General features: G+C 32.8%; 2 protein-coding genes and 1 long non-coding RNA gene across 5 annotated transcripts in view; 2 read left to right on the top strand and 1 right to left on the bottom strand.

Annotated features, from left to right (window-relative positions):
- Nucleotides 1–28,869, top strand: part of LOC114343886 (coiled-coil and C2 domain-containing protein 2A) — a 217,388-nt gene extending 188,519 nt beyond the window's left edge. The window contains exons 12-14 of the mRNA XM_050647533.1: nt 16,118–16,276; nt 18,486–18,677; nt 26,247–28,869. Of these exons, the coding sequence (XP_050503490.1) occupies nt 16,118–16,276; nt 18,486–18,677; nt 26,247–26,435 (540 nt within the window). The 3' untranslated portion in view covers nt 26,436–28,869. The remainder of the gene's footprint in view (nt 1–16,117; nt 16,277–18,485; nt 18,678–26,246) is intronic.
- On the bottom strand, nt 3,838–6,223 carry LOC126881304 (uncharacterized). Its single transcript, XR_007696788.1, has 3 exons — nt 5,966–6,223; nt 5,718–5,907; nt 3,838–3,924 (listed from the first exon to the last, which is right to left on the bottom strand). It is a non-coding gene; the product is annotated as an uncharacterized LOC126881304 (long non-coding RNA).
- A 43,791-nt stretch (nt 28,870–72,660) lies between the features above and the next one.
- On the top strand, nt 72,661–229,040 carry LOC126881305 (nose resistant to fluoxetine protein 6-like). Of its 3 annotated transcripts, none has more exons than XM_050645508.1 (14): nt 72,661–73,063; nt 93,660–93,841; nt 105,728–105,942; nt 115,580–115,656; nt 160,700–160,893; nt 171,546–171,712; nt 181,598–181,766; nt 186,016–186,212; nt 197,666–197,795; nt 201,235–201,421; nt 208,749–208,891; nt 210,452–210,572; nt 217,996–218,170; nt 220,188–229,040. In XM_050645508.1, the coding sequence occupies exons 1-14, from the start codon at nt 72,865–72,867 to the stop codon at nt 220,189–220,191; spliced, it is 2,160 nt and encodes a 719-aa protein (XP_050501465.1). In that variant the 5' UTR covers nt 72,661–72,864; the 3' UTR covers nt 220,192–229,040. The 3 variants fall into 3 exon arrangements, with proteins under 3 accessions (XP_050501465.1, XP_050501464.1, XP_050501466.1); XM_050645507.1 differs by having other exon boundaries at nt 72,662–73,063; nt 217,996–218,175; XM_050645509.1 differs by having other exon boundaries at nt 72,662–73,063; nt 217,996–218,175; nt 220,192–229,040.
- Nucleotides 229,041–288,358: the final 59,318 nt, after the last annotated feature.

Consider the following 288,358-nt stretch of genomic DNA (forward strand, 5'->3'; position numbering starts at 1 on the left):
GCGATTAAAATAATAACAAAGTTCTTTTACCGGATTTCCGGTACTTTTCGTGACCTAGTTTTCCATTTAGGTTCAAATGGTCACTTGGGTGTTACGTAACGTTTAGGTAGGGGGAGGGGGGTACATAAAAACGTTACGGTGCGTTACATGGGGAGAGGGGGGTCAAAAATCTTCAAAAATTGCGTTACGTAATACTTGAACGCTCCCCTAGTGATATCAATGGAGTAGATAATAATACGATAGCTACCATTGCTGATGATACTGCCATCTTGGCCGTAGGTGAAAACCATGAAGAAGCAGCAAGAAAACTGCAAATCTCTGTTAACAGACTTAACAACTGGACTAAATGCTGGTGAATTAAATTAATTGAAATGAAGTCAGTGCATATTAATTTTACAAACAAGAAAAAACAATACATTCCTGTTAACGTAAATAATACACAGATACCCTATGCCGATACCGCCAAATATTTGGGTACATATTACATTAGACGCTAGGCTACGCTTGAGGGCCCAAAGAGAACAACTTAACATGAAGCATAAAAAAATATATTGGCTATTGGGAAGACAATCCACTCTCTCAATCTACAACAAAATACTTTTGTATAAACAGATTATAAAACCTATTTGGCCATATGGCATCCAGCTATGGGGCTGCGCTAGTAAACTAGAAGTCAAACAATAAGGAATGCACGTAATTTTCCCCTTGTCGCCACATTCTAAATTTGAAAAAATATATAGGGAATAATCAGATTTTTTTGGCATGCCTGACATGCCATTCCTATTAAAGAGAGCATTCTATTGGCTAGAGGTAGTGACGATTATTATATGACGTTATAATATTTGGTCAGATGGTAAATAGTAACTGACACATAGCTGTCATAATATTGGAGGTTAAATATAATGTTAAATTATTGTTTTTTTTTCTTTTTTTTTTTTCTGATTCTGGCTTTGGTTTAGAACTAGAACCTTTAGCCACGTAATTGTATAACTTATCACTACGTCAGGGGAGTAATGTGTAGTGTGTGTGTTGAGTAAGTGTCTTGTTACTTTGCAAAGTCGACGTCATTGTCTTTGCAAAGAGACGCTAATTGTTTCCGAACGTCTGCGGTCCCTCTGGTGAGTACCGATCCCACAAGGACAGAAACTATTTTTCATTTATTAATTTATAATTATTGTTTTCAAATTATGTTTTATTTATTTAGTCTATATTTTAACAACAGTTTATTTTTTCACCATATTCACTTTCCCTGCCCTATCCTTGATTGGTCTTGTATGGTAGGTTTAATTAGGCGTTAATTTTAAGAAATGTTAAGAAATGTTGCTGGCTAAATGGGCACAGCTCATAAAGGCCATAAAAGAAGAAAAAAAAATAAACAAACAAACATCTTACATAACCTTATATCGGACAATGTCAGTTTGACACTTATAGGCCGTTTCAAGACTTTGACGTTTATGACACTAATATGAAACCTGGGAGGCAAACATTGAAATTATTTATATTTGTACTGCATTGAGTTTTTTGAGTTTTTTACGTTTAATAGTTTTTTTATAAAATAGTTATTGTTGTTATAAAATAGTGGTTTATATAACAGTTTTTATACAATAGTTTAATAGTTGTAAAATAGTTTTTTTTTAGTTGTATTTTCCGAACGTTTTGCTGTTGACACTGTGTAGCTTTTAGCTGTTGAAGTTCTTTAACGACTTTATTTAGTTTTAAGCAGTGAATAAATAAACCTGAGTGAATATTTTCAAAAGCTGTTGGTATGTAGATCTATTTTCCCTCAAGGGGTATGAGTTAACCTACAGCAGAAAAGGTTTTCCAAGGGCAACTAACATGGACATAGTTACTTATTTAGGGCTTATTAATAGTTTCTGCACAGGTCAACAAATGAAGGCATTTAAGAGTTTAAATTCTTACAAATATTTTGAGGCAGGATTTGTATATAATTGTGGAGCTATTAGAATAAATAATTTCACCATAGAGGTTGGTAATGTAAGTTTATATTTTATTAGCTCTAATAAGGCATGGTTCAGCTCAGATATCTTCAAAAATTGCCTTTTTAAAGAATTTGTACCTGCAGTGAAAACATTTCAAGAGAAGACACTGGGAATACTGCCGGAAGAGGTGAAATGTTTTTTGATTTTAGACAATTCTCCTCCCTGTGAAAATATTCTATGATCAAAACATGGCAACTTTAGTTGTATGTTTTTGCCAAAAAATACATTGCTCATTCAACCTATGGATCCGGAAATTATTTTAGCAACTAATCGAATATATCGCAGAAAGTTTTTAGATGAAGTAATTACAGTAGAACCCCATAAATTCGAACCCCGCTAATCTGAACTTTCGGCAAATCCGAACCAACGGAAAGTAAAAAAATTTAAAAATTCGAGACAAAAACTTAAAAACATATTTATTATACAGAGTAAAGCTAGAAAATTAGACAATGTAGGATTAATAGGACTTTTGACATTTAAAATTTCTTAAAAATAAATATTGTACTTTAATATATAGGTTTATAAAGGTTAAACACAAACTTACTTTGGTTCTCTCATAGTCAACTTGAGTCCAAAAATATTGTCCACACTCTTGCGAGAACGTTTGGCTACTCAAAATCGCAATGAAAGCTTTGAACTACTAGTTAAGGCTAACTTTCGGATAATCCGAACTTTTCGGAATCCGAACAGGCTGTCTCCCCAATTAGTTCGGATTTGCGGGGTTCTACTGTATATGATGAAGATAACGCAGAAGATACAAGAGGGCAGCATACCTTGCAAAACTTAACTCTTACAATTTAAAATCAACAATTTGACAAATTTGCTACAGCATGGAAAGGGCAAACATTAAAAAAGTGGTTGGAAGAATTTGTTTGATGGCCATACATTATATTTAGGAGGGAAGTTCCTGATTTCTGTAGTGTAATACATAATAATGCCGAAGAGGAAGTAACCCTCACCGCTGGACTCCACTTGCGATTTGTAGTCCCGAAGATTGAACACATTGTTTCAAATACAAGTCAATCCATGATTATTTAGTCGCAAATAGATTGACTTGTATAGGGCTTTTCATTCACAGTAATTTGTTTCGAGCTTCTATCATATTTCGTATAATCCGTGTATATTAATGTTATACATGGATTATATGACATTTGACAGAGGCTCGAAACAAATGACAATCGATGAAAAGCCCTATTTGAAATAATGTGTTCAATCTTCATGACTACAAATCGCAAGTGGAGTCCGGTGCTAACACCAAAACATTCCATGTATGTTCCTAGAAGGTACACACGGGACATTGAAAAAATTCCTGGAATCTCCCCAAAAGCACAATAACGTTCCCTGAACATCCCAGGAAAATTATGTGTCAGCATTTTAAACATTCCCTGAATCCACGAATTTTCTTGGTCATTCAAAGTATATTTTTTAGACATTCCTTGGATATACCAGAAATATATCCCTTGCTGATGTGACAGTACCTCCTATCTGTTTTTTCATGAGTTTTGTAGGAGAGGCGAAAAACTTTTTTAAGGTCACATCCTGTTTTCATATGTAAGTTTTGACTTGTTTTGTAGTAAATAGATAGTGTAATTTACTACAAAACAAGTCAAAAAATATCATATGAAACAGGTGGTGACCCTAAAACAAGTTTTTAGTCTCTCTTACAAAACACATAAAAAACAGAGAGGATGTATTGTCACATCACCGACGATATGTGGCCATACCAAATAATATATCCTTGATAAATATAAACATTTTTATTGCACAAAATCTTTTCATACATTTTTAATGTAGTTTACTGATATTCCTACATATTTTTAAAAAAATGTGCCACATTTGCTTTGTAATCATTTCTTTTGCCTTTCGTAGCCACATATTCCATTCCCTTCCTAGTTTTTTTGTACACCACTTCTCTCAGCTGATTCTAAAAAAAATTAAAATGGTAATTTTTCTATCCTTTACAATTAACAATCAGAAGAAATATTATTTACAGATAATGATATGCATAATAATAATAGGTTGGTTCTAGCAACAGTTTCAAACAGTGTGAAATCATCAGCTAATAGTGGACCAGCGCGAATAGAGGGGATAGCACTGGTGACTGTATTATGTCCTCTCACTGACCAACTGTTTGCTGACGGTTTTTGACTAGTTTGACTGTTTGCTAGAACAAACCTAATAATAATGAATATTTTGTATTTTGACAATGACATCTGATGTGGAAGTCAAATCATTAATAAACTTATTTTTTCAAGTTAACTTTCACATGCGTGTCTTAAAATTGTACTTTTAATACTTATATCATAAATAACTATTAAAACTATCTTAAGAGGAAACAGTATCGATCAACAGGTAGCGAAAACGCGTTCCAAGATTGCAGCTGTAATTTTGAATATTTTTCGAGATATTTGGCACACAGATTCGTAATATAATAAAGAATGGCGGTACAGAGCCCAATTTGAAAATTATATTAATATGTGGAAATTACTCTGTAATTAAATACAATATAAAAAAAAACGAGCTTGTACCGCCATTAAGAAGAACAAAAAAATACACTTTCTTCAAATAAACTTTTTTATCCGATGCCTAGATTTTCTGTTATTTTGAAACTACTAAAATTTTGTATTTCATTAATAGTTCCAAAATGACACAAAATCTAGGCATCGGATAAAAAAGTTTATTTGAAGAAAGTATATTTTTTTGTTCTTCTTAATGGCGGTACAGGCTCGTTTTTTAAATATTGTATAATTACAGAGTAGTTTCCACATATTAATATATTTTTCAAATTGGGCTCTGTACCGCCATTCTTTATTATATTACGAATATGTGTGCCAAATATCTCGAAAAAATATTTAAAATTACAGCGGCAATCTTGGAACGCGTTTTGGCTACCTGTTGATCGCTACTGTATCACCTTAAAACATAGTCATTTGCTAAACCAGTATATTTTACTCTACTACTACTCTACTAGCTACCTCATTTTCCACTGTTTCTAAAGACTTGTTTACATGGGTAGAGTTTTGAGGGGAGTAGAGTAGCAATAGTACTCTACCAAAAATGGCTTGATACCATTCACATGAGGAGAGTACAAGTATAGTACTGATGCTAATATAGTGAAACCGATTTTTGTATTTTTAAACACTCTTGATTATAAGTGCACCTTAAATTTTTAATTTTTTGCTTGAGCTCGTTTACTCCAAAGCCCCCCTTGCCATTCTTTCAACGATTTCATCCTCCGCAGCTTGCTGCATACTTTTATTTCTGTAGTATACACTACCTAAATTCCATAAACACTGGTATTCGCCGTATTATAGCTCTACAAGTTTTAAAGTTTCATCTTCGGTGAACTTCATTTTCACTATTTACACAAAACATAATTCCAGCCAGAATGACAGTGCCCCCATGTACTCTCCTACCTACTCTACTCTGCCCTAATTGAGCGTATTCCATGGGTAGAGTGCGCAGCCGAGTAGACATTTTGGCAGTGGTGGTGGTCATAGAGTCGTTACTTTGCCATATGTTGCTAGTCACTCTACTTTAACTCCTACTATACACTCTACTAGCTATTCTACTGTGCTGAGCATTTTTACAGGTAGAGTTACTCTACTCTATCAAGTACTTGCATCATTACTCTACCGGTGTAAACAAGTCTTAAATCTACTGAAGTAACAGTAACCTACAACCATTAATGAAAAATGTCTAAAATCATTTACCCACCTAGTATTTGTAGAATTTAAGACAGTCCAGTGCCTTATAAATAATTTCAATATGAATATTTTTTCTTTTAATTCTCCTTTGATACACTCCATTTTAGATTTTGGGGAACTTATTTCATTGTGTTTATAGCCCATATTTATTGAAGGAACCCAATCTGGATTGTTATTATCGATTAAGTCGGCTGGTTTTCCTATAAGATTAAAATGTTAACATCTTCAAAAATCGTTACTGTTGTAATTGTAACTTACCAGATATAAAATGATTACAGCAGACAGGACAGGAGAATTTTCATTTCGCTAGTAAAACATTTACATTGTATTGCATTTAACCATTGTTGTCTCTCAGATGATACCTTATTTAGTTCAGTTTAAAAGTGAACTTTATCTTGACTTTATCACGATTACTTTGCATTTTACACTTCAAAACACAACACCAATGAAGCATATTATCTTTCTAAATTAATACTTCCAGAGAAAATGTAAAATTAATCTTTGTACAACACAAAATTACAAAGAAATACAACTAAAATTATCTAAAACACATTAAGAACAGATAGAATAACATTTATCTTTTACTCCTAGTAGCCATATTGATTTAATTTTGACAGCATGTTGGAACGGCCTATAGTAAAGAAGTTATCTTTGTTTCACACTCTTAAAGCTATAGCAGCTTTGGTAAATAAATATGTGTTTTTAATTTGGCAGCAGCGCTGTCCTGCCAAACTTGACGGTAGCGAAAAAACTAATATGTATATGCTTCTTTTAATGAGCATTTTTCAGTGCATCACAAATAGAAAAAAAGGTAAGTCAGTGATAATATACATTTTAGTGACATGACATTTTAGTTAAATCTGACAGATGTCACATTTTATTTGCAATTTGGCATAAAAACAAATCAATTGTGTTTATTGCATTTATAAAATGGTATTTTCTTTGATTTTTATAGTCTTATAAATTGTACAGATTATATTCGTAGATATCTTATATAATTCGTAAATAATTTTTTTTTCGAGTATAGCGCCATCTATTGAGAACTAGAATAAATGTTATAAATGTCACTGATGAAATGTAATCACCGACGTGCGTTTTTTTCTCTCACATACAATTTAATGCGTTAGAATGAAGTCGAAAAACTGTGACGCACTGAAAGATGCTCATGAGAAAAATCATATATGAGGAAATATTTGTTGAATTTGTTTGCCGTTAAGTTTGTACCGGTGGGTTATGATGTCATTAAATCTATGACGTGCATTCCTAATTGTTTGACTTACATACTAAATTCACAATTAAGATGCAGTAGAAGTAAACAAACTAAGACACGTTAACTGCTACAAGGACCACTCCTGAATTATGATTTACAATGTATAAACTTTGTAAATCACCATTTTAGTCCTGTCGCCAGGGGGGTACAACGGCCTTCTTAATTCAGATGGACTTACCCAAGTTTTTTTATGTATTTTGGACCGTAGAACACGAATTTTTTGGGTAACAGTTGATCCGGATGTCGAAAAGATTGTTATAAACAAAGAAGTTGAGGAATTACATAACAGCGATTTCTCGCAAAACAAAACAATTTTTTGTATTTTTTGGGTCATTCTAACCAAAAAATGTTCCTACAAGTTTTTTCGTAGGATGCATAGTTTTCGAGATAAACGCGGTTGAACTTTCAAAAAATCGAAAAATTGCAATTTTCGAAGTCGAATAACCTTTGAATAAAAAATAAAATAGCAATTCTGCTTACCTCCTTTAAAAGTTTAAGTCAAATTTTATCTGTTTTGAATATTTGCATTGCTTAAAATTTATTTTTTGATTGTTAAAAAAAGCTATACACACATAGTGTTTCCCGTGCCTAATACATGCGTTTTAATGCATGCTACGTAGAAATAGCCCTGCTTGCACTTTTACCTCCTCTACCTACTCATTCGATTTTAAATGAGAAATCATTGAAAACATCACTCAAGCACTAGGTGTTTATAGCTTTGTTTTAACAATAAAATAATAAATTTTTAGCAATACAAATAATTAAAACCGATATAATTTGACTTGAACTTTCAAATGCGGTAAGCAGAATTGCTATTTTATTTTTTAATCAAAAGTTATTCGGGTTCAAAAATTGCAATTTTTCGATTTTCTGAAAGTTCAACCGCGTTTATCTCGAAAACTATGCATCCTACGAAAAAATTTGTAGGAACATTTTTTGGTTAGAATGGCCCAAAAAATACAAAAAATGTTTTCTTTTGCAAGAAATCGCTGTTATGTGATTCCTCAACTTCTTGGTTTATAACAATCTTATCGACATCCGGTTCAACTGTTACCCAAAAAATTCGTGTTCTACAGGTCAAAATACATAAAAAAACTTGGGTAAGTCCATCTGAATACAGGAGGCCGTTGTACCCCCCCTGGCGACAGGACTATTTGGGATTTACAATGTAGATACATTGTAAATCATGATTCAGGAGTGCTCCTTGTAACAGTTTGTTTACTTCTACTGCATCTTGATTGTGAATTTAGTATAGTTTAATAGTAATTTAGACATCATTAAGGGATTCCAAAACAAAGTATTAAGGAGCATTGTCAAAGCTCCTTGGTACTATAGGAATAGTGACCTCCATAGGGACCTAGACTGTTAGTGGATACTGTTAAAAAGACCATTAAAAATTTGCCAAGAGTCACGAACAACGACTTCTTCAACACGTCAATGTTGAGGCCATTCAGCTCCTCGACAACACGGACCTAGCTAAAAGACTCAAGAAGAAGAAACCCTTCGAGTTAGTTAAGTGAAAAGTAGTGCACGGTGCAAGTGATGGTACAGGTTAATATGTGTGCAATAAATTAACAAAACCTAAGGGGTACTAGTGAGTTTGTCCTTAGTCTTAAGTTTTTAGTAGGTAGTAATTTAGGTTAGAAGTAAGTTGCTCATTGATCATATTATTTGATTAGAATGTAATGTTCTTAAGCATCTTATTGGTGTCTACTAAATAAAAAAATACTGTATTAAATATGCGACTATATTTATTAAATTTTCTGTTAATTGTTTTTATTTTTTACTTACTAACTGATTATTTACTTCGGTTTTAAATAATAGTAATTAATAATCACTGACTAATTACTTTGAATGATAAATAATGCTATTGCGGCATACAACTAGAATAATATCTATTCGATCAATAGACCAGGGCATTTATGAAAATGTAAATCAATTTTTTAAATACATCACCCATACCTATTGATTTGGTTATGCTGACGACTGGACCCTTGCAACAAGCCACCAATCTTACAAAAATCACTCTCATGAATGACCTATGCATCCTCAGCGAATACCTAAAGAAATGGTGACTACAACCCAGTACTACAAAAACTGAAGTATCAGCTTTTCATCTCAACAACAGGCTGGGAAACAGAGAATTGCGAGTTATTTTAGTGACAAACTGTTGAAACACAATAAATACCCGAAATACCTTGAGGTTACCTACTCTAGACAGAACGCTCACATTCAGGGAACACCTGACGAAGACAGCAGTAAAACTGAAAACACGCAACAACATAATACAGAAACTCTGCGGCACTACATGGGGGTCCACAGCATCAATTCAAAATATTAATTTATACATATATGTAATACACAATATTATGTTACAATTAGTTTTCACTATACAATATACAGTTTATATAATGTACTTACCGTTGTACGTCATTATCTATGTCAGAGATCTAAGTTGACATTGTTGCCAAAGTATAAAAAAAATCCTAAATCCAATTTAAAACAAATAGATCACATTATTATTGTAAACTTGGATTATATAACAAAACAAATTAATATTCATTGTAAATAAATAAAAACATTAGAAATAGAAACTAGTTATAGTCTTACCTTAAATAAATATAAAAACAATAAATATAATAAAACAAATATTTAGAGTAAAAAATAAAAACAAATCTAAAGTGTCAATATCGCAACTGTCAAATAAATGTTACCAATTTATGCCAAAATGTGACCTTCCTTCGATTATAGTTACAGTGTGTTCCGAACAAATTAATGTGCTTCATAAAAAAGCTTTATAATACATTTCTACAAATTAAACGAAACGTATTATTATGTATTTCTTTAAGTTAACATTAACAGAAATCTTCAAATATTATTTCTAAGCGTATATAATAAAATATGTCTATGGGCCATTCCACGAGCATACGCCTGTTTTGGATTACTTCGACAACGAATATTTTAATGTGCAAAATAAGAAGAATGAAAGTAAATTGCAAATTACATTGTTGTTTATTGGAATAATTATTAGCGCCATTTACTTTCGTACTTCTTATGTTGCACAGTAAAATATTCGTTGTCGAAGTAATCCAAAACAGGCGTATGTTCGTGGAATGGCCCATAGTGGCTGTTATTACAGTGTACTTGGCAAAAGGATTCTAAAAAAGAACACACCTACCGCCTAAATATTTCGTGTTGGTATCATCTGACGTCATGGGCTATGACGCGGATGACGTGCAACGGTAAGTAAATTAGATAAATTGTATATACGTTATAAATCTATCAGTATAATTAACAAAAACAAATTAGCTGTTGCTGTTCGTAGAACTTTTTGATCGATCGCTTAAATTACATAGTTATTATACATAGTTATTATACTTAAGCACAAGTAACAGTATTTAGGCTGATATTGGCACTTAACCCGTTTGAGTTTCTATACCCTAACTGATTGTTAGGTTTAGAGTGCAATATCCTTCCCCGTAAACCAGTCAATATTAAAAAATAATTTACATAGTACAAACAACTAATTGAAAATTTATAAAGTATTACTTAAGTTAGGTGAATCGCAACTGTTCCACCCTATGCAGTCAATGATAGCAGTGGGAACTCCAATTTTATAAATCTATAAGCGCAATGAAAAATTATTTAAGTAAGTGATGTTCCTATTATTGTATGTCTAATTGTGGGTTAATCAGTATTTACCTGTACTCTAGCTATACCTCCTGCAACTCCTGCTGCTCTAATACATGTTTTGCTTTAATTTTGTTTTAAAGGGCATTTGTGGTAATTGGTGGCTCCTGAGGGTGGATGTGATTGTTGTAAGACGTATCTTAGCTGAAGCTAACAGATAAGGTCACTTAAGCGGTGGAATCGCATAACGTGGGACAGCTGCTATTCAATCCATTGTTAAAGACATAATTAAAAGACAAACAATGTACATGGGACAAAATTAAATATTTGGTAAACAAGAACCGCCGTCAAACGACTGAACATGAAAATAAGAAAAAAAAATTTAATCCAAATTTAACAGTCCATGTGCTATTCCTCTGTCTATAAGAGTTCTTGCGACCGTACCTCGACTCCCGCTCATGGTCGGGATTACTCCTCCAGAACTTTCGTCCAAAGGCTGAATGTATCGAAGCCCCCACTTCAGGCATAACTGCACGCAGCTGTTCTTAATGCACGGCGGTATCTTTAAAATTTCCGAAACGATGTCGTTGCACCTCAGCTAGACACCCCTATCTTTAAACACTCTAGGCAGTACCTGGATGGTGGTGCCCGGCCAACGCGCAACGGCGGCCTCTCGGAACCTCTGGTTGTAATAGACGACCCTCTTATTTTGAAACAGTTTAGGTAAAGTGATATTTGATCATTCCCAGCTTACCTATACATCAACCATCGTGATTACGTCCCCCCGACGGACGATAATGTCCGATTTAGAGAGTTATCCTCTCCCAGTGGACCACGGGACATTGTTGCAAGACATGTGATAAGGACTCTACACTGTTGCACCCTGCTATGCAGAATAGTTGTTCAGCCGGATTCGACATTAATCCCGCAGTCGGTAGATTGTTGGTGCGCAAATGAACGGCCTTCGCCAAATCTCTTCCGGTCCAGCCGTACGGGTTACGACTTATCCAATTTCTGCTGGCGGGATTCTCAGATGAATATTTCAGGCCAGCCAGCGTTGGTGCTCTGATTAATTTTTCTGTCCATAGCTGGTCAACTGGAATGTTGCCAGCTATGGATCTCAGTCGTTCCATTAGCGACCGCGAGAGGTCAGAGCGGAGAACTTGTTGGCATGTTTCGTCACTGTCGGAGGCAAGTTTCATCAATCTCCGGAGGCAGACGGATGGGATGAAATGTCTGAGCTCCAGAATGCCCAGACCGCTGTCCCTCACCTTAGCATAAAGCGCCAAGTTGGGAATGTGAATGTTTAGGTGCAACAACCGCTTGACAAATAATTTTATCAAGCTGTCGGCAGACCTCAACACATCACTTGTCACTCTCGGATTCTGGAGCCTGTACATTAGTTTCGGGATAATAAAGTCTTTAACCTTCGGATGACCAAGCGGGGGAAATTTGTGACCCCAGCGTATGTTTTTCTTTAATAAATTCAAAAGTATTTTCAATTTTTAACTCATTATTTTTTTATTTGACTTTAATATCATTCTAGATATCCTCATATTTTGAAATAAAAAAAATTCCCTATATTTTACTAATAAAGAATATATTCTGAAGTTGATGTTTAGTAAAATAGCGTCTTTTATGTGTAATTCCAAGTAGTTTTACGCTAATGACGTCGACTTTGCAAAGTAACAAGACACTTACTCAACATACACACTACACATGACACTAATATTGATGTTGTGACTGGCTGAATGACATAAAGTCCATGCCATAAAAAAAATTAAAAAAAACCGCTCTTCCTATTCGATTCACCCATAAGGTCAGATAACCCAGGTCGAAGGTCAGCGACCATAAAAACCTCCTTAATATTATAATTATTATTATTTTGATGTCTTAATAAAATTAGAGATGACTCCAAAATTTGTATGCACTTTTGGAGACATTTTATGCACTGTAAATGCAGTTATGCATTACCGCCCATTTTTCTATTGTATACTTTTTCCCTGACGTCATTTCCAGTGGCGTAGCTAGGGTGGGACGGAGGGGGCAGTCCGCCCCGGTTGAGACCCTATCACAAAAGAATGAATCGTTAATTTGTAACTTTACTCACTTTACACTCAAAATAAAATTCGATATTAATTTGTGAACACACGAAACCGAGAAAAGTCAAGGTCAAAGAGGCATTTCTTAGATTTTTCCCGTTAAAAAGGAAAAAGCAGCTGATCAAAGTAACGCAGCTGGTATGAGCGGGGGACGTGGATGAATAAAAGCTATTATTAAAGCAAAAAAAGGCCATTTTCGTTGGATGTCTTGACCATTTAATTAATTAATGTGGCCAGCACTCTTTTGCACAAAATACATCTTGTGTAACATTATTTGGAACTGTAGAGGCAATTCTTTTCTGCTACCACTAGCTGCTGGGAAGTGCTTATTAAACACAGCAAAGCATATTTAAACGACTTTCCACAATGCGTTGAAGTGCTCACTATGCTGCAGTTAAAGTGTGGGCAGAACATTTTGATAGTTTTATTGCTGCAATTGTAGAATTGTATCATCAATAAGAAAATTTAGACACCAGATGTGCTGCACATAACCATATGCCCGATGTGTGTGGTTCTACATTTATTTGTTATTATTTCTTTTGGAATGATGTACAAAGAGATATAAATTTTTGGCAGATTAAATTGCAAAGTAAAGGCATAACTGTTGATCAATCAGCGATCGAAATAGGTGTACTTTATATTGAAGAAAAACGTGGTCATAGTATAGCTGAAGCAATAGATATCGCCACGAAAATATGAGGACGACGGCCTTCCTATCGAAAATATGAGGACTCGCATTTCGAGCCGAACTTTAAAAGGATATATAATGGAATATTTTGACCTATTCAATTTTGAACTTAAAACCAGTTCAAAGTTCATTCATGATGTGGCTTCATTGTTCGAGGTTGTGCAGACACACACTTTGCTTTTCACGAACAGTGAACAGTTGAAATTAGCTGTTTCAACATTTTGTAACTTTTACCATGAAGAGGTATCAGAAGCAGACCTCCTGCTAGAAATACCAACGCTCAGAAGACATTTACAAGCGGCCAATATTACAGCCTCTAAATATAAATGGTTAGCTGTAGATTTTTAAAAAATTCATTGTGGAATGGGATTTCATGGAATCCCTCCCAAACTTAATGGTCGCATTAAAATTGTATATGAGCACTTGTATATCGGTTGCTTCATGTGAGAGCAGGTTTAGTAATCTAAAATTAATCAATAATTACTTGCGGATAGTAATGGCGACAAAAAGGCTAAATAACGTCAGCTTGTTAACTATGATTCTTAATATTTTCATTATTCAAAATATACGTTTATCGGAATTTCGTTGATTTTACCAATCTTTATTTTTTGGATTTGGGGTGACACCATCGATTACCGCCCCGGGTGTCACCCATGTTAGCTACGCCACTGGTCATTCCCAAACACAATGTAAAAAGTTGTAAGTCGATAGGTGCTGTATTAATTTAAAAATAGATTTATTCCGGTGTTTTTTGTTCTAAATGCCCTGGTCTACAGGATCGCTATATTTGTACGCTTTGAATGTCAAGCGAATACAATACTAGTTTACCTAAAGTAAACTAATTTTTGTTATGTTATTATTGCGGCTATTTTCATTATACTCCTACGTGGTTTTGGAAAATTACTCTGTACGCTATGTATAATCAAGTGTATTGATCATGTGTACCAAAATTAATCCGTGGTTGCAGTGGATAGTATAACAAATAATAAAAATAAGTGCGGGTCCGACCGTTACTTGATGGAAGTTTATTTTATCTAGCAATACCATAGTGAAAAATTTTTGTTATCAATCATTTCATTGTGTGTGCACTTTGAAGTCTGTAACTGAATTGGTTGATGAGTGGGGATCAGTTTTGTCTCAAGTGCGCCATTCAGAATTATATCTGTATTTTTTATTTAATAACTTTCATAGTTTCTAATAAAGATGGGCAGGTTATGTGGTAAGGTCAGAGGAAAACAGAGTGTTAAAGACAGGATTTTTTGAGAGACCAGACACGGAAGGATATCAATAGGCTGTCCCAGAAAAAGATGAAATGATCATATTGAAGCCGATTTATCTAGAGTTGGTGTACAACAATATTGGAAATGGAAGCGCAAGTAGAAGAGAGATGACTATAGTGGATGCAGCAAAGACTCACCTGAGTTGTAAAGCCAGTCAAGAAGAAGAAAAAGAAGAAGAAGAAGAATAAGAAGAAGAAAAAGAGGAAGAAAAAGAGAAAGATTTTATGTGCAAATATTTATTGGATACTCCCAAATTACACAAAAATGACAACCATCAACTAGACATGTACAACTTAGTGCAGAGTTCAAGAATTCTGGAATTTCGATTGTTAATAAATAAAAAAAATAAATAAGCCAATTAATTGCAATACAGCCGATGCATAAGATGTCTTCCAAAAATTGTTACGGAAAAATTCTTAACATATAAAAAAACTCTTCTTCTTCTTCACGTGCCATAAGTATCAGAATAATCCGACGTTGGCAATCACCATTGCGAAGGCTTCTCGATCTTCTGCAATATGGAATAGTTGTCCTGCATTTGATATCTGACTCCATTCACGAATGTTTTTTAACCAAGAAACTTGTTTTCTTCCTACACCTCTACGGCCCTCTATTTTGCCTTTAAGGATCAGTTGTAACACCCTATATCGATTTCCCCTCACTATATGTCCCAGATAAGACATTTTTCGATGTTTAAAAGTCCTTAGCAGTTCTCTATCTTTGTTGACCTTCCTTAGTATTTCTTCATTAGTTTTTCTTGCTGTCCAGGGTATCTTCAGCATCCGCCTATGAATCCACATTTCCAGTGCTTCAATTCTGTTCATGATCGATACTTTTAGCGTCCACACTTCTGCACTATACAAAAGTACGCACCAAACATAGCACTTGACCTTTCTTTGTCTTAGTTCTAAACTGAGATGACTATTGCAAAGAAATGATTTCATTTTCGTAAAAGTAGTTTTAGTCATTGCTACTACTACAAACACTAAAAATTTGGTTTTGTTTGAGTTTATTTTAATGCCCATTTCCTCTACTACCTCGTGAATATGATCAAGCAGAATTTGAGACCTTCAATATTATCTGACAGAATTACTGTATCGTCTGCATATCTTATCACATTAAGTAGTTCTCCGTTGATTTTTATTCCATATGGCTGTCTCTCAAGTGCCTTTTTAAATAACTGGTCCGAGTAAACTTTAAACAATGTTGGTGACAAAATCCAACCTTGTCTGACTCCTCGTTGTATGGAGATTTCATCGGTGTAGTTATCTCCAATTTTGACCGTAGCATTTTGATTCCAAAAAAAACTCTTAATTAGTTGAAATATTGCTTGTTGGTTGCATAAAATAAAGTTAAATATCTTTATGACTCCTTAGCATCTTTCATGTTTATTTGTAATTAAGAAAAATGAGAAAAAATATTAAATTTCTAATATTTTAGTGCTGGGCAAATACTCAGAAAACTGACAATGTGGCTCTAACAAGATTTGAATTTCAAAGAGGTTCTGATTGGATGCCATTATTTGACAATACAGTCAGTGCTCCAAATAATTTCATAACAAATACTATTACGTATAAAATAAAAGAAGATACAGAAGAGGTAAGTAGTAATATTAGTTATGATTAACCATTTAGATGGGAAATAAGCCACAATTAAATTGAAAATAATTTTATTAAGGTTTCGACGCCCAAATTGGGTGCCGTTGTCAAAATACAAAATACCACTAAAAAAATGTTGTTGCTAAGTAAAAAACTTCTTCTAATAATTTATTTAATCTTATTTATATTGGCAATTCAGATGTATATTATACATTTTAAAGTAGAAGACTTTAAAATGATATCGCCAATATTTATGAGTTGCGTTCCTGGGACGACTTTACTAAAAGATACATTATTTACATAATTTACATACAAAGATACATACTTTACATTCGATTGCATAAAATCAATCTCAAATCAAGAATATCCGTCACAAAAAAATCATAGCATGTGATCTGTCTTTAAAAAGACAACCAAATGCAACGGTGACAGTAAAATTCTCGCGTTAGAGATTCCATAGTAAATCACGAGGGAAAACCAGGAAAAAATTTCGTTATACCATCCCGACATCGTTAGTATTTGGTTTTAAATTTAATTTACTTTCAAAAAACTGATACCAAATTCTGAATTTAATAAGTTTAAATTATAAATAATATTAATAATACATAGATATACAATAAGTAATACTAAAATATAAAATATGTACTAACTCGATATGTTATTGACTTACTAATCGTGGTATTTTCTTTCTATTGACTTTCTCTTTCAGTTTGGGTAACCACATCCTACTGCATTCTACCATATATTTTATTTTATAAAATTTAATCACCACATTCAACTGCATTTTACCCATACTGAAAGAGGAAGTCAATAGAAAGAAAATACCATGATTAGTAAGTCAATAACAAATCGAGTTAGTACATATTTTATATTTTAGTATTACTTATTGTATATCGATGTATTATTAATATTATTTATAATTTAAACATATTAAATTTAGAATTTGGTATTAGTTTTTTGGAAGTAAATTAAATGTAAGACCAAATACTAACGATGTCGGGATAGTATCACGAAGTTTTTTCGTGGTTATCCCTAGTGATTTACTATGGAATCTCTAACACGAGAATTTTACTGTCACCGTTGCATTTGGTTGTCTTTTTAAAGACAGATCACATGCTATGATTTTTTTGTGACGGATATTCTTGAGTTGGGATTGATTTCATGTAATCGAATGAACTATCTTTTAGTAAAGTCGTCGCAGGAACGCAATTCATAAATATTGGCGATATCATTTTAAAGTCTTTTACTTGAAAATGTATAATATACGTCTGAATTACCAACATAAATGAGATAGATTAAATAAATTATTAGCAGAATTTTTTTATTTAGCAACATCACTTTTGTTTAATTTATTAGTATTTTGTATTTTGACAACGGCACCCGATTTGGGCGTCGAAACGTTAATAAAATTATTTTTTAAATTTATTTATTTCCCATCTAAATAGTTAATCATAAAAATGTCACAAGGAAATAGCTTCAGAACAACATTAATATTAGTTACTATAGCATGTTTATAGAACTGACAGTTCGGTGGATCTTCCTCACTATAAGTCGAACCCTCTTATTGGAATAGCTTTTGTGGCAACCAAAAGTATTCCTATAACCGGGATATTCGATCATTGGTGGCAAGTAAAAATGTTTCGTGAACTTAAATTTCTATTCATTAAAACACCCTCAGCGCCAGTGTATCTTTTTAAATACACACTGTCCTCAACGCTGTATACCGAAAAAGATACACATGGCTCGTTGTGTTCGATCGGTTGTATCTCCTAAAAGGACACACTTTCTTAAGTTTTTATATGTAGAGAATAATGTTATGACCTGAGCCAATTTCGTGGTATACCTAACTGGGTTTGGCCTTAGACACGTAAACATGAAAAGATAGGTTGTATGCAACTAGAAATTCATATAAACATACAAAAATGGAAAAATTGAAGCAACTATTTTATTTATTTGCAGTTTATTTTCGTATTTTTCTATTTTTCGCTCTAAAATAGCATAAAAAATCTCTATTCGTCCAAAAAAACATTTTGGCCCAGAATGAAAATTTTGTGAACCCCCGTGGCGCTGAAGGTGATACCGGGATATTCCTATAACCGGTATTCTAATAAGCGGGTTCAACTGTACTACCTTACTTTTTGGTAGTAGCAGATGTTCATAATCATTGTATACTTAGGTATTGTACAATAATATAAGTGTTTTTGCTCTAGATTGAAATGCAGTTAGAAAAACAGCTGAAAAGGAAATTTTCCAGGTTAAGACAACTGGATAGGACTATATGGAATAGTGGACTATCGAGTGTCTTAGCAAACTTTTTAAGAACTTTTGAACTGAACTGCATGTATAATAAAAATCACAGAGAAACCATACGCGAGCTGTACGAGGAAATATCACAATATAAGGTAAGTGCAAAAAATGAAAAACAAATCTTTCTTTTCATCTAGGGTTCAGTAATCAGTCTGTGACATAATTTCGGTTTTACAAAATTGGTTGTATGGCTTGGCGTCTTCTACAATATTTTTCCATTCGTTCCTGTTTTTGCTTATGGTTATCCATTCTTTAATACTAAGTCCGCAATTATCTGGTTCGTCCATCTCGTTCTCAGTCTTCCTCGTGGGCTGCCTGATACTGGTTTCCATTTAGTGATTTTCTTGATAACTAATTCTGGATTAATCACTTCTCTATGTCCCATCCATCTAAGTATCGGTGCCGTGATAAAACTAACGATGTCTTCTTCTTTCAAATCTTTCCTTACTTCGTAGTTTATCAGCTTTCTAAATTAATTATTACGTAATTTTAGTGATCCTTCTATTATTCGAATGATTTTTCTCTCTAGGATCTTCAATATTTATTCATCTTTTTGTGTTCAGCTCATTACTTCAACACTATAATATGTGATTACTGATCCAATTGCTGCTCTGTCAATTTTCAATTTAGTATTCTGAGTAAGCTTTTTATCTATGCGGAAGTTGTTGTATGTCCATTACGTTCTAGTTCCTGCCAGGATTATGTCATTGATTACTATGCTTTAATTATTAAATCCATTAACTGAGACCCCAAGATATTTGAAGTGTTCTACCTTTTCACATTTATATTCGCCAATATCCAACCTGGTCATATTAAGTGTATTTTTGAGTATATTAGGTATAGTCGGCGCGGGAATCGGTTGGAGAATTTACACCGAATACAGTAAAACCTGTGTTACCGGCCACCTGTCAAAATCGGCCACCTGTACTAACGGCCAATTTCAAAATTCACCAAACACATTATGTAGATTCCCTTATTTATTATCTGGTATTTACGGCCACCTTTATAATACGGACGCGGCCAAATAATCACATATTTTTAAAACACATTTTATAGAAATTTACCTGTTAATGTCGGCCAAATATTTTTGTCAACTTGTTGATAGAAATTCCCAGTACTATATTTACTACCTTTTGTACCTACCTAAAAAGGTATTAAATAATTAGGGTCGGTGTGGTGACCGAAAAATATGGTGTAAAAACTCAAATTATCAAAGGACATTACAAAAAAATAACAGGGAATTGAAAAATTCTTCAGCAAAGCTTAACATCCCCTTTTTTTCGTAGTATTAGTAGAGTCCGTTCATATATAGAATTATATTTGCTTTTAATAATAAAATAAACAAAGTTCCAATTATCTTTTATATATTTGTGGACTACACAAACTGGCAATACCGGCCATCGTTCTATATCGGCCAATAGTTCGTTCATTTTTAGTGGCCGTTACTGACAGGTTTTATTGCATTACAAAATTTAGTTTGGCAACATTGTGTGAATGTTGATATTAACATATATCCTTTCTAAGATAAACAGAACTGTAATTAAGTCCAGACAAATTGATATATTTTTTCCAACAAAAATGAGATGTTTTATTTTAACCAAATAATGTTTCAAATATCTTCTTCTTCTTCTTTTTATATAGACATTACTGTGTCTGTTTTTCAATGTGCCTCCAGTAAGTTGTCATTCCATCTTTTTCGTGGTCTTCCCACTGATCGTCTTCCTATTGGGGAAGCGTCTCTCGCCGTCCTTACTACTCTATTTGTTGCCATTCAGCTTATGTGGTCGTTCCATTCTATTCTTCTGCTTTTCACCCAGTTATTAATGTTGTCCACCTTGCATCTCCTTCGTATATCTGCACTTCTAGCTCTATCCCAGAGCGTCTTACAATCGATTATTCGCAATGTTTTCGTCTCTGCGGTTTCTAGCATTCTTTTTGTCCTTTCTGTATCAGGTCGTTTTTCTGCCGCGTATTTCATTATTGGTCTGATGACTGTTTTGTAAATTCTGCCTTTCACTTCTTTTCCGATGTTTTTATTTCTCCATATTGTTTCATTCAGGCAACCTGCGGCTCTGTTTGATTTATTCACCTGATCTTCCACTTCTGTTTCGATCTTTCTGTAGCTGCTTAGTGTGATGCCTAGATATTTAAACTCCATGACTTGTTCTATTATTTGACCCTGCAGCTCTAATTTACACCTTATTAGATCTGCTGTTATAACCACGCATTTAGTCTTTTTTTGGGGAAATTAACATGTTAGATTTTCTAGCGGTTATATTAAATTCGTGCAGTATACGTTGTAAATCATCTTCACTTTGAGAGATTAGTATTGCGTCGTCTGCATAGCAGATTATTTTAAGTTGTTTTTCTCCCACTTGGTATCCTTTTTTTGTTCTTCCTTTTTTTATTATTTCGTCCATGATCAGGTTGAACAACAGAGGACTCAGGGAATCTCCCTGTCTTATCCCATTGCCAGCTTCAATTGGGTCAGTTAGTTCTTCATCTACTTTTACTTTTATTGTGTTGTTATGGTAGATATTTTCGATTGTTTTAATTACTCCTAGAGGTACCTCTCTTGCGTACAATAAATGGATAACGTCCTTTAATTTGACCCTGTCAAATGCCTTCTTACGGTCCACGAAGCATAAGTATGCCGGTTTGTTGTATTCTAACGATTTTTCTTGAATCTGCCTCATTATAAATATAGCGTCGTTGCATGATCTTCCCGACCTTAAACCTTGTTGTTCTTCTGCTAATGTTATAATTTCATTTAATTTGTTTGTTATCACTTGAGTTGTTAATTTTAATGTTGTGTTTAATAAGTTAATCCCTCTATAATTCTCCGGGTCTCATTTGTCTCCTTTTTTGAAGAGAGGTATTAGGATACTTGATCTCCATTCTTGTGGTATTCTGTTTTGTTCTATTATTTTTTGTATTAGTTTTAATAGTTGTTTAGTTAGATCTTGTCCTCCGTACTTTAGGAGTTCATTCGATATTCGGTCCTCTCCTGGTGATTTTCTATTTTTTAATTTCCTTAATGCTTCCGTTACCTCTGCTTTTTCAATATTTATTTCTTCGTTTATTGTCACTTCAGTTGTTGGTGGTTCGTTATCGTTATCTTTAGCAAACAGAGATCGAAAATAGTCTGCCCAAGTTTCCTTCTGAATGTGTTTCGTTTTTATTAGTTCGTTCATCTCTTTTCTTTGTCCTCTGATCATTCTCCATATTTCCTTTTGTGTTCCGTAGAAGTCGTGTTCCATCTGTTTTGAGAAACTTTCCCAGTGTTCTCTTTTTATTCGTCTGACTAAAGTGTTTGTTTCGTTTCTAATTCTTTTATAGTGGTTGTATGCCTGTTGTGTCTGTTGTGTTCTGTATTGTAAAAAGGCTTTCTTCTTTTCTTCACATTTTATCTTCACTTCCTCTCGAAACCATGGGGTTTTCTTTTTTGATATATTGGTATTGTTACTTTCCTCTCTCCAAGTGATTCTGTTGCTGCGTTAATTATGTTACTTTTGAGCTTTTCCCAGCTTTCCTCGATGTTATCGTTTTCTAGTATTTCATTATCAGCAATCTTCTCTGATATTCTTTTTCTATATAAGTACTCCTTGGATTCCGTACTTAGTCCTTCGACTTTGATTTTTGTTTGTGTTGGTGCCACTCTCTTAGGTGTGAAGCATTTCATGGTGATTCTAATTTTACATTAATACTAGGCTGTGGTCACTACCTACATCTGCTGCGTTGAGGCATCTTACGTCAATTATTTTTGATGGATATATATCTCTGTTAGTTACAACATAATCTATCATAGATCTTTGTCCACGGGTATAATTGAATGTATATTTGTGTTGGTCTTTGTGGTCAAAAAAGGTGTTGCTTTTTCGAAGTTCGTTATTCGTGCAGAAGTTTATCATTAATTCTCCATTTTTGTTTTTGACATTTCATTATGTTTTTGTTTAATTCCAGGTATTACTTGGTTGCTTTAAAATCCCCCAGTATTATCAACTTTCCTCTAACTTGATCTACTACTTGTTGCAATTGATCATAGAATATTTCCTTTGTTGTTTGGGGCTTACTATTTTCTGGGCAGTATACTCCGATAATGTTCAGGTCTTCCTTCTTCATTCTAATTTTTGCTGCGACAATCATTTCTGATACATATTGACACACTTTTATGTTATTTTGGTATCTTTGGTGTATTAGTAAGGCTACACCCTCTTTGGCCATATTTTCTTTTGCTACTCCACTGTAGATTAGTATATATTCTCCTGATTTTGACTGGCCTTTTCCTTTCTTTTTGGTCTCCTGTAGAGCGCATATATCTATTTTTTTCTCTTTTAGCTCTTGGGTTATTTCTTGATCTCTAGTGTTAAGCGATTTTATGTTCCAAGTGGTTATTCTCATCTGGGTTTTGGAGGTTTTTCTCGTGTCCTTATTTCTTGCCGTGGTCGTCTTCATATTATCAGTCCGGTTCCGAAGCTTCACATTGTTTCTTTGAGCAGTATTCGTTTTACGATTGGTAGGTTGCTAACCTTGCCAATCACCCTCCACATTTTATCCGGGCTTGGGACCGGCTGTGGTAACCGCAGAGCTACTCGATCCACCCCGCAGTTACCCCAGGCAGTGTGTTTCAAATATGATGTGCAAAATAATTTTGAATTCTTTTTTGCTAATGAACTTGCTTTTTTTGTCAATAAAGTAGAAAAAATGTTAAATTTCTGTATAATAATTATTGTCCAGTTATCGTCTAATTATTTTAAATGTACTAATATCGGTCGACTAATTCAGAATGATTAATGGGTTGTTAAAACATATTATCTTTAGCGGCTTCTGGAATGTTGAAACGAAATAAGGCGATGGACTACCCCAGCTAATTGTAATAATATCCGAAAATATTACCTCAATCATCCAAGATAGCCATGGCTACATCCTTAGCTTAGCTCAGTCTCTCAAGGTGTGTGTTCGTCTTGTCCTAATCTTAGAAATGAACCATGAAGATTCAGAATAAAAGCAAACAAAACAGTATTTTTAACTAATCATGTTTTTTGTGAGATAAAGGTATAATAAAAATATGACTTAGTAACTTAGTAAATGCATTAATAAATATATTCAAATTCTTGCCAAAATTAACGATTCTGGATTATACTTATGCATGGCTTGTGGTGTTGGTTCGATGGTAACTTATTGATGCCGAATGGTACTGCTGTAGACTTCTTGTAGACCTGGGCAGATGTTCGGCCCTAGGCCCCTGCAGCTGAAGATGTTGGGTGCTGTAGTCTGGATGTCATGGTCTCATTCTTCGCCATAAAGTTGCATCACCGGTGATAGGCTTGAAGCTGTTGAAGCTTAAAGGACTGTGATCTTTATTTCCAAAAACTATAAGATAAACACACATATCAATCATCAAGAAGAAAGACCAAAATTTGCCACGTCTGCCATGCTTTTAAGAAATAATCAAAAAGAGTAGCAGATGACAAGAATAAATTAAATAAAATTAAGATTGAATATTACTGATTAAAATTTGATTACTAAAAGCATATTAATAGATGAAATGGAATATAGACACCAAACACATAGTTGAACATTTGAAGGTTAGGTATAAGAAAAAATGATTATAAAAAATTAAAAGTAGACTATAAAAAGCTTAGAACAAAACTCACCCCAAGAGAATAATAAATCTTGAAAATAGATAGCTATTAACAGCTCTGTAATTGCCTTTTATAAGATTATCACCACCATTTTGAGAATTCTGAAGAAAATGAAAAATAATCGAACCCCAGGTGAAGATGGAATAGTATCAGAAGCACTAAAAATTGGAGGAAATATACTACTTGAAAAAATTAAACAACTTTTCAATATCTGCCTTCACAACGCCAATATTCCAACAGACTGGAACAACGCTACTATGATTCTATTACACAAAGCAGGAGACAAAGCCAATTTAGAGAATTACAGACCGATTAGCCTCCTCAGCCATTTATATAAGTTATTTACGCGAATAATAGTTAAGAGAATGGAAAGAAAGTTAGAGCCTTATCAACCAAGAGAACAGGCAGGATTCCGAAAAAATTACGGAACAAATGACCATCTACAAAGTATAAAAACCCTGATAGAGAAAGTAGTGGAATACAATAAACCCCTAGTTCTAGTTTTTATCGATTTTCATAAAGCCTTTGACACAGTTGAACTTAGCAAAATATTACAGGCGCTTAAAAAATGCAGGCTAGATTATAGGTATACAAAATTATTACACAAAATATACTTACAGGCAACAACCACTGTCAAATTACATACTAACAGTAATCGCATAAAAATAGAACGGGGGGTTAGACAAGGAGACCCAATGTCACCTAAACTTTTTAATACGGTCTTAGAACATGCTTTCAAGAGTTTGGATTAGATGACAAAGGGAATAAAAATAGATGGAGAATACCTAAACAACTTACGTTTCGCCGATGATATAGTCACAGTAGCTGAGGATCTAGGTATGGCAAGAGAGATGGTACAAGAACTCGTTGTAGTTACAGAAAATGTAGGTTTAAATATAAACACCTCAAAAACAAAAATAATGACAAATTTGGTACCCAACCAGAACATCAGTATTGGTGGGAAGGAAATAGAACTCGTAGATAGATATAAATACCTGGGACATGAAATTGCGATTGGCAGGGATAACCAGACTCATGAGCTGAAGAGAAGAATCGGTCTTGGGTGGGCAGCATTTGGAAAACTGAGAGAAACTTTTAAAAGTGAGTTACCCACATATCTAAAGAGAAAGGTATTCGATCAGTGCGTCCTCCCAGTCTTGACGTACGGATCAGAAACACTTACCTTAACTAAAGCCTCGGCTACCAAACTAAGAGTCACGCAGAGAAGAATGGAGCGGTCAATGTTAGGAATAACTCTGCGAGACAAAATCAGAAACGAAGAAATCAGGAGAAGAACAAAGGTGACTGACGTCATCGAGAGGATAGCCAGGTTGAAGTGGAGATGGGCAGGACACGTAGCCAGAATTACAGATGGGCGATGGACGAAGAGGTTATTGGAATGGAGGCCAAGAGAAGACAAGAGAAGCGTCGGTCGACCGCCTACAAGATGGACTGACGACTTAAGAAAGGTAAATAAAAACTGGATGAGGGCGGCGCAGGATAGATGGGGTTGGAAACGAGGGGAGGAGGCCTATGTTCAGCAGTGGACTTTTGAGGCTGGATGATTTGAGAATTGAAATGACAGCGTGAACTGTAGAAAGGTAGGCATGTTCCGTATTAAGACAGATATTTAGGGAGTAAAGATATGCGGGGTACGTTCAGTATGTTCAGTTGATGATTTAAATAAAAAGATGTAGATAATAAAAGAAAATAATAAAAGAGGGGACCAACGAGTTTTTAACGAAGAATCCTGGTAAAACATGTAGAAGAAAATTATTGTTCATGAAATATTAAAGAAAATAAAGTAGATTATATATTTAAAAATAAAATATCAAAGATTTGACGTTTGTAACGTTACAATGTCTTAAACATATCGAAGTTCATTGATGAAATGCGGATTCCCACCGATTTGCGTTTCGACTATATTTTGTTTTATTTTGATATATTGCCAAACCCCTCTTGGATGCTTCCTTGCACAATTTCGAAAATTATAATATATTATACACTGTGTTATTTTAGGTCTCTGGTTTAGCCTGGAATATTCCATTTAAAGGTTTAGCAGAATTGGTCAGAACAGTTAAAAGAATAGGATTTCATGTTCAACCTGAAGATGATACAGAATTTGCGTTTTCACTTTATGTTCATTGTTATCCCGGTAGATTGCTATCGGTTTGGATATTTATAGTGAATATTAAAAATATTGACTAAACAAGATATTTAAGTTAAACGAAAATTATAATATAATTGTGATAGCATAATATTATATATTTTACCATATAATATAAAAATACAGGATATTAATTATATATCGTCCACTTACAATAACAAAGTTCTAACTGCACTTTTTCCCAAATTGTAAATTTTGGTATAATAAGGTTTTAAGTATTCTTTTATAAATGAGCGAAATAAATTGAAAACAAACATACAAGACATACTAAACATATGGAATAAGCACTATAAAGAAAAATTCGAGGCAAGTAACCAACAAGATGAGGAGAGAGGACAGCAGGCAAGAGAAGTGGATAGAGACAATCGAGTAGACGAAATTCATATCAAAGATATTGAAGAAGGATTGGCAAGAATAAAGATTGGAAAAGCGGGAGGTGCCGATGACATAGATCCGGAGATGATGAAGTACGTGGGAGAACGAGGCAAGCTTTGGCTGCTGAAAATAATTAGGGAAGCATGGAGAACAGAAAAGATACCGGAAGACTGGGAAGAAAATTTATTGATACCAATACACAAGAAAGGAGATGAAGCGGAATGTGATAACTATAGGGCTATATGCTTATCATCAGTGGCATATAAAGTCTACACCGGGATAATAGAAAGGAAGCTCAGGAAAGAACTGGAAGGAAAACTAGAAGAAGAACAAGCGGCATTTAGGAAGGAAAGAGGAACAACAGATAATATATACATACTGAGAAATATAATTGAAAGGAAAAACGAAATAGGAGAAGACTTATATATTACGTTTATAGATATTAAAGCTGCTTTTGATTCTATAAATAGAGAAGTAATATGGTCAGTAATGGAAGATCTGCAAATCCCGCAAAAGATAGTAAGCGTGGTAAAAAGTAACTTACTTTTGAAACGTACTTGCTAAAGTACAAACAAATGGAAACAGATCGCCAAAAATAAACCTAAGGAGAGGAATAAAACAGGGGGACAGTATCAGCCCAGTTTTGTTTATATTAGTAATGGATAGAGTAATGAAGAGCGCTAAAAGAAGGTCAAGGCAATTACAGTCAATAATAGGGTACAGGAATTTAGTACCAGTGAGAATGGAGGGATTACTATATGCAGATGACTTAGTAATAATAGCAGACAATAAAGAGAAAATGCAAAATCTAATCAATATATGGGTGGAGGAAATAGAAAATTTGAAAATGGAGGTAAATGTAAAGAAAACGAAGACCATGATAGTAACCCAAAAGAAAAGGGAAGAAATAAACCAAACGATATTTAGGTGCAAAAACGAAATAATAAAAACAGTCTCGACGTTTGAATACCTTGGAGTAACAATATCAGGGGATGGAAAGATAGATCAAGATATCTCATACAGAGCGAAAAAAGCAAACAAGATCTACTATGCACTAAATAAAACAATATTTGGAAAGGAAGAAATAGATAAAGAAATAAAACTGAAGGTATACAACGCAATCTCTGTGCCAACTTTAATATATGCAAGTGAGACATGGGTAAACAATGCAAAAATAGACAGTACAATAAACGCAGCGGAGATGAAGCAGCTAAGAAAAATAGCAGGAAAAACGAAATTGGACAGAATATGAAATGAAGATATTAGACAAAGACTGAGACAGGAATCGATAATAACCAAGATACAAAAAAGAAAATTAAAATGGTATGGACACATTAACAGAATGGACCAGGGAAGACTACCAAAGCAGGTGATGGAATCGAAAAGATATGGTAAAAGAAGGAAGGGAGGCCAAGGAAGAGATGGATCGATCAGATTATATAAATTGGACAGGAAAAAGGAAAAACACATCAACACATGAAAGAGTTAGCAAAGGACCGCAAGAAATGGAAGAGATGGATAGAAGATGAATAAAACCTCCGACGCCCCTAAGGAACATAAGGAGTTTCGAGAAAGAAGAAGAAGAAGAAGAAGAAGAAGAAGAAGAAGTATTCTTTTCTATCGAATTTAATAAAAATTAGCGCCATCTAATCACGGGAAGGTGTTTTAGAAGGATCGCAGAGTTCTATTTGCAGCGATTGTTCGTCAATTTAATTTAACATGATTCTATCTACATACAGTTAGCACTTTGTAATTCCCAAACAGTAGTTACACCGTTGTTATAGTATTCATGAAATGATTTTTTCCAAAAAATATTTGGAAGCAACATTAACAATTCCAAAAATGTACCTACGATTTATATCTTAATTACTGTGCTGAAAATAACCTAGAAACAGTTAAACTCTCAATGTAGATGTGTACCTATATATTTTGTAAGTAATAATTTTAACTATAGTTTTCACAAACCAAAAAAGACATGTGTGAAACCTGCTCCGCCTTTTACTTAAAGGAAAAAGAAAATAGACTAAATAGTACTAAAGCCGAATCTATGGAAAAACATACTAAAGAAAAGGAAGCTATGCGAAAAGAAAAACAAAATGATAAGAAAAGTGACATTCCAGTTTTATGTTTTGACTTAGAAAATGTAATAACCTGCCCAAGATCTCTTATTGGTAATTAATTTTATTTACCAAAAGTTACTTTGTACAATTTAACAGGGCATTTATCTAGAACAAATATGGCATATTGTGCAATATGGATAGAAACTCTCCAGGGACGAAGTGGAAACTGCTTAGCCAGTGCGTGAAGAAAAATTATAGAAAAGGTTTTAGAAGAAAATTATCTTAGACAACTTATCACTTGGAGTTACAGCTGGGTCCCCCAAAATCGAAACTCCCACATTTCTTTTTGTGTTTTAGATGTACTTAAAAATCTTCCAGACCTAGAGGTTTTAACAACGAAGTATTCCATTCCTGGACACGGTGCTGTACAGGAGGTAGACAATATTCATAGCAAAATTGAAAGGCACATGTCTAAAACATAATTTTTCCCACCTCTTGGCTTTATAAGGGAACTGAAACAAATGAACAAAAAAACCCCTTTCAAATAATTGAAATCAAAGAGTCAGATTTTAGGGATTATGAACAGTATTCAAAACAACTAAAATTTGAAAACATTCCATTTACCAAAGTATGTTCTCTAAAATTTTCAAAACATGACTTAACCGAGGTATGTTTTAAAAAAGTCACACTGCAGATGAATTTACTCGAGTGTTAATAAGGCCGGCTAATCCAGTACCTACTCCCACGCCGCAACAAAAAAACTGCAGAGGTGAAAGTTCCACCTAAGTTTCTACCTAAAATTCTTTCCGCAAAAAAAGAAATTTCAAAGGAAAGAATCAGTGTCATAAAGAAAATGATGCCGTCCATGCCACAAAATGACCAAGACTATTACAAAGCTATGTTAAATTTAGAATAATATTGCATTTATTTAGGTACTTATAGTTAGTTCAGTTAAGGTTTTATATTAGAAAAATTTGTTTTGATTTTAAAAAACTAATAAAATGACCAATACCATTACAAAGCTCTGTTAAATTTAGAATAATATTTCATTTATTTACTTATTGTTAGTTCAGTTAAGGTTTTGTTTTGATTTTAAAAAGACCAATAAAATCTTTTAAAAATGTTCACTTAGAACTTCGTTTTAATTTTATGGGATATGACGTGAAAATCATCTTAATCTAACAAAGTTTTAACTGGCAGTTAAAACCATGTTCGATTAAATATTTATGAAAATGTAATAAGGTTCTATGTTCATTTATGACTTGCTAGTTCTAGATTTAGTTAAAGTTCTATCTCTAATATTTGTGAATTAAATTTACTAGAAGAATACTTTAAAAGAATATAAATTATTCCGCATCCATATTAATAATTTTCAGTTCATAATTGGTATTCAAACTTTAGCCTTTGTTTTTCAAAATAGTTGAATGTCCAGATACAACTTTATTATTCTAAGGGGACGATATTTATACACTCATTGACAAACATCCAGTATTTTGGAATTTTGTAATTATTTTTTTTTGAGAATAAATTCTTGCCAATCACGTCGTTTATTGTGAAGAGGAGTTTATTTTAAAAAACTTAGAAGTAAAAAACTTTACTGCTAATACAGTCATTTATCTACAATTTTTAAGCTTTCCGACTTTTCATCCGTTATGCGACGACTGCTCCTCTCATTAGAACATCAAGGAGTATTGACCTTAACAATTTGGGTTATAGCTGGACGTCCACAGCTAACATACATACTAGATATCAACCCGTTTTGACCCAAACTTTGTCAGCCTTACACTAACATAAATTAATAAATAGAATTCTTTTAATAAACATAAATAAAATTCCTTTAATAAATAGAAATAAAAATCTTTAAAACCATCACATATTAAAATTGTATATATGACATTCACTTTAGTCTACTTCACAAACAAAAAATAAGACGCACATATTTGTTGGTTGTCTTTCACCAACTATCTCATCACCCTCAAGAATTTCCAATTTCCATAAAACTTGTTAACCTTTACAACATTCTCCATCTATTCCACCATATCTCGTTAGCATAACTTAAGCAAGATATCATGTTAATGAATACTCAAGAAGTAGCTTCTTGTAACCGAACGTAAGTACGACACGTTATAATTGCATGATTACAGGCGGCATACATCTGCATGTGTTTGTGAGCTTGGGTACGTTTGTTACCGCCCTCTAGTGTACATGGATATGTATTTGTCTGCTGTCTTAACTACTTTTATGTATGTTGTTCAATATCGGCTTGATCTTATGGATCTTTAGCATTTTTTACAACGAGACATTGCTCTAACTCTGGTTTTTATTTGTAGCATTTAGTGACTTGTAACCGTTGACCTTAAGATGCTCTGCATACTTTAGAGAGCGAAACCGGTCGTCGGAAGTTACAATAAATGATTGAGAGTACGTCTGTTTTTTACTTCATTAAAAAAGTTCGGTTTGTATAATGGTAAGTATATAATTTATATTAAAAAACTTTTAAAAAGTCATCCAAATGGATTATACAAAAACATCAGAACGTTTTCTATCTAGTCAGATCATATTCAGTGTAGTAATTGAAAAACTAGCCCACTAGTTAATATACAGGGTGTTTGGTAAAGAATGGGCCATAGCTTAACCTTACGTTCCAGAGCCCAAAATAGATCGATTTAATCCAACCTATCTTAGTACGAAAGTTGATAATAACCGAAATACAGGGTGTCAAAGTTAAACTTTTATTATATTTATTCTTGAATATTTCCTGACAGGGACGGGATAACAAGACGACATTTGGTAAGCTAGGGTTTTTTGAGATGGGAAATCTAAATTCGCCACCAAAAATAATGTATTACCCAGAGGGCGCCACATACATCTTTCAGCGCTCATTTAATACGTTCCATTTTTATATCCCCCACTCTACACACTTTTTGCATCAAATTTTTTAATCTCTTAGTACTTTTACTTAAAGATATACTACATACATATCGCTAAACTTAACTGTTTTCGAGATAAACGCATTCTAAAACTGCGATACAACATAATTTTTTGCATTATACAGGGTATTTCATTGGGAAAGTAACATACGTTAACTGTAGAAAGAGGACACTTAGGCGGTCTCAAAAATACCATACTTAATGGGTCTTACTTCATTATAACAAAGATACTGGGTGTTTTATCTATTTTGCCATTTTTTTATTTGGTTCATAACTTTTTAATCACTTTGTATATTTATTTTATATTTGGTACGCCAACATTATTTAAGCTGTATAATCAATTAATTTATTTAAAATTGTAAAAAATCCAGGTCCGGATTAAAAAATATTGGAAAAATATTCCGACCCAAAAACAACACCCTGTACATTGAATTTTTTTTAAATAGATTTTGCATTTGAAAAGAGAATGAAAAACTAAATTTAGTGGTATACTTTGAATTTTCGGCAAAATGATTTTTCTGGTCAAATTTTGAATTTGAATTCTGAAATTATGTGAATTGTAAAAGCTCGAAGTAGAAAAAAAATTGAAATACGACTTACAACTTTCTACCCATACTTTATTTTTATTTTATATTTATCACTGAATATTTTTTGTGTTCAATCATTTAATTTAGTTAGAATTATAAAAAAATCCAGGGCCGGATTAAAAAATATTGGAAAAATGTTCCGATCCAAAAAAACACCCTGTGCATAAACATTTTCTAAAATGGATTCTGCATTTAAAAAGAGGATGAAAAACTAAATTTAGTGGTATACTTTGAATTTTCGGTAAAATGATTTTTCGGTCAATATTTTGAATTTGATTTCTGAAATTATGTGAATTGCGTGAGCTCGAAGTAAAAAAATTAAACTGTAACTTAATTTTAATTAATACCAATATTTAATGTTAATTGTTAAAATGTTAACCTTTTTGTATTTTTTTATATTATGGCGACAAATAATTAATAACAAATATTCACCTTTAATAAATAAATAAATAATACCGAGTCCACAAAAAATACATAACTTTAATCAACGAAATATCCTCAACATTAACAAAACAGAAAAAGATTGCTGAAAAATAACTTTTGGATATCTAAAATCCAAAGTTTATAACGATAAAATAAATAGTAGGGAAGAACTTTTTGAACGGATTCGAGACGCCTTCCAATACATGAAGAATAACCCTGACAATATTAGGAACTCAGTCAGACAAATAACAAAAAGAGCAAGACTTTGTCTTCGACAAGGTGGTGGCCATTTTGAACAATAACTATAGTTTTAATAAGTCATTTTTTTTGTAAAAATTTTTGTTTTTTTTTTAATTTGTAAGATAGTTCGTTGATTAAAGTTATGTATTTTTTGTGGACTATTTTATTATTTATTCATAAATTAAAGGTGAATATTTGTTATGAATTATTTGTCGCCATAATAAAAAAAACACTAAAATGGTAACATTTAACCAATTTAGATTAAATAATGGTAATAATTAAAATTAAGTCACAGTTGAATTTTTTTACTTCGAGCTCTCGCAATTCACATAATTTCAGAATTCAAATTCAAAATTTTACCAGAGCAATCATTTTGCCGAACATTCAAAGTATACCACTAAATTTAGTTTTTCGTCCTTTTTTTAAGTGCAAAATCCATTTACAAAAATTTATGTACAGGGTGTTTTTTTGGGTCGGACCATTTTTCCAATATTTTTTAATCCGGCCCTGGATTCTTTATAATTGTCAATAAATTAATTGATTGGGCACCTTAAATAATATTCTGTATTAAATATAAAATAAATATACAGTGTGGTTAACAAGTTTTAAGTCTTATTTCAATTTTTTTTCTACTTCAAGCTCTCGCAATTCGCGTAATTTCAGAATTCAAATTCAAAATTTTACCAGAAAAATCATTTTCCCGAAAACTCAAAGTATACCATTAAATTTAGTTTTTCATCCCCTTTTCAAATACAAAATCCATTTAAAAAAATTAATGTACAGGGTGTTGTTTTTGGGTCGGAACATTTTTCCAATATTTTTTAATCCGGACCTAGATTTTTTACAATTTTAAATAAATTAATTGATTGTACACCTTAAATAATAGTTCCGTGCCAAATATAAAATAAATATACAGTGTGGTTAAAAAGTTATGAACCAAATAAGAAAATGGCAAAATAGATAAAACACCCAGTATCTTTGTTATTAATGAAGTAAGACCCATTAAGTATAGTATTTTTGAGACCCCGCCTAAGTGTCATCTTTCTACAGTTAACGTATGTTACTTTCCCAATGAAACACCCTGTATCATTGTAGTTAGACCCGAAAAATAAATTTGAAACCATAATAATTGTGCCAGTTGTCATATTTATGTCATTGCATCGCAAATTCCATTTCAAGAAATTTGCGATACATACTTTTAAGTTTTTATGGTTGTAAGTTATTTTTTGCGTGTAATTAGGTACAATCATATTATGCAAAAAATTGTGTTGCCTCGCAGATTTAAAATGCGTTTATCTAGAAAACGGTTGAATTTAGCGAGATGAAAGTAGTAGATCTATTTTAAGTAAAAATATTAATAGAATAAAAGTTTTGATTCAAGAAGTATGTAGAGTGGGTAATAAAAAAATTGAACCTATTAAATGAGCGCTGAAAGGAATATGTGGCGCTCTCTGGGTAATACATCGTTTTTGGTGGCGAATTTAGATTTTATGTCCCAAAAACCCCTGCTTGCCAAATTTAGTGTTATTCTCCATGCCTGTTAGGAAATATTCAAGAATAAATAAAATAAAAGTTTAACTTTGACACCCTGTATTTCGGTTATTATCAACTTTCGTACTAAGGTAAGTTAGCTTATATCGACCTATTTTAACCTCAGGAATCTAAGGTTAAACTATGGCCCATTCTTTACCAAACACCCTGTAAAGGCTTCAAAATTACATAATTATTTATTAAATTGTACTATTGAATGCAACACAATGTCGATGTTAATAGATTTTAATATTATTACTCAAAAGCAGCATGACTTCCCTGCTCGAAAAAACTGAAGGGGTACTTGTCAAGACGAGTGACACAGACCGAATCATTCGGCCTGTGTCACATGATTCGGTCTGTGTCACTCAACTTGACAACTACCCCTTCAGTTTTTTCGAACATGGAAGCCATGCGGCTTTTAATTTTTAATTATAAAATCTATTAACATCGACATTGGGTCGCATTACAATATCACAATTTAATAAAAAATTATGTAATTTGGAAGACTATATATAACTGGTGGGCTAGTTTCAATTTCTACACAGAATGTCACAGAAGATGATCTGACTAGAACGAAAACGTTATGATGTTATAATCATTTGGATGACTTTTTAAAAGTTTTTTAATAAAACTTATATACCATTATACAAACCGAAGTTTCTTACTTCTATGAAAGTTTTTATGGTATACCTACAGCCATTCACTGGGACTTTCCCTGTAATTTGTGCGGAAAACTTACATGTTCGGGAAAATAATACTTAATGTTAGGTAAATATTGTAATTTTATCCTAAATTTAAATTACTTAAACAAGTCTTTTTAACTGAAACAAGTGCGTCATCAGTAACGAGTATTCCCGCTGTAGCTTTTATTACTGCTTGCAGCCTTCTTGGCATGCTTGCACGTAAATTTTGGACATATTTGGACATATATTGGAAAACGAAGTGTGCAAATTCAATCCTGCAAAATGGAGGATATTCGTGGAGCCATCTTTAATAAAAGCCGATAATATTAATGTATATGTGTTATATTTAGTAGATTTTAAGTTAAAGTTAAGTAATAAAAAAGTGCATATTTTGAAAAAATTAAATTTTCAGATAGCCAAATAGTTATATATTCCATCGAATTCCAAGACAATCTTCCTTACAATCTTCTTTTAGCTTATATTTATCTCTTTAAGATTCAAAAATAATTAGCTGCCAATATCTGCCCCTTTGGTTTTGCAAGGATTTTTTGTACAGGCGTTCTGCGCTATGAGTTTCAATATGAATCGTTAACAACGCAGAATAAACAAATTATGCTGCAACATTCAAGTAGTAGTCTAAGAACTAGTGAACCCTCCGACTAACGGTCGTCCTGTAAGGCTAGAAATTTGTCTCGTGATAATTCATAGCACACCAAGGCTAAAAACCATGACCTGGCAGGCCTCAGCGGTGCACGTGTATCTACCAGGTGAATCGAAAAGTGCAAATTTAGGGGGTAAAATAAACTTTCTCCTGTAAGGTTTAAATTTTAGTCTGTGTTTGAGTAAGTCATTTAGAAGAAATGTGTACAATGACAGGCGATTCTGAAGAGCATAAGACCTTGCCAGGCGAGGGGAAAGATAAGGGGTTTTTCCTAAAATTATTCTTTTTGCGTCGAACAATTATTTTTTTAGGTTTTTTGAATCATTCCAAACAGAAAAGGTTCTTAGTGATTTTTCTCTTAAGTTAATAGTTTTTGTTATATAAGCGATTGAATATTTTGAAAATTGCGAAATCGGCCATTTTTAACCCTAAATCGGACATTTATCTAAAAATTTCAATATTGACAAAGTACGTAGATATTCCTTAAACATTGATTGATGAAATCCTGAAGAGTTTTTTGCAATAAAATATCGAAAACCCCTTTGTTTTTTTAAATGCTAACCAAGCGGGCGCTAAACTGTAGTCTAAGTGAGGACGTTTGAGCTTGCATAAATTCATTATCTCGAGAATGGGCAAATTTCAAGAGAAATCCTCAGACAAATCGATTTTTGTTTTTGAATTATGTTTATATTAATGAATAGAGAATTAAATAACCTTTCAAATGAGCTATCACACAACCCCTACTCTCATTTAAAAAAATCATCGATTACGTCATCACGCTCAGATGGATGACGTCACTAGTATTATATATATGCCAAAAAGTCCTAATTTAAAAATAAAAATCGACCTGTCTGAGGATTGCTCTTGAAATTTGCCCATTCTCGAGATAATGAATGTATGTCAACTCGAACGTCTTCACTTATACTACAGTGTCGCGTCCGCTTGATTAGCAATTAAAAAACAAAGGGGTTTCCGATATTGTATTGCAAAAAACTCTTTGGGATTTCATTAATCAATGTTTAAAGAATATTTACCTACCTTGGCAACTCTGAAATTTTTAGATAAATATCCGATTTAGGGTTAAAAATGGTCGATTTCGCAATTTTCAAAATTTTCAATCGCTTATATAACAAAAACTAATAACTTAAGAGAAAAATCACTAAAGACCTTTTCGGTTTGGAATGATTCAAAAAACTTAAAAAAAATTTTTTCGATGCAAAAAAAATAAATTTAGGAAAACCCCTAATCTTTCCCCTCGCCTGGCAGGGTCTTAGGCCGATGCCACATTATGCGTTTTGACCGGATGCGTTTCCGCCCCATCCGGTGAAAACGCATAGTGTGACAGATCGGTCCGGTTGCGTTGGAAACGGATGCGTTTTCACCGCATCCGGTCAAAACGCATAATGTGGCATCGGCCTTATGCTCTTCAGAATCGCCTGTCATTGTACACATTTCTTTTAAATGACTTACTCAAACACATACTTAAATTTAAACCTTACAGGAGACAGTTTATTTTACCCACTAAATTTGCACTTTTCGATTCACCTGGTAGATATACACGTGCACCGCTGAGGCCTGCCAGGTCATGGTTTTTAGCCTTGGTGTGCTATGAATTATCACTAGAAAAATTTCTAGCCTTACAGGACGACCGTTAGTCGAAGGGTTCACTAGCTCTTAGACTATAGTTGTTATGACTGTAGATCTTTAGTTATTTCAGTATGGTATTATAAAATCGTAGATAAAAGGGTCCGGTACAGTATTGTTGAAAAATAAAGTAAAAATTAGTTTTGACTTCATAATATGATTAATAATCGAATTTAACGTTGGAATAAAAAATTAGCGGACTGCATCCGCCATTTTGTTTTTTGAAATTTCGATCTCGGATTCGTAATCAGCAACCTCAAAAACCTCCGGATATCAAATTTCGACGGTATTACATACATTTAAAATACATAAACCCGCCATATTACATCCGACATTTTGTTTTTAGCAATTCAGACTACGGATTCGTAATTAGCGACCTCAAAAACCCCTGGATGCCTAATTTCATGCAAATGAAAAAACGCTTTCATATTTTGGCCATCTTTTTGGGTTTTTGGACCACTGTGCGTCGTGCGATATATTTTTGTGTATATCTAATAGTCCAGGGTAATAAGGTTTTTTCCATAAAATACCAAGTTTCTTGTAAAAGGTATATATTAAAATACCCTAAATAAGGGTCACAATACAAAACGTTTTCGGATTAAGGAATCCATCATCAGTGTTTAAAAGCCCTAAAATTAAGTATAACCTAATTAAATGAGATAAAAGTTAAAATTGAGAGAGGTTTTCAAGAACAAGAGGTCATACTTACAAAATTTGCATGCCTGAGCCACCAAAATGTATCGGGTAAAAAACCCTTTAAATGTAAATAATAAGGATGTTTTACATATTTATATAAAATTTATAATTATTTATAATATTAATTAATTTTATAATTAATTTATAATATTAATTTTATATAAATATGTAAAACATCCTTATTATTTACATTTAAAGGGTTTTTTACCCGATACATTTTGGTGGCTCAGGCATGCAAATTTTGTAAGTATGACCTCTTGTTCTTGAAAACCTCTGTCAATTTTAACTTTTATCTCATTTAATTAGGTTATACTTAATTTTAGGGCTTTTAAACACTGATGATGGATTCCTTAATCCGAAAACGTTTTGTATTGTGACCCTTATTTAGGGTATTTTAATATATACCTTTTACAAGAAACTTGGTATTTTTGTGATTTATGGTATACAGCCAGCTACAGGAAGTTTATTTTCCTCCTGGCTTTTTCCATGACACTTTAACTGCCAGGGTACTGAAGCGTACATAAATCCTTCCTCGTACAATATTATAATCTCTGCTGCATGAGCTTAATCGCAGAGTCGAACTGGCGGCATACTTGTTTTAAACTTAGTTAAATCAAAACAATATTTAATTAAATTTAGTAAATTAAATTAAAAATAGCCGAATTAATATGATTTTTCCTTTACGCGAAGAAGGTTTTCTATGATATTATGCACGAATGACACTAACCTCTGAATAAACGTCAAAACATTACAAACCAATTGACTACATGAGCATACTAGATGAGTAAAGCGCGGAATATAGGCAACAAGTTTTTGAAAAAATATGCGCATGTATGCATCTCTTTTCATAAAATATGCACAAATATTGACTTTTATTACAAAATATGCAATCCAACATGTAATAAAATTTAATCAGGTAATAATAGAAAATAGGGTGCAAAAAGTACTACTTTCAAAAAATGGTTTTTATTTGAAAAAATATACAAGTACATAATAAGTAAGATGAACATAGGTAGCCAGATACAATTATTTACTATTTTAAAATAGTACAAAATTAGTTTATAATTTATAACTTAATCATATAGATAAAATATATATGTTACAGTTCAAGTTGATTATCCAGTTGGAGTTGACTCCAACTAGTTGGAGTCAACTCTAACGGCTGGTTTCAGTAAAAGTTGATTATAAATATAAAATGAAGGTTTATATTCAACATTTACTAGTAAAAGTAGACTCCACCTAGGAAAAGTATACTCTTCCCAATGCCATTTAGTAAAAGTTGATTCTGATTCACACAAACAGCCGATTCTAGAAATTAAATGTTACTGAATATGTTCAAATTAGTCTAGGCTGTATCGTCGCCCCCGTTAGGTAAATTACTCCGATTCGAATTTTTTGCACAAACTTACTCAAAAAGAGGTCCTTATAACAAATCTACTGGGTGCCAGGCAGTACCTTGATCGATAAATTGTTTAAACAATTTTTTTTAGACAAATTCACAAAAATAATTTTTTCACTTCACAAAATATTTTTCCTAACAAGTGCAGAAAGTCATACTTTTCCGCACGCGACTGCAGTTTGCCAAACGACGCGGAGTTCGGTAAGCAGTCGAGTGCGGAAAAGAGACTTTCTGCAAGCGTTAGGAACAATATTTTTTCTACGAGTCTTTAAAAAATGACCAAATCTTAATCAATTAATTTAATTAATATGAAAATATATACACAAATTAATTCTTTGACAAGGTTGTCAAAACCAAACTTTTAGCATAATTGGTTAGCATGACGACGATTCAAAACCACTGTTATTGTCTACTGATTTGACTTTCGAATATTATGTCAAAATTATTTTATTTCATCGAATTCTAGTAGGAAATAGTGAAAGAGACTTAGAACAAAAACTGGAACAGTGGAGACAAGCTCTGGAGAAAAAAGGTTTAAAACTTAGTAGGACAAAAACAGAGTATTTGGAATGTTCATTTAAAGATGGAGCTACTACAAATAAAATGGTATCTTTGGATGGTGAAATGATTGTAAAAAGCAATAGTTTTAAGTACCTAGGATCGGTATTACAGAGTAATGGAGAAATAGATGGAGATGCATGCAGTAGAATTAGGGCTGGATGGATGAAGTGGAAAGAAGCGAGTGGTGTGTTGTGTGACAGAAAAATTCCAATGAAGCTGAAGGGAAAATTCTATAAAACAGCCATAAGACCAGGTATGATGTACGGAACTGAATGTTGGGCAGTGAAAAAGAAAGAGGAACAGCGAATGCATGTGGCGGAAATGAGAATGCTTAGATGGATGAGTGGAGTGACAAAGAAGGATAAAATTAGAAATGAGTATATTAGGGGAAGTCTAGGTGTGGCACCAATTGATGCCAAAATGAGAGAGCATAGGTTAAGATGGTTTGGTCATGTTCAACGTCGAGACGTTAACCACCCAATACGAAGAATAGCTGAAGTGCAGATTCCTGGAAGGAGTAGGAGAGGAAGACCAAAGAAGAGCTGGGGGGAGACGATAAGGCAGGACATGTTGGTAAAGGGGATTAACATTGATATGGCCCAAGATAGAATTGTGTGGAGAAATGCAATTAGGGAAGCCGACCCCGCATAGGGATAAGGCAAAGGGAATGATGATGATGATGATCGAATTCTCAGTAGTAATTGCACAAGAGCTCTGAAATTATTGAATTTTTCCCGAGTGACACTTTGACAGTTTTTCGACACGAGCCGAAGGCGAGTGAAATTATGTCAAAGTGTCACGAGAGCAAAAATTCTATATTAATTTCAGAGGTCGAGTGCAATTTGTTGCGATTATTTCATGAATAAAACTGTTCAAAACCAAAATTTTATTGTAATTTATTTATGTAAGTACCATTAAACACACAGTTTTTATAAATATTTGACGATTGAAAGTCATCACTTTTATAATTTTTAAAACATTAATTGTCATTAATGTCACTGAATGTATTTTTTCGTAGCAACGAAGGGCATCTGACGTAATATACTTAACGACGGGGGATTATCAAAAATTATCGATTTAATTCAGATTTATGTAGCTTTCTATTGGTCAGAATCCATATGAATGAAATAATCGCGTTAATTTCATTAAAACATGAACACAATAAGATATATTTGAAATAAATTAGTACCTAAATAATATCTAAATATTAGTTTATTGTATGTAATATAATTACTTTAAGGCCATATTAACATATCTAAATTAACACGCGTGCGGAAAAGTAAAACGCGTGCGGAAAAGTAAAACGCGTGCGGAAAAGTAACACGCGTGCGGAAAAGTAAAACTTTCTAAACTAAAACGAGTTCGCGAAAGTAGACATTTTTGCACGCTCTTAGAAAAAAGGTATTTTGTTATTTTTTTCTAAAATTGATTGTTGTCGAGTTATACGCGATTTAAAATTTGAAAAATGCGAAAATAGCCATTTTCAAGGCTTAATAACTCGGATAAAATCCATTATTATGAAAGTCAGAAAGTGACCAAGTTTATAGCCCCCTCTACAAGATCCAGCAGAAATTTTTGTCACTGTTTTATTACTAAGCTTTATCTTTAATTATTAACAATGAGCGCTAAGTGCGTATTAGGCGGCCGTCAATGGTGAGTGCTAAAGAGATGCACCATTCCAGCCGTCCAACGGTGAATCTCACTCGCACTCACATTGACGGCCGCCTCAATACACGGTTAGCGCTCATTGTTGACAATTAAAAATAATATCTTATTAATGAAATAATGACAAAAATTTCTTCAGGATCTTATAGAGGTAGCTTTAATCTTTGATTTTTTTTAGTTTCTGAGTTTCATAATATATAATATCGTATGGCATTTTTGCCTTTCGGACAGTTCCGGCGCCAATTGCACCTTTAACCCTGCTTCAAGTAACTAGTGTCGATGTACACTAGCCCAGGGGGACCTACGGCTTAACGTGCTCTCCGAGGCACGGTGAGACGACTCGTGTCATTATTGGAAATGAAAATGGTTTGTCTTTGGCAGGGCTCGATCCCACGTGCACTGGCGTATGAGGCCAGCGATTATGCCGTTACTCCACGGCCGCTCGCTCGACTTTCACAATAATTATCTTTAACCGAGTTATTAAACATTGAAGATGGTTATTTTGGCGATTTTTAAATTTTAAGTCGCTAATAACTCGACAACAGTCAATTTTAGAGAAAAAAAGGCCCAAAGGATCTAAAAAAAAATTGTACGAAGTGAAAAAATTATTTTTGCGAATTTGTTTAAAATCATTGTTTATCGCCAAACGTCACTAAAATCATTCATTATTGTACTCATTTGCCCTCATTTTCAGCATTAAAGTATCACTTTGTTGTATTGAAAGAAGAATGTTACTTTACCTGCCGCGATTATTAATCAAATTAACCGAGAATGAATGTAAGTGGTCAATGGCAGCAATCGATTATTTATTTGAGTGAAATTAAAATTTATTTACTTTAATTATTAAAAATATTGTACAAAATTTATCTTATTATTAATAAAATTTATGTCAAAAAGTAAAATTCTGTAGTGTTTCGCAATTATATTTATACAAAATAAATCAAAACTTTACAGATTTAGTAATTAGGTAAGTATACAATATTGATAACTATCGATTAAACATCAAAACCGGCCATCGTGCAAAAGTCATCTGTCATTACTGTCATACGATTTTTTTATTTCGTCTAAAATAAAAAAAAATCCTCAAAGTTGTAAGTAAGTGTTATGATTGACGATACAATTTTGTACGCACCACCTCAATACTCTTTATCGAACGCGTCTGTTGCTCGCTTCGCTTCCTCTGCTCGTAATATCAGACTCGTTCGATAAAGAGCCACTTTACTGACTTGGTACATAAATAACTATTAAACAATTTTTCGACCACGGTACTACCTAGTACCATCTGTCCGACAGCGAGTATAAATCCTCTTTAATTATAACAGGTAGAATGACAAATGAGGTGTCAAAGGAAAGATTGATATCCAAGGATGGTACTAAAGGTGACAAATTTAACCTAGGCTGTCTATCCGTCCGTCCGCGAATATAACTCCTCCGTCATTATAACAGGTAGAATGACAAATCTTCTTCTTCTTTTTTTTTTGTATAGACATCACTTTGTCTGTTTTTTCAATGTGCCTCTAGTAAGTTGTCGTTCCATCGTTTTCGTGGTCTTCCCACTGAACGTCCTCCTATTGGGGAACCGTCTCTCGCTGTCCTGACTACATTCTATTCTATTCTTCTGTTTCTTACCCAGTTATTAATGTTATCCACCTTGCATCTCCGTCGTATATCTGTACTTCTAGCTCTGTCCCATAGAGTCTTACTATCGATTTTTCGAAGGGTTTTCATCTCGGCTGTTTCGAGCAATCTTTTTGTCCTCTCTGTGTCGGGTTGTGTTTCTGCCGCGTATGTCATTATTGGTCTGATGACTGATTTGTAAATTCTGCCTTTCATTTCTTTTCCGATATGACAAATGATGTGTCAAATGAAAGCTTATAATCCAAGGATGGTAATATTTATTTTCTTCTTTCATCCATTAAATCCAATATTTCCTCTGTCATCCATCTTTTGTTCCGTGGTCGCTGTTTTGTGAGCATTTCGGGTGCCGTTGGAAGGGCGTGTCTGATTTCCTCCCGAAGGCGAAAGTTAAGGATGTTTAATTATATGACAGTGTGCTAAAAAACAGTGCGCAAAAGTAAAACCCATTTAAAATACATTGTTACTTCAGACACACTTTAAACCCTTCATGTACTGCTATATATATTTACAATTTTCACACAATAAAACCTTTACATCAGCGGTTCTCAATCTTTAAGGATCATGTACCATCTAAAGTTTATTTTATTATATTTATATATTTTTAGATTGTATAATCAAGATTTACTATGTACTATTATTTTAAGTTTTTGTGTGTTTTGTTTACCACCGCAAATAATTATATGTACCACCGCAAATAATTATATGTACCACCATTGGTACATGTACCACAGATTGAGAACCGCTGCTTTACAAAATATGAGATAGAGTAGATAAAAATTATTTTTGTGAATTTGGTTAACAAAAATTGGTTAAACAATTTTTCGACCGCGCTACCGCGTGACACCCTGTGTATTTGTTATAAGGATTGTTATACGGATGTACATATTTCTTTGAGTAAGTTTGTGCAAAAAATCGAATCAGAATAATTTACCTTACGGGGGCGACGTTACAGACTATACTAATAAGTAGTTGAAACGGTCAAAACAAAGAAACGCACACTCATCCAAAATGCACTTGAGATTCTCGTATAATCAACATTTACTGAATCGATCCAGGTAGAGTCAACTCCAACTAGTAAAAGTTGATTTAAATTTTTAAAATCAACTTTTACTGCTCGTTTCAGTTGGAGTTGACTCCAACTAGTTGGAGTCAACTCTAACTGAGAATCAACTTGAACTGTGACATATACAAGGCACAAAAAGTATTAGAATATTATACAATTTCTCGTTTGGAAATACCATAAAAGGCATTAACAACAAGATACTTTTCGAAGTTTTCCAGTAAAATTGATTGTCCTCAATCAGTAAAAATGTGTTTATACATAGAAAAGGTTCTTTCAGCGTCTACTGACGTAATTGGACAATATTGAAGTTTTGGCAGTATGCTAATAAAAAATCAAATGGATTTTTTGCTTCAAATACTTTTAAGTACAGTAAGGTCTCTTTTTATGCGGATTTTTTTAATGCGATTTTGAAGTTATGCGGTTTGTATTTCATCCAAAAATTTCCATTATTAATAACTAGTATAATTAATATTAACTATTCCCATTCAGATGTCATTAATCTGAGGGTTTGCAAATCGGGTATTCCCCTTGTTACATGATGTAGCATGTAGCTATTACATCAATCTGAGTTTCGCATTGAAAGGTATAACCTGTATAACTTCTTTTGAAATTAAATTTAAATGTTTTTAAAATTTAAAAGTATTTAAGATTTTAAATGTTGCTGATTTCAAGTTGCAGTATAATAAACAGCACATTTTGATTTGTGGATTGAATTAAAACATTAAATCATTAAATTTTAATGAAGTGTCGTAAAGTTTTCTGTTTCATTAGAAGTATTTTTTTCAATTTCAATATCGTTAGTCTGCGTTTTTAATTCCTTCTATAAGATTTTATTTGGCCTAATGGAGAAAAAAAACATCAAACACATACAACTTTTGGTCGACAAACGTCCACCATTTTATGTGATTTTAGAAAACTACGGGACGTATCCCTACTTTTCAATGCAAGTAGTAAAGTCTTTTTTTATGCGATTTTTTTATATGCGCTTTTCTGTAGAACGTATCCACCGCATAAAATGAGACCTTACTCTATTAATTCGAAGTGAGGTATACATAAATAATTGAATGTATGTATATTTTTTTTTCGGCGAGTAGTGAAATATAGATACTTATTCACCTGGAAACCAATGCATTTTATAACATATGCTTACTAAATATTTTTCAAACTACTTAGAAATACCTATCAAATAAACTCCAGAAGAAGCTCCTAGCGTCAAAATTTATGCTACAAAATTTTTTCAAAATTTATGCTCTAAACATTTTTTCAAAAAAATATTATTTTTTGAATAACTCCGTTAGTTTTTATGATATCAGGTTAATACAAAAACCATTTAAAAGGTAATTGCAAGGCATTTAAAACTTTATTAAACTTAATTTTTTAGATTCCTTCTTTTTTAAATTTAATTGGTTAGATTTAAAAAAATCATATTACATGATTTTCGCAGTAAAATTAAACGTTTCTACTTTGGTTATTTTTTAACATACACAAATAATAAAAAAAGTAAAATATTTGTTAAAAAAAACTAATATTTGGTTTTCCATAATTTTTTACGTATATCGAGTATTTTTTGAGCTATTAACAAAAGAAAAGGAAATTTACGAAAATTTGGAAAAATCTTATTTTTTTAAATCAAATTTTTTTTCACAAATATGCATTCTACACCGGTTATAATTTTTTAAGTCATTACTTATACTAATATAAACAAAGTCTTAAAGAGATGTTTACTATAAATTTTTATGTTTGTGAAAATGGGGTAGGTATATTTTATTTTTTACTTTTTTCTGAAAAAAATCAATGCGGTTACCTTTTTTTATCATAACTTGCTTAATTTTGATGCTATTAACTTCTACTGGAGTTTATTAAATAGCTATTTCTGAGTACTTTAACAAGTATTTAGTAAGTATATTTTATAAAATGCATCGTTTTCCCGTTATTTACGCTTAGATACTTAGATCTGAGTACCTACTCACAAAAAATATACATTCAATTACCTGAACTCACTTTGAATTATTATTAAAACAACTTTCGAAGAAGGACTTTTTTTCGCTTTTTAATAGCTTCAATTTTGGTAATACCTAATAACTTGTTTTTAAATTTATAGTTTTTGAATTATCTGTAAAAAAGTGTCTGTCTATCGATTTATGGAGTTATTTTTAATAAAATAATTTGCGCCAAGCAAGCTAAGCCCAGTAAAAGCGTAAGTTGCAACCATGTCACTTTTGTTTCTTGAGGTACCTATTGCAACCTTCAGTCAGTGACTGCACTAATAATTGCGATGGTCAGAGAAAAACTACTATAATAATAGTAGAAACTAAAAATGCGCAGTATATGTTTTAGATTCCTATAAATTTATTTATAAGAAAATGCACGTGAATAATAATATCTCAATAATATAATAGGTACAACATATTTTTATACATTATGCACCTGTGCACAGTGTGCACGTTATATAACAAATCATTGGTCGAGGTCGTATCAATTACTAAAGGTGAATGTCTGGTATAAAACCTCAGGATGCAAAAATGACATCGTTAAGGTTGACTGACTCTATACATAGACATTTTTTATTTGTCAAGATGTTTTCTGTAGGTCAATAGTACATTATTTGCAATATAAACAATAACTTATGGTCGACTTAGTTGATTTTGCTACTTTTAATCTCCTAAATTTAAACTTTATTCAAATTTGCAAATTTTTGGAAAAAAACTGCAGACTAATCATTTTATTTTGGGATGTTTTATTGCAATTTATAGAGAAAAGTTAAAAAAAGACGTTAGAATTTATACAGGGTGATCAATTTATGTGAAAAAGTCCAATATATCTGTTACTATTCAATATATGAAAAAAGTTGTTAATAAAAGTTATAGACACCTTCAATGTACATATTTTAAAATTAGTGAGAAATATACAGGGTCCTCCATAACACGGTGCCAAACCAAAGTTATGTTTTTTTAAATAGAACACCCTATAGTTTATTCAAAATTTGGTTTCTCTATATTTTTTTGATTAAAAAGATATAACACTTGCCTAAGGTTATACCGAGCGTTTGAAAGTTATGAGCACTTTTATTAAAAAATCATACTGATTTGATCGCCCTGTATGTTTCTAACGGTGTAATAAAACCTAATGTTTTTACTGCTTTTGACTGTCAATATTAAAGTAGTTTTGCAAAAGTTTTTTTATAACTACACAAATTGTATACAGGGTAAGTCAAAATGTAAATTAAAGATTTTATTCATTTTTTTAAAAGGAACACCCTGTATTTTATATTACCATCGAAAAGTTCTATCGGTATACTTGCATATTTTTTAAATATTCCCTATACCCAAAGTTATTAGGTTTCGAGATATTTTAGTTTAATTTTTGATAACAATATATATTACTTAGTCATTAATAACAATACTTTAATTTATCAAGAAAACTAAATTAAATAGAAATATGTTCAACGTACTTCTTATATTTCTTATAAAAGCTGTTCAAAGTTACCTCCCATAACGTCTACACAGCCTGTAGACGAGTTTCTAAAGACCTACTCGCGTTTGTAAGCATTTTTGTTATGTGACACTTTGAAAGGCGTTTTTAATCCTTATTTTTATATCGTCAACTGTTGTTGGAGGTATCCTATACACTACGTCTTTAATACCCTGCAGCCCCTGCTCACTACAACGCACTTGTCAACGGTGAACTCGATGAATTATTTCCTGAAAGATGGATAGGAAGAGATGGGCCAGTTCATTGGCCATTAAGATCACCAGAATTGAACAAAGTTGACTTCTTTTTCTGGTGTTATATTAAAGACGTAGTGTATAGGACATCTCCAACAACAGCTGACGATATGAAAATAAGGATTAAAGAGGCCTTTCAAAGTGTGACATAACAAATGCTTACAAACGTCAGTAGGTCTTTCGAAACTCGTCTTCAGGCTGTGTAGACGTTATGGGAGGTCACTTTGAACAACTTTTATAAGAAGTAGAAGAAGTACGATGAATATTTTTTATTTAATTTAGTTTTCTTGATAAATTAAAGTATTGTTATTAATGACTAAGTAATACATGTTGTTATCAACAATAAAACTAAAATATCTCGAAAACTAATAACTTTAGGTATAGGGAATATTTAAAAGATATGTAAGTATATTGATAGAGCTTTTTGGTGATAATATAAAATACAGGGTGTTCCATTTAAAAAAATGAAGAAAATCTTTAATTTACATTTTGACTTACCCTGTATAAAATTTGTGTAAATTTAAAAAAATGTACATTGTTGCAAAACTACTTTAATATTGACAGTCAAAAGTAGTCACAACACTAGTTTATATTACACCGTTAGAAACATACAGGGCGATCAAATCAGTATGATTTTTTAATAAAAGTGCTCATAACTTTCAAACGCTCGGTATAACCCAAGTGGCATATCTTTTTAATCAGAAAAATGTAGAGAAAACAGATTTTGAATAAAATATAGGGTGTTCTATTTAAAAAAACATAACTTTGGTTTGGCACCGTGTTATGGATGACCCTGTATATTTCTGACTAATTTTAAAATGTGTACATTAAAGGTGTCTATAACTTTTATTAACAACTTTTTTTCATATATTGTATAATAACAGATATATTGGACTTTGTCACAGAAGTTGATCACCCAGTATAATGTTATCGGATAACATCGAATGCTATAAATTTTGACGAGAATAAATCTATAGTGTACATAAAAAAGGACCAGGTAATTGATAAAGTATACAAAAATAGCATTTTTTTTTGTTTTTAGTAGTTGCCTAGGCAACATCCCTTACTTCCTGTTATTTATTGATACTGTTTTGTTAAAACCCATTTTGAAAAAATGCAAATCCATGTATGTCTGTCCCAGAGATTTTGTAAACACAACTCCTTAGTTATTTATTAGACCAGCTGAAATAACAAATGAGGTATCGAATGAAAGCTTATAAAAGGACAGTATTTAAAAAATTTGTCTGAGGACTTTCGGTTTTAGAGTTGTAACCGGAACTACTGATTTAAATTCGTCGAAGTAGCACAAGGGATATATTATTCGAAATTCCTTAGCAAGGCGAAACCAAATATATACTTCCGGTTCATGCCTGTCTGTGCGTCCGTCTGTTCATCCAAGAATATAACTTTCCCTACGTTATTAGAACTGATAGAATGACAAATGAGGCGTCGAGTGACAACTTATAACCTGTAGATGGTGTTAAAGGTATTCTGGTTCCAGAATCAATCAGAAGTACCATTTTAAAGTAGTCGAGATAGTACAAGCGATATATTACTCAACCCGTATTAGCAAGACGAAAATAAAAGTATACATTTCTGGTTTTTATATCACTTTCCATTAAAAAGCTGTAATCGGAGGGCCACATTATAGTCGCAGAAATAGTACAGGTGATAGGTATATTAATAATATACTGATTTTAGAAAATACTGACAACGATTTTAACAACGATTTGCCATTAAAAACACCCATTATAGCAGGGCAATAAAAAGAAAAAAGGCTTCAATTTTAGTTCCGCCGAAATCCACGAGAGGTCGTCATTGTGACTTAACATCTCCAATTGTGATGAGCGCGCTAATAACCGGCAAAATAGCTCAAAAGATGGAAAACATAATACATTGCGCAACAAAAAGAGATGAAACTAGTGGAGGTGGAAACGCATAAATTAACATTACATCACATATTTTCCCACCTTTAGACGTGTCAGAGGAGTATGACAACTATCATTGTGACAGTAGAACTTTGTAAAAAAAACTCCTGTCACAGACGTCTAAAGGTGAGAAACTATGTAGGTAATGTAAAGTTAATTTTTCTACAACCGTGTTAAAAATGCAATTTTTGGCACTCCATACGAGCGTTAAAAACGCTACTTTAAGGCACTAGTGCTTTAAAAAATTTTTAAGGCACGGCAGTTCGTATTGACCGTATATGCAATTTTGATGTAATGTAAAAAAAAAATATAAAATTGGAATGTCAGTCAAGTTCAAGTAAAAGGTTTTGTAGATATTGTCCTGTAATTACGTTTGTAGAAAAAATATTGTATGCTATGCGTGTTAAAAAGTACAATTTTAAGGCACTCATGTGAATTGCAGAACTCGCTTTCGCTCATTCTGCAAACTTTCACATGCGTGCCTTAAACGTGTACTTTTAACACATATCATAAATAACTATTATACGTTTATAACGATACTTTCCACCTACACTAGTTTCATCTCCTTTTGTTTCGCAATGTATTATGTTTTCCATCTTCTAAGCTATTTTGTCGGTTATTAGCGCGCATCACTGTATATAGTTAAATATAAATGTGCATTATAACTTTTTAAAAATACGTCCACGCACAGGTCATAGCACAAGGTATACTAAGTCCATTGAGAGAGTGAGCAAATTCAAATACCTAGGAACGTGGCTTTTTAAAGACTGGGCATCGGACAGGGAAGTAAAATGTCGCATTGAGCAAGCTCGACAAGCTTTCGTAAAATTCAGGAAGGTACTGAGCTGCTCAGAGTTCGACCTTACACTGAGACTAAGGTTTACTAAATGCTACGTGTGGTCGGTGCTGCTATATGGCATAGAGGGCTGGACACTCAAAACGAGGGATATAAACAGATTAGAAGCCTTCGAAATGTGGCTTTATCGCCGTATCCTAAAGATACCATGGACGGCGAAAGTCACAAATGTGGATGTCCTTAAAAGAATCAACCAAGAACGTCAGCTTTTCGAAAACATCAAGAAAAGAAAAACGGCGTATTTGGGTCACATCATGCGAAACGAAAAATACCAGTTCCTTCAACTTATAATCCAGGGTAAAATTGAAGGCAAGAGAGGAATAGGACGCAAGAAAATGTCCTGGCTCCGAAACATAAGGCAATGGACAGGGATTACCGACATACAATCACTGATCCACATTGCAAGAAACAGAGAGTTAATGGAAAATGTGATCGCCAACATCCATTAGTGGATTTGCATTTGAAGAAGAAGACAGGTCATAGCCATTTCCTATTTATTACAATGACAGTAGGTACAAAATTCTTATAATTTTTCGGAAAGGAAAATAATTTGAATTGACTATTTCTTGTTGTGTCTTTTACAATACATAATTAAGACAGCATTGCTAGTTAATGGTAAGCAACCAATTATTATTCAGCCGTGTACTATTGGTAAACAAAATTAATTTTTTTAAATTATAATTTAATCTCGAGTAGTTGATAATTATGTTGTTTTACTAATTAAAATAAAAAAGGTCGTAGAAAAAGTATAGCATTCTAATTCATGTAATGGCTATTACTTACTCTGATGAATTACGACACTCGCCTAAGGCTCGTCTCGCAAACTTTATCATCGTGAGTAATAGCCATCATTACATGCTCGTTGAATAATATATGTACTTTAATATTTATAACTAAAAAATAGGTAGTATTTATTACTCGATACACATGAAATTAACAAGTCAAAATTAACTACAAAATTAATTACCAAACTCTAATTTAAGATAGGTTCATTATTATTTACTAAAAAACGAAAAATAAGAATATTATAGAACGTGTCATATTTATTAAAAAAAAACACATACATCTTTGTCAGATAAAATATAAAATTTGAGAGGGGCAAAATATCAGTGAAATATTCATGATACAAGAAAATAAATTGCGTAGACAATGTTTGCTTGCGTAATCCAACATTAAAAAAATATCATAATTAGTTCATTTTCTCCGAGATATTACAAATTTTTCAGAACTCCATCGATTTGAAGCTACCACTTCCATTTTCTTGCGCGCCTCGTCGTCATTAAGAAAGATATCTTTCCCACTATCATGACGACGCAGATACTCTGCAGAAGATCAACTTTTTTTATTTATATTTGATGAAAAAATGGTGTTTTTTTTTAACCCTTAAGTACTAACACTCCGTCTCTCAGACGGCATCGCTTGTCAAAAGTGGGATATTTCCCTTCCTAGAAAATTTTGAAGGTCACCCGTTTATGACTTTTCAAGTTGGGTATTTCTTTAGTAGTATTGAATTCGGAAATTTGCGGCAGGTTGTTATTCGAAAGATATTTAGGCTCAAAATCTGATTTCCGTCTAATAGAGTTAGTGTTTGTGCCCAGTTTGTCATTAGACATAATGTGCCCCAGTTCGTCAAAAAACATCAAATAAGGAAATAAAGACCCTGAGGAAACTCTTTTAAAATGGTTTGATGATGTAGAAGACGACATAAGCGAAGTGGAATCAATTTGTGAAGAAAATGTGGCCACTGACTACCATTGTTACACTGTACTAACTATAGTACCTGTCAGTTTTTTGTTTTAACTTTTTTTAAAATCCTTTTTATTTTCATTTTTCTTACTCTTTGTTTAACTCGATTATAAATTTTTATTAAGATTTTTTAATTTGTTTAATTTTCATCACACCTTTTTTTAGAAGTAAAAAGGTACACAAGAAATCCTTCCAATCTTGTTATACTGTTTTTTATTTTAATAAAAACAGAAAAGCTAGATTAATTACTGTGTTTTTTAGATAATCAATACTTTCATTGAGTCATCGAGATATTTTTTGCATTAAAATATTTAACAAAAACAAAAATTTACCACTAAAATGTTAAACCCGTCTGTAAGGCGGTTAGTTAGTGTTTACGTCATTGATTTAAGACGTTAGCACTTAAGGGTTAACATGAGAAACATTTTTAAAATATAGGATATTGAGTATCGAATGCCTCCGATTTCATTTCTTGATAATAAGAGAGTAACCAAACACTTAATCTGCAAATCCGATATCGGATCGTAAAACGTTATATCCACCCTATTCTACTTTATGGTGCCTAAGCTTGGAGTCTTAATGTTGGCTTAATGAGAAAGCTAAAATGTTTTGAGATGTGGCTTTTTTGGAGACTTTTGAAAATACCATGGACCAATCATATTACGAACGAAATAGTGTTGCACAGAATAGGAAGAGAGAGAGAACTTTTGGCCACCATTAAAAGTCGAATGACAGCATATCGACGCTGTCAAGCCAAAACGGCATAAACGATATTAACTTGATTTTTCAGGAAACACCAAAAACTGATTATCTTTATTTTCACCAATTCTATTTATCTGCACAGTGGCTCAAAAAATTTGGTGATTTTATTTTCAAATTTTAATATCATGTAAACATTAATGTGGCTTAAGATACTGTCTGAAATAAATTAAAAGCTAGAAAATGGAGCTTATGCCAAATAAAAATATAACACTTGTGAATGTGCCAAACTTACGTCTGGCGTTTATGTCGATCGCATAGCTGTAACGTTAGCCAATATCGAGTTTAAAAGGGATATATGATATATGCCATAAATAAAAACGCTGGACGGAAGGGCCGCCCGAGAACTTTATCGTACCGATCTATTATCGTTATCGTACTAGATACTGGCATTCTATAAAAATAACAAAGTTACTCGTTATTTTGATATTTTAGAAACACCTTGCATACTTGAAAATATTTTATGGTTCTACGCATCATTAATTCCCGCATTTGAGAAAATGTTCGGGGACACACTATAGATTATTGCATAAATCAATAGAATATTAGTCATACTTTCATTTCAAATTAGTCCATTTTTCTGAGAAATTAATAGTTTACAATATTTGCATTTTACTGCATGGATTGTAATGAAATTTTGGGAGTAGCCCAAAGCCCAATCTCCTAATTCAAAGTCTATCTTATATACTATGGCGCTTTTATCATGGGGGGCGGTTCTCACCACTTCACGGGGATATAACATTTTTATTTTCGAATTGCATGGAGCAAAAGGAAGAATTTTAAGAAAATTTAAAAATGCGCTCTATAATTTGATCTTATTTTTTTCACCCGTCCAACTTTTTGAAAGTAGAAATAACACTATATTAAGAGGTATTGCAAAAGAAAAACAATGCACTTAAATTCTGGTGAATGAGGGGTTAAATGTATGTACTTCTCATTTTTCCTTAAAGTACATATATTTTTTGCACCATATCTCGCTTAGTTTGAATGTAACCGACATTTAACGGTGCTCGTTTTAATGGCCTTTTCAAACACTACAAAAGCATGAGCACTTTGAGCATCCATAAAAAAAAAACAAACTCTTTTTACCTACCATATCTCTTTTTGTATTATAAATAGAAAATTTACGAAGGAACGAATCTCTTTGTTATTTATAATTTAAAAAAAATTTTATATAGTGTTTTTAGTTTGATGCATAGTTTTTAAGGTATTCACAAAAAACAGTCCGAAAACGTGTCATTTTTAAATGAAAATGGCCAATTTTCAACTACGCATAACTCAAAAAGTATTGAGTTCTCAAAAAAAAGTATAGATCAGTTTTTGCTTAAAAATAGGTTCTTTAGCCACTTCCATGCTTATTTTGACCAATAAATTTTCCACCCCCTTGAAGGGGTGGGAATTGCCCCAAGATAAAAGCGCCATAGTATATAAGGTAGATTTTGTTTCTTGAGCTATTCCCTACTTACTGTGAAAATATCAAGTACATCGATGTAGTAGGATGGAATTCGGAGCCAAATACCCTCATTGACTGCCCTATAATAATGCTCTGCTATGATCGCGTGAGAGGGGACACACACAAGATTCTAGCAAAATTTCAATTTTCTGTAACTTTTCGAGTTTTTGAGTTACAGCAACGAGTTTTATGTCATTGGAAAGATAATTTTACATTCTTTCAAAATATGTAAAAATATACAGGGCGTATGTAAAAAATTAAGATTTTTTTTTTCATTTCCGGTTAAACCGGAAGCCATATTGTGGGTAAAATTTATTGTGCTAATAGATAACAAAGTACTATATAAGTCTGCCAAATCTCAAATTTAAGTTTCTATTACAGAGGTAGTTACGGGAACTCGAATATTTTTTTATAAAAAATTCATAACTCCCATCCTATGAGGAGTTAAGAAATCTGACCAATGTTATTCAATTTAACGATAGGATATCAAAAATATATCAAAAAATAAACAAATTCCTTGCAGTCATTTTTGAGAAAATTTAGTTCAAATTTATGTCAAATTTTGACCCCTTAAATATAGGCAAGCCATAACTTTTTCTGAAAAACGATAATATTCTTGTTATAGCCCCATCTTTAGGCTATATAAATGTTTTTTCAAATTAAATTTATCTTAAACAAGTTTTTAGATTGGTAGGGAAATGTATCGGGTGGGCGGTCGGCCATGCTGGCCGCCATTTTGGATTTGGAAATGTCAAATTCCGTATTTCTATTTACCTATCGATGAGCTAACTTTAAGTTAAACTTCATTCGTTTCGGTCAAAATTTGCAAAAATGGGCCCCAAATAACCCCCCTATTTCGGCCCCCCTTTGAGAGGCTTTTTTCAAAAGCTTAGTTTCTCGACAAAATTCTCTTAAACTTACTCATACCGAATTTCATCGAAATCGGTCCAGTAGTTTTTGCTGGGCGGTGGCGACATACGTACGTACATACATACGTACATACTTCCGACATGTTTTTTTTTATTTGCTTTTTAGACTCAGGGGGACTCAAAACGTCGAAAAAAAGTGAAATCTGAAAAAAAAATTTTTGCACGATCCTATAACTCTATCTATTATACTCATACTGCGTATGTAGTACGATAAAGTAAAATATATATTTTTTGTACTCTCTAAGAGTTATATATTAATGTGTAAAAGTTTTTATGTTCATATTTAATAAAGGTTGTGAGAGAAAGATTATTGAAAAATATTATTATTTTTGGTCTCCTAAAGTGTACCAGTTACCTTCAACGAAACAAATATACTTAACAGGTTATTTGTATTTTATTTAAATATTAAACTAACTTTCTTATATACCACTTTCAAAAAAATTTTATTAAAACAATAACAAAAAATAAAAAATAAAAAAACGAGAATATAAATTGTCCTGGATTTGAACCCGCGACCTCTCGATCTCTGGTCCAATGCTCTACCAACTAAGCTATCAAGCCCCTTGTAAGTGACGTCTCGAATATAATTACACATCACGGTGACAAATACATCAAATGAAGTATAAAAATGTTATACATAATAGATATTTTATTATCTTACTATCGAGGAAGACAAATCCAAAGTTACAAAAATTATAATAAATAATACATTTACTAAGAATACCTACTAACATATTCTTTTAATGACTTATTTGCGCTGATACATATCTACATTACTTAAAAGATTAGCAACGAACCATCAACGAACTACATAATACTGTTTGTGTGCCCATGCGCTCTTATAAAATTTCACTCTCGATCGTAAAGAAATATTACTTCAAAAAATAGCGGAATCCGGTAATCTGTTCACGAAAAAATCAACTACATATGAAAATGAGCATAATTGTTTATTTTCCTAACTTTTGACGAGCTGTTTATTTACTCTTCACAAAGAAATATGTGTATAATTTAATAATTAGCAATTATATACATACCTACATAAAATAATTATTTATAAAACGCTATTCATAAACCTATTAATTCTTTAACATCATTAACTATTTTTAATGGGAAATTATAGACAAGGCGAAAACGGCGGGTTCGCCGGAGAAAATATTCCTATGACTTTTTTTGCATAATCACGTTCGTAAGACATCCCAGAATAAGGTTCAAGAAGTCGCCCACGGGAAAAGTGATCCAAATTTTTTTTAACAATTTTTTTTCATCAAATTTTAAAAATCAATATTTTTGGCCCGTACAAATTTTGTTTAGATTTATTGGATCATTCTGGTTAAAAAAGATCTCTTATAATTTTTCTCTAAAGTTGATCGTTTTCGAGGTATAAACAATTTAAAATTGAAAAAAATGAAAAATGGCGATTTTCAAAGCTTAATAACTCTGTTAAACGTTATTGCTATGAAAATCAGAAAGTGACTAAATCAAAGTTTAAAGCACCCCCTACAAGATCCTGGAGAAATTTTTGTCATTATTTTATTACTAAGCTGTATAAGGTTCAAGAAGTCGCCCACGGGAAAAGTGGTCCAAATTTTTTTTAACAATTTTTTTAAACAAATTGAAAAAATCAATATTTTTGGCCCTGACAAATTTTGTTTAGATTTTTTGGACCATTCTGGACAAAAAAGATTTCCCATAATTTTTCTCTAAAGTTGATCGTTTTCGAGGTATAAACAATTTAAAATTGAAAAAAAAAACGAAAAATGACGATTTTCAAGGCTTAATAACTCTATTAAAAGTTATTACTATGAAAATCAGAAAGTGACTAAATCAAAGTTTACAGCACCCCCTACAAGATCCTGGAGAAATTTTTGTCATTATTATATTACTAAGTTGTATAAGGTTCAAGAAGTCGCCCACGAGAAAAGTGGTCCAAATTTTTTTTTAATAATTTTTTTTAATCAAATTGCAAAAATCAGGATTTTTGGCCCGGACAAATTTAGTTTAGATTTTTTGGACCATTCTGGACAAATAAGATCTGTTATAATTTTTCTCTAAAGTTGATCGTTTTCGAGGTATAAGGGTCATTCCATTTCAAATCACTCAATTTTGGAGCAAAAAAAATTTCGGACCTCCGATTTGTCTGAAAATTGGTATGTAGCTTCTGCGGGACGTAAAAATAAGATATTTAAGGTCAAAAAATCTTCTTCTTCTTTTTTTCTCAAAATGTTATTTTATGCGATTTTACAGTGATTTGGTGTTTATTTATACAAATTTGCATTTTCTATCGTAAAGTATCAATGGAAAACATAATATTTTAATAGAAGGGACTCAAAAATGTCATTATATGGCATTATAGCAAGTTACTTTAATTCAAAACAAGCTTTTGATTAAATTTTATAGTGTAGAAAACGTTAAAATACCGTTTTTTACATTTTTCTCCATTCCCAAAATACATCACAATCGATTTGGCTGAAAATTTGTCCACAGATAGACAAAACATAGGACTTTAAGTGGTGAGAAGGATTTGAATTATATTACAATACCAAAAATGTTACATACAATATTATAGTCAAAAATATAGGCGTCTACTGTAAGTACAATTAACTCGAAAATATCGACCTCACGACAAAAATTGTTAAAAGAAGTTGTAATAATTGTAAATACAATTTATTTGGAACAATTTCAGTTCCTACCATTTTTGTCGAAAAGTTAAAAAATGGCGGAGATATTGAGCAAAACAGGTTCTCCTTTAAAATCAAGATGGCGGCTAACGTAACGGAGGAATTCATTCATGATTTTTTTAGGCTACTATTGACTCCCCTAAAGATCAGAAAAATAAAATTTTGGGCAGCTCGACATTCAAGGTTATATGCTATCCCGACTGATGTATTTTGGGAATGGAGGAAAATGTAAAAAACGGTATTTTAACGTTTTTTACACTATAAAATTTGGTCAAAAACTTGTTTTGAATCAAAATAACTTGTTATAATGCCATATAATGACATTTTTGAGTACTTTCTATTAAAATATTATGTTTTTCATTGATACTTTACGACAGAAAATGCAAATTTGTTTAAATAAACACCAAATCACTGTAAAATCGCCTAAAATAACAATTTTGAGAAAAAAAAAGAAGAAGATTTTTTGACCTTAAATATCGTATTTTTACGTCCCTCAGAAGCTATATACCAATTTTCAGACAAATCGGAGATCCAAAATTTTTTGCCTGAGTGATTTGACATGGAATGTACCATAAACAATTTAAACTTGAAAAAAACTAAAAATGGCGATTTTCAAGGCTTAATAACTCTGTTAAAAGTTATTATTTACTATGAAAATCAGAAAGTGACTAAATCAAAGTTTAAAGCACCCCCTACAAGATGCTGGAGAAATTTTTGTCATTATTTAATTAGTAAGCTGTTATTTTTAATCATTAACAATAAGCCGTAAGATCGCATTGACGCAACTGTAAATGTGAGTGTGAGTAAGATACACTACCGGAATGGCATCTCTCTTGCACTCACTATAGACGGGCACCTGATACGTGCAGGCGCTCATTATTATTACTTAAAAATAACAGCTTAGTAATAAAATAATGACAAAAATTTCTCCAGGATCTTGTAGGGGGTGCTTTAAACTTTGATTTAGTCACTTTCTGATTTTCATACTAATAACTTTTAATAGAGTTATTAAGCCTTGAAAATCGCCATTTTTCGTTTTTTTCAATTTTAAATTGTTTATATCTCGAAAACGATCAACTTTAGAGAAAAATTATAAGAGATCTTTTTTATCCAGAATGGTCCAAAAAATCTAAACAAAATTTGTCCGGGCCAAAAATATTGATTTTTGCAATTTGATTAAAATTTTTTTTTTTTTTAATTTGGACCACTTTTCCCTTGGGCTACTTCTTGAACCTTATTCTGGGATGTCTCACGAACGTGATTATGCAAAAAATGTCATGGTAATATTTTCTCCGACGAACCCGCCGTTTTCGGCTTGTCTAATAAGCCACAAATTTACTAAAAAAATGTTTTTATTAACGTTTCGACGGTTAAATCGGATCCTATTTGGACGTTAATAAAATCATTTTTTTAGTAAAATTGTGGCTTATTTCCCATTAAAAATAGTTAGTTACAAAAATGCCACAAGAAAATAGCTTCAAAACAACATTGTTTAACATATTTTAAAAATTTAAGTATTTCTTACCTTATATACCTAGAATAATATCACCTAAAAGTAACACTAGAACAAAATCAAATCAAAACTAAAAATATGAAATTAATTAAAATTAACACACAAATTATATTATTAATCTATCAAAAATATAGAATTACAATTAATAATTAGGGTACGCTTAAAACTGATTTAGCAACAACTTGTCAAAGCGAAAAGAGGCGTAATTCTGACGTCACTCCATAGCTCACTTACACGGCGGCGAACGGCACACTCTTAATTTGAGGCTTAGAAATCGAAAAAGCGACCATGGGAGGTGAATGGCAAATTTTTATAATTCTTTATATTTTCGAGGTAGCTGAATCCGAATATGAAGTTTATTTTTATCTAGAATTGGTGGAACATGTTCAAAAATCAAATTTCATGTAAAAATTCAAAAAATCAATTTTGATGATTTTTCAACTTTACCTCACTGTATCTTTGGTCGCTGTAAATATTTCCTTTTGAAAATTTTACTGTGTCATTTTTTAAGTATTTAGATACCAACGAGCTTTGTCTAAAGTGTTTAAACGAATTCAAAAGGGAGTTATTAATTTTTAAACATTTTGTCGTCAGATTTCGTTAGTTTCATGTTTAATTAAAAAAGTTGAGCGACGAAGTTTTTAGCTTATAATTTTAACCAATACAGTATTAAAATATAAGTGATGAAGAAGTTTTCTGAAAAATTTCCAGTCAAAATATGTAATAGGAAAAAAGTTATATGACTTTAAAAATCGCACACCTAGTGTTAGGCAAGCGGCAGCAACCCCTAAAATGATGTTATACCGACCACGAAAATCAACTTTAAGGTGAATGACAAATTTTGATGATTCTTTATGTTTTCGAGGTCGCTGAATCTAAATATGATGTTTATTTCTATTTAAAATTGGTGGAACATGCTCAAAAATAAAATTTTATGCAAAAATGCAAAGAATCAATTAAGATGGTTTTTCAATTTTAACTAGATTTATCTTTGATTGCTTTCGAAAATGTTACTGTATTATCTTTGAAGTAATTAGACAACAATGAGATTTGTACAATATGTTTAAACTATCCCTTTTAAGCGCCATATTGGCTAACCTTACAACGATGCGATCGACACAAACGCCAGAGGTACGTTTGGCATATTCACCAATGTTATATCTTGATTGGACATAAGCGTTATTTTCTAGTTTTCAATTTATTTCAGACAGTATTTTCAGCCACATTAATGTTCATAAAATATTAAAATTTGAAAAAAAAATCACCAATTTTTTTGAGTCACTGTGCAGATAAGCAGAATTGGTAAAAATAAAAATAATCAGTTTTTTGGCTTTCTTGAAAAATCAATTTATTGTCGTTTATGCCGTTTTGGCTTGACAGCGTCGATCTAACGGTGCTCGTTTTAAAGGCCTTTTCAAACACTACAAAAGGCGTTGATAGCATTACACACCTAAAACCTACCGTTCCTCTGTTATTTCAACTTGAATACACCAATTTGAGCATGCACCAAAAAAGCAAACTCTTTTTCACCTACCATATATCTTTTTGTATTATTAACAGAACATTTACGAAGGAACGAATCTCTTTATTATTTATAATCTAAAAAAATGTTTTATACAGTGTTTTTAGTTCGATGTATAGTTTTTAAGGTATTCACAAAAAACCGTCCGAAAAGGTGTAATTTTTCAATGAAAATGGCCAATTTTCAACTACGCATAACTCAAAAAGTATCGAGTTCTCAAAAAAAAAATATAGACCAGTTTTTGCTTAGAAATAGGTTTTCTAGCCACTTTCGTTATTTTGACCAACAAATTTTTCACCCACTTGAAGGGGTGGGAACCGCCCCAAGATAAAAAGCGCCATAGTATATAGGGTAGATTTTGTTTCTTGAGCAATTCCCTACCTTCTGTGAAAATATCAAGTACATCGATGTAGTAGGATGGAATTCGGAGCCAAGTACCCTCATTCACTGCCCTATAATAATGCTCTGCTATCATCGCGTGAGAGAGAACACACACAAGATTATAGCAAAATTTCTATTTACTATAACTTTTCGAGTTTTTGAGCTACAGCAACGAGTTTTATGTCATTGGAAAGGTAATTTTGGATTCTTTCAAAATATGTAAAAATATACAGGGCGTATCTAAAAAAATTAAGATTTTTTTTTCATTTCCGTTTCAACCGGAAGCCATATTTTGGGTAAAATTTATTGTTATAATAGATAATAAAGTATCATGTATATCTGCAAAATTTCAGATTTTAGTTTCTATTACAAAGGAAGTTACGGGCAGCCGAATATTTTTTTATAAAAAATTCATAACTCCCCTCTTATGGGGAATTAAGAAATCTGGCTGATGTCATTCCATTTACCTAGAGGATGTCAAAACTACATCAAAAAATAAACAAATTCCTTGGAGCCATTTTTGAGAAAATCTAGTTCAAAATTATGTCAAATTTTGACCCCTTAAATATAGGCAACCCATAACTTTTTCTGAAAAATAATAATCTTCCTCTTAGAGCCCCATCTTTAGGCTATATAACGACTTTTTCAAATTAAACTTATCTTAAACAAGTTTTTAGATAGGTAGAGAAATGTGTCGGGTGGGCAGTCGGCCATTTTGGCCGCCATTTTGAATTTGGAAATGTCAAATTTCGTATTTAGATTAACCTATCAATGAGCTAACTTTGAGTTAAATTTCATTCGTTTCGGTCAAAATTTGCAAAAATGGACCCTAAATAACCCCCCTATTTCGGCCCCCCTTTGAGAGATTTTTTTTAAAAGCTTAGTTTCTCGACAAAATTCTCTTAAACTTACTCATACCGAATTTCATTGAAATCGGTCCGGTAGTTTTTGCTGGGCGGTGGCGACATACGTACGTACATACGTACGTACGTACATACGTACGTACATACTTCCGACATGTTTTTTTTATTTGCTTTTTAGACTCAGGGGGACTCAAAACGTAAAAAAAAAGTGAAATCTGAAAAAAAATTTTTTGCACGATCCTATAACTTTATCTATTATACTATACTACGTATATAGTACGATAAAGTAAAAAAAGACAAGAATTAAAAATTGTCGTTAACGCCAACAAGGGAAATTAAAAAACTATGAAGATTTTTGGCAGCCTTTATTTTGAATTAATCAAAGATACAGAATGTTGGATACATTCCTGAATATTATAAACGATCAAGAAGAGACAATAAAATATACAATGAAAAAGGAATACAATAACACTTTGCCTTTCCTCAATGTTTTAGTCTCAAAGAAGGATACTGGATATGAAACTCAAGTGTATAGAAAACCAACACACACCAACAGATATCTCAATTACAAATCAAATCACAACATCAACGTTAAAAAGGGAACCATTAAATCCTTATATAGTGTGTCCCAAAAGTAGTGGAACGGTCGAATATTTCACGACATAAACGTCATATCAAAAAACTGAAAAATACGTGTTCAATCATTTTCAAAAATCTATCCAATGACACCAAACACCAACCCCCACTACACCCCCTGGAGGTGGGGTGAGGGGTTAACTTTAAAATCTCAAATGGAAACCCCTAGTTTTTCTTGCAGATTTGGATTCGTTATGTAAAAGTAAGCAACTTTTATTCAAGACATTTTTTCGAACTGTGAATAGATGGCGCTATAATTGGAAAAAACGATTTATCTTGATACCATAGGTAAATTATAGAAACTGTCTAATATCTCGAGAAATACACTTCCAAATGAGAAACTAAAAAAGAGGTTTTTAATATTTTTCGAAAACCTATCGACAAACACCAACATGACCCTCCAACCCGCCCCCTGGAGGTGGGGTGGGGGGTAAATTTAAAATCTAAAATGGCAACCCCCACTTTTTATTGCAGATTCGATTTCGTCATGAAAAATTAAGCAACATTTATTCGAAACATTTTTTAAAATTGCTGATAGATGGCGCTAATAAATCGTATTTTTCCAATTAAAGCGCCATCTATCAACAATTCTAAAAAATGTTTCGAATAAATGTTGCTTAATTTTTCATGACAAATCCGAATCTGTAATAAAAAGTGGGGGTTGCTATTTAAGATTTTAAAGTTACCCCCACCCCACCTCCAGGGGGTGGGTTGGAGGATCATGTTTGGTGTTTATCGATAGGTTTTCAAAAAATATTAAAAACCTCTTTTTTAGTTTCTCATTTGGAAGTGTATTCCTCGAGATATTAGACCGTTTCTATAATTTACCTATGGTATCAGGATAAATCGTTTTTCCCAATTATACCGCCATCTATCCACAGTTCGAAAAAATGTCTTGAATAAAAGTTGCTTACTTTTACGTAACGAATCCCAATCTACAAGAAAAACTAGGGGTTTCCGTTTAAGATGTTAAAGTTACCCCCCACCCCACCTCCAGGGGGTGTAGTGGGGGTTGGTGTTTGATGTCATTGGATAGATTTTTGAAAATGATTGAACACGTATTTTTTAGTTTTTCGATCCGATGTTTAGTTCGCGAAATATTCGACCGTTCCACTACTTTTGGGACACTCTGTATGATAGAGCCAAAATTACTTGTTCTAACGAAAATTCATTTTTAAAAGAAAAACAATTGTTAACATCTGTTTTATTAAAAAGTAATTATACTTTATCGTGTATAAATAAGGAATTGTCAAGATTGGATTAAATGGAACAGAACAACTTAGAACGGGATCCTACAACATTCACAAGAAATAATACGAGGAAAATATCAATACCACATATAAAAGGACTATCCAAGAAACTTAAAACCATAGGATATAAATTCAACATTTCAACAACATTCAAAACAACAAACACGTTGCGATCTATTCAGTCTAAAACTAAACCTAACAATGAACAAGAGAGAACAAATAATTGCATTTATAAAATACCTTGTGAATGCGAACAACTTTGTTTAGGTGAAACATCAAGACCATTAAAGGTTAGAATAAGTGAACATCAGTCTTATATTAAAAATAGAGAATTTGATAGTTCTCAAATATGTCAACACGCATGGGATAATGATCATAGAGTTCAGTAAAGAGGTTCAAGTATAGTTCTGAAAGAATCATATTTATAATAAAAAGAGAAAAATCAAAGAAGCGGCTCTAATTATGCTAAATGAAACCAATTGTGTCGCAAATTCCTCGGTAAAATGCAGTAGGATATGGTTACCCATACTGAAAGAGGAAATTAATGGAAAGAAAATACCACGATTAGTGAGTCAATAACATATCGAGTTAGTACATGTTTTATATTATATTATTACTTATTGTATATCTATGTATTATTATTATTTATAATTTAAACATATTAAAGTCAGAATTCGGTATTAGTTTTTGAAAATAAATTAAATGTAAGACCAAATACTTAAGATCTCGGGATAGTATCACGAGGTTTTTTCTGGTTTTCCCTCGTGATTTACCTGCTATGGAATCTCTAACGCGAGAATTTTACTGTCATCGTTGCATTTGGTTGTCTTTTTAAAGACAGATCACAGGCTATAATTTTTTTGTGACGGATATTCTTGAGTTGGGATTGATTAATTGGGATGTATTAATTTTCTTTGGTAACGACATTATTTTCTTAATACTTCTGCTATTCATCTGCAACAAAAAAATGGCGTAAACGCCAAAAACCGATCGCCGTTTTTATCTATCTAAAAACAATTTGAACTGTGCTGTAATACATTAACAGAATCGTTCATCACACTAGTGCAAAGTTACAATAGAAAATTTTAAAACAAACTTTTTATGTGCGCAATTTTTAAATATGAAACCTGCATAAAAATACCATGGAGGGATGACACTTGTGTCAACCACGATGTAAATATTTCGCACCTTCAGTAAAATAGAGGCATAATTCAAAAAAGTAGATTTTTGGGAGATCGCGTTTAAAGATTCTGGTTTCCAAAATTACAGCTATGTTTTCAAATAACATGCTAATTATTTAAGTTATAAATGGAAAATTTGGCAGATTTGTTATCTGATAATTGCACTATAAATTGCCCTTAATTACATGTAATTGAAAAAAATATTTTCAAGTTAGTCCCATATAGTACAAAAAAAAGAATGTGTGTGTACTTTGTACGCACATAAGAAGTTACACTTCTATTAGAATATAATTTCAACGAAATAAATATACCTACTTAACAGTTACAATACAAAAAATTAACAATAATTACCAAAAATGAACCAAAACTTAACAATGACAAATATTAAAAAAAAAAAGAAAAAATATGAATCGTCCGGGATTTGAACCCGCAATCTCGCGATTTTTTTATCTCTGGTCCAATGCTCTACCAACAAGGCCATCAAGCCGCATGCTACTTACCTTTCAAATATACATAATTATACATCACGGTGACAAGTGAAATATAAAAATAGATGTTTTATTATTTTACGCCCAAGGAAGACAAATCTAAAGACACAAAATTATAATAAAAAACCTTTTAAACCACCTTTTCCAAATTGCGCAAGTTGTGTTATTAATATTAATGTTAATAAATGAAACATAAATATTTTGACGTTTCACAATTTGACAATTCACTTTTAACTGCAGTGCCTTAAAAATTTCAAAGCACTAGTGCCTTAAACTAGCATTTTTAACGCTCCTACATGGAGTCCTAAAAATTGCATTTTTAACACGTTTGTAGAAAAATATATTTAAAAACACTAATATATTCTTTCCACACCTTTTCTGGATTGATACATACATAAATTAAAACATTTTGAAGTATAACTTCAAAAATATAATATGAAAACTATTTAAGAAGGCAGTATAACTATTAACTAACCTTTGTTGTTTCTCTTCCCACAAATTTTAAAACGCAACAACCATACATAACCAAACCGTGAACCGTCCAAACCACAGCTGCGCTACAGCTGCCATATTGGATAATTTTTGACATATCATTTGAACATCCAATCAGAACAAAGTTATAATGCGCATGCGCCGGGATCGTAGGTTTTAACATATAAAAATTTACCCTCATATCGCGCGTAAAGAAGTATAACTTCAAAAACATAACAGAAATAAGGAACTGTTGAAGTTTGATCCCTTATATTATTAATACCCTGTCACTGTTTATGCAAAATAACGATCTATTATGAATTAGACCCATTTATTTTTTATATTTTGCATAATATAACGGCTCAATTAAAAACTATTCTATATAATACAAAATGTTAAAACACAAACTAACCAGGATTTTCGTCATAGAAAGACATGTTACTGATTACTCCCTTGTGGCAGTAAAAACCAGAGGTGGCCGGGGAGAGTAAGAGAGAGGCATACATACTCTGTCAACTCTAACCGGTAGAAAATTTCATTTTGTGCCCATATCAATCAAAATCACAGTTAACACAAATTTTGAGTTGAGTCCTTATATTACCGAGGGTGCGATTTGGTTTTGGCACAAACGCCTCGTAAGTTTTTAAATAAATTCGGTATGCTTACGCTTTAAAAATCGATACAAATTGAAAATATTGCGGAGGTAAGTAAAATCGTGATAGTAGTGTATAAAAATTGTAATAATACATATTTTACTAGTAATACTGGACCGAACTATACACACTGTTACTCTTACCGGCACTTGGCGGTTATGTCAATCGGTGTCTACACATGTGACTAAATTGGGGTTTATAAAAACTTTAAGCCAATATTACAATTATTAATGTACTTTGTGTGTGGTTATGCCGCGTTGACTGTCTGATGCGGATATTAAAATCCTATTTTTTGGTGCAGCTAACTAAAAGGCGACATTTTGGCGTTTATGCCGCTTTGCCTTGGCAGCGTCGATCTTTGGGGCACATACTTAGAAATTATAAGTAGGAGTTACTGCAGCTGAATATGAAGTATAAAATCAATGGAAAAATGGGCCCTGGTAGATGACAAAAATATCCTGGCTAAAAAACATTCGTGACTGGACTGGGTGAAACACACAGACGCTTTTAAAAAGGCAGAAGAGAGAGACTAGTTTGCAATGGTTATAACTTTGGTTATAGACTACCTTCATTAGTGGAGTCGGCAGTAGAAGGAGAATAATAGTAGATAAAGTGGCAACGATTAAAAAAAGAGGCTATCGCGGCTTCTGTTGGTAATAGAATCTTTATTTTTTTTAGTTTTATATCTTGAAGCTAACAATCATAGTCTGTGAGTTGTGAATGGTTACAAAATTTAGGAGGCGCTCCAGCTCTAAACTTACAAAAAAAATTAGCCATATTTGTAATGTAATAAATAAGGAGCAAACACATTTTACAGAATTTTTAATTATAATGATAACCATGTCTTTAAAAATAAAATGTGCCTTCAATTAGGTCTCTGCAATATTTTTGTCAAAAAGTTAGTTATATAAATAAAATATTAAATTCTAACTTAAAGAGTGCATATTTTATATTTTACCCTTTTAACCCTACGTTAGGCGCGCAGTTATTGCTGACGAGCTTAGTCGCACGGTCTACGATTGTATACCAATAGTTTTTTAATATAATAAAGGCAGTTTTTATTTCTATTCGATTCAGAGTTGGACGACCATCTCCATATACTGCCGTGCTAGGCCCAAAGGCGGTAACTAACATTTGAAAAAATGGTGGCAAAATCGATTTCAAAATTGAATTCTACAATTTTGGCCCGTTAGGGATTTATGGACTAGCTAATAGATTGATTTAATGCATGGATATATGCCCCAGTTTATTAAGGGAACCATTAGTTATATTTTAAAACAAAGTTTTATATAAAAAGAGGTAGATACCGCTAAAACGTTTTATCAAAACTTACTATAATACTAAGCCTATTAGCGGTACGTGGTTTACAGTTGTGATTGAATATGAAATAAAAAGCTTTTCTGTGTATTAAAGTTTATTAAATTGAAAGAATTGAAGTACTACTAAATGTTATTATTTTGTTGAGCCACGATATGACAACAACAAATTTACAATATTTAGTTGTCGTTATATCTGTTTTCTTTCAAGAGTCAATAAAAACATATTGGTTCATTAATAATTTTGTTCCATTTGTGATTCAATATAGACAATTAAATAGACAACCGAACAACATACCTTGTATCTGGTACATACCAAAAAACCTATTTAGTATTACAATGGTATTACCTCATAATTAACATTTTTTATAAAATCTTTTATAGTGCGTCTAGTAATTTGGGCGAAACTGTACTTATACTACGAAAAAACAGAATCCCTTCAGATTGTTATAGATGTTTAAACAGCTGCTGATGTTAAGAATTTTAAAGAATTCTTCAACTGTGAACGTGATTGTAAACCATAATTTTCACTTTCTATTCTCAACTATTATATTCTTAGCGACAAAGGTCCGCTATTTTACGACTTTTATAATAGCCGACACCTACCCTAATATTATTATGCATTGTTATATTATTGGGTATTTCACAATATCATATTGGGTATTCAAATACCATTACTTAATATAATTAGGGCAAATTTTAACATTTTATTAGTTGTATTGTACAAACTAGTTATATGTTATGATTAAAATATGATCACATTGTCTTTTACCCATTTATCATAGCATTGTATAACTAGCCTACTAGATATTGTCTAGTTAAGCAATGATAGCTTGTATTTAAACAAAAAAAAATGCAATCAATCGGACTGCTAATCCCATGTACGACCAACAAAGGGTTAATTACAGAAAACTTTAAGTATGAAACAAACTTTGCGCCTGTACAGGCTGAACATAATTTTTTTTCACCTCTTGTAATTACTTTACAATAAATTCTCCTCTTTCTATAATATTGTCTTCAGTGGTTTCACCTCGTGTTTCACAACTCTTACTCAACTCTACTTGATTTTCTAAAGAAACAAAATATTTTAAGTCTTTTTTTCTAAAAATGCTTGTGGACAGCGTGTGGATATATTATTAAGTTTTTAAAACCTAATTAAAAAAAAGGAATATTTTTAAATATGAAAATCTCTTACTGCCTAATTCAAGATATAAATCATCCACTTGGCGCAGAGTCATCTTGTTTAGGACAACATAATTGGTTAATTCTGGAAACACTATAAACAAAAATGAAAATACATTTCAATAGATATAATAATCTCGAAAAATTCTCATCATCCTCGCTAATTATTTCTTTTACTAACACAACTGTTTTAACTAACACAATAATTTAACCTTGTAAAGTTAGGCCGAATTTACTTCGTAATACTAAGGCGATTTGGCGGTTTCTAAATGTAGGCGTAGCATTCTTTAAAGTAGATTAGCGGTAAGTGCAATATGCTAAGGTATATGGACGGCAACTGTAGCAGATACCGTCAAAACGCCATAGTATTTAACATTTACCGCCAAATGGCTTAGTATTTTAACTGAAAATTGTAGATACCGCTAACAAAATTGCAATTTTATTTAAAATATAATGCTTCTACAACTCCAAAGACTTTGTAAATATATACTAAATACCCTATTCTACCTAAAAATACAAAAATCTCATTTTCGATAAAAAATCAGTTACCGCCTTTGGGCTTAGCACGGCAGTATAGCTATTTCAGCATCCCATGCATCTTCAGTAAAGCTATGCAGTCATAAATCTGAAGCGAACATTAACAACCCTGCCTATTTAAGGGAAACCATCGCGATACAATGATTCCACCTTTTAAGACGCAATCTATCTCTCGCAAAACGAGGAAAACAAAGAAAAGCCCTAGATACAAAGTTTACTACTTTTTAAACAATTAGAATAATCGAAATAAAAATATAATAAACAATATTTTAAATCCAAGACTTTTCGTTAATAAACTGCTTTCTGGCTGCATCCTGTATCTCTGGCTTTTACAATATAGTCTGGCACAAGAGACGACAAAAATAGGAGAAAGCAAATAGGACACTAGGAACAAATAATTTTTTGTCGTATAATACCGAATTTTGACAAAAATAACAAATTAATGATTGATAACATGTTTATTTATGTCCGTACTTTGATATTAGATATGTTTTGTTCCTTGGATTTTCTCATGTTGACAGGAGTAAAATTAAAAACGAGGTCATGATTTTTTGGGTTTTTATTCGCAAGTAAATGAAAATGGTCACAAAAAAGCCCAATTAGGTAAAAAACGCAAATAGTTTTTATCTTTGAACTTCTAGAATGACCAATAGGGATGAATAATGGAGAATAGAACTAAAAATTAAAAAAAAAAGAACAAAACTATTAAATGGTATGCAAATTTGACACATCTTTAGCATGCCGCTCTTGTTGACATATTGCAAATTCGTGCACAAATACAACATCGTCCCACGTAATTTGTTGGAATATTAGGGGTAGGGGGTTCGACTTCTTGAACTCCGAGCAGTACGCGAGCTCGTCGTCTAAGTTCTCTTAGCAGGGAAGGTATAGTTGATCCGTATTTAGTGTGCGGTTTGATTAGTTCCCATGCTAAGTTTTCAATGAGGTCGCTTCTTGAAACTTTTTCATTTATGTTATTAACTTTATATACACAGCAGGCTACATATTAGCTTTATATATACAACTAAAAACTGGAACGCGCTTAGTCGCGCGGTCTACGGTTGTAGACCACTGCTCTTTGAATAATGGTAAAAAAATAATGCAAACAGATCGGCGGTGTTTAGCAAACTGAAGAGTAAGTTGGAAGTATTGGTGACAGCTACTAAGCGGGATAGGGACGTATGTTCAGTTTTCTGCACTTAGCGACCACTTAAAGGAGAGTGGTCTATAATTGTAGACAGCGCGACTAACGGAGGGTTAAATTTTCATAAATAAATAAGAACAAAAAAATTTGCTGTTGTACGGACTAGGAAATTGTCCCTAATATTGCCCTTTATAACAATCGCTAGGTAACAGCAACCTATGGTTACGAAACCTGTGCAATAGCAAGAAAAGATGACGCCCAACTCAGAACATTCGAGAGAAAGATACTGGGAAAAGTATGTGCCCGGTGTAAGAGGAAGATGGCACATGGAGAATCAGAAGAAAAGACGATGTTATTGAATTAAATGAAGGGTACGATATTGTAAGATTTGTGAAAAGTCAAAGACTTTCGTGGCTCAGACATGTCCAGAGAAAAGAAGATGCAGCAAAGAAGATTCTAACAATCAAAGTCGATATGAAGACAAAGAAAAGCAAGCTTCAGAAGGAGATGATTGTACGATGTGGAAAACGACCTGAAAATCATGAATATTCGACAATGGAGGTGAAGGGCATAAGAGAGATCTAAGGAAGGAAATAGCCAGGCAGGAAAATACCCATCCAGCGTTATGACGTCCCAAAAAAAAAGAAGTGGAACAAACGCTAGGTTTTAAAAATTTACGAATTATTTAATATATTTAATACAAAGTAACTAAATGCATTAAAGATTTTTAGGTATCAAATATTAAGTCAATAACCTAATGCAACAAACACTTGAAATAACTTTAATCAACATTATCTATTTTTTTAAAACTACATCTGATTTGCACTTCTAATGCATCGAAATGTCAATAACCGAACTCAACGAACCCCATCAAGGTTTTCATAGAAAAAACCTTCAACTTGAGTAAACAATCTACCTTAAAGGTCACCACGCCGTAAGTATTTGCATGACGTACCAAAAAGTTGATACATTATCTCACAAGTGCAGTGAACAACTTTGGTATATAAAGTATCACTCCCGCTTATATAAAATCACAAACCTACTTAAGAACCTTGAATGAAGAATCACTGATCCACTCACCATATTTCCAAAACTACAACCATGAAAATCGGTAGTATAGTTATCGTGGTTTGTGCTGTGTTAACAGGGTCACTTGCTGTTCAAAAACATAATGCAGTTAAAATTGTAGATGCGTTGGTAGACACCGATGAAATAAGTCCAAAATGCCTAGAGAGCTTGAAGCTTTTTGCTTACCGACTGAATACGATAGGAAGTGAAGAGGATCTATGGGCGCTCAAAAGTAAGTATAACAAAACAAGCCAAAATTATATAACACACAATATAACAATAGTTGATTCCATTTCCGTTTCTATTTTATTGTTTGAAAATTGTTCATTCTTACTTTAATGAAACATTGATAGTTTTTAAATCTATTATTTTTTGATTACAGATTCCATTTAATTTATTTCCATATTTTTTTAATTCCTGGCAATTACTTTTAAAAATATTAATTTTAATGTCACTTAAACAATAGTTTAAATATAAAGACAATCGTGTTTAAATTAGTTAATATTATATGCAATTTATTACTAAGGGAATAATAATGATATTATATGCCATTGTTTTAATCCAAATTAAAATTACAATAATTTTTAGTGTTTTTAAATAAAAGTTTTTATTACCGTTTAATAATTATTATATACTACTGTAAATACAGGAAACAGTTTTTATTATCTTAAATATTGTACGATATACCTATGCATACTTATTGCATTGAACTATCTTTTGTACTAAAGTCCTCAAAAAAATTTGGACCATATTCGTAAGCCTTTTTCTTTCATTATTGTGTATTGATTTTCCAATAAGCAGGTTACTTATGGGTTAATCCTTTGTGGTCATATCTATTTATCGTAGTTTTATCTATATTACTGTTTATTCTGCCTACAAGAATCATGCATTACAAGTAGTTCACCTATTTTTTCTTGAGCTCAGATAGGTACCCGAGAAATCGTTATATTAATCGATATAATTTTAAAATGAAGGTATTTTGGCTTCATCTTTATGTCTTATTGGATATATGTAATATTATATAACAATGCTTTTGTTAGATTTAGTTCTTTGTTATCTTTTTTACAAATCATACTTTTTGTTAAAAATTAACGTGCCAATATTTTTAATCATTTTCAGTTATTTAAAGAACTCATATCAATGAGTTAATACTCAAAATACAGAGATTTGATAGTACCTTAAAAATTTATCAAAGCTCACCTAACTACTTAATCGATTTTAATTTTTGAAAATAGTTTTATAAGCGTTTTAGTTCGTGTACAGTTAAAATATCAGCGACATATATAACAAAACATTCAACATGCAAAAAGTTTTGAACATTTTCAATTATTTGGGACAGAGCTGATTTAGAAATCATCATAAAAAAATTATCGCATTTGTATTTCCGTCATAGCTTTGTAAAAAATAATGTTTATAACTATTTATTAAAATTTTTTTCCAGTTTCCCATAAGTAAATTTCCAAAAAGTTGTCAATTCAAATTTACGCCAGGGAAAATGGTTTTTGACTAATTGCACCAGTAGATTTTGATATGATAGGAAATTTTTTTCAAATAATTTTTCTTTTCAAATAACATAAAGGCTTTTAAAGACGTTTCAAACCGTTAGGATCGTGATTTATAATGTAACTGTACAATTTTATTATTAAGGAACGGAGTTATCATATAATTAAAAAATTATTTATAATAAAATTTCTAAACAATAAACTACAATAAATGTTCAAACAATTCGTCACTTTGTACTAAGCAACATTCCATTTGATTTGAAAATTCTCGTCTTACATTAGCTAGAACGCGTGGTATTATTCTTGCATACCGTTCATAAATTAGACTTTTTTATGGTTCTATATCTGTAAATTTTTGGACGGAATAAATTTTGTATTTTAGATGCTCCTAGATAAAATAATAGATTGGATCTCGATTTACCGATCTCGGATGCCAGATGCCTCGGATGTTTTATAAATTCATCTCAGGAAATTATGCGCAGCTCACTCATCAATTTGAAATTAAATTTCTTCTTCAGCTTGAGTTCATCTGCAAGTCTCGATACAATCTCTTCTTCCAGGCGTTCAAAACGGTCCAATAATATTGTAACTGAATATTTCTAAGTAAAAACTATGGGTATTGTTTTTACTATTATCATCAGACTCTCTTGTCTATAAAATCCTGTAATTTAGAATATTTGGTTCACCATTTAACACCTTCGCTACGTTACGAGACAAATGGAGCTCGTACTAGATTAACGGTTGGCTGCGTTGACTTTCTCGTAACGCACGGTGGCAAATGGCATTATGGCATACACGGGACATATATGCCTCGTAACGCACTCAACGTAAGTTTATAAATATCTCTAAACGCAGCCAAGGTGTTGTATCCCAGTTATATTAAGGGGGTAGGCGCAAAATCTTGATCCAATGATATTTAAATGCATTCAGTTTTTTCGAATACTGAGAAAACTAATAAATATTTTTAAAAAATTTAAACGCAGAATGAAAGATTACATTATTACCGCGGACCGAAACTCCCTTAGAATAAACAACAAAAAATCTCTTTCGACTAAAATATTTGCAATTAAAAATCACACTAAATTTTGCCCCTGTAGCTTATTAAAATAAACATTATAAAAATATTCAGGGGCTTTCGGCCCTCGGTAATAATGTAATCTTTCATTTTGCGTTTAAATTTTCAAATTTTCAAAAATACTTATTAGTTTTTTCAGGATTCAAAAAAATGAATGCATTTAAATAGCATTGGACCAAGATTTTGCGCCTACCCCTTATGTAGCAGGTATTAATTCTAAGGCAACATTTATATTTTTCATCTTTTCGAGAAAAGTATTTTTTTCCATATTTTATTAATTTCTTTGGAATACAAGTACCGAATATATAAGATTTTTTCCTAATTAAGGAGTTTGTAAAATTTTGTTTAAAATTAAGGTCATCTTAAAAATAATTTGTAATTTGTCGATTAGTAAATTTTACGTAATTAATAACTCTTTAAGTAGTTTTAAATAACATGTCTAATATACACAGTAAGTCATGAAGAAACACATAATCCTTTCTCGTACGAAAGACCCTATGAAAAATAACAAATGACTAATTAGTAATCAGTGTCCGTTTCTATTGTTTAATAATATGCAAGGCGAGTTTTAAATTTTGGTTACATTACTATCACCACCTAATCAACTGATTTGTTCAATCTAGAAAAATCAGGAACAGTTTTAAAAAATTATTTCGTTTTATTTATAAAAAAATAATTTTAAAAACATCGAATAAAATTTGTGAAAAAATTAGACGAATAAGCAATTAATATTATGATATGTTTATTTTTACTTTTATAGGTATAGTTAAAGTTTAATTAAAAAAATAAATTTGACTATGAATTATATAGGTCCTAAAACTGTTCATTGTGGAATGTCAAAGTTAAAATATTATGTTTATATACTATGAATCGTAATACTACTACTAAGTATTAGGATAAAGAAGAAACATACATCAAAAACAGAGACTTCAACAAATCATAGATTAGATACGCAAACATGTAAAATTGAAACATACCTCAATGCTCATAAAACAAACAGACATGAAAACGGGAGACACAAAGAAGCAACCCTCATGTTGCGTAACGAAACACATGTAGCAAACCCGTCAAGAGAATTTGCTCTGGTTGCCAATACTAAAAGAAGAAGTCAGCGCCAAAAACATACTGACTAGTGATGTTGAAAAAGTAACTATTCGTTACAAAGTGCTCGTTACTTACGAATACCGAAAGTGACGATTACTATACAGAAAGGCAAATCGTTACTTTGATTACTTTGATTACTCTGATTACTTTGTTACTTCGTACCAATCGTATCAGAGCGAGTACCTATTTGAGTATTGTATCTACAATCGGTTGATATCGGAATCGGACCGGTATTCCACGAGTGTTCGGTATCAGTACAGTTAACTAAAATTTTATCTATTATGAAGAGCGAAAGCTATGAAGAGTTTTACAGGATTACAGGGCGCTGAGAAGTAGCTGAAGCTGAAACAGAGGGAGGTAAATCATTTAACAAAGCATGCACCCAGAAACATATGTCTATACGATAAAATACGATTTGTCGAGGTAAATAATTCACAGATGTTTGTTCCTTTGAAAATAAAAATGCAACACATTAGATTTTAATAATAAATACGTACACACTATTCTTATCAGCCCTAACAAAAAACCTAGCTTAGATTGACCGGAAAAAATGTAGAAATGATAATATTTCTAGACTGTGATCATTAACGTTAATTTTACGTGTAGGTATGGCATTGCTTTCATTAGATCAGGGCATTTAACACTAAAAACACAGGAATAAATATATTTTTAAATATAGTAGGTACCTAGAGACTTGCAACTTTTTGCATTGTATTTAGTATTAGGATGACGTCTGGAAAAAAGTCTACAATTGAAAAATGGGTGGAAATGCATTATTGCATTTTAAAGTGTATAAGACGCATTGAAAAATGCATTAACATGTTAAAATCAGTATACTAAGGGCCAGCTTTTCTTATTTCGTGGTATTTGGGATCACTGAACACGAATATGCAATCAGAACCGAACTCCGAAGCACCTGGGTGCCCAGGGTTACTGCTAAGGTACGTCATCTAGAGTTTCGAGGGTTTGTTTTGGCACTTAATTGATGCAAACAGATTACTCGAGATTACTTATATTGTGGAGCAGCAATGACAGAACAATTAACAACATTAATTAACAAAAACATAAAACACAATAAAATACTGGAAGAATGTAGAACAAGCAAACTAACTCTACTATTCAAAAAGGAGATAAAAGCAGCCAGAAAACTACAGAGGTATCAACTTGTTAAATACTACCTTAAAACTTACAACTAAATTTTTACAAGTCCTAATGAATCAGAGGATAAGTTTAGCAGATGAACAACACGGTTTTCGTACTGGAAGATCGTGTAACGATGCAATATTCGTCATAAAGCAAAATTACTTAGAAATCACTAGAGTATAATATACCAGTATTTCTATGTCTGATTGACTTGAAGAAAGCATTTGACCGAGTAGATTTAAGACTTACAGATATAATCCATCTTCGGTATGCATCTAAAAACTACTGAAAAAACCTACCATAAAAACAAAATGGAAATAAGAATAGATGGACAACTTACATAATCTATAGATATAGGCAGCGGAATAAGACAGGGAGACTCATTGAGTCGTATGCTCTTCAATTTAATCATGGATGAATGTTTATGTACTTTTGGATGCATTTTATACTGCAATTATGCATTTCCACCCATTTTTTGTATTGAAAACTTTTTCCTGTTTCACTATTTCCCTAAAAAACATTTATTTTTTCCTAAATTCCTTGGTCTGTGTGTATTTTATTGTTATGATCCAAAAACCTAAAATAACATCTGCCCTGGCCAAAAAATTAATAGAATTTATAAAAAAAACATTTTCAATAATTATTAATTAGTCTGGACAAAATTATGTCGGGTACCCCTTGTTTTTAATAATTTTTAACATAATAGATTATATTATCATTTAATTTATATCCATTAAATATATCGATGAAGGTCGTTGTTATATATACGAAATCTCTGTTATTATATTTAACAGGAGATATAATTATTATATCTCCATCTATGATTACCGGTACTCAAATACAAAAGTAACAAAAGTAATCAAAGTAATCAAAGTAACGAATACTGTAAGTGATTACTTTATACAAAAGTACCGATTTGTAACGATTACTCGAAAGTAACTACATATAATCAACATCACTAATACTGACATTAACGGATTAATAGAAAATCGGAAACAAATCACCCACATCTATACATAAAACATACAGCACACAAAAATTAAGCATATAATTTATAAATACATAATACATTATTATGTAATAGATAAACACATAATAAAAAACGTACGAAACAATCATAATTTGATATAATTCCAGTATAAAAAGTATCACCATCAGAATTAACAAGTAAAAATATGGTTGTATGCCTAAAAGTTCGATGCCAGGTAAGTCAATCGTCAATTTGGAAAACAATAAATGGCAACCAAATTGGTTACAATAACAACTCACTATATTTAAAATAACGTTTTTTGGAAACTATTTCCGGAGTGGAAATCAAAACGTCAAATAGCAATTTTATAAAATGTAATTTTCTTTACAATCAACTAAGATTTGATCCCATAAAAATATCATATTTAACACATAAATTCAAAATTTTGGCAAAGTGAAACATATATTTAAAAAACTGTAACTTTTCTTATAGTCCAGAAAGCCACTGCGCATCCGCTAGGAAAAATATTCTGATTCGGATTTTTTGCACAATCTTACTCAAAAAGGACCCCTTTAAACAAATTTTGTTTTTTTTTTGTTTTTTTCCTAAAATAATTTTTTTTTGCATGGAACAAAGTTTTTTAGGATTTTTAGATCATTCCAAACAGAAAAGGTCTTTAGTGACATTTCTCTAAAGTTGAGAGTTTTTGACATATAAGCGATTAAAAATTGAAAAATTGCGAAATCGGCCATTTTTAACCCTCAAAAACTATGTGAAAAACTGAAAATTTGAATATTGCCAAGGTATATTTTTTAAACATCGATTGATGAAATCCCGAAGAGTTTTTTGCAATACAATATTCAAAACTCCTTTGTTTTTTAATTGCTAAAAAAGCGTGCGCGACACTATTTTATACCGATATGGTGCAAATGAAAGGAATAAATTCGTTATTTCGTAAACCGGCGATTTTAAGAAAAAATCCCGAAACAAGTCGATTTTTATTTTTAAGTTATGATATTGTGGCATATATGGTATACTAGTGACGTCATCCATCTGGACGTGATGACGCAATGGATGAGTTTTTTAAATAAGACTAGGGGTCTATTCAGTAATATAAACATTTACATAATTATTTATACAGGGTGTCTAAAAAAATTTTTATTAAATTAAATTATTTGACAAAAAAAGAAGTAAAAGGACACCCTGTATAAATAATTATGTAAATGTTTATATTACTGAATAGAGAATTAAAGAACCTTTCAAATGAGCTAGCAGACGACTACTAATCTTGTTTTAAAAAATCATCGATTACGTCATCACTCCCAGATGGATGACGTCACTAGTATCACGTCACTATATATGCCACAATATCATAACTTAAAAATAAAAATCGACCTGTTTAAAAAAAACGAATTTATTCCTTTCATTTGCACCATACAGTCGGTATAAAATAGTGTCGCGCACGCTTAAAAAACAAAGGAGTTTTGAATATTGTATTGCAAAAAACTCTTCGGGTTTTCATCAATCGATGTTTAAAGAATATCTACCTACCTTGGCAACATTCAAACTTGCAGTGTTTTACATAGTTTTTGAGGGTTAAAAATTGCCGATTTCGCAATTTTTCAATTTTTAATCGCTTATATGTCAAAAACTATCAACTTTAGAGAAATGTCACTAACGAGCTTTTCTATTTGGAATGATCCATAAATCCTAAAAAAACTTTGTTCCATGCAAAAAAAAATAATTTTAGTAAAATAACAAAAAAAAAACGTTTAAAAAATTTTTGACCGACTTTTGGTCCTAGCAACATGCAAATTTGTTAAAAGGGGTTATTTTTGAGTAAGATTGTGCAAAAAATCCGAATCAGAATATTTTTCCTAGCAGATGCACAGTGGCTCTCTGGACTATTACAAAAATTAAATTTATAAATAATAATTGAAGACACAAGTGCATGAAGGGTCTATGTGATAAATTTTTTAAAACATGTTTTTTATGTTAAAAGTAAGTTATTCGAACCTAAATATCTTTCAACCAAGCCAAACACGTTTTAAAATTAATATTTTCTAAGTTACTAGACGTAAAGTAAATTTAAAATGTATTTGCATAAAGGATCTATGTAAATAAAAATAAATATAAATAAAAAATATATAATACATATTTTTTTTAATTTTTTTTTAATCGTTTTAATAAATATATTAATTTTGGGACTACCTATCCTATAAATTTAGTCTATTTAGATCTGATAGCAAAATAGTTCTAATATAAAAACTTTAAATTCATTTTCCTCAATAACTTGCAAATGTCAAATAGATCCTTTATGCATTTGTGTCTTGAATTATACTAATACCAAAGCTCTTGCTCTGCATTTTAAAAAAGAACATTTTTAGGCTATATCCAGAATTTTAAAAGGACTAAATTTTATTTTTATCAATTTTACAACATCAAAATGTGAAAAACTTAAATTATTGATGTCTGTCTGTCCGCCCGTAATCATAACTCCTCCGTTATTAGAACATATTGAATAACAAATTAGGTGTCGAATGAGAGCATGTAACTCAAAGATGGTATAAAAGGAAAAAAGATGTCCTTGGTCTTCCTGTTCCGGTTTATTACCAGAAGTACTTTTTACAGTCGCTTAAATAGTACAAGCGATATATTATTTGTCGCGCCTTATTAAGAGAGGAACAAATATTATATGGGTTCTACATATTTTTATATCACTTTCGGTTAAATAGTTGTACTGCAGTCATTTGCGGTAAAAAGTTATGATCGGATGTTTGGCAAAATGACTCAAAATTAGTGAAATGGTATATCAATCGACGCAAAGTTACACGAGGAGTTCAAATATCAACTTCCGGTTCTACTTCTGATCACGCTGGACAAAAACCTAGGATTTACTCCAGTCCAATTGCTTGTTTGGATAATACTAAAACACCGCCATGTGTAATATTTGATTCATCGGTAGTGTCGTTTTACTGACTTCTAAAAACCCATGCGTTTCACGAATCTCGTTCGCAGAATGTACCGTTGAAAGGTGCTGTCTATGTATACAGATTTCTTACAAAATATTTTGCCGAATCTAATAGCCTCCCGAGGTATGTACTTTGTGCATGATGGGGTATAGTTTTCCATTACATATTTGTACAAAAAGGCATGTTTCATTTGCAAACAAGTTAAATAAAAACAGTAAGTGAAAGATATGTTGGCATGTAATATCATTGATATCTACTGTCAATGTACCCAAGTAGCTATTTTACGACCTGCAACCAATTTTGTCCTAATGGGACGTTAAATTTAAGGACAAAATTGGTTTACAATAAGCCTTAACCAAGGACAATGTCTGTTTTTCCTATGGACCAACGTTGCTGCTAATAAGTAATATAATCTGATGACCAACCGACATCGGGAATAACGACGTCAATTATTAGGATAAGGTTTGACGTTAAGCTGACGTCGGTCTTAACCCATCTGTAGTATAAATGCAATTAAGTGGCATTCATCAACGACTACTCAACGTCGGGAATTACAACGTATTTTTTAGGATAGATGCCAACGTTCAGAGGACGTTGGTGTTTTATCGAGTATGGTAGACGTATTTTTTGGGAAGACGACAACGACAATCCAACGTTAAGAATACCAACATTAATTATTAGGTTAAGGTTTAACGTTAAGCTGACGTCGCTTACTTTAGGACGTATTAGGTACCTATACCAATAGGTAAATTCGAGGTGTGCAAGGTAAAAATAGGTTATACTAAAGGTCGGCAGGGAGTGTTCTTGTCCAAATCAGTTAAAATGTAGTGCAATTTAGGTCGCGAGTCAAATCCGCCATTAATGAAAGATCGCCATGGTTCAGCCATTTTTTGAAACATAATGTTTGGCAATTTTTGCTAGATTTTAATGAATATTTGATTTTAATTAACGAATTTTTTTTATATATAAATCAAGGAAAATTTTGTGTGGGTCTAGACATAATAATATGTTTTTTTAATTACGATGGTTATTTCTTTTTTGACCGTTTTGTTCGATTGAACCTGTAAATTTTCCACCGCATTATGCAATGAGGCAGATGATTAATAAAATAATTATACAAGTCACTTAGGTTATATTCTTAATAGAGTAGGAACCTACTTAAATAAATATCAACAGGCCGTCATGCATCTTAGTTTCTGATGATTTAATATCCTCCAAGATTATTAACCCATTTGGTAAAAATGAAGTGTGTCGGCCGTACTTCTGTGGTAAAGAATTTTATACTATTACTTTACAAGACCAAAGTCCTAAAAACTAACGTAATTTGACGATAAAATATCTCGAGCTGAGAAGTCGAGAGGGGGACGTCGAGGCAACCCGTATTTCTATTCCCCACTTAGGTACAAATAGCGGTTTTCTGACCGTCGTCGCAACGTCGCGTATTAACGTTGGGGCATTTGATCCAACGTTAAGACGTCGTAATATTACGTCCAATAGGGAACTTGCATAAATTTTTAAATTCAGAAAAAATGTTATAAATCACAACAGAACATAATTTAAAACATGTATCAAAGATAAAAAAGTTTTGTTTGTCTTTCGTTTGGCCCCTAAAGACGATTAAAAATTCAAATTAAAACAGGTGGTCCAAAACGCATCGTGACGTCACTTGGTTTTACATTTACATTTTTCCAATAAAGTAAACAGAATTTTAAATTAGACGTTATAAACGTCAGTAGAAAATACATTTATGTGACGTTACAAGTGTTTTTGATCGTTTGACCTATTCATAGAAAATTTGTACTTTTACAAAATGGTTTTATTTTCAATAGTAAACCTTCGTTCCTTTCCTTCAAAAACAGTATAAAACTACAATTTTAACAAACTGGTATATATTATTACAATGACATACGATACATGTCATTAGAATATAAATATTTTTGACTTATTCCACGACGATGAGCTTGCCAAATACCCAAGTGGGTGGAGGCCAATAAACTAAAGAATGAGAAGAAGAATATACCTAAATATAAGGTTGTGTCTAGGTATACGCTAACGTGTACGCAAATAAAAAGTTAGAGTGTCAGTGATTTCCTATTTTTTATTTGTTTAGTGTTTGTTTTTAAATTAAGTACGGAGTGCGGACAATTATTTAGTTCTTTTAATGAGTTTAAGAACATTTTAAAACAGTACGCAAAAGATAAGAGACTATAAATTAATATATATTTTTTTTAGTTATAAATGAAATAGTATTACCGTAAAAGATTAAAATAAAAGGAAGACCTAAAGCTTTCACAATAATAATTAACTTGTTTTGAAGCTATTATCCTTGTGGCATTTTTGTAATCAATTATTCTAAATGGGAACTAAGCCACAATTTAACTAAAAAATTGATTTTATTAACGTTTCGACTTCTAAACCGGATGTCGTTATCAAAATACAAAATATTATTAAATTAAACAAAAATGTTGTTGCTTAGTAAAAAATTTTTCTAATAATTTATTTAATCTGACTAATTTTTGTATTTTGACAATGACATCCGATTTGGACGTCTAAACGTTAATAAAATAATTTTTTAGTTAAATTGTGGCTTATTTTGCATTTAGAATAGTTGATTATAATAATTCACTTACGTATAAAAATTATTTTAACAATATTTTGTACCTACATGTCATGTCAACTAAATACATATAATTATTTTGCTAACCTAAATATATACTTTTATATATACACATTGATTTATTATAATTAAGTTTGAAACATCTGAATAGTTCTGCTTCCCTTCCCTTAACAAATATGTTTCCATCAAACAAACACTAAACATATCAAAATAGCATGTACCAAAATATAGTCACTGCGCATGCTTAATAATGACGTCACTGCCTTGATGAAGTTTAATTTGAGTGTATGCTAACTTTTTTATTTGCGTACACGTTAGGGTGTACCTAGACACAGCGAAATATAACCATAATAATAACTAATGTAAAACTATGTGACGTCACGGGTCGTTTGAACTATTTTATACCGCAGAAGACTTTAAATATGTATTTCTAAGTTATTACGAGTTTTTGAAGCGTGAAATTTTGGAAATCTCATTTTTAAACAAAACTGAACATTATTATCTAATAAGAAAAAAATGTGCAAGTTCCCTATTGCTTCTTGGGTAATAGTTGTAGTACATTCTTTGACGGTTTTTGGCGCTAAATTTTAAAGAACCGCTTGGATTGTCTTGAAATTTGGCATACATATACATAATATGTTAAAGAAAAAAAGTGATATTGTGCCGATGTGTGCTTTTGCTCTGGGGGTGGGTACCACCCCTTCTCGGGGGTGGAAATATTTAACCTCAAAATAACCTTGGAAATTGATAGATACTTCAATTCTGAGTAAAAAATCTTATACACGACTTTTTCACGATAAATTGATATTTAGCAAGTTATTCGTGATCGCAATTGATGATTTCCTACATTATGAAAAATGCATGTTTTTGAGTCGATTTTCAAAAATAACTCTAAAATTATGCATTTTTATGGCGGGGTGTTCTTTAAATTATTATAGCAATAACACAACCTAAGTTACAGCCTACTTAAAATCGGGGTTTTCTCGAATTAACCTTTAATCAAACACTTTAATCAAACCTAAATAACGCAAGAAATAGAGATTTTAGAAAAAAAATATGGAGACATCTTTTAAAGATTTTGAGACATCTTTAAAAGGTGCTGCGATATAAGTGATTTGGATAAAAAATGGCCGAGTTATTACAACAAAAAAACGATTATGTCGTTGAAAAAACAAAAGAATAATTACTTAAATTGGTGAATTTTTCACAAAAATAAAAATTAACATTATTCCATAACAATTAGGTTTGTTTATAAACTGACTACCTGTTCTGAGATTTTAAACAGTTTAACGTACTTAGGTTTAAAAAAAATTTCAATTTAGTATTAAATTATTTTTTTATGTTTTAGAAATGTTTTATATTTTTTCAAAATTACTTAAAAACTAAAAGAAATTTGAAAAATATATATCAATACTAAAATGTAGTATTTTTCATACTGAAACTTTTTCAGTTTTCTCAATGTCTGTGATAAAAACTGAGTGAAATATTTATATTTCAAATTTGCACGTGTGTGAGAAGCAGTTTTCTAAGCCATTTGAATTACATGCTTTAAAAGTTAAAGACCTCCAGAAAGTCCAACTTTTAAAAACTTTTAACACTTACAATTACCCACAAAATAAGCTTTGGAACAATGAAACATCTTGAAAATTACAGAAGTTATCGTTAAAAAACCATATTGAAACATTGTCGAATATATTTTAAGCGTTGATATAAGTATTTTATTTTGTTTTATCATGAAAAAGGCGCATCGTTTGAAAAAAGGGAAGATATATTTTCTGTCACAAATTAAATAATTAACTCAGAAATGCTTTTAATTTGAAATACCTCAGTGGCGAACTATTTTTTTTAAATTTAGAGTAGTACCCGTATGCGCGCCAATGGTAAATATAAAATTCTTAATAGTAAGTCTGTCAACAAATGCGTAATAACTACCTCTTAAAACCCACCAAATTTCATTTGCATATCTCAACCGGTTTTAGAGCAATCAATAAATATTCACGTTGTAAGAGAAATCTGAACACCCCATACCTTGAAACTTCATTAGCTACGACTCTGCGGTTCTACTAGGTCTCCAAACTTCATACATACACATATTTCTTCAGTTTTTCATAATCTATATTTCTGCTCAAAATATTTTTTCGATAAAATACTTTTTGAGTTATTTGCGACAAACCGTCTAACAACGTGGTTCTATTGTTGAAAAATGAACATATTCACTCGCAAATAACTCGAAAAGTATTGACTTCGTAAAAAACTCTACAGAACAAAAGTTGCTTAAAATTAGTCAGTTTATCTTTAATTAGAAAGTTTATTATTTTGGACCTATATTTTTCACCCCCGAGAAGGGGTGAAACTCACCCCCAAGGCAAAAGCACACATCGGTACTATATCACATTTTTTCTTTGACTTATTAGCTATGTGAATGCCAAATTTCATGTCAACCCAAGCGGTTGTTTAAAATTCACAGGTTTTACAATATTTTATTGTAAGTGAATGATCTCATAAATGTCATTGTAGGGGTAGTTTATAAGGGTTGAAAATATTAAATACTTAATAAACTAAATTGCAAACATAAAATAATGTTTAAATCACTACAAAATACATCATTACTTACCTAATTTAAAGTTACAAAATATTTTTATACAAATTCTTATTGAGAGGGTAGCTTTTAAGGGTTTAAAAATAGTTATAAACTATAAAATGCATTTCAGTATGAGAAACAATCAAATTCCTATATTTAACATACTATTTAACATACCTACACATAATTTAGATTTAAATAACGCTTATATCGGCTGTTTTTAATTTTTGGTAAAAAAGGGTAGTTTTCACCCCTTAAAAATAAAAAGCAGACATTGTAATCTTATTACTTTTGAAGAGGAGGACAAGATGAGCTTATTTGAAAAATTTCTCCTAAATCGGATTGGTTCTTTAGAATTTAAAAGTCTTGCAATATTTTACGGTTAAAGAATGTACTATTGGGAAATGGCTATTATCGCTGATTTTATAAAGTTATATTTGACATTTAGGTATATTTAACTATGTTACAATACAGTGATGAGTGCGTTTATAACCGGCAAAATATTGGAAAAGACGGAAAACATAATACTTGGTGCAATAAAAACAGGAAGATAATAGTAGAGGTGGGAAATTATCAACAGAAACCTTTAAATTTACATTATATTGATAGTTTCCCATCTTGAGACGAATTAAAGTCAAACTGTTACAGGAAAATTTTATAAAATTCTCTTGCCACAGTGGCAGTTGTCAAAATCGTCTAAACTTGAGAAACTATCAATGTAATCTAAATTTATAGGTTTCTATTGATTATTTCATTCATAGGAGATTCTGATCAATAGAAAGCTACAGAAATGCAAATTAAGGTGATAATTTTTGATAATATCCCGTCGTCAAGTATATTACGTCAGATGTCCCTCGTTGCTACGAACAAATACATTCAGTGACATAAATGACAATTAATGTTTTAAAAGTTATAAAAGTGATGACTTTCAACCGTAAAATATTTTATATCAACTGTGTGTTTAACAGTACTAATTTGTACTTACATAAATAAATTACAATAAAATTTTGGTTTTGAACAGTTTTATTCATGAAATAATCGCAACAAATTGCACTCGATCTCTAAAATTATTATAGAATCTTTGCCCTCGTGACATTTTGACATAATTTCACGCGCCTTCGGCTCGTGAAATTAAAACTGTCAAAGTGTCACTCGGGAAAAATTCAATAATTTTAGAACTCTTGTGCAATTACTACCGATAATTTCAATAGTTTTATATTTTTTTATTTCAAAACGTATTATGTTTTCCATCTTTTGCCTTATTTTGCCGGTTATTAGCGCACTCATCAATGTATAGCTTTATAAACTAAATCCAATATAATAGTCCTGTCGCCAGGGGGGGTACAACGGCCTCGTTAATTCAGATGGACTTACTCAAGTTTTTTTTTATGTATTTTGACCCGTAGAACACGAATTTTTTGGGTAACAGTTGATCCGAATGTCGATAAGATTGTTATAGACCAAGAACTTGAGGAATCAAATAACAGCGATTTTTGGCAAAACAAAACAATATTTTGTATTTTTTGGGCCATTTTAAGTAAAAAATATTTCTACAAGTTTTTTCGTAGGATGCACAGTTTTCGAGATAAACGCGGTTGAACTTTAAAAAAATCGAAAAATTGCAATTTTTGAACCCGAATAACTTTTGATTAAAAAATAAAATAGCAAGTCTGCTTACCGCATTTGAAAGTTTAAGTCAAATTATATCGGTTTTGATTATTTGCATTGGTAAAAATTTATTTTTTTATTGTTTAACAAAGCTATAAACACGTAGGGTTTCCCGTGCTTTTACATGCGTTTTAACGCATGTAACGTAGAAATAGTCTTGATTGCACTAGTACCTATTCTACCTACTCGTTCGATTTTAAATGAGAAATCATAGAAACATCACTCACGCACTAGTTGTTTGTAGCTTTGTTTAACAATAACACAATAAATTTTTAGCAATGCAAATAATCAAAACCGACATAATTTGACTTGAACTTTCAAAGGCGCTAAGCAGAATTGCTATTTTATTTTTTAATCAAAAGTTATTCGGGTTTAAAAATTGCAGTTTTTCGATTTTTTCAAAGTTCAACCGCGTTTATCTCGAAAACTGTGCATCCTACTAAAAAACTTGTAGAAATATTTTTTGCTTAAAATGACCCAAAAAATACAAATTATTGTTTTGTTTTGCCAAAAATCGCTGTTATTTGATTCCTCAAGTTCTTGGTCTATAACAATCTTATCGACATCCGGATCAACTGTTACCCAAAAAATTCGTGTTCTACGGGTCAAAATACATAAAAAAAACTTGGGTAAGTCCATCTGAATTAACGAGGCCGTTGTACCCCCCCTGGCGACAGGACTATAAGTTATAAATTCCAATAAATACAACAAATGCGCTAATGTCACTGTCACTGAAAATGATAATCGTTAAAATTCATAATAAACAAGGTATCAACGACATGCTGCATTGTTTATCTTTGTTTAATTTATTGTGGTTTCTATGGACAAACGATTTAGTTTTGCTATACTAGTTTCTGTGAGTAAAAGGGATATCTAGGATAAAAAGTAATTCGTCAATAATTTCATACATGTGAAAAGATAGAATGGAAGAACTATCACATTTTTCAGTTGCTATTTGTCAACTTTTCTTGCATCTTATCGAAATAAGTGGATAAGTGCCCATGATATCTCATGGATGACTCCCTACATCACCTGATTTTAACCTGTTCATATTTTATATGGGGTCGATTGAAATAATTGTTTATCGAGAAAAAAATGTTTCGTGGATTTTGACATCTTTCCGGGTAGGCGAGCGGCAGCAACCCCTAAAATTACATTATACTTACCACGAAAATCAACTTTAAAGTGAATGACCAATTTTGGTGATGTTTTCGTGGTCGCTGAATCTGAATATGAAGTTTATTTGTATCTAGAATTGGCTAAACATGTTCAAAAATCATATTTTATACAATAATGCGAAAAATCAATTTTGATGATTATTCAAATTTACGTCGCTGTATCTTTGGTCGCTGTAAATATTTCCTTTTGGAAATTTTACTGTGTTATCATTGAAGTATTTAGATAACAACGAGATTTGTCGAAAATGTTTAAACAATTTAGAAGAAGAGGTGTTAATTTTTAAATATTTTGTCGTCAGCTTTCGTTAGTTTCATTTTTACATAAAAAAGTTGAGTGACAAACTTTCAAGTTTATAATTTTAACGAAAACATCAGCAAAACATAATTCATGAGGAAGTTTTCTGGAAAATTTTAAGTCAAAATATGCAATAGAAAAAAAGTTATGTGACTTTATTAACCAGCGGCACACCCTAAAAAAGCTCATTTTTCTAGATACTGTGTGGTGTGATGACCACGGTGTGATGAATGGCTAATTTTGGTCATACTGTATATTTTTGATGGTGCTGAATACGAAAATTAGGTTTACAGTGGAACCTCGATAACTCGGATTAATCGGGACCGCGGCCGATCCGGGTTATCGAAAATCCGGGTTAGCCGGGAAATATGGTAAAAATTAATAAAATACGGTATACTTACAGATAAACTCCGTTAGAATTGAAATAACATGAAATATATATAAATATGTACAGTACCTACAAATCTAAATTACTAAAAACACGCAAACACAAACGGAAGCGAAGAATATACAAGACTGCACTATACACAATACAGTCACAATCGATGTTATGTTATTTAAGAACAGTGAAAACTAAAGACCATTGTTTGAAAAAAGAATTTTTGAAATAGTCTTTTAGTCTTTTTAAACAATGCTGTTTGAAATATATAAAGGAATACTACAGACAGGTGTCTGTTGTTTCTGCCGGCGCGGCGTGCGCCATGAGTCATTTTTACTATCGTATAGTTCAAATTACACAAATACACGTTATCTCTCAAATATTATATTACATACATTTTTATTGTTGAAATGTTTATCTGATAATTGACTACGTATTTTGATGGAAAATAAGCCACAATTAAATTGAAAAATAATTTTATTAACATTTCGACGCCCAATCGTTGTCAAAATACAAAATACTGAAAATCAAAATGTTTATCTGATGAAAATCGGTCCGATTTAGCCGGACTTCCGGGTTATCGGGGGTCGACTTATCGGGGTTCCACTGTATTTTGAATTTTACGTGGGGGAACATTGGCAAAATCGAAATTTTGCCTTAAAAAATAAAAAAAAATGAAGTCACATTTTTCTGCCTTTAACTCGCTACAACTCTGTTCCATTTTAATATTTTTTCTGAAATTTTTACAGTACATATTTCTTACCTCTCTGAAGACAATGGTATCTATTTCAATCTTTCTGTGTTACTGTAATAAAAGTTATAAATTGTTTAAAGTAAAAGGTGCATATTCCTGAATTGCAAAGTTAAGTGACAAAATTTGAAATTTAGCTTTTTAATTAAGTTTTTATTACAAATAATAAATATTGTACAAAGAATGAAATATAAAAAAAAAACTTTAGCACGTTTTAATTTTAGAAAAAAACGTGATTTCCTTTTTTTATTTTTAAGGTAAAATTGCGATTTTGACAATGTTCCCCCGTCGGAAATTCAAAATAAACCTCATTTTCGTTTTCAGCACCATCAAAAACAGAAAGTCAGACCAAAATTAGCTATTCACCACACCGTGGTCAGTGTCTCGAAAAATAAGCGGTTTTTTGGGGAGTGCCACTCGTCTGTAATAGACTAAGAGCCGCTATAGGTGAAATTTCTTAATCATTTTAGGCACGACGGGACCCTATAACTTAAATAGTAGAACCTAAAAGAAAACGTTTGAACACTGTGCCGTCACTTTTCAGTGGCACATGCGTCTACAGTGGCGCATCAAACTTTCCACTTATGGACGGGACACATAAATTAAAAAATACCCTCCCTAATTATCAGAATTTAATTTTTTTCATTTTTTTAAGTTTTATGTGATTAAGACATAAGATTCATCGTAATTTTAACCCACCACCCCCTTCTCCCTGCCCCCACCATCAAAAACTTTATTTTTGGATTTTATTTTTTTTGGTGGGATGCAATCAATTTTAAAATTTCAAAAAATTTACACGCATAGTTAAGGGTTTTATAAAACACGTTTATTTTTTTATAGACCTGTAGGTTGAGTGTACATAACCTCAAAAAAATTTTAATTTTTTTTTTTTTGAAAAAAAGTATATAACTTTTTTTTGGGGATAGCTGCAGATCTAATTTTTTCTTAGTCTTGTGTATTTTATCAAACTCTATATTTTTAATTTTTTTCAGATTTTTCTGTAACGTTGGTCACCTTCAAAAATCTAAAAAACTGTTTTTTAAGGGGGTTTTGGGAGGTTTGAACGTGTTTTTCTGATTTTTATATATTCTAAAGAACTCAGTTACTTCAAGTTACATATAACCTATAAAAACAAAATTGATTTGATATATTATGAAGTCTATAAAATAGGGAAAATCCGCCAAAACCCCTCAAAAAACAGTTTTTCGGATTTTTGAAGGTGGGGAGACTTACGGAAAAATCTGAAAAAAATTTAAAATATAGTGTTTGATAAAACACACAAGATTAAGAAAAAATTAGACCGGCAGCTATTCCTCAAAAAAAGTTATACGCTTTTTTGAAAAAAAAAATCCCTTTTAATTTTTTGAGGTTATGTACACTCTACCTATGGGTCTATAAAAAATAGGCATGTTTTATAAGAGCCTCAACTATGCGTGTGAATTTTTTGAAATTTTAAAATTGATTGCATCCTACCAAAAAAAAATAAAAACGAAAAATGAAGTTTTTGATAGTGGCGGCAGGGGGAAGGAGGTGGTGGGTTAAAATCACGATGAATCCTATGTGTTAATCACATAGAACTTAAAAAAATAAAAAAAATTTAATTCTGTTAGTAAGTTCTGTTAACTTTTAATTTATTTATCCCGTCCATAAGTGGAAAGTTTGATGCGCCACTGTCGACGCATGTGCCACTGGAAAGTGACGGCACAGTGTTCAAACGTTTTCTTTTAGGTTCTACTATTTAAGTTATAGGGTCCCATCGTGCCTAAAATGATTAATAAATTTCACCTATAGCGGCTCTTAGTCTATAAAGTGACATAACTTTTTTCATATTGCATATTTGGACTTGAAATTTTCCATAAAATATCTTCATAAATTATATTACATGTATTGCTGTGTTGGACAAAATTATAAACTAAAAAGTTTGTCACTCAACTTTATTAAGTAAACATGAATCTAATGAAATCTGGCGACAAAATGTTAAATTTACAACTCCTCTTATAATTTGTTCCAACACTTTGGACAAAGTTCGTTGTTATCTAACTACTTTAAAGATAACACAGTAAAATTTTTAAAAGGAAATATTTACCGCAACCAAAGATACAGCGAGGTAAATATGAAAAATCATCAAAGTTAATTTTTCGCATTTTTGCATAAAATTTGATTTTTTAATATTTTCCACCAATTCTGGATAAAAATAAACGTCATATTCGGATTCAGCGACCTCGAAAATATAAAGAATGACTAAAATTTGCCATTCACCTTTCATGATCGCTTTTTCGATTTCTAAACCTCAAACTAGGGGTGTGCAGCTCGCCTAGTAAATTAGTTGGACACTTTTTTCATCTCGGGTATGTATTCGTTTTTGCTCTTTAGTTGGATTTTAATGTCTTTATTTTACTCTCTCTGCCGTGTATGTATTTTTTTTGTATATTATACGATTATTAAATTTTTGTAATTATTTAAAAAAAGTTGTTTTGACTTTTAAATATTACATAAAATTAATTTAGAATACAAAACTAAGCCAAATGTCTTTTTACCGAAACTATTAAAAATATTTTAAGCAATATACTAAACTAAAAACTCTCTTTTGCAGTGTTGGACGCTACATCCAAAATGCCCGTAGGTTTATTGTCATATAATTTTGGAGAGATGGGAAATTTCAAGCAGTGTATCGAGACCGTGTCTCAAAGAGACCACATCAAGGGTAAATACTGTTTGGGAAATATTGTTATAAACACCACTGCAATTGATTATTCCGCAATAACCAGAAATTACGTAAGTTATTATAGATGTATTTAGTAATTTGACAAAACTAATTTAAACTTTTCGTCAATAATCTAATTTTTTTAAACCGTCTAATTTTTATGATGTAGAATATTTATCTATATGTACATAAACATAGCTTCGAAAGTTATGCATCACCTACAATTATGCTCATTTTCATAGTTGATTTTTTCATGAACAGATTAACGGATGCCGCTTATTGTTTTTTATTACTTTGAACTTTTCTTTGGTATTTACATAGTTGAGCAAAGGTGTACTCAAACTTCTTATTTGAACTTATGTTTTTCTTTTGTGTTGGAACAAAAGAAATGTTTTTCTTTTGTTAAATTTGAGACGCCCTGTAGGGAGGACAAGGTACAAGTGTGGCTATGCATCGAAATCGTATTGTAGTCTTATTTTTTTTATTATATAGTTCAAACATGTATTTTAAATAAAACAAAAGTTTGAGTCACCCTGTATGGAGGAAACGGTACAACGGTGGGTAGTAATGCATCGAAATTATGTCATTATCATCATCATTGGCGCTACAACTCTTCGTGGGTCTTTGCCGCGTTTACTATTGCCTTCCATGTTTGTCGATCCTGTGCCACTAATTCCCATTGTCGCACTGCCATTTTCTCTAGACCTTCTTTGACTACATCTTTCCACCTTTTTCTAGGCCGCCCTACAGACCTTCTTCCATCTGGCCTTTCCCAGAACACATTGTTTATAAGGCGATTGTCGTTACTGCGTATCACATACCCTGCCCATACCTTGCACCTCGTGAAAGCAGTTTTGACTTCATTAGATGTTTCATTGCAAAGAAAGATCTGTTTCCAGCAATTATTCGCTTTTCAACTTCTCGCTCTAATTTGTTGTTATTTGTGATTGTTGCTCCTAGATATTTAAATTCTTTAACCACTTCGATGTTATGATCGTTTATAGTAATATTTTGCCTTATTCGCCGTCGTTCTTGTTTTAAGACGACCATATATTTTGTTTTGTCTTCATTTATTTTTAGACCGATGTTCAAAGCTCGAGAAAATATCCTTAATTTCTAATGTTGATTGTGGTACTGCGTCTACGTCACCGGGAAAGGCGAGTATGATTTTTGCTCCCCGAGCAATTATGTCTGGTTTGACTTTTGGATAAATTTTTCGCATTACATATTCTAAGGCCAGCTTAAACAACCATAGGGACAACGGATCTCCCTGTCTCAGTCCAGAATTTACGCAGAAAGCATTTGATATTTTTCCTCCTCTTCTGCAAACTGTAACTTCTGCAAAGAAGCTACTTACATACATTTGTGTTACCGCAGCTAGTTTCTTGGGTACGCCGAGCTCGATCATTGCCTTCCATAATGTTGCACGATTAATTGAATCATAAGCGTGTTTGAAGTATATAAAGATCTGATGAACGTCCTGATTATATTCCCAATACTTTTCAAGCATTTGTCTTATTGTAAATATTTGATCAATAGTCGATTTGCCAGGCTTGATACCACACTGGTAGTCACCAGAATCGAAATTATGTGGTTGTCTCATATTTTGTGAATACTTAATTTTTCAGTTTCTCTGATATCTTTCATAACAAAGAAACTAGACGGTTTTACTCCATAATATAAAATATGTCAAACAAAATAACCTTGCCTCTTTATGATCTTTTTACAATTTTTATTTTTTACAGTTTTTTAACCACTGTCTTTTTACGATTTTTTACCATTTTTCATCTAATTAGCCTTCTTATAATTCTACACATTTCATAGATTTCAGGGTGTTTGGCACCTACAATTTTTACTAAATTTGTGACCTCCCTTAGTCCTTTGACCGGGAACAAGACATTTTAATTTAATTTAATTAAATTCTTTCCTATTTGTCATTTTCCATACTTTGACCTCTGCCCATATCGCAAAACATCGGCGAGCAAAGACCATCACATTAGTACAAGAGTCTACAATAAAGTGATTTCAAACTTAGCTACATTTAAAATACATCCACTCGAGCATTGTCTTTCTCCTGTCTCACACTACATCCTTTGTTTCACAGCACGCATCTACCTTCAGGATCCATTTAAATTTCAAAAATTTACTGTGTTTTGACCTACGTAACATGTCTGTTTGCCCTATACCTTTCCCAGCTAATCTATTAGCATAAGTTGGACGTATTAACATGTTAACAACTAAGTGGCAACGCATCCCTTGTAACGGCATGTAAGTAGATCAGAGCAATATTACTATCTATTATTAATATTTTTTCAATTTTGGAAGCATATCTAATTTTGATTAATATTTTCATTAGTTTTTATTTAAAAAATTTTTTCAACAAATATTCATAAACTGCAAGCATCTATTTGCTTATGCATGCTTATGAGTATCTGTTATTCATAAGTGTGCATTTGTATGTATCGAATTTCTGAGATGTCAACAGTTGCAAACCTTTACTTCAAAAAATGTTTTCGGGTTTAGCTTTCTATTAACATTTGTGCAACCAGACAACGTTCTAACTCTGGTTTTCTTTAATTGTAGCATTTAACTACTTGTAACGCCGACCTGAAGATGATCTGAATAATGTAGAGATCGAAACCGGTCGTCAAAGTATAATTAAATGATTGTGAGTAAGTCTTTGTTTCATTACTACATATAAAATATGTGTTTAACTGACGACATCCGATACGTGAGGAGGTTTTGTCTTATCGTACACCAAGATGAAATTATATCCTATATATTATACTGCGAAAGGAACAATGTGTTCAAAGAAAGAAAATATGTACAATGTACCTCTCGCTATTTAAAGAGCCATTACGTAGACCCCAAATCCTTACTTACTCTTAAGGAAATGCCACCCCAAAACATCACAGAGCCTCCATTAAACGATCTCGTCTGTCTTATGCTGCGCTGTGTATATCGCTTATTTAGTCGACAAATAACTCTTAACGTGTCGACCAGAATTGTTAACGATATGTGCCATTTTGTTTTTAAAGGTTTGTTAACGGTCATTGTTAATTTAGTTTTGCTTCAGTTAAAACACGCAATGTTGAAGAATAAAACCATCTATTTTCTTTGTTTCTAAAGATATCAGGGATATTCACAGAACATAATGTTCACAAAACATAAGACTACAATTATGATATTGATGTAATATACTCACACTTATACCTTGTCCATCCTACAGGGTGTCTCAAACTATCAGCAAAACATATCTTTTCTTCCACCTGGTATTATGTTCAAAAAAGAAGTTTAGAAGAACCTTTGGCTAGCTGTCTAGATACCAAAGAAAAATCTAAAATAATAAAAAAAATAGCCGAATCCGTTAATATATTCCCGACAAAATCAATTAGGAGATTCAGTATGATTTTAAGTGATGCATAACTTTTGAAACTGTGTATCTACCTATTTGTCTGTTATTAAGATTATTATTATTCTTTTTTGAACAAACGTTTAGTTAAGGGTCAACTCTATATGGTCTATCATCTATTAGTTTTCTTTTTTTAAACAGATTTGTTTTGACCCGTTTTGAAAAAATGTGAAATCTTTGAATTCTATTATTAACGTTTGTCTCTCCCAGAGACTTTGTAAACACAGTCACATATAGGATGAAAGCCTATAACCTAAGAATGCTACTAAAAGTGAAAAGTGTAAAGACAGAAAAATAGGGATAGCCGTAAAATATTTGCGAATTATCTACCCATGCCCTTAAAACAAATGTAAAATGTAATTTTTTTACAATCAAATTGTTTTAATTCCATAAAAATAGAATATAATTTAAAATAAACGACGTATTTGAACTTTTGTAATTCGGATAGGAACCTGTTTGCACAATATATTATAATTATAATTGCAGAAACTATCTTGTTTTCTTAGGTTGCTATTTTTAATCTTTAATATTTTTTGCAGTTTTTGAATCCGTATTTATTTTACTTCTGTTTATTTTGTTTAATTTTTCTGCAATGATAATCTTTCATAACGCAATCAAATTTATTTTGATGACTATTTTATAATTTTCGTTAGATTTTGAAAACGAGCGTTACTATAATTTTAACGCTATTGCGAATAATTATATTTCGGTGGATGGAGTCAAATTATACGGTATGATGCAAAATGTTGGAATACATTTATTATTTTGGAAACAGTCCATCAATGGACACTGATGGCCATCAATTGCTATACTATGTGCTAGACATTACACGGGATCAGTGCAATGAGGTAATCAGCGATTTTTTTAAATACAAACCAGGCTCACGGAACACCTTATCCTAATCGCTTTAGCAGCGATGTATTATTTATTCATTATTTTAGAAACATAGTATGAAACAAACATCAACAATAGAGACTTCGAGAAAACTCAGATATGCAAACATGCCTGAGACAAGAAGCACAGAGTACAATGGAAAGACACATTCATAATTATTAGACTTAGGCAAATATGCAAATTGCATATTTTGCATATTATGCATAAAATATGCAAAAATGTCAAATTTTGCATATTTATATAAAAGTATGCATAAAGTGCATATAACTTGAAATTTAGTCAGGTGTATAGATATATTCATGAAATAAAATCAACGAAGAGCTTGGAAATCCGAATATATTTTGTTTCAATATTTCTAGACATTTATTGTAATTTTGTCCTTGAATAATGGTTCCAAAATCTACTAGTTTATACCTCTAGGTAAAATTTTTTATTGGGTTGGCATTCATCATGGCTATTCTAATCTTAGATGCTGCTGCTCTGAATAGTTCGGTTGATGTGCATCCGTACCATTCCCTCAAGCTACGCAACCACGAGGTTCGTCTCCTTCGTACACTTCTCTTGCCCTGGATTTTCCCCTGTATAATCAACTGAAGTATGTTGTATCTCTCATTACGCATAACATGCCCCAGGTACTGCAGCTTTCGTGTCTTTATGGTTTCCAATACCTCCAGTCTTTTGTTGACTCTTCTCATGACCTCGCTGTTTGTTATATGCTCGATATCTTCAGGATTCTTCTATACACCCACAGTTCAAATGCTTCTAACTTTTTAGTAGTCGATGCGTTAAGTGTCCATGCTTCTATCCCGTAAAGCAGAGTCGAGAAAATATAACACCTTGCCAGCCTAACTCTCAAGTTTAATTTCAGTTCTCTTGCACAAAGTACCTTTCTCATTTTATTGAAGTTTGTTCTTGCTTTCTCTATTCGAACTTTGATTTCTTTGGAGTAATCTTTTGTGTGATTAATTACTGTGCCAAGATGGTTGTAGTTTTCTACTTGTTCTAAAGTTTTACCTTTAATTGTCAGGCTTTCATCATTATTTTGAGTTTTTGATATCCTCATAAATTTAGTTTTCTTGATGTTTGTTGATAATCCATATTCTTCTCCATACTCAACTATCTTGTTCATTAGCTTTTGGAGGTCTTTAAGGTTGTCTGCTATTATGATAGTATCGTCCGCATATCTAATGTTGTTAATTGGTGTTCCATTTACCTTTATTCCTGCTGTTTCTCCCTCAAGAGCTCTTTTCGTAATTTCTTCAGAGTATGCATTGAATAGTAGTGGTGATAATACACACCCCTGTCGCACTCCTCTTTTAATTTCGAACTCTTCTGATGTGTGCTCGTTAATGCGTATGTGTGCTTGCTGTTTATAATATAGATTTGTTATAATTCAAAGGTCATTGTATTGTAATTGTTTTGCTTTGAGGACGTCCATTAGCTGTTTGTGGTGGACTTTATCGAAAGCCTTGTTGTAATCTATGAAACAGACGTACATATCCTGGTTCACGTCCAAGCATCTCTGGATTAGTACGTTGAATGTAAAGAGAGCTTAACGGGTACCTACGCCTCTACGGAGTCCAGATTGGGTTTCTTCAATATCCATATCAAGTGTTTGGTAAATGCGATTATGAATGATCTTTAAAAACATTTTAAGTGTGTGAGACATCAGGCTTATGGTGCGGTGGTCGGTGCATTCTCTAGCATTTTTCTTTTTTGGGAAACAAATAAATGTTGAGGTCAACCATTCATTGGGTATGTCACCCGACTGATAAATTTCATTAAAGAGTTTTAAGAGGACATCTATGTACTCCTTTTCTATTATTTTAACGATATCAATAGGCAGTTGATCTGGCACCGGGCTTTTTCCGTTACTGGTGTTTTTTAGTGCATACAATATTTCTTTCTTTGTAATTTCTACACTTGTTTCTCTATTTTCGAAAGGTATGTCTTGTAGTTTTCCTCTTTCGTCGTCGAAAAGCTCTTCCATATATTCTTTAAATCGTTTTAGCTTTTCGTCAGTCGTTATAATAGTGTTTCCATTTTTGTCTAAAAGAGTTGTGTTGTGGTTTCTTTTTTGCAGCCCTGCCATTTCTTTAACCTTTTTATGCAGGTTGAATAGATCGTATTTGTTCTGAAGATCTCTTTACATTTTTCCTCATAGTAAGTTTTTTTGTCTCTCTTATCTTTTTCTGATTTCATTGTTAATTATATTGTAATTCTGATTGTCTTTGTTCTTGGCTTGTCTTCGTTGGTCCATCATGCCGAGTATCTCGTCGGTCATCCAGTTGTCTCTCTTGGTCAGTTTTAGAAATCAATTATTATGTTGTAAAATTGATACCGGTAACACCTGCCCTTGTAATATTATTGTGAATTGCAATTTGAAACTGCCGAAAATAAAAGCTGTGTTTTCTCGTACAATAGCCTTTAGTTGCGTGCTTCTAATTTAGGCTCTTGGTATTTTTTCTTAGATAAAGAGAAAGAATCTCCTGCAAATATTTGAGGGATCTTCCTGCTTTCATAGTTATATTATCTTGATATTTTCCAGATTCCTGATTTTATTTGTTATGCAAATAGTTACCAGGTCCTTTTTAAAGTATTTAGTTCAAGTACTAGGTGGGACATTTTTAGGAATCATTTAATTTGATAGCAAAGATTACCGTATAGGTAATTGAAAAATGACCCAGTTAGATCGGCTGATGTGGAAAGAAGTTTTTTTATGTACAAATATATTGTATAGTCGGTTCGCTAATCTCAGACACACCTGGCTAGTGATTTTAGTCAATTTTTTTTGTTTTTAGGCAATTTTTCCAAAATTGGCAAAATTACTAACTATTTAGTAATTATTAACTATTTTGTAATTATTTTTTTGCAAATTCTACCAAATTGCCAAACTTACTTACTAAAATCACTAGCCAGTTGTGTCTGAGTTTAGCGAACCGATTATACCTACTCAGAAACCATAAGTTTTTGTTAGAAAAATTTAAACAGCCGTTAATTATTTAGTGTAAGCACAGTCAAAGTAATATCATTTATTTTCTAAAATACTTAAATAGTTAGGTAAATACCTAAGCTTAGTTTGTAAAATAAATAAATGTTAATTACTGTAAATTATGATATAATTAAGATATTTTAAATATTTTTGTAAATAAAACGGACACTACTTTCTGAGTTATTTATATATACAGTAAAACCTGTCAGTAACGGCCACTAAAAATGAAAGAACTATTGGCCGATATAGAAAGGTGGCCGTTATTGCCAGTTTTTGTAGTCTACCTATAATTGGCTTGGGAAATTTTTAAACTGGCCATTAGGACAGGTGGCCGATGTTGGCAGTTGGCCGTTAACACAGGTTTTACTGTAATTGGTTTGGGAAATTTTTAAACTGGCCGTTAGTACAGGTGGCCGGTGACACAGGTTTTACTGTAAATACTTCTATTTTTTTTATTTTTATATGTATATTTTGCTAGATAAACATGCATATTTTTGTGTAAAATGCTGCAGATTTATGAGCATATTTCATATGTTTTTATTTGCATATTTGCGTAAGTCTATTAATAATCATGAATGAAACAGGCATGAAAGATAATTCAAAAAAGTAGTCCCCATCCTATTTAACGAAAAAACTGTGTAGCAAACCCATCAACAGAATACAGCAGGCTTTGGTTGCTAATAATAAAAGAAGAAATCAATAACAAGAACATACAAAGAATAGCAGAATAAAGGAGGTAGAAGAATAAGTCATCGAAAATCTCATACACAATACAAAATATGCAACACACAACAAAAGCATGGACAAAATAACAAATGAACTTTTTCAACAATAAAATCTGCCACACAGATTACACAAAGATATTAACACAAAATGACACACAAAAACAGTCATGTTTGATACCTATCACAGGGCAATAACACCATTTTCAATATTTTTCAACAACACCTTGGTACAGTCCATAAGATCGAGACCAAATTTTTAATTGTTTGAAAAGAAATAGATAGTACTGTGGAATACCGTTGAATATTGTGAAAGAAATAAATAATTACCTACATATGACACAAGAAAATAGTTCAGAATCTTGCTTAAGGTACTAGTACACTTAAGACCAAAAATATTCATTTTTTTCAAGAATTTTTTTCTTAGAACCTTTATTAGAAATTAATATAAAACTTTTTTACATTCCTAATTCTTAGAGAGTACAAAAAATATACCTGTTTTCGTTTATGCACGTAAACTAATATTGTAGAGGGCGCAAAAGCCGAGGCCTCGAAAAATGGCAGGATTGGGATATCTGAAACAAAAAAATCGTATTGCATTTGAAGAAGGAAGATTTCTTACGTGACAATTTACCACAATTTGACCAAAAAATAAAAAATAAATATTTTTTAACCATCAAAAACTGAAGAAAACCGGGCGATATTTTCACAAAAATTTTTCAAATTTCTGTAAAATCTTTTTTTTCGGAATTTTTCACGTACGGTGGTAAATTGTCACGTAAGAAACCTTCCTTTTTCAAATGCCGTACGATTTTTTTTTTGTTTCACAGATTCCAATCCTGAGATTAACTCTTCGCCATCGGAACTACCTTGTTTCGAGGCCTCGACTTTGGCGCCCTCTACAATATTAGTGTACGTGTATAAATGAAAAAAGAGTTAGATATTAATATGTAAAAAGTTTTATGTCCATTTCTAATAAATGTTCTGAAATAAAAAACTCTTAAAAAATGCTAATTTTTGGTCTTCTAAAGTGTACTAGTACCTTTTTTGTCAGATTCACAAAACAATATATATGTGAATGTTATTGAATTTTGACTTATTTAATATACAATAAGCGCCACACTTGTAGACACACGTGTACCTAATTTATAGGCGTGCCTAATCCCCACAAGTCTAATCCGGCCCTTTTTCACTTGTGACTTCTTTTTCTGTCATGTCATGCGACCGTCATGAAACTATTCAAAATAATTGTTTTTAGGTACAAAACATACATTATTAATTATTAATATTGTTGTTACACTGCTTCAAAAAAACTTTATTCAAACACCAAAAATATTATAATACTTTATAACTCTTACAACTTTAATACAATGACAACTATAAATTTCAAATACAGCTGTTCTATAATCTGTCAACTTTCTATGTTTATATTGGTTTCTATACATTTTTTGACGTTCTAGATGTCACTAGACATAAAAGTAAACAGTGCAACAAGTGAAGGGTCCAGGACTGTATACCTCAATGGACCCGTGTGCCTAGTAGCGTGGCGGTTACTGTATGTACAGTATTCAAAAAATTTGAACAGAATAAACGAAATTCCCAAAATACATCAACAATATCATACTTTTTACTTGTTAACTGCAATAATAACACAGCCCAACCAAAAAACAATTTTTGTCTTGCTGCCGAAAAAAAAATCAATTTATTTTAGTTAATTCATCTGTGCTGATTCCAAAAATACAAACCTTTTCTTTGTATCAGCCCTAGTTTTCGAGATATAGCATACTTATCAAATACTTAAATATTCTTACATTTCTGTATATTCCACCACTATAATTGCAATATGTCTATAAACAAACTTAACAAATTCTAAGACAAATGGGCAAATGAACAAAAGGGCCTATTTTGGTGTTCATTTAGGAGATCAAGATAGATCCTGAGCTCCACATGTGGTGTGCAAAATTTGTATTGAAAACTTGCGACAGTGGACGAAAGGACAACGAAAATTTTTTAATTTTGGTTTTCCAATGGTATGGAGGGAACCAAAAAATCATTTTGACGATTGCTATTTCTGTCTTGTGAATATAAAGGGCAATAATCGTAACAATCGACATACGTGAACATATCCTAACCTGGATTCGGCAATAAGACCAATTCTACATCAGCTTGAGCAGATACCCATTCCAATATTTAGCAGTCTACCTATGTTACCAGAGGATAATGCCGAAACGTTATTTGACGAACTGCAGACTAATAGATTTGAGGAAGATGACAGTGATTTTAAAGGGGATTCAACACGTCCTGAGCGCTTTACTCAAGAAGAGCTAAGCGATCTTATCAGAAGTTTGAACCTTCCAAAGGATTCTTCCGATTTGCTTACCTCCAGACTGAAAGAAAATAATGTTTTTCACCCAGACAACAAAATTACATACTACCGTAATAGAGATAAAAGATCTTTTGCCTTTTTTCTCAGCAAGATGACATGGTTTTTTAAAGGACTGTTAGAAAAAATGGGTGTATCGGAGTATACACCAGATCACTGGCGTCTTTTTATCGACAGTTCCAAACGAAGTGTGTCCTTCTACATAATAGCAACAAATATAGAAGTATATGAATTGGGCATTAGAGTGGAATAAATGCTCAACAGATTTAACAAACACGGTTGTCATATGAATATTAAAATTCATTACCTCCACAGCCATTTAGACCGTTTCCCAGAAAATCTTCAACAAGATATCAAAACGATGGAAGAGGGGTATCAGGGAGATGGGGCTATCACATGATGGCGGATTACTGCTGGAGTCTTCAAAGGGACCGTCCTTTTAAAGCCTTTGCAAGAAAATCATATAAAAGGAAGTTTTTAGGTGACGCCGAATAACACATTTTTGTTGCGACGCTGCCGGTTAGGTTAGATGAAAGTTAAGTTTTTTTGGCGGATATGTGTGACGATTTTTGTAAGTACATTACTGTACAATAAATATCTTACTTTTTATTCGTATTTGGTTTATTTCATGGGTAGCAGCACTACATATATATGTAGGTAGTGTGGCGTTAAATTACCCTATATGTTAGAAATGTGATCTGTTGTCGTATTTTCTGAGAACGATCTGATGGAACAAATCTGGTGGCATTTTTGGATTCAGCAGACCCAAATTACCTAGAAACAGTAAAAAAATTTCCGGCAGCAATCTGTGTGTTTACCAGTGTAATTATTATGGAAGGTAAAGTTTTCAATCCTAATAGCGACATTAATAAATTTGAAAAATATTAAGAATATTACTAAAAGATTTCTAAATTGAAAACTTATTGGTCCATTTCCCTGGTGACACCTCCAAGGCTTCTACAATATGCAAACCAAATGGATGCTGCAGTGAAGACAAAAGGAAGGAATTCTACACTATGCAATCACAGCCCCTGTCTGCAGCTTGGTACATTACATTAGTATTACTCCTATAGAGTAACTAGGTCCATTTTCCGTTGGAACTTTACCAAGCTGCAGAAGGGGTTTGTGAATTGCATAGTGTAGAATTCCTTCCCTTTTGTCTTCACTGCAGCATCCATTTGGCTTGCATATTGTAGAAGCCTTGGAAGTGTCACCAGGGAAATGGACCAGTAAGTTTTCAATTTAAAAATCTTTTAGTAATATTTTTAATATTTTTCAATGTTATTAATGTCGCTATTAGAATTGAAAACTTTATTTTTCAATTGCCAGATGACGCTGGTCACCTAATCCATTCACATCAGTTGCGGTGTGGGGGATAAACTTTCTTTGTTGGTCACTTAGAGTATGTAGCAGTAGGCCTACGTCTCTCCGATGAGACTCCAATAATAGTCGAAAATCGTCGATTCAGAGTGCTGGAGTGCGCTCCGTATTCTAAGTGAAAAATAGTATACAAAATGGTGTACATTTTTATTTTTAATAATTATTATATTTCAGGCATACATAAAGCGCTTAATTTCTAAAATATCAGACGGAGTTCACATGGTAGGTTATCCAACATGGGCACTATGTCTGCCCAGCAACTGTACGGATGAGGATGCAAAATATGTAATGAGTAGATCTCAAACTCTTGGAACTGGAATAGATTCCATAACATGTCAGACCATTGAAGATGTTAATCCGCCTTTGGACTACGCTGCAATTATTGGACTGTAAGTATATAAAAAGATATTTAAAACACTACTTTGGTCATAGTATTCTAACTACATAAAAAGCAAAAAGCGCATAACCATCTTAAAAGAAGCGGGATTAGATAATAGGGACTTGAGAGTCATGTATAATTTATATTACAACCACATTCCTAATATTAAGATGGATGACCAGTTGACAGAGGGAGCCTGTATATTTTAATATAAAAGAGTGGAACAAATATGTGTATTCTGTCTCCGGTGTTATTTAATATGTACTCTTAGTCTAAGAGCTAGAGCCGAAAAATTATCGTCATAAGTAATATGGAGTTTGGCATGTGAAATGTGTCTATTGTATATTGATAATTATGACCCCTTTCAGGCTGACACCTCAGTGGATACAGGAAGTAGCAATAAGGGATGAAAGGGGAAAGTTAGTGTAGTCTTTAAAGGTTTTCACCTCCTATCTGTTAAACCTCCATCGATTTGCATGAAAGTTGGTGATTAGTGAGAGCATACCCCAAGAAATAAAAATGATTTGGTGTCAACTTGCACTTTTACCCTGGGGGTGAAGACCACCCCTTCTCGTAGGTGAAAACTATTTTATTAAAAATAACCCCACAAATCGATAGAGGGACAAATTATAAGTAAAATTTGTTATATCATGTTATTAAAATAAATCAATACTTTTAAAATTATTAAAAATCAAAAATTTGTCTGTTCAAGAGCACATGCGTGAAGTCACGGATGATAAAAAACATAGGTATTAATTAATTGTATGTTACTAAAATATTATTTTTATATTATTTCGATATTATAAATTTAGCAAAAGTGTATTCGAATATGTCAAATGTACCCATTATTGGATACCCCCAGTTTTTGGACATATTCAGTATATATTGATAGAAAAAATTCAATTAAATATCGAAATAATATGAAAATAATATTTTGCTAACATACAATTAATTAATATATTCTTTTTATCATCCGTAACTTCACGCATATGCTCTTACATAGACAAATCTTTGATCTTTAATAATTCAAAAAGTATTGATTTATTTTAATAACATGATATTAACAAATTTTACTTAAAATTTGTCCCTCTATCGATTTGTGGGGTTATTTTTAATAAAATTGTTTTCACCCGCAGAAAGGGGTGGTATTCACCACCAGGGTAAAAGTGCAAGTAGGCACCACATCAGTTTTATTTCTTGAGGTATGTTCTAACTAGTCACCAATTTTCATACAAATCGATGGAGTTTAACAAAATAGGAGGTGAAAACCTTAAATGACTACCCTAACTTTCCCCTTTCATCCCTTATTGCTACTTCCTGTATCCACTGAGGTGTCAGCCTGAAAGGGGTCATAATTGTCAATATACAATGGACACATTTCACAGGAAAAACTCCATATTACTTATGACGATGATTTTTCGGCTCTAGCTCTCCGTCTATCTTAACATATGATCGACCAAGGACTAGGAGCACCAGAAGAAGGCATACTAGTCAACAGAGTGCGTCTAAACAACATTATACAGAGTGTCCAGAAACTCTACCGACAAACGAAGACAGGAGATTCCTCATATAATTTTAAGATAATTTAACCAAATTCACCTAGTCCGAAAATGCTTCCCAAGAGAGCTAGAGCTCTTTGAAGATGGCGTCTTGTAATTAGTTTTTCTTAAATACCCCCAGAACGCTTCTGGTTAGAAAAACGAAAATAGGTACACATATTTATCTTTCAGAGATAAATCGATTCCATCCTTTGTGAATTTCTAGTACCAGTCATAGGCGTCCGTTTTGGGTGGGGCAATGGTTATTTTATCGCATAACTTTTTTTGTCTTTAACTTAGAGCATTTTTGATACTGGATTATTAAGTTGTGAGGTATTCTAGTACTAAAAGGTACCCTTGCTTTAAGTCGGTAGGACACACCGTTTTCTAGAAAAATCGATTTGAAAATATTCCGTTTCCTGAATTTTAAAAAATATTGAAAATTTTTTTCGAAAAAAACTGGTGTATTTTACCAACTTAAAAGCAAGAGTAACTCTTAGTACTAGAATACATCATAATTTAATAATCTAGTGCCAAAATTCCTTAAAAATTAAAGACAAAAGTTATGCGGTAAAATAACCGCTGACCTACCCCAAACAGACTCATATGACTGGTACTAGAAATTCGCAGTTAATGAAATCGATCCATCTCTGCAATATAATTAAACGTACCAGTTTTCGTTTTTCTAAATAGTTTTTTTTATTTATTTTTTTTGATATTCAATAAACTTTAAATTTTCATATCGATTTTTCTAGAAAACGGTGTATCCTATCGACTTAAAGTAAGAGTACCTTTTAGTACTATAATACCCAACGTTTTAATAATTCAGACCCAAAAATGCTTAAAAATTAAAAACAAAAAAGTTATACGATAATATAACTGTTGCCCTACCCAAAACGGACGCCAATGACTGGTACTAGAAATTTGCAATGGATGGAATCGATTTACCTTTGGAAGATAAATACGTGTAATAATTTTCGTTTATCTAAATAGAAGAGTTCTGGACATATTTAAGAAAAACTAATTACCAGACGCCATCTTAAAATAGCTCTAGCTCTTTAGGAAGCATTTTCGGACTAGATGAATTGGGTTAAATTGTCTTAAAATTATCTGAGGATACTCCTGTCTTCGTTTGTCGGTAAAGTTTCTGGACCCCCTGTATATACCAGCGACGAAGTAGTTTTTGCAGATAGCTTAAATGGTTTGCAAATAATAATGTCGTGCTTATCAGATAATATAAGTAGAGGTGTACATGGACTTAATTTCAATACGAAAAAAAAATACACGGCTTTTGGTTAACCACAACCAATTATTAACAAGGTGAACAGCTACACATACTTTGGTACCAATATAAGCAGCCAATGGGGCCACTCTACTGAAATCAAACGTCTAGGAAAAGCAAGACCAGCGTTCTTAACAACGAAGTGTTATTTCAGAAGTCACGATTCACCAGTTGGTACTAAAATCTCTACCATCAGATGCTATGTGTTTTCTACGTTATTGTAATGGTGTACACTGTACAGGCCTGGATACTTTCTAAAGCTTCTTTAAGAAAACTCGAGGCCTTCGAGATGTGGTGTTATAGAGACATTTTAAGAATTTCGCTGATGGATTCTGTGAGTACTGTTAAGATCCTTCGTGGAATGGGCAAGTAATGCAAGATTTATAATCCAAGACCGCAGACTAGAATATCTGGACCATGTTATGAGGAATGAATATGGCTTGTTGTAACTCATCCCAACAAGACGATAAGGATAATTAAAGACATTAATACGAAGAACAAAACCAGAATAAAAGTTGAGAATGAACTAACATCGGAAGTAGAAATCAACTCGGAAATCAAACAAAGAGATAGCTTGAGGCCATTGCTTTTTAATTTAGTAATGGACAAGATCATAGAAAACATAAAAAGTATAGGAAAAGGATATAAGATAACAGAAAAACCAATAAAAAACCTACAGCGAATTACACAAACTTTCAATACAGTGGCGAAGAACTACAGCATAAATATATACACAGGTAAGACCAAATTCCTGGTAGTCAAGGGAACCCATAAAATGCAAAATAGTAATTAAAGGAACTAATAAACGAACTAATTGAACAAGTCTCGAGATACGAATATTTGGGAGTCGAAATATGCTGTTATGGCGATGTTAAAAAGAGCATTCGAAAGCAAGCAAATAAAGCCAATTACGTGTCAGGATGTCTGAGGGATGTGATCTGGAGAAATAAAGATATGAGGCTGGAAGACAAAGTACGCATATACAAATCATGTGTAAGACCGATCATGACGTACGCGATAGAAACAAGATGTGACACAACAGAAAGCAAGATAATACTGAGAACATCAGAAGTGATAACGTTAAGGTTAATAACTGGGAAAACACTGAGAGACAGAATACTGAACAACAGAATAAGAGATCAATGTAACATACAAGACATAGTATGGTAGGGAAGACCGAGAAAACGACAGTAGAATCAGCATGTGACGAGGGTGAACAGCGAGAAAATAGCCCTTTATAGCCAGCGATTTAAAGCCAACAGGCAAAAGACCAATAGGAAGTCCCTTTAAAAGGTGGAGAGATAGCTGTCAGTCAACATTACAGCTACGAATACAAGCTTAAAATTGGTTAAGAACAGGTCAAGAGGCCTAATATAAGAATAAGAAAAACTAAATTTTTTCTAATAATATTTTTTTCTACTTTCGATCTCTATTTGCTAAAGGCGACGATAATGAATCACCAAAACTTGAAGTTACGACACAAGAAGAAATAAACATCGAAAAGGGAGAAGTACAGCAAGCACTAACATCGAAGAGGGAGAGGTAAAGGAAGCATCAAGGACATTAAAAAATAGAAAATAACCAGAAGAGGTTAGAATATCGAACGAATTCCTAAAGTATGGAGGGCAAGATTTGACCAAATAACAATTAAAACTAATTCAAAAACTAATAGGGCAAAACAGAATACCATAAGGATGGCGATTAAGCATCCTAATATCTCTCTCCAAAAAGGAAGATAAATCGGACCCGGAGAATTACAAAAGAATTAACTTATTAAATACAACATTAGAATTAACACCCAAAGTAATAACAAACAAATAGAATGAAATTATAATATTAGCAGAAGAACAATAAGGTTTTAGGTCTGGAAGATCATGCACCGACGCTATATTTTTAATGAGGCAAGTTCAAGTGAAATTATTAGAATACAACAAACCGGCATAATATCTATGTTTTGTGGTCATGTATTTGGCAGGTTCAGATTAAAGGACCTTATCCATTTATTCTATTCAAAAGGTATACCTCTAGGAATAATAATTAAACCGATCGAAAACATTTACAGAACAACACAGTAAAAGTAAAAGTAAAAGTAAAAGTAGAAGATAAATTAAGTTGCCCAATTAACTCAGGGGGATTCCCTGAATCCCGTATTTTTTAATGTAATCCTGGATGAAATAACACAAAAGTGAGAACTGAAAGATGATACTAAATGAGAGAAAAACAACTTAAAATGCGATGTAATATCAATCTCTTAAAGTCATGCTGATTTATAATGTATACTGCACCAATTTAATATAACCGCCAGAAAATTTAACATGTTAATGTAACCAAGAAAAAAACAAAATGCATGGTTATATCAGTATTATCCAATAATATGTAAATTAAAACTGGAGAGTCAGGTCATAGAACAAAGTGATAAAATTTAAATACCTAGGCATCACACTATCTACAGTTGAGTCCCTGAATCTTTCCCCTGCGTCATCATTTAAAGCATACGAAATAAGTCGTTGATAAGTCGGAAATTGAAATTTACTAAACGCAACATCAAGTCACTTACTGTCATTTGCTATTGCGTATAGTAAATTTCAATTTCCGACTTATTTCGTATGCTTTAAATGATGACGCACGGGTAAAGATTCAGGGACTCAACTGTAGCTACGGAAACTTAGAGAGAGAAGTGAAAGATCAAGTGAATAGTGCAAACGGAGCCGCAGGTTGAGAGCTGAAAGGCAGAATTTACAAAACAGGTATCAGACCTATGATGACATACGCGGCAAAAACACGACCTGACACAGAGAGGACAAAACGATTGCTAGAATCAGCAGAGCTAAGAAGCCTCCGAAAAATCGATTGTAAAACACTAAGGTCAGAGCTATCAGTACATACAGGGTGAGTCATGAGGAACTGTACATACTCCTACCTCGTATAGAGGCCCCTATGGGGAATAACAAATGACCATTAAAAAGTGTCTGCTCCCATTGTTTAATAATATACAGGGCGAGTTTCGCATTTTGACAGAAATTTGTATTCGTCATAATTTTTGAACGGTCAGATCGATGTGTCTCTTATTTTGGTCAATCGTTACACTATTGTCACCTAATCAACTGATTTATTCAAACTAGAAAAAAATCAGGTCCAGCTTTAAAAAAATTGGTTCGTTTGGGTCTTAGAACAAATTTCACCCTGTATAAGCTTTTTGAAAACTCTAATATGAATTTTACAAATTAGACAAATAGGCAATTAAAATAACATATTTATTTTTTTCCGCACACGATTGCTTAATTTTTTATAAAAAAATCAATTTTGATTATGAATTAAAAGTTTGGTGAAGTGAACCATATATTTAACAAAATTAACTTTTATTACGAAAATTAATTTTTTTGTTTGAACAAATATTTAATTTATGTTACCACCAATCAACTGATTTATTCAAACAAGAAAAAAATGAGGCCAGGATTTAAAAAATAAGTTCGTTTGGGCCTTAGAAAAAATTTCACCCTGTATACGCTTCTTGAAAACTCTATACGATTTTTACAAATTAGACAAATAGGGAATTAAAATGGCATATTTATTTTTTCCCCACACGATTACTTAATTTTTTATAAAAAAAAATCAAATTTGACTATGAATAATTAAAAGTTGGTAAAGTGAACCATAGATTAAAAAAAATAACTTTTATTACAAACATGAATTTTTTTTGAACAAATATTTAATTTATGTTATCACCCAATCAACTGATTTATTCAAACTAGAAAAAAATCAGGCCCGGATTTAAAAAATTAGTAAAATTAGTGTCTTAGAAAAAATTTCACCTTGTATACGTTTTTTGAAAACTCTAATATGAATTTTACAAATTAGACAAATAGGCAATTAAAATGGCATATTTATTTTTCCCCACACGGTTACTTATTTTTTTATTAAAAAATCAAATTTGACTATGCATAAAAAGTTTGGCAAAGTTTTTGCATAGATTTAAAAAAATTAACTTTTTTTACAAAAATTACTTTACAAAAACAACGTTTTTCTTAAAACTAAAAGTTTTACCATTTTTTTTTTATAACACGTCTAGATCTAAAACTTCCCATAACACTTCTTTTGGACTCTATAGTTTAACAAAGACGTGATCAAATTGATAAATTTTAAATTTTTCCACCTAATTTTTGCGATTTACAAGTTTGCAACTTTTACAAGAAGAAGACTGAAAGTCTACAACAATTTTCAGAGTCTTCACAATGGTAAGAGGTATGTGCTGTAAAAATTTCAGAAAAAAATTATTAAAATGGAACAGAGTTGTAGCGAGTTAAACCGTGAGTTCATTTTTTTTTTCATTTTTAGGTTAAAATTCCGATTTTGACAAATTTGATTTTTTAATAAAAAAGTAAGTAATCGTGTGGAAAAAAATAAATATGCCATTTTAATTGCCTATTTGTCTTATTTGTAAAATTCATATTAGAGTTTTCAAAAAGCGTATACAGGATGAAATCTTTTCTAAGACCAAAACGAACTAATTTTTTAAATCCGGACCTGATTTTTCTCTAGTTTGAATAAATCAGTTGATTGGATGGTAACATAAATTACTTATTTGTGCAAAAAAAATTAATTTTTGTAATAAAAGTTATTTTTTTTAAATCTATGGTTCACTTTACCAAACTTTTAATTCATAGTGAAATTTGATTTTTTTTATAAAAAATTAAGTAATCGTGTGCGGAAAAAAATAAATATGCCATTTTAATTGCCTATTTGTCTAATTTGTAAAATTCATATTAGAGTTTTCAAAAAGCGTATACAGGGTGAAATTTTTTCTAAGACCCAAACGAACTAATTTTTTTAAAGCCGGACCTGATTTTTTTCTAGTTTGAATTAATTAGTTGATTAGGTGGTAATAGTGTAACGATTGGCCAAAATAAGAGACACATCGATTTGACCGTTCAAAAATTATGACGAATACAAATTTCTGTCAAAATGCGAAACTCGCCCTGTATATTATTAAACAATGGGAGCAGACACTTTTTAATGGTCATTTGTTATTCCCCATAGGAGCCTCTATACGAGGTAGGAGTTCCTCATGACTCACCCTGTATTATATACGATGGAGATTCAAGGAGGACATTAATAACTGAGTAAGAAACAGAAGAGTAGAATGAAATGATCGGATAATCGAAATGACAACAAATAGAGTGGAATGGACGGCGAGAGACGGTTACCTAGAGGAAGACGATCAGTGGGAAGACTTTAGAATTTTTTAAAAATATAATGCATGCTCATTTCAAAGAAAAATAACGTCTCAGGTAAGTTCCTAATATTAATAATATTATGAACAGATGGGAAGACGATCAGCGGGAAGACTGTAGAATTTGATAAAAACATAATGCATGCTCATTTCAAAGAAAAATAACATCTCAGGTAGTTATCTAATATTAATAATATTATGAACACTTGTAAGATGTTTTAACCAAAATGCGAAAATGGAGAATGGTGTGTTATGGTCACCTAGACTTCGGAATGGACGTTTCATCGCCGCCGGTTCATCGCTGCCTTTTCGATGCCGCCGATTCATCGCCAGTTCATTTCATCGCGGTCCGTTGTCCGTTTCATCGCAGTCCGTTTCATCGCCAGTTAGTCAGTTGATTTTGTATTATGGGAGATGACACGACACGACGTTAAATTCAGTTCAAAACTTATAACAATTAAAAAGATTAAAAACATTGTATTAATTTACTGTTTTATTTCTACTTCTCCTAAATTTGTTACTAAATTGTACTAAATATTTTGTAGTGTTAAATGGCCTTTGTAGAAATATACAGTAATGAGCGCACTAGTAACCGGCAAAATAACGCAAAAGATGGAAAACATATTACGTTGTGGGGTAAAAAGGGATGAAACTAGAAGAGGTGTTTAATTTAGCAATAGTATCTTTAAACTGACATTATATTGATTGTTTTCCGCCTTTAGACGTATCGGACGAGTTTGAGAAATGCCACTGTCATAGTGACAGTTTTAGTTGACACACTCCTCTGATACGTCTAAAGTTGGGAAACAATCAATATAATGTCAACTGATATGTTACTATCGCTAAATTTAACACCTCTACTAAATTTATTTCTTTCTATCTCACAGTTTAATATGTTTTCCATCTTTTGCTTTATTTTGCCGGTTTTTAGCACGATCATCACTGTATATGTTCAAATTTATGTAGTGTTAGGTTAAATTAGGTTAGGTTAGATCATTTCTTAGAATTCCTAATTAATATAAAAATAAATAATAAATGTAACTCTCGAAAATGGGTCGGAAATAAACTAGTTAGCGATTAACTGACTGGCGATGAATCTGCCGGCGATAAATTGGCGGCATCGAAAGGGCGGCGATGAACAGGCGATGATGAAACGTCCTAGATCCCCTAGACTTACCCATCCTTCACGTCTTACCCATTGCATTCTTCACTTTTCAACCTTAAGATCATCATGTTCACCAAAATGGTTATAAAACCGGTATTAAAAGATTTACAACAAACGAAAATTCCAAATGGTATCCTTTAAGATTGTCAGGGGTCTCAGATATAAGGTGAAATCTACTATGAACTTAATCTCTCACACAGCTCTTCACACCGATAGCAATTGGTTTCAAATAAGGAGAGGAGAAAATTTAGTTAAAATGAAATCCTATTGATACAGGAGGAAAACTCAGTCATCAGAAAGATGGAAATTTCTTCGTGATCCTCAGTAGGCCGAAACAGCGACAAAAAATTATCTAATGTAGCATAAATCATTTCAACATAAAAAAATCTACTGGATATCTCGACATAAATAAAATTGCTTATTTTATTTCAGATCCATTTTGGGCATTCTGTTCCTAGTCGTTATTATGTCCACAATTTACGACTTATATTGTCAAAATAAATATAAAGGTAAGCACGTAAAAACTAATACCATAGAGTTTATCTGTTTTGCCCAGATAAAGTGCTGTAGAGAAAATACGAAAATTTTTCTTGATATTTTCTGCATATTTCTTTAGGTATATTTTCGTTAGCTATTGACAAGATCTTGTCTGATCTATATAAAGTAGTTGGCGAAAACTTAGCAGGACAAATGCATGGTATCATAAATAAGATTTTCAATGACGAAAAGATCTTTATCGACTTGAAGACCGGAATTATATACCCAGCCTCTAAAAAAGAGAGTAAAATTAAATATGAAAATTATGGCTCTTGTGCACAGCTTATAAAGTTTTACCTTACACTCTGAATAAGCGACTCAAAAAATAACTGAAATTACTGTGAGGTAATAATAAATAATATCAGACCGGTTTTCGATTTAGCAGCCCTTCCTCCCTTATCTTTTCACTTCCATAAGGATGTAGTGGCGTTATGTGGTTGATTTGACTATTTCTGCCCAATTATATTACTATTGTACATGTTATTTTGCTTCCGAGGATGTGTAACCCATCATGTCTTTTATTTGGTCCGACCATAGTGCTGGAGATATTCCTCTGGCTCTTCTTCTAGTTGTATATCCAAAATATCTCAAAGTATACCTACTTTTGTTTTATCGTTGTGGTGAGTCTAGATTTTATGTTAAGTTATGGTACTGAATTATTTCTGCGATGTGAGGTCCGTGGTATGCGTTACATTCTACGGTAGAGCATTTCAAATGCCCTTATACGGTTCTAATCGGCTTTTTTGATGGTCTATGTTTTTAATCAAAATGTAAAATGTTAATGGTCGAACAAGCAGTAGTTTTGCTTTTTTTGCAATATATGTGTTCGTCGCACCCTCCACTGTTAGCGGTTACGGAGCCTTAATTAAGTTGTCTGACCACTTCGTAACCTGCCATATGTCTTATCTCTATTTCATATAATTTATATGTTATAAGATTTGATAACAGGAGAATTACTTCAGAAGCTACCGAGAAAAGCAGTGGTGTTATTAACAGTATTATACAACAGCATATTACGTCTTCGCTACTTTCCAATACAATGAAAATTAGCTTAAGTTACTATGATTCCGAAACCTGGTAAACCCGCAATACAAGGAAATTCATATCGCCCTATAAGCCTACTCCCAATAATGTCGAAAGTATTAGAACGGCTGCTATTACATAAAATCGAGCAAGTTGTCTCCATAAACGAAATTATACCACAACACCAATTCGGATTTATACGTGAACACTCAACCATCCAACAATGCCACAGAATAGTAAATATAATTTAAACAACTCTTGAAGAGAAAAAGTTTTGCGCTGGAGTGTTTCTCGATATACAACAGGCATTTGACAGGGTATGGCATCAAGGTCTCCTCTATAAACTGAAATTACACCTAACAAACCAACTATACTTTATTCTAAAATCGTATCTTACTGACCGATACTTCCAAGTCAAAATTGAAGATAACTTCTCAAATTACCACATCATCCAATCTGACGTACCACAGGGTAGCGTTCTCTGCCCATTTCTGTAACTGATATTTACAGCCGATGTTTCAACCAGAAATGATACCTTCTTAGCTAATTTTTTGATGATACGGGAATCTTAGCAGTGGATGTCGACCCTAATATAGCATCACAAAAAGTACAATAGTTATTTTCCTAACAAGTGCAGAATTCTTTTCAGCACGCGACTGCAGTTTGCCGAACGACTCGAAGCGGGAGTTCGGCAAGCAGTCGAATGCGGAAAAGAGACTTTGTGCAAGAGTTAGGAACAATATTTTTTCTAAGAGTTTTTAAAAAATTACCAAATCTTAATCAATTAATTTCATTAATATGAAAATACATACACAAATTAATTCTTTGACATGGTTGTCAAAACCAAACTTTCAATATAATTAGTTAGCATGACGACGATCTTGGTTTCCATGACGATGATTCAAAACGACTGTTATTGTCTACCGATTTGACTTTCGAATATTATGTTAAAATAATTTTATTTCATCGAATTGTCGCGTTAATTTCATTTAACAGGAACACAATAAGATATATTTGAAATAAATTAGTAAATAATATTAATAATCTAAATGAAATATTTAATAAAATAATAAATCTAATAAAATAATATTACTAATCTAAATATTAGTTTATTGCATGTATTATAATTACACGCGTTACACATTATAATTACATATAAGTAACACGCGTGCGGAAAAGTAACACGCGTGCGGAAAAGTGAAACTTTTTAAACTAAAATGCGTGCGCGAAAGTAGACATTTTTGCACGCTCGTAAAAAAAATCATTTACACCAATTACAATACTGGCTCAAGCGATGGAAAATAAATGTTAATGCCAGCAAATCAGTACAAATTACTTTTACAACCAGGAAATCTGTATGTCCTCAAGTTTCTATAAATAATACTCCGATTCCCATCAAACCAGTTGTCAAATACTTGGGATTGCATCTGAATGAAAAACTCATATAGAAAACGCACATTAAAACTAAACGTAAACAATTAGATCTTAAACTAAAAAATATGAACTGGTTATTTAACAAGAGGTCTCAGTTATCTCTTGAAAATAAGCTGCTTCTGTACAAATCTATACTTTTATACAAGTTTGGTCATACGGAATAGAACTATGGGGCTGCAGTAAACCTTCAAATATGAAGATACTCCAAACATTACAGTCCAAAATACTCCGTATGATAAGTAAAGCTCCATGGTGCGTATCCAACCAGACACTTCACAATGATCTGGACATCCCACTAATCAAGGACTTAATAAATAATTATTCAATAATATATAAAAATCGCACCACTGACCACACCAACGAATTGATAAATAATTTATTCACCCAACCACTTGCTGAAAGAAGACTGAAGAGAATATGGCCAGACGATCTTCCAAAATAATGCTTAGAGAACCGTCACTGGATGGTACCTAACTCATGTTAATTGACTTACATACCATTTACTAATTACTTTGTATACAGTGTGTCAATTTTAAAACTTACAATGGCTATATCTCACGAACAAAAGCTGAAAACGAAAAATGCTTGAAACCGTTTCTAGGATAGTAAGGGGGAACTAAAATGGCATGAAAGAGAACTCACCCCCATCAACCCCCTAGGCCCCACCCACCACAACCCAAAAAGTTTAAATTGCAAACCCCTACTTGTGATACATAATTGAAGAGGCTATAAAAAATGCTATCCAATGGTATAAACAATAATTATACAGGGTGAAGCAATAATTGTGAAACTTTGGCTTAAATGAAAAATTTAATGAGGTTTTGTTGAATTGCAAATTTGATAAAAATGTCAATTAAATAAATTTGCAAAGTGGGTTCCGTTGTTTTGTAAACAATAATACAGTCTATTTTCAAATTCTGCACGAAATTTGGCAAATGTTTTTCTAGTAATAGGGCGACATGCTTGAGTAATTATTTCTCGCAATTTCCCAAGTGATGCAAGTTAAGTTTTATAAACAACTGATTTAAGGTAAAAATAGCAAATTAAGTTTTAATTCAACAAAAAAAAGTTCGAGCGGACATTTACCATTTAAAATAATAGTCCGGGAGATAGCATTACAAATACAAAAGTCATAGTAAGCCAGCTGATATTAACACCCTGTGTAATTAATTTTTATACCATTGGATGGTACTTTTTATAGTAGAATAGTATATAATTTTTTTCTATGGGGTTACGTTAAATCAGTTGTTTATAAAACTCAACTTGCTTCACTTGGGGAATTGCGAGAAAGAATTACTCAAGCATGTCGCCCTATTACTAGAACATTTGCCAAATTTCGTGCAGAATTTGATAATAGGCTGTATTATTGTTTACCAAACAACGGAATTCACATTAAATATTTACTTAATTGACATTTTTATCAAATTTGCAATTCAACAAAACCTCATTAAATTTTTCATTTAAGCCAAAGTTTCACAATTATTGCTTCACCCTGTATAATTATTGTTTATACCATTGGATAGCATTTTTTATAGCCTCTTCAATTATATATCACAAGTAGGGGTTTGCAATTTAAACTTTTTGGGTTGTGGTGGGTGGGGCCTAGGGGGTTGATGGGGGCGAGTTCTCTTTCATGCCATTTTAGTTCCCCCTTACTATCCTAGAAACGGTTTCAAGCATTTTTTGATATCAGCTTTTGTTCGTGAGATACAGCCATTGTAAGTTTTTAAATTGACACACTGTATAGAGTAGATTGTAAAAATGCAGTGTATGAAATAAAACAAATATGTTTATGTTTCTATCGATGATCAATTCTTTGGTTTTTTGTATATGTATTTATTTTTAAATCATATTTCGTACTCACCATGCCAAGCTTATTCATAATTCATTCCAGTTCTTTTGTTGAAGACGCCAATATAACCGAGTTATCACTATATCGATGACACGAACAAGAATTAACAATTAAATAGTTTATAAACAAAATAATAAGAAAAGCACCTGGTCCTGATAAGACAAATAATGAACTGCTAAAACATGGAGGAAGACCACTACTCAAATGGCTCCTAAAATTATTTGTCGATATAATAAATATCGGAGTAGTACCAGCGGAATGGAAGGAAAGTCTCCTGCTACCGATACTCAAAAAGGGAGACTCGAAAAATCCTGAAAATTATAGAGGCATTAGTCTGATGAACAGCACATTAAAATTGTTGACGGCAGTCATAAAAGATAAAATCGAGGAAAAAGCGAATATGGCAGATGAACAGCAAGGCTTCCGGAAGAACCGCAGCACAATAGATGCAATTTTTATTATCAGGCAAATAGTAGAAAAGTCTATTGAATATGGAAAACCAGCATACATGTGCTTTGTAGATTTAAAAAGTGCTTTTGACAGGGTGAGGCGAAATGATATCTTAAATTTATTACAAGCTGAACAAATAGACCACCAGATAATAAGGCTAATTAAGGAAATTAACAAGAACAACAAGACCAGAGTTATAATGTCAACAGGAGAAACAGAACGCATAGAACTAAAGGGAGGAATCCGCCAAGGAGACTCGCTCAGCCCATTGTTATTCAATATGATGATGAATCAAATAATTCACGGAGTCAGAAAACGACATGGATACCACATGGGAGCGCATAAAATCACGATACTATGCTATGCCGATGATGCAGTACTAATTGCTGATAACGAGGATGACCTACAAAGGCAGCTCCACACTTTCAATCTCACAGCAAATAAATTTAATATGAGAATATCGGTAGAAAAACTAAATGTATAGTGATAAGTAAAGAGCCGCGTAGATGCAAGTTAGAAATAGACGGCAAAATTGTAGAACAAGTAATGAAATTCAATTACCTAGGAGTAGAGATCACTAGTGACAGGCATATAAGAACAGAGACCATAACACAAGCGACAAAAGCGGCAAGAGTAAGTGATTGCCTCCGAGAAACCATATGGAGAAACAAATATCTGACCATGGAAAGCAAAATAAAAGTATACAAGACAACAGTAAGACCTATCCTAACATATGCAGCGGAGACAAGGACCGATACAAGAAAGACGAAACAACAAATTAACAATATCGAAATGAAAGTATTAAGATCAATAGCGGGCATATCATTAAGAGACAGACAAAGCAACAGAAGTATACGAGAACGTTGCAAAATTCAAAATATTAACAGGTGGATAAAAACAAGAAAGAAAAACTGGAACGAACATGTAAATCCAATGGAACCAGATAGACTAGCGAACATCTGTAAAAACAACAAGCCGTATAGCAGAAGACCCGTTGGAAGGCCGCCGAAAAGGTGGAAAGACAATGTACAGTCAACAACAACTGAAACAGAATAAGAGGCAGACAAACAGGAGTAATCCTAGTCGCGCGAAGAAGAAGAAGAAGAAGAAGATAAACAAAATATACTCATACTATATTTTAGACAGGCATACGACTCAATTAATAGACATGAGTTGTAACATACCCCAAAAATAAAAAGACTAGTAAAATGAATAATGGACTCAACTTTCCAATAGTCAAATCATTAAAGCAAGGAGACGAGGGCTGGTAATGATACTGTTCAATCTGTGTCACGAATATATGTGATAAGATGATTGAGTACAGAATGATAAAGAGAGAGGAAAAATAACTTCAGAGATTTCGATGTGCTGGTATATAGTATTAGACGAGGCAACGAAGCATTAAACCTAGGAATTTTGTGCAGTAAGATGAATCGTCATGGAACTTTTTGCATTCGACTCGTGAGAGTGTCAGGCAATTTTGTGAACTAAATTGATCTCCAGCAAAAATTTTTGCGCATGACAAAAAGCATCTTAAAATGCATCTCGAAGAGATGGAAAATAAAAAATTTAGGACTCAGGAAATATTGACTAAAATGAGTTAAATTTTTATACTTGGGGGTTTTGGAGGTCACTGAACACGAATTTCATGACGACGATGGTCTTCGAGGTATCTGGTGACCAGGGTGAAACTCGTCGCCTGGGACGACCGAATAATTCGCGGGACGATCGAATAATTCGCGAAATGAAGATTGGATCGAAAAATCTATGGAATGACACTCTACACGACCACCCCACTCCTGAAGGTGGGGTGAGGGTATCTTTAAAATCTTAAATAGAAACCACATTTGTTATTGCAGATTTGGATTTCTTACGTAAAAGTTATCTTATTCGAGACATTTTTTATAATTGTGGATAGATGGCGCTATAATCGGAAAAAACGATTTTTTCGTATACCATAGGTAAATTATAGAAACGGTCTAATATCTCGAGAAATACACTTCCAAATAAAAAACCAAAAAATATGTCTTTTATATTTTTTAAAAACCTATCGAATAACATAAAACACGAACCTCCACTCCACCCCCTGGAGGTGGGGTAGGGTGTAACTTTAAAATCTTAAATAGGAACCCTCATTTTTTATTGGAGATTTGGATTCCTTACGTAAAAATAAGTAAACTTTATTCGAAATATTTATTCGAATTATGGATAGATGGCGCTCTAATCGAAAAAACACTATTTATTAGCGCCATCTATTAACAATTCTAAAAAATATTTCGAAATACTACTTATTTTTTCATGAGGAATCCAAATCTGCAATAAAACATGAGTATTCCCATTTAAGATTTTAAAGTTAACCCCCACCCCACCTCCAGGGGGTGAAGTGGAGAGTCGTGTTTGATGTTAATCGATAGGTTCTTGAAAATATTAAATACGTATTTTTTGGTCTTTTATTTGGGAGTGTATTTCTCGAGATATTAGACCGTCTCTATAATTTACCTATGGTATCACGATACATCGTTTTTTCTGATTAAAGCGCCATCTATCCACAATTCGAAAAAATTTCTCGAATAAAAGTTGCTTATTTTTACGTAAGCAATCCAAATCTGACAAATGGGCGTTTCCGTTTAAGATTTTAAAGTTACCCCCACCCCACCTCAAGAGGATGGAGTGGGGAGTCGTCTTTAGTGTCATTCGATATATTTTTAAAAAATATTAAAAGCGTATTTTTCAGTTTTTCGATCCAATTTTCATTTCGCGGATTATTCGATAGTCCCGCGAATTATTCGATCGTCCCAGGCGACGAGCTCCACCCTGGGCACCAGGTATCTCGGAGACCATCGCCGTCATGAAATTTGTATTCACTGACCTCCAAAACCACCAAATATAAAATTTGAACTCATTTCCGTCAATATTTCCTGAGTTCTAAATTTTTCATTTTCCATCTCTTCGAGATGCACTTTGAAAATGCATTTTCTCACGCACAAAATTTTTTGCCGGAGATCAATTTAGTTCACAAAAATGCCTGACACTCTCTCGAATTGAATGCAAAAAGTTGCATGACGATTCATCTTATTCCACAAAATTTCTAGGTTTTGGGCTTTTTAGTGCTTCGTCGCTTCGTCTCAGTGCCGGATTTAGGGTATTTGCGGCCTTAGGCCAAATTACCCCGAGCGGCCCCCGATAACTTCACGATTATGTAATTAAAGCATAAAGACTTAATAATAATAATAATAATTAAAAAGTTTATTTTAATTTTACTTTTTAAAATTGGTAATACAAAGTATAACAGAAATGAATAGAAATGCCTCTAATGATCTATTTGAATGCGGACATAAATAAGTTGAAATGTATTTACTAATTAAATAATCTTTGTTTGCAAATTTCGCTAAAATTCCAAAAGAGAAAGAATTCTATATTTAGAAGCCTTTGAGATGTTGGTTTTTCGAAGGATGCTGAAGATCTCTTGGACAGATCACGTGACCAACAACGAGGTGCTGAGAAGAATGGAGACTGAGAGAGAATTCCTAAATATTGTAAAAAACAGAGCAACGAGATATCTAGGAAATAAGTTACATAGGAGAAAGATACAACTTTTTACGACTCATAATGGATGGGATGTGGTAGCGGGTAGATACTTCTCTGCGATCCCGGTAGGGAATAGATCTACTTCAGGAATAGCACACCTGCCCTACGCGAGCTCATGGATTTCCCCAACATCCCTTTACCGGGGAAACCATGTCCAAACCCAAAGCATTCCCATCTCCACCATTTCCTCCTTCCACATCCTAACCAACTCGCCAACACGCACTAGCCAAGCGTGGCGTTTTAATGGCTAAAACCCCAAAGGCAAATTTCCATGAAAGACGAAACTACTGAACGGCCCTCAGTCTCCGGCGGCTCCAACACCCAAGGTAGCGGGTGGAAAACGGTTGGAGCAGAGGGTGCTAAGAATCCCCGGAAAAGATCAGGCTACCACAAAGAACGACAAATGCATATCACCTCATATAATGCTAGAACTCTTATATCGGACCAGAAGATGATGGAACTGGAGGAAGAACTGAAAACAATAAAATGGGACATCATCGGCCTCGGTGAAATCAGACGAAGAGGAGAAGCGCAAATTACCCTTAAATCGGGGCACTTATTTCATTTTAGAGGAGAAGAAGACACTTCAAATGGTGGAGTAGGATTCATTATACATAGAAAGCACGCCCAAAATATAACTAAAATTAACAGCATAAGTCCCAGGATTGTGTACCTCATCTTCAAATTAAATGCAAGATATAACCTTAAAATAATCCAGACATATGCTCCAACGACTAGCCACTCGGATGAAGAAGCTGAAATATTTTATGACGACCTACAAACAGCATTACATACTACACCAGCATACTACACAATAGTTATGGGCGACTTTAACGCGAAAATGGGCTTTAAACAAGATGATGTAGAAGTAGCAATGGGCAAGTATGGCTACGGCGAAAGAAATGAACGAGGGCCAAGACTGCTTAACTTCTTACACCAGGAAAATTTATCCGTGATGAACTCTTTTTTCGATAAAAAGCCTCAGCGTAAATGGACATGGATAAGCCCAGATGGCAGTGTCAAAAATGAGATAGATTTTATCGTAACGAACAGAAAAGAAATAATTAAAGATATTGAAGTACTTAACAAATTTTCGATAGGAAGCGACCACAGATTAATCTGAGCAAGGATACAATTAAATGTCAACTTGGAAAGAACAAAGATGATCTTCAAAACACGAAAGAAGAAATGGATTCCCCCAGAAAACAACGACCTCTATGAAGATATACTAACCAGACGTATACAAGACTTAGAAAACGAAATAGAAGACATCGAACTAGCAAATAATCTCATAACGGAGGCACTTAAAGAAACCGAAAGGGAGTGCTGCCCGACGGTCGTGACCCATAAAGAAAACTTAAGCCAAAATACCAAAGAGTTAATAAGTAAAAGAAGACAACTGACGGAAAAATACGACTCCAACTACACAACACTGAAGAAATTAAATAAAGATATCCACCGGTCAATCCGAAAAGATATAAGAGAAAACAATACAAGAGAAATACCTCAAATAATTCAAGAAAACAAAAGTTTAAAAGTTTTGCGGCGAAATACGAATAACATTGGCAACAAAAATATGTACAGAATAAGAAATAAAGACAACAGCATTGCTACGGATGTAGAATGTAGAATGTAGAATGTAGAAAATGGGGCGGCCAATAGAGCCTGATACACTGCGACCTTAGTAGATCTATTGTGTTTCCCCTTTCTTTTAAAGCACTTCATCTAGCTTAGTCCTCTTAATGAGACTTAACAGCCTTGATAGTGGCCTTTTCATGTAGCCTGGTGCTTCCGGTTTTTCCTCACCGAGTTCTAGAAACCGCACTCGTGCGAGACCTTCGCAATGACACAGAACGTGTAGAGCGGTTTCCTCTTCTTCCAGACAGAACCGACAGGTGTCCTCTTCTGTCAGGCCTATGAGACTCAAGTGTCTATTGAGTCTACAGTGTCCAGTCAGCAGACCCACTATCATTCTGACAGTGCTTCGACTGCGCGAAAGTAAGTCTGTTGTAAATTTAGCCGAATGTCCTTTGATGAACTGTTTGGCCTGCCTCTGTCCTGGGGAGTTGTTCCACCATTCAAGAGACCTCTGTTGCGCCCATTTTTGTATAGCTGCTCTTTTTATCGTATTTGCGATTCCAAAGACGGGTTCCGGACCAACCAGTGGCGTAGATGCGCCTTCTCGGGCCAATTCATCGGCCTTCTCGTTGCCACGATAACCCTTATGTCCCGGCACCCAGGCAAGTGTCAATCTGTTTCGACTTCCCACCTGAGAGAGGACACTCAAACAGTTCCATACCAGCCATGAATCGACCTGTACCGAACTGAGAGCCTTCAGAGCCGCTTGACTATCCGAATAGATAACGATGGAGTCGTTATCTAGATTCCGACTGATTAGTTCCATAGCGCACCTTTGTATAGCAGCTACTTCGGCTTGAAATACGGTCGCATATGTCCCTAGACATACCCGGACTTCCGTCCTTGGTTTTAAGCCATATATTCCAGCCCCTGTACCTATATCGGTTTTGGAGCCGTCCGTATACCATATTGAGTTTGCCGTTATCGGCGGACCAGCTTCCCAGTCCTCTCTTTTTGGTATTGTGACTTGAAAATTTTTGTTAAAGCTATACCTCGTAACCATTCGGTCTACAGGCATTCCTAGAACGGGGTCTGCCTTTATGTCCTGGTATAGCCTTAAGTTATCAGTTCCCTGCATCATACTTATTGGAGCTTGGCCCTGGATCAACCGATGTACTGTTGATCTGGCTTCACTCTGTATGTATATATGTAGAGGTGGTAGGTTTAGTATAACTTCTAGCGCGTCCGTTGGGACTGTTCTCATGGCTCCCGTAACACTCAAGCATGCAAGTCTTTGTGTGCTACTGAGCAATCGAATCGCCCCGGACTGTTGCGTTTTGTTCCACCACGCCACTGAACCGTAAGTTAGCATGGGCCTTATAACCCTTGTGTATAGCCAGAGGTTCATTTTAGGATTTAACCCCCAATTCTTGCCACACATTCGTCTACATCTGTTCAGGGCCATAATGGCCTTCTGTGTGACTTTTTGAATGTGTGCATTCCATGTCAGCCTCTGGTCGAATATTACACCTAAGTACTTGGCCTGACTTGTGAATGGGATTTCTACTCCCTTGAGCGCTAGTGGCTGTAAGCCTTGCAGTGCTCTTTTCCTGGTGAAGGGAACAACGGATGTTTTTTGAGGGTTAACCTTTGCTACGGATAGAACCGAAATCCTTAAGGTTGTCGAATCGTTTTATCGCGAAATGTATGAGAGCACCAACGCAAGGCAAGATCAGCTCCTGTCCAAAATCACAAACCAGGGATCAGAATTAATGCCAGAAGTAACACCATACGAAGTTAAAAAGACACTTTCAGAAATGAAAAATAATAAATCCCCTGGCGATGACGGAGTAGTGATCGAGGCAATCAAACAAGGTGGAAATAAAATTATCCAGGTTTTGGCCAAACTTTTCACCGAATGCATTTACCAAGGAAAAACGCCTTCTCAATGGAACAATGCAGTCATTATTTTATTGCACAAGAAAGGTGACATAACAGATCTAAAAAACTACCGTCCTATCAGTCTGCTATCACACATATATAAACTTTTCACAAAAATTATCAAAAAGAGACTGGAGGCTAAGTTAGACTTCTATCAGCCTAGAGAACAAGCTGGCTTCAGATCCGGATACAGCACTAACGACCACTTACTGGTAATAAAAAACTTGATCGAGAAGTCTGCCGAATACAACAAACCATTGGCACTGATATTCGTGGACTACGAGAAAGCGTTCGATACCATAAACCAGCAGAAAATGTTAAAAGCATTGACAGAATACCGAATAGATTATCGCTATACTAACATGATAAAATATATCTACCACAACGCAACGGCTAGCGTAAGACTATCTGATCAACAAACAAATAAATTCTGTATACAGCGAGGAGTACGGCAAGGAGACACCATCTCACCAATGCTGTTCACAACCCTTTTGGAACACTGTTTTAAGAAGGCAGATCTGAACGAATATGGTATCAACATAAATGGAGAGAAGCTCAGTCATTTGAGATTCGCAGATGACATCGCCCTTATAGCCGATCGTATGGATGATGCAATAATAATGTTGAACAAGTTGTATCACGCTTCCTTAGAGGTCGGACTAAAGATTAACATCAACAAGACGCAAATAATGACTAATCTGGTGCTAAATCGTAATATTGTTCTTGATGGAATGAATATTGAGCAGACTGCATCTTATAAGTACTTGGGACATGAAATTCGATTGGGAAGAGATAACCAGACGTGCGAGCTCCCACGTCGCACAGGATTAGCCTGGGCAGCGTTTGGTAAACTGAGCTATGCATTTAAATCGAACTTACCCATATGCCTGAAAAGGAAAATCTTTGACCAGCGTGTATTGCCTGTACTCACTTATGGAGCGGAAACATTAACACTCACAAAAAAGATAGTGAACAAGATTCGCATAACTCAAAGGGCTATGGAGCGCCAGATGTTGGGTGTCTCCCTGAGGGACCGAATCCCAAAGGAAGAAATACGTCGTAGAACAAAAACAGCGGACGCCGTCAAAAGAATCGCGTCGCTTAAGTGGAATTGGGCAGGACACGTCGCCAGATTGTCAGACAACCGATGGACAAAACGTATTGTCGAGTGGAGGCCACGAGAAGAAGTACTACGGAGCAGAGGACGACCACCAACCAGATGGGCTGACGATCTGAAACGTATTGTCGGCAACTGGATGCAAGCCGCACAAAACAGAGAAAGATGGAAAGAGCTGAGGGAGACCTATATCCAGCAATGGACGCGTACGGGTTGATGATGATGAATGGATGGGAAGTGGAAGAAAGAAGAGGTTCAGAAAGAAGAAAAAGCTCCTGGCTGAAGAACGTGAGAGACTGGACAAGCATGGACACATTGGACACACATTCGATACTAAGAACCGCTCAAGATAGAGAACAATTTGCTGTAGTTATAGCCAACCTTCAGTAATGGAGAAGGCACCTTAAGAAGAAGATAGAAAATATATAATTCAAAGTGTTAGCAAACAGCAGTTATTTGTAAAATTATTAATATTGCTAAAATGATTATATTATATATAATTAGTATTGTAGTTAATTGTTAAAATTAAATACCATTTGTTTCATTCGGAGGGAAAAGTACACATGACAATAAAAAACTTAAAAAAAAGATGAGTTGAAAAGACATTATAAGTAAAAGAACAAGCAAAATAATAGGAACTGTACTAGTAATAGGCTACGGTACTGAAAAATAAAAATATTAATGCCTGGTTGTGCCAACAAATCTTAAGCTCCAGCTTAACCCAGCTCAGCTTATAGATAGGGCCGATTAAAATATCACATACGTTGCACTATAATTTTCAATTCTGATCAATGCAATCCACATGTGGCAGGCTAGAAATTGATCTAAGACTCAATGGTGCAACGCATATGTTTCGTTAATGCACGCCTTAAGCTTAAGATCTGTTGGTGCAACCAGGCATAAGAATACCACAAATAAACCTCTAGATCGTTCAATTCATTATTCTCGTATAATAAATATCATATTTAAACTCTAAAAACTCACTTTTCTAGCTTTTTTGGCTGCAAAATCTTTAATCAAATTTTTAAAGTCTAAGGCTTGCAAAAGCTCAGCATTTGAAACAAAACTGGCCGAACTAGACAATATAGAATATTCGTCAGAAGTCGAGTTACTCAAGTAGTTTTTGATTCTTTTCAACAAAGATGCATTAGATGTCATCATGCATATAGTAGAATGCGCAAAGCCGTGTCCATATTCTGAAAATAATGTTGTTAACTGTTTTTCATGAATGATTTTCAGATACTCCAAAAGTGTATTTCTCGGAGGCTTGGTAATCTTCTTGTCATGAGATTCTCTTTCTTCATCAAATATACCTTTAACAAAGCCTTTGAACTGTACACACTCTTCTCCAAAGTCGCCATCTATGTCGATTCGATCATTTTTAGTCAAAGTAGAAACGTTTACCCCGATTTCTTCATTGGAAATTGATGGTAAGTGGTTTTAAATCCATATTCTTCATTAAGACTGAAATAAACTTCAGACCTTTCATTCAATTCTGAGTAAAGCGTGTCAATTATAATTAGTAAAATTTTTTTACCAAAAAAGTTTTTTTTACAAAACGCTGCGGCCCCCTTTTGCTTGCGGCCCAAGGCCTCGGCTTAGCCGGCCTAGTGGTAAATCCGGCACTGCTTCGTCTATATGAATGGATGAAGACATATTGCCCAGAAGAACCTTAAATATAATATAGTAAAATACAGGGCGCAATACCAAAAGGAAGGCCACTCAAAAGTTGGGATGATCAAGTGGCAGCGGACGCGCAAAATATACTAGACGTGACAATTTGGAGAGAGCAGGGCACAACTGGCAATGTTGGAGGCATAGTTTGAAGAAGGTAAAGGCCTAATTTGAACTGTAACGCCATTGGAGAGAAAGAGTTAACTTCATTACATTTTAAATCACTTTTGGATTTTTGCCTCACTGTAGCAGCTCCAAGTAAGGTTTTTACCATTTTTAAATAAGCTCAGTATGGGAAAACTTCTATAAAAAAAGATGGTATATTTAAGAAAACTAGTGATAACGTCATCACCCAAAGGTATGATTTGTATTTGCTCCTGTGTATTCAATTATATTAGAAAATTGACAATAGAAAATTAAGTCAAAATCGACCTGTTTCGGGAATTGTTAATATTATTTTTATTTAAAATATGATTAAACACACTTTATATTATCTATGATTAAGAACATAACGCATGGTGCAATGCAGACCTTACATGACATTTGACGTTTCACTGTTTAACTACGAACAGATAGACATACTTATGTAAAATATTTTTGTTTCAAAAATCAAGTCGGGTGATTTTTATTTCTTAGAAAAATTCTATAATAACGACTATTCTTCTAAAGTATTTGAAATCGTCATTCGGTCTCTCCCTTGTTGGCTTTTTGCTTTTATACCCCACTGTATGAATCGCGAGACAAGGCAAGACATTGTTTTGGACCTTAGTATTTTTAATAACGTATTAAACTAATCCTAATAATAACATAAACAATTTCAAGATCATCACATAAATCACAATATGATATAACCGTTTAAATTAATTCCAATTGCAATTAATATTAATTTTATCAATATTTTGTAATAAAATTTCAATGAATGTATTTATCAAATTTTAATGTTGAATATGAAGTGACAAAACGGAAACAGGAGTGGAATGAACACATTAGTAGAATGGTAGAGGATAGGATAGTACGAATAGCACGAGATAAGTCACCAAATGGACGAAGAAGTATTGGCAGACCAAGAAAAAGGTGGTGCGATAACCTAAACAATTTAGTAGGATAATATTGAAGAAGAAACAGGCTTTAAAGCCTACATACAAGAAGGAAGAAGAAGAAGAAGAATATGAAGTTTATTTTAATGCTTTTAAATATTTCATTAATCAATTTAAACCTGTCAAAAACAATTTGGCATAATATATTATGTACGCAGCGCAACGAAATTTCCACCAATTTCTATTTAAAAAATTCTCCAAATATAATATTGGCCTATTTACAAAATAAACTTTCATAACACGTAGGTAAAGGTTTGCCAAAAAAGTATGAAAACTATTCTGGTCTTTTGAACACGAATAACTAAAAGAAATATAATTTTGGTATTGCATCATGATATTTGTTGCAAAATAAAATGTAAATATGTATTATAATATATTCTTCATTTGTTAAGAATTAGAATTAAGAAGAATTAACTTTTTTTGACATGATTTTAAAGCTAATTTCTGGTCCACAAATTGCATTGTAAGAACAATAATTTATGGGTATACAATTTACCTAAACATCAACAATACAATATTTTAAATATAATTTTGATTTGTTCTCAACAAATTTATCTCAATATTTTTTTATCCACCTGTAGCTTCATTTAATATTTTTGTTATCTTTTTGTTTTTGGTCCTAAATTCAACTTCTTTTAAACGCTAAAACCACTTTTACATTCCCTTAATCGATATTAACCTTTTTAAATTACAAAATTGCATAAATCCAACCAAAGGTACAAAAAATATTTGAAAATAAATTATAAGAAATCGCATCTGCATCAATTTATTAGCATTTTTGTCGAAAAGTTTAAAATGGCAGATATATTGAGCAAAATCGGTTTCCTTTTAAATTCAAGATGGCGGATAACGCGGCGGCGGAATTCAGTCTTTCTTAAATTTACGCTACTACTGACCCCCCCCCTCACAAGGTTAGAATAATAAAATTTAGGATAGCTCATCATGCATGGTTAGGCCTTTTTTCCTCTAACCCGACTGGACTATCTCGAGAATTTTAATTTATAATATTGTATTTTACTGCATACCTACGTACTTGCTAAATTGTCTTCTTCTTCTTATATTTGTTGTGGATCTGTTATTTCCGACGTTGAAGTATTTCTTGAGAGGTAGACTGCCAGCTATCTCTCCATATTTTTGGTGGTCTCCTCGGTGCACCCTTGCCTGCTGGTTTCCCTTGTAGCGCAATTCTTGGTGGTATGTGCTCCTCCATTCTTTTTACATGACTGAACCATTCTCTTCGTCTTTGCCTGTCCCATCTGACTACATCTTGCACGCCATATTGTTCCCTGATGTGATGTTTCGTATTCTATATCTTCTTGTCTTCCCTGCTCTGCCTGCATGATATTGATTGTATTGGTGATTGTATTGATCATATTGGTTGTATTGAGCAACTCAGTGTTAAATTATAATGTACTTTAATTCTATGTTACCTCAGGTACTCGATTTCTAATAAAATTATGACTAGTACATTCCTATTTTAGATACCTATCTAAAATTCTAATTGTAGGCACCTTTCTGATTTATTTATCTCAAATTGTATTTTTAATTTTTGATCCAGTTTTCGGGTGGTTAACAATAAATTTTACAATCTAAATAAAAAACCTTAACCCACTTTTAAATACGCAACATCTACCAAAATTTAGACTAAATCTTTACATCATAGAAAAATATGTCTCAAACTATATCGGTATAGGTAGATACAAGTATTTTCAAAAATATATTCTTGACATAGTTTGATAAGCTCTCAATTCCAATAATTATTTTTATCTAAATTGTGTCTTGACCCTGCCCAATATTACCTAGTTATCAATTTTAGATGATTACTAATTTAGAAAAACAGATAGTCAGATTTTGAAAGATGCAATCTATAAGGATCGTTGAACTCAAATATTTTGCGATATAATCGTTGACGTAAACGCATGATAGCCGATCTAACACTTAAAAGAATATCAGTTTATCGGATTGATCAAATCTTTGTTACGTTTTAAGATCCTCAATATATTACTTTTCACACTGATTCCACCATCACAGTTTACAATGTAGTTTAAACTATAGTCCGTCTTACCTTTTCTTTATAGTACCTAGAGGCTCTTGTGGTTAAGAATAATGTCAAATTTCAACAGGAACTCGTTTGAAGCAAATGTACGTATTTGTAGTGTGAAAAATAAATAATTTCAATATTTTAGTTGTAGGGAATTACATTATCTATATTTTGTGGCTATTAGGGGTTCTAACACACAATGAAATAAAAATAACTATGAAAATCATTAAAATGTTTAATAAATAATTCGGTACCTACTCCTCTATCTTTTCTCCTTCGTAAAGTTGTAGTGGTACATGTAATTTGATACAATATTTTTGTCCAATTGTACCTCTCCTCTGCGTTTTGTTTTGCTCCGGCGAATAAGTAGCCAGACACGTGTTTTATTTGCTCTGACTATCGTGAAGCATTCTGCCTGCTACGTTGCCTTTAACAACTATGATTCGTGCACTGCCTTCTCGTCTTCATATTTACTACAATTCGGCTAATACCTTATGCTGGCTTCGCACGATACGCAATATCGCCGACCAGCTAGCATCGACGCACCATGGAAAGTGTCTCGTCCGTGATAGCACAGACACATCTGTGCTGGTGCGTGATATCCGTCGAGAGTCGGTAACATCAAAGGTGCGGTATGGGTCCATGCGACGGGGTCCGATCGCGTCCGTGTTTTAACAGACGGCAAGAAGTTCTTCATTCGCTGACACGAGTAGTTGTCTGTGGTGTTTCTAAAGTTTGTTGCAGTTGTTTTTAGGAGTTCTCTGCTAAAAATATGGAATGGACGAACGAACTTATTTTTGATTTTTTAAATGTGTATCAAAATGAACCAACCTTATGGAATTCTATAGCGCCAAAGCATAAGATCAGGAACCATATAATATAATATGATGCATGAAACCGTATACAGAATCAATTAACCCTCATAAGGCAGTGCGGGGCACCTCTTTTTTCTCACCTATCTTTTTTAATAATTTTTTTTTATTTTTGTCAATTTTTTTATTCGCATGAAATTCAATTCTAAACACATTCCACCCATTACAGCATTTAAAACTCTTTGCGTTTACGTTTTTTGTTTTTGGAAAAATGACTGTAAGGTGCAAATGATGAAAATTTCATCCTGAATTAGACGTTTCTGCTATTCCACCTGGAACTAACAGAGCTATGGAACAATGTCGGTATTATTTATGTCAGAGAAAAAAGACCGAAAGTCGGCATAACTGTATTGTGTGTAAAAACTTTGTGTTTTAAGAAGAAATGAGTACCTACCTTGTTTGTAAAATTATGTTTCATAATATGAAAAACAAGTCCTAATTATCTATCAAATCAATTTCCCCAACGTTCACATATAAAAAAAATGGATATACGAATGGGGTGCAAATGCACCCCACACCGTTGTTTACGTAAGAATCTAAGCACCGCCTTACGAGGGTTAAAGGATAGTACTGTTTACATTAACATTAAAGGGTTTATAAAATATGCGAGTTAAATGGTTAAATCAACCACTATACAGATGGACCTACAGCGACTGTCATGGAACATGGGAAAAGCTCTCTCTGCGGTGCGTTGCTGTCCGTGATCGTCGGCTGTGCGTGATGATCCGTAGAATCGCAGACCGGGGGAAGGAGGTATTAGTTATTACAACCTGAAAATATTTCTTGAGAATAATTCAGCACATCATTCAGCATAAAATGAGGCAAAGCACCGTCTTGCTGACACATCTAAATAATCATCTGCATTCAAATTGTCATCAACAATATAATATGTCATTGTCTCTATGATACATAGATACTATCAGATTTCTAACAATCCTACCAAAAACAGTACTACTGCAGTCACTGAAGGTGGATATGAGCTATTATCTTAGATTTCGTTGAACCTCCATAGATTTGCATAAAAATTGGTGACTGGTTAGAGGATATCTCAAGGAACAAAGGTGACATGGTGCCAACTTGCGCTTTTACCCTGGCGGTGGATGCCACCCCTTCTCGGGGGTGAAAATTATTTTATTGAAAATAACCCCATAATTCGATAGAGGGACAAATTCTAAGCAAAATTTGTTATATAAAGTAATTAAAATAAATCAAAACTTTTTGAGTAATTTAAGATCAAAAATTTTAATTTTTCTTGAGGAAAATGCATGTTTTAACCGATTTTTCATCAATAACTCAAAAACTATAAGTTTTTGCAAAAAAGTTATTAGTACCAAAATTGAAGCTAATAAGAATGAAAATAACCCTTTACTAGAAAAACCTTTTAATGTTAACTAAAACTAAGTTATAGGTAATTGAATATATATTTTTTTCGGCGAGTAAAAAATCTAAGTATTCGAGCTGAAATAACTGGAAAATGATGCATTTTATAACATAAACTTATTATATGTCAAAGTACTGAAAAATATCTATCAAATGAGCCCCCGAACATGTTGATAGCACTAAAATGTATGCACCAAAATTTTTTCAAAATTTATTTTTTTTTGAATTTTTACAAAAAATATTATTGTTTTTTTTTAATTCCGTTTGTTTTTAAGATATCTGGTTTATCTAAAAACCGTTTGAAAGTTAATTCCAAAGGCTATTTAACCACGTTGAACTTAATCTTTTAGACCCCTTGGTTTTTTAAAAATAAAAGGTTAAATGGCCAAGGTTGCATGGTTTTCACAGCAAAATTTAAGATTTAAACGTTTCTATCTCGGTTATTTTTTACCCTATAGAAATAGTACAACAAATAAAATATTTGACACAGAAAAATTAAAATTTAAGTATATATAATTTTTTACGTACATTGCGTATTTTTTGGAGTTATTATCAAAAGAATATGAAAATTACAATAATTTTAAAAATTATAATTTTTTTAAATTACATCTTTTTTTCAAAAATATGTATTCTAAACCGGTCAAAGTTATTAAAATCATTACTTATGCTAATATAAAGAAGTTCTTGTGAGGATTACTATAAATTTTAATTTTTGTGGAAATGGCGTATGTTTTATTTTTCACTTTTTCCTAAACAATTCGAGAGGGTTCTTTTATTTTCATCATAACGTGCTTAATTTTGACACAATTAACTTGTTTTGAAGCTCATTTAATAGGTATTCCAAAGTACGTTCACAAATTATTAGCAGGCGTTTATTTTATACATTGCATTCCCGTTATTTAAGCTTGAATACTTAGATTTGAGTACTCGTCGAAAAAAATACACATTCAATTGCCAATAACTCACTTTGAACCAACATTAGTTTAGTTCTTTAAGTGAGGAATGCATTCAGTTTTTTATTATCATTAATTTCAGTAATAATAACTATTTTGTAAAAGCTTATAGTTTTTGAGTTGTACGTGAAAAACCGATTTAAAACATGCATTTTTTACGGAAAAATAAAATTTTTGGTCTTTAATAACTCAAAAAGTGTTGATTTATATTAATAACTTGATATAACAAATTTTGCTTATAATTTGTCCCTCTATCGATTTATGGTACTATTTTTTATAAAATAATATTCACCCACGAGAAGGGGTGGCATCCACCCCCAGGGTAAAAGCGCAAGTTGGCATCATGTCACCTTTGTTCCTTCAGGTATGCTCTAATTATTCACCAATTTTCATGAAAGTTAATGGAGGTTCAACGAAATCGGAGGTGAAAACCTTCAGTGACTCCACTATACCTTTTGTGGCACTTATGTATGAACTTATTAAAATGAATGTAGTTTTTTCGGACTCCAAAAGACTGTATTTTGTATTTCGTTAAATAAGGGTTCAGTTTAAAAAAAATGTAGCTTTATAATAAAAGAGGATTCAGTTTTTCAGTTGGGCAGTTTTTTCAGAAAGAAAAGTTGGGCAAGTTGGGCTCCCAACTTGCCCAACTTTTCTTTCTTCCAGAGCAAATTCGCAATCATTTCACAAAACTCCAGTCTTCTGACAGTATCATCTTATCACACTAATATTACATGATATCCATTTTGAAGGGATATCAATTTTCATTTTTAAATATTGAGTGAACTGCAAATTTTGACAATTCAAAATTGTTACCAAAAAGCGAAGATTTTCGTTTATGGTCCTAAGCCGTTCCTGGGCAAGCATCTGACGTTCCTATTTGTAGCAAATTTCCTGATTATTCTAATTACGGTTGTTTTATTAATAGCCTGCTTTTGATATTTATTGTTATTAAATAATTCGTACACTTGTTACTGGCTTTACAATTTGTCTCGATGACCAATCATAATCAAAATTTATGATCTTCGTCTCTTATTTGACACCCTCTATTTTACGAGTTTTGCAAAATTTCACATTATTTTTAAAATGAAAAAAATAATTGGTACTACACAGACAAATAAACGATAATCACAAAAATTACTAAAAGGCACAAAAAATTTGAATTAATTGAACAACAATTTTTACATATTATATTTTTCCTGTAATATTTCACAAAGTAATTAAAACGATAGCTAAACGTTGAATTATATCTCTAACAGGACTATTAATTTCTTCAATTGTATATAGGGCATCCTATTTAAGATCAGGGCAACGACTTCATAACTTCGGTAAATATAACAAAAAAAATTAGATCTGCCACAAAAATAATATTATGTGAATCGTCCCGTTCTTGTGTCTTGTGTTCTTGTTATTAATTTGTTGTTTTTGGCACACTGTAAAATTTACTGGTACATCGGTTTCTTCGAGAAAGTTGGTTGGTTATAAAAATATTATTGATCAACAAACAAACTGGCCTTCACATCCGAAGTCCTTTTCTGAATTAAAAATTTGCATAAAAATTATCTTTATACCAGTTTATTACTTAAATTATTTGTATTGTAGCCTAGATTTAGGGATGCGTACTTTCTTGTTATGATTATATTGCGAAGTTGTTGGGTAACTACCAGAAATTTGCTTCACCTCTAGGTCATGTCCACGGCAGAACTGCTGAGAGAATAGGTCATTGCAATGTTGTTTATATAAATGCGAATAAAAGGCCCGAATTGTAAAACAACCATCATTATTATTATTGTTGTTTGGTAGAAATAATTTTTAATAAACAAACAACATTGTCACTTTTGCACTTATAGGTATTACAGCTCTCCATAGTTTCAGTCGAACTGAAACGTTCGGCTGCAACGTTTCAGTTGATAAATAGCCAGCCCCTTTTGAAGCACCAATATCACGTGCTACGGTAATTACAGAGTCTCCTTTCTCCACTAATGTTAAAGCACGAACCTTCTCCTCTTTTGTGAGTTTCTTTCGACCCATATTTGTCAGTTCAATTTATAATTTGACGATCTCAAACTTTACGCGGTAAATGAGAAGAAGTTTAACACTGACTATCCGCACAAAGCCAACTGTTTACAGTGCAAACGCGCATCATCATCATCATTGTTTGATTTGCTTGTATAGATATAATGCTATGTAGAAATGCGTTCAATGATTGTCCCCGTTTAGGATTTAGTCCTCTTCAGGGTTTGAGGTGAATGTAAAATGTGGCAGCAAAAGCAAACAGTCCGAAAAACACACTGGGGCAAGTGCCGTATCCTGGTGTTTTTTGGGTTCCTGGGTTATGTCGGACGGTGGTGTCCAGAAGGCTAAAAAGTCAACAGAGAAGAAAGTTTGATGGATTGTTGTTGGTTCCATAGACATTTACGTGTACTGTCCGTGCTTTGCTCTCGACCAGTCTCCCTAGAAACCATTGTACAACGACAGGCGAACCTGCGTCCCTCGTGGGCGGTCAGGAGGTGGCTTATGAGCGCAGCGTGGACAGTGAGCGTTCGAGTGGAGAAAATAGTTGCGGCTATTTTCTTGGGACGAACAGGTATAATTGTGCAATGAAGTTGGGAAACCGCAAAAAACCAACTTCTCCCTGTTCGGGGTAGGGAAGAGGATATGTTAAAGGTGGGTACGGTAGGCTAACGGGGTAGCCTCGAGGAATGTTTTCGTACTCTACCGGGAGTTCGTCAATGCATGTTTGCATTAGAGCAGACGGTAAATGAATCTTTTTGTGTTTGGGCTTTCGGTAGAGTACGTGGCCGGAAGATGAACAGGAACATTTGAGAGTTTCTTGTGTGTCGGAGGGGGGATCGTTGATTAGATGATTGTGAAGTTCCTGTTCAGAGAGTTTATTCTCTCGGTGATTTTGGGGAGCACTGGAGCTCGTAGTTGCATATACGCAAGATTCTACGTTCCGCTCGCAACAACCTCTCTTGTTTTGCTCTTGTGCAAAGAGAGTAGAGGCATGACTTGTACTCCATTACGGGTCGAATAAAGGTCTTGTAAGTGTGAATGAGAGTCTTCTTGTGTGTCTTGCCAATTCGTCCAGAGAGGGGGTAGAGAAGTCTGGCCCTGTTCCTTACCCTATCTAAAGTTGCCTTTAGATCTGCGTCCCAGTTAAGAGTCCTGGTGAACAGTACTCCCAAATAGGTTGCAGTCGGGCTAACAACAAGCCTTTCACCCAACAGTCTCAATGGATATTGGTCGTCTTCATTAATTATGATTCTATGTGACACAGAAGGGGCGCGAAACACAATTGTTGTTGTTTTGTTCGCGTTCAGCGTGACTCTCCACTTACAACACCATTCTCCGACCCCGTCCAACAGAGCCTGGGCTCTTCTATGGATGAGTCTTGGGTTGTGTCGAGAGGTTGTTGTGAGCAGAGCCGTGTCGTCTGCATACAGAAACAGCCGAGTACCTGGGATACTTTGGTTGGTGATATCGCTGTTGTAGATGATGTACAACAGCGGTGCTAGGACTGAACCCTGGGGAACTCCAGCTTGTGAAGTGAAAGGGGTGGACTTTTGTTCGCTTATTTTCACTCTGACAGTTCGGTTGTGGAGGTATGAGTGTACAATTTTGGTAAAGCAAACGCGCAGAATACCATAACCATAAATACGCCAAGCGGTCCGTAAACTACAGTTAATTGCCGTCGCAAGTACGCTATCCCCCCTCTCCTGCCCGTCCCACCAAGCGCAGACAGGACGCATGCAAATTGTCTTCAAATTTGGTGATTTATTTGGCAATGTAAAGATTTTTTTGCCGGCACTGTACATTATCGCTGTATAATAATTTGATAATATAATAGCCAGACTCACTTTCATTTCCGCAAGGGCATGCCACAACTTGTTCCTAGGTACGGAGTCATATGCCTTTTCCAAGTCTATGAAGGCAATATGGGTTTCTTCATTTACACTCGTCCTTTTCTCTATAGGTTTTTGGATAACGAAAAGATTGTCCACACATGAGCGTCCCGCCGTAAAACCACTTTGATCTTCACTTATTTTCCCTCTTGTCTCTACGTCTAATCTGTTCTTTATTATTCTGCTACATAGTCTACTATTAATAGTACTATTAACACTAATAAGGCCTCTGTCGTTAGACCGATTACTATGTTTCTCCTTTTTATAGATGCTCGAAATGTAGGAGATTTTCATCCATCTATTCAATAACTTAGTTTAGCGTTCTATAAGAATTTTCCCTCCATATTTAATCATCTCTGTCATGATTCCTACTGGGTCTGGAGCTCTGCCGTTTTTCATCGACTTAAGTGCTTTAACTAGTTCTGCCTGCGTTATTGTAATGCTATCTTCTTCTCGACGTACAACCTGTCTCTCCTACTCTATAAATAATCTTCCTTAAGTAAGGCCTGATAGTATTCTTTCCAGTCTTGAGTTCGGATCGTGTACGAGCGTCTATCTGTTTTATTAGTTTTCATCGTTCGTACTAGTCTCCAGGCTTCTATTGATTGGGTGCCACCTAATTTGCTTTCTACTTCAGCACCCTTCCTAGATCACATTTTATTCTTGCATTTCTTTATTTTATTTTGAACTTGCCTATGGACGGTTTTATATTTTATTCGGTTTTCTTGTGTACTATTTGATAGCCAAGTATTATAAAGCCTGTTTTTTCCTTGATTTTATCTTCTATTTCAGGAGACATAATATACAGGGTGTCCCGAAAAGATTGGTCATAAATTATACCACACATTCTAGGGTCAAAAATAGTTCGATTGAACCTAACTTACCTTAGTACAAATGTGCTCATAAGAAAAGTTATAGCCCTTTGAAGTTACAAAATGAAAATCGATTTTTTTCAATATATCGAAAACTATTAAAGATATTTTATTGAAAATAGAAATGTATCATTCTTATGGCAGGATGATCTTAAAACAAAATTATAGTGAGATTTGTTCACCCCATAAAAATTTTATGGGGGTTTTGATCCCTTAAACCCCCCCAAACTTTTGTGTACGTTCCAATTAATTCATTATTGTGGTAACATTAGTTAAACATAACGTTTCTAAAACTTTTTTGCCTCTTATTATTTTTTCGATAAGTGAGTTTTTATCGAGATGCGGCTTCTTTTTTAATATATTTACATAAAATTATTATGGGAGTTTTGTTCCTTTAAACCCCCCAAATGTTTGTGTACGTTCCAATTAAACTATTATTGTGGTACCATTAGTTAAACACAGTGTTTTTAAAACTTTTTTGCCTCTTAGTCTTTTTTTGATAAGTCACCTTTTATCGAGATGTGGCTTCTTTTTCAAAATATACCTAAAAATGTAAATTATAAATACATTTTCAGATTATCAACAGGTCTCTATAATCGTACTTAATCATATACAAATATGTGGTGGATTCGAAAAGTATTCAAAATATCTCGATAAACACTGGCTTATCGAAAAAATCCTAAGAGGCAAAAAAGTTTTAAAAACAGTGTGTTTAACTAATGGTGCCCCAATAATAATTAAATTGGAACGTACACAAAAGTTTGGGGGGGATTAAGGGAACAATACCCCATAAAATTTTTATGGGGTACACAAATTTCATTTTACTTTTTATTTAAGATGCTGTTGCCATAAGAATGCCACATGTCCATTTTCAATGAAAAATCTCTAAGAGTTTTCGATATATGAAAAAAAATTGATTTTCATTTTGTAACTTCAAAGGGCTGTAACTTTTTTTGTGTGCACTATTGTATATAGGTAAGTGAGGTTCAATCAACCTATTTTTGACCCCAGAATCTGTGGTATAATTTATGACCATTCTTTTCGGGACAACCTGTATATCGTTATGTTTTCTATGTCTTTACAATAATTTATTATGAAGCGTTGCATACCCCGAACTACAATAATAATAGTAGGTTAATATAATAACAATATAAATAATCCAGATTTCACCATCCAAAAATAAAATAAAGAATAGGTCGACATTTTGCTGATTTATTTATGTATGTGATAAAAATAACTTTATCACATTTTCAAGGATTCCAATAATTTGTTCTATTACCAAACAATACCAATATTTTATGTATAAAAGCAATAACATACCGGACAGATTCATTCATTCAGGGATTAAATTTCGTAATATTTTTCTTCCTACTTTGTAATGTTGAATAAAAGTATCATTAATGAAATTCTGAATTTTAATTGACATGAATTAAGGATAATTAATTAATTATAAAATATACCTATAAGTATTTTAGTTATTTATATGTGTATCGAAGACTAAAGGTTTTATGAGATTGAGTGTATAATACTACTATTACTATAATATTATATCAATAGATTTTTTTAATCGTTAATCTTCTCATTTTTGGATGCCCTACACAGAGTTTTCCTTTGTACTCTGACTTCGTATATCTTTTCTATTACTCTGTCGTCGTTTATTCGATATATATGTGATTTACTTATCCTAACTGTAATTCATCTAAATTGTATCTATTGATATTAACTTTAGCTCTTGTATTAATTCTACTAGTCTTACATAGTCTATTTTTATCATGTCTGTGGATATCACTTGTCCTTAGAGTAGAGAATTTTTATTCTTGACGAGCACTTGCCATTAGGTCCCATTTAAGTGGCTCAGTAATGTCATCTGTCAGTATTACCCTATTACGTAACCGGTTATCACTAGTTAACAAGCCAACGTCCGTTTATTTCCTTTCTCCTTTCACTATTATAAGTATATACGTTGAAAATATACGAGGGGGTAGGGAAATTTTGCCTAGCACTCTATAACAATAAGAGTGGTTATATAAGAAATCAAAATATTACGAAATGGATTTGTTTTAAATTCATCGAAAATTAGATTATTTAGTGTTGCAAGTAGACCTTGCAACTTACATAAGTGTAAAGGTTATTTCTTATTTTTTTATTTTTATAGGTCAATGCATTAAGCTTAAGATAAAATTTAAGAAGGCGCAATTGATCTCGCTATATATTAAGAAAAAAATTGAAAGTGTACACAAAGTGCAAATTATTTAAGTTGTTATCTCAATATAACATAAAAATATTTGTACAAAAACAAATGATAAGATTATAAAATTAATAGCTCAAGCATTGCACATAATTTGAAAATTAAAAGTGTTAGGCGGTTTTTATCATGGACGGATCTAATTAAAATAATAAGAGAAAGTGCTTCTATATTATTATACAATTAGTCCAATCAACAGCCATTTTCTCGTAGAATAATTTTGAGAATCAAGGTCGATTTCCTTGAAAATTGGGATTTAGGTACTATTTATAACCTTTGTCAAAATCTACTCTACGCCGAAGCGGATTTTGCTCTGGGGTGAAAACCCTATCTAGGGGATGAAATTTTTTTAATCAAAATAACTATGGAAGTCGATGGATTGACCAATTCTGAGTGAATTTTGTTTTTTAAAATTTTGCAAAGTTGATACTTTCCCAGTTATTAGCGATCGAAACTATACATTTTTCATAGGAAAGCTCACGTTTTATAACCGTTTTTCATGAATAACTTAAAAAAATTTAATTTTATAGAAAAAATCATTAAGAACAAAATTGTAGCTCATAAAAAGACAAATAGATTTGCGTCAGAAAGACCTATGTAAATCCAATAACGACTAAGGTATTGCTCTTTGTATGGTTATTTTCGAAGAACCTCGAAATGGGAAACTTTCAATCTCAAATAACTCGAATGTGGTGCATTTTTCTGGAAAACCCGAAGAGTAATATTTCACAGTTCATTAAAAAACCTTTCAAATGAGCTGTGACAAAAGTTTTTTGCATTAGAAAACAAAGTCGCTACCTGCTTTTTTTAATGTAACAGTTAAACCCTCGTCATTACAATCCTAATAGAACTGAATAGCTTCCCACTTAAGATTAACTTTATTTAGGTATACTTAATACGATCCATGTGATTTGACTGGTTCGGAATATTTAGTTTAGAAAAAATTATTGATTAAATTGAATGTGACATTCTTATAATTTAAAAATAAAGTGCATTTTTCTTAACTAAACCTAAAAGTATTCATGATACAAAAACAAAAAAATCAAAATTTTTAGTAAAAAAATCGTACAATTAATATTTGAAACATTTTTTCTTATTATGAATAATTTTAGGATTAAAATATTTTAGGTTTATTTAAGCAAAATGCACTTTTTTTAATTATAAAAGTGTTATTTTCGATCTAATCGATATAATCAAATGTCATTGTGTATAAAGTTAATTTCAAGTGGGAAGCTATTAATTTCTATTAGGATTGTAATGACGAGGGTTTAATTGTTACATCAAAAAAAAACAAGAAGCGACTTTATTTTCGTCAGTCAGTCAGTTCTTAGGCGGAAACTTTTGACAGAGCTTATTTGAAAGGTTTTTAATGAACTTTAAAATATGCCTCTTAAGTTTTCCCAAAAAATTGCACCACATTCGAGTTATTTGAAATTGAAGGTTCTCCATTTCGAGATTCCTCGAAAATAACCATCTTTTAAAGAACAATAACTCAGTCGTTATTGGGTTTACATAGGTCTTTCTGACGCGAATATCTTTGTTTTTTTATGGGCTACAATTTTGTTCTTGATGATTTTTTCTATAAAATTAAATTTTTTTAAGTTATTGATGAAAAACTGTTATAAAACGTAAGTTTTTTTCAATGAAAAATGCATGGTTTCAATCGTTAATAACTTGAAAATATCAACTTTGCAAAAAATCAACAAAAAATTTTATAGAACAAAATTTACTCAGAGTTGGTCAGTCTATCGACTTGCATAGTTATTTTGATTGAAAATATTTCTATCCCTTAGATGCGGTTGTTTTCACCCCCAGGGCAAAAGCCCGGTTAGACGTTGAAGAAATGGGTCAACCCCATTCATTAAAATCCATGCAGTAGGATAGAATTCGGAGGTAATATCCTGTTCTTGCTCTCATTGACTGGCGTATATTTTTTGGTTTTTACTACTAACCAATTTTTATTGCGATATTGCGATTTTAAAAAATAGATAAAATTTTATTAATAAATTTATTTTTCAAATATATTTAAACTATTTATTCAAATATCATTTGATTAATTTTCTACTTCCTGAAAACAAAATTATCATAATACTTGTGTGAGAATTTGAATATTCCGAAGTCTAAAATGTACTTGAATATTTTATTGATCCATATAATCGTTTGGAATGCTAATACGAACTATTATATAATATTTTGGTCTAAATTAAATAAAACATTTAAAACTCCAGAATATTTATGCATATGTTGTAAATATTATTAAATTCACTTATATTTGTTGCTGGTTTCTCTTGTATTTGTCTTTGCTTTTTACATTTCTGTATTGCCACAAATATTTTGCGCTTTTTTCATCATTTTTTGCGCCATTTTGTGCAAAATCAGAGCACTATTTTATCCTGAAGTTGAAAAATTTACCCTAAAGGCGGATGAATTAAATGGGCTTAAGGATATAGAAAGCAAGAACAGACCACTACATTAAAGATCCATCCGATCCGGATATCTATAGTATATCTATCATGGTTACAGCGTTAAAAGAGAAGACTAATGATATTGTCCATCGAAGTGCAAGATCCGACAAGGGAGGAATATCACTTCAAGTGTATAGGGCTTTTCATTCACAGTCATTTGTTGCGAGCTTCTGTCATGTGTCACATAATATTAATATATCTACGTCATACGTTATTGGCATATACCAATGATACAAACCAAAGACGTATGACGTAGATATATTAATATTATGTGACACATGACAGAAGCTCGAAACAAATGACAATCGATGAAAAGCCCTATTGGGACCGTGCAAGTTCGGAAAAGCGACACCTGGTTTCACAGCTCAGCGACAGTTTTCGCACTTTTAATTATATTGACCAATTACATTAGTCCTGGTTGCTAGATACTTGTCAAGGCCATAGTTCAAAAATTAATTATAAGAAGAAAAAGTAATATTAAGTTATGTTACTAAAAGGTAAACAATTGTATGTAGTAAATAAAATTAATTATTAAAATGCAGTACTCCAAGCAAATACAATTAACTGAATTTACTTTTATACAATATTTGCATATCATATCAATATTGTGGAGCAACATATAATTTTTCTTCTTCAATGACAGTAGGTATGAAATATACGTCAATTTGACAATTTCAATTGACAATATGATTTATTTAAGAAAGTTGCAAGATTTCTTCGCAATTCACGCACGATCGTTTCTCGTATCCCCTCCAAGTACTTGCACACGGCGAAAGGGCACTCAGATCATTATTAAGTGAAATCTCTAAGTGAAAATACGGAATATGCCCAGAAAATCTAAAAAAAATATTAAAATGTGCTCCTCGAGCAACAGAAGTTACAGATGATGGTTGAGGAACTACTCGTAGATAGAAAAGCGACAGAGGAAGGTATAGAGATGAACTATAGTAAAACCAAAATCATGACAAAGCAAGAAGACAAATTAGAAATAGTAGTCTAATAGAATAAATTGGAGCAGGTAGCAGAATACATATACCTACGACAGATAATAAAGCTGAACAGGGAGAATCAAGCCGAAGAAATAAAAAGAAGAACTAGATTAGCACGGACATCATTTGCTAAACTGTCATATATTCTAAAAAATTAGTACCCTCAATATATGCGAACGAAAGTATTCAACCAGTGCATATCACCAGCTATCACATATGTATGCCCGCCGAAAGGGGGGTTCAGCCGGTATATTTTACTGGGACCCGGCGATATAAGTGGCCCGGCGTCGACCAGACCAAACATAATTTTCTCCGTTTTCTTTTGCTCTTCAATTTATGTGCATAATGCGTTTAATTATTACTCTGCTACATCTAATATGACCTTTACCTCTATTTTGAAATATATTTTTCCACCTACCTCTACCGAAAGTATACTTTTCCTGACCTGATTGTAGGGAGCAAAGTTGTACTTTTCCTACCTAGGGAGGAAAATATTTTTCCTCCCTAGGGAGGAAAAGTAAAAGTGACGTCATAGTATTTCATTCATGAAATATAACTTATTGACGTCCTGTACAATATCTATTTTCTATTACGTAAGTATCTATACATTTTAACGTTTATTTAAAAACACCCTGTATTTTTCAGAATAGTAAAAAACAGAAAATTGTTATTATGATTTAACAATGTTTACATTAATAATTTGACTTATATTTGACAGTTGACAGTTACATTGTACCTACTTGTTAGTTTTAGTTTTAATAAATTTTGTTGGTTAGTTACATAAATAAATTAAGTAAAACTGAAAAATGACTTGTTATTAATTTGAGGAAGGTGGAAAAACCATATGTATAACATGGGAGTAAAGTGCCTTTTCCTCCCTTGAATGATTACTGCCTTCCGCTACGCGTCGGGCAGTAAACTTCATTCTCGGGAGGAAAAGTAGCACTTTCCTCCCTTGTTATACAAATAGCTATTATTGTTTTATTCTAAAAACGGCGCAAGAAGCACGCGAGATTTTTTGATGATTTGCCTGGGCCTAATAGTGACGCGACTGATAAGTTTGACCTCGATGAAATAATTTGCTGTGAAATATGTAATATCGTCATATTATATTGTATAATAAGCAATTTAACCAGAAGATTTAATGGGGCAAATAAAACTCATTCGCTATTTAACATTTTATTGACAATCCGAGATGAAGATGACGAAAATATGAAGATGAAGATGAAGATGAAGATGACGAAAAAAAATTGATACATTGCGCGAGTTTCCTAAAGAAGACATCAGTGAAGAATTGATAGATCAAATTGTTTCCTTTAAGACAGATATACAAGGATAATATTGGTGAATTTTAACTCATAAAATATATCCGGTAAATTTATTTGATAACATTAAACATCTCAAATTGGAATCATTATTTCCTAACATCGTTATTGCATAAAGAATATTTTTCCACCTACCTCTACCGAAAGTATACTTTTCCAGACCTGATTGTAGGGAGCAAAGTTGTACTTTTCCTCCCTAGGGAGGAAAAGTAAAAGTGACAACAATATCTATTTTCTGTTACGTAAGTATCTATACATTTTAACGTTTATTTATAAAACACCCTGTATTTTGCAGAATGGTAAAAAACAGTAAATTGTTATTTTGATTTAACAATGTTTACATTAATAATTTGACTTATATTTGACAGTTGACAGATATATTGTACCTACTTGTTAGTTTTAGTTTTAATACATTTTGTTGGTTAGTTACATAAATAAAATAAGAAAAAATGAAAAATGACTTGTTATTAATTTGAGGAAGGTGGAAAACCCATATGTATAACATGGGAGTAAAGTGCCTTTTCCTCCCTTGAATGTTTAGCGGAGGGCAGTAAACTTCATTCTCGGGAGGAAAAGTAGCGCTTTCCTCCCTTGTTATACAAATAGGTATTACGCATTACCGGTGACAGTGGTTGAAAAGAACAGATCCTTTAGTTTTCTTTCTCGCATAAAACATGCTATGAGATCTACAATGAAACAGGATCCCTTAATTGGCCTAGCAACTTTGTGTATTGAGGATAATTTGGTAAAATCATTCGATTTTTCCAAAATTATAGACATCTTTGCCAATAAAAAAACTCGGAAAGCACCTGTATTATAAAAATTTTCACTATTATAAAAATCAGAATTTAATAAAATGTAGATTTGAAATGTTTCTTATTGTTTATTATTGATAATTTTAATTCTGTAAAGAATAAAAACAATTTTTTTGGCTCTTCACTTTTTGCCGGTGCCGCTCTTCACTCCTTACCGGGGCCCGTTCATCCCTCTCGGTGGCCCAGCACATATGGCTCACAAACATGGACTTTCATAAAGGAGAACATCGACAGAATATCCAGAACACAAAGAGTAATGGAAAGAGAGATGCTGGGTATTGGTCTTAAAGACAGGAAAATAAATTCATGGATCAGAGGAAAAGCAAAAGTGAAGGTTGTTTCTAGACAGGTTGCAAAACTTAAAAGTGGAACTTCGCTGGCCACACTCTGGAAGAAGAAAGACGGAATAAGCGTATTCTACATTGGCGATCATGGGAACAAGAAATAAAAAGAGGAAGACCACAGATTGGATGGACTGACAACCTTAAGAGAACACAGGACAGGAACAGGAAAGGACTGGATGCAAATCGCCCAGAATAAAGACCAATGGAGATTACCAGGGGAGGCCTATGCCCAGGAATAGGCGTTTAAGGCTGATTAGATAGATATTTAGATGCTCCTGGAATGTCAAGACCATATAAAACGTACGACGCAGGCAAAATCCATGTTGCTATCCATGAAATGGAGACTCTGAAAATCGATATAATGGGTATCAGTGAAATGCTGTTTTAAATGATCTAAGGGTTGATATGTAAATATGCTATAAACTAGATTATGTATGTAGGCTGATACAATATTTAATTTGGTTTCGAACGCGTCGGTGAACAGTTGGGGTATTTGAAATTGTTTCCGTGTATGAGTTAAATATTGCATTTTTATGTGTGGTTTTTTTTTTGGTACACATAACCAAACTTATATGGAATCATCAGATATTTCCTATTATTTCAAGCGATTTAAAAAAACCAACATATCAAGTCAAACAATATTTGTTTTAAAGCAATTTGGTCCCCAATACATACAAATTAAAGCAAACAATAAGTCTGGAAATAACAAATTGAAACTACTTGTTTTAAAGTCAATAGCATGAAAAGTTTCAATGCAAAACGAATAATGTTTAAATTGTTTTTATTTATTTATGTTTTTTAGAAGTCAGTATAAACCACCCTTAAACCTCATGCAAGCTTCAATTTGCGTGAAAATGCTCCTAATCAGATTGGCAATATTTTGTTGTGGTAGGTATTTCCATTGTTCAAGAGCAGCTTGTACTGGCCATCCAGTATTTTGTGGATAATCCCAGCGAGCTGTAATTTTTCTTTTAAGCATATCCCACAATTGCTATGTAGGGTTAACGTTGGGTGAGCAAGCAGGCCACTTCAGAACAGTGATATGTTCTGCTTCAAGAACATCTGTAATCACTCTGCGGATGTATTAAGATGCATTATCATGCATACAAATTAAATTTTCTGCCATTTTTACTATCTCGAACCTAAGTATAGGTTCTAGAACCAAATTAACAAAACCTGCGAGTTGATAAAGGTGGTTGGATAAAAATGAAATGAGTTTTTGTATCGATAATTATGCCTCCCCAGAACATGATACTTCCTACATCATATTTGTGAACAGATCTGGTAGTTTTCGTTTTTTTCTGATCTTCCTCACCCTCGCGAATTCATCGGTCATCTGATTTTACAAAAATTCTGGGTTCGTCTGAAAATAGCAATTTTTTTCAATTTCCAATGTTTCAGTTTTGTTGTTAAAGAGACCAATTTAGACGACCATAATTTTGCTTCCTTGATAACTGGGTAACCCGTGACTGTCACCTGCTGTATAGTCCTATAAAGACTAACTATTTTTTATCGTTTTTATTGAAACAATTAAAACTGCAGCTTCCAAAAGCTGCTTTTGGAGTTGTAGATAAGAAATTGTTGGGTTTCTTCTAGCTGCTTGGGCAACGAAACGATCGTGGCGAGCCGTTGTTGCTTTTTGGCGATTTTGTCTATGTCTATTTGCAAGCTTTCCTAATTCCTGATACCTAACATAAGTTTTTGACACAACACCCTCTGTTACGCTTACCGTTGAAGCTATGTTCCTCTGAGACATTCCTTGCTGCACAAGGCCAATAAAATTTCTCCTTTGTATGTCCGCTAACAAAACATACATAGGGGATATTTTCGTTTTTGAACGTAAAACTATTAGTTTAGTTAACTTCGATTAATTTACCACTTGAGTAAATAATCCCTAACGTACAGAGCTGTATTATCAGATTGTTTCATGGCTTTTTTTATTTTCAATAAAAACCTTTATTCCTCGCAACAATAGTTTTTCAAAAGAAATAAATATTGAAAGTCAAAGTTTTTCTACTTCTTAAAATATTTAAAAATACTTTTAAAGATATTTAGTTAAAAAACTTATTGGGCCATTTTCCTGGTGACGCCTCAATGGCTTCTAAAAATTGCAAGCCAGATGGATGCTGCAGTGAAGAGAAAAGAGAATTCTAAAAGTTACTGTTCACAACCCCGTCTACAGCTTGGTAAGTTCCAACGGAAAATGGACACTTACTCAATACTAATAGAAAAATTAAAAAATGTATACCATTTTTATTCAGTTGCAATGCGAAGGTAAAACTGTCTTATTTTTCACTTAATACAGAGAGCGCAAACCTAAGAGCTCTGTACTAAGTTAAAAAATTAGACAGTTTTGCCTTCGCATTGCAACTGAATAAAAATGGTATACATATATTTTTACTTTTCTATTAGTATTACTTCTATAGAGTAACTAGATGTTCCGTTGGAATTTACCAAGCCGTACACGGGGTTGTGAATTGCAACTTTTAGAATTCCCTCTTGTCTTCACTGCAGCATCCATCTGGCTTGTAATTTTTAGAAGCAATGGAGGTGTCACCAGGAAAATGGTCCAATAAGTTTTTCAATAAAATATCTTTATATTTTCAATAAAATATCAATATTTTTATTAGGTTGAAAAACTTTGACTGTCATTTAGCAGATGTCGCTAGGCACCTACTTCATAACATCAGTTGCAGTACGCCTCTCTGATGATGCTTCCAACAAGAGGTGAAAATCGTCGATTTAGAGTGCTGGTTTGCGCTCTCTGTACTAAGTGAAAAATATGACAGTTTTGCTTTCGCATTGCAACTGAATAAAAATGGTATACTTATAAATATATATATATATATATATATATATATATATATATATATATATTTGTACAATATATATATATATATATATATATATATATATATATATATATATATATATATATATATATATATTAATAAATATTGGCCTGAAATACATGGTGATTCCATATAAGTTTGGTTGTGTATATATATTTAGTGAGTGATATATTGATCTAAGTTGCCCTTGGAGAACATTTTTGCTCTCTAGTTATCGTGGATTGAAATTGTTCGATACTAAAACTGTTGCGTCTTATTATTTCATATATTTTTTGCCATTTTTGCCAGTTTTTGCCATTACGTTTCTTTTTAAAATATTGAATTTTTTAATCGATAGCTCCTATCTTATGTCTCAAATAAACCTTTATGTAAAACCACGTAGTATACGCCCTCGTCAACAGACTTTTTGGTAAATGATGATAGAATGATAACTCGACTATGTCATATACACAATGATTTCTTTTTTTCTGTAACTATATTTGACACAAATATACCAAAATTTAAGCGTGAAATCAAAGGGATATACACTAATGATTAAATGTTGTCGCATTAGTACCTCACTCTTAATATTATCACATGCTTATGTTGAATATTTTATTTTAAGTTTGTGTTAACATCTATATATACTTTCAAAAACAAAACATCAAAAACCAACCAAATATGTGGGTAAATACTTGCTGTCTTGGTGAGCTCCCTATGCACGAATAGGTATACGCAGGTTATTTCTGTTCTTGATATAAATGCACTTTTTTTTTCTTTTTTTTTATTATTAAACGTTTTTTTTTTGTTTTGTTTTTATATGTATACGTTTACACCTTATAATATATATGATATTTAAGTTCTTTACGTTTTTTCTTTTTTTTTTTGTTATTTGATTTCAATATAATCGTTGTAATAATGTATAGAAACATGTAATTAGGCTTTGCCTGTTTGTTTCTTAAATAAATAAATAAATAAATAATAGGAACAAACGTGTTTCGAAGATTTGTCTGAACACATACTAGGAGAAATGTTTTTAGTTGCTGTCAAATACAAGAAAAAATTTAAAATTTAAATCTTCGGTCAATTTAAATCCCAAACGTACTTGACTAGTTCATTGCTCTACAGAAGACTTTAAATTAATACGCATAATAGATATAAAATATCATTTTCGCATATTAAAACTAGGTAAGTGTGTGATTTGCAATTCCTAGACAGTGAAATACCAGAAGTTGTTTACGATAGTGAAAAATTGATGAATAGCCAACCGGATTCTGTAGTATTTTAATGGAAATATTTTTAATGGTGTATTAGTAGATCGAGCCAATAACCTATAAATGGCATTCTATAGTCATTTTTAGGAATTTTCAAGGGCGCCTAATGTTAAGATAAATAGTTTTTGCGTTTGCATACATTATGGTCTTTAAATTATTTCGCAAGTTTTTGTAATATTATGCACTTACCAAAAAATATAAAAAAAAACGATGAACAACAATTTGTCCAATAGGTTAGTTTATGTCCGTGAATATACATCTCCCGTCGGTCTTGACGGTCCAGTTAGCTGGGGCTCAGTCGATCGACAAGTTTAGTGGATTTGCGATTTGCGGTCGCTGGTTCGAGCTCAGCTAGGTCATGAAATTTATAAAAGGCCAACGCCGTAGTATAAAACTCAATAGAGTCTACGGCTTGGTCTGGAATAAACTGGCGTCTGATCGACCTATGGAGGAGCGGTACGGGAAGGGATAAGGGCTTCCGGCTTGGTGATACTCCTCCATAGATCCCTACCGAAGGGCGTTGACGCCTAAGAACGGTGTATACATATACATCTCCCTCCTATTATAGCGCTACAGCTCCAGTCGGGCCCTGGCTTCCCCCAGCATCCTCCTTAAAGAATTTTTGTCCCTGGGTTCTCTCCTCCAGTTATCAACTCTCAATATCTCTTTAGTATCGTTTCTCACTTCGTCTATCCACCTCTTTCTTGATCTTATTACTGGCCGATATCCCACTACAGTTCTACTAGGTGCTTTGTGAAAAAAAAAAAAACGATTTTTTCGTGATTCCATAGTAGTCCAGGAACCGAAGCTTGTCACCTCGCAATTTTTACAGAATGGATCGATTTGTTTGAAAATTTGAGAATAAGCAGTGGATAGTCCAAGAATCAAAATCTATATGATGCCGAAAAGCGCTTTTACCATGGGGGTGGTTGCCACCCCATCTCGGGGGTGGAAACTTTTTGTTATATTTTGGCCTCAAAAGTTGATAAAAATATTCATTTTAAGCAAAAAATGTTCTATATATTTTTTTGATAAAATTAATAGTTTTCGATTTATTTGCTATCCAAAGTGTTAGTTTTATATCGACAAAATCAATGTTTTTCGAAATTATACTCATTTACGATTCACTAAATTTTTGCCGTAGAAAAAAATTTTTCAAACCAAGTTCTTGGAAATTAAATAACCTACAATTTCATATTTTAACATTTTTTCGTATCTCTGATGCTAATCTTTCTATTCTGAAGAAAATGGCATTTTTACCAAACTACAAAAATTCCTTATTCGCTTTTAACTCCAGTTTTCTAAAAACTAATCATTCTAAGCCAGTCAAGCTTCTGAAATCTATTAATACTACAAAAATAAAGAAGAATGAATAAGGCCAATGACTAAAAACACTGCTAACTTAGATTATCATTCTTCCAAATGGAGTTCTCCTTTTTTTTCAAAAAAATAAATTGATTTTTTAACCGTAACTTTTTCATTTTTTATCCTAGAGAGTTTGGTAGAACAGAATTTTGTAGGTTTTTACAAGATCTATAAGACTGTTAATATTAAATCCTTTTAAAGTCGTCAGTCGCAAAAAGAGGTGACTATAAATGTGTTGGTAAAGGTGGTTTTGGCATGTTATTACAAATTTTAATTATCAATAGCTCACTCCATTTCTGCCGTAGAAAACATTTTTGCAAACCAAGTTCTTGGGAATTAAATAAGCTACAATTTTATATTAAAATATTTTTTCGTACCTTTGATGCTAATCTTTCTATTCTGAAGAAATGGGCATTTTTTGCCAAACTACAAAAATTCGTTACCTATTCGCTTTTAACTTCATTTTTTTTAAACTAAACATTCTAAGCCAGTCAATCTTCTAGAACCTATTAATAATACATAAATAAAGAAGACCAAATAAGGTCAATGACTAATTTTAATTAAGGTGGCGAGTAGGGGGATGTTTACGATCATTTTTTCTCTGAAAAAAATAGCGACTGACATTCTTTTTATTATAAGTCACTTAATTTTTGAGCTAGAGATTATTTTTTATTTCAGGAGATAGATATTTTTAAATACTTTAAATTAGTTTGAACAAGTTATCCTCAAAAAATGCATAGTTTTCCCGTCTTTTGCCTTTGAAACTACAATATTTAGCATTTGACGAAGAAGGGCTAACATATAATAAAGTATAGCTCGATTACTATCGGTCTTAAAGAAAATAAAAAAACGGTTTAGTTTATTTTTTGAAAAGTTAAATTTTTGTTAAGCAAAGTTGTTTTGATAAAACGAAAACTTTTAGCGTTATTAGCAGAAAACTGATTAAAATCATTGATTTTTTCGATATAAAACTAACAATTTTGATAGCGAATAAATCGAAAACTATTAATTTTATCAAAAAAATGTATGAAACGTTTTTTGCTTAGAATGAATGTTTTTACCAACTTTTACAGTCAAAATAAAATAAAAAAATTCCACCCCGAGATGGGGTGGCAACCACCCCCATGGTAAAAGCGCCTTTGAGCCTTATATAGATTTTGATCCTTGGACTATCCACTACTTATTCTCAAATTTTCAAGCAAATCGATCCATTCTGTAAAAATTGCTAGGTTTTGTCCTATTTTAAGCTTCATTACTTGGACTAGAGGTAAATTATAGAAACGGTATATTTTCTCGAGAAATACATTTCCAATTAAAAAACCAAAAAATACATCTTTTATATTTTTTAAGAACCTATCGAATAACCTAAAACACGACTTTCCGCTCCATCCCTTAGAGGTGGGATGGGGTATAATTTTAAAATCTTAAATAGAAGGCCCCATTTTTTATTGCAGATTTGGATTCCTTACTTAAAAATAAGTAACTTTTATTCGAGACATTTTTTCGAATTACGGATAGAGGGCGCTATAATCGGAAAAACACTATTTATTAGACTCCTATTTACTAGTAACGAGTAAAGTACTATTTAGACTCATGAAAAAGTACTTTATGACCTGCAGATGTTTCGGGGAAAAGTCAAATTGGGTCAAATTGCAGAGAATTTTAAAATTTTTAGGAAACTGTAATAAAAAGGTATTCGTTTGCCTGAAAAATATTCTATTAAGCGTTATTATTTTATTAAAACCTATTCCAAAAAAAGGACAAATTTATATATGACAGCAGTGTAAGATACCTGGGAGATTGGTCAATTCCATCCTTTGGCTCCCGCAACTTAGTCTATTTTATTTATCTCCTATATTCTTCTATTTTTACTATATTATTATATTTATTTCATCTATTTCTGAGCAGCTATTCTTCTTATTATTTCAATTTCTACTCATCATCACTATCTACTTTGAGCTACCGTCTTCGACAAGCATGCAAATTGGCCGTATCCATCCTTGAGTGCCAAGGTGTCGTTATCTTGCATCTCTTGCTAGCCAACTCCATTCAGTATGTCTCTGTCTCTCCATACTATTATCAATCCATCTATTTCTGCATCTTATCATTTTCCCCCTACATAATACTACTGCAAAATAGTATTTTCTTACTTCGGCTTCTCAACGTAGAAGCCACCTATATTTTTGACACATTTTTGTTACTTTTTCTTACATTAGCTTACACTGAGTTTCCTTATTTTCTACTTCTCTTGGAGTATATTTATTTATATCTAATAAAAATGTATACCATTTTCATTCAGTTGCAATGCGAAGGCAAAACAATCTTACTTTTCAATTAGAATACGGAGTGCAGTCCAGTCCCTTGAATCGCGATTTTCGGCTCTTATTGGAGCCTCATCGGAAACAACGTAGGCACTGTTCTCCATATTTTAACTGACTCGCATCGAGAGCTTTTCCCACCCATTGCAACCGAAGTGATGATAGTAGGTGGCTAGCGCCATCTGGCATTGAAAGACGAAGTAGTTTTCAATCCTAATAGTAAATTATTAATATTGAAAATATTAAAAATATTACTAAAAGATTTTTAAATTGAAAACTTATTGGTACACTTTCCTGGTGACACCTCCAAGACTTCTACAATTTGCAAGTCAAATGGATGCTGCAGTGAAGACGAGAGGGAAGGAATTCTACACTATGCAATTCACATCCCCCGTCTGCAGCTGGTAAAGTTCCAACGAAAAAATTCACCTAGTTACTCTACGGAGTAATATAGGAGGTAATTATAAGGGGTCAAAATCCCGTTTTTTATTATTTTTTTGTGTGACGCTCATGATCGAGATAGTGCACCAAAATTTGGGAATAAGTAGGTCATGACGTAACTAAGTAAAATCTCCAGGAGTGGAACGCTGCGTGTCCGACAAAGGAGTGGGGCAGGGGTGAATATAAAAAAATGTAAGGGGTTTTTGCGACGTTCGTGACTAAGATAGTGCACCAAAATTTGGGAATAAGTAGACCATGTCATAAATAAATAATATCCCCAGAGGCGGATACCAAAGTGGCGGACGAGGGTAGTTAAAAGGGGTAAAATTCGCGGTTTTTATTATTTTTTTTTGTGGCGCTCATGATAAAAATAGTGCACCAAAATTTGGGAGTAAGTAGCTCATGACGTAACTAAGTAAAATCTCCAGGGGCGGAACGCTACTTGGAGTACAAAGGGGTGGTAGGCAGGGGTGAGTATAAAATATATGGGTTTTTTTGCCGTTCGTGATCGAGATAGTGCACCAAAATTTGGGAATAAGTAGATCATGACATTACTAAGTAAAACCTCCAGGGGCGGAACGCTGCGTGGGGGACAGTTGTGCCAGGTCACAAAAAAAATAATACACACTGCGACTTTGACCCCTTAAAACTATCCTCATCCTAAACTCTGGTTTCCGGCTCTGGGAATTTTACTTAGCTAAGTCATGGTCTACTTATTCCCAAATTTTGGTGCACTATCTCAATCTAGCACGTCGCAAAAAACCCCTTATATTTTTTATATTCACACCGACCCCCACCCCTCTATCAGCCACGCAACGTTCCACTCCTGAAGATTATACTTAGTTACCGCATGACCTATTTATTCCCAAATTTTGGTGCACTATGTCGATCATGAGCGTCACAAAAAAAATAATAAAAACGGCGAATTTGACCCCTTATAACTACCCTCGTCCTCCACATCGGGTTTCCGGCTCTGAGGATTTTACTTAGTTATGTCATGGTCTACTTATTCCCAAATTTTGGTGCACTCTCTCAATCACGAACGTTGCAAAAAAACCCCTTATATTTTTTGTATTCACCCCTGCCTCACCCCTTTGTCGGCCACGCAGCGTGCCACCCCTGGAGATTTTAGTTAGTTACGTCATGACCTACTTATTCCCAAATTTTGGTGCACTATCTCGATCATGAGCGTCACAAAAGATAATAATAAAAACGGCGATTTTGATCCATTATAACTACCCTCGTCCCCCACTTTGGATTCCGGCTCTGGGGATTTTACTTAGTAATGTCATGGTCTACTTATTCCCAAATTTTAGTCCACTATCTAAATCACGAACGTCGCAAAAAAACCCTTTATATTTTTTATATTCACCCCTACCCCCACCCCTTTGTCGGCCACGCAGCGTTCCGCCCCTAGAGATTTTACTTAGTTACGTCATGACCTACTTATTCCCAAATTTTGGTGCACTATCTCGATCATGAGCGTCACAAAAAAATAATAAAAACCGCGACTTTGACCCCTTATAACTACCCTTGGCCCCCACTCTGGTTTCCGGCCGTTGGTGAAAGTCATGTACACAACTAATTCAACATATCCCCGTATAGTTTTTCCATATTACTTATCACGCTCAAATTCCGCTTCTATCTCTCCGACTATAAGTATATCAATATTATTTAATCAACAACTCAAAATATTCCCGATGCCGTGTCAAGTATTTAAAATTGTCACTGATTGTCACTGACTGACTGACAGTTTGCTGACAATATTCTATTCGGCTGAGTGCGATGACAAAGATAGTTTTTAAAATATTACCACGGACATTGTGTTCATTTTTTTCGAATCCTGAAAAAACCAATACATATTTTTGAAAAATTTAAACGCAGAATGAAAGACTATATTATTACCGAGGGCCAAAACTCCCTTAGAATAAATAAAAAGTTTATTTTGAATGAGATATTTTAAATTAAATATCACACTAAATTTTCTCTTAGCTTTTCGCCGCTGTAACTTATTAAAATAAACATTATAGAAGTTCTTAGGGACTTTCGGCCCTCGCCAATAACGTAGTCTTTCATTCTGCGTTTAAATTTTTCAAAAATACTTATTAGTTTTCTAAGGATTCGAAAAAAATGAATCCCCATTTTAATAGCATTGCAGCCGAAAATACGTACCCATCAGTAGCGACCAACAGGTAGCAAAAACGCGTTCCAAGATTGCGGCTATAATTTTTAATATTTTTTCGAGATATTTGGCATACGTATTCGTAATATAATAAAGAATGGCAGTACAGACCCCAATTTGAAAAATATATTAATATGTGGAAATTACTCTGTAATTAAATACAATATTAAAAAAACGAGCCTGTACCGCCATTAAGAACAAAAAAATACACATTCTTCAAATAAACTTTTTCATCCGATGCCTAGATTTTGTGTCATTTTGGAACTACTAAAATTTTTTATTTCATTAGTAGTTCCAGAATGACACAAAATCTAGGCATCGGATAAAAAAGTTTATTTGAAGAACGTGTATTTTTTTGTTCTTCTTACTGGCGCTACAGGCTCGTTTTTTTAATACTGTATTTAATTACAGAGTACTTTCCACATATTAATATATTTTTCAAATTGTGCTCTGTACCGCCATTCTTTATTATATTACGAATACGTGTGTCAAATATCTCTAAAAAATATTCATTCATTCTCAAAAAAAATTACAGCCGCAATCTTGGAACGCGTTTTTGCTACCTGTTGATCGCTACTCTTTCCTCTTAAGCATAATATTAATTAATACGAATATTGTTTAAAATATATTATTTATTTTTTTAGAATATCAACAATCGGCTTATACAGCATTTTCCGTATACACAAATGGAAAAAAACTTTTTCAAGTTTCAAAACGTGTATCGCCTTTGAGTTGCCTAGATGGGATCAGAGTGATTAGTATGATCTGGATCGTAATGCTCCATACTTATTCTGTTTATACAACGGGACCAGTATTTAATTCCAAAGATGTCGTTAACGTAAGTTTCGTAATTTAATAAAATATTAGATTTAATAATATACCTATATATGTATTTATTGGAAACAAGTAGGGGAGACCGGGGCTAGTTGTCATAGAGATAAGTTGTCACAATGCCGATTTTTACACGCTGTGCCATCTACACTCGAAGGGTCTTATTGATCACCAATTCCACACAGAATATTTCAGAGATCGGTCAGTAATATCATAATTTAAAAATCGAATAACTTTTGTGTAACAGAGAAGTCCAAATTGTGTTAATCGCCATGTGTCTTTCAATCGTGACTTTCAACCGTTACATCGTCAACTTTTCTCATAAATTACATTATAAATCTGTTTCTTATATTACTTTATTTCTCCTAATTATTCGCATCTACCAATATTGTTCTATTTCTTTCTTTTCTCTTCTTATTCACACACATCCACATGTTCACTCAATTTTCGATAATCTTCTAATCCTTTCTTCAAAAAATTTTTCTTCTCCCAAACAAAGCAATTTCAACTATATCCGCAACATCCATTTGTCACAACTTGTACACAACTATATCTATTCAATATATATCCCATTCTCTCCACATCATCTTTTCAAACCGTTTTTCGTTTAGTGTCCAATCATAACTATTTCATTCTAAACTAAATCAACCAATAATACTGTACAATATATCTTTCAAGTTTCACACATCTAGTAGTTATTCCATTCAGCCAACCTTTCATTCATCATTTGGTTTGTTTGGTTGCCTGGTCTCTGGAGTCCCCAGTCTCTCAATAATGTTCATTAGTCTCAATAGTGATGTCAAATTTACTTTATATACCACAAACTCATCTATCTCAAATAAACACAATTTTTAATTTTCTCATATACTCAATAATCTTACTCAACACTTATCTTCATCTGACCCCACTTTAGTTGTAGCTTAGACACTTTTATCCAAGTTATTAATTTTTCTTTGCCCTAGATGTTATTTAACATAAAAGGACATAATAAAGAAATTTGGACTAAGCTTGTAATACAACCTTTTCAGTCTTGTAAATTTGTGTTGATGAACCCATCTATATTTTATTAATTTATAAATAATATTTTGCATTTACAACTTTTTCAGCATTTGATATCACGACCCCTATTTTGTCTCTAGTTTTTCAGCCAGTCTCTCAGCCATCATTTGTGTTGGTTCACAAATATAAATTATCTAATTTCAAAACATAAACCATACATTACATTATCTGTATGTTGTTTTGCCTACCTTTCTTCATCAATTTACGTACACTTCATTGATGATTGTGGGTACTCAAATTCCCCCCTTCTATTTTACATCTAGATAATCTATTCTCACTAACTCTTTATTTTTATAATTCCAACACACTGATGTTAGCTGTTATCATTGCTTGTACTATAAACAACTATAAATTTAGTAGCTGTGTAACCAATTTTTCATGATACTTCAAGTTCCATTGACAATTGTTGTCTTGACATCAGACAGATTCGCTTTTGATATCTCACATCTTAGTTGCCTGTCAGCTCTTGTAACATAATGACCTAATTTGTTACCTTTGACCCACTTACAACGTGTGGGAGTCATATGTTATCCTAGGGCCATATCCTTAGGGATTATATCCATCCTTTGGAATTTGCTATGTTAGCATTTTGATGTGACTTTTAGTCCATTTTTGAAAGGCTTTGACCTTCGTATTTTTTGGTTGGCTCACCATGTTCTTGTAAGTATAACCAAACTTTGATTCTACCGTGGTCATCACTTTAAGTTCAACATTTTGATAATTAATATGGTTATACTTATTAGGCAAAACTGATGATGCTCTTTTTAGAGCGAAAACGTTCTGTTCGATGTTTGTAGCCCTATAGGGCTTTTTTTAAAATAATATACCTTTTACCAAGACCAAAATTTTTTATTAAATTTTACTTGTAATTAATGGTATACAGCCAGCTACAGGAAATTCTTCCTAGTGGATTTTTGTGTTTTACATTTTCTTCTAATTCTGGAAATAAAGCAGTTTACAGGGGAGTCAAAATATAGTGAATAACCCTGTACATTCGCTGGGGACGACCGACCGGCTCTGTCCCGTCATACAGCTAACCAGCTATATATATATATATATATATATATATATATATATATATATATATATATATATATATATATATATATATATATATATATATATATATATATATATATATATAGTGGCTAAACACCCCTTTAGGGGTTACGCCGCTTACGCTCTCTAGATCTATGGTTTGAGGTAGATTAGTCCTCATGTTCGTTATTTAATTTTCTCGGTTATTTTTCTCCACTCTTTCCTGTCTCTGGTTTTTTCTTTCCAATGTCGTATGCCCGCCTTGTTGAGATCACTTACTACTTCTTGTAACCATGTAGATCTTGGTCTTCCACGTCTTCTCTTGCCAGCTGGTGTCCATTCCAATATTGAGAATATCGTCGTAGTTGATCCGGATCTCCATATGTGTCCTAGCCATTTTGCTCTTTGCTGTTTTATTTTACACACTATATCTTCCTTAATTTCATCCAGTAGCTCAAGGTTCGTTCTTTGTCTAAATTCATTGTCACTTATTTTTATTGGTCCTAGTATTGCTCTTAGTATTTTTCTTTCTTGTATTCTAAGGTTTTCCTCTTGTTTTTTTGTCATGCTAAGAGTTTCTGCTGCATACATCATCGTCGGTCGAATTATTGTTTTGTATACTTTCATTTTTGATTTCTTACTCAATAACTTATTTTTAAGTAATTTTTTATTTGCATGGAAGCTCTTATTTGCTGTAATAATCCTTTCTTTGATTTCGGTTTCTCTTTCTCCATTGTTTGTTATTAATATTCCTAAGTATTTAAATTTTTCGACTTCTTCAAAAGTGTATTCTCCCACTCTAACCTTTCTCTTTTCAAAGTTTTTGTCAAATCTCATTATTTTGGTTTTTTATTGGTTTATTTTTATTCCCATTACTTTTCCTTCTGTTACCAATTCGTTTAACATTCGTTCCACTGTTTTTCTATTTTTTGTTATTAGAACAATATCATCAGCGTATGCTATTATTTGTCCTTCTCTCGTTCGGAGGGTGCCTTTGTTGATCTTCCTGACGATGTATTCTAGGGCAAGATTAAACAGAGTTGCTGATAACGAATCTCCTTGTCTCACGCCTTTATTGATGACAAATTCTTCTGTGTCGCCTACTTGAGTTTTTATTCTAACTACAGTTCTACTCATTGTCATTTATATTAATCTTCTTAATTTATTTTGTATTCCCATTTCTTTCAGAGCTACCATTAATTTTGATCTTTTTATTGTATCAAATGCTTGCTGAAAATCTATAAAAAGCAGTTCAATTTCTATTTTATATCCATGTGCTTTTTCCATAATTTGTTTAATCGTATGTATGGCATCTGTTGTAGACTTTCCCTTAACAAATCCGCATTGATAGTGTCCTATGATATTCGTGGTAGCTTCGGTCAGTCTTCGTTGTATTAAGGCGGACATGATTTTATATGATGTGTTTAATAGCGTCAGTCCTCTGTAGTTATTGCACATCTGTTGATCTCCTTTTTTATGAATCGTGATAATTTGTCCTTTGTACCATTCTTCCGGCATTTTTTCTTCGTTCCATATGTCTTTTATTAAATTGTATAATTTATCTTTTAATTCTTCACCACCGTATTTTATAAGCTCCATATTCATACAGGCTTCTGATCCTGAGGCTTTACCATTACGGCTGCGATTAATAATTACCTCAACTTAAAGTAGTTAGTCCAAATTTCTTTATACTCTTCATCGTTTTCTGATACTTTTCCATTTTTATCTTTTATGCCTTTTATCTTTCCTTTAAAAGTTTTGTTCTTCTCACTAATTTTCTTATAGAATTCTTTTGTGTTTCTGTTCTTACTTTCTGTTTCTATTTCTCTTATCTTATCATCCAACCAGTCACGTCTAATTTTCCTTATTTTTTTCTTGCATTCATGTCTTATTCTATTGTATTCTTCCCTATAATCCTGTCTATTTGTTCTTATCCACATTTGTCTCATTTCTACCTTCTTTTTTAGCATCTTATGGCATTCTTCGTTATACCATTCTTGTCTTTTTTTGTTTCTTTTTATCCCGATGTGTACATTCGCTGTTTCATTTATACATTTTTTATATTTCTCCAATCTGTTTTTATATCCTTTGTAGGTTTAGATTGTTCCTTCAGTTTTTTGTTCATGTCGTCAGCATACTTAATCCTTATGTCTGGAGCATTCAGTTTTTCTACGTGCCATTTATTTTTTGTTGTCGTGTTTTTTAGAGTTCTTTTGACTTTTTGTCTTACCTTTGCAGTCACCATAAAATGGTCTGTGTCTGCATGTGCACCTCTGTAGGTTCTCACGTCTGTTACCGATGTTTGCTTCCTTCTTGTAATCAGTATATGGTCTATTTGTGACAATGTTTTTTGGTCTGGAGAAATCCACGTTACTTTATGGTTATTTAGGATGTTCGAATTTTGTACTAACGATAATCATATTGGTACTAGCTGCTAGGTTACATAATCGTTGACCATTGTCATTAGTTTTTTCGTGTATTGTGTGCTTACCTGCTACTTGGTTAATGTAGTCTTCCTTACCTATTTGGGCATTAAAATCTCCCATTACCAGTATTGTGTCTTCTCTAGGTAAATTCTCTATTTCTCGTTCGAGTTCCTCATACAATTTGTCTTTTTCCTCCGCAGCAGTATTTTCAGTTGGGGCATATACGTTTATGATTGATATATTAAATGGTTTGGCGTTAATTGTCAAGTAAGCCATGCGTTCATTTATTGGTTTAAATTGCATAATGTTATTTTTTATTTTTCTCATAATTATGAAAGCAACTCCATATTGACCTTGTTTTTCATGTCCCGAGTAATGTAGTGTGTAGTTTTTTTTTATTTATTTCTCCTTGACCGGCCCATCTAATTTCTTGAATCACTGCAATATCAATTTCGTATCTTTCTAGTTCTGAGACGATCTCCTGCATTTTTCCTGGTTCAAGCATTGTTCTGATGTTCCACGTACTTATTTTTATTTGATCACATTTTTTCGTTTTTTTGTTATATTTTTTTCTGTTCGTGTGTTTTATTTTATCTAATCTGTTCAGATCTGTTTTTGTGTTGTATCCGATATATGTTGTTTTATCAGTTTTTTGGCGTGTCTTTGTTTGCCTTTTCCAGTTCATTCTTCTCTTTGTTCCATTTCCATATAGTCCCGTCAATACTTAGTTTTTGATAACCTACTCTAGTGTTCTTACCGTTTTCTTTTTGAAATTTTGCAATTTTCCGTATTTCTTGTTGTATTTTCATCTCTTCTTGCGTTAGATCGTTATTGATGTATATTTCCGGCTTTGATTTCTTTAGTTTGTTTTTATTCTTCATAATTTTTATTTTTTCATTTTTGTTTTTTAGTTTTACAAGACATGTTTTGTCCCCTATTTTATGCCATAACCTCGTTGACTACATTTGGGTTATTTGCATCCATCCGTAGACCCTGGACAATAACATTGTTAGCTTTTCTCTCCTTCTCAAACTGTTCTACCTTCATTTTCACTATCTGTAGTTCCTGTTTCATTTCATCATTTTCTTTTTTTAGTTGTTGGTTACTTTGTTTGAATTCATTTATTTCTTTTTTTAATTCTCTTAGGTCATTTATATATTCTCGTTGTTCTTCTTTTATTCCTTTTACCTCCGTTGTTAATTATTGTGGTTCATCTGTTAAATATTGCATCATTTTTAAAAGCTGATCTATTTTGTTGTCATCGCTGTTCACCATTTTTATTTCGTTTTATGTATTTTTACTCTCTATTATAGCAAGCGGTAAGCTCTAGTTCCCCAGTCGACCCGGCGGAGGCTCTAGAACTTCTCAAGCAATAATTGAGTATGATTTTAAATATATTAAAATTCTTTTTTCTTCGAAATTTTGTTTATTTAGTTTATTATTAATTGATTGATTTCCTTTCTTTGCTTTTTAAAACTTTTTGGAAAACCGGCGACGTCGCTTTTAATTTGATCAAGACTTGTTCTCTTATCTGTTGTCAAAAGAACTGGAATTTATAAAATGTCGTTTGTTTTGATTAAAGTAAAATGTTCTATAACTTACTTATAGGACGATTTTTGTCACTATTTTTTGCACTGTAGATAGCCGATAGAATGCCGATTTTCACACGCTGTGCCATCTACACTCGAAAGGTCTTATTCATCACCAATTCCACACAAAATATTTCAGAGATCGGTCAGTAATATCATAATTTAAAAATCGAATAACTTTTGTATTTTACATTTTCTTCTAATTCTGGAAATAAAGCAGTTTACAGGGGAGTCAAAATATAGTGAATAACCCTCTACATTCGCTGGGGACGACCGACCGGCTCTGTCCCGTCATACAGCTAACCAGCTATAATAACTTTTATTTATCCGTAGAACCCCTGTTCTAGATTTCGCTTGACCGACCGCAGTATGTTCCTCTTCACAATCACAGTAATCAACTCTGAGAAAACTAGCTTTAGTAAATTCAGAAAGATTTTTCAGCGCTGCCTCTTGGACTATTAGGCGAGCCCTGGGTTACACCTGCCGACATAACGCACCTTGAAAACAAAAGTGACATTATCCCAAAATCTAGATATTTCAGTATGACCGTTTAAAGTTTTTCGAACAGTTCTGTAATGGATGTTGAACTAAAATAACCGAATTAAATACTATAATTAATGTTATTTAACAGTTTGATTAAAGTAAAGTTAGTTTCTTTCTACCGAAGAAGGCAAGTTAATAATGCAACTACTAATTTAGAAAAAAATCTTTAAAAAAAATTCCTTATAGTTTCACTTTTGTTTTACGTAAAAGTTCTGATTATTATAATAAAAAGTCAAGTTAATATTTACCTTAATGATAAAAAAGAGAAAAATAAAACGAAATTGTGTCATATTAAAAAGAAAAATCGTTTATTTGGTAAAAGTAAACAAACTATTAATAGTACTTAATGAAATTTAACATTTTAAATTTACGTGAAAACCGATACTAAAGAAAAAATGTCACTTTTTTACTTACAAGCCGGAAACCGATAGAGTGCCACTTTTTAAATTACCACTTTGACAAAACACCTCAAAGTCAAAAGTGACACTAGCGACTTATAGGAGAAACTATGCGAGCTATTAGAACAGGAGTCTGTGCAATAGGAGCGTTTAGTCAAAAGTAATGCAGATGTCGCTATAACTAAAAATTTATGTTTTCAGTATAGTGCCACTTTTGTTTTCAAGGTGCGAAGAGATGTCCCCTGGTGATTTGTCTCAGTGGCGTACTGAGCAAGGTTCCGCGGCTTCCGTGGAAACAGGGCCCGGGCCCCACAGGGGCCCGCTTTAATGCGCTTTTTGCTTCTTTTGTTTCTAATTTGATGGGGACATTTTGAACTACACAAGTACACACATAAGAAATGTAACTGCTTAACAGATTTTAATTTTTGTGTAGGTATTTGTGTAGGTAAAAACGAAGAATAATTATTATTCTTCAAAAATTTTGAAAACAAAATTTAGTGAAATACAGGGAATGCTGTTGTGAGGTTCCCTACACATTTTACCTGCTTTCCAAATATGTTTCAACTTATAAAGACTAACCGCCAGGGCCTGCCTACACGTGATAACTCAAACACTTGTATATTAGCACGATTCATGAATAAGATGTCGGTATACTACGAAGTTGTAAATATGCATTGCAAGTTTTATTGCAATTATCCCAATACAATAGGGTCGATACTGGTGTTTATAGAACCGTCATTATTCAGTCTGTACTTTTATATAGGTAGGTGATTCTTAAAAATTGAAATTAAATTCTAATTATAGACAATAGTGGTAAGGATAACTAGACACTATATATTATAGACACTAATTTCTTTTTAAGAAAATCTTGTCGTTTTATAAAAGATATCAGCCCTACCGTTATCCAAGGTTTTTTTGATGTTTTTTCTTATTTAAGCGTTTTATCTCCCTAGAGGTTTGTATGAAATTATTTAACTTATTTATAAATGTATCATATTATGCAATAATTTGAGAATCTATTTTGTGCATATAAATTTTATTCCAATGTTCATTTTTTAAAAGCTATGTTAGTTTTCCGGTATTAATGTTTTTAATGATGACTGTAATTTTGGATGTAGAAAGTTTTTGAGTTTCATTATTTATAAAAACGGCTGGCGTAAAGTGATCATGTGAGTTTGAAGAACGATACGATTAATATTAAGTTACTCTTTTAATAGTATATTGTTGTTTTTTAAGTTTCTAACATCAAAAGTAAATAAATTTCGATCAAAATAATGTTAGTATCTTTTTTTTTGGTTGGTAAAAAAAGTCGTAAAAATCACCTTCTAATTAGCATCCGAAATGATATTAATCGTTACCGCTTCACAAATTACTCTACTTATTGTTTATAAGATATGTAAGATTCGTTAATTCAAAGTGCTTATTTTTGAAAAGGCTGTACTCAAATGGGCTTAAACGAGTCACTAATCACAAGTGTATGCAAAATTTGAACAGACATATCTTATAACCAATTTTTGTCGTCAGGAAAACAAAAAGTCCAAAATATTCACAATAGCAAAACCTATATTTTTTTATACTAGGTACACTGCGGTGCAAAAAAAATTGATCCACTAAAAATTTGGTCATTTTTTATTTTTCGAATTTCCTAAAGCTGCTGTCCGATTTAAGCGATTTTTTACCACGTTATAGCCTTATTTATTGACAATATCGCTGTAATAATATTGTTGCTAGACAGTCAAACTGTCATTGTATACCGGGTGTACGAATCAAACCGCTTTTTTCTCAAAGTTAGCATCAGCCTGTGGATTATTCTATCATTTATAAAATACTGAAATTAAAACCCAACTATAGCCTAGGTATAGGTATTCTTAACATTTTGTCTTTCGATTCATTCGCTTATGTTGGATAATAAAAAAGTTATTTACTTTAACAACTGGCAATGTTCGTCATCAGCACAGGGTGTTTTCTAAATAAGATCGACAAACTTTAAGGGGTAATTTTACATGAGAAAATAATGACAATTTGCTTTATAATCATATGTCCGCAAACGCTTCGTTTCCTAGATACGGGATGCTCAATTTTTTTTACAAACTGACGATTTATTTATTGCATTAAAACCAGAAATAATTTAGTTAAGATATGCAAATGAAATTTGGTGGGTATTAAGACGTAGTTATTGCACATTTTTAATTTAATTTTAAATTAAAAATTGTATATTCACCATTGGCGTGCGTACGGGTAATATTATCGGTCATAATACCCGTTTGCGCGCCAATGGTGAATATTAAATTCTTAATTGTATGTCATAAAATGTGCAATAACTACGTATTAAAACCCACCAAATTTGATTTGAATATCTCAACTGGTTTTAAAGCAATAAATAAATCGTCAGTTTGTAAAAAAAATTGAACATCCCGTATCTAGGAAACGAAGCGTTTGCGGACATATGATTATAAAGCAAATTGTCATTATTTTCTCATGTAAAATTACCCCTTAAAATTTGTAGCACTTATTTAGAAACACCCTGTACTGATGACGAACATGGCCAGTTGTTAAAGTACCTACCTAACTTTTTTATTATCCAACATAAGCGAATGAATCGAAAGAAAAAATGTTAAGAAAACCTGAGGCTATAGTTGGGTTTTCATTTCAGTATTTTATAAATGCTAGAATAATCCACAGGGTAATGCGAACTTTGAGAAAAAAAACACAGTTTGATTCGTACACACGGTATACAATGACAGTTTGACTGTCTAGCAACAATATTATTACAGCGATATTGTTAATGAATAAAACTGTAACGTGGTAAAAAATCACTTAAATCGGACAATAGGTTTAGGAAATTTGAAACATCAAAAATTACCAAATTTTTAGTGGATCGATTTTTTTGCACCGCAGTGTAGTTGAGATTTTTGAAGTTGAAGTATTTTGAAAAAACAATTTTTTTTCAAAAGTATTAATTTGTTTATTAATTTAAAGCCAAATTGTTTTCAAAATTGAGCACTTTGAAGCGGTAAAATTTGCAGATCATACAAGCCAGGGGTCACCTGACATGTTAGCTATGTGTATGCCAAATTCATCTCAATCCGAGCAGTTCTTTAAAATTTACAGCAAAAACCGTGAGTAAATGGACTATAAATTAGTTTGAGTTGTTATGAAATATTTTATGATATATGATGATTTATATTGAATGTTTTGGGCGGGGGCCCGCATCCCAGCTGGAACCAGGGCCCGCTGATCTATCAGTACGCCACTGATTTGTCTGTCTTCCTGGAAATTGCAAAATGGATAATGAACTCCACTCCAATGAAGTCCGACAGCTCCCTAGGAGAATGCACAATGGGCCAATTGTGGCTTAAGTGCTGCGGACTTGACCCGCCATCCCTACTCTATAGATACAGAGAAGTGCAAGCTGTGTTTTTCAGTTTTTCGATCTAATGTAAATTTCGCAAAATATTCGAGTTTCCCGGTTCTTTTAAGACACCCTATATATTTATAATTGGAGAATAAGTTTTATACAAAAAGTACATTTTAAATAACTTTTGTGCATATGACATTAATGTTATTATTAATTCGTTAATTTAAAAGTATTTTTATCTTTTTCAGCTTTCCAATTCGCTCATCAGCATGGTTTTCCTAAATGGAAGTTTAGCTTGTGATACGTTCCTAATTGTAGCAGGCACCTTAGTTACTTACGTATTTTTCAAGAAAGAAAAGTCGAGTGAAATAAACGTCTCCAGTGTAGCGAAGCATTATTTCCACAGATACATGAGGTAAACTTTTTACGCAGAAAACATAAACTCCTTGTACTATGACCTTTTCCGCTGCTTCTTTCCCCGGATAGAGAATATTTGAATATTATTCCTTATTGTAGTCCTCCATAAATTACTGGGTATATATACTTTGTTGGCCTTATTAGCATTTATATACTTTTTGGGTACAAATATTATTCTTTATTAGTTTCTCGTTTATATAAACCAGGTACATATCTTGCAAACTTTATTTAATCCATATTATAAATTTAACAAGGAAAAAGGTTCTCCATCGAAAATACTCAATCACATAAATGTATCTATCAGGTACTTACAAAAAGAAAAGAAGGAGATTATAACAACACTTAAAGACAAACATGTAGTTAAAATAAAAAAACGTGGACAGAAAAATACAGAAACAAAAAAATATATCAGGGACGAAGATAGGCAGGAGGAGAGAGACAAAGAAATTTTAGAAAGAAAAAAAACGACAAACTCCATAATTTATCTTATAACATAAGCCTGTAAAGTCTTCTTCTTCATATTCCCCTTCATAAGCAATTCTGCTTGTTCATTGGTGGATTGATCCATCTTTTGCGCGGTCGGCCGACACTTCTGCCGATTGGTGATCTCTTCCTATTTTGACCACACGTGTCTCCTCCATTCTGCTTATTAGGCTATTCAATTCTTTTTCATATTTAGTTTATACATTGTCCATTACATTGTCTCTAATGTCTTCACTCCTATTTCAATATCTCAGCGTATTTCTCGTAATTTTTCTTAGTACTCTCATCCCTGCCGTTTCCAGTTATCTTTGTGTTGTGTAGTTTTGCCCAAAATCGGTCTTGGTCTTGTTCTTGCGTTTTCGCAAGACCAAGACCAAGACCGTCTAATTTTAGCAAGACCAAGACCAACACTTACCATGCAAGACTTGAGCAAGAACAAGACTAAGCCTGCGAGACTCTTGCGTCTTGCAGTTAGAACTGAGGGTCGTTTTAGGGAGTATGTTAGTTCGACTATATTCTTAGATACTCTATGAGAAACAAAAAAATTTGTAACAAAAATTTTGAAAATTGGACTTATACGCATTACGAACAACACCATAAACATACATAACGAATCAAATTATCCGTTTAAAGAACACTTCACACATTATTTGACACGTAATCAGAGGTCATTATTACAATGTAAAAATAAAATATTTTGTACATGCCTTCCCAGCAGACGACTTCTCTGAAATTAATTATCCGGGTTATGAGAATAGTCGCCTTCTAATCATAACATAACATTCTTGCTTTGCGACGCCGATAGTAATATCGAACATCGTATCCAAACTTTTTAAAATTAGTTGATAAGTTTTTAAAATTAGCTGATAATTAAGCTGATTAAAATTAACTGATAATTAGCGGGTTCCACACTCTCGGCGAAGTTACTTCGCCAAAGTTGACCGAAGTTCGAAGTACCCTCTCTACACACTCGTTCTACTTTGCGAGGAAGTACGATACCGATAAAAAGCGGTGCGATACCGACAAAGATCCCTTTGACTCGGACGCGCCAGACCGACAGAGAATGGAAGTAGAACTAAGTGAGGCAAAGTTACACAAGGTGGCCGTTTACACTCTCGTACTTGTTGAACCTCGATCGACTTCGGCGAGAGTGAAGTGAGGGCATGGACTATTATGTATTGTTTTTGCTGAATGTGTTATGAGGTCACTCGGTTAAACAAAATTTGTTGAAACAGCGCGTATAATAATATTTGAAAGTATGGTACCGACACAGCATAGGAAACGCAGTCTTTATTGTGCTGTGATACCGAGACAAAAGAACATAATATAATGCCGGATACCCTAACAAAATACCGAAATATTATTTAATAACGATATACACTTCTCCAACAAATTTACGCACCACCTTAAAAACGGTCCATTGTTAATGTTTCGAATTTCCTACACCTGTTGTCCGATTTAAGTGATTTTTTTTAATATGTTGTCTTATTTTTATAAATATCGCTGTAATAATATTGTTGCTAGACAAATCAATTACTGTCATTGTACACCGGGTGTAGGTACCAATCAAACTGTTTTTTCTCAGAGGAATACTCAAAACAACATGATCACTCTGTGGAATATTCTAGCATTTATAAAATACTAAAATTGAAACGATAGCCTCATAGTTTCTTAATATTATGATTTTTTATTCATTCGCTTATATTGGATAATAAAATACATAAGTTTTTATAAACTTTGGTTAGTTAGAACGTAGGCACGGGTCACTTAGATCGTGGGTTCAAACCCCACCCGGTGTCAATTGTCAAGATTAGTAATTCTCAATATTTTTGAGTCATGTACCACAAAATACTTTTTATTATTTTTGTTACCACCTAACTGAAATAGCTAGGTAATCTAATTAACTATAATAATTGTGGCTGATTTTGGCTGTTTTTGCGTTTTGTGTACCACCGCAAATAATGATATGTAGTACCAGCGGTACATGCACCACAGATTGAGAACCGCTGTTGTAGATATTAATTAATTTGGCTGGTATTTACTATGGTTATGATATTCCAGCTTAAAATGTACCTCTCTGTTACGTTGTTCAAAGATATGCAATAGGCTAATAGGCAACTGCGAGACTTGCAAGACTCTTGCTGCAAGACCAAGACCAAGACCAAGACCGGGAGCGTAATATCAAGATCAAGACCAAGACTATGTGTACTGGCGCAAGACCAAGACCAAGACTGTCTAAGTCTCGTCTTGGTCTTGCATTTAGGCAACACTAAGTGTTGTGTTGTATCAGGTCTTATTTCTGATGCATAATATGTCATTATTGGTGCTACACTGGCTTTATAATACATCTCAGTGTTAATACTGTCTGTCGGTTTCACCATATAGTATAGTGTTCTAATAACATTCTGCCAGTCTATTTTTACTTTTTGTATTTGATTTTTGACTTCTTTGTCCAGGTTTCCATATAGTAACTTGACAATGTAATTTCAAAGTATTTTATTTCCATTACTTGTCCAATACTGATACCATCAATATGTAATCAAGTATATTCAAATGGGAAAGAAGCCACAATTTTACCTAAAAATGATTTTATTAACGTTTCGACGCTTAAGTCGGGTGTCGTTGTCAAAATACAAAATAATAATATAAATAATCAAATAAAAATGCCACAAGAAAATAGCTTCAGAACATCAATATGTATTTTACATCTGATTGGTTCTTTACCAATTATTATTGTTTTAGTTTTCTGAGATGAAATTGTCATATTGAATTCTTTTGCTCTTATGTTAAACCTGTGGACTAATCTTTTTAGACATGTAGACTATCTTCATCTTGGGCTATCAATATTTCGTCGTCTGCGTAACAGAGTATTTTTACTCCTTTGTTTCCCATTATGTATCGTCTTCCTTTGTTGATGCTTTCGATTATTTCATCCACGATTAAATTGAAGAGCATATGACTCAATGGGTCTCCCTGTCTTATTCCGATGCCTATGTATATTCGTTGTGTAAGTTGTCCATCTTTTCTGATTTCCATTTTGTTCTTTTGGTAGATGCTTTCAATAGTTTTCATAATATCTAGGGAGCTTTCTATATTATACAGAAGATCGATTACATCTTTGAGTCTTACTCTGGGAATTGCTTTCTTTAAGTCAATCAGACATACAAATGCCGGTCTATTATACTCTAGTGATTTCTGAATAATTTGCTTTATGACGAATATATTTATTCCATCTATACACGATCTTACAGTACGACTGTTGTTCATCTAATAAAATTATCTGATTCATTAGTTTTCGTAGAATTTTAGTTGTAAGTGTATGAGTAGTATTTAACAAGGTGATACCTTCGTAGTTTTCTTGGTGCTTTTTGTCTCCTTTTTTGAATACATAGTAGAATTAGTTCTTCCGGTTATTTATTATGTTTTAAGATTTTGTTAATTTTGTTAACTGTTCTGTTATTTCTGCTCCACAATACATATTTCAGTAATTCGTTAGGTATTCCGTCGTTACTTGCAGCTTTTCTGTTTTTCAGTTTTTCAAGTGTTTGTAGAACTTTCTCTGTACTTAAATATTAACATCTTTATTTTTGATAATTTCTGGTGATTCTAGTTCTACCGTCCTTTATTTTTTCTGTATAGAGCTTTTTTAGATAGTCAATCCATGTATCTTTTTCTATGTGTTTTCGTTCTATTAGTTCTTTTACTTCCGTTCTTTGACCTTTTATAAAGCGCCATAATATAATATATTCTTTTGAAGACCATACGTCTGTGAGATAAACGGTGAAATCTTCGGAAATATTAAAATATAGAAAGAGTATCTTTATAAGCTCTAAAATCTAAAACCTCATGAAATTGTTATGTTATAGTATATCATCCCTTTTGTATGATGATATAGATGTTTACAATAGAATACCAAAGAATGATGTCAAAATAATTATAGGGGTCCTTAATGCTAAAGTGGCCAATGAGAACAGGTACAGAAAGACCACAAGTGGAAGGAGTAAGCACCAGGAAAATAACGACAACTGCAAGATGCTGATAGGCTTTTCACAGGAGAATAATATGAGAATAATGAATACATACTTTGATCATACGGCAATACATAAAGAGACATGGATTTCACCAGATAGCGAAACAAAGAATCAAATTGACCATATTTTGATTCAGGCTAAACATGCAAAACAAATATCAGATGTAAGAAGCTACCAAGGAGCTGATATGGATTCCAATCATAATAGACACCTATATTGTTGATAACGAAAATAAGTGAAAGAAGCAAAGCAGAAGTTGCCGAAACCAAGAGGTCAATTGGAAAGTCGAAAAAAAAAACGATGTTGCCAAATTGAACAACGAGGACATTGCAAAGAGCTTTGAGGCAGAAATTACGGACAAGCTTAGAGGTAGGCAGTACCCTGACAATGTAGAAACGGAGTGGACAGAAATCAAGGAATCTTTGAAGAAATCAGCAAGTAAGCACCTGGGACAAGTAAGTTCGATGATGACTGTAGAAAAAGTTTAGAGAAAAGGAATCAGGCATGGCAAAAAATGCTAGGTGAGCTAAGTGAAGAAAATAGAAAAAAATATGAAGAAGGGAGAAGAAACACAAAAAGAATGTGTAGATATAAAAAGTGGGAACACATGAGTAAAAAGCTTGAAGATATTGAGCAACACTATATCAACAAGAACATTGGAAATTTCTACCAACAAGCAAGAAGAAGTAAAAAACAGTATTCACGAGGACAAAAATTTTACTGTAGCAAAGAGGAACAACTAATAGGCGACAAGGAAGGAAAACTGGATAGATGGAGAGAGCATTTTGAGGAACTGCTAAATGAGAGGCAGTAAGGTATCGACGAGGTTCAGATGGAAGTGATACAAGAAAACGACAACCAAGAGGAGGTAGTGAAACCGCCAACAGTCGAGGAAATAATGGAAGTTTTAAGAAGCATAAAGAACAACAAGAGTGCGGGTATAAACGGCATCCCTGGAGAGATGATTAAACATGGGGGTAACATATTAGAAAAGAGAGTATGTAGCCTACTAAAGATGAAATAGGATCAGGAAGAAATGCCGAAACAATGGAGTCAGGCTGTAGTATGCCCGATATTAAAAAAAAAGGAGATAAATCTCAGTGTGAACGTTACAGAGGTATCGCTCTGCTTGATGTAATTTATAAAGTCCATGCAAAGGTGATAAGAGAAAAATTAGACAGATATGTTAGTGTGCAGGTAGGGGAATATCAAGGTGGTTTTAAGAAAGGAAGATCTACCGTCCATTATATTTTCGTACTAAATGTGTTACAGAGCGGTACCTACGAACAACAGCTAAACATAAAGCTCCTGTTTATACACTTTAAGCAGGCATATGATACAGTCGTAAGGAAACGTATTTATCATGCACTTCGGTTAATTAGGATACCGGTGAAGTTGGTCAAACTAGTGAAAATGACACTGGAGAAAACAGAAAATCGAGTAACACTGGAGGGTAGCCTCTCAGAAAAGTTCAAAGTACGAAGGGGTTTGAAGCAGGGAGACCTCTGTCAATTGTCATTTTCAATTGTGTATTAGAGGCAATATTCATGGAAAGTGGGATCAGAACGCAAAGTGCGATCCACGATAGAAGGGTACTTGCATATGCAGACGACATAGTACTGATAACAAGAACTTAAAGAGAACTGCTAAGAGTATTTTACCTTTTGAAAGAAAAGCTAAGCAGTACGGTCTAGCAATTAAAGATCACAAAACAGAATTTATAAAATGGGAGATATATTAAATAAAGAACATAACAAAGCTGTGAGAAAGGATAGGAGAAAAGATTGGAGAAAGCAATGTGAGGAGATCGCCACGGCTCCCGCTGCTGCTAAACTCCAACGGATACTCTCCGAACAGCCGGCTAACCCACTGGGGACCCTCAAGGCCCCCGGGGGTGGCTTTAAAGCAGATGGCAAGGAGACACTGGAGCTTATGCTCCAGACACATCTCCCTGACTCGGTGGTAACCAATGAGCCGGATGCTCGGCTGGGTCAGGAGGGACTGGAAAACAGAACCTCTAGAGCTAGCTGGGAAACGGCAAAAAAGGCTGTCACATATGCTAGGGTGGAATGGGTCATACACTCATTTTTACCCTATAAATCCCCCGGACTAGACGGGATATATCCTGTATTACTGCAACAGGGGTGGGACATTATTGGACCGCTCATGTGCAGGATTTTCCGGGCGAGCGTGGCATTTGTGTATGTCCCGCGTGACTGGAAACTGGCCAGGGTGGTCTTTATACCTAAGCCGGGCAAGAATCCTCTAGACCCCAAGGCATATAGACCTATTACTCTCTCGTCCTTTATTTTAAAAGCACTAGAGAAATTGATGGGGATGCATGTGCGGCAAACATTTCTCAAGGAAATGCCACTGCACTGCAATCAACATGCTTACCAGGTGGGCAGATCGTGCGACTCAGCCTTGCACCATTTGGTGTCTAGGATAGAGGAGACGATTGAACACAAGGAAGTGGCGCTTGGTATCTTCCTCGATATCGAGGGAGCGTTTAACAACACCACGTATGATGCCATGCTTAAGGCGGCGGAGAGGCACGGCATAGATGAAACCTGTCGCAGGTGGATTAGCTCCACACTGCATGGCCGACAGGTACAGGCTTCACTATTTGGGGAAACCATGAGGGTCACTGCTACAAGGGGAACAGCGCAGGAGAGTAATATCCCCGCTGCTATGGAACCTAGTGGTAGACGAACTTCTGGTAGAACTGAATAACTTGGGATTCTACACCCAGGGTTATGCAGATGATATCTGTATTTTAATCCGGGGGAAGATTCCACACGTAGTTTCGGAGCTAACGCTCCGGGCTATAAAAGTGGTAGAAATCTGGTGCGACAGGGTCCGCTTAAGTGTTAACCCCTCAAAAACAGTTATTATACCGTTCACACACAGGAGGAAATTGGAGGGCCTCACGCCCCCCAAACTCATGGGTGTGCAACTCAATCTGGCTACAGAGGTGCGCTACCTGGGCCTTATGCTTAATACCAAGCTAACCTGGAATGCGCAACTAGCAGCGACCGCTGCCAAGGGCAAGAAAACCCTCATGATTGCTCGTAGGGCAATTGGCAAAACTTATGGCTTAAGCCCGGGAATCACTAAGTGGATTTATACTGCTATAGTGAGGCCCTCCCTCACATATGCTAGTGCTGTGTGGTGGACAAAAATGAACCAAAGTTGTGCAGCCAAAGAACTTGGGAAAGTTCAGAGGCTAGCACTACTTTGTGTTACCGGGGTAATGAAAAGTACCCCGACGGCAGCCATGGAGGTACTCATGGGACTCCCTCCCTGCACCTTCTGGTGATGGCCGAGGTGAGGCTAGGGGCCTACAGGCTGCAGTTAAATGGTGTCTGGAGGCAAAGGTCATACGGGCACACCACGATTGTGGGGCACATTCGTGACCCCATCCTGGATATGGTGAGTGACTGGAGTCCGGCCACTCATAAATTTGATCCTCCCTTCAAGCTGGGGTTAAAACCCCCGGTAGAGGGGGATAAAAGACCGCAGAGTGAGCTAACATGGTTCAAGGACGGTTCAGTGATGGGCGGACGCTCTGGAGCTGGAGTGTATGGTGTGGAACCCGAGGTGTGCATATCTATGCCTCTTGGGCAGTACACCACTATATTCCAGGCGGAGGTGGCTGCTATCACGACTTGCGCCGTAGAGAATATTCGAATAGGCCTTGAGAATAGGACCATACGTATTCTCTCGGACACTCAGGCAGCACTTAAGGCCATTGCCAGCTGGAGAATTAACTCTAAGCTTGTGCTGGAATGCCGACAACACCTGGAAACCCTGGCCTACCGAAACCGAGTGGAACTCGGGTGGGTGCCGGGACATACGGGGGTTGAAGGAAACGAAAGAGCCGACTCACTTGCGAGAGAGGGATCGGCTGTCCCCCTTACTGGGCCTGAGCCTGGCCTAGGGGTGACCAAATCGGCTGTCAAAGGAGCCGTTGCTAAATGGATCCTTGGGCAGCACACCCGACACTGGAACAATATTTCGGGACAGCGGCACAGCAAGTTAATGATGGGGCGGCCAAACCCCTCGCTAACCGATGAGGCCCTACGACTCGGAAGAAAAAAGCTTAGGGCGGTAACTGGCTTACTAAACGGACACTGCACCCTAAGAAAACACCTACACAACACGGGGATCTTTCACGGAGACCCTGTTTGCAGGAAATGTGGGGAGGCAGATGAAACTGCCTCACATGTCATATTTGACTGTCCAGCCCAAACCCGATGGCGACTGCAATACGGGGTCGAAAACTCGAACCTAAGTGTCAGAAGTCAGGTAAAGAACCTAATAAAGGGTCTTGTCCTGCTAGCTGGGAGAATGGACCTCTTATAGGTAACAGACGACTTAACTTCAAGTTAAGTAATCCCGAACCCATTGGGGACAAAAACCCAATGATGGTTTAACCCGAGACCGAACGGTGTGCAATAAGCCTACTCAGGCTGCAGCACGGGCCCCATGGCCACCCGGTTCGATCTAATAACCAAGAAAAAAAATGAAGAACAGGTTTTGAAAATTAGAATAGATAACGATGGAAAAGAATAGTGTTTCGAGAAAGTGAAAGAATGTGAATACTTGGGGGTGACTGTAACAGAGAAATGAGATGAAGTTCCAGAGATTTAAAAAATAATTGCGACGGGAAGACGAGCAGTTGGAGCATTGAGCAAACTTTTAAAAAGTAGTCTTATCTCAAGAGAAGCAAAATTGCGGTTATATAGTACGGTGATACAACCTACAGTACTGTTATAGTAGTGAGTGTTGAGTTCTGAATAAGAGGGAAGAAAATGCATTGGAAAGATGAAAACGAAGTGTGCTGAGGAAGATTTTCGATGGTGTGAAAGTGGGAGAAAACGAATGGAGAAGACGGCGGAAGTTCAAGAACTGTTTAGGAAGCCAGTAATCAGCCATATAGTTAAAACTAGGAGACTGCGCTGGTTGGGACATGTGAAAAGGATGTCAGTGTACCGATGGGCGAAGAGTATATTGTTAAGAGGTGAGGGAAGAAGAAAGAGGGGTCGACCGCGGGAAAAGTGGCTGGAAACAGCCAAAGAAGATTTACAAAGAGCAGGCGTTGTAAACTGGAAGACAGCTGCCCTGGACAGCTAAAAGGAGAAAGACAGTTGAAAAATTTCAAGCCATGAGCCCCTCAGGCCTGCAGTGCTGTTATATGTATATCGTCCCTTTTACGTTTATCTTTCTGAGCCAGATATAATTTTTGTTTTTTTTTGGGTTTATTTTTGTTTTTTATAACCACTAAGTATATTTAGATTTTTAACCAAAACCAAAAGTTAGACAATAACTTTTGGAAAAGGATAATGTATAGACTTTTATTTTTTTAGGTTAACTCCTGCATTGGCAGGCGTAGTTCTAGTGTCAGCCACTCTTTTAAAATATATGGGATCAGGACCTAGGTGGCCCCTTTTTGTTCAATTCTTTCAAGGATTTTGTACGCAAAATTGGTGGACATCCCTTCTGTATATTCAAAATGAGGTCAATGTTGATCAAATGGTAAGTACTAATAGATATAATTTTTAAATTTTAATTCCATTACAGGTACCTACCTGTGAGATTGATTCAGAATCTAAATATAGCTGAGCGAATATAGTGACTCAAATAAATATACAGTAAAATTTCTGTCAACGAGCACCTCTCCACAACGGAAACCTCTGCTGAACTAGTCCAGTCGGGTTAGACGAATAACAGGCCTAACCTTGCATTAGGAGCTGCCCCAAATTTTATTTTTCTAATCTTTAGGGAGGGTCAATAGTAGTGTAAATTTAAAATCTCGACTGAATTCCGCCGTTGCGTTAGCCGCCATCTTGATTTTAAACGAGAACCGTTTTTGCTCAATATCTCCGCCATTTTCAACTTTTCGACAAAAGGTATAACAACCAAACTTGTTTAAAATGTGATTTTCTATCATTTCTATTGTTACAATTTTTTCGTGCCGTCGATAGTTTCCGAGCTATGGCGGAAAATAGTGACAGTTAGAGTTGGTTAGAGCAAAATTATTGAATTATCTCGTTTATTGTTAGTTTCACGACAACAATGTTTCTATACAAAAATAGAGAGAATTAAATTCTACACAATTTTAATTTCTTTCATTTTTTTGCTAAAGTTAGTATTTAAGGTAGTACGTATGTGGAAATGCCGCGAGCGTAAGACCTGATTGATTTTGTAGCAATTGTTTTTGTTAAATATCTACGCCATTTTCAACTAAAATTGTTCCAAATATGATTTCTTTTTAACAATTTTTTTCACGCGGTTGATATTTTCCGAGTTAAGTGGGAAAATAATAAAAAGTGGTGGGGGGAGCATAATTACTATATTGGATCTTGTTTCCGAGCTGTCCCAAATTTTATAATTCTATCCTTTAGGGGAGATCAATAGTAGTGTAAATTTAAAATCTGGACTGAATTGCGCGGTTGCATTAGCCGCCATATTGATTTTAAAGGAGAACCGTTGTTGCTTAATATCTCCGCCATTTTCAACTTTTCGACTAAAACGGTAGGAACTAAAATTGTTGAACATGCAATTTTCTACAATTCATTTTCCACCATTTCTTTATGTTATCAATATTCCCCGAGTTAAGGGGGAAAATAATGGAAGCGGAGGGGAAGCATAATTATTGAATTGTCTCATTTATTATTAACTTTATGACATAATTGTACATAAACAAAAATAAAGAGAATTATATTTTATACAATTTTTGCAACTTCCAATGAAACACCAACCAAACTAAGTACATAAAAGACATAAATAATAACTTATATGCATTAAGTTAACTTAATTTTATTAACTAGCTGGTTTTATTGGTTGAATTTGTCTGTCAATAATTAAGTTTCATGTCAGCTAACATATTTTAATATTTCAACAATTTTTTTTTATTTTGGGCCCTGTTGGGGGGAATTTTCACATTCCCCCTCCCTCTTAGACCCGCCACTGGTTCTCCCGAAAAATTATAATAAATCGTAATTGCAACAATTTCAGTCCTTACACTTTTTGTCTAAAAGTTGAAAACGGCGGAGATATTGAACAAAAACAATTGCTATAAAATCAATCGGGTCTTACGCTCGCGCCTTTATCGCATACGTACTACCTTAAATATTGGTCTTATCAAAAAAATGAAACAGATCAAAATTGTACAAAATTTAATTCTCTTCATTTTTGTATAGATTAAAATTTGTTGAAAAACTAATAATAAACGAGATAATTCAATAAATCAATAATTATGCTCTAACTGTCACTATTTTCCCCATAACTCGGAAAATATGGACCGCACGAAAAAAATTGTAATAAACGAAATTATAGAATATCGTATTTTCAACAATTTCAGTCAGTATATTTTTTGTCTAAATGCGGAGATATTGAGCAAAAACGGTTCTTGTTTAAAATCAAGATGGCGGCTAACGCAACGGTCAAATTCAGTCGAGATTTTAAATTTATACTACTATTGACACCCTCTCAAGATTAGAAAAATAAAATTTGGGGCAGCTCGTAATGCAAGGTCAAATGCTATCCCGACTCTGCTAAACGGACAGTTTTTAGGTCATAGAACATTTTTTCATAAGTGGGTAAATAGAAAGACACCTCCGAACAACGGACCATTTTCACAACCACCCCGGAGAAAATTTGCCTTCAGTTTTTCTATAAGAAGGTATTGTAATTTTACCTGCAAACAACGGACAGTCTGGTAAATGCAATTAAAAGATTAAAATTGGGGGTCCGGAAATCCAAATATGTAAATACATAACTTATTGTAGCCATAAAACTAATTATACAAGCAGCTACTTATGGTCATAAAACTAGGGACTTTCGAGTTTGATTTGGAAAAACTCATTTTAGAATTTATTTATCCTTCCTACACATTTTATGTAACTTAGTTGCGATATTCTGATCTAAGAGCAACAATGTCTTCCACTAAAAGAAAGTTTTTAAGTTTTGAAGAAAAAATAGCGGTGGTAGAAACATCTCAAAAAAATAATTATAGTCTTCGAGTTTTGGCCGAAAAGTTTCAAATAGAAAAACTCTAGTGACATTTTAAAAAAAAAGGCAGATTTAAAAAAGCGGTATAGTGAAAGTGCAAATGGTATACAAAAAAAAGAGGATTAAAACTGAAGGTGTTGCCATCGATACTGTAGTGTACGACTGGTTTTGTAAAGTTTTGTAAGAACATTCCATTATCTGGACCGATAATACGAGTAAAAGACAGAGCTTTAGAGGCGGCGACAGAACTCAATATGGATTTTAAAGCTTCCAATGGTTGGCTTTGCTAAGGCTTAGAACTGAACAAAATTAGGTAACATTATTCTAAACTAAGGGTAAAGAAATTGGAAAATATAGACTAATTTACGTTGCCACTGGTTTAAAAATCAATTTTTTTAATATTGAAATGTTCCTTGCAGACAAAATGTTTGCATTTTGAAAAATCCCCGAAAACGGCCACGTTTTCTTTGATTATCAGTTGGTGCTGCATCTTCAGAATCTTTTGAAAATTTTGTTAGTGCTATATCTATGGCTGTTCATATGGCTGAATGTGTTCATGTAAACCTTGACGCGTTCGGGATTGTATACCTAAAGGGTGTAACTAGCTCAAGGTCTAAATCTTGAAGAAAGAGCCTCCTTCGAAAAATATTCCTCTTGCGTAGGCTTCATATTAACTTTGTACAGGGAAAAAATGCATTTATATTAAAATTACTCGGAATGCCACATAATAGACGGTATATTTACTTAATATAAAATTTGAACATGGAAGGCCAAGGAATATTTTTTATTCCTGAAATATACTGTATTTTTTTATGATATACAAAATACGAGGGTATCTAGAATGATATTAAAGACAGATAATAATGTTTTATACGAGCATTTAATGATGGTCATTATGAGGCGAGTGTATCGGATATGAAACGAGACGCGTAGCGGCGAGTTTCGTATAGAATACGAGCTTCATAATGATAACTAAATGCAAGTTGTATACATGATTTTTTCTATGATCATTCACAACAAAAAAAATATTCAAATTTATTAATTTTATAACGCAAACAAATTAAGTAGTTATGTGGTTAAATTAATCAATTTGTTGATACATTTATATTTTCAATATTACAGTTAATATTAAAATGAATTTGGGGATAAATTTTTAATATCCCTATCGTCTTCAGACATTTTCTTAAAAAGATTTAATTTTTAAATTAGTCCGTTTGTTTACATATCGAGAACTGTCAAAGCGTATGTATCTGACTCGACATTGGTCACTGCGCATGTGCCACCTTCATCGCGAATGTCATCTCGCGATTGTATTGGTTAAAAATCTGTATCCTAATGAAAATTTTATGGTGTATTCCACCAATATACGTCTGTTTTGGATTATCGCGACAACGAATATTTTAGTGAACAACATACGAAGTACGAAAGTATTTTGCTCTAATAATTACTCCAATAAACAACAATATAATTTGCACAATACAAAAATATATCAATATAATTTCGTTCTTTATATTTTGCACAGTAAAATATTCGTTGTCGCGGTAATCCAAAACAGACGTAGTAAATATATTCGTGGAATGGGGTATATAATAAATAAGCTCATTATGATATAGGTAGTGAAATCATAATTGATATATTAAAATATGAGAGTAGAAAATAAATAATGTGTTAAAAATTGAAAATATTTCTGAATTTTTAAAGAAACACATACATTGGGGTAAAAATTAACCCCCAATGATCATCCAAATGCTAATATTATTTTTTATTTTAGTGCGTTGGACATACATGGTACCTAGACGTAGACATGCAATTATATATTTTGTCACCTTTTATATACTGGATGCTCCGACAGTATACAAAAACTGGTTTAGCGTTATTAATCGTTGGTACTCTAGCTTCCATATCTATTGGTTTCTTTAGAGCCTTCGAGGATGAATTATCTGGACTGCAAACAAACTATTACGCAAAGTACGTATCTTGTCGCAACTGTTTAAAAAGTAAAAACAACTGAAGCGTTTATTTGAAAAAAAAAAACACGACATGTTCATTTTTCGCAAATTTGACTTTATGTATTCTTCTCATGGAATAGTAGTTTCTTTATCCATCTGACACATTAAGTTTTGTAAAAATCTCAGATGTTCGGAGTAAACTACAAAAACATTTGGATAGTACAGTTGAACCCCGATAAGTCGGCCTCCAATAAACCGAAAATCCGGGTAACCGGACTGATTTTCATCAGACAAAACCAACATTTTATCAGTTTCACTGAGTTTTTTTTCCCAGAAATGAACAATACTGTATACAACTGTACGTAATTTAGATGTACTGTGCATATGTATTTCATGTTTTTACAATTATAATGGAGTTTTTCTGTAAGTATACTGTATTTTATTAATTTTTACCATATTCTTCGGCTAACCCGGATTTTAGATAACCCAGATCGGCCGCAGTCCCGATTAATCCGACTTATCGAGGTTCCACTGTATTAGAAAAACAACAGATGTGTGGGAAGTTTTTCTTGACTAGCCAAAATTTTAGTTTTTGGACAAATGTTGTTTTTCTAATAAATGCTTCAATTGCACTTGTCATTTTGTTTTGTATCCCATTACCTTTAAAAAAATTATTATGTATTTATATGTGTATTATAGAATTTAGTGAGCTTGAAAAACTGTTAGTAAATAGATTTGATCATACTGAAGCCTCTAATTTAAAAAATAGACTTTTCCCAGATATGAGGTGCACACCATTAGACGCATCTAGAGTCTTCCTATAAACACTCAGTTATTGGCGCCATTCGTAGGTTGAAATTTTGAGTAATTGTCTAAAAAACAAAATTTACAAAGTTCAGTTTTTCATTTTCTCGGCTATACTGAGACGTGTATATATCTGATTCTGACCACTTACATTTGAAAGCTTAACTCAAAGCTATTAATTTGGTGTATTTGCGGTTGTCCTGTCTCTCCTTGAACCTAAGATACATACGCTCGAAAATATACCGTGCTGTAACTACCCAGTTCTATAGCTGGCTTAGGGGTGGCCAAAAGTCACAAACTACACCGGTTTTGAATCAACCCTGGCCCCCTCTTGAAACATAGAAAAAAATTCAGATCGGTGTAACTTTTCCACATACAAACATACATACAAATATTTTCCCCTTTTTAAATAAAAATTGAGTCAAATTTCTGTACTTGGTAACTTTTGAATGATATAACCGATTTTCAAAGTAGACATGCATTGGAAAGATAATGATCAATGCTATTAGAAGCCGCAGAGTTCGGACTAAAATTTTCGAAATTGTTGGAAGTTTTGGGGACAAGAACGAAAACCCGGGGTGCCGTAAAACCTTGCACCAAAATGGATGGTCGATGTATTAATTGGCTGGTCTTTTCTTAAACTTTAAGAGGGGATTTGGTCTATTTTTCAATTCAGTCAGGTTTACTTAATCGAAAACTTCGCCTATATATTGTTGTAATCTTATTTATTTATATGTGATGATATTCTTATATGTAATTTAATTAAATTAATGCATTAATGATAATCTAATTAATCAACCAGATCACATACCAATATGTTTTCAATCTCAGGGCGAATTATAAAATTACTTACTTACTTTCGTGACTTCTAAGTACTTCTCAGTGGTTCCTAATCGGGATAGGGAAAAAATAAAATAATACACACATATGGATTACAATTATAAATCAAAATTTTGTTTATTTTATATAAATGGCAATTACTGCTTAATATTTGTTAGATCTTATATTTATTTAATACAAAAATTTAAAAATGGGAATCTTATTTCCTTTTGGTTTCCAATTTAAAACTTTTATTAATAATGAAACTATTAGGATTTATTAGCAACAAATTGATTTAAGTTTGATGAAAATCTTCTGATATTAGCGATTATGTTCTTCAATTTTTAATGTGGTATTTAATACAAAAACCCATACATTCATGTCTTGACAAATGAGACTGACCTTTATCTGGTGAACTGCGAATGTCCTCACACAAAACCCGTTTCCTCCTACCCTTGGATGCGATGAAAAACTCGTCCTGGCCTCCAGTAATGTTCTCCTTTGAAAACTACCTCGTATCGCTCGCGTTCCTGCTTTTCTCGTGATGCAGTGTTCTACCTTTTTCGAACCACTTCAATCAGCCACCGGGACACTCTTTGCTCAAGGAGATTCTTTTCTCTCGACTCGGCCTACCTCTCGTTCCGATGGGTACTCAACACTCACGGAACTATACCGGCGTTTTCACTCTTCGTACACTACCGTCCACCACTGGACTTCACCTCTCTACCGCCCAAAACATTCTGATCTCTCATCCTCATTCAAACCCCTACTTTCTCAATATCCCTTTCAGATTCAAAAATCAACATTCCACCACAAATTTTAATTCGCCGTATTCCTCAATACCAACTTTTAATCTTTCTAAATATGTTTAACGGATTTCAAGAAAAAATAATCATTTCCCAATTTAAACTTACTTTCTACTTTTTACAAAACTTAATGACCTATTATCTATTTCACTGAGTCTTATTTAGCGTAGGCTAATGATCGAATCTTCCGCGAAACACTATAATGGTCCGCGTCACTCAACTTGTTTATCTTAGGCGCATTGTTACCGAGTTTCGTACACTTCTTCGAATCACTTTCTTAAAAACTAAATATAATAATTTGTTGTATACAGGTTGTTCTAAATTTACATGCCCGTGGCTGAGAAAATTGAAGATCTTTTATATTAATTTGAATTTTGCTTATAATTATAAAATTTTAATTCTCATATCAAATAGAAATATAACAATATACATACTTATGTATAGTGTCGCATGTAGGTGTACGCCACTGGCGAGACTTACCGTTCTCTGGGAAAATTAAGTAGGTACCTACCTATAACTAACATTATAAAAACTGTTCTTTTTAGACAGTATCCATTCATTCTTTTATAACACTGAAAAATCTGTAAGCATTCTGAGAACACGTTATAAGTTTGTTTTTTTTCAATGGTGGTATAAAAGAGCAAACATTTCATACTGTACTGACCTAAACATGTTGGTGCATATTCATGCGAATGAAATGCCCTAACATTGAACCGATCCTTTACACTTTAAAATCAATATAGATGCAGCACATTTTGTCCTTCGAGTTAGAAAACACATATTTCACGTAGATGTAGTATGGGTTGCACAAATCTGTGTTTTAATGGAAACAGTATTCAACTCATTATTCAAAAAAACTTTATTTTATGTTTAATAAAAATATAATAAAAGTGTGCTATTGAGTAAACAGCAGAAAATACAATATGTTCATTTATTAAAGCAATTCGACCGTTAAGTACCAATACCTTCTATCTAACGACAAGTAAATTTTACAGGAGAAGCAAAAAACTTATTTAATTTTGCTCTGCCAATCAGAATAATTTAATATATGGACTTTCTACTTTTTTATGTATAAGATTATCGTACCTCACATATTTGATTTTGAAAGAGCTTTTGAAAAAGACAGTTTGTCAGTTAGGAGGTATTGTTTTTCTCTGTTACTTGAAATATATGTGTTTAATGGAAGATAGGAGGTCTTAAATGTAATTAAAAAATGAATTAAACTCAAAAAACTTTATTATTATTATTAATGATATCAACACATTAAGACTTCTGAGATAGTGAGTCATAGAATGTATGACAGTCTTGCGGTAACACAGTTTTCAATTGTTGTAAATGAGAGTACTTCGTAGAACTAATAGGTAGCACTTTGTCATGCAAGGGAGTATAAATCGGTTCAGGAATAATTTTAGGTCTTATGGGCAACTCACTCCACTCATCATCAAAGTTTAGTTTATATTGTATTTTTCCATCTATGGTATACAGTAAAGCCCTCAGATCTGTTACAACAGGATCTCCTACTTTACGACCTGGCCTAATGGAAGTGTATCGCCATGTGTCCTCATTTGCGTTTTTTAAAAAATTGATAGTCAACCAATTTCACTTCATACGGAAATGGCTTACTTCTTGCTTCCTTAGTAGCAGAAGCATAATCGCTCGGAAGATGAATCTCACGATGCTTCAATTTAGTCTCGATAGCGCTGTGGACCGAGTCACACTCCATTTGAGTGTGACCCGGTTCTAAAAACTTTTGGGTTATAACTATCTGATATTTTACAGAAAAGGCAGATAATGCGTTAGACAAAATGTTATTCCGATTTTGGTATGTGCAGCCATCTGAAAATATTACTATAGGTAACCTGTTGGCGAGACAGTGTTGTGACAAGTAATCTAAAAGGAAGTTAACAAATGTGCTTGCTGTCAAGTCACTGGCAGTTTCGTCAAACCAATAGCATGTTGCATGATGAGTGACCAAATTGTAGACCGTATAGTTGTGACAACTTAACTTCGTTTTGAAGTAGAGGGCACTTGCAGTCAGATAAGGACACACTTTGACAGCTTCAAGATCCATTGTAAGAAGATTAAATTCACCAGCTTGTGCTTTTTCCTTGTCATGTTCTTTCTCGGCTCTTGCTCTTGATTTACGTTGAATATGATCTTTATATTTTTCGTCTGAAATATTTCCTTCTTTATAACTGACACAGATGTCACACATATCCTTTTTTAAGGTATAAATAGAAAGATTTGAATCTTTAAATATCTTGTCAAAAGTATGTCTGCTTGCACTCTCTTCGTTATTATTTGAGCACCATATTTTATAGGAATTATAGAGTTCTGTTTTATTTCGGTAATATGGCTCGATGAATAATTTTCTCGAATTTTTTCTATTATAATGAGAGGGAAGTGTTGGGATATTTTTAAAAAATTCACGTAGCATCTGGATTCTTGTCGCCGTTCCTCTTGGCACAACTCGTTTTCGATTGCTATTGGTGACTTCATTACATGGAAGTGTTTTATGAACTGACTTCTTGACCCAAGATTGTACAGTAAAAGAACCTAGGGAAAATGTATTTAAAAAGGATGTCTTGCAAACTCGCAAATTACCCTCAGCTGTAGGCAAAAAATACTGGAAAGTACCTTCCCGTCTTGTCTCACACCCTACAGTTTTTCTAGCAGTAGTTTGTCGGGAGACTAATCCATTTATATAAATCTTCCTTTGTTCCCAATTTAAGTTTGTCCAAAAATTATTAAATATATCTTGTCGCATCTCCACGGTCAGTTTTTCACAATTCCTGACTTTACTTGTTGTACATTTTTTAGACTTGCATGCTTCACCCAGTTTGCGAGCGCTTCGGGGAGTATTGTGTAACATTTTTCCCTCTTTCGGATTTGTATAACCTAAGTAATCTTTGCCAAGCATTCTTAACTCTTTGTTACGATTTTTTTTCCAAGTCTTACTATCTGGTTTAATTTTTCTTTTTCGTTCTTCATTGATTTCTCCGAAATAAACCTGTCTTGGCACCAGCTCAGAATCCGGCACACTATTTTCTTCAGACACCCTATCTTCGCTCTCAGTCTCCGATGAATCAGACTCTGGGTTATAGGAACTTTCACTGGGTGAAAAATCGTGAGCTGAAGATGTACTTGGAGTCGATGCTCTCTCTGTAATTACATTTTCAGTATGAAGTTCCTCGTTTAACTGTTGGAAGTGGGAGTCTTCTAAATTGTTGGAGGAAAACACATTTTGATAGGAACGATTACTTTCTTGATTGTCAGACAAGGCAAGACTACCAACTTGTTGGCTTGTACTAATAGGAGGAGTAATATTTTCATTTGTCTCCGGAATGTAGGAACTTCCATCTGGTAACAGTACACTGTGGATCAATGTCGTAGTTTCATGAATTAAGTTTACACAGTGTTCGTCTTGGCTCAGATTTTTAGATTGTGATCTTGTGGGCTCTAAACCTTCAGAAATAATAACGCTAGTAGTAGACTCACTTGTGCAGCCATAAGGAATGTTTTCATCAAGTTTCAAAGCCAATCCTAATATTTCAGCTGCCCGTGTTTTCCTACGTCGATCTTGATTGATATTCATCTGTAAAAAAATTTGCATTTAGGTACTACTTTGAGATTTTACTTGAAAATTCAATGCTTTAAACATTGCTTGTTACGTAAATATAACTATTAGGGGATCGAAAATAATCTTTATTATAATTTATCATATAAAAGCAAAATGTTTTGTTTCCAATGTTAGTTAAAACGTACTTTAATATTAATAGCTGCATTTTTCTGTTCTTAAACAGCTTTTCATTATGACAAAATATCCGATATGCCCGTTTTTTGCGCCGCCTATGTACTACGAACACCTTAAGTAATTTTAATTATTTTTGTGGAAAGATCTGCTATCTACATTTCAATTTACTAAAACTCCCTTTGGTGGTTGTGTGTACATTTTTAACTATAACTGTATTATAAGCCTTGAATATGTAACTATCATCTTAACTTAAAATTAATTTATAAGAACTTTAACACACAAAAACATGAGTTAAATTGAGGTTAGGTATTTATTTTTTGTACAAAGTCTTACTTAGGCTGTTAATTTTAGTTGTAAAACACTCCTTACCTTTTGATAACACCAGACACACACGTAAATACAATATTGTACGGCAGAAGAACTAAATAAGATACAAAAAACGAATAATACCGGGAAACTGTTGATAGGCGGTACAACTAACAAACAACAACCACAAATGAGTAGATAGAAGGTATTTCTGCTATTCAGTTAGAAGGTATTTCCGGCATAAAAAACGCTGATTAAGGTAGGATATATTTCCATGATGTTATTTTAAATACTTTGAGAATAGATAGAGTTAGGATATTTTGTTAGAAGATGCGTAACAAGCTTTGCAGTTAGATGGCGCGATAAACTTATTTTTGAAAAAAATGTAGATAGGAGGTATTGGTACTTAACGGTCGAATTGATTTATATTAACCTCCCAGATTATTAAAAAAGTCAGAGCAGGTAGATAGGTATCTATTCCCAGCATTGTTAATTATGCTGTCACGATTTTGAGTTTAGGTACCTACCTAGTACTAAATAACTAGATGGTCAACCCCATGTTGCCTAATTTTTATTTAATGAGTGAAAAATAATTTCGACCACGTCCAAGTAATCTGTTAACCGAGATACACTAGTACCAAGCGGCGCCTAGCGGTTCTCTAGGAAAACACTCCAATAATGCGTCGCAGATTACTTATATGAAACGTGGTAATTCTGTACTCTAAAACCGAGTCAGGTATGACAAAAAGAAAATAATCGTTTCGTTTTGATTCAATTCGAGTCTCTTGCCATCCTCGAGCCATCCTCTGACATCTCTTGTTTCGGAATCTATTCCTTGTCAAAGAGGCTTTACAAAAAAACTGAATTGAACCATAACGAAACGAAGAGGAAGTGCAAATATTAAAATATTTGCACCTGAGTATGGTTAGACTGTCCCCAAGTAGCAATTTTTCGACGCATTGTTTGTCAGTACAAACAAATGCACTGTATATAACGTTGCCCGAGAGCATTTTCAGTTGTTTCGGCCAACGACCCCTAACCCGACTGACATGACGATGTTACAACGTTAAGTAATATCTTTAGTTATATGGGCAACTAAGTTATTACTATCGTGACAACTACATATCACAGTCAAGTTTTTTCAACAATCGCAACTACTTAAAAACGTTATAATGCTAAACTAATTTACGCCCATGGGTTTTCTGGCCGACTAGGTAGTTGTCTCTCACGACCACAGGGCCTTTACGTATAGTTCTATAGATATGTGACACGTTTACGGCAACTTCAGGAGCAAAAAAAGAATTTACTTTATAACCTTACTTTTTTCTTATTATTTTATATTTTATTTTGCTGGAAATTTTCGATTTATTTAACAACCTGTTTATTTGTTTTTTATTAGCTGGTTTCTCCATTGTCCATTGTTTTATCAGTAGATTTGATAAGCTCTAATCTTTGTATCAGCTTTGCTAGACAGGGTTGCCAGGCCAGTTCTTACTCTTTCAGTACTATATCCGTTGCAAGATAATTTGGCTGAAACTCCGACAAAATATGTACTTTTTGTACATATTTTGTCTGAATCCCATCCGAATTATCTTGCAGCGGATAGTAGTTTTGCTTTCAAAAAATCAATTAGAAATTAGTAGATTCTTTTTAGGCCCTGTAAATACAGTAAAATCTGTGTTAACGGTTACCTGTCAAAATCGCCCGGTTTCATAATCAACTTAAAGTAAACATTAAGTAAAGTTCACTTTAAAGTTGACATTTACCCATATATGAATTGTGATAAAGGTAGGTACCAACTTACTTAAAATTTAAAATCCTTAACTGATTATGAAACCGAGCGTTACAATCATTTTGAAAATTCTCCAAACCAATTATATGAAGTTTTCCTTATTTAGATCTGGTATTTACCAGTTTCATTTCTAGACAAGGCGAAAACGGCGGGTTCGAAGGGAAAAATATTCCCATGAAATTTTTTTGCATAATCACATTCGTGAGACATCCCAGAATAAGGTTCAAGAAGTCGCCCAAGTGAAAAGTGGGCCAATTTTTTTTAACAATTTTTTTTAATCAAATTGCAAGAATCAATATTTTTGGCCCGAGCAATTTTTTCTTTAATTTTTTGGACCATTCTGGACAAAAAAGGTCTCTAATAATTTTTCTCTAAAGTTGATCGTTTTCGACTTATAAGCAATTTAAAATTGAAAAAAACGAAAAATGGCGATTTTCAAGGCTTAATAACTCGGTTAAAAGTTATTATTATGAAAGTCAATATATGACTAAATCAAAGTTTGAAGCCCCCCCTACAAGATCCTGAAGAAATTTTCGTCATTATTTTATTACTAAGCTGTTATTTTTAAGTAATAATAATAAGCGCCATTCAACCACTCATTGTTATTAATTAAAAATAACAGCTTAGTAGTAAATTAATGAAACATATTCCTTCGGGATCATGTAACGGTGACTTTAAACTTTGATTTAGTCACTTTCTGACTTTCAAAATAATAATTTTTGACCGACTTAATAGGCCTTAAAAATGGCCATTTTCGCGTTTTTCAAATTTTAACTTGCTTCTAACTCGAAAAAGATCAACTTTAGAGAAAAATTATAAGAGACCTTTTTTGTCCAGAATGGTCCAAACAATCTAAAAAAAATTAGTCCGGGCCAAAATATTTATTTTTGCAATTTGATTAAAAAAAAATTGTTAAAAAAAAATTGGCCCACTTTTCTCGTGGGCGACTTCTTGAACCTTATTCTGGGATGTCTCACGAATGTGATTATGCAAAAATATCTCATGGGAATATTTTCCCAACGAACCCGCCGTTTCCACCTTGTCTATTCTCTGTCCATCTATTATCATCATCTACGTCCTGAATCTTATTTTCGGTAATGACAATTGGAAATTGTAACAAAATGTCTGAAAATTAATTTAGAAATGGGGTGAATATATTAAAAAGCAAATTTTATTTTAGTGATAACAAAATATTGAAATATACCAAACATCTAATAAAAAACATTGCCTACTAGAATTTTTTAAATAATATCAAAAATATACCAAAACAGTAGATATCTACTAAATGTGGCAACGCTGTTAAGGAGAATGATGCACTTCATTGCACTGGTCACATGACCTCTGTCACCCAATAAGAGAGTGCGTTCTAAAGTGGTTGGGATAGTCGGTCCAGGCCGTGTTTGGTCGGCGATTGGACTTCTCGGTTGTGTCATCCGTCTATGGTTGGTAATAAGGTATATTTTAAGTAATATTGGTAATGTTGTTTAATGCACCATTTTGGTTTTTTTGGGATGTAAAGAAAATAAAAACACAAAATATAAAAAATGCAGGCATTTTCTAATACCTTTAAAAGCACCATCAATACATTAAATTTATACAAAACATCTTTAACATAAATTCTGGCTTTTATATTAAAATTATATTTTTTAAATTTACATATTTTTTGTTAAAAAGGTGATAAAAAAATGAGCGCGTGTGTTTTTTAAAGGTGGAATATCCATATTTGACGGTAATCTGAGATGCGTTTATAAATTTCACATCAGGTAATTTTGTTTAAGTCCTTATTTATGTAATTATATAAATTTAAATACCTGATATGATGTCAAAATAGTTTACTTTTTATATAGGTAAAAAAACATAACCAGTCCGACTCTTTGAGCAACCATTGCACGCAGGCACTTTTTATAGTCGCTTCAGTTGTCTTATGCAACGCTTAAGGTTGCCTAGGCAACGTCAAGACAACTCAAAAATCGTCCACCAAATTAGTGCAGAATTGGGTCATCTTCTAGGCAATAACAACGTTGTAACCAAAACGTTGCCACGCGGTAGACAACGTTGTCGCGTCGACAAATTGCTACTTGGGTCCTCTAACGGAGAATGATGAAATAAGTGAAAATTTAAGAAAAATGAGAGTAATTTTTATTTGATCCGGATTTGTTAATAGTCGGAGCGATAGAAGCGGATTTTGCTCGTGATAAGTAATGTGGACAAACTATACGGGGATGTGTTGAATTAGTTGTGTACATAACTTTACCCAACGAGCGGAAACCAGAGTGGGGGACGAGGGCAGTTATAAGGGGTGAAAGTCGCGATTTTTATTTTTTTTTGTGACGCTCATGATCGAGATAGTGCACCAAAATTTGGGAATAAATAGCCATGCAGCCTAAAGCTGCGTGGCGGTCAAAGGGGTGGCGAGCAGGGGTGAATATAAAAATTATAAGGGGTTTTTGTGACGTTCGTGATCGAGATGTGCACCAAAATTTGGGAATAAGTTTAATCTGCTCCTTATAGGTACACTAAAATAAGATTTTGTTGAATGGTCGAATATATGAATTTTACAAATAAAAGGTTATACTATATATAATAAGCTATGTATAACTATATCGAGCACAGTTCTTTACTAAATCTTGCACAAGTACTTTCGCTCTCAGAGGATCATAAGAGCCAAACCACACGAACCACGCTGCAGCGCTACTCTGTGGATCCATAGAGTGGCTGACGATGATTTACCGTGGGCTCTTATGTAGAGTGGCCGGCGCACCCCACACGAGCGTTTGTAGCCGGCCACAGTCGCTCGCATAAGAACCCACGGTAAACTACTTTTGTGGATCCACAGCGTAGCGCTGCAGCGTGGTCCGTGTGGTTTGAGGGTAAGGGACATTTCGTCAAAAAAGGAAGATGTCCCAGAATTCATGCATAAAATTAACAAAACATACTTAAAACTATTAACACACTGGACAAAGGACAAACAGATTAAAATATTTGAGTCTAAATTTTTCGGAGATAGTAGGTACAATTATTGTAATGGTCTAAAAGTCTAAAAAAATCTTTAACTTTTTAAAAAGTTAAAGCTTAAAAGTTTTCTTAAGAACAATTTTTTTACCAGTGAGATTTATAAAGTTTCCTTAATACTTATTTTAACTAAATTATCAAAAATTGTTTTTTTTTTAATGTAAATAATACTATTCCAGAACACCATTCAATGTCTACTTGAATGAATATTATCTAAAGACTGAAACAAGAGCTGCACCGTGGTTAATTGGTACCATTCTGGGGTACATGTTAACTAGGAAAACTTTTAGAGACAGTCGTATATCAAAGGTAAACTTGTTTTTGATTAAATTTTATGTACGTTTATACATAGTTATGTAATAATATACAATTACTATTATTTGCAATTCTTATTATTATTATTCAATATTTATAGTCAATATTAGAGCGGGCCCTGCAATAATACTAATTGAATCAAATTTTTATTTAATTTTATTGCTTTCGTTGTAATGATAGGTAGGGGAGCAAAGTATGCTAAATTTGCACTCACTCGAGCGTTATGGGGGCCTATTGGGTTGTGATTATTGGATCCTAAAACCAAAAAAAAAAGTTAAATAAAATATTCCATTTTAGTGGGAACTTTCCACTTTTTAATTAAATTTTCCATTTCCAACAATCGTTTTTTCCGATTATAGCGCCATCTATCCATAATTCTAAAAAATATCTCGAATAAAGGTTGCTTATTTTTACGTAAAGAATCCAAATCTGCAATAAAAATTTGGGAGTCCCATCGGGTGGGGATAAAACGTTTAAAATAAAATTTGAGTATAGTTTGAAAGGAATTATTAACAACTAACGTTAAAAAGGTTGGTAGAAATATGTTGGTTTTGTATACTTCATCAGTAGGTATTTAATTAAATATTTTACTTAAATATGGGTTACATTAAGAAAAATAATTTAAAACATTATGTTACTTTATATTTACTTGGTTTACATGCAAGACTACTGGGTTTACATGCAAGTTTACATTATTTTTTTTTATAAACGTGTTAAAAATGCAATTTTAAGCATTCCAAAGGAGCCTTAAAAATGTCACTTTAAAGCAATGAGTGCTTTAAAAAATTTAAGGCACTGCAGTTAAAAGTGAAATGTCAAATTTTGAAAGGAAACGTCAACATATTTATATTTAATTTATTAACATTAGTATTAATAGTACAATTTGCGCAATTTGAAAAGGTTTTTTAATTTTTTTTAAATTTAATTTAAACTGTATTATTGCATTATTAACACGTTTGTAGAAAATATATTATATGAATATGTGTTAAAAGTACAGTAATTCGCTTCGCTCATTCTGCAAACCTTCACATGCGTGCCTTAAAATTTTACTTTTAACAATTATATCATTAATAACTACTATTAAAAATGTAATTTTTTATTCCTTTGAAAGTTGGTTGATTCTAAAATTTTAAAAAAATTTGAGGACGTGATTGTAGATGAAATTGATTGGATTTCAGTAAAATTACTACTAGGGGAGTGCAATTAGAACGAAAAGATACAATGTTTCGGAAAAAATCAAACAAGGTTAGATTTTTCTAAAACTTTTTTTGTTAGTTTATAAATATGTTAAAGTAAATAGTTCTACTCACAAATTTCGGCGCTAATTGTTTATTAATTGTTTAAACAATAACAATTTTTTTGTATAAATAATGTTAAGAATATGGGTGAATTCAACATTTTATTTTGATAAAAAATATTTTTTTGGTTTTGATTATGCTGAACCCGAATCTGACATTACAATTTGCAAATTCAAAATGGCGGATTCAAAATGGCGGATTTTTTCCTAAAAATCCTTAAAAAGTAGTTGTAAAATCCGAATTAATTTTTTTTTATAAAACGTGTTTGTTTACATATATGTGGATATTTTTGAGAGGTTGCTGAACCTGAATCAAATTTTGATAATTTAAATTATAAAATGGCAGATCCAAAATGGCGGATAACTTAAAAAATAGTTGTAAAATCATAATTTCTTTACAAAATGTATTTATTTCTACATATATTTATTTTTGAGAGCTTTGATAAACCTAACTTAAATGTTAACATTATAAACTATAAAATGGCGGATCCAAAATACGGATTTTCTAAAAAGAACATAAAAAAGAACATTTTTCTAAAACATTTATTGTCTTTATTTTTAACAGGTTGTTGAATCTGAATTAAAGATTAAAAATTTAAATTTCAAAATGGCGGATTCAAAATGGCGGATATTTAAATGAAAAACAAATAGAATCCAATCAAACAAATATGGAATTTCATTCTTAAAAAAAAAGATAAACAAATAATTTTCACAATAATATTAAAAATTAAAATGTATTAAAAAGAATATTTAAAAAAAAACAAATTTTCGATTAGAAGGATATAATTATATATTGGAACATAGTTTTTAATTCCAAACAACTTTTCTTCATAAAAATTTTCGATATTGTGAAATATAAAGGTACTTTACTCTTGAGTGAAATTCATATTTTTTGACATACCTCGTACAAAATTAATAAAATTTGATATCTGATGGTTGCATCTTATGTTATATACGATGCAGAGTATTTTATAAAGAATAACTTTTCTTCGTAAAACTGATATTAAAAAAGTTATCAATAGGTTCCAAGTTAAGCAGACATACTGTATAAGAGCTAAAAAAATTTTTTTGTTGAACATTTATTATTGTTGAAGCTTATTATTAAATGTATTTTAGGTAAGTTTTACAGAAAAAAGTTTTGATCACTCTGTATATACATTTTTTCAGCTGGTAATTTTCGGTTTTTGTATTACATTTTTGTTATCTTTCTTAGTTTTCTCAAATATAAATTGTTTATTTCATTTTTAAACTAAAATAATTCAGTGTTTTTTAAAGATTGCATCCCAAGCTTTAAAAAAATAGCAAAAAAATTGTATTAGATTTATTCAAACCTGAGTAATACCGTCTTAAATTGGTGGGAATTCAGTAAAACTACGAAGTTCTCAAAAATTACATTTTTCGAGACAACTTATTATTTGAATTAAATTTTTGAGATTTTTTTTTAATAAAACATCGTTTAGTAAAATGATTGAGAGTTAGGTTGTGTAAATTTGAGATTTTTATAAGTAAAATTGTATTAGTTACACATTTTTAAATCATTTTTAAACAAAATTCATGTAAGGCTCACTTTCCGCCCACACCGTACTTATGTCCATACATGTTATTTCTTTTTATTACAACCATAAGATAGCTTATTTCATCTTCTTTCATGTTCGATTTGTAAAATTTCTTTTGATCCATTAGTTAAAGAATTACATTAAAATAACTCAACCGTGCACTTCTTCCAACGCTAGTTTACAGTGCGCCAATGTGTGTGAGAAGGGTGACTTTGGCGTTATAAATAAAAAATTACAGAAGCTAGAGATCTAATTTTAGAAAAATATTTATATAAGGTTTTTTTGTAAAATTCTCTGAGTTTTTCATAGGTCAAGTCAGTTTTTTTCTAAAAATTATATTTTCGGAGTTATTTAAAAAAACATCTAACTTCGCTGTTCATTTGTTTAATAAAAAATGAAGCACCCACTTCTCGAGTAGAACTTTTTGATATGTTGCTTATTAAACATTTCTTAATGAAATTACAAAAAGTTTTATCTTGTTTGATTTTTTCCGAAGTGAAAATCTAAATGCACTCCCCTATACTTATATCTAAGTATTAAGAGTGCTTAACTTTTGCGACTAGAATTTTTACTTTTTTAGCACATCGTAGTACCTATGTGGTGTTTAAGCTTGACTGTGATGCTTCTTTGCGTACTTGGAGGCCATAGTACCTTAAGAGGTCCGGAATATCATAGATTAGAAAATGCTTTTTATATTGCATTAGTTCGACCGTCTTTTGCGTTGGCAGTAGGATGGATAATATGGGCATGCGCTACTAACCACGGAGGTTTGTAAAATAATATATTTTCTATATTTATATTTACCTAGTCCTGAAACTACTTGTGAGTCGTATTTTAAGTTAACTGACTTGTTACTGTTGTATTACTTGGTTGCATAGTAACTTTCAGCCACTTTCACTCAAATTTGAAAAATACACTCCTGGTCAAAAAAATCCGGACACCTTAAAAATAGGTCTCTTTTGATATCTCGAATTTCCTAAACCTAATGTCCGATTTAAGTGATTTTTTATTATATTATTATAGCGTTATTCTTGAAAAAAATCGCTATAATAATATTGTTGCCAGACGTACATAGATTTATGTATTGCTCTAGAACCGGTTAAATGCAAATGAAATTTGCATCTTGCAAGCTATTGCGCATTTTTGGCTACAATTCAGAATTTTATATTCACTATTGGCGCTTATACGAGTAATATGACCAGTACGGGTAATGATCTGAATTTTTTATAGAAAAAATTATTACGCCACTGAGATATTTCACCTTAAAAACCATTTTTAAATTCCTCGTTCAATTTACATCGTTTCAAGGAAACAAGGAACGGAAGATCAAATAGAAGTAATGATAGATCAACAAAAAATAATACAGACAAATTCATACAAATACTTAGGAACAGTAATCAACAACAAAGGAGAGATCGAGAATGATCTTAACAACAGAATGGAAAACACAGGAGAACTATTCCAAGCACTAAATAGAGGATTCCTTAATAATAAAAAAATATCATTAAAGACCAAGTTGACAATAATATACAAAACAATATATAGACTTACGGTGATACAAATATGGAGCAGAAAATTGGATATTAAACAAAAGGTAACAGATCAGAATTCAGGCAGCACAGAGAAAATACCTCAGAAGAACGATCAGAGTAAAAATAACTCAAGGAGAAAAAATTGGCATGGTTCGGACATCTAACCCTGATAGACAATATAATAGACAAATGAAAAGAGTATGGGAAGTAAAATCAATAGGGAAGAACAGAAGAGGACGACCCATTAAAGAATGGAATAGTGATATCTCGCAGATACTACAGAGTAAGGATAAGACTTGGCAGGAAGCAACACGGATGGAATCCAATGGGAAGGAATGGAGAAAGTTCATTAAATGGCCCAACACCGAAAGGTACAAATGGGTCTACTGAATGGGTCTACTGATTAAGTAAGTTTTGAATTCCTCGTTCAATTTACAACAAAAAAGTTTTTCTGGCTTTTTTTCCTATAAGACGCCGTTTTTATGCGAAAAATAAAACATCTTAACGCTTACAAAGTATTTGAATTAAGTTTCTATGGAAACTACCTCAAATACTTTGTAAGCGTTAAGATGTTTTATTTTTTGCATAAAAACGGAGCATCATATGAAAAAAGGCAAAAAAAGATTTTTGGTTGCAAATTGAATGGGGAATTCAAAAATGATTTTTAATTTGAAATACACCAGTGGCGTACTAATTTTTTCTTTACAAAACTTCAGACCATTACCCGTACGGGACATATTACCCGTATGCGCGCCAATGGGGAATATAAAATTCTTAATTGTATGTCAAAATTGCGCAATAATGACTTCTTAACCCCTTTCTTGACAATTTAACAAATTTGTAACATTTTGATTTTAGGCCCTAGGTGAGTTCTAGGTAACGAAGTATATTTTGTTAGTCATATTTTATACTAATAATATAAAACTATCCCTAAATGGCAATAGTTGGTTTATATTTTTATTATTAACGATTTCTGATACTTTCTAATTGATGCCATCTGTCATCTGTTGGATCTATTTGATAAATTTTTGAGAAAATCCTTAACTGGTTTTAGAAACTTTTAATTTTTTATAAGAAATAGTGTGTTTTTTTATTTTGGTGAGTGTTTTATATTGTGCAATAATTATCCTATAAATAGAGAGTGTACATTTTAGTTGTTTTTTGTTTATTCAACTATAAAAAATTGTCACATATTGGGCAATATAACATATTTGTAATAAATTCAAATTTGGTACTCAGCAATAAATAAAAGATACACTTTCTATTTCACAAATTTTTAATTATTTCTAGAAGGGCATTAATAAAAAGAAAACACACTTTTTACATTTTTATTTTGGTTTGCCAAGAGAAAGGTTAAAACCCACCAAATTTAATTTGCTTATCCCAACCAGTTTTAGAGCAATATATAAATCGTCACTCTGTAAGAAAAATTTCAACACCCCGTATCCCGGAAACGAATCATTTGCGAACATACGTTTATAAAGCAAACTGTTATTATTTTCTCATGCAGAGTTACCCCTTAAAATTTGTGATACTTATTTAACAACACCCTGTATTGATGAAAAACATGGCTAGTTGTTAAAGCATCTAACTTTTTTATTATCCAAAATAAGTGACTGAATCAAAAAACAGAATGTTATAGTTGCGTTTTAATTTCAGTATTTTATAAATGTTAGAATATTCCACATGGTGTGGCAAACGTTGAGAACAAACATAGTTTGACTGGTACACCCGGTATACAATGAAAATTTACCTGTCTAGCAACAATATTATTACAGCGATATGGTTAAAGAATAAGGCTATATAATATTAGAAAAATCACTTAAATCGGACATCAGGTTTAGGAAATTCGAGATATTAAAAAAGACCTATTTTTAAGGTGTCCGGATTTTTTTGACCAGGAGATAATATGCGTTCACCCATAGACCTAGGTACCTATAATATTACCTAGACTGGCAGGCATCCCTTTCTAATCGGCGGAGTTTATCAAACCGCTGGCAGTAAAAAGGTTTCGTCTTCGATAAACCCAACGTCATTGGATCAACCCCGTCGGTTAGAAAGGGATAAATTCCTATGCTAATTACAAACACTTTTCTCTGTCGCATTGGTGGTACAGTTTTAAATTGCAGCGCGCAGTCTATATTTCGTAAGAAATCAAATTTATGAACTGCTACAACTTATAATCGAAGGCAAAATCAATAGAAAAAGTGGACCAGGAAGAAGACGCATCTCTTGGCTTAAAAACTTATGACAATGGACGAATATGACCCCCATAGAACTATTCAGGGCGGCTGCAAATAGGATTAAATGGACAAATGTAATGGCCAACGTCCTTAACCCGCCAGTGGTCGCTATATGAGATTTTCTTTCACGGTTTCAGAAAATTGCGCAACACTTTTTTTCTGGGAGATTATACGCGCTGTAGTTCCTTCTAGTCTCCTAACTATCCTCCCTCGACAATCTAATAGACTCGCAAGCTCAGATAGTGACACAGTTTTCTTAATATCACCATATTGTTGAGTCAGTGCGCTTAATGTGAGAGATTCTCTCATCAAGCGACCACCAGCGTCACCAACTATGTATAAAAATTAATTTTATTTTTACCCTTAAAAACTAAAATAATATCCTTTTATGATGTAATAAAAGACGCCTTGGATGTCGTCGATGATATGAAAATCCTATATTCTGTTTCACGGGTTAGTTGTAGATGGTCACTTACCATATATTTTTCAATGTTAAATATTGGCGGAATCAATAGTCACATTTTATATAAAGATAATAATAAAACAGAAAAACGTCGTGTCTTTTTAAAGCAAATGGCTTTATCGTTGATGAAACCTCATCTTTTTTGTAAAATTTTGTAAAAAAGGCAAAAGCTGGATATGTGAGAGAAAATCTCACGTGCGACCACTCGCATAACAACCTACCTAGCGACCAATGCCGGGTTAAGGATACGGCACCGTAAGAAGAAGTCTATATTTATGTCTATGCATTTGCTATATATTCACAAAAAACTACCTTTACTATTAAAGTAAAAGTTTTTCAACCTAATAAAAATATTAAAAAATGTCTAAAAAGATATTTAATTAAAAAACTTATTGGACCATTTTCCTGGTGACACCTCCGTGGCTTCTATAAATTGCAATCCAGATGGATGCTGCAGTGAAGACAAGAGGGAATTCTAAAAGTTGCAATTCACAACCCCGTCTACAGCTTGGTAAATTCCAACGGAAAATGGACCTAGTTACTCTATGGGAGTAATACTCATAGAAAAATAAAAATGTATACCATTTTTATTCAGTTGCAATGCGAAGGCAAAACTGTCTTATTTTTCACTAAGTACAAAGAGCGCAAACCAGCACTCTAAATAGACGATTCTCGCCTCTTGTTGGAGGCATCATCAGAGAGGCGTAGGTTTGCTGTTCTCTGCCGTAGGTACTCTAAAAATGCCGTACTCTTAAAATTGTATACATTTTTAATTTACCTTTACTATTCTTTTCGGACTAACTTCACTAAATTAAGCAGTTCGTACAATATAGATACCGTTGCACGTAATACGCGTCATAGCACGTGATGTTACATGATGCCAACACGAAATATTTCAGTCGTAGGTATGTTACTTTTTAGAATCGTTTAGATGAGTACACTGGAATTACAGCCACTAGACATATTTTATTATAAACGCGTAGACATAATATTGGAAGATTTCTATTAATGTAAATTTAAAGAAACATACTGTAAATTGTTTCATTTAATTTGTGTAAGTGGAGTATAAAGCGTTTTTATAACACTTGCTCGGATTACACTGTAACTGCGATCAAACAAATAGACCGGGCAGTACCGTCGCTCCCGCTAGCGAAATTATTCCGATTCGATTTTTTTGCACAAACTTACTAAAAAAGAGGTCCTTTTAACATATCCACAGGGTGCCGGGCGGTGCCGTGGTCGAAAAATTGTTTAAAAAATTTTTTTTAAACAAATTCACAAAAATAATTTTTTCATATTGAACAATATTTTTTTAGATAATTTGGGTCATTCTGAGCAAAAAAGGTCTCTTGTTATTTTTTTATAAAATCGACTGTTGTCGAGTAATATGCGATTAAAAATTTAAAAAATGCAAAAATGGCCATTTTCAAGGCTTAATAACTCGATTAAAAATTATTATTATGAAATTCAAAAAGTGACCAAATCAAGTTCCAAACCCCCTTCTTCAAGGTCCTAAAGAGATTTTTGTAATTATTTTATGACAAAGCTGTTATTTTTAAATATAAACAATTACCGCTATAGTCCAGGAGGTATCGTCGCCCCCGTTAGTGAAATTATTCCGATTTGATTTTTTTGCACCAACTTACTCAAAAAGAGGTCCTTATAACATATCCACAGGGTGCCGGGCGGTGCCGTGGTCGAAAAATTGTTTAAACAATTTTTTTAAACAAGTTCACAAATAGTACATTGTTTACCGGGTAGGAAAAGCTTAACATTCCTGGACGACTGTGAAGATTGCTAAGTCGAGGCGCAAGCCGAGACTTAGCAACACAGAGTCCAGGAATGTGGCTTTTCCTACGAGGTAAACATACTATTTTTCCGCAAATCGTTTAAAATTCGACAGATATTGATTGATTTAAAAAAACGCGATAATTTTATTCCCAAATAATGGTGCTTTGAAATTCCTAATAAAATTACTTGGGTTACTATGGAAACGTATTGAGGTTGAATTGTCAAACTTGACGCTTATAAATAGAACACTAACAACTGTACGGAAATATCATTTCCTTACAGTAAGGAAATGACATTTCCTTACAGTAAGGAAGTCCTGACTTTTTCTTCAAGAAATTTTGACAGGAATGTCAAAATTTCCTGGCGATTTGCGGAAAAAATATTTTTTCACTTCGAACAAATTTTTTTAGATAATTTGGGACATTCTGAGCAAAAAAGGTATCTTGCGTTTTTTCTAAAATTAATTGTTGTCGAGTTAGACGCAATTTAAAATTTGAAAAATGCGAAGATGGCCATAAAACTCGACAACAATCAATTTTAGAGAAAAATTACAAGCGACTTTTTTTGCTCAGAATAACCCAAATTATCTAAAAAAAATCGTTAGCAATGAAAAAATTGTTTTTGTGAATTTGTTTAAAAAATTGTTTAAACAATTTTTTGACCACGGCACCGCCCAGCACCCTGTGGATATGTTATAAGGACCTCTTTTTGAGTAAATTTGTGCAAAAAAATCGAATCGAAATAGTTTCGCTAACGAAGGCGACGATACAGTTGGACTATAGTGCTAATTGTTAATAATTAAAAATGGCAGCTTCGTAATAAAATAATGACAAAAATCTCTTCCGAACCTTGAAGAAAGGGTTTGAAACTTAATTTGGCCACTTTTTGAATTTTATAATAATAATTTTTAATCAAGTTATTAAGCCTTGAAAATGGCCATTTTCGCATTTTTCAAATTTTTAATCGCATATAAACCGACAACAATCAATTTCAGAGAAAAATGACACGAGACCTTTTTTGTTCAGAATGTCCCAAATTATCTAAAAAAATATTTTTCGAAATGAAAAAATTATTTTTGTGAATTTGTAAAAAAAATTGTTTTAACAATTTTTTGACCACGGCACCGCCCGGCACCCTGTGGATATGTTATAAGGACCTCTTTTTGAATAAATTTGTGCAAAAAAATCGAATCGAAATAGTTTCGCTAACGGAGGCGACGATACAGTTGGACTATAGTGCTAATAAATTGTTAATAATTAAAAATGGCATCTTTGTAATAAAATAATGACAAAATTCTCTTCAGGAGCTTGAAGAAAGGGTTTGAAACTTGATTTGGCCACTTTTTGAATTTTATAATAATAATTTTTAATCGAGTTATTAAGCCTTGAAAATGGCTATTTTCGCATTTTTCAAATTTTTAATCGCACATAAATCGACAACAATCAATTTTAGAGAAAAATGACAAGAGACCTTTTTTGCTCAGAATGACCCAAATTATATAAAAAAATATTGTTCGAAATGAAAAAATTATTTTTGTGAATTTGTTTAAAAAAAATTGTTTAAACAATTTTTTGACCACGGCACCGCCCGCCACCCTGTGGATATGTTATAAGGACCTCTTTTTGAGTAAGTTTGTGTAAAAAAATTGAATCGGAATAATTTCGCTAGCGGGGGCGACGATACTGCCCGGTCTAAAAGGTAACATTTTGGCATAAATAGGTAACATTTATTTGACAGTTGCGGTATTGCTATTTTAACGTAAGATTATATCTTAATTCTTATTTTCTATTTCTAATGTTTTTATTTATTTACGTTGAATATTAATTTGTTTTGTTGTATAATCCACTTCCGCAATAATTATGTGATATATGGGATTTATAATGAATTCATTTTTGTAATTGGCAACAATGTCAACTTAGATCTCTGACGTAGATAATGACGTGCAACGGTATCTATATTGTACGGACTGTATTTTCAAATTAGGTTTTATAGATCATTTTCAGCATCATCTAATTTGCGTATTATGTAATCGTGATACTTAAATTATTTTTCTATATCGTTTTAGGATTTATAAATACAGCGCTATCCCACGGAGTATTCCAGTTTTTAAATAAGTTTATCTACAGCATCTATTTGTTGCACGTTACCTGTTTATATATGATAATGTTCGCACAAAAGAGGCCACTTTATATGACAATCTTTAATTTGGTAAGTAAACTCATATATTCTCTTAACGGATGAATTAAAGTTGGTTGAAATATTTATGTAGAATGTTCGGTAGTGAAACCTCCATCTCTAATCGACCAGAAGATATACAGGGTGGCGACAACATATCTAATACACCCATATCGACACATATGTTTTGATTAACGGGAAACACATTGTCGATATTTTCGTACTGGAAGATTGTGCACAGATGCAATATTCGCCATAGAGGAAATTACTCAGAAATCACTAGGGTATAATAGACTAGAATCTCTATGTCTGATTTACTTGAAGAAAGCATTTGACAGAGTAAGACTCAAAGATGTAATCCATGTTCGGTATAAAGAGAAGTTCCCCTAGATATCATAAAAAAATATTGACAACATCTACCAAAACAACAAAATGGAAGTAAACAAAGAAATAAAAATACTATGTTACGCAGACGACGCAATATTGATAGCCCAAGATAAATATATTCTGGAAGTATTGGTCCACAGATTTAACACAAGAGCAAAAATATGACAATTTCATCATTTATTATTATAATTTCCCTTAAAGATGTTTCTTATTCGTCTTTTCTCGTCACAAATGTCGAGGTCTTGAGAAGAATTAATAAAGAAAAGGAAGTCATATTTACGATCAAAAAACGAAAACTGCAATACTTGGGACACATTACAAGAGGCGAAAGATATGAACTGCTTCGAATAATTATGCAGGGGAAGATAGCAGGAAAAAGATCCATAGAAAGAAGACGAAACTCATGGCTAAAAAATCTACGGGAATGGTATAGCTGTAGCAACAACGAATTGTTTCGGTCAGCAGTTTCGAAAATACGTATAGCCCTGATGATCGCCAACCTTCGGAACGAAGATGGCACTTGAAGAAGAAAGATTCGTCTTTTAACTTTTAGCAAGTTCGCATTTGTAGCTTATTTAAATCGCCATTGATGACTTCTAACTTCATATTTCTTTGAATAGACGTCACTACAAGCATATAAACGGATGATGAAGATACCTTGGATAGCAAGAAAAACTAATGAAGAGGTACTAAGGAGGGTCAACAAAGATAGAGAACTGTTAAAGACTGTTAATCACCGGAACATATCTTAGCTGTGACATATAGTCAGGGGAAATCGATATAGAATAATACAACTGATCCTTAAAGGCAAAATAGAGGGACGTAGAGGTGTAGGAGGAAAACATGTTTCTTGCTTAAAAAACATTCATGGATGGACTCAGATATTTAACGTAGGACTATTCCATATTGCACGAAAATGAGAAGCCTTCGCAATGGTGATCTCCAACGTCTGATAATTCTGATATGGCACGTGAAGAAGTAGACAAGCACATACCTACTGTATACTGTGTTTTAATAATTGTCAGATAGGCAGACCATTTCTTTTCAGTTTAAGTTTTAGTAGTATTTTTTGGAATCATGACATGTTTATAAAAATAATAAAGTGCATACAAAATATATCTTAATTTTAATATGCTAACTAAGACCTTATAGAACAAGTAAATTACTGATTTTCAGAAATAGTCAATTCATACAAACTTATTTTAGGTTTACTGGTTTTGGGGAATATTTATGCTAATGTTTGGACTATCCATTATATGGGTACTCGTCTTTGAAAGTCCTATGATTGTTTTAGAGAAAATAATAATTTCCAAATTGAAGAAACTAGGTAAGAAATATGTTTCCATCTAACATAATAGGTATATTTTTTTTGTTTTACCGTACTAATATCTACATGTCAATTTAAACATATAAAAGTATATTTTTTGTTATATTATTGGTAACATTTAACATATTATGGTTGTTCAAACATTTTTGTTTATTACATTTTGTAAATTTTGTTTCTGACACGTTTTCAACTTTACACAAAGTTCTTAAAACATTGCTTTTATTTTGTATTTTCTTAAACTCAATTAATTTAATAACATATTTTCATGTTTCAAACACTTGATACAACATAAAATTATAATTTGCAGAGTGTTCACTAGGTTTATTAATTTTCTATAGGTTCTAAAATTTCTACCCTAAGTTTCTAATTGTTTCTGTTAAAAAAAAAATCCATTTTAAGATCGGTACCATCCAAGATGGTGCCGTTATTCAGATTTTATATTCATTTCTTTAGAGTGTAGGCACAAATATCCCTTTTTCCCTTCTTTACACGGCAAATTACGTGTAGTAAAATTATAACTCTTATGGAAACTGCAGATGTAAACATTAGTAAAAAGACTAAGTTTTCACTCTAATGGCATATAAAACAACATAATGCTATTCTACATCCCACCAGAATGAAAACAATGGGAACCTTCTCTGGTTACACCTCCGAGGCTTCTACAATTTGCAAGCCATACGGATGCTGAGACTAAGGAAGATGAAGGAATTTTACAATTTATCATTCACGTCCCATCTGCTCAGCGCGGTAAAGTTCCAACGAGAATGGTTCCCTTCGTACTCCAATCAGAGTAAACATGTAAATCAAAATGAATAACCATTTTCAATTTCGTTTCAAAACGAAAGTACAGCCGCACCATATTCTAGTCCGATCAGAGAGTGCAGCAAGCACCTCTAACGGTTTCGAAATTTATTAGTCTCTCATCAGGAGGCACATATGCTGCTCTCTCTGATCCAACCAAAACACACCCCGGCGTGCAGTCACGGATTGCAACGAACGAAATGACATTGATGCCCTAGCGACAACTGCTAGTAAAAGACTAAGTTTTCACTCTAATGGCATATAAAACAACATAATGTTACTCTACATTTCACCAGACTGAAAACAATGGGAACCTTCTCTGTTTACACCTCCGAGGCTTCTACAATTTGCAAGCCATACGGATACTGAGACTAAGGAAGAGGAGGGAATTTTACAATTTATAATAATTCACGTTCCATCTGCTCAGCGCGGTAAATTTCCAACGAGAATGGTTTCCTTCATACTCTACTGGTTTCGAAACTTATTATTCTCTCATCAGGAGGCACATATGCTGCTCTCTCTGATCCAACCAAAACAAACCCCGGTGTGCAGTCACGGATTGCAACGAACGAAATGGCATAGATGCCCTAGCGGAAACTGCTAGCAAAAGACTAAGTTTTCACTTTAATCGCATATAAAACAACATAATGTTACTCTACATCCCATCAGACTGAAAACAATGGGAACCTTCTCTGGTTACACCTCCGAGGCTTCTACAATTTGCAAGCCATACGGATGCTGAGACTAAGGAAATGAAGGAATTTTACAATTTATTATTCACGTTCCATCTGCTCAGCGTGGTAAAGTTCCAACGAGAATGGTTCCCTTCATACTCCAATCAGAGTAAACATGTAAATCAAAATGAATAACCATTTTCAATTTCGTTGCAAAACGAAAATACAGCCGCATCATATTCCAGTCCGATCAGAGAGTTCAGCAAGCACCTCTACTGGTTTCTAAACTTATTAGTCTCTCATCAGGAGGCACATATGCTGCTCTCTCTGATCCAACCAAAACAAACCCCGGCGTGCAGTCACATGTTGCAACGAACGGAATGGCATAGATGCCCCAGCGGCAACTGCTAGCAAAAGACTAAGTTTTCACTCTAATGGCATATAAAACAACATAATGTTACTCTACATCCCACCAGACTGAAAACAATGGGAACCTTCTCTGGTTACACCTCCGAAGCTTCTACAATTTGCAAGCCACACGGATGCTGAGACTAAGGAATATGAGGGAATTTTACAATTTATAATTCACGTCCCATCTGCTGAGCGTGGTAAAGTTCCAACGAGAATGGTTTCCTTCGTACTCCAATCAGAGTAAACATGTAAATCCAAATGAATATCCATTTTCAATTTTGTTGCAAAACGAAAATACAGCCGCCTTATATTCTAGTCCGATCAGAGAGTGCAACAAGCACCTGCACCGGTTTCGAAACTTATTAGTCTCTTATCAGGAGGCACATATGCTGCTCTCTCTGATCCAACCAAAACAAACCCCGGCGTGCAGTCACATGTTGCAACGAACGGAATGGCATAGATGCCCCAGCGGCAACTGCTAGCAAAAGACTAAGTTTTCACTCTAATGGCATATAAAACAACATAAAGTTACTCTACATCCCACCAGACTGAAAACAATGGGATCCTTCTCTGGTTACACCTCCGAGGCTTCTGCAATTTGCAAGCCATACGGATGCTGAGAGTAAGAAAGATAAGGAAATTTTACAATGTATAATTTCCCCTTTTTGGAAACCGGTTGTAACTCTCCCAAATATTACAAAACTAGAGATATATTGACATAATTTGGTTCATATCTAAGAGCGTCGGCGGATGTGTTATTTGGGATAATCGGAAAAGACGAAACTTTTTCATTTCCTTTCGTAAAAACACGTAAATTTTGGTCGCAATTACACAAAGACTTTTACATTTTGTCAACTTATCAGTAATCTATAATTTAGTTGGCTATTTTAATAATTAAAACTGTTCAGCATAATACGGACTATTATTACGAGTGTCTTTAACGAATCCTACACTTATATTTTTTTGTTTTATCTTTTGCATATCCTCTTTAGTATTCATAGTCTAGTCGCAACATTGCGACTAGACTATGAATATCGCAACATTGCGACTAGACTATGAATAGATTTCCCCCGTACCGTGGGAAATTCTAGCTCAACGTGATTTTGTGGTGGTATTATAGGTTTTTGGGGTCGCTGAATCCAATGGGAGTGATCTGGAAGCCTAAATATGGTGCGTTTAATTGTTATTAACAAATTATGGTAAAATTAGGTATTTTTCATGTATTATTAGAAGCTTTGTAAAGAAATTGATAGTGTTAAGGTCTTCTCTGGTGTATTTTTGGACGCTAAATCGAATGCGACTAGACGCGATTACTCAAAATATGTTCTTATTTTGTTAATAACAAAATAATTGTTTATTCGCCGAAAATCTCGAAATAATGCGCTATCTACATCAAGTTTGTAGTCTTTTTCATAGTATTTTTATACGCTAAATCGATTGCCACTATTCGAGATAGCTTAAACAACGTTCAGACTTTGTTATTAATAAATACCGTTATTGCAAAAATAACGGTTTCATAGTACCTCACGGTTTTTGCTCTAAATTAAAAAAAAAAACACTTGGATTGACATGAAATTTGGCACAGACGTAGCTAACATGTCAAAAAAAAAACAAGTGATATTGTGCCGACGTGTGCTTTTACCCTAGTTTCACCCCTTCTCGGGGGTGAAAAAAGAAACCTGTAAAACAAGTCCGGAAGTGGACAAACTGATTAATTCTAAGCAACTTTTGTTTTATACAACTTTTCAACTGTCAATACTTTTCGAGTCATTTGCGAGTGAATATTTTTATTTTTCAACAATAAAACCACGTTTTGGTAGTTTTATAAGCACTTTCGAACTAATGAAACTTACAGATCATATAAATACAACATAAGTAAAGCAACTTGTGAAGCGGTAACGATTAATTTCATTTGATATGCTAATTAGGGGGTGATTTTCCCGTTTTTTTTTACCAAAAAAGGGACCAACTTTATTTTGAGCGTAACTTGTTTATTTTTGACACTAAATACTTTTTCAAAAAACAAGAATAAAGTATTTTTTACAAGCTTTAAAAATGTTAAAATGAGTTTTCCTCAAAAAGTGCTTCACTTTTTGGTTATTTTATGTTGAAATATTCGATTGGGAACTTGACAAATATGAACCTGTCGCTCATTAGCTACAACTCCGCTTCTACTGGGTCTACGGATCTCACGCTTATACCATTTTTTTGGTTTTTTATAGTCTATATTTTTGCTAAGAAAATTGTTGTCGAAAACATACTTACTTTTTGAATTATTTGCGATACCGTCTAAAAACGTGGGTTTTTTGTTGAAAAATTAACATATTCATTCGCAAATAACTCGAAAAGTATTGATTTAGTGAAAAAAGTGTATAGAACAAAAGTTGCTTAGAATTAATCAGTTTATCCACTTCCGGACCCTTTTTAAAGGTTTCTTTTTTCACCCACGAGGTAAAAGCACACACCGACACAATATCACTTGTTTTGTTTGACATGTTAGCTACGTGTGTGCCAAATTTCATGTCAATCCAAGTGGTTTTTACTTTATTGTACTATATACGTAGTATAGTATAAAGTTATAGGATCGTGCAAAAAAAAAATTTTTCAGATTTCACTTTTTTTCGACGTTTTGAGTCTCCCTGAGTCTAAAAGCAAATAAAAAAACATGTCGGAGGTATGTACGTACGTACGTATGTCGCCACCGCCCAGCAAAAACTACCGGACCGATTTTGATGAAATTCGGTATGAGTAAGTTTAAGAGAATTTTGTCGAGAAACTAAGCATTTAAAAAAACCTCTCAAAGTGGGGCCGAAATAGGGGGGTTATTTAGGGCCCATTTTTGAAAATTTTGACTGAAATGAATGAAATTCAACTCAAAGTAAGCTCTTATTCTTCTTTGAGTACCGTGCCCAAATTTTTAGGCGTGGGTAGCTTCCATAACAATTTGCCGATATCCGAAAGTAAGCTCATCGATAGGTAAATAAAAATACGGAATTTGACATTTCCAAATTCAAAATGGCGGCCAACATGGCCGACCGCCCACTCGACACATTTCCCTACCAATCGAAAAACGTGTTTAAGATAAGTTTAATTTGAAAAAGTTGTTATATAGCCTAAAGATGGGGCTATAATAAGGACGTTATCGTTTTTCAGAAAAACTTACGGGTTGCCTATATTTAAGGGGTCAAAATTTGACATAAATTTGAACAAGATTTTCTCAAAAATGGCTCCAAGGAATTTTTTTATTTTTTTATATTTATTTGACATCCTATCAGTAAATTGAATGACATTAGTCAGATTTCCTAACTCCCCATAGGAGGGGAGTTATGAATTTTTTAGAAAAAATTATTCGAGTGCTCGTAACTTCCTTCTTAATAAAAATTAAAATTTGAAATTTTGCAGACATATTTGGTACTTTATTATCTATTATCACAATAAATTTGATTAAAAATATGGCTTCCGGTTGAACCGGAAATGAATAAAAAATCTTAATTTTTTTAGATATGCCCTGCGTATTTTTACATATTTTGAAAGAATGCAAAATTAACTTTCCAATGACATAAAATTCATTGCTCTAGCTCAAAAACTCGAAAAGTTACGGTAAATAGAAATTTTGCTATAATCTTATGTGTGTCCTCTCTCACGCGATCATAGCAGAGAATTATTGTAGGGCAGTCAATGACGGTATTTGGCTCCGAATTTCATCCTACTACATTGACGTACTTGATATTTTCACAGTAAGTAGGGAATAGCTCAAGAAACAAAATCTACCCTATATACTATGGCGCTTTTATCTTGGGCCGGTTCCCACTTCTTCAAGGGGGTGGAAAATTTGTTGGTCAAAATAAGCACGGAAGTGGCTAAAGAACCTATTTCTAAGAAAAAACTGGTCTATACTTTTTTTTGAGAACTCAATACTTTTTGAGTTATGCGTAGTTGAAAATTGGCCATTTTCATTGAAAAATGACACCTGTTCGGACGGATTTTTTGTGAATACCTTAAAAACTATGCATCGAACTAAAAACACTATATAAAACATTTTTTAGATTATAAATAATAAAGAGATTCGTTCCTTCGTAAATATTCTATTTATTATACAAAAAGAGATATGGTAGGTGAAAATAGTTTGTTTTTTGGTGCATGCTCAAATTGATGTATTCAACTTGAAATAACAGAGGAACGGCAGGTTTTGGGTGTATAATGCTACCAACACTTTTTGTAGTGTTTGAAAAGGCCTTTAAAACGAACACCGTTAAACGTCGGTTACATACAAACTAAGCGAGATATGGTGCAAAAAAATATATGACTAATGTACTTTAAGGAAAAATGAAAAGTATTACATTTAACTCCCCATCCACCATAATTTAAATGCATTGTTTTTCTTTTGCAATACCTTTTAATATAGTGTTATTTCTACTTTCAAAAAGTTGAACGGGTTTAAAATGAATGGTTTTTGTAAAAAATGTGATCAAATTATAGAATGAATTTTTAAATTTTAAACCTCCCCCATGATAAAAGCGCCATAGTATATAGGATAGACTTTGAATTAGGAGATTGGGCTACTCCCAAAATTTCATTAAAATCCATGCAGTAGGATAGAATTCGGAGATAATATCTTGTTCTTAGTCTCGTGCATTGACTGGCGTAATCGAAATAGAATGAAATGCAAATATTTTAAACTATTAATTTTTCAGAAAAATGAACTAATTTGAAATGAAAGTATGACTATAATATTCTATTGATTGATGCAATAATCTATACATCTATAGTGTGTCCCCGAAATATGGCATCGAACATTTTCTCAAATGCAGGAATTAATGATGCGTAGAACCATAAAATACTTTCAAGTACAGAAGGTGTTTCTAAAATATCAAAATAACGAGTAACTTTGTTATTTTTATAGAATGCCAGTATCTAGTACCATAACGATAATAGATCGGTACGATAAAGTTCTCGGGAGGCCCTTCCGTCCAGCGTTTTTAAAATTTAAAGCAAAAATCGTGAATAAACGTACTATAAACCGTTATTTTTGCAATAATTTATTAATAACAAAGTCGAAACGTGGTTTAAGTTATCACAAGTAGTGGCAATCGATGTAGCGTATAAAAATACTATAAAAAAGACTACCTGCTAACTTGCTGTAGATGGTGCATTATTTAGAGCTTTTCGGCGAATAAACAATTATTTTGTTATTAACAAAATAAGAACATATTTTGAGTAATCGCGACTAGTCGCATTCGATTCAGCGACCAAAAATACACCAGAGAAGACCTTAACACTATCATTTTATTTACAGGTCTTAAATAACACTTAAACGCACCCTATTTGGCCTTTCAGACCACTTCCACTGGATTCAGCGACACAAAAAACATAATACCACCATCAAATCACGGCGAGCTAGATTTTCCCACGGGACCCACTATGTTGCGACTAGACTATCACCTTGTGCGTGTCACCTTGTGCATGTCTCATAATATTTTAAATTTACAAAAAGTCTATTTAAAGATAAGAAACTAAACTTTTCCATTTTTTGCAAGGTTCGAAATCCAAGTTGAATAACCAAACGGTTTGCGAAAATATGAAGAGAGGATTGTCACTCTATAGAGAAAATTGTTTTACGGAGGACCCCAGAGTTATAAATATACCAAAAATATGTCCAGAAACAAAGCCTGTTACATGTCAGGAAGAAGTAAGGTTATACGAAGGACAAAGGTAATGTAAGTTATTTGTTGTGAACAATACAAAGGGTAACTCCATTAAGATAGACAAAATGCCCTCATCCCAGAATTCAATTTTTTTCATTTTTTACATTATGTGATTAAAAAATAAGACCTAGCGCAATTTTAACCCTCCACACCCTTTCGCTCCTCACCAAAAACGTCATTTTCTTGTTTTTTTTTTTAATATTACAGGATAATTTTTTAAGTTCAATTCAATCAATTTCTATCTATCTATCTATCAGCGAGGTTCCTACAGCCTCTGCCGCTTCTCGCATTTCGACCGCCATCGTTTTCTGTCCATCCATTCGTCTTCTTTGATGGCTCTATCTTTCATGATGTGCCGTACATTTTCTTCCCAGGCAACTGAAGGTCTTCCCCTTCTTCTTCTTTGGTGTGGCATGTAATTTAAAGCTTTCTTTGGCCATCTATCTTCATTCATTCGTTTCACGTGACCATACCACACTAGTTGTCTAGTTTCAATTTTATCTACACTGGAATATACAGTATGTGTCCTCCTTCTAATATCTTCATTCCTGATGTGATCTTTTTTAGATATACCACACGCTCTCCTTAGATAATCCATTTCTACTACTTCTATTCTTTTCCTATCTTTTTTTGTCATCTGCCAAACTTCTGCCCCATAAGTCATAATAGGCTCTACCAAGGTACGATAGATTGTCAATTTCGTTTCTTGCCTTATATCTTTAGACCACAGTAGAGAGCTCAGAATGTTTACCGCTTTTTTGCCCTGCTGCGTTCTCTTTTCGATGTCTCTTTTGGTAGTGCCTTCTTTAGATATTATAGATCCGAGATATTTATATTCAGTACATCTTTTCGTGGTTCTAATTTCTAACTCTGGATCTTCTTCATCATCCCCTATTTTAAGATACTCTGTCTTTGACATATTCATATTGAGGCCCCATTTTTCATATTCTTTCTTTAGTTTTCTAAACATGTAGTCCATGTCTTCCTCATCATTCGCTACGACTACCTGATCATCTGCAAAAAACAAAGTTGTTAGACATTTACCACTGCCTATGTCTATTCCCATTCCGGATACTTGTTTCCTCCACTGCTCTAGCGATGATTGAATATATATTTTAAATAAAGTCGGAAACAGACAACATCCTTGTTTAAGCCCCTTTGATATAGGGAATGATTCAGATATAAAGTTTCCTTCTTTAACGACACTTCTTGCATTTTTGTAAATATTTGCGATAGCATCCACATACTCTCTACTGAGACCTACCTTCGTCAATGTTTGAAACAGTTTTTTCAAAGGTACCGTATCGTATGCCTTCTCCAAATCTACAAACAATAGGTGGGTAGATAGATTCTTGCCTTCCGTTTTTCTATTACCTGCTGTATAACGAATATATTATCAGTGCACGATCTTCCTGCACGAAATCCACTTTGTTCTTCCATGTCTTCGTATTCTGATTCTATTCTTTTCTTTATTATTCGACCGTACAACCTCCCTACTGAGCTGGTAACAGTTATTCCTCTATAATTAGAGCATATGCGTTTATCCCCTTTCTTGAATACTGAGCTGATGTATCCAACATTCCAATCATCAGGGATATTTTGTCCTTTTAAGCATTTATTAAATAGTTGAACCAACATCTCATGTAACATGTTTGGTCCGTACTTTACCAACTCAATTGGGATGTCTCCAGGTCTCCAGGTTCAATCAATTTAAAAAATTTTAAAAAATCACACGTATAGTGTTATAAAATAGGTCTATTTATTATAGACTCATCAAAAAACAAGTTTTTCGAATTTTTGAAAGAGGCGCACCTTACGGAAAAGTCTGGAAAAATAGAAATATAATTTTTGATAATATACAAAAATAGAAAAAAATAGTATTATTTTTTAATCACATAAAGCGTAAAAAAAATAAAAGAAAATAATTCTTGGAGTAAGAACATTTTGCCTATTTTAATGTGGGGTACTTTTGGCTATAAATTTGTTATGTTCAAATTTTACTTTTATTTCTTTTTATTTACTAGGTAGGTACCTACAAGATTTTATGTTTTCGATATCATTAATTTGGTCTAAAAACTTCCAATTCAACGGGAGAACTAGTGGGACTACGGGAGGACTACGTTCTTACGAATAAGTACTCAAATGAATCAATGGTGTTCCATAATTTCCTTTATTAGCATATTATAATAATTTATAGTTTATTTAATAACTAATGTAAAATTCTTGTAAATGATGTTATTATTGTAGTGATTGTTAATATTTATGTGTATTTGTATAGGTACACACACCCAAACTTATAAGGAATCATCTGATATTTCTTACTATTTCGTGCGTATAGGGCTTTTCATCGATTGTCATTTGTTTCGAGCTTCTGTCATGTGTCACATAATATTAATATATCTACGTCATACGTCTTTGGTTTGTATCATTGGTATATACCTATAACGTACGACGTAGATATATTAATATTATGTGACACATGACAGAAGCTCGAAACAAATGACTGTGAATGAAAAGCCCTATTAAAAAAAACGAACACACAACGTCAAACAATATTTATTTTAAAGCAATTTAGTAACAAATACATAACAATTGAATACAACAATAAAGTATTTAACAAACAAATTGAAAGTAGTTGTTTTAACCCTTCAAGGACGAACTTTTGTTTTTATTAAAAAACTGAAAAAAAGTTCGTGATTTATGTTTTATTTTGAACAAATATTAAAATTATAATAGAACATTAAACAATTTAAGTATTTTTTATATAAAAAAAGAAGATTGCCATATGGCAACCGTAGTCCTTTCTACTACCTATATTAGAATAAACAGTAAAAATTACTACAACTATGAAAAACAATAAAAACTATGAATAACAATAAAAACTATAAATTATTTAGTGTGAAATTGCACATTGCACGCTAGGCATAAGCCAACGTTACATTTAGAGCACATCGTTCTCATTATAGACTTGCACCTTTTATTTGCACATTTCTTTTTCTTATTTTCCGGAGTAGATACCAGAAAATGGCTAAGATTATCATACCTAATATCATGTCATATTCCATGTACCAGTAGTATTTTTTGCCAGATGATTCGTTATATCCAGTTATGATCAAAATTATTATAAAACATTTCATGTCGTTGATCGTAATTTGGGGATCTGCTAGATTTTTAAAATGTGCATACCTCGTAGATTCTGTAACCAATAGTTCGATTATTTCGTCATCAAAAATTTTTTCGAAAAGTTCAAAGGGCGTGCAGTTACTGTATCCTTCGCAGCTGGATGCTGGAAATGGCCTAGCAGTTGCTTCCAAATCTCCGTCTTTGTCCCAGTTTACCTAAACTAAATAAAATTTTATCACCTATATTTTTCGTAAAAATACAAAATAGGTATACCTTGGTAGCGTCTATTTTCTCCATTGCAAAATCCTTTTCGTTCGAATTGCGAACCTGAAGCTCGGCTGGAGCTCGTAATTGGCTTGCTGGTAAATTATCTACCATACCACCATTATTCTCATCAGCAGAATCTTCATCGGTCAATTCATTTGTGTCTGGTGGTTCAATGTAGAGTCCCTCCACATCTAAATCGTCCGCGTACGTACGCCATTTGTAACGCCTCTTCAAGAGTAAAGCCTCTTCTAAAATAAAATAAAAACATTCAATAAGAGGTACTGAAAGAGACTCTGGTTGCCATATGGCAATTTCAGTTTTTCCCGCCCTAAAATAATTACACACTAAAAGAAAAAGGCAAACTAATGCAAAATTTTTAAAATCTAGTATATTCTTTTAAATAAAATCGTATACTAAACAAAAAATAATTTATATTAGGTATTAAAAAGTTACTTACACAAATCTGATGTCCATTTTCTTACACCAACAAAAATCGGATATATACACAACGATGTTAATCAAACAAAACACTAACTTGAGACTGAACTTTAAGTACTACCTTAAAATATACTTATTTTACTATTCAGAGCAGCATGCGCCATCTGCTTTTTAATAGAGAATCCTACTGAAAAAATTATTTAGATCACTGCTTACAATGGTTGCCATATGGCAACCATAGTCTTTTAAGGGTTAAAGTCAATAGCATACAAAATTTCAATGTAAAACGAATAATGTTTAAATTGTTTTTATTTTTTTTTTTTGTATTTTGTGGTAGTCAGTGTTATCATCTCTAGTCCTTATGCAAGCTTCAGTTTGCGTGGGCACGCGACTAATCAAATTATCAACGTTTTGTTGTGGTAGGTTGTTCCATTTTTTAAGAGCAGCTTATAATAGCCGTGCGGTGTTTTGGCCGTGATGTAATACTCTATAGGATTAAGCTCGGGTGAACAAGCAGGCCACTACAAACAAGGGATACTTTCAGCTTCAATGATGTTTGTAGTTACTCTAATGGTATGTAGAGGTCCGTTATCATACAATAAAATTAAATTTTCTCCTATTTCACCTCTCCAGAGCCCGACTACAGGTTATCAACATACCTGTGAGCAGTTAAAGTTGATTGGATGAAAATTAAAAGAGTTTTTTTACGGATCAAAATTCCTCTCCTGAACATTACACTTCCCCTTGTATATTTGTAAACAGATCTGACAGTTTTTGTTCTTGCTTGTCTTCCTCGACCCCTAAGTAAACGATTTCGTGGGTAATCTGATTTTACACAAATTCTGACTTTTTTTGAAAATGGCACATTTTGTCAATTCCCAATGTTCCAGTTTTGGTGGTGAAGGCACCAATTTAGGCGATCAATCTTGTGCTGACTGGATAACTCTTCTTCTTCAGGTGCCATCTCCGCTACGGAGGTTGGCAATCATTATAGCTATTTTAATTTTTAAGGAAGTAGCTCTAAATAGTTGTTTTGAGCTACATCCAAACCATTCTCTTAGGTTCTGGATAACTCGGGAAGCCATAACTGTCTCCTGCTGTATACTTCTTGGTACGAACTCTTCTTCTTATCGTTTCAACTGAAACAGTTACACCTGTAGCTTCCAAAAGCTACCTTTAAAACTGCAGATGAGAAATGGTTGGGTGTCTTCCAGCTGATTGGACAATTATTAAACGATCGTGGAGATCCGTTATTACTTTTGGAGACTTCCCTTGCTTTATTTTTGAGCTTTCCTAATTCCTGTTACCTAGCATAGGTTTTGGACAGAACGCCCTGTATTACGCCTAGCTCTACAGCTATGTCCCTCTATGAACATTACTTTCTCCACAAGACCAATAATCTTTCCTCTTTGTAAGTTCTATAACCCCACATATGGCATATTTTCGTTTTTGGACGCAAAAGTTAGTTTATTTTTTTTATTCAATTTGCAACTCAAGCAACCTATACCGTACCGGGCTGTACTATCCGATTGTCTTATATATTTGTTTATTTTCAATAAAAAACTTTATTTTTCGCAACAATAGCAATAGTCTGGGCTGATTATCGGAGAATAGGCCATTTTTGGGAAAAGTTATTTACCAGCAATTTTATTGCTGGAATCGAATTATAAGATCCTATATATTAATAATATAGGTACGCAAAGTCCTCAGATAGTGTGCTACTTTTTTTATAAACAAAATGGCGCCCGAAAATCGTGTTTTTTTCAATTATTGCTCTAGAACTCCGAAGATTTTAGCTTTACAACAAAAACGCTCAAATAAAAATTCACCGTGATTAAATTCTGCATAGAGACATCTTTTTCCCGATCTGCTCCGACGAAAATTTTCCTCGGAAAATGCGGGTTTTCCCAACAAAATCTTTAATTTTCAAATAAAGTTTTAGATAAATAATTATTTACCAATAATTAAATAATTTGGTGACTTAAAAGCCTTCTTGGTTTAGATTATAGTTCCAGAAGCTGGTGAAAATTGAACGAATATTTTAGCAACAATTCAATTATTAATTAATAATTTACGGTCGCAATAATAACCAAAATAATTATGATGCACTGATCAAACTTTGAAATCTTATAAAGATGAGATGCCTATTTAACATTTTGTTGACAAAATATAATTTTTTTATTTTTTTGCATAATCTTTAAATGTTTAAAAAAAATAGTTATAAACAAATTAACGTTTATCAGAAAGTTTTTATCATATTATAATTTTAAAAAGTAGCTAAAATGCGCATTTCAAATATATTGAAAATGAATGCTTTAAAACTTTTTTGCAACCATTTGCAAAAAAGTTATGAAACAGCAAAATAAACATACTATTACTACGGTGTTAATATTTTTTTTTAATTCTTTCAAAGCGTAGAAGTGAGTTTAAAGTACAAGCTAATTATTTATAAAACAATATTGATTATCAGCTTAATGGTTATATTTTAATTAAAGATTATAAATATATCTTTTTTAATTTACACGCGCGAAAGTAGAATAATACAGTACCGTAGCTACCCGCCCACATACACAACTCGCGCGTGTTTAAGCGTGTCAGTCGCTTCGAGTGAACATTTTATCTCCGGCTCTGTATCAAGCCTACTTTCGCGCTAAAAATTACAAAAAAAAGTATTTTTAATATTTGATTAAAATATAACCATTGCACTAATTTTTGACATTCTTTGTGAGTAATGAGATTGTACTGTTCTTACGATGTCAGTTGGACCAGAAGCATTTTTGGGGTCCGGTCAATAATTCTACGAAGAGCATAGAAATAAAGATGAACCATATAAACATTTGCTTGCTTCAAAATTGATCACTCCTTGTATTAGTCCACATGGACGCGGGTGTGGCTTACTACTTTCTAACGTATCTTATTGGGCAATACTGAAGAGTAATTGGTAAAATTGTTCGGAAGTGCTTAGGCTCAAATCATATCGTTATCTGGTCAAAATACCTTCTCATGTTTCAAAGGCGGCAAGCAATATAAACACTAAATAAACAGTGTCGTCGTAATAACTTACAATTATTTTATTTTTATAATACATTTTTTGTCTCATTTCTTTAGTACTTAAAAAATGAATAAGCACATTAAAATGCATTTGTAAGTATTATATACTTTTAATGATCAATTTTAAATTTTATTGTATTGTATTATACTGAAACTGTATTATTTATACAGGATATCCCATATATTATGCGAGATTTAATGACGTCAATTTGCTCAGTCCGCTGATTGGATAATGTAATTAATGGAATTTTTCATGTTTCATATTTTTATTTTTTCCATATTTTCCTTTGTATGTGTCCATGTCTAAGAGCCATATATGAGGAGAGGGAGTGTACATTGATTGAAGACTCTTGATTTTAGGTATTGGGGGTATTTTTTTTTCTTTAGAATAAAAGACAGTTTTCCGAGTGATGCCCAGGCCAATCTTATTATTTTTTTTTTATTTCTTCGGTCTGATTTTTTTTATTTAATTTAGTGATTTGTCCTAGAATATCTCTTTTACTTGCTTTATTCTTGTTTGTGCCACTGTAATTATTGGTTCTCCTTGTTGATTGGTCATGGCTTTTGTTTTACTGTAAGCGATGTTCAGTCCCATCTTTGTCGATTCACTATCTAGTGCTTCCATCATTCATGGTAATTCTTCACTATTTTCTGTTTTAATTCAATATATATACTTACAAGTCAAAAGTGACATTTGGAAAAATTGTGTAGCTCAAGTTCAAGTAAAATAAAAATATTATCTTGCTTTGTCACCAATATTAATGTCTTCTTCTTCTTTTCCTTCTTCTTCTCCTTGTGTAGACATGACTGTCTGTTTTTCAATGTGGCTCCAGTAAGTTGTCATTCCATCGTTTTCGTGGTCTTCCCACTTAGTTTTGGATCCCGCGTATGAAAAAAAAGTTGATTAATAGCAAGCTGAAAATTTTTTAATAGCTTAAGGGTGTGTAGTTGGAGAAATTTTGATATATGGGAACACTGGAATAGGGGAAGTTTTAATTGTGGAACAGGTTAAAAATTTGGAACGGCCAGACCACGAAAACGGCACATGTATTTTGTCCGACAGAACAGACTTAAACTCTCCGAACAGAGATTAAACTCTCATGCAAAAATCAGCCTACTATTTATCACCAAATGGGCGTTTTAATGAGTGGAACATGTAGAATATGTCAAATGACAGGAATTATGACAGCTGATAAATAGCAGTCTGATTTTCGCATGAGAGTTTAATCTCTGTTCGGAGACTTTAAGTCTGACCGTTCCAAATTTTTAACCACAATTAAAACTGCCCCTGTTACAGTGTTCTCATATATCACAGTTTATCCGACTAGACACCGTTTAAGCTATTAACAAATTTTCAGCTTACTATTAATCAACTTTTTTTTTCATACGCGGGATACAGACCTAACTGATCGTCTTCCTATTGGGAACCGTCTCTCGCCGTCCTTACTACTTTGTTTTTTGTCATTTGGCTCATGTAGTTGTTCCATTATACTCTTCTGCTTTTTACCCAGTTATTGATGTTGTCCACCTTGCATATCTGTCGTATATCTGCACTTCTACCTCTTCCCATATCCCATCGATTTTTCAAAGTATTTTCATCTCTGCTGTTTCTAGCATTCTTTCTGTCCTTTCTGTATCAAGTCGTGTTTCTGCCGCGTATTTATGTCATTATTGGTCTGATAACTGTTGTGTAAATTGCGCCTTTCACTTCTTTTCCAATATTGGTGTGGTAGTTATAAACACGACAAGTGTCGAATCAAGTTCTGAACACACGGATAGTGATATATTTCAACTTGTCAAAAATATGTCCTATGTATAGTATTTTTACTACAAAAGCGATATTACGTAGGTCAAAATTTTTGACGTAAGAGAACTGTCAAAACATTAGAATGTGAATTTTCATTATTGCCATGTTTATTATAAACATGGATATAATGAAGAGTCACATTCTAATGTTTTGACAGTTCTCTTACGTCAAAAATTTTGACCTACGTAATATCGCTTTTGTAGTAGAAATACTATACAGTAGTAAAAGTGATCTCTTTATTAGTCATGAATTAGACAATTCGACTGGAAGAGGAATTGTTCGTTTTCATGTATTTTATGTGTATATTCAAAGTGTAGTCTTATTTCTTTAGTTCTCAAATTAATAAGCACGTTAAATTTCATTTGTATTATGTATTTTTAATTATCTTTGGTGTCAATCTCATAAAGAAATGTGAACAGTTAACAACATTATTACTGTTTAACAAATATTGAACCATAATTTACAAATAAAAGTTTACTCATTAATTTCTATTGCGCCGCCTATGTTTTACAAACGGTGCCGACAATCGGTGTCGAATTTTGTTTTTATACTGATTCAACTGACATCGTAAGAACAATACCATAGACTCACTTTTAAGCTTTGAAACAATTAAAACAAATTATAAACAATGGAGATATCGTATATTTATTTTGCTGTTTCCTAACTTTTTTGCAAATGGTTGGAAAGTTTTTTTAAAGCATTCATTTTCAACACCTATGAAATTCGCATTTTAAGTATTTTTTAAAATTAGAATATAATAAACAATTTCTAAGAAATATTAATTTGTTTATAACAATTTTTTTAAACATTTAAAGATTATGCAAAAAATGAAAAATTTATATTTTGTCGACAAAATATTAAACAGGCATCACACCTTTTTAATCTTTCTAAGTTTGATCAATGTCTCATGATTATTTTGGTTGTTATTGCGACTGTAAATTTTTAATTAACAATTGAATTGTTGCTAAAATATTCGTTTCATTTTAACCGGTTTCTGAATTTATAATCTATACCAAGAAAGCTTTTATTTCACCAAGCTATATAATTATTGATAAATAATTACTGGCCCAAAAAATTTATTTGAAAATTCGAGATTTTGTTGGGAAAACCCACATTTTCCGAGGAAAATTTTCGTCGGAGCAAATCGGGAAAAACATGCCTCTATGTAGAATTAAATTGGGGTGAATTTTTATTTGAGTATTTTTGGTGTAAAGTTAAAATCTTCGGAGATATAGAGCAATAATTGAAAAAATACGATTTGTCGGCGCCATTTTGTTTATAAAAAAAGTAGCACACTATCTGTGGACTTTGCATACCTATATTAATAATATATAAGATCTTATAATTCGATTAAAGCAATAAAATTGCTGGTAAATAACCTTTCTTTGTACTTTACTAATTAGACCAACGTATTATAACTTTTTTTTTTCAAAATTTAAAGATTATGCAAAAAAAAGAAAAATTTATATTTTGTCGATAAAATATTAAACAAGCATCTCATCTTTATAATCTTTATAAGTTTGATCAATGTATCATGATTATTTTGGTTATTATTGCGATCGTAAATTGTTAATTAACAATTGAATTGTTGCTAAAATATTCGATTAATTTCACCGGCTTCTGGAATTACAATATATACCAAGAAATCTTTGATGTCACTAAGTTATTTAATTATTGATTAATAATTACTTACCTAAAACTTTATTTGAAAATTATAGTTTTTGTTAGGAAAACCCGCATTTCCCGAGGAAAATTTTCGTCGGAGCAAATCGTGAAAAACCTATCTCTATGCAGAATTTAATTGCGGTGAATTTTTATTTGGGTGTTTTTGTTGCAAAGTTAAAATATTCGGAGTTATAGAGCAATAATTGAAAAAAATACGATTTGTCGGCGCCATTTTGTTTATAAAAAAAGTAGCACACTATCTGCGGACTTTGCATACCTATATTATTATTATATAGGATCTTATAATTCGATTCCAGCAATAAAATTGCTGGTAAATAACTTTTCCATGAATTTTTCTAATTAGCCCAGAGTACAAGTTTTTTCAAATGAAATAAATATTACTTTGAAATACATGGTAACTCCATATAAGTTTGGGTATGTGTATATGTGTATACCTACACATAATTTGTTAAGTTAACGTGATATTTTGTCAGTATTAAAGCTTAAATAGATATTTGTTCTTAAATTTAATCTTTTATTTATTAACATTATAAATTTTATAATTTAAAACAAAACAATGACAGGAACTTCCCAAAAGATTAGATTTCAAATTCATATTACATCAAGAATCAAACATTAAGGATGCGCACGAGGTAGTGCCAACAAAAGTGAAAAAACAACTTTAACAGACAAGCCTGGAATGCTTCTGCTATATCGAGAAAAATATTTAATAATATAAGTCTCTCACTTAATACCACTTTCGCAGCTTGACAGTGTAGCAGTGTAGGCTGCTACTCCTGACCCTAATATAGAAGTAAGATAACAGCGCCTGGCCAGTGCTACGCTTCAACCGCCTCTTATCACAAAAGTACTTCTTATTTTACTCAGGTTGAGTCAACTTGGGACCTGCAAATATTTTAAAAACATCTAGTTTTACTCTATGGGGCATTCATCGAATTAAGTGGTCTATATAAAACTGGTCTATTTAAAAAACAGTCATCAGATAAATAATGACATACGCGGCAAAAACACGACCTGACACAGAGAGGACAAAAAGATTGCTCGAAACAGCGGAGATGAAAACCCTTCGAAAAATCGATGGAAAGACTCTATGGGACAGAGCTAGAAGTACAGATATAGGACGGAGATACAAGGTGGATAACATTAATAACTGGGTAAGAAACATAAGAATAGAATGGAATGACCACATAAGCCGAATGACAACAAATAGGGTAGTCAGGACAGCGACAGACGGTTCCCCAATAGGAAGACGATCAGTGGGAAGAACACGAAAACCATGGAACGACAACTTACTAGAGGCACATTGAAAAAACAGACAGAGTCATGTCTACACAAAAAGAAGAAAAAGGAGAAGAAGATATAAAACTGCGAATACTCATCCAAATTTTTCTTATGGCATGCCACAGGTTTTTTAAATTTGCTGGAGGACGTGGCAATCGATTTAGGTTTGGACCTATCATATCCCACACATGTTCGATAGGTGACAAATCAGCTGATCTTAATGGCCACTCCAAAATCTCTACACCAGATTCTTGAATAAACTCCATAGTTTTACCGTCAATATGAGGTCTTGAGTTATGCTGTTAAAATATCGCATTTGGATTAGTTTGTAGTTTGTAGGTAACAATGTAAAACTGGTTGAAGTACTTTACCAATGTATCGTTGAGTTGTCAGAGTGCCGTTAATAAGAACTAGAGGGGATCTGCTTCCCAGGCACATAGCGCCCCTACCATAATACTTGGTTGTCTTGCTGTATGACGTTCAAAAGCCAGGTGCATATTTATTCGTCTCTCGCCTCGATAAAGTCCTTATGCGCCCATCAGAGCCACCCAAACAAAACCTAGATTCATCACAGGATCTAACCAAATTCTATTGGCTATTCCAACCCTGCCGAGCTCTGTATCACTCAAGTAATATCTGACAAATGATATCTGATGTAACTTTTACTAAAAATATGTACAGTCATTACATAGTGAACTGCACATTCAATTACTCTATTGCAGATTGAACACTGACTATAAGTACAACCGACCAGTAGTACAGGAAAAGCCATGAGCTGAAATAAAAAGTGAGGAAAATATGTTAACTGCTTGAAGTTAGACTGTATAATTCAGTTTACCCACTCACACCTGTCAGAACTAAGCTGAGTTGTTAGTTGGAGATATATATATAGTGGACATAGAACGAATGTGAGGACTAGACCAAACAATCAACTTGGAGTTGGTGTTGCCTACTCTAAAGGTGCCTACTAGGTACCACTTATATTAGGTTTGTTCTAGCAAACAGTCAAACTAATCAAAAACCGTCAGCAAATAGTTGGTCAGTGAGAGAACATAATACAGTCACCAGTGCTGTTCCCTCTACTCGCGATGGTCGACTATTCGCTGATGGTTTCAAACCGTGTGAAACTGATGCTATAACAAACCTATTATATCTTTTTCTTCTTCTTTCTTATTTTTGTATTGATATGACTCTGTCTGTTTTTTAAATGTGCCTCCAGTAATTTGTCGTTCCATCGCTTTCGTGGTCATCCCACTGATCGTCTTCCTATTGGGTAACCGTCTCTCGCTGTCCTTACTACTCTATTGTTGTCATTCGGCTTATGTGGTCATTCCATTCTACTCTTCGGTTTCTCCTCCAGCTATCAATATTCTTCACCTTGCAGCTCCGTCGTATATCTGTACTTCTAGCTCTGTCCCTTAGTGTCTTAGCGTCGATTTTTTGAAGGGTTTGCATCTCCGCTGTTTCGAGCAACCTTTTTGTTCTCTCTGTGTCAGGTCGTGTTACTGCTGAGTATATCATTATTGGTCTGATGACTGTTTTGTAAATTATGTCTTTAATTTCTTTTCCGATATTTTTATTACTCCATATTGTGTCATTTAGGCAACCTACGGCTCTGTTTGCTCTATTCACTTCCACTTCTGTTCCGATCTTTTCTTAGCTGGATAGTGTGATGGCTAGATATTTAAACATTATCACCTGTTCTATTAGGTCTGGATCCCGCGTATGAAAAAAAGTTGATTAGTAGCAAGCTGAAAATTTGTTAATAGCTTAAGGGTGTCTAGTCGGACAAACTTTGCTATATGGGAACACTGGAACAGGGGAAGTTTTAATTGTGGAACAGGTTAAAAATTTTGAACGGTCAGACCACGAAAACGTCACATGTGTTTTGTCCGACAGAACTTCCAATTGACTTGTTACCCTTTCATTAAATTCTCATGCAAAAATCAGACTGCTATTTATCACCTGTCATAATTCCTCTCATTTGACATGTTCTACGTGTTCCACTCATTAAAATGCCCATTTGGTGATAAATAGCAGTCTGATGTTTGCATTAGAGTTTAATGAAAGGGTAACAAATCAATTGGAAGTTCTGTCGGACAAAATATATGTGACGTTTTCGTGGTGTGACCGTTCCAAATTTTTAACCTGTTCCACTATTAAAACTTCCCTTGTTCCAGTGTTCCCATATATCAAAGTTTGTCCGACTATTTTCCGACAAATTTTCAGCTTGCTATTAAACGGATGGTAAGGCATACTGCCAGGAGGTAGTGAGACTAATCAACAGGAAAGTTCTCTGGTGGAGTGAAAATCTTGCAGATTAAAGGAGAGATTTTGGAAGAAAATTTAATTTCGTCAAAGATCAGTAAGTGAGATTATTATCGCGAAGCTGAATATTTATAATCAATAAGAGTAACTGAGGGGGACAAAAGGAAAATCGTTGAGGAAGCATTGCGAGGGAAACCAACAGACAATAGACTGTAGAAATGTTAGTGATCCATAAGATGTTCTCAAAGAACCATGTGATATGAATTTTTTGACCCCAAAGCAAGTCAAGTGAATATTTTCACTTTCTTACTGTTTATCAGTGACAAACTAACTACTTTTAGGGGATTATGTATAAAGAGCAGAAATACAAAAGTTTAGTTTAGTTTATAGTCCAGAAAGCCACTGCGCATACGCCAGAAAAAATATTCGAATTCGGATTTTTTGCAAAATCTTACTCAAAAAGGACTCCTTTTAACAAATTTGCATGTTGCCAGGACCAAAAAGTGGTCAAAAATTTTTTAAACGTTTTTTTTTATTGAAATATTGAATGGTTTTTTTTTTGTTTTTTTTTTCAAAATAATTTTTTTTGCATGGAAAAATTTTTTTTAGGTTTTTTGGATCATTCCAAACAGAAAATAGGTCTGGATCCCGCGTATGAAAAAAAAGTTGATTAATAGCAAGCTGAAAATTTGTTAATAGCTTAAGGGTGTCTAGTCGGATAAACTTTGTTATATGGGAACACTGGAACAGGGGCAGTTTTAATTGTGGAACAGGTTAAAAATTTGGAACGGTCAGATCACGAAAACGGCACATTTATTTTGTCCGACAGAATAGACTTAAACTCTCCGAACAGAGATTAAACTCTCATGCAAAAATCAGACTGCTATTTATCACCTGTCATAATTCCTGTCATTTGACATATTCTACATGTTCCACTCATTAAAACGCCCATTTGGTGATAAATAGCAGTCTGATTTTTGCATGAGAGTTTAATCTCTGTTCGGAGAGTTTAAGTCTGTTCTGTCGGACAAAATACATGTGCCGTTTTCGTGGTCTGACCGTTCCAAATTTTTAACCTGTTCTACAATTAAAACTTCCCCTGTTCCAGTGTTCCCATGTATCAAAGTTTGTCTGACTAGACACCCTTAAGCTATTAACAAATTTTCAGCTTGCTATTAATCAACTTTTTTTTCATACGCGGGATCCAGACCTAAAAGTCTTTAGTGACTTTTCTCTAAAATTGATAGTTTTTGACATTAAGCGATTAAAAATTGAAAAATTGCGAAATCGGCCATTTTTAAGCCTCAAAAACTATGTGAAAAACTGAAAATTTGAATGTCAACTACAACTGAGTGCATTGCCAGTACATCAACTGCGACTGTAATTAATGATACTGAAAGTGACGACAGATTATACGTTACGAACGACATTGGAAAATCTCATATTAGTTATAAAAATTGTGTTTTTAATAATTGTTCATTTTCGATTTAAAGAGTTTTTTATGTATTAAAAATATAATAAATAAATTGGTTAATTTTTAAATCATAAAATAATTTATCTATAACCTACTTAAGACATTGATCCTAGTTGTCTTAAAAATATTTCACAGATGCCCGTATTTACTAATAATACATATTGGTTCACAAAATAATCTTTTCAAATACCACTCGTCCTCTAAATTTTGCTTGATAAATTTTTTCGTTTTCATACTTAACCCTTAACTACAGACATCCCAATATTAGCACGTAATTACAGATCCCCGGTATTTTTTACCGGTCATTATAAAATAGAGTCAAAATATAAAGTTAATAATAAAAAACAAAAAAAATTGCATTATGAGTTTTTCTGGAGTCTCTATATTAGTGTTACCCAAATGCAAGACCAAGACGAGACTTGGACAGTCTTGGTCTTGGTCTTGCACCAGTACACCTGGTCTTGGTCTTGGTCTTGGTATTGCACTCCCAGTCTTGGTCTTGGTCTTGGTCTTGCAGCAAGAGTCTTGCAAGTCTCGCAGTTACCCACTAGCATATTGCTATTTATTAATAAACAACTCACATTAGGTGGGTTTGAACCCACGATCTAAACTATCCCTGACAATACTCTAACTAACTGGGCTATATACCATGTCCCACGGGAGTCAGTCTGTTTCTTAATAAACGTTTGCATTTAATAACCTGACATGTGCTAAAACATGGTGAAAACACAAAAAATCAAACAAATGACATAAACTTATCTAGACTGTATTTTAAAGAACATTATCTGTCTAGAAAGGGATTGATGGACTCTCACATTAGGTATATGAAATGAAATGGAATAAAAGAGTTCTACAATTTGCCATTTATTCAAATAAAAAATAAAAAAAAATACAAATTAAATTACAGCACATTATTAGTTGAAAATAGTTTGCTATTAGTTGAAAGTTTTAAGATTGACTTTTTTTTTAACAAGAATTAATACAAAGTAATACACGCAGTTTAATTATATAACATTTATACAGAGTGAGTTTTATGTATGGAACGCCTCAAATATCTCGGAAACGACTTGAACGATTTTTATAGAATTTGATGAGTAAAGGTCTTCTAATGCGGCCGATATTATAGTGGTAATTACAGATTGTTACCAGATCTTGCGTTTTTTTGAAAATATAATGAACTTTAGTATTTCGAATAGAACACCCTGTATATTTTTGCATTTTGAACCATAATAACTACTAATTAATTTTCATGTAATATTTCCTATACCGAAATGCCGTAATTTCTGAGTTATTTCTATATTTATTTAAAAAAAAAATTAAACAAATTATAAAAATCAATTGTTTCAGCCCTGGGACTTATTTTAGGTTCTTTGAATCATATGGAACAAAAAAGGTCTTTTGTAGTTTTTGTCTAAAGTTATTCGTTTCCGAGTTATAAACAATTTAAAACTGAAAAAAATCGAAAAATGACGATGTTCAAGGCTCAAAAACACAAGTATGTAATAGCTATTTGTATAACAAGGGAGGAAAGTGCTACTTTTCCTCCCGAGAATGAAGTTTACTGCCCGACGCGTATACTGCCCGACGCGTAGCGGAGGGCAGTAATCATCCAAGGGAGGAAAAGGCACTTTACTCCCATGTTATACATATGGTTTTTCCACCTTCCTCAAATAACAAGTCATTTTTTCATTTTTACTTAATTTATTTTATGTAACTAACCAACAAAATTTATTAGAACTAAAGTAGGTACAATAAAACTGTCAACTGTCAAATATAAGTCAAATTATTAATGTAAACATTGTTAAATCAAAATAACAATTTACTGTTTTTTACCATTCTGCAAAATACAGAGTGTTTTATAAATAAATGTTAAAATGTATAGATACTTACGTAATAGAAAATAGATATTATACAGGGCGTCAATAAGTTATATTTCATGAATGACATATGACGTTACTTTTACTTTTCCTCCCTAGGGAGGAAAAGTACAACTTTGCTCCCTACAATCAGGTCCGGAAAAGTATACTTTCGGTAGAGGTAGGTGGAAAAAAAATATTATTTTCGAAATCTCGAAGTGCCTAAACTGAAGTATAAACTTTATTTATCAGTTGTCGATAAGTAATTTGTTTATTTCATTTTAAAAAACATTGTTTTTTAGTTTTTATCAGATGCTATAGTTTTTATAGCATATAGATAGCTATTGGTAAAAAATACCAATTTTCATGCAAAACAGATTTTGCATAATAAATTTGCAATCTAAATGTTTTTAAAAAAGTTCAAATTTTTTAAAACCTTTCTGAACAAAAAGTAGACCATTTAGAAGCTGTCTAATTTTTTTACATATAAAGAGTTGCTATACCTATCTAATACATTTTACAGAATTAAAATCGGATTATTTAAGGGGCCTCAGCAATGTTTCAAAACTTATAAACAATTTTTTGGCTTATAAACAAATAGCTTTGTTTAATAATAAAAAAATTAATTTTTAGTAATGCAAATAATTAAAACCGGTATAATTTGACTTAAACTTTTAAATGCTGTCAGCAGAATTGCTATTTTATTTTTTAATCAAAAGTTATTCGCGTTCAAAAATTGCAATTTTTCGAATTTTTGAAAGTTCCACTGCGTTTATCTCGAAAACTATGCATCCTACGAAAAAACTTGTAAGAACATTTTTTGCTTAGAATTACCCAAGAGATACAAAAAAATGTTTTATTTTGCGATAAATCGATGTTACGTAATTCCTTAAGTTCTTTGTTTATAACAATCTTATCGACATCCGGATCAACTGTTACCCAAAAAAATCGTGTTCTACGGGTCAAAAAATACATAAAAATCTTGGGTAAGTCCATCTAAATAAAGGAGCGAGCCCGTAGCACCCCCTCCTGGCCACAGGACTAATTTGTTTATAAGCCAAAAAATTGTTTATAACTTTTAAACATTGCTGAGGCTGCTTAGATAATCCGATTTTAATTCTGTAAAGTGCATTAGATAGGTGGAGTACTTCTTTATATGTAAAAAAAATTGACAAATCTATGTATGTTCTAGTTTTTGTTGTGCAATATTTTAAAAAAGTTTAATTTTTTAAAAAAAGTTTAGATTGCAAAATTATTATTCAAAATCTAGTTTGTCAATTTTAATGAAATTTGGTGTACGGTTTTAGTGCATTACAAAAACTTTCTTAGCGAATTAGGAAGGTTCCAAGTGTAACCTAAGTGATGGAAAATCATTGAATAAAGACAGGCTTGTTTTGCTCCCTTATTTTATATTTATTGCTATTTTGCAGCAAGGGTGATAAATTAAGACATTTTTAACCAATCGTATCTGATAGAAAATTTAATTGTCTTTGTTTTATTCCTATACGACTTTGTTCCAAAATGAATCGTTTTAAAGTTATAAGCAAAAATTAAAAAAAAAAACGAAATATTAAATATTTTATTTTTTTTATTAATGTTCCGGGCATATTTGAGAAGGAGCATAAATCAATTATTATTAACGAAGTTATCACCTAACTTTATCCGCAAAAATCTGAATGCCACCTCTCACATCCACCTAAAAACAGATCCGTACTGGTCTACTGGGCCCTGATTCTAATTCACATTTCGACTCAAAACAAGTCGGAATCAATATGGCGACGTTGAAATGTGACTGTGCGAGCCTAGTGGATTTTAGTTGAACTAACGAAATAATGTCATTAAATAGCGACTTATCGAAATTAATTGCGACTCCAAAAAAGTGATTGATGTTATAATTTCCAGTCGAAATTATTGTGACACGGACATGAATGAATGGCCGAAAGCGAGGTCAGGTTTAGTTAGGAGATGTGTTTTGTTTGTTTCTTGTAAGGAAAACTAAAGCAAAAGGTATTAATATAGCTGGGTTTTGTGGAAATTTGCTGGTTTTGGAGGAATTAGATAAAATAATATTAAATTAGAAAAATATAATAATTGAGAATTTCCACAATGTGAATTATCAACTCAATGAAAGATGTAAGATAATCTGGGAAAATTAGTATAAAACAAGGAAAATTGTGTACCAGATATTTTATTGCTGGACATCCTGGAATCAAATCTGAAGATTTCATATATTAGTAATATAGCTATACTAAATCCGCAGAGAGTGTGTTATTTGGTTTATAAACAAATTACCGCTCCGCAATCTTTTTTTAATTATTGCTCTGTAGCTCAGAAGATTTTAACATTAAACCAAAAACACTCACATAAAAATTCACTGTAATTTAATTCTGCACATAGATATTTTTTCCGATTCCTTTCGGTGGAAATTTTCCTCGGAAAATTCGGGTTTTCCAAACAAAATCTATAATTTTTAACTAAAATTTTAGGAAAGTAATTATTTATCAATAATTAAATAACTTGGTGACATAAATATTTTTTGTTATGAGTGTCTTGAAGATATGAAAATTTGTATGTACAAAGAGGACTGGAATAAAAAGGTAATGGTTCAAAGATTCAATTCATGTTGTTTATAACTCTGTCGCAAATGCCGGTCTTTGATCGGTTGGTTATACCTAGAACCACTCGTCGCAATTCAATTTTTTTTTTCGTTGAAAAGGGCACAGAAGCCGTGCCCTTTTCAACAGCGTTAACTTAATTTAATTTAATCTAATATTTTCTGAGGGGCTCTATTTGTTTATAAGCCAAAAAATTGTTTTTTTTTATAACATTTCTGAGACCGCTCAAATAGTCCAATTTCAATTCTGTAAAGTACGTTGAGTAGGTATAGTGCTTTTTTATACGAATATCATGGTTTTTCTGGTGTATCTTTCTGGTTATTATTTCGACCGAAATTTTTTAATTAACATTTTAATTATTGCTAAACTATCGGTTAATTGTCGCCGGCCTCCTGATGTATAATCAAAGGTAATACCACGAGTCCTCTAAATTTTATCGATAAATTTTTTTGTTTTCACGAAAACTTCTTTATTTGGTAAAATTACGAAAACAAACCGATATTTTCGGTTTGTTTGAGTGATTTTACCCTAAATAAAGAAGTTTAACCCTTAACTACAGACATCCGGTATTTTTTACCGGCGGGCACTTCCAAAATGTGGATTTCATGGTAACCTCGCGACTTACAAGTTCATGTGTCTCTGTATCTCTCGGGTATTTTGTATAACAATGCTAGTCAAAGCGTGTAGTGTGTAGGTATTGTCAATATTTTAAACCGGTAAAAATTACCGGATGTCTGTGTTAAGTAAGTATTTTTATATGAGTACTATATTTGTAAATCTGAAATGTTTATACTATTTTTTAAAGTTTTTATGAAAAAAGTAAAGAAATGGACTGCGGAAGTCATCCTGGACCTTAAATGAAGGTTAAATTTGACGATAAAAATTTTGAGGCCACTTTGCAAAAATGGAATTGCCATTTAATTCTGTGATAATTTTACCCCTTGCAGATTTTTTCTCATGGATGTAAAAATTTTTGTAAATACTATTTTATGTTTCCTTTGTGATTCTATGTTACGTTTATTTGTTAAAAAAAAGTCTAAATTTTTGTTCATAGCATTTATGGCCGTTTGTTTCGATAGACCAAAAATGTTACCAAAATTCTGGTTTAATAGATTATTCTTCAAAAATCTTGTATTATATTATTAAAATCACTCATTTTACCATTTTTTCCCATATATAGAGTAGTGTTGCCCAAAATCGGTCTTGGTCTTGCAGTCTTGGTCTTGTTCTTGCGTTTTAGCAAGACCAAGACCAAGACCAAGACCGCCTTATTTTAGCAAGACCAAGACCAAGACTGACCGTGCAAGACTTGAGCAAGAACAAGACCAAGCCTGCGAGACTCTTGCGTCTTGCAGTTTGAGTGTCGTTTTATGGAATAATACAGGGTGTAACAAAAATACAGGTCATAAATTTAGTCACATATTTTGGGATCAAAATTAGTTCGATTGAACCTAACTTACCTTAGTACAAATGTGCACATAAAAAAAGTTACAGCCCTTTGAAGTTACAAAATGAAAATCGATTTTTTCCAATATATCGAAAACTATTGTAGATTTTTTATTGAAAATGAACATGTGGCATTCTTAAAGCAGTAGTATCTTAAGAAAAAATTATAGTGAAATTTAGACACCCGATAAAAATTTTATGGAGGTTTGGTTCCTTTAAACCCCCCCAAACTTTTGTGTACGTTTCAATGCTTTAAAAACTTCTTTGCTTCTTGGTACTTTTTCGAAAAGTCAGTATTTGTCGAAATATTTTGCATATTATTTGTCAAATCCACCACACATTTGTATATGGCCACATATATGTTATGTTCATCTGTGATATGGCTAAGTACGATTATGGAGACTTGATAATAATAGGAAAATTTATTTATGATTTACATATTTAGGTATATTTTAAACCATATTAAAAAAGAAGTCACATCTCGATAAAATGTGCCTTATCGAAAAAATACACAGAAGCAAAAAAGTTTTAAAAACACTGTGTTTCACTAATGGTATCGCAGTAATAGTTTAATTGGAACGTACACAACCATTTGGGAGGTTTAAAGGAACAAAACCCCCATACAATCTCTACGTAAACATATTAGAAAAGAAGCCGCAACTCGATAAAAAATACGAAAAAATGTCGAAAAAATACTAAGAACCAAAAAAGTTTTAAAAATATTGAATTTAACTAATAGTATAATAGTATAATAGTATCACAATATATAGTATATATAGTATAATAGTATCACAATAATAATTTAATTGGAACGTACACAAAAGTTTGGGTGGGTTTAAGGGAATAAAACCCCCATAACATTTTTATGGGGTGCACAAATTTCACTATAATTTTTCTTTAAGATATTCCTGCCATAAAAATGCCACATGTTCATTTTCAATAAAAAATCTCTAATAGTTTTTGATATATTGGAAAAAATCGATTTTCATTTTGTAACTTCAAAGGGCTGTAACTTTTTTATATGCATATTTGTATTAAGGTAAGTTAGGTTCATTAGAACTATTTTTGGTCCTAGAATAGGTGATTTAATTTATGACCTTATTTTTGTTACACCCTGTATATTAGTTCGGGTATATGCTTAGAGACTGTGAGATACAAAAAAATATGTAACAAAAATTTGGAAAAATGGATTTATCCGCATTATGAACAATACGATGAACATACATACCGAATTAAAAATAACACTTATTTATTGGATACGTACTCAGAGGTCATAATAAATTATTATACAATGTAAAAATAAAATATTTCATTCTTTTCTAATATCAGACGACGCCTTCGCTCAGAAATTAATTACAATTGAGCAATTGTCTAGATTTTGAGAATAGCAACCTTTCATAAAATAATCTTGTGTTGTGTGTATAACAATATCGCATTGAAACTTTTAAAGAAGTATGTCGCCTATAAGGTGATAAAATTATAATACGAATACCATATTCACTGTTACAATACGGACAACCACTCAATTGTTTTTCCTTGTCCATATCGTAAAGACTAAACGTCCTACTTTTTGCAGGGTGTGCAATTAGATATTAGATCAATCGGCCAAACAAAATTTTTTGCTGAAAAAGCACTAGATAAGATAATGCCTGGCTACCATGTATATTCCATTCGCGCACGGTAAAATGTTAAAAAAAACCTTCAAATTTCAAAATTAAGGGTGTCAAGTCGGACAAACTTTGATATATGGGAACACTGGAACAGGGGAAGTTTTAATTGTGGAACAGGTTAAAAATTTGGAACGGTCAGACCACGAAAACGGCAGATGTATTCTGTCCGACAGAAAAGACTTAAACTCTCCGAACAGAGATTAAACTCTCATGCAAAAATCAGACTGCTATTTATGACCAAATGGGCGTTTTAATGAGTGGAACATGTAGAATATGTCAAATGGCTGGAATTATGACAGGTGATAAACAGCAGTCTGATTTTTGCATGAGAGTTTAATCTCTGTTCGGAGAGTTTAAGTCTATTTTGTCGGACAAAATAAATGTGCCGTTTTTGTGGTCTGACTGTTCCAAATTTTTAACCTGTTCCACAATTAAAACTGCCCCTGTTCCAGTGTTTCCATATATCAAAGTCTATCCGACTAGACACCCTTAAGCTATTAACAAATTTTCAGCTTGCTATTAATCAACTTTTTTTTCATACGCGGGATCCAGACCTGTTAATCTAAAAATATCAAATTTAATTTGTTTTATCAATTTATAATGGCATAATTCGTCTTCAGCGACCACAAAAACACCCGGGTAATAACAAAATATGGCCCTTAAAATACACTTATTTTGAAATGTTTATGCACTTTTGGATGTATTTTAAGAACTTTAAAAATCGACTTATTTTGTGCTAAATGCCCTGTAGACCAGTAAGGATCTGTGAAAAAACGTCTATTTTTGGATGTGAAAGGTGGCATTCGGATTTTTGCAGATAAAGTTAGGTGACACCTTCAGTAATAATAATTGACTTGGGCTCCTCAAATATGCCCGGAACATTAACAAAAAAAAATTAAAATATTTAAAACTTTCGAAAAACCTTGATTTTTTTCTGCTTTCTTTGCTTATAACTTTAAAACGATTCGTTTTGGAACAAAGTCGTACAGAAATAAAATAAAGATAATTGAATTTTGTATGATATACGATTGGTCAAAAATGTCTTAACGTATTACCTTTTCTGCAATATAGCAATAAATACAAAAAAAGGCGGCAAAATACGCCTGTTGTTATTCAATGTTTTTAACAACTTTGGTCGCACTTAGAACCTTATTGATTCACTTTGGAAATTCTTTGTAACATACTTAAACGGTGTACCAAATTTCATTAAATTAATTGATTAATATTTGGTAATTTTTGAAAGACTCTTAGAAAAAATATTGTTCCTAACTCTTGCAGAAAGTCTCTTTTCCGCACTCGACTGCTTGCCGAACTTCCGCATCGCGTCGTTCGGCAAACTGCAGTCGCGTGCGGAAAAGAATGACTTTCTGCACTTGTTAGGAAAATAACCGCCCGTGTTAAAAATGAAATTTTTAGCACTCCATAGGAGAATTAGAAATGCTACTTTAAGGCGCTAGTGCTTTAAAAATTTTAAGGCACTGCAGTTAAAGTGAATTTTCAAATTGTGAAACGTCAAAATATTTATATTTCATTTATTAACATTAATAATAATAGTACAACTTGCGCAATTTGAAAAAGGTGGTTTAAAAAGTTTTTTAAAATTTAATCTAAACTGTATTATTGTAGCTTTAATACGTTTGTAGAAAAAAACTATTAAAATTTGTCCACAGAGAACGGCAGTTCTCACCAGTGGCGCACAACACCCCTACAAGCGACACTATATATACACGAAATTTTCGATTTTCTAAACCTGACTGAATGGAAAATTGGGCCACATCCCATCTTAAAGTTTACGAAAAGACTCGTCCATCTATATGTTACTTCTCCATTTTGGTCCAAGGGTGTGGAATTTACGGCCCTTCCCATTTAAAGCCTGTTTTTCGTTTTCGTCCCCAAAACTCCCAAAACTTTCAAAAATTTAAGCCCGGCCTTTGCGGCTTCTGATAGCATAGATCATTACCTTTCCAACGCATGTTTAATTGTTTAATTTTGAAAATCGGTTGTACCATCGAAAAGTTATCGAGCTCAGAAATATGACTCAATTTTTATTTAAAAAATGGAAAATGTTTGTGGATATGTATGTTTGTATGTATGTATGTATGTGGAAAAGTTAAACCGATCTGAATTTTTTTTTCTGTGTTTCAAGAGGGTGTGAGGGCCGATTCAGAACCGGTCTAATTTTTGACTTCTGACTACCCGTAAGTTAGCTAGAGGACTAAGTAGATACAAAATAGCATATTTTTTGGGCGTATATATCTTAGGTTCAAGAAAAGACAGGAAAACCGCAAATACACCAAATTAATAGGGTTGAGTTAAGCTTTCAAATGGCCCTTAAGCGATCAAGCTGAAACATACGCACTGCTCACCATAGCCAAAAAACTGAAAAATTAAACTTTGAAAATTTTGGTTTTTCGACAATTACTCAAAATTTCAACCTACGAATTGCGCCAATAACTGAGCGTTTGTAGAAGGACTCAGGATGCGTCTAACGGTGTATACCTTATATCTGGGAAAATTCGAATTTTTAAGTTATAGGGTTCATAATTATGATCAAATCTATTTCTTATGGGAAAAACGGTTTTTCAAGCTCAATAATTCCTGTAATACGTTCAGTTATCATACTCGATCTTGGAGGCATCAGATACTACTTGTCAATACGTTTCAAATTCATGTTTAGTGATCAACATCAGGTAAGCCGTTAAGAAATTATAGAGCTCCAAAGGTATAATTAGTCCAGGAACTGAAATTTTTCACTTCGCAATTTTTACAGAATGGATAGATTTGTTTAAAAATTTGACAATAAGTAGTGGATAGTCCAAGGATCAAAATCTATATGATGCCAAAAGACGCTTTTACCAAGGGGGTAGTTGCCACCTCATCTCGAGGGTGGAAATTTTTTTTTTATATTTTGACCGCAAATTGTGGTAAAAATATTAATTATAAACAAAAAATGTTCACTATACATTTTTTTGATAAAATTAATAGTTTTCGATTTATTAGTTATCGAAGCTGTTAGTTTTATATCGGAAAGATTACCAGATAACGGCAGTTCTCGCCAGTGGCGCAGAAATACACCCCCCTACACGCGACACTATTATATACACGAAATTTTCAATTTTCTAAATCTGACTGAATTGAAAATTGTGCCAACTCCCATCTTCAAGTTCAGAAAAAGACTCACCCATTCATATGTCAACCATCCATTTTGGTCCAAGGGTGTCGATTTTACGGCCCTTCCTATTTAGGGTCTGTTTTTCGTTCTGGTCCCCAAAACTCCCAAAAACTTCGAAAATTTAAGTCCAACCTTTGCGGTTTCTAATAGAACTGATCATTACCTTTCCAACGCATGTCTAATTTTTTAAAATCGGTTATACCATTCAAAAGTTATAGAGCTTAGAAATGTGACTCAATTTTTATTTAAAAAAGGGAAAATGTTTGTGGATATGTATGTCTGTGTGTTTGAAAGTTAAACCGATTTGATATTTTTTCTCTGTATTTAAAGAGGGGGTCAGGGCCGATTTAGAACCGGTGTAGTTTGTGACTTTTGACCACCCATAAGCCAGCTATAGGACTTTGTAGGTACAAAACGGCATATTTTTTGGGGGTATATATATTCGGATCAAGAAGAGGCATGAGAACTGCAAATATATCAAATCAATAGTGTTGACTTAAGCTTTCAAATGGTGTTCAAGCCGTCAGGATCAGACATACACACGGCTCAGTATAGCCGAAAAACTGAAAAATTAAACTTTGAAAATTTTGGTTTTTCGACAATTACTCAACATTTCAACGTACGAATTGTGCCAATAACTTAGCGTTTGTATAAGGACTCAAGACGAATCTAACGATGTATACCTCATATCCGGGAAAATTCAAATTTTTAGGTTATAGGCTTCATAAATATGATAAAATCTATTTTCTGTGGGAAAAACGGTTTCGAAAGCTAAATAATTCCTGTACCTAATAGCTTCAGTTACCATACTTGACCTTAGATCCATCAGATACTACTGGTCAATACGTTTCAAACTCATGTTTACTGATCAAAATCGGTTAAGCCGTTTAGAGAAGTTATTAAGATACAAAAGTATAATCCAATTAACGATTATTCCCCAAATGGTTTATGAGTTGTAGTGGTTACGACGCTAAATTTGATCTGGCAACGGGCAATCCGACTTCATTTACCGGCCATCTCAATATATTTTTTTTCAATCTATTTCGAATAGAAAAAAATCTAGTGTACATTCGATGGACACTAGATGATTTGGGAGATAATGCAACAAAGGTGACCATTTATAAAGCTTGACGTGTAATAGAGGAACATTGCATTCAACTTCATACATTTAATTTATAAATAACTTTGAAAAACTCCTGATACAAGAATAAAAAACCGCTAAACGCCGTAAAAATGAGTGGCGCATAAAATATTCCAGCTACAAAAGATTTGATATGAATGTTACGTGGCGCGAAAATGGATTTTTATTTGATGCAAAACAAAATTCTAGTTTTATTTTAAAAGATTTTTCCATAATATTTGCTAAATTTGAAGTAAACGCGCTACAAAAGAGTTTCAAAATTCAAACTGTATCAAAGTTACTCTTTTGTGGCGCGTTTACTTCAAATTTAGCAAATATTATGGAAAAATCTTTTAAAATAAAACTAGAATTTTGTTTTGCATCAAATGAAAATCCATTTTCGCGCCACGTAACATTCATATCAGATCTTTTGTAGCTGGAATATTTTATGCGCCACTCATTTTTACGGCGTTTAGCGGTTTTTTATTCTTGTTAGAATATACAACAATAAAATTAGATGTTATTCTATAGTTCTTATAATTTACGCATTGATAGTAATGTCAGTTTTGATAGTAATGGCAGTTTTGATGTAATGTCAAGAAAAATATAAAAAAGGAAGGTCAGTCAAGTTCAAGTAAAATTTTTGTAGATATTGTCCTGTAACTGAGAATGAATAAATTATAATTGTTGATATATAAGACGTTTGTAGAAAAAAATATTGTATGATATACGTGTTCAAAATTAGATTTTTAAGGAACTCATGTGAATTGCAGAATTCGCTTCGCTCATTCTGCAACATGCGTGCCTTAAAATTGTGCTTTTGACACATATCATAATATTTCAAAATAAATTTCAAATTTGTACTAATACTGACTTAACAATCGGGCCATACTAAGTCAACTGTACCACCATCTTAGCAGACGAGTCTATTCGATTGTAGAGGAAAGATAATTAGGAGACTAGAAGAAACTAGAGCATGTGTAGTTTACCAGGGATAAAGTTGTGTGCAATATTCTGAAACCATGAGAGAAAATCTCATATAGCGACCAATGGCGAGTTAAAAATATTGGGGTGACTCTTACCAAACTAAGAATAAATAAGTACGAAGAAATATTGACATTAGTATTACATCCACTATTACATAATATATAGGGTGAGGCAGATAACTGGCCTATTAGAAATATCTCGAGAACTAAAGGCAACAGAATCATGAAAATTGGAATAAAGGGGTTTTGACGGATGATCTATTAAATGAAAATATTTTCATCTCTTTGCAACTTCCGGTAATACAGGAAGTTGCTTATAACTTGGTTTTTTTTAAATAGGACACCCTGTATATTTTTACTTTTTTGGATTATCCTCAATATTTTCTTTCTTAAAATATGAGATTTTGTAATATTATACAGGGTATTTTAAAAGATATTTACGTTTTTTTATTAATTTCGTAGCTACATTCACACCCTGTAGAATTGTAATAGTTTGACATTAAAAACTCTGCTTACGTTCACGTGATTTTTAATATAGTCTATTATCGTTAAGAATCATTAGTATAGCTTATTCTGAAATATTAGTATACAGGGTTGGTCGAAACTCGGAATGAATATTTTCTGGGTTTTCTTAAATGGAACACCCTGTATTTTAGTATTGTAATGAAATTATATTTTATGGTACTTTTTTATTTCTTAAGCATTCCCTATACCTAACTGCTTTAATTTGTGAGTTATTGGTGATTCAAGCTAAACATTAATTGCAACAAAAAATACGTAAAATTTTATTAGGTTGGCCACGAAAATATTCAATCACAAACAATTTTTCAGAAATAAATACATGTTAATCCAGATCGATCCTTAAAATTACCAGTAATGGTTTAGCTATCAAAATAGCTACGTAGTTAAGATTGTTGGTGCGACTAACAATTAAGCACAAATTAAAGCAGTTAGGTATAGGAAATGCTTAAGAAATAAAAAAGTACCATAAAATATCATTTCATTACAATACTAAAATACAGGGTGTTCCATTTAAGAAAACTCAGAAAATACTCATTCCGAGTTTCGACCAACCCTGTATACTAAAATTAAAAATTTAGCTATACTAATGATTCTTAACAATAGTAGACTATATTAAAAATCATTTGAACGTAAGTAGAGTTTTAGTTGTCAATCTACTACAATTCTACAGGGTGTGAATATTGCTACGAAATTAATAAACAAACGTAATTATCTTTTAAAATACCCTGTATAACATTACAAATCCTCATATTTTAAGAAAGAAGACATCGAAGGGAATCCAAAAATATAAAAATATACAGGGTGTCCCATTTAAAAAAACGAAGTTATAAGCAACTTCCGGTATAACCAGAGATGAAAATATTTTCATTTAGTAGATCATCCTTCAAAACCCCTGTATTCCAATTTTCATGATTCTGTTGCTTTTAGTTCTCGAGATATTTCTAATAGACCAGTTATCTGCCTCACCCTGTATACATATATACCTACAATATTATGTAGCAACGAATATTGGGGTCTCTCTTTTAAATATATATTTTATATTTAAACTGTATAATGCTCGAATTAATATAATTATTTTTTTGTTACTTGTTGGACATTCATGGTGTGTCAATGTTGATATGCAGTTATTTTTGCTTTCTCCTCTTATATTTTGGTTGCTAATAAATTATCCAAAAACGGGAATTTTCGTGATAGTAACTGGAATATTTACCTCAATTGGACTTTCTTGTTATAGAGCCTACACAATGGAGTTACAGGCAATGATTACTGGAGTAAAAATGTAAGTTATACAGGGTGTTCCGAAATTATTGGTCATAAATTATACCACACATTTTGGGGTCAAAAATAGTTTGATTGAACCTAACTTATCTTAGTACAAATGTGCTCATAAAAAAGTTACAGCCCTTTGAAGTTACAAAATGAAAATCGATTTTTTTCAATATATCGAAAACTATTAGAGATTATTTGTTGAAAATGGACATGTATCATTCTTATGGCAGGAACATCTTAAAACAAAATAATAGTGAAATTTGTCAACCCCATAAAAAATTTATGCGGATTTTGATCCCTTAAACCCCCCCCCCCCCCAAACTTTTGTGTACGTTCCAATTAATTCATTATTGTGGTACCGTTAGTTAAACACAACGTTTTTAAAACTTTTTTGCCTCCTAGTATTTTTTCGATAAGCCAGTTTTTATCGAGATGCGGCTTCTTTTTCAATATATTTACTTAAACATTTTATGGGGGTTGTGTTCCTTTAAACCCCCCAAATGTTTGTGTACGTTCCAATTAAACTATTATTGTGGTACCATTAGTTAAACACAGTGTTTTTAAAACTTTTGCCTGTTAGTCTTTTTTTCATGTCAGCAAATATACCTAAAAATGTAAGTTATAAATAAATTTTCAGATTATTAACCGGTCTCTATAATCGTACTTAACCATATACAAATATGTGGTGGATTCGACAAATATTCAAAATATTTCGATAACCACTGGCTTATCGAAAAAGTACTAAGAGGCAAAAAAGTTTTAAAAACATTGTGTTTAACTAATGGTACCACAATAATAATTTAATTGGAACGTACACAAAAGTTTGGGGAGGGGGGGTTAAAGGGAACAAAACCCCCATACATTTTTTATGGGGTGAACAAATTTCATTTTAATTTTATTTTAAGATGTTGCTGCCATAAAAATGCCACATGTCCATTTTGAATAAAAAATCTCTGAGAGTTTTCGATATAGTTCTGGATCCCGCGTATGAAAAAAAAGTTGATTAATAGCAAGCTGAAAATTTGTTATTAGCTTGGGTGTCTAGTCGGACAAACATTAATATATGGGAACACTGGAACAGGGGTTTTAACTGTGGAAGTTTTAACTGTGGAACAGGTTAAAAATTTGGAACGGTCAGACCACGAAAACGGCATATGTATTTTGTCCGACAGAACAGACTTAAACTCTCCGAACAGAGATTAAACTCTCATGCAAAAATCAGACTGCTGTTTATCACCTGTCATAATTCCAGCCATTTGACATATTCTACATGTTCCACTCATTAAAACGCCCATTTGGTCATAAATAGCAGTCTGATTTTTGCATGAGAGTTTAATCTCTGTTCGGAGAGTTTATGTCTGTTCTGTCGGACAAAATAAATGTGCCATTTTCGTGTTCTGACCGTTCCAAATTTTTAACCTGTTCCACAATTAAAACTGCCCCTGTTTCAGTGTTCCCATATATCAAAGTTTATCCGACTAAACACCCTTAAGCCATTAACAAATTTTCAGCGTGCTATTAATCAACTTTTTTTTCATATAAATTTTGCAATTAATTGTTTTTGTCTTTGGTTTTATATCTTATTTACTGTATATTGACGATTTATTTAATTTTATTGAATTGTAGTTGTTATTTGTTATTTCTTGTTGATATTATTTTTCTTTTGACTGTATGTAAGCTTTGTCCATAAAATTGTAAAAATTTTCAGTGACAATAAAGCATATTTCTATTCTATTCTATACGCGGGATCCAGACCTAATACTTATATGAAAAAAAAATCGATTTTCATTTTGTAACTTCAAAGGGCTGTAACTTTTTTTGTGTGCACTATTGTATATAGGTAAGTGAGGTCCAATCAACCTATTTTTGACCCCAGAACCTGTGGTGTAATTTATAACCAATCTATTCGGGACACCCTGTATATTTGATAGTGTGTGTGTGTGTGTAGTAGTTATAATATTATCCAATATCGAATGTATCATAAATAACAAGATCAAAATAAACAAACGTAGGTTCTATTGTTGATCAGGGCAGACCACCGGTCTCGCTGAAGATCCTAATGGGATGAAACGTATATAAGATGATAGTGGTAACTGTCTTTTATTTCCTCTCCTTTCTCTTATTTTTCCCCTGTTATGTGTACACGGAATCAACATTCGATGGAATTTTATCTGGATAAATTGGCGGGTGGTGGAGTGCAATCTTAGATTTCCCTCTAGTCTGCTTTATTTATCTTTCGTTTGCTTTGCAAATTTTAGAAGGCACGGATTTAGGTTCTTACCAAAATGTTGCCTCTAACGATAGAAGTTTTAGATTTTTCCGGAACTAAGTGTTCTCATTGTGTTAAATAGATTTCGCTACGCACCGTCTAAAACAAGTTATTTTCTTTAAATTTTTGTTTATTAAGACAGTTGGAAAAACCACAGATCTCTGTAGGTCCCAATATGGTGAAATATATGTAAGAGGATGGTGGTTGTCTCTGAAGTAGAAAGAAATATTAACTGTCTTTCTTTTAGAACAAATTATATTCAGCCTATAAACAAATTAAATTAACGAAAAGCAGTCACATAAACAACAATATTAATTCCAACTAAGATCGTTGTTGACCAGTGTGTTCACTCCAAAACTGATCATGATCATCGAGGACAGAGTTGGATAAAAAATATCCAGAAAAAGCTCAGGATCGAGCAAGGTGAAAGAGTATTATAGAACAATACATAAATAGTGCCATCACATACCTATAAGGGACTTACTAAGGAGAAGGATAATTTATCTCTCAAAATCTACTCACAATTTGTCAAAACTTTGTAAAAATGAAAGAAGTTTTGTAACAGTTACTTTCCATAATATGTTCAGATTATAGATACGACATTGAAATATTATTTTTAAAATTGGATAAAGGGAATTTGAATATTTATTTATTATTTAGATTTTAAACAAACTATGTTATAATTCAATAAACGCCACTCGCTAATGTGTCAAAAAAGAATACGTTGTTTGTTTTGACAGAACCACCAAAGTTAAACTAAATATTAAATTTACAATAAATGTGATTAAAATCTAAATAATAAATAAACAATAAAATTATTTATTCAAATTTAAAACGGGATTTACTGTTTCGGGCAAATTACACTACTTGTCATCCTAGGCTTTTGTATGATTTGAGATATTTTTGATCAGGATAAAGGTTCATAAAAGAGTAAAAGTAGGTATTAGAAAATTCTTTATTTTAGGGAGCCGAAACAGGAGTATATAAATAATTATTATTTAAGAACCGAAACAAGAGCTTTTCCCTGGTTAATGGGAACAATATTGGGTTACATTTTAACGCGGAAGCAACTAACTTTAATAAATTTACCAAAAGTAAGTATATTCAATATCTGAATCACTTACGATATGCTGATGATATTGTATTAATAGCAGAAAGAAGTGAAGAATTACAAAGAATGATGGAAGAACTAGATAGAGAATCGACAAAGATAGGACTGAAGATGAATTACAGTAAAACAAAAACCATGACCAATCAACAAGAAGAACTAGTAATTACAGTGGCACAAACAAGAATAGAACAAGTAAAAGAATATATATCTAGGACAAATCACTAGATTAAATAAAGAAAATCAGACCGAAGAAATAAAGAGAAGAATAAGGTTGGCCTGGGCATCATTCGGAAAACTGTCTTATATTCTAAAGAACAGAAAATACCCGCAATACCTAAAAACAAAAGTCTTCAATCAATGTATACTCCCTGTTTTAATATATGGCTCTCAGACATGGACGTTTACAAAAGAGAATATGGAAAAAATAGCAAAGACAGAAAGAGCCATGGAAAGACAAATGCTGAACATTAAATTATCAGACAGGAAAAGAAACGAATGGATCCGTAACAAAACAAAAGTGAAAGACGTCTCTACCCAAGTAGCAAAGCTTAAATGGAAGTTCGCCGGACACACCCTACGGCAGAAGGATGAAAGATGGACTAAGATGGTAATACATTGGAGACCATGGAACCACAAACGAAAAAGGGGAAGGCCACAGATGCGATGGTCAGATGACCTGAAGAAACACACTGGGTCAAAATGGATGCAAATTGCCCAAGATAGAGAGGCATGGAAGAAGGAAGAGGAGGCCTATATCCAAGGATGGATGTTTAGGGCTGATTAGATAGATAAGTATATACAAATTCTGTACTGATAAGTAAAGGGGCCTTAAGTCAAAAAAATTGATTTTTGGTTTTTATTACATTAAAAAATCTCAATAAAGCGATGGAAGGCGATTGAATTTCAACGCTTACTTGAATATTAGAAAGTTTCAGAATAAAGATGGAAATCAGTGGATTTCTATTATGGCAGGGGATCCCAAGCGGGGATTTTTGTAGTTACTCGAACGTATCAGATTATTACATGGGGAGAAACCTTGTACCCTCAAAACGGACCTCTACCATATATTGGCTCTTAACACAGGGCAGTTTGTTAAGGTGGGGCCGAAAAAAATCTATCCTTAGAAAAACTCGAAATCGTCAGATTAAGATAAGGTAAGTTAAGTACATGCAAAACAGTGTATAGGTATTTAAAAAATCTGGCGATTTGAGCGGGGCGTAAGGAAATGGGTGAGTTTTAAAGTTTCACAAGCAAAAAGCGAATAATTCGAGAAATAAAGGACAGATCGAAAAACTAAAAAATATGTACCTACTCAATATTTTTCAAAAATCTATCGAATGATACCAAACACGACTTCCCACGGAGGAGTGTGGGGGGTTAATTTAATATTTTAAATACGAATCCCGCTATATTTCGCGAAATGAACATCAGATCGAAATACTGAAAAATACACTTATTCAATAGTTTTGAAAAATCTATCGAGTGGAACCAAACACGACCCCCCACGGAGGTGGGGTGGAAGGTTACTTTAAAATCTTAAATGGGGCCCCCATTTTTTTATTGCAGATTTGGATTCCCTGCGTAAAAATAAGTAACTTTTATTCGAGACAATTTTTCGAATTAAGGATAGATGCCGCTATAATCTAAAAAACGAATTGTTAGAAATGGAAAATTAAATTAAAAATGGAAAGTCTCCACCAAAATGGAAAATTTACTTAACTTTTTTCGGTTCTAGGACGTACTCTTGACAACCTCGTAGGTCCCCAAAGCGCGCCAGTGACTGCACATTTGGTATACTTTGCTTCCTTACCATTACGTTTTATCGATTTTTTAACGTAGATACTAAAAAACATAGTCAAAATCGATATTTTTGACTTAAGAGCTTTGCTACACTTTATAATAAGTAAGCATTAGTTTATGTTCGTTCATTGTTAGAGAGAAACAATCAAAAGACTATGCTTAATCTTGGTATCTTGGTATGCTTAATCGTGAGAAAAGATTAAGTACATTATTATCGAGAGCCAAAAGTCGCTGAAAACTTCTATAATGTTTATTTTGATAAGTTAGAGGGGTGAAAAAAAAAGAGAAAATTTAGTGTGATTTTTAATTTTAAATAAGTATTTAATAAGTATTTTAATTCAAGAGAAATTTTTTGTTTATTCTAAAGGACTTTTGGTCCTCGGTAATAATGTAATCTTTCATTCTGCGTTTAAAATTTGTGCAAAATTAATTCTGCAGAAATGTTTATTAGTTTTTTCAGGATTCGGAAAAAATGAATGCCTTTAAATAGCATTGGACTAAGATTTTGGGCCCACCCCTTTAATCCAGATGTGCCTGACGTACAATAAATTGTACACCATAAACATGTTTTCACTTGTACATATATGCGCATTCTTTGTCTTGGTAACAGCTTAAATACTTTCAGTAAGTCTTAACCAACCATAAGGTGTAGTTTTGAATTGCGCAATTTGTGATATTTGGCGATAATTTGGTGATAAAGATTTAAGTTTTTGGTGATAAAGATTTTAAATAATTAAATATTTGTTATATTTATGCAGTAAATATTATTGTGTTTTCAATTTATCAATCAAAAGCAAAATGAAAATTAAATTATTTTTTTTTTAAATAACGCGGGCACATAAATTTGATACACCCTGTATGTTGAGCTGTAAATATTTATTAGAATTTAGTTTGGATGTAAGTGGATTTCTCTTTTAATGAGTTTTCCGATGAACCATTAAAGACTTTTGTGAATAATTAAAGTGAAAAGGACGATGTATTTAGATTTAAAGTGGAAATAGATTGTTTATTACGAGAACTATAGAATCCACAGGTAGATGTAATTATCACTTTCTGGGAAAGTGGTTTAAAAAGAAAGTTTGGAATTTTAATATCTTTGTTCAACACGAGTAAATGTTGTAGAGTTTCCCCGAAAGTAATTAGGATGGTCGGAATAATTTTGAAAATGACTGTTTGTTTGTCGAATGGAAAAGATTGTTCCTGATTCTTGGCAAGTTGGAAGGGGAAAGGTAGTTTGAATGATTGAGAGAGTTTGAAAAAGAAGTCAGTATGTTATTTGGCAGCGCTGAGGAGCGGTCGACGTTTTGGTGGATAAGTAGTTAGCAAATACCAGTGGTTGTTTGATAGTGGAGAATAGTGTTGAAAAGTGGAACGAGAGACAGATCAAATTGAGACGAAATACCTCTTTGATTCTGTATTATTGTGAGAAAGAGAGCAGAGAATTTTTGGAGTTTTGTTTGAATCGAGTACGTGTCAAAAGAGGCCCGGCTTGTTGGAGAATTGGTGCTGGTATGCTGATAGTTTTGAAGCTGGAGAACGGAGAGGGCTTTGATGAGTAGCCTTTTAACATAGTCAACGAGGGAGAGCTGTTTTTGGTCACGAGAAGACATCAGAGTGAGTGAAGCAAAAGGTCAGTCAATTTATGTGAAAGAGATTTTTATGTTCGGAAACTAAATTTTTGAGTAAAAAGCATATGAATTAAAATTCCAATATTTCAAAAAGTAAATAGTAAATATAGGTAATCTTGCGAATACATCAATTTGTTTTGTTTAGTTTGTTTTACCACAGTCATCGGGAACAAACCGATAATTTTTTTTTTTTTAACTATAATAATATTTAAGTGGTAAAAATTTCATTCGGACATCTGTGTCCACAGGTTTTAGATTTGATAGATTTTAGAGTATTGATTTTGATAAATAAAAGACAATTCTGTAGTTTTATTTTAATATTTTGCTTTATTTCTTTTCCTTATTTTATCCCGATTAGGATCAACTAAGAGATACTGAACCCACGAGAGAAGATAAGTATAACGTGAGATAATTTGGATTTTTTTTTAATAGTATAAAAAGACACCCTAAGATTTTTTTTCCTTTTTTATGTATGATTTGCGACAATTAAATAATTAATCAAATAAATAATAATTAATATAAAATTAATAAGAAACAGATCATAACAATATACATATTTTTGTACATACCGGTAGACAACAGGTATATATTTCTATTTAGATTTAGAAATTGATTAAATCTTTATTATAAAATATGCGTTGGGCTATTTCATTTTGGTGTGCAAAATATTGTACGCCAGTAAAATACCATACCATTTATTATCATGGGCTTTTCACTGGAGGATGGGCTTGGTATGTTGGAGAATCATGAAAATTTAGTAGCACTTGTAGACAGCATTGCTTTGGTGTCTCCAGTAAATGCATGTGATGTCCTAACAGACGAAGACTGATGATAGAGATATATTGGCAATGGATAATTTACCTAGCTCGCAATTATAACCTCGTTCTCAGATATGTGTGCAAAATAATGACGAAGGCGTATTGTTACCCGATACCCAATAAAACATTCCCTTCTCAGAGTTTAGAGATAAAAGAACAGGCAAAGGATCAAAGAAAAAATACATATCGCTAGGTAAAAGAAAACATGCAGAGAGAATATCAATGTATTGGTAAAAAAGGAACTTCCAAAATATGATTCTAAGGGTTCCGCTGAATGTTTTTCACTTTTCTTTGATAAGTAACATATACTTAAGCTTATAACGCCAACCACTAATCGATATGCTTCACAAAAGGATCGCCAACGGGATTATAAGAAGTTCGGGAGTATGAAGTCAAAGCTTTTCTGGGAACTCTACTATTGAGTGGTTATGTCAATATTCCTTGGAGGAGAATGTTTTGGCAACGTGAAAGGGGTCCTCATCAGTTATATTATAATTTAGAAGGCGCTAATTTAGATTAGGTCGTCCATCTGCCAATGAAAACGTCTAAATTTGCTATGATCGACTAGACCATTTGGTGATTCCACAGGAAAAAAGAACTCGATAGTATGATTTGTGCCATAATAGGTATATCATAAATAAAGTTTTCAAATTGCAACGTATGCTTAAATTTCGAGTGTTTTGTTTTATACTATACCCAAAACTAATGGTAGTTTATACGCCTGGTGTACCATATTTTGTACAGCATTTTTTTTTGAAGTTATACTTGTTTAAGATCGAGGGTGAAATTTTATACTTTCCTGGCACATGCGCAGACAGAGAGTATGTAGTTCGTTGCTAATCTTTCAAATTATGTATGTATCAGTGCAAATAAGTCATTAAAATAATATATTAGTCTTTGAAGTAAATGTATTATTTATTATAATTTTTGTGTCTTTGGATTTGTCTTCCTCGGGAATAAAATATTTTACAAAAATAGTAAGTATATTTACTTTAAATTTGAAAGTATTTTTATATCTCACTTGGTCTATTAAATTTGTCAGTATGTATGAGAAATCTTGTAAGCTGTCCAAGCAAAGGCAGGTTAGCTCGGTGGTAGCGCGGTCTACCGGAGATCGAGAGGTCCCTGGTTCGAATCCGTGTGTTATCTAACTTTTTTTTATTTTAGTATTATTTTAATAAAAATTTTTGGAAAGTAGTAAATAAAAATTAGTTTAATCTTTAAATACAAATAACCCGTTGAAAGTATATTTATTTCGTTGAAATCATATAATAGCAGTATACCTTCTTACATGCGTACAAAGTACACACACACATTCTTTTTTACTTATTTTACATAAATATTTTGTATTAACCACAAATACGTTTTTGTTACCTTACATAGCACGTAAATTTGAAGAAAAATATTAAAAAATATTTTAAGGTAAGTTTTAGGCATATCTGGGTTAATACGCTTTGAGTAATTTTATATTCTTTCTCTTTGACATCATATGCTTATTAAAGTGTACATGTTACAGTAAACTTTATATAATTTTATTTGAAGATTTATAATATTGCTAGTATTTCCTTATACTTTTTAGAAAATTAACTTTCCAGTATGGCTTTTTAGCTTTTCTCTTATGATAGTTTGTATTTTTGGTGGATATAGTACATTAAGAGGACCCGAATATCGACGGTTAGAAAATTCTTTTTATATTGCATTGATAAGACCGTCATTTTGTTTAACAATAAGCTGGATCATTTGGGCATGTTCCACAAACCATGGGGGTAAGTTTTTGAGATCTCATATTTTGCTATTTTTAGTCTAGAACTTAGGCCCTGTCCATCAGTCACGTGAGGCTGGAAAGGGGTGGAGGGGAAAGAGATGCGGGGGTGGGGGTATAGTGTAGCGGTTACTGATCAAATTAATTCAATTAATAGGAAAATTAATAATGTTTCTGCAGAAATCTCTTTTGATACGCCTGTGATCGATTTATTACGGAAGGCGTTAGAATAAAAAGGGTGCAAGTGACATAAACACTGTTTTGAGATAATCGAGATTAAAGTTGCTTGACTTTAAAAAAATACAGAAAATGTTTTACTCATATCTTTGATTGCTTTTACTAGAAGAAAAATATGAAATTGTAGTTGAACCTTGAATTTTGGAAAATATTTTGGATTTTTTGAAGAAAAAAGCACTTTTTTTTCAAAACATTAGTTGAATTTGATTAAAACGAAAAAATAAAACATCTACAAACATTTTTATTTAGATTAAATACTTTTACACACATTAAAATAGACTAAACTAAACACTATTATCTGAATCTAAGTCAAGTAATGCCATATCAATCTCACTTTCAGAATCCATAATGGTAGAAGCATCAGCGGAAACCTGCTTTGATGTAGATTTAGCACCTCTGATATTAGTTTGTTTAGGTTACTTATTCTGGTTTTGTCTTTTTGCGTTGCCATGTTTTAACTCCTTATAAAAGTCATGATGCCGCGGTGGTATGTATTCCATGAGGGACTGCAAATTGTTCCATTTCGCTGTGCTGATGCTCAGAGAATCCTCATTTAATTTGGTACAAAATACTGTTCTCAAATTATTGGCTGGTCTACCTTTACTTTTTTGTGAAAGGAAAATCTTTACTTAGAGTACTTTTAAAATTAAAAGAATAAGTCTGCAAACTTTTGCTATATTTGAAGTGACGAATTTCTCTGAACTTCAAACTATATCCGTCGACATCCTTTTTTGGATCGCTTATTATAGCGTTTAGATGTGAAAATGAATAGAAATTCTCTTTGTTCATACAATGTCTAGAAAAACGTATAGAAGCTAACCGTATTACATCAGCCCAGTCAGAAGGAATAAATACTTGCGCTATTTTTCTTTTGCATTTTTCTATAATGCCAAAAGATCGGTCACATTCCATATATGTGTGACCGGGTTCTAAAAATTTATGTTCAACCTCTTCAAGTTGTGTAGCTTTAACCAAAATCATAAATAATTTTCTTATATTTTTATTTTTGTTCTGGCCGCCACAAGAGTCACTATAGGCGATTAATCTCTTAATATTAGGAGTCGGGGATTTTACAAAGTCTAATAGACATGACCCTATTTCTTGCGGGCCCCTCGAAGCTATATTTTCAGACCATACATACATGTGAGCTTCATTGGTTATGAGATTGTAAATACAAAAGTTGTATGTTAAAAGTTGTCTCAGATAAAATACTTTGGATCAGTACCGGCGCTAGGGTATAAGGCGCCCGCCTGCAAAAGAAGCATAGGCGCCCTTCGGTGTCTTTTACATTAGTATTTTGTATAGCACCGACAGAAAAAAGGTCATTTTGGCGCCCCCCAAAGAGGGGCGCCCGCCTGCAGTGCATCCCTTGCAGGCCCGTTATCGCCGGCCCTGCTTTGGATGTTGTCAATAGTGGTGTTGGTAGAGACTGTTGCACGTCAAAGCATACCACTACTGTATCTGTTGAAAGTCTGTATTTCTCGATGTCGATTTTCTTCCTGTTTATGGCATTTTTGGCACGTTTATGATGAAGAGCTAACTGGAACTTACTGTCTGATACTTTAGAGTCATCATTCGAATATTTTATAATATTTTGATGGGAGTCACAGCGGGAACAGGTGTCTGAGTGTGGACGATGAAAGCTCAAGTTAAATTCGCTATTGAAAATATATCTATAGTAAGAGGGCTTCACAGGAATTTTGTTTCCGTTATTGCACGTAGTTTTGTATAAATCATACATAATCTTAATATTTAAATCTGATGACAAGTATTTCGTCTCAGAATTTTCTTTTCTAGAATAATGACTTGTGTATCTAGGAAACCTTTTAATGTGATTAATTACAAAATTGCGTTGTTCATTTCCCATCCTCCTGTGAGTTTGTCCTTTTCCTCTTTTGTCTGGCTCAGCGATACCAAGGTGATTAGTTTTAGCACACACGGATGTAAATCTTTTATTTGATATATCAAAAGTTTTTAGAAAAAATTGCTTACAAACACGCTTTCCTAATAAAAATATATTTGTGCTAAATTTTCTTTCGGTGGTGCTGTCAATTTTTTTCCTGTTAACGTTGGTTTTTTTATACATGATGATAAAAAAACAGTCTGATGATCATATGACGGTAAATCATGTAATGCTTTGAAAAGTTATTGCCTTTTTTCTTCACAAATATTTATATTGCATTTGTATCGACATGCATGCAGATAGGGTCGAAGTGACTTACTTTTATGCACCTTGTTATTAGACACATACTCTTTACCTGCAGTTCTAGAGCATTTTATTTTGTTGATCTTCCATTCAGGTGGACGTCGCAGACGTTTTCTTGTTTTGTTTGGAGTAATATGAAGCGCTTGATCTGTTGAAACTACTTCAGCGGTATCAGAGCCGATATCGTCTTCGTTTGCATCTGATTCGGAAGTGGATCATGGAACATATTCTTCGTCTTCGTCCGTATAGTAAGGGTCTGAAAGTAGAACAAGAATAATTTGTAACTTGCTGTGATACTATCCAAATAATACAAACCATATTTTTAACCGTAACTATACTTTAGTGACTGATTGTAGAAGTTACAGAGGAGCAGACGCGGATAGCGATCATATATTGACAATAGTCGAACTTAAGCAAGAAATTCCCAAGCTACCAAGAAAAGGAACACAACGGAAAAAATACCAATTAGAGCGACTCCAAGATAAAGAGGTAGCAAATAGAACAGATGAAGAGATAAACAAGAAATTGGAAAGAATCACTACTGGGAACTAATACAAGCAGCTGTGATAGAAGCCGCAGACCTTAGCATTGGGAAAGCAGAAAAAGAAAAGAGAGAACAATGGTTTGATGAGGACTGCAAAAGAATTCTAGAGCAGAGAAACAACGCAAAAATGGAAAATATTGGAAACAACACAGAAAAAAGTAACGAGTATTATAAAGAAAAGAGAAGAAAAGCTAAGCGATTATGTAGGTAAAAGAAGCGAAAATCACCGGAAAAGCAACTAGAAATAATAGAAGAAAACTATGTCCAAAAAGAAGTTAAAAATTTTTATCAAGGAGTAAAAAAAACACGAGGGACTCAAAATAAATGCACAATGTTTTGCAGAAATAAAGATGGTATGTTGATGGGAGACAAGACAGAAAAATTGAATAGATGGGAAGAATGCTTCGGGGGAACTATTAAACGATAAAGCCCAAACAGAAACAGAAATGCAACAGCGAGGGCAAGAAATCGAACAACAACAAATACAAGAAGCGGAACCACAACAAACACATGCACCGACAGAAAGGAAGATAATAACGGTAATAAAGGACCTAAAAAATAACAAAAGTGCCGGAGAAAGCGTGCCAGCAGAGTTATTAAAGGTAGGAGGAAATATACTGCAGCATAAAATAGCTGGACTTATAAAGAAAATATGGGACAACGAAAAAATGCCGGAGCAATGGAACACAGCACTCATCTGCCCAATTCACAAGAAAGGTGATAAGACCATATGTGAAAATTACAGAGGAATCGCACTGTTAGAAGTGGTGTATAAGGTATTAGCAAAAATTATAAGAACTAGATTGAAAGCTTATGAATCAGAGATAATAGGAGAATACCAGGCTGGTTTCAGACAGGGAAGAGGAACAACCGATCAAATTTTTTTGCTAAAGTTATTACAAAACAATAGTTATGAACAAAATCTAGGCTTACATATGCTCTTTATCGATTTTAAACAGGCTTACGACTCTATCTCACGAAACAGCCTATACGAAGCAATGAGAGCACTAGGAATATCAGAGAAACTGATACGATTAGTTAAAATGACGTTAACCAACACAGTCAATAAAGTCATGATAGAAGGCAGTTCTTCAAATCAGTTTAACGTCAACAGAGGATTAAAACAAGGGGATCCCCTGTCAACAGACTTATTCAATCTAGTACTAGAAAATATAATTAGAGGAGCCAATATCCAGACAAGCGGCACGATTCTTAACAGAAGACAACAGTGTATAGGTTTTGCAGACGACTTGGTGTTTCTGACGCGTTCAAGAATAGAACTTCAAAAAATGCTCAAGCAATTAATTTGAAGAAGAAGCAAAAAAATATGGCCTGACTATAAACCAAGGAAAAACCAAGTATATGGAAATGAGAGTAGAAAATGCTGAAGAAAATAAGTGGATTACTCTAAGGACAAATGACAAAGATTATAAATTTGAGACAGTAACTGAATTTGAGTACCTTGGAGTCACAGTTACAAATAGAGGAGACGAAGAGAGAGAGATAGATAAACGGTTGTTAAAAGGTAGCAAAGCAGTAGGTTCAATAAACGCACTGTTGAAGGCAAAAAACGTGTCCAGGGCAGCCAAGCTCCGAGCGTATGAAACAATAGTGAGACCAACGGTGCTGTATGCATGTGAAACTTGGACAATGAACCAGAAAGAAGAAAAGAAGCTAGAAATTTGGGAGAGAAAAATATTGAGAAAAATTTTTGGGGGTATAAAGGAGACTAACGGGGAATGGTGCAGAAGAACAAACTTGAAGATAATGGAGATGTATAAGAAACCTAAAATAACTCAGAAAATCAAGGCATAGAGAGTTAGATGGTTGGGCCATATTTTACGAATGCCACAAGAAAGAAACGTCCTAAGAGTTTTATCAACAGGAGAACAAGGGAAGAAAAGAAGAGGGAGACCACGAAGGAAGTGGTTTGATGCCGTCCGGACTGACCTAGAAGAAACGGGTACAAGAGACTGGAGAGGACAAGTACAGGACCCCAAAAAGTGGAAGAAATTAGTCAAGACTATCGAAGCCAAGGGCCTCTAAGGCCTGTAGGGCTGTTACAGATATATACTTTAGTTTATTTTCGCTTATGCGAAGTACCTAGTAGATGTTTCTTCTGTTATATTTGAAGTGCTTGCGGTTTAGTTTACAGTTTACTGTACTTTGTTTCATAATTTACCACACGAGATTAAATTTTTAAAATAAAACTTTTTTGATTTTTGTTTATTTATGCCTTTACTATAATTCTACGTCACTAATATAGGTACTTTTGATTTTAATTATGCACAAATATTAAATTTTCTAAAGTAAAAATACTTAAAATAGGTATATATTTAATTTACTAAATTAAAACTACGAAAAAATGTTATTTTTTAATACGCCGTGTCATCAAAATACACTTATTACGCCCCTTAATTTTTTTTAAGTTATTTTACATGCATAATCGAATTAAATTTAAATAAACAAAATTGATAATTCTTTAGCAGTAACCTCGTAATTAATGTGTGTATTAAGCATTTAATAACAATATTATGCATATATAATAATGCAATAAATATAACCACAAAGGTTTATTGTTAGCTTATTTTGGTCTTAATCATAGCTATAAAATAAAATAATAAGCAAATAGGCTTACCTTCGTCCCTTTCCATTTTTATTTTTGGAAAAACAGCTCGTAAATCAATGATATAATCAATAAACTACCAACACAATGCTAGCACGTGGTAAGATAAACAGATCTTTCGGAGGGAATAGGAAGGGCGCAGTTATATAAACGGTTCTTTGGGTTGGAATAGCAGGGGTGCAAGTGCGTCTGCACCCTTTCTATTCCAAAGAAAACTGCCGTTTCATTCATATACTTTTTCTACTGAGCAATAGATGGCTCCAAATGTATTAAAAATCACTTCTGGTCTTTTTATTCTAATAAATATGTATGTCCCTTACCTGTTCAGAGCCGTACTTATCTTGAAATATGTTAAAAATGCACTTACACCCTTTTTATTATAACCCCTTCGATTGTCAGCCATACGACGCGCTGTCGGCTTGTCAACTTCGCCCAAAGGAAATTCTGAAGCGGCAGTATGGGAATACCATCGAAAATTATGAAGAAACTGTACCTCAAAACAACAGCTACATCCATAGAAATAATTTGAGAAATTATAATTTGTCGTCGTTAAAATTTCAGAAGTTAATTATACAACAGTATTAATATTAGTTGCGGAAGATGGCACTGTCTGTGTTTTCGTATGTCTGTCTATTCCTATACTGCCGCTTCAGAATTTCCTTTGGGCGAAGTTGACAAGCCAACATCGCTTCGCATGGGTGACAATTTTATTAAATTGATCACGGGCGTATCAAAAGAGATTTCTGGAGGGATATTATTAATTTTACTTTTAACTGAATTAATTTAATCAGTAACCGCTAAAGTAGTAATATATCACGCAAATTTATTTTTTCAACCAACGCGAGGTTGATCTTCAAGAAAGCACTGTGTCAACAACTCTTTTATCCAGTTATTGGTGTTGAAATAAGTCTTGCTAATCCGTGCTCTGATGATACTGTACTTAAATAAATTTCACGTATAACTACAAAACAGTGTTTCATCTTTCTTTCAATATTTTTATATCAGTCAAAAACAACCTGCAGTCTTTCTGTACGCCTCTAAACGTTATTATTGTATAATAAAAAGGGAGGGATCCATCTATTTGGCTGTACCTTCCTTTATAGATGGTATATAAACTTTTTAAATATATAAAAATTTTCTTAAAAAACATCAAAAGAACATCACAAAGTAAATCACACAGTACACCACAAACGTTTCGGTTTTATCAGACCATCATCATGTTAAATTCCAGATCCTTAGTAATTGAAACTAGCCACAGAATTTGGTCACATGACCTTTTTATTACAAAATTTGAGCCATTTTGGCTTAATTAAAGGCGACAGTAAGTGGATGTTTAAAGATTAAAGATTATTACAATGATATCTTCATATTTACTCGAAACTTCATGGTGAGTGTGCTTGTTTTCTCAGACCCTGTTCCTGCTGTCTCACAAAACAAGCATAGTCACTATGAAGATTAGAGCAAATATTATGAAGAATAATTTGTTGTAGAAAATTAATATGTCCATGTGCTAAGAAAAACTAAAGGCAAGGCAGGAAAGTAAGTATAAGTTTTCAAACTATTAAATTATAATAGAAGCAAAGTATAAGTTGCAGTTGATAATATTTACATAATAATTATATTAATAGTGACCCAATAGAAATGATGACTGATCTGAAGAAACTAGTTGAAATAAAGAACGTGTTGTGTACTATCATCATTGTTGTGACTAGTAGTAACACGGAGAGACAGTCTAATATTAAGAAGTATGAAAACGTGAAAATGGAAACTTTCGTATGGAGAATAATGATTGTTAAATCTTATAAGTGCATAAATTAATATTTATGGCATATGGGTGGGTTTTTCAACACTGATTTCCAAAAAATATTATTGAAAACAAATTTAAACGTTTAGAAAAATTAATCTGCCCTTTTATGTTAAAAAGCATTTAGAACAGAGAAAAATTAAATATAGTTTTTTAAGATAATATTACCTTTGCTATACAGTGTGAGCCAAAGAAAAGAGTCCAGCTCGATATTTGGCAGTAGTTACTAGATTTTAAGGAAATTCCGAAACAGGTCGATTTTTGATCTAAAGGGGACATATTTGTCATTTGTCAACCCCCTCCCTTCCACTTCCCCACCCCTTATTTTTAAATAGGGAATAGGGGTCGTGTGCTAGCTCATTTGAAAGGTTATTTAATTCTTTATTCAGTTATACTGTGGTTATACTAACATTATCATAATTATTTATACAGGGTGTCCAAGAAAAAAATATTCTAATTAAATTCATTGACACAAAAAGAAGAATGTATGTAATTTATTTAATTCAAAATACATTCTACTGCTGTCACAAAACAGAAAAAATTATTTTTGATAAATAAACATTGCTTTTCGCTTAATTTCAATGTTTTCATCTGCCTCTTGGTAGGAGATTGAATGTTGAATTTAAGCAACAAACAATATTTATTTATCAAATCAACATTTTTTTCTGTTTTCTGTTAGCAGTAGAATGTATTTTGAGATAAATAAATTACACACATTCTTCTTTTTGTGTCAATTCATTTAATTCAAAATAATTTTTGTTGGACACCCTGTATACAGTTGAGTCCGTGAGTCTTTACCCGTGCGTCATCATTTAAAGGATACGAAATAAGTCGATGATAAGTCGGAAATTGAAATTTACTGAACGCAACAGCAAGCCACTAAGAAGTGCAACAGCAACAGCAAGTCACTGTCACTTGCTGTTGCGTTTACTAAATTTCAATTTCCGACTTATCATCCACTTATTTCGTATGATTTGAATGATGACGCACGGGTAAAGATTCGCGGACTCAACTGTAAATAATTATGTTAATGTTAGTATAACTGAATAGAGAATTGAATGACTTTGAAATAAGCTGGCACATGACCCCTATTCCCTATTTAAAAATAAGGGGTGGGAAAGTGGAAGGGAGGGGGTTGACAATTGACAGATGTATGTACCGCAAAAATTTGGGCCCCTTAGGTCAAAAATCGACGTGTTTCGGCATTTCCTTAAAATTTAATAACTACTGCCAAATATCGAGGTGGACTCTTTTCTTTGGCCCATACTGTATACTATAAATGTTAGATATTATAAAAAGACAGGGGGAGTTGAGTGAACTTGGTAAAATTTATTATGTATAAAGGAGAAAACAGACAGGAAAACAGGAAAAGACAGAACCAGAGGAACAGGTTTCATACTACAGGAAAACTTGAAATCAAGGGTAATAGCTTTTAAGCCTATATCTGACAGACTGTGTTCTTTAAGAATGAAAGGGGAAAGAAGAAATATAAGTATTATAAATGTGCATGCTCCCATAGAGGATGCGGATGAAGATGAGAAAGACATGTTCTATGAGCAACACGAAAAAACACCGAAATACGATATGAAAATAATAATGGGTGATTTCAACTCAAAGATTGGAAAAGAAAATATATATGAGAACATAGTAGGGAAACATAGCAAACATGATAAAACAAATAATAACGGGCACCGAGCAGTATGTTTTGCAATGGAGAGAAATATGGAAATAAGAAGTACACAACTCCGCCGGAAGGAAATTCATAAAGGGACATGTAAGTCGCCCGACGGAAAAACAATTAACCAAATAGATCATGTAGTAATAGAAAAAATGGACATGAATTTTATATCAAAAATAAAAAGCATGAGAGGAGCAGAATGCAATTCAGACCATTACCTAGTAAGAGTGACATGCATGAGAAATTGGGGTGCGACCGGGAAGGGAAAAAGGAAAAGAACGGAAGGTAAGAGAAAATACAATTCGACCCTATTGAAAAGTGAAGAAGTAAAAGATAAATATAAAGAGAAAATAGAAATAGAACTGGCAACATGCGCACAAGAAATGGAAATCGAAGGAAGATGGGAGAAAGTAAAAGCATCAGTAATGAAGGCAAATAAGGCAGTTCTAAACAGTACAGTGAGAAAAGGAAAAGTAAATGACTGGTATGATGAAGAATGTGAAAAGCAGCTGAAGCAGTTAGGAGAGCTAGACAAATAATGCTATTAAAAGAAAATGAGAATAACAGAAATGTGTATAGGGACGCAAGAAGGGAAATGAAAAGACAATGTAGGAGAAAGAAGAGAATATCCAAAGAAGATAAGCTAAAGGAAATTGAAGAAAAATTTCAAACTAAAGAAATAAGGTCATTTTACCAAGAGGTTAAAAGAATGGACAAAGGATATCAGAGCCGAAGCATCTATATTAAGAATGAAGAAGGATTACTAATAAGTGAAACAGCGCAGGTGCTAGAAAGATGGAAAAATTATTTCGAAGAGCTATTAAATAATGTTGAAGAGGACGAGATGGACATAACACAGAACATGGAAGAAAACGATACGATAGTGGGGACGCCAACAAAACAAGAGGTAATGAATATAATCAGCCAACTTAAAAAGAACAAAAGTCCAGGAGCGACAGAAATAACAGCTGAAATGTTAAAGGCAGGAGGAGAACAACTGTACGAACAACTATATTGGCTGGTGAAAACGATATGGAAAGAGGAAAAAATGCCAAATGACTGAATGCTGGCTAGAATCTGCCTCATACATAAAAAAGGAGATAAACAAACATGTGAAAATTATAGGGGAATAGCACTCCTAGAGACAGGGTATAAGATAATAGCACAATGCATACGTGGAAGACTGAACGAATACATGGAGGATACTGTGGGAGAGTACCAGGCAGGCTTTCGATCCAACCGTTCGGTAACAGACCAGATTTTCACGCTAAACGAATTACAAGCAAATTGCTATGAGTACAAAACGACCCTGTATGCGCTGTTCGTAGATTTCAAACAGGCATATGATCGTATAAATAGAAAAGAAATGTACGGTGCTCTGAAACAACTACAAATCCCCAAAAAATTGATTAGCTTGATTGAAATGACGTTGGCAAAAACGAAAAGCGAAGTAGTGTGGAAAGACATCTCAGAGGACTTCGAAATCAAACAAGGACTCAGGCAGGGTGACCCGATGTCAACCACGTTGTTCAATCTTGTTCTTGAAGTAATAATGAGGACCCATTCATTATTTTAATAATGAGGAATTGCAGCATAAAAATGGAAGAAACCATATTTAAAAACGAACATCAATGTATTGCTTTTGCGGATGATCTAACAATATTAGCAAAATCAAAGAAAGAATTGATAAGAATTGTGAAAAAGATAGAAAAAGACGCAAATAGGTTTGGTCTAAAGATAAATGAAAAGAAAACTAAATACATGATAATGGGTGATACACAGCAAGACAATGAAGATTTTATAAAAATACAAGGGAAGAAAGATTACATATACAGTTTTGACAGAGTGGAAGAGTTTACTTACCTTGGTGTGAAAGTAAAGGAAAATGGACATGAAGATAAAGAAATAGAATCCAGAATTACAAAAGGTAACCAGAAATACGGAATGCTGAGATCCTTAATGAAGTCGAAGTTTGTTTCAAGAAAAACAAAAGAAAGAATTTACAAGACAGTGATTAGAGCTACGGTTGTATATGGAGCTGAATTATGGGTTTTAAGAAAGGCAGATGAAGAAAGATTAGAAAGATGGGAGAGGAAAATTCTCCGATCAATTTACGGCGGCATAAATACACAAATGGGATGGAGAAGAAGGACAAATAAAGATTTGGAAGAGCTTTATACGGAACCAAAATCAACGCAATAATAAAGGCGCATAGAATAAGATGGCTGGGACATGTGCAAAGATTGGAAAACCATAGAATGACCAGGATGATATTGAACAGGAAACCAGTAGGGAAAAAAGGAAAGGAAGACCCCGTAAAAGATGGTTTGACAGCGTCCAAGCAGATTTACAAGAATTAAAAATAGATAACTGGAGAAACAAGGCATTAGACCGAAAAGAATGGAGAGGAGTGGTAAGAAGAGCGCAAGAGAAATTGTAACAGAAGAATGTGCCATGAATTGTAAAATGAGAGCTATATATATATATATATATATATATATATATATATATATATATATATATATATATATATATATATATATATATATATATATATATATATATATATATATATATATGGCTCACAAATGATAGGAAGCCCGCTACAACCTGCAGATGAATGGAAGCCCGCGGTTTACGGGGTAATGGGATTGTAGCACTGTCTTATTCCTACAGTCTTACGAAGCCCACTCGTATAAACGCGTTCACAGTGTATATGGATTACGGATTATACGAAGCCCGACGATGTTGCCATGTTTTAATTTACGTTTAAATAATACGACTGTTCTACGAGATCCTTATATGTGTATATAAGTCGTCATATTGCCTGTTATAAGAAGCCCAATTCTATTCAGCAATCTATACGAAGCATTTTAGAAGAAAAACAATAAATGCTGTATATAAGGTATATTTAAAAAAACCAAAAAACCATTTTTTTAAATATACCTTATATACAGCATTTATTGTTTTTGTATCACATGGTATACAGCCAACTACAGGAAAACTTTTTTCCTTGTGGATTTTTACATTTTAGAAGAGTCAAGATAGAACGAAAAGATGCATTGTTTCGGAGAAATTCAAACAAGATTATCTTTTTCTAAAACTTTTTTTGTTAGTTTCTATACATGTTAAAGTAAAAAGTTCTACTCACAGATTTTGCCGCTAATTGTTTATTATTTGTTTAAACAATAACAATGATTGTTTTGTACAGTGTGTCCAATTAACACGTTGACGGACACTGCGTCAAATGTATAAGCAAGTGTTGTGACACTATATGTATTTTGCAAACTGGAATAGGGAAAAATTTTACGTATATAGACGTTGTGTCACATTACATCAATGGAAATTAGACGACTATAGACGTTCTGTTCGTCAACGTGAAAAGTTGTGCATGGTCTAAATTAAAAATAGAACCATCAGTTCATTTTTTTTAAGCCGTATACGAGATATTATGTCAAAAAATATGAATTTTACTCAAGAGTAAAGTAGCTTTATTATTCAAAATATTGAAAATTGTTATAATGAAAAGTTGTTTGGAACTAAGAACTATATTCTAATATGCCATTTCATCTTTCCAATTAAAAAAAAGTTGAATTTTTTTTAATTATGGATATACAACATTATTTTCAGTTATTTCAATTATGATAACTCTTTTATTATAGACCAGTAAGGATCTGTGAAAAAACGTCTATTTTTGGATGTGAAAGGTGGCATTCGAATTTTTGCAGATAAAGTAAGGTGATAACTTCGTTAATAATAATTTACGTATGCTCCTTCTCAAATATGCCCGGAACATTAATAAAAAAAATAAAATATTTAAAAATTTCGAAAAACGTCGATTTTTTTCTGCTTTGCTTATAACTTTAAAACGATTCGTTTTGGAACAAAGTCGTAGAGAAATAAAATAAAGATAATTGAATTTTGTATGATATCCGACTGGTCAAAAATGTCTTAACTTATTACCTTTTCTGCAATATAGCAATAAATACAAAATAAGGGGGCAAAATATGCCTGTTGTTATTCAATGTTTTAACCACTTCGGTGGTACCTAGAACCTTAGTAATTCGCTTAGGAAATTCTTTGTAATATTCTTAAACCGTGTACCAAATTTAATTAAAATCGACCTAATAGATTTTGCATAATAAATTTGCAATTTAAATGTTTTTAAAAAAGTTCAAATTTTTTAAAATCTTTTTGAACAAAAAGTAGACCATTTAGAAGTTGTCTAATTTTTTACATATAAAGAGGTGCTTTACCTATCTAATACACTTTACAGAATTAAAATCGGATTATTTAAGGGGCCTCAGCAATGTTTTAAACTTATAAACAATTTTTTGGCTTATAAACAAATAGCTTTGTTTAATAATAAAAAATTAATTTTTAGCAATGCAAATAATTAAAACCGGTATAATTTGATTTAAACTTTCAAATGCTGTCAGCAGAATTGCTATTTTATTTTTTAGTCAAAAGTTATTCGAGTTCAAAAATTGCACTTTTTCGATTTTTTGAAAGTTCCACTGCGTTTATCTCGAAAACTATGCATCCTACGAAAAAACTTGTAAGAACATTTTTTGCTTAGACTTACCCAAGAAATATAAAAAAATGTTTTATTTTGCGATGTTATGTAATTCCTCAAGTTCTTTGTTTATAACAATTTTATTGACATCCGGATCAACTGTTACCCAAAAAAATCGTGTTCCACGGGTCAAAAAATACATAAAAATCTTGGGTAAGTCCATCTAAATAAAGGAGCCCGCAGCACCCCCTCCTGGCCACAGGACTAATTTGTTTATAAGCCAAAAAATTGTTTATAACTTTAAAACATTGCTGAGGCTGCTTAAACAATCCGATTTTAATTTTGTCAAGTGCATTAGATAGGTGGAGTGCTTCTTTATATGTAAAAAAATTGACAAATCTTTGTATTTACTAGTTTTTGTTGTGCAAGATTTTAAAAAATTTTAATTTTTTAAAAAAAGTTTAGATTGCAAAATTATTATTCAAAATCTAGTAAGTCAATTTTAGTAAAATTTGGTGTACGGTTTTAGCACATTACAAAAATTTTCTAAGCGAATTAGGAAGGTTCCAAGTGTAACCTAAGTGATGGAAAATCATTGAATAACAACAGGCTTGTTTTGCCCCCTTATTTTATATTTATTGCTATTTTGCAGCAAGGGTGATTAATTAAGAAATTTTTAACCAATCGCATCTGATAGAAAATTTAATTACCTTTGTTTTATTCCTATACGACTTTGTTCCAAAATGAATCGTTTTAAAGTTATAAGCAAAAAAAGTAGAAAAAAAAAGGAATTTTTTGAAATTTTTAAATATTTTATTTTCTTTATTAATGTTCCGGGCATATTTGAGACGGAGCTCTAATCAATTATTATTAACGAAGTTATCACCTAACTTTATCCGCAAAAATCTGAATGCCACCTCTCACATCCATCTAAAAACAGATCCTTACTGGTCTATTATTAATTATACGAAAAAGTTATCCTTTGTAAAAAGTTCTGCATGGCCAAAGACCTTAAATACAACCATCTTATATTAATTTTGATTAATTTTATACGAGGTATGTCAAAAAAGATAAATTTCGATCAAGAATAAAGTACCTTTATAGTTCAGAATATTTCAATGAGAAGGATGGAATATTGGAAGATGGTTTTTAGTGTTGTTCTGAAGCTATTTTCTTGTGGCATTTTTATAATTATTTTGATTGGGAAATAAGCCACAATTAAATTGAAAAAATAATTTTATTAACGTTTCGACGCCCAAATCGGATGTCCTTGTCAAAATACAAAATATTACCGAGTAAATATTAGTAATATTTTATATTTTGACAACGACATCCGATTTGGGCGTCGAAACGCGAATAATATTATTTTTTCAATTTAATTGTGGCTTATTTCCCAACCAAAGATAGATTCCCAACCTAGCGACCCGGCATTGGTCGCTAGGTAGATTGTTACGCGAGTGGTCGCGCGTGAGATTTTCTCTCACATATCCAAATTTTACCTTTTTTTACAAAATAAAGTTTTTAAAACAGTTTTTAAACTTTTTTTATTAACTAATAATAAGAAAAAAGGAATGTAACATAATATAGATAATAATATAATAAAATAAAAAGAAATAATCGGAATTAAACCAATATTAATCAATCTCCGTATCTTGATAATTTACGGCACAGCACACAAATATAACAAGAATGCTCTGGAAAAATTGATTGATGACAGTTACAATTTTTTTTACATTATTTCAGGTTTTAAGTGCCAAAATAAAATTAATTTTTATATACAGTTCGTAACGCGCTTGGTCGCTTGATGAGAGAATGTCTCACTTGAAGCGCGCTGACTCAACAATTGGGTGATATTAGGTCAACTGAGTCACTATCTAAGCGGACGATTCTATTAGATTGTCGAGGGAGGATAGTTAGGAGACTAGAAGGAACTACAGATCTTATAATTTCCCAGAAAAAAAATTCTGTGCAATTTTCTGAAACCGTGAGAGAAAATCTCATATAGCGACCACTGGCGGGTTAATTACGGTTTTTAGTTCTAAACAACTTTACATAAGCACAATTTTCAATATTGTGAAAAATAAGGGTATATTATTTAAGTACTCTTGAGCAAATTCATATTTTTTTTATATACCTCGTATAAAATTGACAAAATTTGATATTAGACGATTTGACTTTATTTGACTTTAGAACATTTTATAAAGAATAACTGTTTTTCGTAAAATGAATAATAAAAAAGTTTTCCACCTACCTCTACCGAAAGTATACTTTTCCGGACCTGATTGTAGGGAGCAAAGTTGTACTTTTCCTCCCTAGGGAGGAAAAGTAAAAGTGACATCATGGTATTTCATTCATAAAAATATAACTTATTGACGCCCTGTACAATATCTATTTTCTATTACGTAAGTTTGTATACATTTTAACGTTTATTTATAAAACACTCTGTATTTCACAGAATGGTAAAAAACTGTAAATTGTTATTTTGATTTAACAATGTTTACATTTTTATTTTGACTTATATTTGACAGTTGACAGTTATATTGTACGTACTTATTAGTTTTAGTTCTAATAAATTTTGTTGGTTAGTTACATAAATAAATTAAGTAAAAATGAAAAAATGACTTGTTATTCGAGGAAGGTGGAAAAACCATATGTATAACATGGGAGTAAAGTGCCTTTTCCTCCCTTGAATGATTACTGCCCTCCGCTACGCGTCGGGCAGTAAACTTCATTCTCGGGAGGAAAAGTAGCACTTTCCTCCCTTGTTATACAAATAGCTATATGTATCATAATTGAAATAAACAACTAAAAATAATGTTGATTAGAAAAATTTTCAAATTTTTTTTCCATTATAAGGATGAAATTGCATATCAGAATATAGTTCTTAATTCCAAACAATCATGTTAAATTATATAATTTAAAATAATTTTAAAAATATCGTTGAATTTTGTTTCTATTTTGTTTTTGATTATGCTGAATCCGAATATGGCATTACCATTTGAAAATGCTTATAAAGAAGCTCTTCTACACTATGTCTGCGTAGCAAGGAACCATATTTGAAACATTTTTATTACAAATTTTACGAAAAAAAGTTTATTCTTCATAAATTGCTCTGCATAGTCTAAAATCTAAAACCCAATCATCAGATATCAAGTTTTATCAATTTTATACGAGGTATGTCAAAAATACGAATTTTTTTAAAGAGTAAAGTACCTTTATATTCCAGAATATCAAAATATGGGTATTATAAAATGTTGTTGGGAATTAAAAACTATGTTTTATTATAATTTCATCATTATAATTGAAAAAAAAATTCAATGTTTTCTCAAATTACAAATACCCATCATCATTAATTTATTTCAATTATTTCAACTATTTTATTATTAATTTTACGAAAAAAAGTTATTCGTCATAAAATATTCTATTCTGGTCTAAAGTCCAAAAAACAACCATCAGATATCAAACTTTTTCAATTTTATACGAGGTATGTAAAAAATATAACTTTTGCTTAACAGTTCAGTATGGTTTGTTCAACAGTAAATGGTTGAGTTCAATTAGTGCGGTCGTAAATATTATTAAATTTATCTGACCTGGCCCATTGTTAAGACCCACCCGGAGCGATAAGCAACCGAGGTAGACAGAGTTGGTCTTTTGACAATTAACACTGACTAGACGGTAATCCCATAATAAAGCAAAGAAATTGTACCAGAAAACATATTTAAATTTTACCTGAAACCGGACCTTTCATACTATTATCGGTTATTCCAGGATGTTTATAGTGGTAACTAATTGAACTCGACCATTTACTGTTAAACATACCATACCTTTATAGTTCACAATATCTCATTTAGAAGAATGTAATTGAACAGTGAAACATATTTTGTAATTCCAAACAACTTTTTTTAATAACAATTTTCGATATTGTGAAATCTAAAGGTACTTTACTCTTGAGTGAAATTCATATTTTTTTACATACCTCGTATGTCAAAATGTAAAATCGTATGTAAAATTAATAAAATTTGATATTTGATGGTTGCATCTGAGATCATATACGATGCAGAGTATTTTATAAAGAATAACTTTTTTCGTAAAACTGGTAATAAAAAAGTTATTAATAGGTTCGAAGTTACGCAGACATAATGTTTAAGAGCTAAAAAATATTTTTTTGTTGAAAATGTATTATTGTTCAAGCTTATTATTAAATTTATTTTAGGTAAGTTTTAGAGAAAATATTTTTGATCACTTTTTATAAACAATTTTTTAGTTGGTAATTTTCGGTTTTTGTATTAGGTACATTTTTATTATCTTTCTTAATTTTTGTCAAAAAGGAATAGTTTCATTCATAGTTTCATTTCTAAAATAAAATTATTGAGTAAATTTTAAAAAATACATCAAATGCTTTAAAAAATCACCTATAAAATTGTAAAAAATCTTTTCAAACTTGAGTAATACCGTTTTAAAGTGCTGGTAATTCTGTAAACTACGTTTTTACTTAAAACTTACGTAAAAGTTTTCAAAAATTGCATTTTTGCGTCATATCATTTCGAGGGTTTAGTGTCAAACAACGTTATCTACATTTTTTGTGAAATTGAGATATATCTATAATCGAGTTCACCGTTTTCGACTTCATTTAGTAACAAAAACCTGTATCTCTATCTAAAGCAGATTACAAAACACATAAAACGTTAACTACCAATTGTGAAAAAAATGTTCATGTCAAAAACATCTAAGAGGTGATAACGTTATTTCACAGTGAATTTCGTGATACATCAAAAACAGTTATCGACTGTTAACGTTTATTGACACGAATATTTTAAGCTGTAATTGTAGACAGCGTTATTATTATAATTCGTATTTGTTTGAAAAACGTCATTTTGAGACTGAATAGCTAAATACATTTTTGTTTATTTTCGATATTGTTCGATTCTACCATCTGATTACTCATTACATGATAACATGATTACAATAATCTGATTACTCATTACATTTTTTAGTTTTGCCGAAGTTGAAAGAAAACATAGATGTTATTTTCTTATTGCCGGTTACGTATATATTTGTCGTAATTATTTAATATTTTGATTTTGTCAGTGTTTAACAGAAAAATGTCAGAAAAGTGTTTAACAGAAAACTTTGTATGACAGAATACGAAGCATTAGCGGGTCGTGGATCTTCTGAGGTAGCCTCTTGCCTTACAAATACAATGAAAAGTGAAGTTACTGCGAAAGACTTCGCTTTTATGTCTGAAACTTGTTCGAGCCAAAATGGAAATTCAATTATTGTTTCCGCAATATTTCTGTTTGCTGTTGAAACACTAAATATTTCAAAAATCGACCAGTTATTTTTAGAGTCCTGACATTCCCAAATATAATGTGATATCGTCCATGCCCACATCGAAAACGCGAGTAAATGGAAATTTATGATCCATCGAGATGGTATATGCACAGTGAATAAAATGGCTTTAAAGAAATCAAAATACGAAGTAGTTGAATTATATCAAGAACTTCAAATGCAAATGATTAAAAATAAAAAAAAACTGACATTGAAGGAAATGTTGTCAAATGGTTGAACATAGTTTGGCTACAATATACATATTATAAAAGAAGACACTGCACCCAGTTATTTCAAATATAATTTTAAATCGGACAACTTTATGAAATTTAAAATACAGAGAAGGCAACTTCGAACATTTTCAATTAACAAACTTGTGCCAAGAAGAAAATATGACAAACCGTTAACGATTAATAATAAAAAGTTAAAAGGTTTAGTAGAACTCTGTGAGCAAAAATTAAAGAACAATATCACTTCTTTTACTAGAATCTTTAAGGAAGGGGTGATGATCATAATGAAAATATTTCAGAAGATGAAGGCGTTTAAAGATGGTATAAGTATTTAGATATTTTTTCATAAAAAATTTTCGACCAATGCTTGCTCACGGTGATGACCTATGGCCCAGAAACATTATTGCTCACAAAGAAAAACACACAAAAACTGAGAGTAGCGCAGAGAAGAATGGAGCGATCAATGATAGGGGCCACTCTGCGAGACAGGATTAGAAACGAAGATCTACGAGCTAAGATCAAAGTCACAGACGTCATTGAAAGAAGCTGTAACTTAAAATGGAAATGGGCTGGACACGTTGCCAGAATGAAGGACGGAAGATGGACTCGTAAACTAGTTGAATGGAGACCAAGAGCCGATAAACGTAGCAGAGGAAGACCACCAACAGGATGGCAAGATGACTTACGAAGGACAACAAAAAACTTTGTACAGCAAGAACAAGATAGTACACTTTGGAGACAAACAGGGGAGGCCTATGTCCAGCAGTGGATTGAGAGAGGCTGATGATGATGATTAACATTCTTAATAATACAGGGTTAGTGCTGCATTGGATATCCTGAAAATTTTGAAAATATCATCGAATTTAAGTTAAAGTCAAACTGGATATCCTGAAAAAAAGGGCAAATATCAGGAAAATTTTCGCCACATTTTAGGGAAATTACATTTTTACATTTTCACCCAGCAGTACTAACCCTGTAGTAAAACTATTATTATCAGGTGCGACGTTAACGGTTACAAAAAATATATATCGGTAATATCAAAAAGCGTTATCGGGTCATTATTAGAAAAATAGTCTATTTTTTTCTCTGTAGAATATCAATAACCTGTAATAATTTTTACAATATGTCAAAGAAACTATGATAATACTATATAAATTTACAGATTTCTATTGTAATGTATTTTGCCTCCGTAATCACAAATTTGTTGGCTGATATTACGTTTCAAAACAGTTTTTCGCATTTTCTGCCACTTTATGTTTTTGTAGTTAACGTTGTTTGATACTAAACCCTCGATTTTAATTAAATTTTTGGCATTTTTTTAAATGAAACATTGTTTAGTAAGATGTTTGAAAGGTAAGTTGTGCAAATTTGAGAGCTTTATAAGAAAATTTTTATTAGTTACGCATTTTTAAATAATGTTTAAACAAAATTCAGCCCACACCGTACTTATGCCCATACATTTTATTTCTTTTTATTATAACCATAAGATAGCTTAATTGTTCTTCTTTCCAATTAAGCTATCCTTTCTTGTTCCTTCTCTTAATTTCCTTCATTCTTTTCCAATTTGTAAAATTTTATTTGATCCATTAATTAGAGAAATACACTGAAATAACTCAGCCGTGCACTTCGCTAGTTTACAGTGCGCCAATGTTTGTGAGAAGGGTGACTTTAGCGTTATAAATAAAAAATTATAGAAGCTACAGATTTAATTTTATAAAAATTTTAATCTTATATTTAGGTTTTTTCAATAGTCTGAATTTTTCAATAGTCAAGTCAGTTTTTTTCTAAAATTTATATTTTCGGGGTTATTTAAAGAAACATCTAATTTAGCAGTTCATTTGTTTAATAAAAAATTAAGTGCCCACTTCTAGAGTAGAAGTTTTTAATATGTTGTTTATTAAACATTTCTTAGGGCCATCGGTACATAATTCGCAAATATTTTAAGGCTATCCCTACTTTTTCTGTCTTTACACGGCAAGTTACGTGTAGTAAAATTGTCACTGATATGGATATGTAAACTTTATTTGACAATTTCATCATTAACTGTAAAGATGGCTTTTGAATGTTCTTGGATAACTTTTACTAGTATAATTAATTGCCTTAATTGTTAATTCAGTTAATTAATATGATTATTTCATATTTCCGACCAATAAAAAGCTACAGAAATACAAATTAAATTGATCATTTTTGATAATATCCCATCGTCAAGTATATTACGTCAGATGCCCTTCGTTGCTGTGAAAAAATACATTCAGTGACATTAATGACAATTACTGTTTTAAAACTTATAAAAGTGATGACTTTCAATCGTCAAATATTTATAACAACTGTGTGTTTAATTGTACTAATTTGTACTTACATAAATAAATTACAATAAAATTTTGGTTTTAAACAGTTTTATTCATGAAATAATCGCAGCAAATTGCAGCTCGATCTCTGAAATTATTATCGAATTGTTTCCCTCGTGCCACTTGACGTAATTTCACTCCCCTTCGGGTCGTGAAATTAATACTGTCAAAGTGTCACTCGGGAAAAATTCGATAATTTCAGAGCTCTTGTGCAATTACTACTGATAATTTTTTCACTACCTATGTATTTAGTAATAATTTATCTACTGTACAACAAAAGCTAATAATCAATCAAGTGATTTTTTAATAATATATTGTTACTATGAAACGCTTAAAATTTTGAACATCTGTAACAATACAATACTTGGATCACTGAATATATCCTGGTGTATTCTCTGCTTTGGATCTTCCATAAATAATAAACAATAAATAACTTTTTATTAAGTTCACGTCTTAAATCAATTATTTATCAAACACATTATCAATATTATTTAATCAACAACTGAAAATATTCCCAATGCCAGGTCAAATATTTAAAATTGTCACTGTCTGACTGACAATATGCTGGCAATATACTATTTACTACTGACAAAGATTTGGAAAATATTACCACGGACATTGTGTTAATTATTTTTTCAAATCCTTAAAAAAAACAATAAATATTTTTGAAAAATTTAAACGCAAAATGAATGACTAAATTATTACCGAGGGCCGAAAGTCTCTTACAATAAATAAAAAGTTTATTTTGAATGAGATATTTTGAAATTAAAAGTCACACTAAATTTTCTTTTAGTTTTTTAGCCCTGTAACTTATTAAAATAAACATTATAGAAGTTCTCAGGGACTTTCGACCCTCGCTAATAACGTAATCTCTTATTCTGAGTTTAAAATTTTCAAAAATACTTATTAGTTTTCTCAGAATTCGAAAAAAACATGAATTCCATTTGAGTAGCATTTCAGCAGAAACTACGTACCCATCCCCTTAATAAAATTAAAAAACATCTATATTGTTTGATTTTTTCCGAAGGGAAAATCTATATGCATTTGTATTAAATATTTTGTATTTGTATTAAATGAGGCGCTCAGAGCAACAGTGGCACAGTCCACACATTGAGCATTTTTAGATTAATACATCAATAAAAGCAGAAAAATTGGATATATGGTTCAACAGTGGTCTACACCATCTAGCTCTATATTTGGCAAGATGGCACTACATAATGTATTGTTGCCTTGACAAATACTAAAAATACGAATGAAACAGTGGCCTAACCCTCAATTGTGTGGCTCAGACCCATCAAAAAAGTGTTCATCATATCAGAATCAGAATAATACGCATAATTCATAAGAATGACTATTTTTAATTTTATAAAGTAATATTTAATAATAATAACTTTAACCCAGTCCTTGACTGAGTGGTAAGAGCGCCTACCTTTGGATCGAAAAATCCGAATGGTTGTGAGTTCGAATCTCACCAGGGTCAGAAATGTTTCATTTATTATAAATTAATAAATGAAAATAGTTTCTGTCCTTGTGGGATCGGTACTCACCGGAGGGACCGCAGACGTTCGGATACAGTTAGCGTCTCTTTGCAAAGACAATGACGTTAACTTTGCAAAGTAACAAGACACTTACTCAACACACACACACACACACACTACACATTACACTAGGTACCTAACTGTTAAAAATTACCGTACCTACCATGCCAGTGGCCATTAGTTGTCGAGGCATTAACCTTTTTTAAATAAAAAAAAACAATAATTTAATTTATCATATTAATTTCCTATTTGGTAGCAAATTTTGTGGCTTATTACAAACTAAAATAGTAAATTAGTAATACAAAGTATTAATTTGTATTAATTGTATCAATTAAAATAAATAATTCTTTTGCGATTCAATTTTTAAATCTTTTTTCTGTCGGTATCTTACTGTGTACAGGTAATGCTAAGAATTACCATAATCTGTTCTCGGGAGTGTTACTACACAAGATTAATGACGACGAACGACCCAAAAATACGAAAAATGTGCATTGCCAGGTAATAATAAAAATGTTTACAACCTATAGTACTTTGAGGAATACGCAAAAACGTTGCCAAACTTCAGGGCTTCTTATAATCGGTAGCTCAATGTGGGCTTCCTAACGCTGCTGAACTTCTACAGAGTATATACTTTTTTTCGTAGCGCAAACTGGTGGTAGATACCATGAACTACGAGTGTATGTTTTGATAATAATTCCAGGCATAAGCAGCCCGGGCTTCGTATTGTTAATCATGATTTCAGAGCTACCTATGGTACATTTCTAAAATTTGTCCGAATATATATGAAGCCCAAGCGTATTTACATGTTCTGAGCTTGGTTAAAATATCGAGAGATGGTGTAAAGTACGTTTTTTGGGGAAATAACATTAAAGAATTACGAAGCCCGAATCCGGGCTTCGTAAGGAGGTGTCGGGCTTCGTATGACCGGTGCGATATAGCGTTTTTGGCTTCCTAAAGTCGGAATCCATATATATATATATATATATATATATATATAAAATGATGTTGGGTAATCGAGTACAAATATAAAAATAAATAAGCAAAATCATTGGCTAATACTCGTAAAGTGAATGCGAAATTAGTTGGAAATATATAAAATGATGAAGGGTCATCATTCCATACATTTCTGTGCAACTATATACACCGGTGTTTCGGCCTATTTGGGTTCGTCAGTATAGTGTAGCAAGTTAAAAAAGTTGTTTGTTAACTTGTAAAAGGATTACTACAGGAGCAAGGTTACCAATTTTGGTCAGGTTGTTAGAAGACCCGCAGTCGCAAGGCTACAACTAACATTGCCAAGGAGGTAAAGCTACCTGAGGAAATGAAAAGCCATAACATTATTAAATAAAATGATGTTGGATAATCGAGTACAAATATAAAAATAAATAAGCAAAATCATTGGCTAATACTCGTAAAGTGAATGCGAATTTAGTTGGAAATATATAAAATGATGAAGGGTCATCATTCCATACATTTCTGTGCAACTATATACACCGGTGTTTCGGCCTATTTGGGCTTCGTCAGTATAGTGTAGCAAGTTAAAAAAGTTGTTTGTTAACTTGTAAAAGGATTACTACAGGAGCAAGGTTACCAATTTTGGTCAGGTTGTTAGAAGACCCGCAGTCGCAAGGCTACAACTAACATTGCAAAGCGGTTTTTCGAAAACTGAAACTGAATCACTGAAAAACTGTAAGTTTTTACAAAAAAGTTAATAGAAGTTTAAAAAAAAGAAGTTTTTTGTAAAAATTTACAGTTTTTGAGTTATTTACGAAAAATCGCTTTAAAGCATGCTTTTTTTCACAAAATTTATAATATTTTATCTTTAATAACTCAAAAAGTATTGATTTATTTTAATAACATTATATAACAAATCTTGATTAGAATTTGTCCCACTATCGATTTGTGGGGTTATTTTAATAAAGTTATTTTCACCCCCGGGAAGGGGTGAGATCTACCCCAGGCTAAAACAGCAAGTTGGTACCATGTTACGTTACTTTTGTTTGTTAAGGTATCCTCTATCCACCCAACAAGTTTCGTGAAAATTAATAAAGGTTCACCGAAATCGAAGGTCATAGTTAATTTTTACCTTCAGTGACTGCACTATAGAAAGAAAATTGCAATTCAATAACAAAAACATGACCACTTTGCGAGCTCATAAATAATAACTTTTTTGTAAAAACAGTTTTTCAGTGATTTGTGAAAAACCGCTTTAAAGTATGCATTTTTTTCACGAATAATTAAAATCTTTGATCTTTAATAACTTTAAAAGTATTGATTTATTTTAATAACTTTATATAACAAATTCTGCTTATAATTTGTCCTTCTATCTCTATATGGAGTTAACAAAATAATTTTCACCCCCGAGAAGGGGTGGTATCCACCCTCAGGGTAAGGCGCAAGGTGGCACTATGTCACCTTTGTTTCTTGGGGTATCCTCTAACTACTCATCAATTTTCGTGAAAATCGACGAAGGTTGACCGAAATTGAAGGTAATAGATGATCTTTACCTTCAGTGACTGCACTATACAAAAGAAATTGCAATTGAATGACCTAATGGCGCGTATTTTGGGAGCTCATAATTGATTAACCCTTAAACGCCCAACCTTTTTTAGGTTCCATGTACGTCCAAGGGTGGGTAAAAAATGTCCACCTCGAAAATAGCTAATATATTTATTGAGAGTTGTTGGAAATGGATTAAACTTAAGGATATTATGCTTAATAAACGCAGCATCTTGTAAAATATTAATATAAACAATTTACAAACCTTACAACAAAATTACAATGTACATCAAAATTAACATACCAGTAAAAACCAGTAATTCAAATTTGTAGATTTTCTCCATATTCTTCTTTCCAGCCTCCTCATTGGCGGATAATTATGTCGATTATGTAATTATACGTCGATAATTATATGCTTTATGTTCCTACCAACGAGAAATTATATAGAAAACTTTAGTAACAAATTTTACCAAGGGTGTACTTTTTATGCCCACCCATATTTAACTCAAGCTATTACTTTTATTTTCAAAAATATCGGTAGAAACAATTTAGCATTCGATAAAAGGCTGTCTTTTTAACAATAAATAATTTTTGGAAAATTTTTAAACACGTAAAAAATATGTTACAAGGGAATACGCATTAGGTGGACATTTTTTACCCACCCTTGGGCGTTTAAGGGTTAAACGATATTTACTCGCCAAATAATTATTAATTTAATGCATTTTAAGTACAATTCTCTCTTAAGCCTGGATGATGGGGTAGTTTTCTTGCGAAGGGGTTCTAGCTCAATAATCGAAATGCGCATGATTTAAGAGTTTATTCTTAGAATATCTAAGCTATAGAAATTATATCGGCCATACGATATATTTTAATTTTTTTCAGCATGTTTCTCTTAAGTAAACTCAATTAAAGGGTTGTTTGGGGATGAAACGGATGAGCTCAAAAATCGAAACTATATCATTTCAAGAGCTCATAAATAGCTCGTAATTCTGCCTCAAAAATCGATTCAATATTCCTATTTTTCAGTAGTGCCCCCCCCCCCCCCACCACCACCCTTAATAAAATATTAAATTCCTGCCCAGTGTAACGAGCTTAAATAGCGCATAAATAGCTCATAAATCAGGGCTATTTGTTTTTAATTTTTGCAAGGGGGGGCAGCTCAACACGGGTGTAAAAAATCGCCCGTGTGGCCAAAGCGTAAATCGGACGCAAGAATTCGAAGCACACAACGCACACGCTCCATTGGTTGTTGGATTTCGAGCGAGTATCAAATTAATGATTTGTGATTTATTCCGCACAACCTGAGCAGGTACGCACAACGAAGGATAAATAAATTTTCGCTGGTAGAGCACCGCGTCCTCAATGGTAAAAATTTGCGACTCAAATTCTTGCGACGAACCATTAGTTCAATACGCATGAAAAATTTACCAGTAAGGACGCGGACTAACACCTCTTGCAAAATGTCGGAAAAATTGAAACAATTAATTAAAGAAAACCTGTAATTGAAATCTAACTGATAAAAATTATAACAGGTATTGAAACTCACAACAGAATTTTCATTAAGAAATTAAGGAAAATTGTATTTTTTTTTTGGTTTGTTTTAGGTTACATAAACACTTTTCTTTCCATGCCATTTTTTCAATTTATGAATAAATTTACATACAGTGTCTACCTCATCCATGTGCAAGGTATATATCCAATCGTTTTCTCACAAAAGACTCCAATCTATTTTAGTGACTTTAACATAGTAAGTACTTTTTTTAATTATCATGTTTTGCGAAATTTGCAAGGTTTTTTATCTTCCATAGCTTGTTACAATTCTCGAGGAGATGAGAACAACAATTTATAAATGATCCCAAACTCTTTTTTCAGTGCGTCACAGATTATCGAATCCTCTCTAACGCATTACAGTTGGAAGTACCTCTTAATTGAACTTATAAAATTATATATTCCTTAACGGGTAATTGCATATTAAAACGACTTTAAGATGTATATTTGGATGGTGATTACAATAGGTACTCTAAATATATAACCAATCAATGAAGCGAATAAAGATAATTTGACAAAAAAGTAATCAATTGTGATCGTATTTTCACAAATCATATGGTAAAATGAAAATTGTAATTTCTAGGTTAGTATTTTCAGCGACGTAAATATAAATATTTTATGTCATTGGAATATTCGGACATTGTATAGTGAAATTTGATTTTATATTTATTTATTTTTTAATAAAATATTTAATTTCTAACTGGTATATTATTTCACAAATAATGACATGATTAAATTTCAAAGTCAGTTAAATACATTTATTTCCCTAGGGCGTTATTCGTCAAAATAACACCCTAGTATTAAATTTAAATAACTAGTTAAATACTGTCAAGTTGGCAAATAACAACCTACTTAAGTAAAACTATGGTTACCACAATTACATTACCAGTATTGTTGGTAAATGTACTTATTTGAAAACTAATAAATTCAAAATTCATTCAAATTTTTTGAGTATAAAGGATATTTAGTCGGACATTAAACGTGGAAGACACTACGGGTATTATGGACAATAACGCTTTCGGTCAACCTATATCCCTCGGACCCGAGCGATACACACCATTGACCTCAAGCGTTATTATCCTTATAATACCCGTGGTACCTTCATAACTATTAAAAATTAATATTCTGGCAAATATTTGTATAAATATCGATGTTGATGTAAAATTAAATATTCTGACAACTGTCAGTGTCAGATTTAAATAAAATGTCATAATATAATGATTTGCGAAATTCTTAAAATCCTATATGACGTTAAAATTAATGACGCAGTGAAAAAAGGGTTTGGGATCATCTATATCAATTATAAGAACTGTTTAAAAATGTTTTACTTTTTTTTCTAGGATTTGAATTATTTAAATGATTATCAGATTTGAAATAAATTAGTTATATTCAATAAAACAAGAATGAAAACGAAAAAATACGGACTGACCGAAGCAATAAATGTGTTGGAAGTAATCAGTCAGGGAGATTGCTCCTTCCGAATCACTTTAACATAATCATGAATAAGATAATAAAAAGCGTAAATAAAACCAACCAAGGTAAAACATGACCGACTTATAGAAGTACTCAAAAACAAGGATCTCGATATGACGGATGTTACATTGATATCTTTATACTACAGCCAACGAACGATCAAATATACAAATTGAAAGAGAAGTGTCAGAAGAAATGGAGATAAGGAAAGGGTCAGACAAGGTTGAATACTGTCGCCGTTATTGGTTACTAATGATTCTGAAAAAATCAGACAAGAAGCTTTGATAAACGAGAGAGTCGGCATAAAAGTGAATGGAAGTATAATTAATAACATTAGGAATGCCGACGATACGGTCATAATAGCTGACAACTTAGTACGCTTAGAAAGAATAATGAACAAATTATTAAGATATAGTGACGATTACGGACTCTCTCTTAACATCAAGAATAAACCAAATTTATAACAATTAGCAAGAACAACAGTACGAAATATTACTACGGTAGGAGGCCGGCAGATTTAGGGAGTAAAAAAATATACTCACTTGGGAACTATATTTACATCACAGAAAATAACGATTATACTGCAGAAATAAGAGTGAGAATTGAAAAAGCACCTTCCAACTTCGTGAAAACGAAAAATATTTTATGCAGCGAAGATTTGACATTGATCCCAATAAGACTAATTAAATGTTATGTACATATTGTGCTTTACTATGGAGCTGAATCGTGGACATTAAACCGAAATGCAATCAAGTTACTTAACGCGTTTTAGTGTAGGAAACAAAGGTTGAACCTTGCAAAATGGACATAAGTCCGGTTTTATTTTTTTTTCTGGTATATCAAGGGGTGCTTATTATAAGACTAACTTTTTCTGAAAAAATTTCGCCCCGGAACCCCCCTTTTCACCCCTTTAAAGGGGGTAATTTGTGGTTTTTGCGGAACGTAGCCCTTCCTGTACCTTTTACAAAAAATTTCTTTTATAGAAATATGAAGAAGACTATATTTTCTACGATTCATTTCCAACAGCATATGTCTTTCATCCACCGTTTAGCGAGGGTGGCGCCCCAAAGTTGACAAGTTTTAAAAAAAGATGTTTTAAAAAAATATATGTTTTTCCCTAACTGTAACGGAAATTAAGAAGAAATCCTACAGCAATTATTCACAAATAATTGTTTGATTTTTTGGTATAGGTTTCACTTAAGGGTAATTGCCCATTTTTTAATTACAGGGTGTTACATTTAAAAAAAAACTCCTTTTTATACTATCTGAACCGTTTATGCTAGAGTAAAAAGATTTTCAGCAATTACCCATGTACTGGTGCTATTTACAAATTTGTATAATGCACCCCCATTTTTTCCCCGGAACCACCCCAAAAAAAGAAAAATTAATAAATAAAGTGATTTTCTTGGAATCCTTCACACACAATGCCCTTTATTAATATGCTTCATATATAATTTTGTGCACGTTATTATTACCCATACATGGACATCAAAAGCGATTTCCTAGTGCAACCCCTGTAGCCAAAAAAAATAAATAAAGTGGGGGGTTGAAAATTTTTTTTTGTTTTTTGCCTTTTGATCCACATGGGCATATGCTTCATCAATAGTGCTTTTCAAAAATATATATGGTTATTGCAACCTCCCTGCGGAAACCACCCCTATCCTTGAAAATTTACTGCAGAAACTACCCCTATCCCTTGGCGAGCATGTTTTTACGATTTTCTCATTACCTATGCATTATTTTTAAATAAAACTTATACAATGTTAAAGACCACTATTTACTCTAAAAATTAGGTCCCATTCATTTTTTTCGTATAAGCAACTGTTACGGCACAGTGGCGCCGTAAACCTCATATATGCTTTGGCGGGCTCCAGTTTTTGTTTTTTTTTTCGTCATCTGTTCGTTTTATTGATAAAGTACTTATGTAAAATGAAACAACACAGTGTAATCTACAAATTATGACTTATGCACATTTTACAATCTTTGCGCCCCAAAGCCACAGTGGTGGCCCAAAATCAATGTTTGCATATTTTCGCAACCTACACGCATTTTATTGCATTAATGCTACCTTAATAGCACAATATTCACCCTTAAGTGGTCGCTAAGCATTGGCGGATTTAGGGAGGGATGATGGGGGCGATCACCCCCCACCCTGTCAAACTAAGTAATATTATATTTAAA

This window comes from Diabrotica virgifera, chromosome 3 (genome assembly GCF_917563875.1).
Source record: "Diabrotica virgifera virgifera chromosome 3, PGI_DIABVI_V3a".
NCBI lineage: Eukaryota > Metazoa > Arthropoda > Insecta > Coleoptera > Chrysomelidae > Diabrotica > Diabrotica virgifera.

What these genes read in the sequence shown, in the direction of transcription:
- LOC126881305 (XM_050645508.1), top strand. Translation starts at nt 72,865, where the DNA reads ATGAAAATCGGTAGTATAGTTATCGTGGTTTGTGCTGTGTTAACAGGG. An exon ending in ATTCCAAAGATGTCGTTAAC is followed by an intron (nt 160,894 to 171,545) that starts GTAAGTTTCGTA and finishes TATCTTTTTCAG; the next exon opens with CTTTCCAATTCGCTCATCAG. An exon ending in TATTTCCACAGATACATGAG is followed by an intron (nt 171,713 to 181,597) that starts GTAAACTTTTTA and finishes TTATTTTTTTAG; the next exon opens with GTTAACTCCTGCATTGGCAG.